This window comes from Aquila chrysaetos, chromosome 9 (genome assembly GCF_900496995.4).
Source record: "Aquila chrysaetos chrysaetos chromosome 9, bAquChr1.4, whole genome shotgun sequence".
In the NCBI taxonomy this organism is placed as follows: Eukaryota; Metazoa; Chordata; class Aves; order Accipitriformes; family Accipitridae; genus Aquila; species Aquila chrysaetos.
The window spans coordinates 17,734,841-18,023,198 of NC_044012.1; the positions used below are offsets into that span (position 1 = coordinate 17,734,841).

The 288,358-nt window shown below is 37.9% G+C and overlaps 1 protein-coding gene and 1 long non-coding RNA gene across 9 annotated transcripts; one reads left to right on the top strand and one right to left on the bottom strand.

Moving 5' to 3' along the window:
* Positions 1 to 33,878: 33,878 nt before the first annotated feature.
* TOX3 (TOX high mobility group box family member 3) lies at positions 33,879 to 157,826 on the bottom strand. 8 transcript variants are annotated; one of them, XM_030026417.1, is made up of 9 exons: positions 152,114 to 152,281; positions 100,587 to 100,652; positions 96,397 to 96,651; positions 81,845 to 82,114; positions 80,227 to 80,454; positions 78,775 to 78,855; positions 75,852 to 76,574; positions 47,498 to 47,641; positions 33,879 to 33,921 (listed from the first exon to the last, which is right to left on the bottom strand). In XM_030026417.1, the coding sequence occupies exons 1-8, from the start codon at positions 152,213 to 152,215 to the stop codon at positions 47,534 to 47,536; spliced, it is 1,833 nt and encodes a 610-aa protein (XP_029882277.1). In that variant the 5' UTR covers positions 152,216 to 152,281; the 3' UTR covers positions 33,879 to 33,921; positions 47,498 to 47,533. The 8 variants fall into 8 exon arrangements, with proteins under 8 accessions (XP_029882277.1, XP_029882283.1, XP_029882278.1 ...); XM_030026423.1 differs by lacking the exons at positions 33,879 to 33,921; positions 152,114 to 152,281 and adding exons at positions 43,758 to 44,040; positions 157,573 to 157,826; XM_030026418.1 differs by lacking the exon at positions 33,879 to 33,921 and adding an exon at positions 43,758 to 44,040 and having other exon boundaries at positions 96,397 to 96,648.
* Positions 152,365 to 157,783, top strand: LOC115346403. Its single transcript, XR_005933241.1, has 2 exons — positions 152,365 to 152,424; positions 156,634 to 157,783. It is a non-coding gene; the product is annotated as an uncharacterized LOC115346403 (long non-coding RNA).
* Positions 157,827 to 288,358: the final 130,532 nt, after the last annotated feature.

The window sequence follows — 288,358 nt, forward strand, 5'->3', positions numbered from 1 at the left end:
ACAGGCCCTGCAGCGGGGCTCGCCCTGCTGCAACGGGTCCCTCCTGCGTAGGCCAGGGCCTGTCCACGCTGAGGTAGGCTATCCTCCAGCTGGTGCGTGCTCCATTTTGTGGTGCTCCCTGCGGCCTCACGCTCATCTGCTGTCAACCTGAGTCCAGCAGCCTCTGAGGCTGCCCCACTACAAAATACCAGAGAATAACACAAAATTAGAGCAGCCCCGCAGCCTTTAAAAAAAAAAAAAAAAAAAAAGAAATCGCCTCTTTACCTTTTTCTCTCAGAGTGGGGTGTGCACAGTGTGGCATGCACAGCCCAAATGCTGGTGTGCCAGGACCTTACTTTGGAAAACCAGGTAGTGTTGTTCATCCTAGTTACTGACTGGACTTACCTTCTTTTCGGTCAGCCAGGCTGAACAGTGTGCTCAGCATGCTGAGGTTTATCAAGTTAGCTATCGCAGCTGGACAGTTTCCATTCTCTCCATTAAGTCCATTTACATAAAAGTGCATTAAAATATTTCCAGACATGCTGAGCACAAGTATCCAGCTCTTCTGCTGATTTCCATCAAATGTTTTTATATAGTTTGCCTGCAAACCCCAGTTGGAGAGGCCTGTCTGTTTTTATTAAAATTCACATGTATCTCAATGGAAATGACTGCACAACCAGCACACCTCTGAGGATCTCTTACGGCAAACCACAGAGTACGGGGAAGGGCTTTTTTTCTCCAGTCATTTATAACTTGTTGTGATAAGCTTCTGTTTAGAGGCTAGCCAACTCAACATTACTATTTGGAAAGTTTTAGTTTTTGTAGTTGCTCTAGACTGCTTAACCCACAACAAAAATACAAATACACTTCTAGTAGTTTACTATAACACAAGCACATGTTTTGCCATCACTGACATACCTTTGACTACTGGAAGTGAAATTGCCATTAAAAGGTGAATAGTAATAACATGCAATTTTTGTTTAACATCTGTATGAAATAATCACAACAATAATATGCAATGAAATCAGGGCTTTTTTCTTTAAATCACATGCTGTTTATAGCAAAACAAAACAGATATGCTCAATCAGTGAAAGCAATTAAAAAGTAACAGTAAGCAAGAAATCTGATTCATGGGACACATACCTGGCTACAAGACTCAAACAATTCTGCCCATACAAAAATAAGAAACCACCTGCATGTGCTGTATATGCTTTATGAATTACAAAGATGCAGCTATTAGCATGGTTTACATGCTGTGCACCATACTATGCTTTATCAAAAAATGCTAATTTAGTGTCTCAGCTAGTCCGCAGATGCTTTATTGTGTCATGACCATTTAGATTCCACTTTTCTCATGCCACAGTCAGATATTGTGAAAAATCAAGTTCCATTTACAGCATCCATTGTTATCTCACAAAGTAGCACTTCATGCTACTACTGATGTGTTACAGACTATTAACAGTAATTTAGTTTTAAATGCCAGTGCATGCCAAGTGTTCTGGATATGAATACTAACAGGATGAAGTTATGCAGGTGTAGAAATTTTTTTTGAAAAGGAAAAGAAAAAAACCCACCACACACACCACAACCCACACAGGAAACGACTGCCAGCAATTTGAGAAAGCACACAGAGGATGGGACTTGTTTCTTTGCATTTTAGCTGTATAAAGTTAGTTTTTCCCCCCACTCATCAGTGGAAATCCATCCCCCTCCAGGGACGTCTGAAGATAGATGCTAACAACCCAGAGGTATTTATACCCCTGCACTGATTATAGAGAGAAATTAAATAATAATTTATGGTAGTTGCTTATCTTACAGATGGACAAGAACATAGCAATGGCGTATTAGTGATCCCCACAGCTACACATGGTGCTTTACAGGCTGAGACATCCTACAACCAGTATGATGAGTTCTCTGCCTACCAAACTGGGAAAGTCTCATTCCTGGAACAGCTTCTTCTGTCTATGTTTAACCACTGCCCCTCATCTTCCATTTAGCTTATTGTAACTCTTTGTTAGAAGTGCTTTTTGTACCCTGTTGACATCCTACCTAAATGAGTTCATTATCCACATATGTAAGCACATGATAATAATTTATGAACAAAAAAATGCAAAATCAAATAAGTAGACTACCAGAACTCTCTGGAGGATGAGTGGTCCCATTTAACATCTGTTTTTTTAATAAGCAGCCAACTGACTAAACAATACAAAGAAAGAGAGAAGTTCAAACTCTGATGGATGCTTAACTACCTACGAAACCTGCTCTTCCCAGTTCTTTCCTGTATGCTTGAAACTTAGATGGGCTGAGAATTGCTATAGCTAAAGTAGGCCAGTCCCAAGAATTGGACAAGTAACTGTTTATCTTTATGAATACCTAGTAAACCTAATTAATCGATTCAGAGGGATAATAAAGAATAGATGATGTCAAAAAAATATTGTCCCTTCACCATATCCTTCCCTGTTCTCTCTCCCTAGTTCTTTTCCTGTAAAAGCTGCATCAAAGTGGGGTTTCAGATAGGCAAGATTTCCATACTGGAACTGCAGGGAGAAGATTCAATATTTGGCCTATGTACCCCCTTATGGTTTTAGCACTAGAAATGAAAAAGTGGGAGATTATTTTTATTAAGCTGGGAATGCCTTTTGAGAGACTTTGCCAGCACTGAAATGGTTACTGTACATTGAAATAGTTCTTCACCTTTTTGTTCAAATGTGAAAGGCAAAAAAATGATGCAAATATGAAGCAATGTGTCAGTTCTGCTAAATAAAAATGTGCACAGTAAAACTAAATCACATACATTGAAGTGTTATTTTGGTTTTATGGAAATGTAATCTGTGTTATGACATTTGCATTTCATATAACTGCTATGGATAACTAATCTTCCAATGCATTGCATACCATTTTGTCTCCAAAAAAAGTAATACTGTATCATCTGTTTCCACCTGTACACTAGAATATTCCATGACAAATGTATCAACACCAATTGTATAAATTCACTCAAGAGCCAATGAAAAGTATGGATACATTTAATAGAAAGATTTCTTTTTCCCTTAAACGCTACACAGCTATTAGAAGATATCATAGCTTGGTAGCAAATAAAAAATTACAACTTCAAACAACATAATATATGGATGTTTGTACGCATTCTAAGACTCCTGAATTTTGAGTGAAAATTAAATACATCAATATAGACTGCCAATATGGAACTTTAACCGGAACCTTACAAAATTGCATATTTCCCATTCCATGCCCCAAATTTGTAATTTCCAGGTTAAAGATAGTTTTCATTATGCTACATATTACAAAAAAAAGTGATACTTAAATACAAGTGACAATACTAAGTACATTTGTGATTCATTACCCTTTCACTTTTCTTTCTCTGTCCCTTGCTTTTGTTTTTATGTTTTCCTTTTGCATACCTAAGTCATTATTCAACATCCCCAAAGTTTCAATTCTCAACAAATGCTTTTGGAGGAAGTTTTAATAAAGGGGTCGTACATGCTTTAGCCCAGACTACGTCCTGTTTTCACGACAATAGTACAAACAAAAAGCCCCCAACTCACCCATCTTGGAAACCAGTCAAAAAGGGACTCCATAGGAATACAGAGTGCAAGAGTAAGCCTTGGGATTTATCTCCCAGCCCTTGAAATCACTTAGGCACAAGGAGCAGGACGACTTGCAGTAAAAAAAACAATATGCTCTGGTAAAGTGCAATGTCATATGCCAGTAGATGACACATGGCACTTCAAGTAATTCATTAACTTAGCAACAGACTTCATTGACTTTCAGTGAGACTTGTACTCTTTAATTATCAAGGGACATTTCAAAAAGGTAAATCTATGCCCCAAAATACAGAATGGCCTAACTTACTGAAAATTGGATAACTTACTGAAAATCAAACTAGCGAATGTATGGTCGTTTGACTATTTCTTAGCATAATTAAAGAAGGTCAGCTTTAAATGTGTTTGTTTCTTTTCTTGGGAAAATCGTGTTTTCCTATCTGTAGTGAAAGCCAAAGTAAAAAAGATGTCTATGCGCTCCAATGTAGCTTTCTGCAGTGACATAGCTATATTTGGGATTCTTTTGTGTGTTAGGTTAGAAGGAGTAGCAGCTCTTTAAGCTCAGATGTGTAAATGTCCCCATTTACACCCTAGCTCTGCAAAAATAGGTTTTTGTGCATATTGCAGTCAATATACACACACAAAAGAGAAAAGCGAAATTAAAAAAAATATAATTCTCATATTAGAAAACTGAGTACTTACCTAGTGATAGCAGCTGGAATGAAAATGGCTGAAAGCAATAAAAATCCATTTTACCATTTAGTACACTTTGTCAGACTAGAGAAATGGGATTGAATTTCAAAGCCACAGGCAAGCTGGCAGAAATCTGTGGTTATGCAGTTGATAGGTTTTTTTTTTTTTCTTTTTCTTTTTCTTTTTTTCCTTATTTACAACTCTTTTGATAAGCCTTCAGCAAGTTACATAGGTTGTTCTAGTTGTATCTCCTTTGACTGGATTAGAATACTTGATGACAGTTTGGATAAGTTTGAGGCAGATGGTTCTTGACATTTTTCATGCCATCAGTTACAAACCATGCAAGGAAACTCTTTCATCCTTTGTTTATCCTTCACTTAGAAGCCACTATAGTAGATCGTTAAACTTTCATTTTTCACAGTGCTGATTAAGGCGTACTACAAGGCAGATGTTATGCAGCACCATTTTTAACAATTTACATTTAGCACCAAAGCTGGCTTTGTACTTGTTCCAGTGGATCAATTCACATTTCAAAAACTTCAAGGTCAACCTCTAAGCATTGCTAGTCTGTTGAACAACTAAATGTTTCATAAAGTTTTCACTATGACTGTAGCACTTGAAAATATGTGCTGGCCACTCTGTTTACTTGTTTATATCTGCCAAAATGAATACAAGTATCTATTATTCATCTCTGCTACAATTAAATGGCAGATATATTTCTGTAAAATCCAAAGACTTAGACTAAACTGAACAAAAGATTACTATTTAAAACACATAGTATGTAAAAAAAATTCCTCACTTATTTTCAGTATCAGCTTTACAAAATAACAAATAATTACTATTCAAATGGCAGTTGGTCTTAATTTACATCAGGTCAGGCAATAACATTTCATGGATAAAAATGTTTACTGGTTTACTTCACATCTTTATGTGCATTCTTTATTTTATGATTATGTAAATTATATACTTCCTAGCACAAACTCTAATAATAGCTATATGTAAACAAAAATGGGTAAAGGCACCTTTAGAGAATAGCAGAATAATGACAATAATGACAAAACACAATAAAAGTAATTCAAGGCAACTTCATTTTTGGAGGACTTCATGCTCTATAGAAAACTTTGAGTATTTACAAATACTTGAGCTCATCTGTAGGTGACCTAGGTCACCATTTTTTACTGATAATTATGAAATTATCTGTCCATTTTAAGTGGAGTTTCTCTCTAGCCAGTTATAGCAGTGGGGTAGAAGGTCTTGTGCTAGTGACAGTTTCACCAATGGACAATAAAGGGAAAAGGAACTTTTGGTAACTGAAGACTCCTTTTGATTCAGACTCTTCAAATAATCAACATAAAATGCAAAAAGTATATCTAACGTTTAAAAGCATATTTTCTTGAATGGCATGACAGCTGACCAACATGAATTTTCAAGAATATTTTTGAAAAAAATTTGGGGATTTTCTATGGTTTCATCTTTTTTTTTTTTTTTTTAATTAAGCTGTAGCGATATGTCTTATTAATTATTACTGTCATGAAGTTCTGCAGCAAAGATTAGCAGATTGAATTATAATTTCATCTTCTGATACCTCCTGATCCTCATCACACCCTTTTCTTATGCTCAATTTATTCTATTTTTTTTCCCTGAATCTGTGCCATAAGGACTTTTCTATCCTAGTCCTAACTCCCTCAAGACTTCCCATCTGTTACTACTACTTCACCCTTTACATCTAAAACTATTTCATATCTGTATTTCTACCCATTATTCTATTAAATTAATGTTCAGGCTTTTCTCAAATTAAAAATGGGTTTCGTCTGAGCAGTTCACTTGACTAATGACCAGAAGTCAATGAAATCTTGTTCTTGGGATAAACATCTATGCCACGGAAAAAATATTACATACAAATCTATAATGAAAAATATTTTCTGCTCTGATCCTATAAAATCTTAATTTCAGTAGTACCTGGGAATGCCTTCATTTCACTTGAAAAATTACAGACACTATAACTGTCAGTCACACTAATAAAAACTTGGGGAATACACAGATAACACATGGTCACAACTCTTTGCTGCAGAAACCATCCTGGAAATCTTATAAAGAAAAGGCTATTGAATCTCAAAAAGGTTTGCAATGGTGCTGACTTGAGTTATGTATCTGTCTAAGATTTGATACTTTTCCCACCTGAACCCATACGCCAATCTATATTTATAAAACCTTGAGCAAATAAGGCTCAGACTAATGATGACACTGTCATTCAGGAATGTGTAATGGCCTTGCAAAAGCACTGCCACAGACATTGTCTTCCTTTTCAAAAGCTGTATCAGCAAAAATAAATATCAAGATGGATACAAGTGGGAAAGGGTGGATTTCATCCTATTTTTTGTTATATTATTATCCTGGCTTACAACAGTATTTATCATCCTACAGTTTGATTTGCTATAATTTATGTTTACCTTTTATCTTCTTAGAAGAAAAGAATATCAGCCCTCCAAGGATAATGGAGAAGCGATGTTATTTAATTATTCCAAACTATCTTGTGCTTTGGTACACAAAAGATAACAGTCAACATACTGCTACAAGTTTGCTGATATGCAAGCTGTGGTCAAGATAAAATATTTAACAGCAGAAAAATACACTTTGTAGTGCAGCTGCTATAATGGGATTTTAAATAAGGAAAAACAATTCTGTTTACTCTCAGCTTTGAAAATATATATGAAGCTAACTACATTAATCCATAAATTAACTTGGTAACGACTGAAGATAGGTGGATAATGGGACTTGACCATTTAACACACCCCCCCCCCCCCCCCCCCAACAAGTGCAGGAGAGAGAGAAAGCGCATGCAGGTAACTGTGAGCAGCAACACTATCAACACATATAAAAAAGAACTGACATTATCATGGAAACTGTGAAACTAAAGCTTAAAGAGATTGCACTATCATAGTGCCCCAAGGTTCACCTCATGACTCAGCATAGCTTCCTGTGTAGAGTTACATATATTTGAATGTTTGAGAGCAGAAAAAGAATAAGGAAGCAAACAAACAAACAAAAACAACAACATGGGCCAGATCCTTGTAAACTGGCATTACTCCATGGAACAAATGGAGCAGCGCCAGTTTGTGCCAGCTGAGGATCTGACGTTACATGGAAAAATCCTGAGGCACCTGCAGTTCTGTGGGGGTGAATAATTTATGAATACATGAAGTGTTCTGAATAACATATTTCTGAATATTTTTCCATTTTTCACTCCATCCTAATTCTTTCACAGACCATGTTCTTTAAACCCATTTATTACAAGCTCACAGTAGAATTGTGACAGTGACAATTATTTGGCCGATCCCCACCCATTTCAGTTTTGTTGCCTACTGCAGTTTTACTGGGAGGTGAAGAGAGGTGACTATTTTAGTGTATTCTTCTTTTGACAGTTCTTAGACAGTGATAGACAAAGGGCAGACAGGTAATCCTTCTTGATTAAGAGGACAGATACAGTCTCTGCTGGCTTCTCTAATTGCTTTGGCTGCACTATAAATGTTATTTCAGCCTTTTCTCAAATCTACATTCCATTTTAGACCTCGCACCCATTAAATATTACATAAGTTTCTCAACTCCACCACCAAGTCAGATAAGGTGAAGGTAGAAGGCTAGGTATAACACGTCTCTAACTGAGCACCTCACTAAAATCCTTCTCTTAGAATCCCATATGCAAGCCTAGAGATGGATAACAGAAAACAAAGTATTCAGCACTACTCCAAAATTGATGTTTTTCAGAGGGAAGGTCTACCTTCCCCCTGTTTGTGGTACGGAGCTGGTTCGCACTCTGCCAGTGAGACCATCACACAACCGTCTGGCCTTCACCAGATAAGAAGCTCACGCCCCAAGTTCACAGCTCATCAGCTACAGAATTTCTCAGCAGTGGCTGAAATTCTGGCAAAGCCTGGGCATTCATTCCCTCCAGGTACAACTCCTCTACAAGAATACTGCTCAGGGTGATCTTATCCAAAAAACATCTAAGAAACTCACTACAGAGCAGAAATAGCCTAGTGCATTTCCAGATGCAAAGAGATAGTTTGCAGACCTGGTTCCAGACGTGAATGCATACACCCAAAACTTTATTGCAGCAAAAGCAGTCTGGTAGCAACATTTTCGTACAGTTCCTACACATAAATGTCTTTGTGAATGTCTGCAATAGAGTTGAAACATGATGCGAAGCCTCTTGAGACAGCCAGCATCCAAACTGATGCCTACGAGTGAATTTACTATCTCAAGTCCAAACCTGAGCAGCTTCCGAGATTCCCTGTCCCACCCTCATCCAGAGCAGGAAGTCCTCGCTGAGGGGTGAGCAGAGTTCGTGTTGGTACCTGCACCCCTACCATAAACATCTTGTGTGATTTGCATGTTTGGGACGTACACAAACATGTAGCACAACCAAAAGTTTATGTGGGCCTTGTGAATCCTAACCCAGCCCCTTGATCAGAAACCTTTAGTCCTATCGCCTACTTTTCATCACGAAATTCTGTGTCATATGTACACCTTTACCAACAATGCTAGAGGAGCTGTGCTCTCCTTGCATGTGCACAGTTTCCCATTAGCCTTCCTGAGATTTATGCATGTATCCAAAGAGGAGAATAGCCCTCTATGAATGTTTTAACAATCAGAACAATGAGGCATTGTGCATCAGACTGTTAAAAACGTTTCTAAACACTGTGTTCAATACACACTACTTGATTTCCAAAGCTACTCTGGACAGAAATGATTTAGAAAACAACTCACAAGTAAACTAAAGCTCTTCTAATAAAACAAATATTTCACAGTTCATTTAATCTAAGATATTGAAAAGAACTGCCAGTACTCAGGTACGTGACCTGAAGCACAGAACTTTATTGCTTTCTCCACCAGGGATTAGAAATGTTTGGAGTAAAACAGATGCTGCTAGGCAGGGCTTCCTTTAACCTAACAGTCATATCCCAGGACCACTGATCCTTTACCAAGAAGTAGATGAAAACAGTAGGGGAATTGAGGTCAAGAAGATTTCACATCTTTTTTGCTTCCATCTATCACATTAGAGAATATATTCAAAATTCATAACTAAATGACTGAAATAATTTAAAGCATTTGCATTTGGTAATATGCATTAAAAGCTTTAAATTTTCTCACAGTACTTTTTTCCTACGGGAAGTATTTTATTCTACGAGACACTTTGCCCTGTTGGCGTAAGGCACTCTCTCCCCTTTCTTACAAAAACTTTTCCCTCTCACCATTTGTCCTCACATATTCCTCTATGTCCCCTTCTCTTCCATTCTGTGAAATGCTTGTTCAAAAGGTGCTAGAGTGTAGTTACGGTGGTCAGTCTACAGAGGCATGCATAACATTCACAAGAGATGAAGTTCACATCATGTGGACAACACATACAAGGCCTATGCCCAGGACATTTTGTTCTGTGTGGCCAGTTATGATTAAATAGAGATCACAAGTGCCAGGCTAACCAGACAAGTAAATTTGCTTTCAACAAACAGATTTTTCAGAAGTAGTGCAGTTAGGTGTTCTCACTGCATGCTGTGATCTATTTAACTTCTAGAATGTTAATAAAAACCAAATTATATTCAAGGAACTACATCTCTTCCATATTAATCTTAACAAGCCAATGATTTATCAAAGTTCTCCAACTCTAATCTCTAGATGAACTGACACTTTTGCAGTCTGAAATAACTAATGCATTGCCAAGGAAAAGAAAGTTAGTCAAATTCAGTATCCCTCAATCAAAAAGTTTAAACTGATTCTAATTACCAACATCAAAGCTCTCTGTTGTTTAAGTACATAAACTGCAGAAAGTCAACCCCAGCCAAACACGACACCTGTTTTCCTACCTAAAGAAAGAGCAGATCCACAGTGGCACCTTTTTATTATATTAATCTCCAGGGACTGCTTGGAAAACTCTTGACGATTGCTGGAGGAAGGGTGTTCTCATGGAAAATGCAGCAGCATATTCCAAAAATAGTTGTAATAATGGTGAAACTTCTGAGGCTCTCACCATCCCCAAACCAAAGATTAAGACCAAAAACATGCCTCTCCCACTATTCAACTGCACTAAGCCTGGCTACAGAATTGACTCCATCTGAAAGAGATTCAAAGGCTGTTGCTGTTACTTGTTCATTGTCTTCTAATCAAAGATAATTTGATGAGTGAAATTATATTAAAAAAAAATCCAATAAAACCTAGTTCTCTGAACTCATGGAGATTTAATTCCAATTGGAATCAATGGGATTTATGGGCCTAAATGCCTTTGGGACTCTAAATCTTAGCATATATTTTACTACCATGTAATAATCAATAGTTCTCAAGGCGGTAGGACTATTAATGCTCCAGATCCCTTATGAAGATGAGGGTACTTTTTAACAGATGCCTTTAAAGAGATTGAATATAATTATTTGCTTTCTTATAGATCATCAGAAAAATATTAAAAATTAAATCAGTTTAACTTTTACTAAATACATGTGAACAAGTATCATCAAAGTGACAACTGCTAATTTATTAATCTGTTTATCAGTTATGGCGATTGAGCAAATCTGTCTTGCTAGAAGATTCATAGATAAACAGCCATCCATTGACAGCATACAATACCATGAGATAGGCTACGTTAGTCCTTGTATTGAGAAAATACAGTGGAAATTCCATAAGACATTAATAATGCATGGTCCTAAGAAAAGAATCAAGTAAACTGGTATTTTTTTCACATTATTTTAAATAAATATTTCTAGGGATAAAAACTGGAAAAAAAGGAATATAAAATTACATTAGGTAGAAGTATAAAGTTTTTGTTTACATAGACTTTGCATATAATTTTCTAGCTTTTATTATTTGGTATAATTGCATGATCATATGTGTAAGATACTACGGTGTTTCAGTAGTTAATGTAATGTAAACCAAGAATAATAGAAGAGCTTTGCGTTGCTAGCTCAGTAGTTTGCTTTTTGCAAACTTTATCATGTTCCTTAGTTAAAAGAATAAAAAATTATTTAATTGAAAAAATACTTTATTTTTCTAGACACATTTTACCTTATTATTTGCAGTGAACTCTAAGTACTCAAAAGCTTGGGGCTAGGTTTTTAAGTACTCAGTATCAGGAGTTCCCTTTCTGACAAATACGGCAGCTTTACATGAGAGTTCAGCTCTTTTGAAAATCAGACCTTAACCTACTTAAACTTATGAGTATTTCTTTTGTTGGATTTTCCACCAAGTCATTTCAGTTTGAGTACCAGCCCCCCACATTATTTTGAAAGCAGTGAGTTAGCAAATTTCTCTTTCATACACATACACACAAACACTACATTGCCTTTGGAGATGGTTCTGGTCAGTAATTAAGCAGAAATTACATACAACCATTAGTAGCAGAACAACTAAATAAAAAGAAACCAAACAGAAAGAGCAGATTGTTTAGGAGAACCTTAAGAACTTAACCTGCACTTTTGCCTGCCCCAGCTGGCAGAAGGGGTCTAGGTCAGGCATGTTCATAAATACCAGCCTTTAAAAGAAATCTGTTTTCCCTACAGTAAAATTAGTTTGAAGAAAAGGTCTATCTCAAAATAAAAAAAGATCACCTTGGGTTTCTACTTTGCAAAAGCTTAGGAGAGAAGGAATGTATTGTATTGAGCTAAAAGCAAAAGCAACTACCACACCATACAGTCAACTTCTGATAAAGCAGCTTGCTTACAAAATAGCCCATAAATGCAGTATGTAAGTAGGTATATAATATTCAGAAGTTTGTAAATAATGGATTGGTTATACTAACCTAAAACCAATTTGGTGAAAGAAAACCAGTAGGCCTTAGAATTCACTTAAATATATCCACCTAACATGAGTTAGTCACTCCAATTTGCTCCGCTAGTAAGGTGATGAGAAGAAAATGGTAGACACCAACATGATGGGAGTTCTTTCACAGTGTCCATTTCCAAAGAAACCAAACTGAAATTCTGTTTTCAGTTAAAAAAATGAAAAGGCAAGGTTCAAACTTCAAAGTGTGCAGCTTTTTCTAGAAAAAGGACAGAAGAAAGTCTTATGCTAACAAAGGTAGAAATAATGCTTTTTTTCTCTCATCTTTACATAAGGACAGAGCCATTGTTGGTCCTATTGTGGATTTAACCTACATTTTGAGAACTGGACCGGTTCCATACTGACAAGTAACCACTGCTCTTATCCCAAAAAAATCTCCACCACAGTTTTCTCTCTGCATAGCTCTTGGCGTGAGATAGTCATGGAAAGAAAGAGCTTTAGCTTACTTCTTCCCACAGTAGCCCTTCACTAACCTGTCTTTACAAAGCTATTCAGTATTTCTAAGTTACCTACCTTTTCTTCCTCCTATGCTGTAAGAGCCATGGTTACAATAGAGAGCATTATTTTTACACAGCTTGCCTGATTTTTGTTAGTTTGCAAAGAATAAAACAGACCAGTGGCAAGGAAAATCTGTTCTTTTTCAAATACTTGCCCTCTTATACTTCACATGCTTGTGGCTTTGCAGTATTCTTAGTGCTCAGTTTTGAGTTGGACAGTGTTGGGGCAAGTGTGATCATAAATTTTCTCATGACAATATAAATGTCTTTCTACGTGGTTGCTATTCCTTAGCAATTATCTATGCTAATCAATACTTTGCAGTCTTTGGATGCAAGGCCACATGGATTTCTAGTTGTCATATTGTAGACTTAAGATGCTCTCATTGGTAATCATCGAGACCCAGCAATATGTCTTAAAGAAAAACAGAGACAGGTCAGGGATTCTTAGTATGTTCTGATGTGACCTAAGTTCAATGTGTGGAGATAGCAGCTGATTTAAATTGACTTCCCACACATTGAGTATTGCAACAATTCATAGTTAAACCAAGCACCTTTCCCTAAAAAGCTGTCATTTTAACTGTGAGCAAGTTATCTGAATAAAATTAAATATCTGCAGATCACCAAACTCTAGCTATGTACATACTATGACCTCCGAATAATTTCCTAGTTTACTATAGTTTCTAAAATGCCATGTTTTATGATCACATACAGTGATCTTACACAGATCTGAAGAATACAGACCATTTTTTAAACGTTCTGGTTCAAATGTAGTCCAATATTCTGTCTTCATCCTGCCTTGATCTGTGCCAGAAGCTGCATAAGAAGCAAGACTCCATGACATGTCTCCCAAGGAGAAGCCTATTTTAACAGAGGATGAGAAAACAAAAGAAAGAGCGCAAAGTTCTGCAGTAGCGAAGGCTTTTAGAGATTTGCAGGAATTAATAGCATTTTGGTCAACCAGATGAAGTATGTACACAGTGGAGGATTAGGCCTGCTGACAACTTCTCACAGGATGGAGAAAGAAAATGCTACCATGATCTATGTTTAAGCAACGAGGAAGGCGTTTCCCTCACAATCTTCTCCGAACTACTTCTATCCCCAGCTTTGGTAATTTGGAATAGCTCCAAATCCCAAACCTCAGTGGAACAGCACTGAATTATACCATTTACCTATTACTTAGGAACTCCAGCATTAGATATTAGCAAATCCATGGTAAATAGCTAGCTTTTATATGTATCTTACTTCTCTCCATGGATGGATTACTAACATAATATCCTCAAACTATTTAAGATGGAAACAGCTATTTGTAAGTTGTTTGCCCAAAATACAAGCATCAGTTATGAAAGTCTTAGTGTTAAGCACCTGATGCTTGATATTCTGCAAATTAGTTAGGCACATATTGCATATACATATTCCATGAATCATGTTTAAGTAGCAACTCTGACCATTTCTTACCATTACTATAAAATGCTCCAAATTGTTTGTCAGTTGGTGAAGTATTTAAAATATTCAGTAAACAACTAGCAAATTGTTACTAATTCTATATATATCAAATAAAATTGCACTATGAAACAGGAAAAAATGTTATACTTAAGCTGCCAAGCATTTCAAATGTAGATATGAACTTTCTTTTATCTTTTTTATTTTACCAGAAAGAACTGTCCATCTCATACAAAAAAAATTTAGAGCTTTTCTTTATTTCATTATAGTACAGCAGCTTTTAACACTAATTGGACTAGATTCTGTAAATGATGGGGCCAAAAATACGTCAAATTAAGTTCTCAGATTACTAGACAGTTTAGTCAGGCACTTCCCAGTTACATCTTTGGGTTAGTATTTCCTATACTGTACCATGGGATATGAGCAAGACTTATTGCATTTAATTTCAATTTGTAATTTTCTTTGAACGGATATTTAAATATGTTTTTCTCCCACTAAGAACATCTGCATTAGGACTTCCTTCCAATTGATCCTTCCAATTTTGATATAACTTTTTATGAAAAAAAATTAAAATGTACTGAATTTCAATAGAGTTACTGGGCCAATTTATATCTGATGTGAATCTGGATAAATGGATTTACTGCAACAACAACGGACCACAGTGGTGTTTTACTTAGCCCTATGTATGTTTTGCCTCTCAGTTGTATTCAGTTGTCTATGGAACACCACTAATAAAGATACTACTTTTTTATGTTTTAAAGGTATTTGAAGGCCTTCTGGAAAGAAGGGGCAATTATAATAGGAATTAATCTTCCATTGCTACTAATGACTATATTTAGAGATATGAACACACCCACTGTATGTGTATGAAGACAGAGAGTATCACAAAACTAAGTAAAACCTTGCCAAGTACACAAATTAGCATAATTATGCAAAGCTGTAATATGGTGCAATTTAAGACATGGCCAGTAGTGGGGGCTAATGCTAATAAACAGGAGTTTATTAAAAATAGAGGAAACGAATATAAATATACAACTATTATTCAAACGGAAGTAATAAAAGCTTTATTTTGAAGGATGCCTGGATATAAACATTATGGGATTTACCTTAAAAGAGATCTTGCCTATTTCTTTCCTTCAATTATATTTGGGATAGAGTGAGACAGCCTTCAGATAACATCTGTTGCCAGCTTAACATGTGGTGGTGGTGACATACATTATTTAATGTGTGTTTGCAGAAACTACTACATATTCCCCAAGTCTCAATTTGACTTAGCCTACCCAGCTCAGCCATCAGTACCACTGAAGACAGTGGCATCAGTCTCAACATAGACTATGTAAGCTCATTGCACATTGAGCATTTCCTCATGTACAGACACATCAAAACAGATCTTCCATAGCAATTTCAGTTTAAAATTCTTGTAATTCTTGGAGGAAAAAACCAAAAACAAAAACCAAGCTGGAATTTCATCAGCATATTGACTTATGCTTAGGATACTGCACAGGGATACACCAGCTCTCTTGCTACAGACTTTCTAGTGACCTTAGTAGCTTAAACAATTCCCCTGCACCTCATTCTCCACATGTTAAGAGAAAGATGTGTCTGATTTCATTCTTTATCTGACTTACCTGTTTATTTCAGAGCAGTAAAAAAGATGCGTCAAAGCCATAGATTTCAGGCAACTTTACTCTGTCAGGTATATAAGAAAGATTATTCATATAATTCTTATTTCTTTTTGCAGCCTACTGGCTAGTGCCAACTTGCCTTATTTACACTTCATACTGAATATTATGAAACCATACCAAAAAAGTTCATATTCCAATTTCAGCCAACAGTAATGGAAAGTGTAACCTAAATTGCCTTCCAAATCCTTCTTGCATCTGTAGGTAAATTAAACTAAACTTCCAAGAAACCTGTCTCTTGAATGCTATTGTTCAGAGTATGAAGTAGATCTGAGGCAGGAGCAGGGATGGGGTATATCACATTTGCATAAGGAAGATAGCTCCTTTGTAAACATTGATACAGAATGGCAAGTCTAGCAATGACTTTTTCCTCCCTAAACTCTCTCCCCCCTGACTTACACATCCTTGTAATATACACTGCTGTTTTGACTTGAGCTATACACCCAAATAGACTATTTGTGGAGTATTTGTGATGCACAGATCTATTATGCACAGCTATCAGAGGTCAAACACAGAGCAATTCTATACCTCTGATGTCAGCCTGAACAGAAGCATTGTTCTTGGCAGTGACAGGAAAAAGGCACCACATCCAAATTACTGAAAGCCTTCTCATGGCAGAAGAAAAAGCTGTCAGTTTAACAGCTGAACACAGAAGGTTCAACCAGTATATATCCCTCTCATTCAAGTAACATGAAACCCCGGAAAAAAAAGAAAGAAAAGAAAAAAAAAAAGCTGGAACTGTGTCAGATTTTTTTAAGTTGGAAAAGCTCTTGTCAATGCTGAACAAAGAAAACCAGCCATTTGTGTTGCCAAGACAGTGCTACCAAATTACAAAATAAAAGAGGGAGCCTCGATATAAATATATAACATGCGTGTCTGTCTATGTGTGTACCAAAAGAGAAAATATTCTAAATTTACTATAGTTTCATATTTACACTGCATACTAGAATGCAAACTGTGTGAATATATATTAACATGCACGCTTATACATAGGTATATGCTGATCTATAGTAAATCTATAAAATTTGTCCCCTATGTACATTTCCCTCTTCTATGTTTCATTACTCAAACCAAAAATAGTTCTGTCTAACTACCAGGCTCATATCTTATTCATGCTCAGTGTATGTTCCTTGAATAGCATCCCCAAACTCCACACACTGTACTTAAAGAGCAGGGGGGTATCCTCTCTGCTTGGGGTGAATGACCCTTTCACACATCTTTGACAAAACAGACCTTAGCATGTTAACAGCTATCTAAAAACCACACGAGAAAAGAAACTTATGCCTCTGGGCTATAAGAAATAAAGGTGTAGACTGTGCCGAGCCCTGAGGCCACAATCCCCTTACCTTTCCTCTAGAACAAAGTATTGCTCAGTGTAAGGGAAAGATGTTTGGAACTACAGCAGTGATAAGTACCAAATCTTCACTTTTTGCTCTCGCAGTTTTAAAATGTACACTGGATGAACAGCGAGCATTTGTAAGAGCTAAGTATGTCATCCAGCTTACAGGCTATATTTCATTTTCTAATGCATAAGTAACAGAGATTTAAAATGCTAGTAAATAGTTCTAACCCAGCTACATCACACAAGTGAAGCATTAGATGGGATTCTGCACGCATCTGTCATCTGATCTGCCACATGGTCCTTGAAGAAATATCAGTCCTGATATGGGCTTTACTAGTTTTGTTTTCCAGTACCACGGGATAAGCAGTTTAAAAAGCGATGCTAATTTTTAGCAGAAGAACAATGAGAAGTAATACGAGAAGACAGGTACACACAGTCACAGGGTGAATTCAGAATATTAATACATTACTCTGACAACATTAAAGAAAGCATTGACTTTCATTTCATTCCTGTGGATTGCTGTTGCTTTTTCTTATTACAAAGCAAAAATAGATCATTTTTGCTGATTAGAAGTTCCCATGCTCCTCTTACTTATCTCGTACTTGAAGTCATAACACTTGGCTTGTGACAACATAATTGTCTCCATAGAAACTAATTGAGTTCTCATGAAATAGAGTATTTGCACAATATTTGGACCCTGTTTACTGAAAACCTAGCAAACGTGTGTACCGCACAAACTGTCACCACTGGCAGATTTCATAGAAACCTACGAACCATTTTAGTAGGAATTTATTAAAACAATACCGTTTTCCACCTCCAACCATCCAAAAAGAAATCAATCATTACATTAGGGCCAAGTAAACTTCTCAGCTGTTCAGCACCAGGATAGATGCCTCAGTGTTCTTTTGTGCTCAGGTGTAGCTATGTTCAACCTATACTGCGCATTAAGTCTCTGATTACCATGAATTGCTGACACATGACACTGACTTACAAACCAAAGAAAGCACTGTGAATACTGTTTACAGTATAAAATGGATTCTGAGGTTAAGCTCCTGTTACCTTTATTTTTCTTCTGCTTCTAATTTGAGACGAGGATCTCTTTAGGCTCAACTTTGACAGCAAGCTAGATTCCCAAAACCTCCTCAAATAAACAATTTCTATAAAAGCCTTTAGGAAAGGGTGGACTTTTTTTTTTTTTTTTTTTTTTACTGCAATAAATGTTAAAATGATGCTATATTCCTTTGTTATATCAATACCTGGAATTGCTTTTGTATGTAAAGGTAAGCAGGATACATCTTGCTTAACTTCATTCTTTAGGCTCCCTTTACAGTTGACAGAAATCACTAGGTACTACCAGATAACGAGTCAGCCCGCATACTCCAAGCAAGTACCTAAGAGTAAGGTGGTGTCTGGAAATAAAGCCAATGACAAAATTCTAATTAGCCTTAAAACTACAGCACATCTCCCTGTGCCACTGACCTATGTGGTCACCCTGACCATGCAGCTGTGCACCACGTTCCATGGATTAAAGAGGAGAGGGCATTGCTCACTGATATTTCCAGTGTTTTAGAAAGGTGAATGCAAGAAGAATCTAGCGAAACTCTTCCCAAACACATTATCTAAATTATTCATTATCTCTAATGGGTAACTATTTGCTATACTTCTCAACAGAAAATGTATCTTACGGCTTTTAGGATGGCAGATGTGTCTTTTGTTTGTCAGACTGTACAAAAGAAGGACGAATAAGGAAGAACAGAATTCCTGAGCATCTGATGATCAGTACACCCTGAATACCTCAGGACCAGCCCACTTATACGTATGATACTACCATATGATGCTGTCTTAGATACTTGCCAGAAAAGAAACAGATGGTGCCAATAAAAGGCAAAAATGAACTTCATTCTTCCATAACAAGGCAATAAAAGCCAGCATAATAAAATTATTTTCCATAAGTCAGGTCTTAACACATAGGGGACAAAAGATGAAAAAACTGAAAAAAATATACCTTTTTCTTTTGTTCCAAAGCTTTGATGCCGTCACTGTTGTTTTTTGGAAAGGAGCTTGCAAAACTTTATAAATCCTTTTTAGCCTTTAGGTTGCTCTGCTTAGGAATTTAAAAAGGATGTCAGTGTAGGGTTACAGACCAGATTACAATTCTCTTTGCTGCCAGGTGTATGTGGGCTGGAGGAATAAATAAGATTCATGGAGATGAAGTCTGTAGTTATCTCTTTTCCCATATATTGACAGAATACATTTCACAATGCACTGAGTGATTTTTTTCTTTCTCTCCCTGCTTCCTCCCTCTTCCATCCCTAGGATCCCTTGGGTATGTGAATATTTTTCTTCCTCTCTCTTGTTTTCCCATTCTGGCTTGCAAGTTTATCCCGCACACCTGCAAGAGCAGGAGCTTTCAGTCACAAAGGGCTGCCAAAGCTCTCATGTCAAGGAGGAGACATGATTTGGAGCATCTTTTTCAGCTTCATTAATAACAAAACACCTGTGAGCCAGGGAGTTTAAGAGATTGTGTCTTCATCATTTATGAATCTTCCTCCCTGCTGTGGCACTTATCTCTTTGCCAGCTCAACCTGGCACAATTCCTCAGCATCCAAAATTAAAAAAGAAAAAAAAAAAAACCCCTTTTGTCTCCAATGAAAGCAGTGTGGATGGAGAAGGCAGGGTGCTGGGAGAAAACAGCACCAGGAGCTGAAAGCCTAACCCTGCTAGAGCTAGTAAGAGTGACAAGCCTTGACATTGCTTCATATTTATTCTCAGTTTGTCACTGGTTTTTTTGTTGTTGTTTTTTGTTTTAAGAAAAATAGTAGCCAAGGAAAAATAAAATCCTAATGATTCAAGTACTGACATTAAAGCTGCTCCTCTCCTCCACACTCCCATTGCAAACTTACCATAGTCCATTGAATTTTGATTTTTATTGATAAATAAAATAGCTGTGGCAAAGGCAGAGAACAGCTTGTAAGTTCATCTCTCCATAGTAAGTTGCTAAAAGGAAGAACTGCCATTAACACATTCTCACCATGAAAGGTTGAACCCTGTCTAAAGGACTTATTTTTTAAATCATTGTCTTTACTGGGAAGCTTCAAGGAACACTCTCACAAAATGCTCCATTCTGAAGATCTACCAAATGAAGGGCATTTGATTTGCAGCCAAACTAACAGCAGCTATACAACACACGGTGGTTAATTTGACCTCTGAGGACACTGAAGCACTTTGCTAACTATCCCAGACTTCCAGGCACAGAAATTGTCTTTTGATATAATCTGAGTTATTGCCATCCCCTGTGAACCTTTTGAAATTCTCTCAATACAAATGTTAGGACCTAGGAGTCCTTTGGTGGACAGTTTAAATGCAATCCAGAACTTATTGAATAAATCAATTATTACAACTCATAGTGTCATTCAATAGGATTAAATAACCTGAAGGTCTGATAGATACCCCTATCTAACTGTAGCAGACACAACAGCGACCACCATGGGAGAATTTTAACTGATGCTATAGTATTAGCATCAAATCTTGGAAGAGAAACCACATCTTTAAATGCCAAAGAGTCACTAAGGCACAGAAATGAGTGACCAAATCTGTCTTTCTGGCCTTTTAAAGAACAAAATAAGGCTCCTACAATAGCTTCTGCTTTTAGGTTGGGGGCGGAGCGGGGGCTGCATCTCTGTCCACCTTCTTCGCTGATGCTTAGCATCTCCTGGGCTCTTGCCTTTTGTGATACATGTGAATAAAAATCTCAGATTCTTACAATCTGAGAAATAGTTTGATTTTAGGATATACAGATTTTGTATGCAATATCTGTTTTATGTACTCCTTGCAGAAGTGATGTAGTAAAAATAATGGTCTGAAATACAAAGCCTGGGCAAGAGTTGATGTACCACAGGTTTCCCCTCAGCTCTGCTGATGGACCTCAGTACAAATTACAGGACCTTTCTTTCTTCTTTAAAAAGGCATTGCTGCCTGCGCTTGAGTTGTGCTACTCCATGATATAATCACATGTTCTGCAAGCAGAAAATGAGTGCATCTGCTATTCATATTCTTGTGCTTTATCATATAAACAATGACTTGAACCTGCCCCTTCAGAGCTACCATCCTAGTTCATTAATAGATAGAGCAATGCATATAACCCTAAAGAGAGCAAGCATCTCTATGGGATATGCCCGACTTCAAGTTCAAATTCAAAGACAGAGAAATCCAGCTGAGAAATCTGTTCTTTTGTCACATGGCAAGCACTGAAAACCCCACTGGAAATTCAGAAGGATAAGATACATTTTGTGGGTTTCCGCAGGGGTAGACCCTAATGTTTAGTACTTATGGTTTGTGGAAGACCAGGTTTCAATAACCCTCCACGCAGATTAGCTGGTAACTTTGGAAATGCATATATTAAAATCTCAACACAGTAAGAAAACAACATTTTTAGAAACACACTATTAAAAAATTCACACAGTTCTTATATTCTTGAACATTCCAAAGTTCGGTTTTACAGCATAACTAACTTCTGGACAGAAAATCTGAATTGCTTTAAATGGTATGACATTCCACTGCTGTACTAGTTGACATACATAATTCAGGCAGCTCAGTGCTCAGTTCTGAGTCACTGTTTGAGTCTAGTTTGCAAAGGAGACTGAAAAGTTTTACATGTGTGCTCTTTTAGAAAAAAAATAATTAAAAATCACTGTAGGATGGAAACAGCAAGATCCCAGCCCAAAGGCTAAAATCAAGGCATAATATTGAAGAAAGAAAACAAAAATGGAGGAAACATCCACAGTGAAAAGAAGGTATAAGAAAAACAACTATGAGTGAAAAAAAAGGCAATGTGAAGGAATTTTCTCCTTATTGTTATGTCGCTATTCTCTCATTCTAATTACCATATACTTTAGAAGATAATAAGACAAAATAAGCAGATGAGAGATCAACAAGAGTCTCACTCACAGATTAAAAGCAGGTGGCAGAATGAGAGAATAACCTGAATGGGGGAGGACTTCTGATTTGAAGGAGAAAGAAGACGTGGACACAGCTCAATGAGGCTGGGCTCCCAGCATAGCTGGGGAGTGTGGCAGCCCCCCACGGCTGGGGCTCCTGCAGAGAGCCCAAGCTCGCAGAGCAGCACTGTCCAGGCCATCTTTCTCACTCAAGTAACAGGAAACCACAGAAAGAAAACTAGAACTCTCTCAGATGTTTTAAGTTACAAAAGCTTTTGTCAGTGCGGAACAAAGAACACAACTGAGTCAGTGCCATTGAATTAATAAATAAAAGGCAGAGTTTCTACACATATTTGTAATCTAAGTATCTAAAGTATGCTACATATACGATGCATACATCTCTCCTTACAGAAAGATACAATCATGCCTTCTAATATTTACGTATAACTAATGTATTTAAAGCATATGTAAGCATTACATAGAAAATATAAATTATATGGGTACAATATAGATCATATATGTACAAATAATCAAACCTCTGAGAAGAGCATCTTTACATTACAGTCTTCTATGCTATCTTTCCTACACACCCAGCATGTGAAGGTCTTCCTAAACCCAGCATCAGCTCTGGCAGCCCTGAGGCAGGCTGGCCCTATGTACCTGTGTTCAGGCAAGCAAATTCTACTGTCAACATTTAGAACCACGATCAACACCACATATCAAATATTTTGCTTGTAGTGGTGTTGAGTAGCTTCTAAATTTAAAAAGCTGAGCATATTACCCACTCAGAGGGAATATTCCTTGTTATTTTTATGTTAGATGTGATTTACAAGGCCAACAACTAAACAGCACAACCAATAGCTAACAAATCCGTAACATACAGATGTGGCTCTACACATGACAAACATGCTTCAACTCACTTGCAGTTTATCTTTTAGTATATATAGATGCCTGCATTCAGGCTTTATCCAAACTTTTTTCCAGTACTGCCATACTCCAACAGTTAAAAAATTGAGAGCAATTTCAACTATTGTCTTGAATAACTCGGAGGGCTGAAGGGAGCATCTACGTATGGGGGAAAAAAAAATCCATCAGGTATCTATCTTCTGTTGTTTATATTATTGACCTGATCACTTGGCAGGGTAGGTGAACAATGCGAAGTCAAATTCTCAAATGGCTTAATTCAGCACAGCTTAATTCAGCTTTAATTTAGCACAGTTTCATTGACTGCAGTCCAGCTGGGCTGATTTATTCCAGCTAAAGAGTTGGCCCCATTCTAGTGTAACTGGTGAAAACTATTATTCACTGAAAGCACGATCATAAAGAAAAAGGTATTGAGAGGCATAGTATGAAATACAGGGTGTTGATATACTGAATGCTAACAATGTTTATAGCAAAGACAGCTCGCTCTTTCACTGCTGTGATTACAGTTGCCTTTTGTTACTACAGAGCAGCAGCAGAACATCTTTACTGCTTGGAAGCCCATGTGCTCCTCCTATTTATCTGGCACTTGAAATCTTTACCCTTAGTTTGTGACAACATAATTATCTCCATGGAAACTAACTAAATTGTCATGAAATAGAACACTTACATAAAATTTGGACCCTGCTATTTACCTAGTAAGCATGCATACTGTACAAACTGCCACTGCGGAGAGATTTCACATGGGCCCACTCTCCCTCTTGTAAGAATGCTAGAATACAATGCTTTTCCTGTTTCTGTTCATCCAAATTACACCACTTAGTACTTTAAGGCTTCATAAACACCTTAACTGTTCAATGTAATGAAGAATTACTCTGATTTCATACTCAGATATATGTAGGTCTACCTGAACTAGGCTTATGATGATTTATAGAACAGTACAACATACGGAAGCTATCACAAAAAACAAGAACACTTTACCAAACTGAATTTCCAGTTTTGTAACCTGAAAACAAGAGTCTAGCATGGAGAATATTTCCTAACATGAGTTAGGAGTTCATATGATGGAAGCTTAGCAACAATGAGAAGATTAAGTATGGGAGTTCTATTAAAGCATTTTTTCCTTTAGTGCTTTTGAAAATCCCACTGCACACTATTAGTTGCAACTGTGCTGGGCCAATCCTATTAGCTATCTCCATTAACTGTTCACAACTTCTACCAAAAGATGTGTTCTTCCTTTTCAGGAGATATTTCATAAATTAATTGCAGGATTTTTGCAGTTAAGTTGCATTCATCTTATTTTAAATTCAGCATGCATTGATGCTTTAGATAACATTACATAGAGACCCTTGAATACTTCACCATATTTAATAAATAAATAAATGTATATATACACACACACATTTTTGCGGGTGTAGAAGGGAAGAAAGGGAACTGTGTGGTAACATACCATGCATTTGTAACATATTGCAGATATCTAAAGGCCAAATTATTTTTAGCCTGCTCTCCTAAAGAAATTAGTCTTTTGTGCTTGTGCCTCTGTCTGTCCTTTTGAATCTGCTGGCCAGTCACCCTCTGCAAATAGGTAGTATTATCAGAGAGACTGTTGCCAAAGATTTCATGAAAGCTAGAGGCTGGTTAGAAGCCAGAGCCAAATACTGTGCCCATTGAGGAGATGCTCAGAGGACTTTGTCCCTGTACATTCTCACAGCATTACTGCTGGCTGCTCGTGCTGAGGACATGCTTACCCCTGGACTACAAGTGATATGTTCTGTCTTTTGCCTCTCTAACTATGCAAGAACTTCTGAGCTATTGGGGAAAGATTATAAAATACTAAACTAAACGACTGCAGTAGAAGATGGGGATGGAACATGGAAAAGACTTTGAGGTACTGCTATGGAGAAGAGACATGATGAGGGGAAATAAAGTTGCTGACATGACAGAACACGTGAGAAAATTGGACAGAAATCTGCAAGGCTTCATTAGGGAAGGTTCATAAGGGAGTTGTTCCTGGAAGAACAAGTGCTCTCTTATGGTAAAGCAATTAACTGGAATTCACTGTCAAAGGTATTGCAATTTTATAAATTATTTCAATTATGTCAAGAGAACAAATATACTAATGCTTTTTGTTCCAGGTGAATACATAAGGCTTCTTCCCGCCACCCCCCCCAAGCTACTCATTTCTACAGCTGTCCTGTGCTCCAACAACAGCAATTTCATCCCACGTTGTATTTAGTAAATTGCACTGAAGCGCACGATGCTTTCCCATAATCTCTGTAAACATGGCCGTATATCTAAAGGCAACTGTTACATATGGGTCATTATCTATTCTATTGCTCAGTATCTCCTATTCATGACCATGTCATCTCAGTAAAAATGAAGTTGTTTTGCATTTAGATGCCAAGTAAGATGTTCTAAAATATATAAAATACAAGTATTTCCATAAACGTAATTTGCTATTCATGTAGTAGATTATATCATTCATATAATGCCTTTAAACCAAACAAAGTATACATCTGGAGATTTAAACAGCTCCACAAGCACCAGGTATTTTGCTTGGAATGCATTATTACCTGTATACATATTATCTTCTCCTGGGCAGCGGGAATGGGTGAATCTGAAATGGTTTGGAGGTTTTGTCATCCATTTGAAGTTTAGTATAAACTGATTGAGGAAAACAAGAGGCCGGGCACAACAATTTCCTGAAACTCAGGATGGTGAGTAACACAGCTTACACATATGGTGTGGCACCTGGTGCTTATTATGTACAGATCAAACAAGCTCATCATTCTTGTAAAGTATTTCTCCAACATGAGCCTGTTAAACCCCCTTCTTTTCTATTTCTCTCTAATTTTTAGACATTGTGGTCAAAAGGTGACAACCACTAACAGGAACATACCAGTTTACCATCAGGGAATAGAGTGCAGCTGAGTTCCCCGTTTCTAAAGACTTTCATTTTGTGGTCCTTTAAGATTAGGGCACATGACCCACCCATAACAGCTGACACCACTTAGCAGTATCCCCCCTGCCTCATTTCATCCTATGAGTATGCATTTCAGAAGCTCTAGACTGGACTGAAAAAACCCACAGAACTCAAAAGCATCTAACAGGAGTAGCAGAAAGCCTGTAAAATCAATGCAAAAACCACATAAAATAGAATTGTTAACAACCTGCATTTGAATCAACTTGATATAAGTTGTGCTGCAAGATCTGGGCAGCTGCAGTGGTTACCCCAGTGAAATACAACCAGTGCAGAATATTCTCCAATGCTGTTAAATAAAACGTAGCCCTGTAGTTTTTGCATAAGAGTGGATACATACAGTGCAACCTCTAAAGGACTTCTCCTGAGGTTCTCCGACTCATCTCCTACAATGCTTCCCATAGCCTTTTTCTTAGCTTTGCAAGAGGCAGAATGCATTTAATGACCTAATAATTAGCAAAGAAAAGCTTTAATTATATGATAATTTGATGGCTGGGTTAAGGAGGGCTTACATTATGAAACTAGATGCCTTACAGGAGCACCATGGTGAAGCACACATTTCAAAATTAATCCATTTTTATTTTATATATGCTTTTTGGTCTAGATTATCCACAGAGCCCTGCAAAAAGGACAAGCTGATGCTGTGGCAGCCCAAAGATTGTATCTAATAGTATAAGGAAAAGGGACCATCCTGCTTCTCTGAGGAGCTACATAAGCCAAGAAGCTCTGTAGTATGGCATATCAATTACCCGTTCAGTAATTACCCCTTCAGAGTCCACTTACTTTAAAAAAAAAAATTAAAAAAATCTTTCCATCTAGTTTTCGTATAGAAAATGTGATGCTAGAGGAAGAGACCAGCATTTTCATGCGTTTCTTTCCCCCCTCTTACTTAGTAATAAAAGGCCAGATTCTGTAATTTTTAACTTGTATAAGAGTTTGGATTCACTAAAGCTTCTGGAACAGCTCAAAATAAAAGCTATAGAGTCAGGCACAGAATAGTAAAAAATAACTATAATTCAGAATGAAGACAATCAGAGATGATACATATGTCTCTATAAGAAGTCACTGTCTGGCATTTTAATACAAAAGTTCATCGTGGTGCTATTTTGTGATATTTTCAAAATCTAATTTTTTTCCTCAAAGAAGAAATTTAACATTTTTTGCTATAGTACACAGCTCATTATATTTAACTCTGACATGAGGCAAAGCAGTCATACATGAGTAATACATCATCAATAACAGATGAAAAGACTATTGGTGGTAACTAGCTTTATAAAAAGATTTTGTGGGTAAGTGAACATATATTTAATCTCTGTTAACTTTTTCTCCCCACAATTTAGAGTAGGAGCTTCACTGTCATTGCAACACTAAAGCATCATCTATCATAAGAGGAACAAAAGACCAAAGCACTATTCAAAGATGATAACATGAAAGGCTTTGGGGGCCTTTCATGCTTTCAATCACATAGCTCTGAATCCTCCCTTTCTCAATTATTTCTGTATATTACTTTACAAATCCATGCATCTATCCAATGGCAGATCTCATCTGGAGGTCAGGATTTAAAATAATACTCATGCTAAACCACAAATTGTTCAGATGTTTTCTCAACTTCAAGCCCCTTTTTTCTAGTTTTCATAGCAGTTATACTAAACAGGTGACGGTATCTATCATAAAACAATTTATCCTTAGTGTCAGCCTATTTAGGCCTCATGGCTATTTATTCGTTAAATCTTTATTAAATAATACTTCTTTTCATGTCTTTAGTGCTTTTCTCAGAGGACCTCAAAGCATTTCACAAATTATAATTAACAACATCCTAATCAGACTCTCATTTTTATTCTCATCTTACCAATAGAGAACAAGAAACACTTTTTTGAAATCTTAAAATAAGCCTGTGGCAGACCTAAGAACAGAACCCATAATCGAAGATGTCCAAATACTGTGCTTTGAACACAAATGCATTATTTCAGAATGTGTCTTGTTTAGAACAATTTTCTATGGTAGTAATTTTGTAGACAAAATGCAGCAGAGCACTGAAGTCTCTCAGTGTTTTTTGTCTAGCCATAGGTACATGAAGTATTTATTCACATGTTGACATGAATTGTGTCTATGTAGCCTATGAGAATTCTTTCTTATTCTGTTTTCTTTCCACTATGTCTTCCATTTTTCCACCTCTCATCAATCCTCCAGAAGCGCAGCACATGCATTTTAATGGAGAATACATCAAAGGTCCACAATGATGCCTGGCTACTCAACAGAATGCCAAACTGGTGAATCAGAGCTCACAGACAAAACAAAGACCAATCTAAACACTTTACATGTGCTTGATTTTTTAATCTCTGTATGCAGGAATACACTCAGTGTATTTTCCTGGGCTCAACAACATTCAGCTGTGCTTCCACCATTCACACACAGTTTTTGCAGCCTTCTAGAAATATCAGCAAAATTTCTAACACCTAGATCTGTTAGAACCTCATCTTTGCCAACCCTCCTGAAAATATCTTTAAACAACATATTAAAATTCTAGTCGAAGAATTAAAGGAAAAAATGAGGTGGAAGGATTTTTGCAGAACGGTGTATGAGAGATTTAGATTTTTGTACCTGCAAAAGAGCATATAAAGGGAATACAATTTATCAAGAGGAAATAAGCTATATCTTAGATGAGGTCAGCTCTATAAAGCATTGTTTGTCTGCTGGAATTAGAACCAGGGATGAAAGAACAAGATGGCATGTAAGACAGTTCAAAAATTTCATCCATATCCAATATGTTCCATCCATTCAGTAATAGTGCTGTTGTTACACAGTGCCTCTCCCCTCTGTAGAATCATTTCATTTTTAATGGAATAAATACATAAATTTAAAATCTGAAAGCTTGCCTGCAGCCATTAGCTGACTATTGACAATGTCCATATATTTTCCATTAAAAGACCCTTCCTTACATCCCGTAACATTGGCAAGTCAGAGGCCAGAATAAAATTAGTAAAACGGAACCAAAAGTTGAAAACCAAATTTCTAATCCATGAAAATGTTCAGTTACCCTTATTTTGTATCGATTCTTGTCCCTTTTCACATGTTATCTACTATCACAGCCTTACAGTACTGAAGACAACAGTTAGCAAAAAATAAGACCACCTGCATCTCCAGGACGCAGCACCAGCCAGTTTTATGCCTGCGTGACTCCATGGCAGCAGCAGAATGGTTAGCACTGCAAAGCTGTTGCGATGGGGTGATGCTTCAAGCACAAAAAGCTGCCCTTACGGCTGACCAGAAATGCCAGAAATCTAACAGCAGAAGCCATTCTACAGCTATTTTACTTACACCCAGATGCACTTGACCCAGGATTAACACATTAACACATAAACACCAGTCCCATGCCAATGGTGACCGTAATACCAACCCTTCTGTTCTCAGCACAGCTGGAGGTACGGAAGAGGGAGAGGTCTGTGCCCAGGACAGACCATAGGAACAAGGATTCCCATGGCTGGGGGACAAACTCCTCCTTCCTTATGTCTCCTGAGTGCCACCTAATTATCCCCACTACTGACCAGATCATCAGAGGAGGCTGCCAGGATATGATGGTGAACAAACAGAGAGTTTTTCCTGGGCAAGTCTTCAAGACACTGCTCATGGGAGACCTCATCAGAGAAGATCTAATAAATCTTAAAAATCTGACTTCATAGCAGCTTTGGGTTTGTTTTTTTTTTTTTAAGCCAGAGACCCATTATCTACACGCCTAGCAGAGCTCTGATGTTATTTGTGCATCACATGCTGCAGATACTGTTTTGCATCAAAAGCTAAAAGATATTTCTTTCTAAGGCACATAGCTCGTTAGGAGCTATTTGGACCTGCAGGCATAAGACATCTGTAGAAAAACTAAAACATTCACATGTTTTAAAGTGTTTAGAGTCCAGGCAGACCCAGATCCACCCTCCCTGCTTGCAGAGAGCAAAGCAGGCTCACATTCCTTCCCATTTTTACCCCAGTAGATACCTAAATTAACTGGGAAGCAAGAAGTGCAACCACAGCTGAGTGGAGGCTACAAAACCAAAGTTTCAGAGTAGAGAAGTTTGTAAGAACTCATCCTCCTTAGAAGACACACCTAAGTATGATTTTGTCACAGAGACAGCATCCAGGAAAACTGAAAGTAAATAATACATTAGAAATAAGATAGCAGGAAAAAAGAAAATGGTGGGTTATTTTTTTTTTTAAATTAAGTACTCTTGCCTAGTTTTCCTTAGCTAATTAGCATCCCTTCTTAGCAGTTTAAGTAACTGCTCATTTAGATCAGTGAATGATTGCTCTGAGATTAGGGTGTGGGAAAAATCTTTCTGTTGGGAATAATCTACTTATGCTACTGTTTATTTGAAGCAGTGATAAACACAGAGATTTTCCTTCCATATGTGCCAAGTATAAGAGAAAGCAGAATGATTAATGAACCCTTGCATTTTACAAATAAATTACTAACTTCAGACACAAATTTATAGTTTTCATTAGTACAAGTTTCATTAGTTTCATTGCAAGATATTCTTGGTTTTTTTAAGAATGTTTATATTATTTCCGTTTGATCTGCTGGGAATGACATTTTGCGCACCATTATTTATAATCTACGAAAATTAATTATGCTTCTAATTAACAGCATGCAAATAAATTATTGCTCAAGGAGTTATTTATTCACTTGTAAAGCAGAACTGTATATATACACATTTCAGTTGTGCTTCTAGGGTTTTCTATTTTTTCCTTTTCTTTTTATTTATTCATTTCTTCCCAGATTTCTGAGGTCCACTAAAGTTTGGCTTCTGTGAAAATTTTTAGATACTCGTATTTATTTTTTCTTCAGTAAACAAGAACTGGATACACAACTTCATATGTATTTCCTTTTCTATACAAAGGATAAGAAGTCTAAGAAAAATAATAATGGGAAAGAAAAAGTGAAACTATGTTGTCTGGTTAATGTACTCCCTTCTCATGGCCATTTAATGAAATTAGCAGTTGTGGAATACACCAAAGATAGCTCCAGAGACTGACATCTTATTATCTAGCGAGCACATAAACCAGACAACCACGATGCCAGATACTTTCTTTTGCCCTACTATTTTATTCAGGTGCAATTAGAAGCAGTCACCTTGTGACAAAGGTGGGACACCCTGTCCCACTCCATTCTCACCTCCTTTTGTCAGGTTCTCAAAAAGCTGCAATTTAGTGTCAGTTCTGACTGCGTGTTTGCAGTGGACTTCAGCAGCTTGTTTCTGAGGAGCAGGTCTGACACCACCTACCTGTCTTCAGGGAGAGTCTCCCGATAGCTGTTACGTGATAGAAACTCTCCGTTACAAAAGGGGCTGAGTGAATGCAGCCACACAATTACTCCGTTGGTGCCTGTTTTCCATGCATTTACAAGTTAATGGTAGAGACAGTCATAAAATATATTTTGAACTGAAGTTGCAGAATATTCAGAGAAAATGCACTTTGCACCATAAATATTCATTCCTCCAAATTTAAAAAGTAACTACTCCACATAGTGTGTCAGGGAAACTGTAGGTGGTGTTATGTCCAGGCAGAACACCTCCAGTTTTGAAATGCAAACGGCCAGAAAATAATTTGAAAACATTTTGTGGACTGCAGTATCGTTTCAAACAAACAAATAAACCCTGCCCATGGGCAAACACAGGATATAGAAAGAAGGTAACTGTCAAAATCTTAATTGTTAAGCCAGAGATAGCCTAAACTTCTTTCTTTTTTTAACTAAGATAATAATTAACTGCTGAAATAATTTATCTGAGGTTCAATGAATCATTCATAGCCTTTAAAAACAAAGATTAAGCCATCTAGGACAGTTTTCAGTAATATTCCCACTGTGGGTTTTGGGCTGTCTATATTTCTCTCCTTTTTCCCCAAGGCCCTAACATCAGCTGAGGTTTAGTACTTGGGCAAAGATGAGCAAGCACTGCCTCTGTTGTCCTGCAGACACTGTCACACCTGCTTCTGCAGAGCTTGCTTCATGCTTTTACAGTTCAAATTCGGCAGACAGAGCCACTATACGGCTGTCCACAGTGGCTCCTCTGCCCTCCGTGGAGTCAGACAGAGCCAAAGTGACCAGCTCCGCATCTCTGGCAGCCAGTCTTTATTAATCTGCCAGCTATTTTCTAGAGAATTGCTCTGGCATGGTCCACTTCAAAGGAAGCTGCAGAAGCAGCTGGAGGTTTTTGGACACAGTCACGGACTAAACGAGTAAGACGATTAAAATGAAACAGATTTTTAAAAGACACAGCCTTGTCTTTATAGACTGGGTCGACCACTGTTGAAAAAGAGCCCACCACTGTTAGAGATGAGGGGTTTGTGTACAGCAAACACAACCATGGCCAATGGCGCCTGATCTGCACCACCGAAAGATCCGTCAGCTCCTCCTCTTGCTATCAGTGAAGCTGGAGAAGGCTGTTTTCTCCCTGGGGAAGGGACTTCATTTCAAATATAAAGTTTTTATTAGCTGCCAGTGAGAGTCTTGCTTCAGCCACTCATTAGCTACGTAGCATCTGCTGCGGTGACATGCCGGGGCCCTTAGCAAGAAGGGGAGTGCAGGTTGCTGAAGCATCAAAAGCAAGCAGAGCACGATGACAGCTGTGTGAGGGGAATCTGGTGGCAGCAAGAGGGAGAGGAGACTCGGAGTCTTCTGAAGGAAATACTTTGTGAACCTGTTGCATATAAATGTCCTCCCTTAGGTCAGAATTATTTCAGGCTTCCCGCGCCTACTGCAGGCTGCATTTATGGCAGGGATGCTCCTGCTTTGTGAGAGGCTTCCCACTGCAGAGGTGAGCATATGAAAACACTCACCCAGAGGAGAAGGGAAGGTCCTCATCCAGGCCCCACTGCCTGAGGACTGTCTGGATGAGACCCAGCCCAACTCTTTTAACAGGGGGGCAATATATGGAATTACTGAATATAAAGCACTACCAGGGACCAAATGCATAAAAGAAGGGTCTTATTGAACCACTGAATATTATGGCGCTAAGACCATATTGATCTGAAAATTTACAATAATGGTACAGCAATTTTGCTTTAAATATACAGCATACACAGAAGTGGAAGTCTTCCTTTTTCAATACTGTTCCTTGATCATCTGTTTTGCTTCGTAGTTGCCCTGTGGGTCATGTTGAAAGCATAATGAGACTACAAAAGGTATGTTGGACAGTTTAATAGAGAAGTCTAGTAAACAGATGTTAGTAATGAACAGCTACCAAATATATTAACATATCTTCCTCCTAATAAAACATAACGTAAAGTAGATGGATTGTGATACTCAACAACCTCAGTAGTGGAGTTAAAATTGAATTATACGGAAGAAAAAACAGCTCTGTTCTGATTTCAAAATTATGATGATCTACTATTATGATCCATCACTAGCAGAGCAGTAGGTGAAACAATAATAAATCACTGTTATTTATAATGTGGTAAATCATAAGAAGTATCAAGAGGAGTTATAATTCACTTTCACTTCAGGTCATAATTAGACACCTACTGCATTGTATTTTTGCATAGGTATATCAGTAGCATGGTAATTCATAATCCATCACACAGAATCAAAACAGATGCAAACTGAATAAAAAACTATTTCTCTCCCCAGCATATTTAATATATACCTTAAGTAACTGGAATAAGTACAATATGCAGTACACACAAGTGACATGCAGTACATTTTTTCCATTATGCTAATATAATTCAATAATTTGTACAAAATTCCTTAATGGCTTTTGAATTTGAGAACTTGTTAAAAAAACTTCCAACCATACATTTGCATGCTTCCAAACATACATTTACCAGGCTTTTGCCGTTCTTTTTGGATAATACAGGTGGTGATTTGCCAGCCGGATAGTGGCTGCTGGTTTCCTTCTTGGATTCTGAGTGCACAGACTTTCAAGTGAGCTTAGTAGCAAACTTGTACAGATTTGCATTTGAGGGAGGAATTCAGTTATTTTACCTTCTCCCTTTTCTTGTTTTTCTCCCAGTGTGAGAAAGCTTGCTCCATGGATCATGCAGGAAGCGCTGTGCTGCTGAAAAGCAGCAACTGTGATATACACCTGTTCAGATCAGTGGAGTTTATTATAACTGGGATTACAGAGTCTTAGTTGTATTTACAAAGAATTTCTCTCCAAAGCAGAGTGAAGCCCATGCAGCTTATTCTTCATTAAAAAATACTTTTTTTTAAAAAAAAAAAAACAGCACAAGATTAGTTTGGACATAGAGACATTGAATTTTTCTTTGAGATACTGTACAAGAAGCCTTGTTGGAGGGAAGGTGCTACGTTTCCTAGATGCCAGATGCAAGCATCTAAGGTCCAGGACCAGCATACTTGTTTTTTAATATATATCTAGGTTTGTACATGCATGGGTTTCTGATGCACAGGAACTGTTCATTAAATATGAAAATAAGACAGCGCATTGTACCTCTTTTAGTGGCACAGCGCCAGGGCACAGGCAGCCTAGGTGGCTTTAAGGCAAACGGATACCCTGCAAAAACCCAGCAAGTGCAAGGCATAAATTCAGAGACATCTGGAGAAAGTTATAGCAAACTGCTTAAACTTCCTATGGGTTGTGGTATTAGTAATGCCCTGTGTTACTCAACTTGTCACCTCTCCATCCTCTCCTGCTACGACCTTTCACTCGAGCTCTGCCCCTTCACTCGGGCTCCTGACACCTGACCTGTTCCTGACAGCAATAAACAGCAGGCTTCGGCTACAATTTACCGCTGCCCGAGGCCAGACTTTAGCATCTCTAAGCATTATTGTACAGTGCTGTTGATCATAGAATTATTTTGGAAGAACATGTCTTCCACTTAAAATGTATCCTCACATTTTATTTTTTCACTCCTAAGGCCGCAGCTGGAGAAAGAAGCCACCTGATACCAAAACAAAGCAACTTTTGAAGAACATTGTAGGAAACCTGAAGGTAAGCTATACATCAGAAGAGTTATTTGTGCTTCACGGGACTTTATTCAAGAAAAAGTTATTAGTGCTGTATCTCCTGTGGTGGAAAGGGCATTCTTTGGCAGAGCTCATTCATCCCACACGGCTTTTGGAGCCAGCAGGGTTAAACCCATCCCCTTCCCGGCAGGTTGTCACAAAGAAAGCACCATTACCCTGTAGCGGGAGGGACCTGCCCCTCCATATCTATGTACTCCAGGTTTGGTAGAGACATCTGTCTGATAAATAGCTCATTTTGCAATCACTATCATATAATTTAGTATTTTGACAGGTGCATAAACTTAACATGAGCTTTATATAAATATTAAACAGTCTTTCTAAAAATGAAAGCTCTGAAATGAACACAGTTCCCTAGGCCTGCCTTAATAATTATTCTGAGGAAATGTTTTTCTGAAGAAGAAAGGGAAAAAGATTTCTCTAGTGAAAGAGTATTGGAGTAATTTGGTTATATTGTATCTGGGTTTTGTGACTATCAGTTTCAGGCGCTATCAGACAGTACCAGTGATGATAGCTTTGTATCAAGCTTTCCTTTCTTCCCTTTGTTTTTTGGGGGTTTTGTGGTTTGGGGTTTTTTTTTCTTTTACAGTTCAGGCTTATCTCTTTTTCACTATCCTGAAGGGAGATGTTTACTATAAATCTGCAAGGATATCACAGAATGGGATCAAGGTTGAGTGAACACACAAGAAGATTTAGGAAAGTAAATACATGATAAAATTAATGAAGATGTTCCCTCCTGATGCTCTTCCTGTTGCGTTACCCCTTTCACCCTGCGATAGCCTTTCTATTGTCCACCTCCTTCCTCCTGGCCTCTGCTCCTGCCCTTGCTGGGCACGGCTTTGTTCCTGGAGAAGCACTCAAAGGATAAATCCCGAAGTCTTTGTGCTGCCTTTTTTTTTACCTCCCCCCTTCACAGACATTGATTTTACACAGAATGCACTCTACTCTCAGCACTTATTGTAATCAACATGAAAATAGTGTGGTACCACTTCTGAGGGTACCTTTCATGTTTTGTCTCCTATTATAAAAGATCATTTAAAGAGAATGATACAGCTGAAACCTGCTGTTTAACTTCTCGTAAAAATGTTCCCCTCTTTTTTTGTCCTTAAATACAGTATTTAAAGTAACCTTTTAGAAGGCCTTCCTTTTGTCATAATGAAACATCTAAAAAATAGTGGTCTAAATATTTTCTTGCTCTGTCCTAATAATGACGGTTAAAAGTTACACAAAATGCATGCCTTATTTTATAGATGTTTAATGGTCATCAGTTAAACAATACCATCCAATCTCTTCAAAGATAATTAAATAACCTATTACCGACTTCACACTTGCAACAAGGAAAATGCCCCTGAGCAGTTATAAGTTGTCCAACACAACTGAAGGAGCCAGTCTCGGGACCAAAAATTAAGAGCCAGGAGCTCCAGGCTCCTAATTCTCCTCTGTGCTTAAGTCTAATGGCTCTTCTTGGCCAAACATTGTGTGCATGCCTCAAAACCCTGACCGGGACACACTATCCAAGACACCAAAATCTCAGCGAGAGCCACAATGTAAATTGCACAATGGCTGATGCTTCTGCCTCCATTGCATTCTTGTACGCCATTTTTTAAAACACCATCCCATTTACCTGTTTATAACCTATTTGCTTACTCATTACCTCTTTGCGAAATTCTATACATTCCATGCTTCACTAGATTTTTGCTCATTTGTTATTTTTGTACTATAAGGAAACACTTTTAGAGTAAATTTAGCTTTGTAATGAGGATTTTCTCTTTTTTTCCCCCCTATAACATTAGCTGTGTTTCAGTCTTTTAATGTCTCTATTGAAATCCCTTGCTAATATGCAGATACAAAGAGAAAAGAAAAATTCATGCATCATTTCTGTTAAGGACTAAGTTCTGCTGGGTATGACATTGAAGGTGAAATTTTCAAAAGATAAACTTACCCACAGGAGTGAATGACATAATTCTAAAAATGCTTTCTTAAAATGGCAATTTATTAATAAGGGCCTTATGCATAAACAATTACTGTGGAACTTATTTTGTGACATATTAGAAGTAAAGAAAACCCATAAAATCCAAGATGTTCTTTTAATTTATTCTTTAGTATTCAGACACTGAATATGTTTTATTGTCTTTTTTTATTTTAGACTGGTGAATTGATCTAATAAGCTCTGATTCATGATATTGGGCTATAGCAGTCATCTTCCTTTAATATGCAGGCCATTGCTTTGCGTATGAACTGGATACCTGATTCTGCAGCTCTGTGTCATCATGATGCTAACAAAGTAGATGAGGAAAGCCAGTCTGAACTGTGCTTTCAAAGTCTAGTCAAATAAATCTGATATTTAATCAATTTAGTTTATTATTTACAGGAAGGTGCTAGTAGCTGCTCACCTCAGGTTTAAGTCTTGGGTGTGCTATTCTTATGCGCATGAGTGATCTCATCCATGGAAAAGGCTGAATTAACTATAAATAAATTTTACTGCAATAAGTTAATATGCATAACTGCTTCTAGCATCACATGTAATATTCTAACACCAGAAAATACAGCCATGGGCACATGAGTTGAAAATCTAGACCAACTATAAGATACTTTGAATTCAAAATTGATTAAGTTGATTCAATGCAAATTCCAAGAACATTTACCAGAAGTTTTCAGGAAAACTAAATCCAATTCTTGTGACTACTATATCAAATCAATTCTAATTCCTACAAACCTCTATTTGAATATTTCTCTACCATCTTAGCTTGACTACTTCTTTACATGACTAAATCCCCTGAAGTCCCTCACTATTATTTTACCAGAATGACTCCAACTAAATAGAGTATTTGCATGTGTTGAAGAAGCGACTTTTAAGGACAGATTTTTCCAGTAAAATAATACGGACCTCAATAAAGTAAGAGAGGTCCCAAAATATTTAGCAATGGTTATTTTTAAGACCCATCTGAATTTCATGGACAGGTTTTATCATGTGTGATTTCCATTCCATTTTCTTCATCTCTGTTATAGCATAAAATTTCATCAAGTGTAAATGTCAGATCTTTTCTTTATTATTTGCTAATGTCATAAAAAGCTGAATTGTTTGCTTTGTTAAAGGGCTTACTGAGCATTGACTTTTCTTTATTTGTATTTTACTACCAAAAATGTTTTAAAAAATAAAATAATAAAAAAAAATCCCATCTGAAATGGGATTTAAATAACAGAGCAAGGTTTGCCATTATCATAAATGTATAAAGTGCTTTGTGAGTAATAAAATGGATCATGGATTCTGGATAATTCAAACTGAAATGTTATGTTCAGTATCAAGATTAGATTACATTAATGTAGTTCATTTTAAATGGTTTAAAGGCCATCAGACGCATGTGAAAAGAATCTGTATCATAACTTAGAATAAATAGACTGAGACATTTGTTTATAATGTCAGTGCTAAACAAATCTATTACTACATTTCTGCATGTAACATTACGTTACCACTGTTATTAAACAAGCAGAGCATGAAGATAAATTATACCTTTAATTATAAACATTACCTTTGCATATTTATTAATTTAAAATGAAACAATGTTCACTAACCTTGGATTATTTATATTTGCTACCATTTTAATTAACTTTGGTTTATTTATATAACTTCTTTGCGGCTGCTGGTCATACCTAGCCACTTAACTTTGTAATCTAATTTATCATACTACATATTATCCAGGAAAACATACAACACTGTTATGGCTAGCTTTGCTATAAGATACATTTAAAAAAAACAGAGTTAATGACCGATGAGAAGCCCCTTTAAGCTCACTGTTAGATATAAACTCCAGCTTGCTTTTTTTTTTTTAAATTACACCCATCTATCCAAGAAGCCAGCCATAATTCAAAGAAAACTCTGCTTGCCCTGAAATGATTCCATTTGACAATATGCCCTTGATTCAATATTGCTAGCATTCATTCTTAAAGTGATTTGAGAAGAAAAAAGTCCTTGAAGGACTCCATGTTTATTATAGCTCAATAATGAGCAGATAATGGGTTATATGGAGGAATTAAGGTCATAATACAGCCTGAAAATTTCCTTTGCCTGGTTGAAGTATGTCAGAGGAAGAGAAACTGCTGAAGTTTCAAATCCCTGGATGAGTTTCAAATCCTTCCAACTTCCAGCTTAAAAATAGGAAAACAAGCTTAACAGTGAAATTCTTACTGCTGCTTTACAATGAACTTTATAACTTCCCATCAGCCAAACTTAGCCAAAGTCAAAATAAGACACAGCTGACTTCAGTAGCAACTCTATTGGGCCCACCTGCAACAATCTGGCTGAGGCACACAGCAGCTTTCACAGCATGAGCTTTGTCTATCTCTAATCCTGATGACCCAATAAAAGGCAGCTATACCAATGTTTGTCTTAGGATAGAGGTTTAGGTATGCCTGGTGAAGTGGGTAAGAGGCCAAGGCATTCCCACACAAATGCTTTTAAAATTCATATTAAATTCTGCTATTAAATATTGCCTTATACTTACATGGATTCTCTTTGTCCCACATATCTGGGAGAAAAATTGTTTAATGTTGACTCTAGTTTAAATATAAAAAAAAGTATTCAGAATAGATCATATTAAGTATCTGTAATATAAAAAAATCTTTGAATAAGAAATGCCTTTAAATTTAAGTAAATAACATAAATATTTTTATTGTATCCCTCCCTCTAATGCCAGAGTTGCCTTAGTAACCATGAGACAGAGACATTAAAGGGAACCAGCTAAACAGGCCTTAGAATGGAATGAAATACTAATACACTTTTAATATTAAGTAGAAGGCTTAAATTAAGTTTTAGAAAGGATTTACACTCTGTGATCCTTATCTTTATTACACTATAGCATCATGTAGTCTGAATAACTGGGAAGCTCAATATACCGCATTTTCTACATGTTACCACATTTGGACCCAATTCTGCAAAATTTTTCTTGCAAAAGTGCTGAAGATGACTTGAAAGCAGAATGACCTGTGTTGGGAATTAGCCAGCATTCAAAGAGAAGCTACTGGTGTCCTCCCCATTGCAACCAGGTGCGCATTATTAGCAAAACAGTGGGTTTTAGGACTCTGATCAAGACCTATCACATCTGAAATGAAATAAATAGAAGGAAGCACAGATCACTCAATCCCTTTTAATATTAGAGTAGTGGAACAAAACATGGGTTATTTTTCGAAGTCTAAGTGCATAAAAGAGTTGGACTTCATGGACAGTTCCCCAAAATTTCAGTTCCCCAGCCATAATGTAGCTAACCGACCATATGTCCAAGATTTTCCTGTTGTTTTAGGAAATCAACTCTTTTTTTTACTGTGACACCCCCCAAAAGGATTATGCTATTTTAATAGCTGTCTTAATGACAAATAAATGAGCCCAATTGTTGTCATTTTCCTACTTTCTGCTTCCAAAGCCAAAACTCTACCTCCATCTTTATCTAGGACCATCTAAACTTCTGTGCCTTTAAATAATACATGCCATACTGAGTTGCAGTCCTAGCAATGACAAAAAATACCCTTATTAATTACAAGCTGCCCCTTTTTCAAAACCTTATCAGTAATCCCATCTAAGAGCAGTTGAAACCCTTTAGTGAGATCACATGTTAATTTCTGATAATCATCACTAAAACTGTCTAATTATTCCAACTCATTATTCATTATGATGACTAAAACCTCCTTTATCAGCTCTTTTGACCTCTATAGTTTTATTATTCTTTAAATCATTTACAGCATGGCTCTTGCCATAGCCGAAATTGTAATTAACCTTAGCGATATCATCAAACATTTTATCAACTTCTTCATCCAAAACTTTGGAAAACTTTAGGAGTAGTAGGCAGAACTAAAAATAAAATGTCTTCAGCGGTGGACCTTGTTCATCCAGAATTTGTGGTGAAATACTGATGTAAAATTAAGGTTATACACGAATGATAAAGTAAGAATCATCATTCTTACTTTATATCTTTATAATGATAAAGTAAGAATCACACAACACCAAGAATATTGTCTTAGTTCCTGCATAAGAAGACAGTATTTTTAATGATATCCAATTAAACTCAATAAACCAATTAGCATTAACTCTCAGGGTAATTACATCTCGGGGCTTGACAAAGATCATACTTCAACCAACATGCTAGCAGAGCTTGGAGACTAAATAAATGTGTGGTTTACCTCGCAAGGTCATCTCCCTGATGTTATTATCCCTGACAAAGGAGTCAGCACTGCAAGAACAGAGCAAGATGGCAAATGTGCACACTTGTCTGATCATGCTTTTGCCCAATTTTCTTGATAGGCAAGAAACATCTCCTGGCAAAGCTAAGCAAAACCCTGCACCATTCCAGCCCTTCTTAACAAAAATGGAGGAGAAAAGCAATCTATCCATGCAGAAATTAAAATAGGAAGTGCCAAGATAATGCAATTTTACTTTGTATATGCTGGAAAGGCTGGCAGAGCAGAAACAAAAGCCATCCATGCGTGGCGTACCTGGGGAGATGCTGCAACTGTGAGACTCTTGTATCTGCTTTAGAAATGGCGAGTTATGCAATTCTTGGGCTGTATTTCCCAGCAATTCTATTCCTGTGTGAATATCTTACCGAAGAGCAAAAGACCAAATCAAAATCTTCTGCGTTCATTCAAAAACAAATTCTGCAGTTTATAATACCATCTCAAAACATCTCAGGAAATCCTTGAAGGTTGAACAACTATTGATTTCACTGAGTCTACTTAAAATTTCAAACACAAGCATTTTCTTTAGATTTTTAGTTAGTTTAGATTTTGCAGAATCAGCCTCCTACTAATTCAAATACACAAAATTTTAGTAGGAAAAGACAAGGAAAAAGAATGATCGTATTTTGGTCTATTTTTTGGGTGGATGGAAACCCCGCAAGAATGATTTACTACACAGCATTATAACTCTTCCTGCTGATGCTACCAGATGTCTCAAAATGCAAAACTGAAAAAAGGTGGTAGATATTTATTATTATGATGTATACAATAAATTTATTTCTGCTTAGGTTCTAAATCGATCTGCAGTTTAGTTACATTTTCTTAACTAGTTCACTTTTCCCTGATACCTTCACTTGTTCACGTCAAGAAACCTTAGGAAAAGAATTTGAGAAGAGATAATGCTAATTCTGCTGTGACGCATTTAATATTGTGCCAGATTTGACAGTTGGAAAAACCCCTATTCCCAGCATGAATCCTTCCATTGAATCTTAACTACAGGATTTGATTAAAGATTTTAAAAGTTACATTCGAACTTCAATGGTGAGCGCCTCCTATTTGGGAAAATAGAGAAGAGATGAAGTGGTGCTCATGCTTGTGAACCCCTGAACATCCAGGGCTAAATCCTGCTCCGAAATGCGGCAAGCACAGATTTCAAAGGCTGTTGCCTTTTCCCTGACTCCAGTGAGAGCTTCCCCAGGGGCACAACCTTTTGATGAGGAAAGAGGGATAACTGCACCTAAGCACCTTCCGCCTGGGTCTCCTGCTCTTTCTCTTAGTGGCAGCTGATCCAAATAAATACGAGAAGATGCAGATCAGCTTTGTAGATAGGTGGGATGACTTGCAGGACTTGCCGAGACCAAACAGTCCGAAGGTTCAGGGCTTGTAGCCAACACATGGGAGCCATATCTGGGCAGCTGGGACTCCAGCAAACACTCTTTTTCAATTTCACAGCACATATCCGAGATGTTGTTCCACGGATGTTGTGTATATAATCTTAATAACACACCAATTTAATCAGGTCTGCCACAGTACCTTAGCTATCATTTAATTGACTGTGGTTTATATCTCGCATATTTAATAGTTCTGTGATTTATCCACTTAACCAAAAAAAAGACAAATATTAACAATTGCTATACTGTGAACTCAAATTAAATATGATGGGTTTATTTCTCTGGATTTTTTATTGTACTAAATAAAGCTCACAAGCTGAATTTGTAGAGGAAAAAAGAATCTTCCTAATTATATCTTTCCAGTCTCTTACAAGGAAATCAAAGCATCTTTGCTGATACAGCTAAAAAAGATCTCATTATGTCCCACTCATCTTTAGCGCCAGGTCTTTTTCTAGTAGCAGGTGATCTTTTGATCTCCCCCCTTTTTCCTCCAGGTTAACTGCATTCAGCATTTGTCCGAAAGGCTGCAACATGCCTCATGACATTTCATAAGCTTTATAAATTCCATTTTTCCCTTTACTTGTTTCCTCTGGTAGTTTTAAATCAGTTTATCTCTCCCACAGAGCAGGGGTCCTGACCTGACATGGACCTTTGACCGTCACAGTGCTAACACAAGAGCTCACTTATCAGATCCGAGTGCCTTGGAAACGCAAAGACAGCTGGCACTTACTGAGAATGGGAGGTTAGTAAAATTAATGATGTTGTACTGAAACGCACAAGGTAAATATTTTGATAGGTTAGAAGAGCATATTACCCATAAACCTCATCCATATGGACACTGCGCATGAGTGGGAGTTGAGCCGGAAAGGGAGAAGCAATACTGACTGCCAAAAAAGTGGCTCCTTCATGTCCAAAAAAAGTTTGATTTTTTTCCTCTCACGTTTCTATTTTCTATAATTGAGTATTAAAATAAAAGGGAGGTCACTCTTCTCATCCTTGGGCTTCCTGGAAAATTATCGAAAGTCAGAGATATGTGGAAGATATCATGACCTCTTCTGCACACCCCATGAAGGGGCAGCCAGGTGAAATTCTTAACTCAATTTGTCATCTTACTTATGACAAACACTTGAATTAAATAAAATATTTTGGGAATAATGTCTCTAAAATGAAATTTTGATATCGACTGCTAAGCAGAGGTAGATGTTATTTTAGCTAACATACCAATTTGCTCATTTTCAAGAAAATTAATTAGGAAACAGCTGCATTTTTTGCATAGGAAAAAAACCCAACAACAACCTTCAGGAATTTAGAGTTTATTTAAGGTCTTATAAAAGCAATGAATACATAGCATGAATTTTGTTTTCCTCAGAAATTCACTCAATTTTCACCACTGGAGAAAAAAGAACTGGAATATCTGTGGAATAATCTCTATTTTAATTGTAGCTCTATAGGGGCTCAAGTGTACTATTGCTGCCACAATGTTCATGTTTGCTAAAATGTTTTCTGGATATCTGAAGGAAATTCCTGGATAATCATGTAATCTTGAGAAATGTAAGAGGGAGTATTCACCACCTCCAAAAATAGATCGCTCTCAGGAAATATATCTGGAATGACAAAAAATAATTAATTTGTAGTTTGATGGAGTAAATTTCAAGGTATAAGTTAGGTAATCAGTCTTACTGCATTAGCTTGATTTGAAATTTCTTATTTCTGCCTTCCTCCACCATCTGTAGGTGTGTGCTGGGGCCAAGACAAGGAAACACCCTTTCAGGCTGGGATTTAGAGCTGGGGGAGTGCAGCTATGGTCAGACTTTGCACAACCCCATCCCAAGAGGGCTGCACTGAAAACTGGAACATTGATTATTCAGCAGCGAAAATGGACATTGGATGTAAGGGTCACATTTCTTTTCATTTTCCTGGGGCTTCCTCACATACACACATATGAAGAGTGACACAGTTACCTGCATAGAAATTAAGTTGCTTCCTAACAGTTGTGAAATATCTGTAGCTAATGGTTCCAAACAAGTTTTGTAGTTGTTAGTGGAGCATACGCCACCGAATCTCACCCAGTAATCCAGCCAAGTTGTTTGCATTTGTACCAGCAGATATGCTGTGATTTAAGGATGTTAAGAATGGACAGATTACTATATCTCTTGTTAATCATTTCTGCTGTTTAATTATCCTTATAATATCCTGCTGAGAAGTGGCATCTGAGCTGGGTTTGAATTCCACTCACTTCAAGAAGAAAAATTAAGCTAAACTTGCACTGTTTAGCAGAAAGAAGGGGGGGGGGGGGGGTTGAAAGAGAGAGAAAACACTGAGGGGAAATCAGCAGTAGTCTTCAAAAGTTTGTCGAAGACATTGGCACAGACAAAAGGAATCATGTGTGATGGTTATGGTGCGGAGCATTGGGCAGTCCTTTGAGGAGTGGAAGATGCAACGGCTGTCCCTGCTGAGGTTTTTGAGGACAGATTCAAAACATCTGTCAAAACAAAAAACCCTTGGTATAGTGGGTCTGCCCTCAGGAACTGGAGTAGGTGACCACCTGAGGAGTCTTTCCAACATAAACTTATGCCATTCTTTCTTTTGAATTTTGATGTTCATTTTCCACCTATTGCATTATGTCTTGGGTTGGTTTGGTGGATTCATAAGCACTGTGGTGTCAGGTCTCTGTTTCTAAAGCATACCCATACCCACATTTTATTTAAGATTTTCACTCATCATATAGATGCAGCATGTCTTAACTTAGGCTAGCCTTACCTTCACTTTCATGAACACTCCCAGTAATGTCAATAGGAAAATGTATATGAGTAGGAATATGCAAACAGGTTCTTTGTTCCTAAATCTTGATTACTCTGGTGAAAACTAGCTTGGCACATAATAAAAGTAGTGCTATTAACATGTTAACAGGAATATTAATATTACTAGTGCAGTTGTTAAGATCCCAAAGGTTTCCATAGTTTTTTAACAATGGATTTATTTTTTTTCCCACCAAAAGAGTATAATTCAACACAATCGCTTGCCATTTACAAACAAGTTGTGCATGTACTTTAGTGAGAATTTTCCTTTTCCCTAAGCACAGGAAAAAATCAGTCCCTGATGTTAATAGGTAACCCCCTGGCTTTATTAAATATAATGGCAGTTTTGCCACGGGCCTCAGTAAAAATAATCAATCAGTATTTCAGTTCAGTCCTTACGTGTCCATTCTGCTTTTCCTTCTTGCTGTTGTAATTAAGCATGCTCTAGCTTGTTCAACGCAGTTGGTATTATTTTACACATAAATCTTTCATTGGCACTGTTCTACAGAAATGGACTAATCGCAATTTAGAACATAAATTATGGGAGCATAAATAAGAGAGCGTCTCTTTTCCCCCAGTCATTCCATCTTCAAGTTTGACTTTGATTGGAGTGGGATTGCCAATAGTGTTGGACAGTTTAGAAGCTGTCCCCAAAATCCTGAATGATGTGTTTCTTGCTGAGTCTATGCCCCACAGGATCCGCCAAGCAGGCATCACACTAATCCAGTATTGAACTATTCAAGCATGTGGGAGTTTGAGCTGTCAAGTACTGTAAGAATCATATGCGAGAAACTCAGCTTTTCTCTCTTTTTCTTGCCCATTTCATATATGTAACTACATTTATCAATATGTTATGTGTTCATCTCACCACTAGCCTATTTTGATTTCTTGCTTTGAAGAAGCTGCTATAATCAATCTAAACCAATCTAAACAATTCAAGGAGTCTCATATGTTCACTTCAGAAAGAGCTTCTGTGAAGAAAAGGCTTTTACAGTTCACACAAAATATGAATGCAGGGGTAGGTAGCTGAAATGGGACAGATCTCAAAGTGGTCACAGACTTCCACTGAACCCTGAACAACCATCTGAGCCTCTTTTTCCCCTTATCTGCAAACATTCTCAATATGGCCTCAGAAATCAGTGGCTAGTTTGACAATCGAGAATTTATGCAAACCATTAACAACCCCAATTTCCCCCTCTCCCCAAGTTTAAAGACAGAGGGGAAGAAGTGGGCTCGTCCAGCGCAGTGGGATTGCTTGGCTGTGTGGTGCCCCTGCTCAGGCTCCCTCCATTGCTCAACAGTTTGCAAAAGAAACAGAACAACTTGCTTTAAATACAGCGTTTGGCTCGGCTTGAAGGATACTGTATAAAATTCTGAGCCACTCTTCAGAAATGCCTTGACACAGATTTACTCCTAGGTTACATACACAGTGTAATTGACTCTGCATTTCCGAGAAAGGTCTTGGAGAAGGAAGAAAAAAGCCCTAAATTTTTGGTCATGCTCAGTGTGGAGATCCACTGTTGTGTACGACCCAGAAAAGGTTAAGAAAAGCAGATCAAGGCAGACATTCCTCAGAGTTGTTATGTGACCCCATGAATGGAAAAAAAACCAGCCTGAGCTCTCTGTAGCAAAGTGGACAGTAACTATTTCAAGAAAATGTTTTTATCATTTATTATGTCATAAGCAAAAGAGTAAAATAAACTGTTTATTATCATGTATAAAATGCTTTTGACCAGCCAACTGAAAAACTAATTTCATTTTCTCATTACCCTGCCTCGGGCATCCTTTAACGTCAATTTTTATTACAGACAAAGAAGGGAAATTAAAATGATCAGGTACAGTGGCAGAAAAAAACATTTGTTTCAGAATTTTAAAAAGTAAGACTACTAAGCACTGAACCTGCTAATCATTCTTGGTAATTACCATTAATTTTGCAAGAAATAGAAGAGGGGCCCTAGGGACCCTGTATTTTAATGCCCCAGAAGGAACTCTCCTGTGTGGAAGTATTAAGGTTTCTAAGAAAACTTGAAACAGTAAAAGAAGGGGTCTCTGCAGAGACTGCTAGGTCTCATTGCACTGGAACAGGAAAGTTAGTTATATAGATGCTCCCTAAAGGAGAATCAGAGGCATTTTTCTTGCTTCTAGGTGGAATTTATTGTTCTCCTTTGGGTACGATTAAACCAGCTTCACCAGCACAGCCATATGCCTTAACTTCTTTTATACTTCCAAAGTGCATCAGATTGCAACAGTTCTATGGACTTACCAAACAAGACAAGAAAATGCCCACAAGGGAGGTCGCTCAGAGCTCCCGCCCACCCCCTGCCGAGTGGGTCCTCTCAGCCCTTTTCCTCCACAAAGGATCCACACTAGAGCGATCCCAGACTGAAAGTAGGCTCCGTGGTGATCCCTGAAAGAGACACAGGAAAAAATAGAAAAATAAATCTGCACTTACCAGTGGCCCAGTAACTCATTTTGTACTCTGGCTTTTCACCAGGTGTGAAGGCCTTTTGGAGGTATGTGGCCAGGAAATCGATAAGCAGCAAGACTGAAACAGCTGACATTAAGTATTTACCATTTTGTGATTTTTTTTATTTTTAATAATTTTTTTTTCCTTGAAAGATTCAAAGAGTGCTATTGAGCCCATCACCATGCAGTGCCTGGCAGAGCCTATAGCAAAACATTTAACCATCTGGTTCTTGAAGACCTTCCACGTGCTTCAGCTGCTGGGGGATTGGCAGCAGGGAGGACCTTCATGGATGTAACGTCAACTGTGCAATGATACCAAAAGTGATGTGCTTCTTACAAGGTGCTTCTGCCATAAACTCTACCAAAGCAGCATGTTCCAACAAGACAATAACACAGTAAGACATTTCATAAGAAAAAAGAATGTCATATCTTTTTGTGTAGCAATTTCATAGGCATTTCCAATCCAATTTCCAAGCTACTCACAGATGTGGGAATTCAGGCTATTCATTTTCCTGGGACAGCTTTAGGAGCCATCCTGTTTCCTCTCCTTGCTTTTCCTTTTTTTCCTTTCCTTTTCCATCATTTTCTTCCTTTCTGCAGAACACCCTGGACTTCAATGGGAATGATGAGTTCCAAATGATGACAGAATACTACCTTAAATGACTATCACTGTCTTCCATGGAAAAGACTCCAGGGAAGTATATATATATAAATATATGAAGTTTTAATTCACCTACATGTTGAACAATCATCTAAGATAGTGGAGTTGGTGATAGATGGAGGAACAAAGGCAGAAATGTGCGCTATGAATGCGGTCAGCTCAGCCATTTTCTGGAGTCAAACCATAGGGAATTGATCCTTTACCCATCTGCAAAAATCAAATTAGAAGCCTCTTAAATTCTGCTAAAATGATAACTCTTAGGGGGTGTTTACTTTCAAAGCATCCTCCAGGACAGGCCTTCCTGGGACCCAGGTGAGATGGATTGCTATGGCCACTGCAGGCCTGATCCTCAGCTGTTGTATTTTGGTGGAGTTATTCTAATTTATTCAGTAATTAGTCCAGTTGATATTAGTTCAGACTATAGTTTGTACATGCCTGTTTGCAATGAAATATGCAGTGTCAAACATGAGACAAAAATTTCCTCATTTAGATCCAAGCCCTAGACAGGTGGTTTTCTCTTTTGTTTCCTGAAAATGGTTTAATTTTTTCAGGCAGGTGCTTGAATGATCACCATTAAAAGCTAACTTACCATTTATCTCCTCTCTAAATGACATGTTGATTTAGGACTGCATGGCAGATCAGTTATAACATGACTAAGCCCATCTTAATTATTCTTTTATCTAAGCCTACACATTATCTTTAGGTGTTTCTCTGCCAGACTAACACTGAGATTGTGGCAAGTACCCTTTACTTTAAAGTTCTTCTGGCTTGTATCAGGAAAAATTAACGTTATTATTAAGCTGTTGAATCCTAATGTAATTCATCTGAAAAACAAGCAGCAGCCAATAGTTAATGCATAAGGATGATGAGCAAAGCTTGCTCTTAATACGCTCGCAGGAACCTACCACTAGCTAACGTTATGCAGTACAGTTTGCTTGGATCTGTAAAACAATCTAGTGTTTCAGGACATAAAAGTAATATAACATTGGATTAAGGGTACAAGAGGTGCTAGAATAATATTTCCAGGAAGCAGGAAAGACAGTTAAAACAGAATGCAATCACGATACAGAAGTAAATACAGTATTTCGAGAATACCCTCTATTATCCTTGTGAATATTCTCAGGAGGATAAGGAGGCTTTATATCACAGATAATTAAATGCAGGCTCTTTACTATTATATCTGTTGTATTCCAGAGAGCAGTAGGTTATAGGGCAATAGACTGAAATTAGATTTTAGCAGAACATGTGTCCTGACCTTTCTTTAAAGCAGATCTATTTACTTTATAATGCAGTTCATCTTGTAGGAACTGATGTACTCATAGCCAGTGTAAAGGTTAAGACATATGTGACTCTTAAACCTTCTTGCTTCTAACTCTGACATAATTCTCTTTGTTTATATTGTGCAAAGAGATATTTTAAATAGCTAGTGTTGAAAATAATCCTTTTTGTGGTGATGTTAATTTCAGCTATCCTAACGTTTATACATGCAGTGAAGCAAATGCATTTCTAAATTGCAAATCTAATGGGCCTGATCTTCTCAGTGTAAATCAGAGTAGCTTCACTGAATCAAATACTGAAGCCAACGAAATTTCACTGATTTATATCTAGGTACCTAACTTGGAGCTTAAATGGATTAAAGCCAGATTTACATGATTGTAAGTGATAAGATCTTGGCCTCATGTATTTTGATACATTATGGGCCAGATTGTGAAACCCTTATGTCAGTGGCACAACTTGCATGAGTAAGTGCTCACTGATGTGACTGTGGGCTGCACAATCTGGCTCTGTATTACACAGATGTAAACAAGTAACCAAGAGAAAGTTATTAAGTGGCTTTGATGATCTCATAAATAAACACGTCATGACACTTAAGTAGCTTTAATAGTATCAGAACCACAAGAAATATGTACAGTCCTATATTACAGATGCCCTGTGTTGTGGTCTTTAAACATAATGGATGAGAGTTGATTCAACTATATCATGCCACGATTCTGGATACCATTTGATTTGCAGAGAGAAAATAGCATAAAATAGGACAATGTTGCACTATGCAATGCAAATAGGAGGTTTTGCACATTCCTCACTACTCTTCCTGTTGTTATCTATTGATCACCCAAAGTCTTTTTTCTTTGGCTTGTGATCTCAGTTTTTTCCTCTTGTTCTTATTTTCTCCTCCTTCATGTAATTTATTTTCCTAACAAGACCTTCACATTTTGAGCACTACCTTTTTTTGCAGTAGGTAAATTTATCCATTAATACTGCTAGTAATTGAACACTAATGCACATAATAGACATCATCTGTTTGTGGGTTTGTGTGCACATTTCGCAGACGTTAATAGACATATACATATATTAACAAATTTTGTTTCTACGAACATCACATAGGCTGATTCACAAGAAACAGTCATAAATTTAAGTGGTGACAGCATCCAAAGACTCGAGGCAGTTACTACATAGCAGATCTCTCAAAATGCATGCCCACCCCTGGAGCCGCTGCTATGTCCTAGCAGCACAACACTCCGTGACATGACGTTCTGCAGCCGTTTAGGACCTGCACAAACACATTCCCGTAACACATCACAATCAGCAGCAGGTAAGAGATTATTGAATTAGCTCATTGACCACATCTGTAGCTCTTAACCACCAAATGCTACGTAAATTATCACAGCCAAATGCATGGGCCTTTCTCTACTAACAGTACCATGAGCAACAAATACAAAAGAAATGGAAGGAAATAACATTTTACTTTCAGACAAATGGTGGTTCATTTTAGGGAAGTTTCCTTTAAACCTAGTCTGTTTGACCATTCGGATAATGATCAAAATTTGCAAGGTACAGGGATAATACTTGAACCTTCAGTTGGGTTGGGAGGGGGAAGTGAAGAACGGCACCTCAGCAACTTCTCAAGCATTGCAGGAAGCAGAACAGAAGGCTTTTACAAAAGAAGTGTCTAGAAACAAAAGAGCAATTAAGAGATTGGCTAACAGAGCCTCCTGGAGATGCTGTGGGCTTCAAACTCATACCACCCCAAAGCTGCTTGCTTCTTCCAATGTGTTTTTTTGTCATGGACCAGGAATCACTCGCTTCCCAAGGGGCAGTACTCAGCTCATAGCACATTCACCAACAGTGGCACCTCGAGGGGCTGGAAATACAGTTCCCAAGGAGCATTCTGTCCATCTCAACATTTATTCTGAAAAAATATGTTTCTATTTGGGTCAAAGGACATTCCCAACAAAGTTCAAGTAATCTGAACAAACAAAATAGAAAGGCAGAAGTGTAAAATGCATTATGCACCTATACAGCAACACAAAATTCTACCTTAATCTTCTTGAGAAAGATAAAAAATTATATGCCTTAGTGAAATAATGAATTTTTTTTTTAAATGATTTTCCACGTGTTAGTTTTTATACTCCTTACTATTGCTGTTCCTCTCATTCATTGTATGGCATTCATATGAATTACAAATTCCAGTTTTATAAACCACAGTAGAAGAGCAATAAGTAGAAAAACTAGGAGGTTTCAAGGGGAGAGTCTGGACCAATCGCTCTGTTCTGACATGATATGATAAATATCGATTCACCTGGCTGTTAGGCCTTTCTACTGGATTATCCCAAGTCTGTTTTTATTACTGTGTGCAGAGACACATAGAGCTATACCGCAGGTTTTAGCACATTTAGCAAAGAGTAGCCATGTGGAGTCCCAGGCCTGTGAGAGGTGCACCAGCAGCAACAGACTTGGGAGTCTTCTGCGCAACCTGCCTCCTCCCAGCAAAGCTCACCTTGCAGCTTTGCTGGGGTTTAATACTGTCCTAGTTTCAGCTGGGATAGAGTTAATTGTCTTCCTAGTAGCTGGTACGGTGCTATGTTTTGAGTTCAGTATGAGAAGGATGTTGATAACACTGATGTTTTCAGTTGTTGCTAAGTAATGTTTAGTCTAAAGTCAAGGATTTTTCAGCTTCTCATGCCCAGCCAGCAAGAAAGCTGGAGGGGGCACAAGAAGTTGGCACAGGACACAGCCAGGGCACCTGACCCAAACTGGCCAACGGGGTATTCCATACCATGGGACGTCCCATCTAGTATAGGAACTGGGGAGTGGGGGCGGGGAATCGCCGCTCGGGGACTAGCTGGGTGTCGATTGGCAGCGGGTGGTGAGCAATTGCACTGCGCATCATTTGTACATTCCAATCCTTTTATTATTGCTGTTGTCATTTTATTAGTGTTATCATTATCATTATTAGTTTCTTCTTTTCTGTTCTATTAAACCATTCTTATCTGAACCCATGAGTTTTACTTCTTTTCCCGATTTTCTCCCCCATCCCACTGGGGGGGGGGGGTGGGAGGGAGCGGAGTGAGTGAGCAGCTGCGTGGTGCTTAGTTGCTGGCTGGGGTTAAACCACCACAACAACTACTAAAGGCTTAAGACAAGACCAGAGAATTCTTCTTTTAGAAAAATGCAAGCCCAAATACATAGCACCTGGGATCATCTAATTTGCTGGTATCAAGTCATACATGTAGGGCCTACAGAGAAAAGAAGGGCCAGGGGAGGGTGTTTGGCAGGAATATTTGCTCAGTGGACTTTTTCTCTAAGGACCAGGGAGAGTAAAAGATGATTTTAAAGGATGACCCAGGGTAGGAGTTGCATTACTGGCTGCCCCACTCTATGGGCAACTGGGCTCTCAGCAGGCGCCCCAGTTCCTCTGATACTCCTGTCCTTCATCACACTTTCCTCTGGCTTATGGGCGCCCAAGTGAAGGAGTGTGTCTTGCTAATGGCATTCAGGGAAGAGTTAAAAAATTTCCAGGTTTCTATGTGAGAACCAAACTTCAGAGAAGCCCTTATATATTTTGATGGAGCAGCACTTGTTACCAGCAACAGTACCAAGAAAAAAGAGTTGTGATGGCTAATAAATACAGCTGCATCCTAACCACTATCACGTCTGCTGTAGAGATGGAATTTGGAGGGCTGCAACCACCAATGTTGCTGTTGGTATCAGGAAGTGCTGAAGAGAGGGGCCCTCGCAGTAACACAGCACTACAAGGGGTTTCCCTCCCTGCAGCATCCTCTGTGGGTACCCAGAGCCTCCAAGGTCTCCGGTAAGACCGTAAACTCTGCCTCTGCCACAAGTAACGGGAGGCAAAAGAGCAGAGGAGCTCCCTCCCTTTCCCTTCAAAGCGAAGCTTTCCTGCAAGAGGGATGATCTGTCCCAGAGTGAAAAAAACAGCTTTGAAAGGATACAGCCTGTATGATGGTTGCTATATGCAGTCCGCTTACAGGAGTGAGAAGTAACTGAGAGGCTGTTGCCGAACATATGGCACGCTGCGGTCTGTGCTTCCCGGCGCTGCTTCAGAGGCAGCCATGAGATTTTCCCTGTGAGCACTAACGTATGCACAAACTGGCTGTGGGGAAGTTCTTGCAGCCCCTGGCACGGGCGCCTCTCCCCTCCTTTCCCTGCTCTCCCCCTTTCTCTCATTTTGTGACATTTCCCTTTATAGTTTCTAAACTCTCACTCATTCTCCTTTCTTAGACAAATGCATATAAGGGCTGCATTATGCACAGGGAGATAAGGGGAATGGTGAATCATGAAAAACAGTAATTAATGCTGAAATGCCATGTGTGGTGGTTTTTTTGGAATACATTGCATGAGATTAGTGTTTTATATGGATATTTTTTTTCCACTAAAAGACTAAGGTTTCTCTTACAACTGAAATAAAAAGTAAGCTATGAAACAGTACCAAAACCACAAGCTTGGTAACCATCCTCAGTAATGTAATTTCCAGTCCCACAAAAATTTACTTATTCTGGCAATCTCAAAATCTGTGGAGCAATTACCACCAGCATAATAAGGGATATCAGCACTGATTTTAATGTGAGCGAAATGGCTTCTGCAGTGTTCTTGGAGGAAAAGTAGATATATTATGGAAAAGGCCTTACATAATAACCTTTTTGTAAAGCTTGGATGGCAAGATGATTCTGTAAGACACTGAAGTCACATGTCATTAATCAGAAATGACAGTCTCTATTCATGTATATTTGACTGAAACTGCATAATTTTAGCCTCCAATAGCCCTGGATAAATGACCCTAAGTATAGCACTTTTTCAAATTGACAGTGATTGATGATGGACCAAAAAATTATGAACACAGAAGAAGTAAACATGAAAAATAGACAAACCCTTTAGTATCACACAGGTTTCTTGTTTTTACTTTTCCAGCTCTTTCCCTCTCATTTTTTTATCTCTATAACCTTGTTCATCATGTTTTAATCATTTTTATGCTACCGCATTTGTTACATTTTGCCTGCAGTGCCCCCACGCTAAACCCTGAGCTTGCTGAAAGATTCATTCAGATAAATGGAATTGATTTCATATTTTCCCATTCATGAAGAGTCTTTAAAGTTAGAACTCTTTATGCAGTATGAAACTAAAGAAACTGATTACTTCTAGGAAGCATTTATCTACATCTCTTGACAAAATGGCAGAGCACTTACTTGTGTGAGCAGCATCCCTTCCACAATAAGTGGTTAACCAGTCTCACTGGGGCTGCAGCAGCCCTACATCGTCTAAGTCCCTTTTATAAACACAAACCACCTGACTGACCATGGGATAAATAATGTAAATAATGTTCTCTAAGTAATTAAAGCCCCACCCTATTGATCTTTTTACAAACCACTATGTGCTCACGCTAATTGATGAAATAGTAAAGTGAAACCAGCACCTAATTAAATTCGTTGTGCATAAACTAGTCCTCATCTGTAACAGTAACCGCTGCTGGAATTAATTACTGACCCTGCCTCGGACCCAGAACAGCTCTGCACCGTGCCTCGACACCAGCTGATGCTCCCTACATGGAGAGGACACAGGTCTGAGCCCAGAGTTAAATACCATTGATTTTTGTACCTTCCTCAAAGTGGCTGCTTGTATACGAGCTTGAGGTGATGGCAAGACGGCGGTACCGAGGACAGCATGAACAAGCATGCTGTGGCAGAGGGGGTTCACCTATTTGCTGACAGGGCTGGCTCGTCTCGCTGTGACCCACCAGGATGGGACCAGCTGGGAGATGGGAGAAGGGCAAGCGCTGCCCTGCACCTATCCTCTCCGCCCCCTGCAATCAGTCATACGGCGAGACATGGTTTCTGATTTCAGATGGGCTTTAAATGGTGTAGCCTACAAAACAGATTTCATACCACGAGCAAAATGACTGAGCAAGAGGAAAGCCGGTGGCTTGCAAAATGGATAAACGTTCGGATATCTTTTGTAATTCATCTCCTTACAAAAAGCTTTAAGATCTGAAGATGAAATTAGAAATAGATGGTGGCCCTATTTTTTTCTCTTCAGATCAAGTATTGGCCAAGTATGAGTCCTGCTATTTTATTTTGCTACTGAGGTTGGTGGCTGAGCTGATCCATCACACGCTGTTTGATTTCCCCGTTGCAGTCAGCAGAGCTGAGTGTGTGGTAGTGGTTAGTCGTCCTGGCAACTGAAACACAGTTCTAGATGCTGCTTTTATCTGGAGCTATACAACAACACAAATCTCTTCTGCCTGTCAGGCTTAAATGAAAAGTTTTGGGGATTTTGTTTAGTTCTGTGGGGTTTTTTAAACCAAATTATTCTTGGTTTGAGCAAATACTGGTGGTTGTTATGAAGGTAGAAATGAACCTTTAAAACTGTTTCCATTGGTATTAATCCACTGTACTCCAAAGCTTTGAACTGATCCTGGGAGGTTAAAATTCTGCCTTGTTTCATTAAGGACACGCTGGTGCATGTGCTGTTAGCCTGTACAAAATGAAAGGCTTTTATTGGCACTTTTCTCTGTCATGAGAGGGACTTTCATATTGGATTAATAAGGCTAATACTGCCACTGCATTATCACTTTATGAAAATTTGCTAATGAGATTTGAAATTGCTTAATGAAAATATCCCAGTTCTTCCAAACACCTACCCTGGTGATCACCTGCTGAAAGCTGGACTGCACGGCCGCTGCAGAAACGGGGAGTGAGTACTCGATGCCAGGAGGGACAAACTTTGATTTTCTCACATGCTGCATCATGTAATGTCATTCCACATCAAGGTCCCCTGAGTTACACCATGTCAGCCCAGCTTAGGGCTTCACGCAGTGTAACAGAAGGCGACATGGTGTAATCCAAAGCAATAAGCTCTAAGGAGCCTGTTGCCTCATTAAAGCACTTGTGCAACAGGGCCGGGTGCTGCCACGATCGATACTCCCGGTCTGCTGAGCCCTGCACTCTGCTTTGAGCAGGGTCAGCACAGGACCCTGCACCAGTCTCCAAACTGGGGTGGCCAGACCATGCTGCAACCATCTGCCCCCAACAGTCATGGGCAGAGGGAGCGGCTGGAGTACATGGGGACATACCCTGGCACAGACCTGCTGACGGGTCCCATATTTCAAAATAAAAATAAAAAAAACCAACCCCAAACCAACAGCAGCAAAAGTTATTCCCTGCTGTTTACTTTGAGCAGCTTCCACGTTGGGGTTGAAAATGAATGGCGCTTTTTTGGTAGCTTTAAGCTTATCTTGTCCCACTTTCCTGTTCCTTGCACTGAGGAGACAGAGAGACGGTTTGGACACTTGCAGGAAACGGCTGCAGTTGTGGACTTGCAAGTGGGAAGATCTTGGAGGCATTTACCATCCAGAGACCCCTGGGAGCACTTTGGGACTAGGAGAACAATCGCGATAGATATGCAGACCAAGTCTACAGATCCGTGACAGTTCTATTAAGAGGACCAGTTCTCACTTCTTACAATAATTGCTGAAGGCCATCTGACTAGTCTGGAAAGCAATAAAGCTCCATTTTTCCCTCACTTCCAGCTGTCACAATTTTCTACTGGGCCATGAAGACAACAAGACAGAAAGCTGGAAAAGTCTTGGTCATAATTCTGCATTCCCTGGCACATTTCTCAGCCATGGAATTATGCAACAGAGGAATCTGTCCTCAGGAGTCTGCTTTTCTCCTGCCATAAGTCATGGCTTGTAACATTGCAGTCAATACCCAGTGAAACAAAAAGAGCCCCTCTCTGTAGGAGGCATTTGGGTCGACAGTAGCTGTGCGAAGAGCTCCACGCAGGGAGCAGTGTGTCGTGCTCCAGGAAGCGCTGAATGCCAGTGTTTATCCAGCAGGAATCTGGAGCATCTGAATTTATCTTTTTTTTTTTTTTTTTTTCCTTCTTTACTATCTTTTCATCAAAGTGAAAAACTTAAGGGGAAGAGCCACTATGCAGTTTAAAAACAGATTTGTGAGCAGATGTTCATCTAATCCAAGCACTTACCATGAATTTTTGTTTGTTATTAGATCATGTTTAGACCACAAGAATGATGAGGTTGCTACTAGAGTGTGCATGCACGTGTTGCTCATCAGGGCCATCCTACTGCAGGTTTTAATGCAGAAAACCCAATCTTGGAGGCGCAGCCACAATAACATTAATAGGCAGCCCTTAGGTCAAGCAGTTCTACTTTCACACTGAGCTCCTGGTGCCACCCAGATTTGCACCAGCTGAGATTCACCAGCACAAGAGAGACATCTGATGTCCAGCTGTGGGCCATTAGGACTCATTTCCAAGCTTATAGCCCAGACCATTTTAGATTTACTGTTTAGTTTCTTTTCACTTCTCCACAGGTTGGTATTACTTCACATCACATCTGGGAAACGTGTACCCTATGCCAAAGGCAGGTGGATCTATCGGTTATGTCACTAGTTAGTCAACCCCCAGCACAAAAGGCGTAAGCGAAGTTACATGAATCAATGTTAATAAAATATTAAAACAAGGACTCCCAAACAGTCTACATGTATTGATCAGACACGGAAAACCACAGAAAAACGAGCAAAACCCCAGCCCCTGAGCCAACTTCCAACACGGCAATTGAGGGACTCAGAGCTCCTCATTCTCATTCACACAAAGGTTACTGAGGCATCACTCTGGCAACATAAAGATACCTCAAAGGGGATATAAATATTCAAACCTTAAGGTCCATTTATATTGCTAGAGGGGGGTAAAATGGCCTTAGGGTAAATGAGAATTAAGATAATAGATTTTAAGGCCAGAAGGGATCACTGTGATTACCTAGTCTGACCATAGAGTTTTAGTCAGTAATTCATTTATCGAGCTGATGTCTTCTGGTAGCAGGAGTGTACCTCAGTACCACAGGTATTTACTGCACAGTGAGCCGTAAGGATATTTTGCAATGAGCACGCCAAGGCTACGCAGTGCAGCAAAGCACTCTTGTGGTATCCTGACATCCCAGTTTTAAGAGCTGGATCCCTTGTGTTTGGGCTAGACCCCACCAGGCTGGGAGCGCTCAGGCTAATAGTACTGCTTGAGCATTTCAGCTAGGGTACAGCAACAGAAAGAGCGGTCAGGACAGCCATCCAGGGAAAAAACTTAAGAGGAACTCTTTCTTCGATGGTTAAGGCAACTGACTTTACACTTGTGCAGAAGTCACAGCCTGAAACCAGAGTCTGTATTTACATTAATCCCACCATTCTGCTGCTGGTGGTTACGGTCATTGGTGGAAAGAAACATGGTGCTGATAAACACGGTGCTGCAAAACACGGCTCTGGCAAAAAAGTGAGGAAGTGGGAAGACTTCAGTTCCAAGATGGATGCAATAGTTCCAGTCTGAAACATGAGAAGATGCAGTCCCTGACCTTGGGGCTCATCTCCCATCCTTCTGAGTACAGAAGTTCTTATTGACGGTGCTGGATGAAGCTCTTTGTGCTCTAGATGACCTATTTGTAAAAAAATTGGGTTCAGAAATAGGCCCTTGCAGAAAAACAGATGCTGCAAGTGAGCTGAACAATCTTGGGTAATTAAATTGTAATAAAAAAATTGCTTCATTCATTAACTATGGTAATTGACCAAAAAGCAATAGGACACCTGCTATTTTCATTATAACTGCCCCGATATAATTCAGGGTGCAATCTCCATGTGGAACAGGTCATTTAGATTTAACATGGCTTCAGATAATTGTATTAAACAGCTCATAAACATCCTCACTTTTTATTTCCAATCACTGCTTTCAACAGAGTTTGACCAAAGATGAATCCTTAGCCCAGGATTTATAACAAACAGCATTTCACCAAATCTCTAAGAGTATTCTCATCTTCTCTTGCCCATTCCTCTAGGCCCTATCTAGCATGAAATGTAGTCTTTATAGATGTCTCAAAGTTCACTGGGTGTTGCCTTCTATTTTCTTTATTTGTTGTTTAAATGTGATAATGTACTGTCGTATTGTTATTTATTATTTACAATGTACCAATAAATGGAAGTGTCTCCCCTGCAGAGTACAGTCTGACAGACAAATGTACTGGAGATGCAAAAGAGGACTTCTATTTTTCAGTAGGGGGGGGGGGTTTAACATCCTGCACAAAAAGGATTTATTGTCTAATTGTATGGGTGTCAATGCTGAGCCAATTCCATGTCCCAGTCAGACAGGGTTCTTACTGCAATAATATATTTACCCAAACAACAATAATTGTGGCAATTGGTTGCAAGGATCCAACCAAACACATTTCTCCCACTTTTAATTTAAGTAGTAATGGAGTAGTAATAAGTAACAAGAAAAAAAGAAATAAGATTAATTCATATAAAGTAACGATTTCAGTGGCTTTTGTACTGTCAAAACTCCCCCAAAGCTCCTAAGTCGTGTCTTGAGAATTTTAGCTAAGCTCCTTCTTGGCTGTGTTTCGTAAGGGCTCTGCTTATTTTCAGTTTCAGCTGTACAATTTGTACAGCACATTGAATGATTTAACCAAGCAGATTTAGAGTTCAGTAGACAGTGTTCTTTGTTAGATTTTAGTCACATACCAAATTCAATAGACTCTCTGCTGCAGGCGTACGTCAAAATGCCAGGAAGGCATGAGACATTGTTGAATATGTTGGAGATTATTGTTTAGAAAAAATTAAACTTGGTCTCTCATTCAATCTTTAATTAAATAGTCATACTCTAAAGCTCAAGGGACAAAGGAAAAGAGAGAATAAAGACAGTTGTTCTGTAAAACACAACAGATATTTCTTTATATCTGTATTGAACAAGTCAGTATATGTCATCTTCTCTGGAAATAAATACAAGTATTTTGGGTAAATGTGTTCCAAGCAATGAATTACCATCACTACTGCTAGCTATTACCTACATAAGATCATTAATGAACAGACAGCTTTTCTGCATAAATAGAGATGTGTTTGTTTCCTAATAAGAGCTGCCATCCTATTCTCTGCTGGTGAGTTTTGGAAAACAAGTCTTAGATCTCGCTGTAAAGACCTCACACAAAAACTGAGCAGCCATATGTGATAGCTAGCTAAAACCCAAGTAATTTCTCTGCTCCCTGTCTGCAAATTTGTCCTTAAATATGAACACTGAGCAGACTGTATGTTAGATCCTAGGCATCATGCATTAGCATTAAATTGGTTAAGCCCAGCGAACTGCCAGGAGTCTGCCGAGCCTCCCATTTCAAGGAATTCTTGCAAAGGCCACTATTAGTGGTCTGACCACAAACCCACCCAACTGATTCAGAGTGGGAACACTTGAAAAGTCCTCAAAGTGTGGGCAACCACACCACAGAAAACCAGCAGCCCTTAACTATGTCACCCCTGCGATGCTGGAAGGATTTGCACTCTCCAGGGGTCACTGTGGGAAGCATGCTGCTCTCCAGCAGATTTCGTCCTTCATTTTGTTAAACCATGGAAGCAAGATTTTAACTTCATGCCATCCATGGGACATGGTCTTTACCACTTGTCTTGGTTTCAGCTGGAATAAAGTTAATTTTCTTTCTAGTAGCTGGTATAGTGCTGTGTTTTGGATTTAGGATGAGAATAAAGTTGATAACACGCTGAGGTTTTAGTTGTTGCTGAGCAGTGTTTACACCAAGTCAAGGACTTTTCAGCTTCTCATGCCCCGCCAACAAGAAGGCTGGAGGGGCACAAGAAGTTGGGAGGGGACACAGCCAGGGCAGCTGACCCAAACTGGCCAAATGGTATGGAATATGGCTATTCCATACCACGTGCCCAGTATATAGACTGGGGGGAGTTGGCCGAGGGGCACCTTGGCTCGGGGACTGGCTGGGCATCTGTCAGGGGGTGGTGAAGCAATTGTATTGCGCATCACTTGTTCTGTATATTCTCTTATTATTAGCAGTAGTAGTATTATTTTCTCTTCGTTTTCTGTCCTGTTAAACTGTCTGTATCTCAACCCAGGAGTTTTACTTCCCCCTCCAATTCTCTCCCCCATCCCACTGGGGTGGGGGTGGGGAGCGAACAAGCAGCTGCGTGGTGCTTAATTCCAGGCTGGGGTTAAACCACGACACCACTCTATGCCATGTTTGCCCAGACAGTAAAGCATGTCATCAACCTACATTAAAAATAACAATGGTTTTGGCTGCTTTCTGGTATTGACTGTGTGATCATCAAAATAACTAACAACAGAAAAGATAAATCTCTTTTACTCTAGTAATTGCTAAATTGTGTGACAGAAGTGCTTTATTCCTGCAAATGTAATGAGAATGGGAAATGGTAAAAATTCTAACCCATTGAATTACAATCTTTAAATTGTAATCCTGTTTTCCTCCTTGCAGACCTTATTCACAGTAACTTGCAGCAAATCAATCAGTAGCTCTTTAAACTGAGCTTCTTAATATTCATATTCTTAATTATCTATTTAATGTGGGTAGTGAAAGCTCATTATTCCTCTTCACTCCAAATATTTTTAAATGCAAACTAAACTTTTACAAGGTTATGACCAAAATACGCACTATTTTCTTATACCGAATTGTGAAGGTCAGTAAAGTCATCCGATTAGTGGTCATCAAACAGCAACCACAGTCTTACAGGCAGGAGCCTCCATCTGTTCCCATTGAAACCGAGAGTTACTTGGCCAGTTCGGCAGAGCAGGGTTAGGTCAAAGCTGAGTGTACTCAGCTTCAGTAATATTTGAAAAATAAAACAAGGAAATCCTCCTAATGTACTCACAGTTTGATAAAGAAAGAAAATTAGTAGTTACTATTCAGCGTTCAACAATTAGGCTGAAGGCTTGGAAGAGACTAACTTAATGCCGTAAATTTTCCCACTTACTTAGCCTCCCATTTTCAGAGATTTTGCCTATAGAGTTTGTTCATGAAACTCAGCTTTGCCTTCCCCATTCTGCAACTTCCCAAAGCCAAAGTAACCTTTGCAGTGGTTTTAAAATTAGTCCTTTAAACATAAGACCTAAAAATAGGCATAGCAAAGGTTTACCCAGCCCATTCTCCAGTGTCCAAAAGCAGCTGCTCTGGGACAAGAGTAAGCACAAGACACGCACAACATGGTATTTTCTCAGATTGCTTTCCAGTCTCCAAGAAATTTTATCCAGGGGGCTTCCCACATCAGAAATGGTGTCTTTGTGTTGAATAAACCTGGGTGGATTTTCCTTGATGAGTTTGATCAGTTCATCCTTTGAACCCACATAAAATTTTAGCATCCTGTCAGGAGGAGCCTGACAGTTTGATTATCTGTTCTGCAAGAGCAAGGGGATGGCCAGTGCAGGTGCTTTACAGACCAGGAGTGCAGGATTTAACCTTTTTCATGAATATGTGTCAGAGCAGGTCTTTAGCTGAGAGAGTACAGTAGCTATGTGGCAGTTTTGTTGGTTTTTTTTTTTAAGCAGAAGTTAACTTTTTTATTTAGTTGAACAGGCTTGAAGCAAATTCTACCAACTTTCATTTTCGAACTACAATAGCCAATAATGATTTACAATCCAGGTGTCGGGGAGGTGTGCAAGAACCTTTTAAAATGTAAAATAACAAGATTCTGTGACAAATAGAAAGGAAATCATTTTCAATCCAAAAGCAGTTGGAAAATTCATGACGTGCACTCATTAAAAGTACCTTCAAGATATCAAGACAGGCTTTCTCTATAAATGCCAGATGAATAAGAATGGTAAGTAGCAGCTATGATGTACAAAACACTCTAATGAACACAGTTGGTTTTGGTTTACGCTGCTGGGTTTTTTTTCCTAAGCAAACCTGTATTACTTTAAAGAACTATACATATGGACCAAAAGTGGGAAAGGGAGTAGGGAAGAGAATCTAATTCCACTGCTATGTGAAGACAAAAAACCCAGCAATATTGATTTTGCTTTGTGACCAAATATTGCGATGGTGGAGGCAGCATCTTTTTTGGTAATGACTGGCTGCTTAATTGCCTAGGTGTGGAAAGCAAGAGACTGCACTTACAATTATGTCAATCAAATCATACTCCAAGGGGAAACAATATCAAGTCTTTCAACACCAGCTACATCCCCAAATTTTCCCCAAGCTCAGTATTGCTCACAGTTGGTCCTGCAGGGCTGCAAAGCTAAACAGGACTGCATTGGGCTCTGAGTCAAAATGGCCTTCACCTCTACTTACAGCAGGCATTTAAGCACACACAGCTCTGAGTTATGATAATTCTTTTACTTGATAAAAGTATTGAAGCTGCTCTGTCAGGATTTGGTCCAGTAGCACCAAAGCCATTGCAAGCTTTACAATTGATTTCGAGAGGTGATGGCTAAACCCCCACTGGCACTAAACTAAAACCATAGGATGGAAATGCTATAAATGATACTGTAATGGGTTAATGAATCTTTATTCAAGTGCTGTTTAATTCACAGAGGAATCATCTATCTACTCTGCCCCAAGGACTCAGTTTCTTTCAGTACCTGACCAGCAAATCTCAGCTGCAGCAATATTTGCCTTGCGCTGCAGACAACCAGCACTCACTCTGTGTTTTTCCACACAGGAAACCCAGGATAATGTTTTCAAGAAACAGGTGCAGTTATGAGCACTTAAACATCCCAGACTTTAATTAATCACCAAGAATAAAAGCAACTTGGTTCAGCTTTTCATGAAGTCACCTATTTAACCTGCTGCTTCGGTTTTACCAAAACCCTCCGTAACAAACTTTTCTTCTCGCTTCACTTTTATAGAGTGAATTCCTTAACGGAACCAAAACCCAAAATAAAAGTAAAACATAAATCCTTCGGGAATTCTCATTATTTCTATTTCCAAAGTCTGGAGAAAGATGAGATGGATTATGAGCCGTTACAGGCTTTTCTATTGTTCTTAAATCTTAATTATGTTACCTACTCAGGAACATACTTCATAAGGAGCTTAACTTTAAGCACGTGCTTAAGAGTCACTGAGTCCAAGAACAAGGTAGAGTCAGGATGCTGGCAACTAGAAATGGGCTCTTGGCGGGCCACAGATATCATTAGCTTATCTCCAGGTTCAAAGGGTGACGGAGGCCATTGGTGCCTGTGGGAGATTTAGACTGGTTTGATTTGATCTGGGCTTTTATTAGTGTTTATAATTTTTCTGTAATTAAAATCTATGAAATTTAAGCAGATTTTTACATCCAAACACATGCCGAATCAGTATCACCTGAATATCAATAGGCTTGAACACATGCTTTTGCACCGTACAATAAGGGCTGAAATACAACTAGGCCAGCCCACAGGGGTTAGCGCCCCATACTCAATCCCAATCCCAACACCCATCACCAAATCAGCCAGCTGAACGTCCATTTCGTAAAGCTCTTCTTCTCACCCACCAAACTACACCAACGGGGAGGACGGGAATGAACTCCCTGGAACTGCTTTCTTTTTGTAGGCATTTCCAAACAATTACACCGAGTCCCACCTTTCTCCTCATTGCCTTGTTACCAATTATTTTTCAGTAGCGTACAGAGGTCACTGGAAGGATCAGGGCCACATTACAGTACGTACCCTCCCAAGAGCAAACTATCCTTGACCCCAAGACGTTGCAATTTAAAGAGCCAAAGCTTTGCATCAGAAACAGAAAAACATTAAACAATCTAAAGTGCAGGATTACGGGCTGGAAGTTATCTCTCTCCTGCCCCTCCTCCTCCTCCGCAGGGTTTAGTCTTACAGGGGACGCGTAACATTTTCTGCACGTGCATTAAATGAGTCCTTTCCAACAAATTCGTATTGGCCGTAGCTCTGGATCCTCTAGCGAAGGTGTTCGAAGGCAAAAAAAAGCCACTGGCTATCACTGGTTTCTGCCGCCCGGTTCGCGGCTTGCACGCTTTCTGGCGTTTTGCGAGCAGCCTCCCTCGGGGCTGCCACCAGTGCCTCTGGCTGAGCCGGGGCTGCCTCGCAGCTGCAGGCAGAGCCCAGCTCGGCAGCCGGCGCGGGGGGACGGCACAGCCCCTCCTCGCCAGCAGTTCCCCGGGGGCCACCGGCCCCCTCGAGCACCAGCCCAGCGGGCATAGCTTTCCAAGTCAGACAAGTTTTCCTTCCCTGGAACGCCCTGCTCAGGCAGCGTCTACGGGATCGCCCTACATCGGCAGGATGGAGAGCTTGAGATGACCTCCCTGGTAAGGGCTCAGAGGAGACCTGCGAAGTGGGTGCATTTCTAAGAGCCCTCCTCTTGCCCCACGCCTGGTGCAGCCAGCAGTCCGAATGCCCTTCACCCACCGCAGGGCCAGCACGAGCCCCGTTTCGCAGGGAGGGTTTCCTCGTGTCTCGGGGACTTCCTATATCATAGGATCCTGAAAGTCGCTTTACCATCGACGTTGCCTGGCTGGGACCGGCTGGCTGTTGAGAACAGGCACCAGAGACTAATGATATGGCCTCAAGTCTGCATAAAAATGAGAGTACTGAACCAGCGGTAACAAACGGAAAGTAACATTTGCCCTCAAAAACGTAGCTTGGATAGCGCCTACAAGTGCACTGCGCCCTGCAGGGACTCTGCAAGCCTGTCACGTTATTCCCAGTTGAATATTACGAGCAACAAATACAATTCTGGAGGAATTTTTGCTGCACGTGAAAGCTCATGCAGTCCATAATTTAGAGAGAATTTTTTTCTCATTTTTCGGTACTCTCAGATAACCTGAAAGCTATTTTATTTCTTTGTGCGGTTTCTTGGCTTACTCAGCTTTTATTTGCCTGTGTTCTCTGTCGAGACAGTACCATGTGAAATGCTTCTGGTTTGCTGAACCAGACAATGCTGATACAGAGTGCCCATGTGCCCTTGCATTTCCTTGGCTCCCAGATGTTGGCTGGAGATCTGTGTAATTAAAACCATGCCCCCCCAATACGAATGCCTATTTGGAGTCTCTGCTCCGAGTAGGGCAGCAACTGCTCCTTGCTAGGGTTTCTTAAGGGTGCAAATTATGCCAGAATACATAGTATACGTAGTCTATCCCAAGATATGTAGATGAGAAAAGATCTAGTCATTTCCTTTGCCTAAGATTACTTCCATTTCATGCCTTTCCCAGCAGAGAGGAGGGCTCGTGCAGTCCCCACCCTCCCACCCGGCAGCACCTGAAATTACCCCACCTGAGAGCCATGGCCCTGCCACGGGCAGGCTCCCACGAGAATTGTGTAACTCTCCCAAGAGGTGACCTTCCTCCGCTACTCAGGTTCGCGTTATCTCAGTCCATCTGTTTGTTTGGTCCTCTTGTGCTCCTGGCTCCCTTGGAATGGCCCTGGAGAACTGTGAGTTACTACCTGAGATAAAAAAGATAAGGCCAACAGTCTTGCCAACCAGGATGGAAAGGACTTGAAATCCACCTTTACTACACCTGTATGTTAGCCAAAACTCAGGTTCAGTTAGGAAGACTACAAGTATTTTGCATTTTTTACAAATAAGGCACCTCATACTGTTAACAGCTATTACCGAGTATAATTGCACTGTAGTTCTATAAAATAAAATGTAATATAATACTTACACTTTCCAATTACACAATAGCGATTGTGAATAATTATACAAAATCTTGGGCTTTTTTATGGCCATTTCTAACACTGAATTTGCGTACACTATATAAACACCATCTGTAGAGAATGTAAGACGCAGCTTCTGTTTGAGCACAGATATATAAAACCATATCATCAACTTTTCAGCGAGCATCCCGTTAAACAGTTATTGTCCGTACCTTCCTCTAAACTACATTAATTCAGCAACTTACCCTTTCGGATTCACACTCCCGCTTCATTGCATCCAAGCTTACATACCTCCAGTACTTTCTGTTTATTGCAAGAACATTTCTGCATGTGCCCTGAACCCCTGACTCCACCTCCATCCAGTCCTCCCCGGGCTCTGTCCGGCGCGTGTACCACCGCATCCTGCCCCAACCCCTCCACACGCGGGTATGATTATGCACCAGCGGTTGACACAGAGCAGTGGTTTCCAAATTCTTGCCATGAAAAGCTATTGAGGTGTTTCAGTAGAAGGCTGCTATAGAAGGCTGCTAGTTGTGAATACCAAAGCAGGGGCTTTCCCCTCTGCAGAGGCCCCTTCTTAAGTATAAAGTACGAACAATGAAAATGAAAAGCAATAAAAAAAGAGAGATCTGGGCTTTGAACGCTTCTTAGGGTCAGGCACTAAACCCTCTTTTGACAGCTACACAACCCACACTTGTTCTCCTCAAGAGAATTTGACCTCAAGTAAGGAATTGAACAAAGTGCGTATTTTGTCTACAGTGGACAAGTACGTTGTTCTAAAGCAACAAACAAACTTCAGATAAAATATACAGATAATAATAGGGAAAAAAACACACACTCCCGGAAATGAAACCCCACTATAATTTATGCAAATTTAAAAAAAGAACGAAGTATTTCTGATTTCATTGACTTTGTGTTGTATGGCAGAAGGTTAATCAAACTAAAGTGTTACATTTCTCCTCTGTTATTGATTAACCAAAGTCAAATAACATTACCATTTTGCTTAATGCATTTAAATCACGAATATTTTCCCAGATGCTCTGCACAGTCGCTTTGCAGATTTCAGTGGAACTTGTTTACATGCTGAAGCATTGAGCCTGGATAGAAACACTTTGCTGTGATAGCAACACATACCCAACAGTTTTCATTTTCTCAATTCAGGAGGAAAATTGCTGTTCTTCCCTCTCCTTCAAATTATCTCTCTTTCTGCAAGAATTATTCCTACATCATTTGAAAAAACTACAAGCATGCTCATCATGGCTGCATTTTTGTGCCCATCTTCAGCTAAGCCCTGGCCCAAAGTCCCCTGAAATCACTGGGATTATTTCTACTGGCTTCTCAACCTCTTATTTAGCCCCGAGTACACTGCAAAGTTGGTTTTAATTTTTAATAGGTCCGGTGCTCAGTGGAGTTGCTTATGCGGAGAATTTGGCCGAATGGCATAGAAGCGATCTCCTGCCCCGCTACAGCGACTGCAATTACGCAACCCATCGCGACAAGGCCGAGAAGGAGCAGTGGTCCGCAACAGGCTGATCTTGCTCCCTTTGAAATGATAACTTATACCTTGCATTGACTTTTAATACCAAAACGACATGCAACGAGACAAGAAGGGAGTCCGCGCTGATGGACTCACACCCGCTGCCTGCCGTGTCCATCAGCTGTGCTGCGGGCACCGGGCCTGGCACAGATTCCCAATGGGGATCTGCCGGTTGTGCAGCTGAACTGGCAGAGATGCAGAATCATGTATCAATTAATTTTTGCTGATCAGCAGCTTTGAAAACGGAAAGAAATAATCAGAACAAATTCAGCCTTGCATTTAAAGCCAGGTACAGCTTCAGCAGACTTCAACAGAAGTGAATGTGAGAATATTACATTTTTATTACTATTTTTGTTCAAAGATGTTTGATTTGTCCAAGCCTGATAGCAAGCTCTGGCCATTTTCTGAATGAAGGATAAGGATTTCATTTGCATTGGGATAAAAAAAAAAAAAAAAAAAGGAAGAAATAAGAAAGGCTGCTCATTCGTGTATTCCACCAGGAGCTCAAGATCTACCATAATATGCTATCTGCTGTAAATGACCAAAACACTTATAGATTTATCTGCCACAACATTATAAGGGAGAAAGTCTGTTTATACAAGGATGATAATTATCACTAGCGGTATGCTAAGCAGTAACCAAATCCTTTGGCAGCCCATGCTGCAAAGCACCTAGAATATCACCCCCAAAATCCCCAAATGCGTGCCTTGTATTTACATATATTTTAGACTTCTTCCATGTATACTTAAGTGCACGCATCTGGACATCTCTTTATTTAAACAGATATGTATCATGTACGTGGACTATTTACTCATTTCCTTATGATCATCAGGAATAGGAGGAACAAGAAGGGGCTCTGGAAGAGGAGAAGCTCTTCGGGAGGAGCTTTCCACAGGTGGTGAGCAGGTAGGAGCAGAGTGCAAGAGCTGGCGTGGGGCAAGTAAGCCCTGGCTGCTACTGTGATTAGCAAAGCAGAGGGAAAAGTGAGAAGAAGCTGGGAGAAACAGGGAACATGATTTGGGTGGTGCCACATGCAGCTCCACAGCTGTTTGGTCCCCCACCACTGAAGTCAATAGCAAAACCCTCGCTACCTCGTGCTAAGGGCAGACAGGGAAGGGCACTTTCGTATGAGGCTGGAACCCACACATGGATTGCTCACTGCTATCAGTTTATACTGATGTATACACACATACAGCGGTGCAGCAGCGAGAATCCCCTGATCAATAGCTGATACGGCAGAATTTTCAAAAGTGAGCTCTGATTTTCAGACACTGAATATTCAGCACTTCCAAAATTAGGAACAGGAAAGAAATTAAGCAATGGCTCAGCTACTTAGTGTTTTTTAAATACGCATGCTGTATGGTCAATTCTCATGATTCGTGGAACACCAAAACCAATTCCAAAATTAAGCACCTATAACCACCAGTGAGAAAAGTATAACACAGGGGATTTATGTACTTTATGCTAATGCAATGTATATGTTTGTTATCAGTACGCTATGGGATATAGCATTAAAAATAAACCAGCCTGCAGTAACTATACCCTTTAGGTTTCACAAATATTGCCAGTAGGTGCAACGGTGCTTTGTATGCCTGCATTTACTTCTCTGTTTTGTAAATACAAATATTTGGTCAAGGCATCTGCTCAGTCAAGAGCTGTGACTGCTAATCCAGGTACAGGTTTTCAGACCTGTGCACAGTAGAAACCCATCTAAATGACTGAGTATACAAATCACCAGTCAGGTGGTTAATTCTTTACACATTTATGATGATACACAGTTACTGAACCAGCACAAAGGTTAGATACCTGTACTTGAAAATCAGACCTGTGACTTGTTTAGAATATAATTTAATAGAAGTAAATGCAGAAAATGTAAGTAAGGCTATGTTACTTTAAGGTTCCAATTATTCTTATTATCGCTACTTGGAATTGTTTGGAAAACAAATACAACATTTTGCAGTTAGACCCCTGATCTATGAAAGCACTTGAGCAACTGTAGAATGGAGCATATGAGTAGTCACTTTAATGAAATTATTATTTATATACATGAATTATCCACTCATTTTAAGTGATTTGCTGGATCAAAGCCTTTCTGTTTCAATTAGAGCAGCAGAGTTAAAGTAATCCAACAACTCCAGTTTTGAGAAAATAACAGACCAAAGGTGGCTGTATCAATAAAGATATTCCCAGAGGGGAAAGAGAAGAAATGATACCTGTATGAAGTGCCCATATAACTCCACCACATCAAGCATAATTATCCATTCAACTTTTTTTACCTAGAAGCTTCAAAAAAATGTCATTTCAGACCTTGTAAGAAAACTCTGTGCTACTTTGGTTTGTGAAGGGGCTGAAGACATTAATGTTCCAAGAACTTGGACAAAAATCACCATTTAAAATACCACTTCTACTTTTTAACTGAGGTAAACAGAGCACATTATAAATCTCCAGCGTAGCCTACTGAAGTGTCAGAACAGCTCATTCAAAGCGATACGTTCTTTTCTAAAAGATTTTAGTATTATAATCGAAAACGCTCTCCCTCAGATGCACCTGAGAAGCATTAACTTCTTGGTGACTTTAAGAACCAAATCCTTTAATACAAACCTAGCTTTTCCCACAGGCACTTGAAAATATTTAGCATTTTTTCAGTTGAATGCAATTTTCATAATAAAGTAGCTCACTCAGCTACCTGACACCACAGACAAAGACACCAAGCGAGCAGCTCCTGCCAACTTCAGCAGGGCACGATCGCAACCCCCAGTTACATACGTAAGTAGGCTTTTAAACACCCAATTGCTGTAACAATTCAAGTAATTTATGTATTATATGTTATTGTTATATATTTTACTCATTATTTGTAGCACAGGTATTTTATTCCAGACACAACTCTTCCATACCCGATATCTTCCGTTAAGGTTGACTGAAGGACACAACAGATCTTAAATGTCTGTAACATTGAAATTCTACCTCTATGTCCAGTTTTAGGGTAACAAAGCAGCCCTTTGCTACTCTAAAGCCAATCTGGATGCGTGATTTTAATTTCCGTGTTTTAGGGGCTGGTAATCAGAACTTGTTTAATATAACACCCCTTCTGCTACCAAGTAGATTCCTCCACATAAACACACGGCCCTTGCTGACCAGCACCCGCTCATCACTACCGACACTGCTCCCTACTTTTAGTCAACTGCTCATTTCACTTTCACTGGCAAACCTCTCAGAAAAGTATGGGAATGAGGTATATTTTGTTCTGTGCCAAAACACTCAGTCCAGTCTATCAAATGCAAAATGTTCATATTTAACTGCATCTCTGGCAGTTTCAAGGGTATCATTTTAAAACTACGGTGTATTTTGTTAAATCAAGCCCTACAATGATCCTGTTTTACTTCCATCCACTTAGCCTATTAATGCAGGCTAATAGTGCACGTTCTTGTGGTAGCAAACCCCAAAGTGTACCAGGAGACTACAGTGATAGATTACATGTACATGCTGTGTCATATCCAATTAACTCAAATTGACTGTGTACTGCATTATGCTGTTAGTGCATGGAAGATCAATAAATATGGAGAAAATCCAACGAGGCCCTCTCCATTCCCATCCAATTCTAGTAGGTCTGAGACAGATCATGCTCCTATGATGTGTATGCTGCTGCTGAAGAGGGCAGGTGGTGCATAGACACCATTCAAACTTGGCCTATTCAATCTAAACTCCTCTAACTCGCCATTCATGCATAGCAAAACACCATCTGGTCCTATTTTGCCTCCAGCAATCACAGCTGACCAAAAACGATAATAACAGCTGTTGCAAAACAAAAGCCAAACAAAGGGGGGAGGGAAAGGTTAGAATGAAGTCCAGTGCTGCAAAACACTCCATGAAGTGAGAAATGGAAAAGGAGCCATTCAAATAGCCAATCCCCATTGAAAAGAGTCAGTGCAAGACTTCTGGTTAAACTTGAGATATTTAATCCATCTGTCCTGCAAACCACAATGGTCAGGTGATAATATAAAATTGAGATTATGTTGCAGAGAGGTATTTAAAGGCTTTGTTCTCCAAGTTAGAAACTAATGACCCTGTGTCAGCTAAAAATTAAACCTCCTTATGTTCTTTCATCATGTGTCAACCTGGGTTAATGTGAAAGTAGAATGTGTTTAACCGGGGTGATAAAGCGTCTGAAACCTTGGGAAAAGAAGGGAGCAGTTAAGTGCTTGTAAATGATATGAGGGAAAACAGTCTTTAAACCGTGCACGACACTGAAATCATACGGGTACTGCATTTCTCCTGTATAAATTGCATATTAAGTGATTTAAATTAACAGTTTTATTTATGACCTACGATAGCAAAGTTACTCACTTAGACTCAGGGAATATGAACACCAACTTGCACAGTTTGAAACACAAGATGTTCTGCAATATGCTATTGTGGGTAATGTAAAATGTAATTTTGTAGCAAGCAGGGGGATGCTCCAGTTTTTCAAGATTCAAATTTTGATATTTAAAATGTACAGTCCTGCTTGATGATTAATTTTTTTTAGCTGCAGTAATTAAAACTATTTTTCCTGGAATTGACCATCAGTAGTTCAGCAGCTCTTAATCAAATGTGATAAAACCCAGGATTTATGAAACCATTTAATGAGTGTAATAACACCTGCTTCTCACTGCAAATAGTTGAAAACAGACTTCAGTTGTAATTAACTCTTATCACTAGTGACATTTTTCCAACGATACTTCATAGGTCTTCAAAATGACAATTATAGAACTAATACACAATTACTGTCACATGCAGTTTAGCAATTATTTCTGAAGGCATTTGTCTAAAGGTTTCAAAACGACTATAAAATGGTTCCCTTTGTTATGTAACATTGGCTAAAACCTACACACACAAAAATCTCTCCCAACCAGCCTCTGCCATGCCATTTCTAAAGCGGGCAGGCTTCCTTGCGCTTGGAATAAACATCCTCCGTCCCGGACATTATGAGATATCATACTAAGTCTATTAGGAGCATGGGTAGCTGTCAACTAAGACCTATTATGAAAAGCTTCAATTTATACATGATTTTTTCTGCTCTGAGAAATCTATAAATTTATAATTAGAACCTCTTGCTATTCAATATTTGTACATAATAAACAGAGTACCTGAGGATGATGAAATATTGAAAGCTGACTTCATTATTATTAAACTCACATGGTATAGTACCTCTAACCTCAAGTCTGGCTGCAACTTTTTGGGGATCTATATTCCATTATTTTTTGGTTGTGGTCTGAGCGTGGTAGCCATGGACACCGCCTCAAACAGGATTAGGATTCGGCTCAGGTTTGACACTTGCTGTTTTTAATTTTCATTTTATCATAAGCAGTTTAAGATTGTTGCCAGTGGTAATTTGCAATTTTTATCAAGACCTCTTCATTATAGCTTCTGACAGGACAGATGCTGTAATTAATCATGCAAGACAACTGGGGATAGTGGTCAGACTGCACTCGCGGCACAGATACTGCAGGCAAAGAAGAGAAAGAAGAAAATAAAGGCTTTCTCCTCTATGTCCAGAGTAAAAATACATGAACAGCACTAATAACCTGACAACACACTGGAGGTGAATGTTTCCAAGTCCTTCATCTGAAATACCTGCCCCTTCCATCGCCCCCTCTATCATGCCCTACTTTTATGATAAAATAAAAGTCAGGCAACTCAGGATCAGCCCAAGTCGGAGTTGGGGGCTTACAGAGGGGAAGCCCATGGCAGTAAGCTGCGTTTACATCTGAAACTCAAAGATACAAAGAAAAGCACAATTTGTGCTTATTTGCATCTCTGAACACTACTGCTGAGAGGCAGGCTCGCTATCCTGTTCCTGCAGATAAATGTAACACAGGGTACCACGAATGCTTTGTAACTCTATCACCTGCCTTCTCTCTCTGAAGTCGTAGAAACCTCAGAGAAGTTGTACGCGACTCTTCAGCAGTGCATCTTGATGGATACAAGAGCTGATCGCACTCCCGGTTCCAATCGGTACCTGTTTACTCAGTATCTTTGATAAAAATCCAAAAAGTTAAATAAGTTTTCCAAGAAAGTGTTTGCAGAAGGAAATATTTCTGGGTTTTCTATCAAAGACTTATCGCTCATCAGTTTTACTGAAATGTGTTTATTCTATAGCAAGATAAAAGCATTTATTTTAGATAAGCAAAATACAAACAACTTAATTGCTGCTATCATAACTCATAAAAAAGTATAAAACAGCATAAAAACACAATAAGCAATGTAGCAATTAATAATTCATGTTACCAGTGTTTACATTAAAGCCTCATTTATGAAAACTTTACAACACATGATATGAAAACTTACAACTTTTAAAGAAAATATTTACATTGATTATTCGGTTGTGGAGTTTCATTTAAATATTCTACTGGTTTTACAGCATATTAAAAACTCTTGCATTTTTCATCTTAGCTTTCTGTAATAACAGTTCTATTTAAGTGCATTTCCCTTTTAAAAATACAGTGTATTAAATCTGAAACTCATCACTTCGACACAGAATATAATATTCACCTTTGTTCTATAATTGGAATTAACGTAAGAGGGTAAATGTCAATATATACTTTCTTACAAACTATGGTAGCTTTATTTGGAGAAATGAAGTGAAAGGTTCGGTCAAACATTTAAGTTCAGTTACTTGCATTTGTTTTTCTGAAGACATTTAGGAGAAAAAATTAAGAGCTTTGGCAAAAATCTGTGATTTACTCTATTTTTTCATGACAAAAAATGCCATCAACTAACTCATGTCATACAAGTATGATTGTATGAAATCCAATCATCATCTTGCAGGTAGTTACAACTGTGCTTTAAGGGCTTCATGAGTTCATACTGCCTTGAAGTGCATTATTCACTTTTAGAGAAAGAAGGGTTATATCATATAACTCTGAAAGGCCATTTTGCAGTCATAAGGTCCAGGTATTTATTAGGCCATTTGATTCACATATTGTAGGTAAAGCTTAAATAAATTAAAAAGGCATCACATGAAAAAGAGCACAGCTTTTTTTTTTTTTTTAAACAAAATGATTTATAGTCAGCTAAAAGATGATACACAGCTACATTGTAGTTCTTTATTGCCTATCTAATAGACACTTTAGAGGATCATTTGATCTGTTATGCATCCCTGCATAACTACCATCAACAATTTACAGTTTTCAGCCAAATATGGTTTACCCCTACCCCCTCCATCAACACAAAGCCATGCTGCAAGATCATTTATCTTCAGAAAATACTGACCTGCGATAATACTTGAGTCTGTGTCTGAGATTGTATTTGTGACTGGTGCTGCTGAGGTGCTGGCTGAGGGCTCCCAATGGCAGGGATGGGAGAAGTGATCTGAGAGGCTACCGGAGAATGCTGCTGAGGAGAAGGCTGTGACTGGTGTTGCATATGCTGCATCTGCTGCTGCTGCATTTGCTGAAGCTGTATGTGCTGCAGTTGCTGTTGCATTTGCTGTTGATTAATTTGCTGCTGAAGATGCTGCTGCTGCTGCAAATGTTGTTGCATGTGGTGCTGAAAATGCTGCTGTTGCATTTGTTGTTGTATTTGCTGATGCATTTGATGCTGATGTAGCTGCTGCTGTTGCATCTGCTGCATCTGTTGCTGCTGAAGCTGCTGTATCTGGTGCTGCTGGCTTTGCATTGAGGGACTGACTTGAGATGAAGACGGCGTTGCCACCATGTTTGTTCCCATAGAGCTTATCAATGGAGCTGCAATGTTTGTTGGCATGTTTGGTGCAATGGTAACAGAAGCTACAATCTGATTCATCGGCAGTCTCATGGTTAAAGGTTTTGGAGCAATTGCTCTGGGAAGGGACTGTTGAAGAGTTTGAGGAGATGCCGATACTGGTGCGTGTTGAGAAAGAGAAGTATTCAGAATAAGGGAGGAAGACAAATTTGTGGATGCCAATGTTTGCTGAACAGAACGAATTGTCTGGGCCTCAGCAGATTCTGCAGCAGCCTGTGTTTAGAAAAGAAATTCATTGTATTTTTAACAGAAAAAACATTGTTACTGTTTACATGGAAATAAAAGTCACAGCTACTCAGAGAGACACTTTCATCTTTTGTTTTCTATCAGAACAGATCAATCAGCAGTCTGAAAAAGATCGCTGATCCACCGATCCATTACATCACCTCTTCATCCGTCTCTGTGCACTGCACCTCCAGTTCTTACTCGGACAAAAACCTAACCCTTGTTCAACACCAGAAAGTCACAGATGTCACGTACATTTGTGGCTGAAAGAGCTAAAAAGGGCCCAACACTTTCTATATTTATATGTTTTCAAAATAACCCTGTTCTTTGGGAGACAAATCTGAGCAGAAGCATATCCCCCCCTCCACATGTTATCATGACAGAAGAGTAGCGTACAAACAACAAAACTTCTCAAACAACTTTTTTAATTTGCTTGTTGAAGTTCTTCGCACCTAAGGCAGCGAGACCTAGGTATCGACAACAAACAAAAGTCTAAGGGAACATTGTCAAGGCACCCAGCTGAATACGCTGGAAGGGCTACCGTTGCATCAGCGGGGTGCCCTGCTTAGGCAATCCTGCCTACTTCCAGCGTCCTGGAGGTTTCTGATGAGACACACCTGCAGAAAAACTCCAGCCCAAAGAGGCCTATTGAAATAAATGAGGTGTGCTGGTGCCTCTGAGGGCATAATTCTATTGGGTATATTTAAAAATATTGTGTATGCTTAAATTAGATATGTTTAAGCACCAAAGGTAGGATTCGCCTTTCATAGTTTTATACACATCTGCATTGTCCACAACACATATAGGGATTTTAGGCAACTATTCTACAAAGACAACGGAGAGAAAAAGTCTCTTCCAGCACAATTAACTGACATGTTTTAGACATTTACCTTACAATGTGTCAAATTGTGCTGCAGAACTGTCTATTCCATCCCTACCCTCAGCACCCACCTCGGATGAAAAAGTTACAGCAAGGATGCCTTAGGTTAGAGGAGATGAGATGAATACTGGACTTCGAGTATAATTTCCACTCACAGTCTTCCCACAAGTTATTCGGCAGCCCAGGTCCCACGGATTTTGGGAGAAAGTATGATTTCTGATGGTTTTGAAATGGGAACTTAGGACTGACAAAATAAATTCCCTTAAAGGTTATTTAGAATTCCAGCTGCCATTGAACTTAGCGTTGTGATACTAAAGGCTTTGAGAATATTATCGAAGTCCTAGAGACAACAGGAAAACACAGCTTCTCAACACAAGGAGAAGAAATCTTCCAGCTTTCAAGAACGCACGTGTATAATTTCTGCTGTTGTATTTTTAATCATTAATTAAAATACGCAGCAACTTTCTGTGTGATTTGCTAATGCTCTGCAGTTGTACATACAAATAAATATTCTCAGGAGTTAGATAACATGACTTCCGTTGCTTTGTGGTGGTTGAAGATATTTTTGTAACTGATCTTTATGAAGCATTATTAGAGAAATAACCACCTTGATTAATTTTTACCCATATTTTAGATGTCTATAAGCATATTACCATTTACGGTATTCAGATGCAACAGATCTACAACCAGTGTAGTGCTGCCGGTTAGAAAGGTAAATTCTCAAGTAAGAGCAGAGCTTTGTTTTCTTTGCAAGTTTTATTGTAACTCGGGATCCGCTAAAATACTGCACGTGGCTCACTGCCAGCTAGTCCATTTGTAAGTACTCTCCAAATTCAGAGCCACCACGCATTTTTTTTCCCCTCACCTGCAAGAAATACTTAAGCTTTGTCATACAATAACTGCTCTCCAGCTCCACGTAAAGCAAGTCAGTCTTTCAAGAAGTAGCACTTGAGGAAAGACAAAACCCTGCGAATTACTTGCAAATGTTAATGTCAAAAGGTCAGTATATTTTTCATGACTGAATTTTACTTTTGTAGTGAAGTACATTATTTTGGCTCCATAGATAAAGGAAGACGTACATTTACAAAGTTATTGTTGGTAATCATTACTGTGCCATTAGAGAGATGAAATTTTTTTTGCAGAGACTAAGCAGGGTTCAAGTAGCAGCAAAACATCTTGTGGAGCTGTATTACTGAAATCCTAGGTTTCTACTTTTATTTTGCGTAACACCACCCCCACCACCCCCAAGATTTAAACACCATTGCCAAAGGCTAACTTGCATTACACTGAAGGCATTATTAGGCTTACCTTAGAAACAAGGCTTGCTCTATAGGCAGCAAGTGCCTTTAAGTATTCTTTTTTGGCAGCTTCAGTTTTTCTTTTATAAACCTATTAAAAGAGATCACAGTTTCACCAACTTCAATTATGAAGACGTTTTTGCCAGAATGCTCTCAAAATCACTTGCAAAGAAACAAAAAATACAGACCAAAAAACCTGAAACCACTCTACTGTGAGATGTGCTTTTTCTTTTCTGAAAGATCTAAATATTCTTGCAGGTGGTTACAGACTTTCAGGTATACTTGCTGGACTTGCACCACAAATTATGTTGACTTATTGTAAATAAAAAAAGCTGCAAGAGCAGCCAACTGTTTGACAAGACTACCTATGCACACTTCACCTCCCCAGGAAAGGATATTTTAATGACTCTAAGTAACGGGGATATTAGAACACTGAGTATGTCAGATGCTAAGAAGTATCTGCAGTAGTATAAAATAGCAAAAAATGCCTATACAGTACTTTTTTTTAAACAAATATTCAAAGTACAGATTAAAAAAAAAAATCGTTATACCTTTAGAAAAGTTGAGTCATAGAGCTTGGGCAATTCACTTTCCCCAAAGCCAGTATGAGAGAATCCCATTGAGTTAAACAAGAACAGTTAGGCAAAAATGAATTAATCTGTATTTTTAATCATCAGTAAATTTAAAGTTCACCTCTAAATCATGTTCACCTTCATCTGTTAGATCAGACTAAAAGTTTCCAAATGTATTTCACAAACAAGTATCATTCTTCTCTTGCCAGAAGGTGTCCTATATGGGAATCTACTCTTGCATTGCAGCTTCCATTAACTGTTACTGGGAGCTGCACGGAATTATCAACAGAAAAACAGCCTCAAAGGAATTTTTTTTTTCTTCCTTCAATCCATGTGTAGGAGTTACATGTGTAAGAAAGAAGAATAACCCTCAAGGAAGAACACAACTCATCATTCTGTACCAAGTTTGAGTTGGAGATAACATTTCACACACGACATTGTAATGAGGCACAGAGGATTGGCTTCAAAGGTTGGAAATCAACACGCTTTGTAACAAATTCATAAGGCAGATCAAAGGAAAATGGTAAATGTGCTGTACAGTCCCCTTTTCTCTTCTAACTTCTCATTAATAGGAAACAAGAGCTTTGAAACAGGAATCATCAAAAGATGGTCTTAACAGGACTCCAGGACAGTATCACCTGAGCTTTTTTACAAACTGCCCTTTAAAATTTAAAGACAAATACAGCCATTTAATACTACCTACTGGCTTTTATAACAAAATGCTTTTTAAATGCCAGCTCTTCAGCAAGTTCAAAAATCAGCATAGCTCTACAGAGTAAAAGGTCTACATCAGCAAGTAGTGTGGTCTACTCAGAGCTGAGGTAGGAGGATTTTTTTTACAAGGATTACTATTTTACTTCTTGTGAGACAACCCTGCATCAATTTTTTACCTGTTTTTGTTCTTCTCCTAAACTGTCCCACATAGATGCCACTATTTTTGAAACCTCTCCAAAAGTTGCATTCGGGTTCTGCCCTTTAATTGCAGCTTGTGTATCCCTGAAGAAAAGGGCATACGCTGACACTGGCTTTTGTGGCTCATTGGGATCTTTCTTTTTCTTCTTCTTTGGAGTCTTGGGCTTCTTGCCAGAATCCGGTGCAGCTCTTTTTTCTCCAGTAGCCTAAGGAACAGTAATAACAAGAACAGTCAATATATGCATGAAATAAGTCAGATTAATTCCAAAAAGTTATTGACAGTCTGGCTTAATAATATATGGATAAAGCTACTATGTAGGCAACATTTTGGAGACTCCTGTTGTGCAAGCCTTTCTCCTACCAATAGTATTTAGTCTCAGCTTAATCTCATCAGATCTACTGGAACTAAATGCATGAATAGTTACTACTCCTTGTAAGCATGGCTCAGAGAGTCAAATCCTACGAGTTTGACCTGAAAAAGTGCACCCCAACACTAATTTGTATTTTTAAAAAATTAAGATTTAATCTATAGTACATTTTGAATAGGCAATCTATGTTTTTTTCCATTAAGATGTAATTTCAGCAGTAGAGGCTCGAAAGACAAGAGCTTGGAGGCATTTCCCGATTCCCAGACTTAGGCTGTCAACTTAGGCATGGGTCAGGAGTTAAAAAGCCCACCCTTCGGGCAAAAAAGCAGCAGCAACTCTGCAGTTTCTATCCACCTGCAGGGAACACCCACTGTGTCCACCCCCCCACCCCCAGCACTCCCCGTGCAGGGTCAGGCCCCTGTGGGGTAGCACTGGAGGCTCCGCGTCGCTGCCAGGCACCAGCCCACGTCCCCCTCTTGCCTCTGGGATGGGGAACCCCCAGAGCAGCACACCCAGCATCACGGGTAACTCCGGTCCCTGTGTGAGCCTCGTGTCCCGCACCCGCTTTTGTTGAACTATGAGCAGATTATTGCAACAAGGGGATAAAGCGGCTTTAAATATACCTCTACGGTAGTCATTTTACTTTGATATTTTGAGGATCCTGTACAATGATCTTTCCATATGCGCAATTTCCATTAACTTAATGAGAAAATCTTTCACGAAGAGTCTAAATTAGGCCCTTTAAATACACTGCTAGAATAACATTTGTGCTTTATTTTTTTGACAAAATTTTCCTTTTATAACAGATTTATTTAAGGCAAAATGTAAATTAACTAAACTTTCCATCAGAAGAAAGCTTATTTTATTTCTATCTAAATGCATCTGTGTTTTACGTGACTCCAGAGAATACCGAAATGACAAAACTGTCCAAAGTTGATGAGTAAAGAGATTCACCAGATCTATAAAATCTGAAACAAACTATGAATGTAGTAGACCAAATATATATAACGTATATTCTTACAGTTATTATTATGGAGGTATTATGGAAACTTCTTAAGTAAAGACACTAAACAGCAAATGAATCGTATTCCACTATACTGTAACTGTACTATAACTAACTGTATATTTTAAATGACCACACTGCAGCTGAGATGATACTGCTGCATTCATGAAAATATAGCATATAGACATGTATAGCTTACTCACTACACTGCATGGAATAACTTACTCTATTTGACTCATCTGCATCTTCTTCATTTATAGAGCTGGATGGGGAAGGAGTGGCTGATTTACTTGCAGGAGGGGAGGGAGAAGTGTGTGGCAAATTAGTGCCTCCTAAATTTAGCCCCAGCTGTGCACTTAGCTGAGACTGGTTAATGGTGGTTAGCTGAGAAGGAGGCATAATTCCCGAATGAGCAGCGTCAGTCATATGGACAATAGATCTCATAATCAGAGAGTGATCCTGGCGATACTGGGAAACTTGCGTGTGACTCTGATCCTAAAAGAGATTGAAACATCATTTAGTCATTAGCAGTTACCATACAGCATTATCAGGTAAAGTTATTTTCACAGCCTTACAGAACGGACACTGTCAACTTGCAGTTTGTTTCATTTCTTTTTAACGAATTAAATGCATTTTTAATATATTTAATGCAGCAACAGTTACCACACTTGCCCTGGAGGTCACTTCTCCCCCACTCGGGGATGGGGTTTTTTGTGGAACAAAAATTGCATCTCCCCATTTTTAAACATTTCTTCTCTTGATGCGATGGGAAATCCCCACAGAATCAACAGGGAAACAGGCTGACTGACAATACAGGGAAAATACTGCAACTGAGAAGACACAAACTGCTGTCAAATGCAGAAAGTAAACAAAACCGGGGTGGGGCGGAATATATAGAGAGAGGAAAGCATCTTCCTTTACTGACATTCAGTTATTCTTAGCTGTTGCTAGTAATACTAGTAGGTAGAAAACAATCCTGTCTGAGTGGGATTTTAACGTTGTTTTAAACAAAGAACACTGCCCTGCCAGGTCTCGAGCGCAGACACTGCAGCACACTGGAGAACCATTCGAGTAATCTTGATCACTCCTAAAAATCTTTGCTCACAAGTACCACACAAAACTACTCATTTTTATCTTTAATCCAACAATCAAACACATGTGGAAAGTAGCAGGCTCCGTACCAACCACCGACTTTATTTTTCTTGTACTTCATGTCTTAGAAACTCAAGTGCTTGCATGGTTTTGTTTCTACTGTTTCTTGAGGGCACAAACTATGCCTTCTACATCTGCACAACACTTATCACACTTGTAAATAAAAAGAAGCGAGACCCTCAAGGTAAAGTCAACTGGAATCTGCCTATGAACAACTCAGTTTTCTTATTTTTAACCACACACGGATCAATACACAATGAAGGAACATTTAAACAGAGAAGAAGATTTTTAAAACAGTTAATAAGTGAAAAGAACAAATAGCTCACAAATTGATTCAGCAACCTGATTAATCTATAGCCATTGTTTGAACAGACAGAAACATGAGAAATAAATTAGATTTTGAAAACTCTTTCATTATTAATAACCTACGTCGCAATTAGTAGCAGGTGCAGTGATCCTTAATGAAATGACACAGAACAAAACAGCAATGCTGGGAACCCAGCATACAGTCCACAACAGAATTTGCCCTTCCCAGTGCTTAGTAAGTGCAGATAAGCCCAAACCAGTTTTCAAAAATCTGCGTCAGCATGGAGGTAAGTTTAGCCCAAGTGACTTTCCTCTTACTTTTTACAACTCTTCCCTCAACAGAAGCAGTGGTTCTGCACTCCTGAAAGCCTTTTCTTGGATGGGACAAGTGCGGCCGTACAAAGAAGCAATCCATGCATTAGAGAAGATGCACATCCTGCCTCATCCATCTTACGTACAATTGCCGCAGCACACTGCTTCCCTGTAGCAATAAATCATATTACTTCTGAATCTGGCATTCATGTGTCTTTCTGCTGAAGCCTATACAGAAAGAAGAAATCCTTCTTAGCATGAAAGTACATGTAGTGTTGCACCTGGATCCAGTACAGATGAAGTTAACCCCACAAGCTCCTGATCCAGATCCTATACACTAGGTCTCACCCTGATTTTCCCCATGCTTTCCAAGCCATTGCCAGCTTGACTCATCATCCGTACCGCACCACACTGCTTTTCCTACTTCTTAAATTCTTTTAATATATTTAGGAATGGAGTGTAGTTCCTTAGAGATGAATGCATGTGCCAACAGTAGAGCACTTGATACAGAAAGATCAAAACATCAGACTTATTGGCTGAAATACCCATTTGCTTCAGGGCACCCTTCTGTGAAAATTTACTACCATTAACTATAGGGTCATTTTGAGTGTGACTTGTATTGGCAGTGGCATCTGGAAGTCATTCAAAGTCTTTTGTAAAAGGATATAACTTTCTGCATATTACTGCATTCATTTTAGTTTACAGACATTACTTTATTGCATGAAGAAAACTGGTGGTAAAGCAAAGGTGGAGATCATCAGAATCACCTTCTCTCATAGAAATTAACTTTCTTCAGTATTTTGCAGGCAGTACTTTCTTGGAGGTGTTCTACACCTAAAAGGCTAGCTTTTGTTCTCTCTTTATGGTTACACAATACAGGCCTTTCTGGCCTTTACACCAAGGCAACAAAATGTGATGACGTGGGTTACAAACCATTTACTCCAAGTCTTGTCATTTCGGTTGCATCTATGATTTTATTGAGACTAAATTCTCTTGACTTGCACTGACCCAGAATCTAATTTTATACACAAGCCCATGAATTCTTAACTGTCCCTTTTTCTGACACTGATGCTTGTGTGGTTTTTTACATCCACTTATTTAATTCCAGTTTTTCTTTTCTGTATCTTTTCCTAATTCTTTAAGCTTTTTTTTTTTTTTTTTTTTTTTTTAATCTTGAAAACTTCAGAAAAGCTAGAAGTGGAAACAACAATATTTTGTAACTGGCTATCCAGCACCAAAGAGATAAGACATATTACATAAAACAAAATATTCTGTATCATTTCCAATCTCATATCATTTACATATGATAACAACAAACAATGTATTTTCTGCACTTTGAATTTAAGTTATATGGCTAATCAATATTTAAAAAAAAAAATCAGAAAGGAATGGGAATTTCTTTTTTTACTTTGTGGTACAGTGTTGTGGGCCTCAACAACATATGGTACCTATAGAAGAGCTTTCAGACAAGGAAGCATAAACCATTTTTCATGTTTGTACGGTGGTTTAGCAAGTAGCAAGAAGGTAGGGGAGTTAGTCCATAGCAACATTAAAGTCCACAGCATTTGTATATAACTCCTGAGCAAACAACATCTTCTAAGGAGGAATCTATAATCAAGAAAACAAAATTTCCATCAATTACCTTTACTCTTATTTTTTCCCTTATATTACAAAGACCGATACTGAACCAAAAGGATCGGTAGTGTTTCATTATGCATGAAATGTTTATCAAAGAAATGTTTAACAACGAAAATCATCTTATATCAGGAGCACGCATGGAAGCACAAGTGCACCAAAACATCCACATGACATGCTAATTACATTACTACACAAAAATTTAAAAGCTCACGTATTCAAAATAATCCACTGAGAATACTGTGAAAATTTTAGAGAATATCACAGGTTCTTTTACATAAACTTAACCAGAAGTAAATGTGATACACAAGTATTATGAGCATTCAGGATTTTTGTAACATCATGCAAAAATGACAGGTTAGTTCTGACAAAAATTCATTAACTTCTCAAGTGGACAGAATCACGTTTTGATTGAGCCTGATCTGCTTTAGTGTCTTGGATTGAAGCTAGGCAAAACTTGGTGATTTTAACACAAGTCAGGCAAAACTCAACCACCGGTTTACTCAGCATGACAATCAAACAAGGACATAATGTGTGAAATGGAAAACCAAAGAGAAATAACTCGTGTGATTCCTCTGCAGATTGAAATGACTTTGTCTCAGATCTCTCTGTTGTTATCCTACGTGAGCGGTACAAAAAACCTAAGGTATAGAGACCTGTACTGAGGGGAGTGCCAGCCACCCCTCTGGTCTCTTCAGTTATACTCATGGATAAAAAAAGCAAAATATGGTCCAAAATGTTTCCCCCTTTGCAAAACAACTTTATGGTGACTGCATCTAGGCACATTGGCTTTCTGTCACCACTCTCTTGCACAGCTCTGATAGCACACATTATAAAGACATTCAGCATTTGATGCATTGAAGGCCTCATCAAAGGAACCATAAGGATATCTGTCCATCAAACTATCCTACTTGCAACTATTCTAATCGATTTAGACAGTCATGCCAAAGAACTCCTATTTAGTCAGATTGCCAAAGGACACATGTCTCATGGCATATGCCAAATATGTAGCTTATTTTACTTTGATTTGTAAAAGTGTAAGTTCTCAAAAACTGGTAAAATATCAATTCCTCAACAGCCACTGGAAAGCAAACAACAGAGTAATGAGACTTTAAAAAAAGGCATGTGTGAACTCCCACGCTTTAATTTATACAGTATTATCAAAGGTGTTTTTCAACAATTACTGTACCGGAGCGAAACATACCACTGAGTACTAAGGGAAAAATTAAGGTAATAAAAGATAGTTCGTTCTTCTGTTATCAACTCATTAAGCATCCAGTAGTTAATACTGCTAGTAATACAGCTAGTATTTATTTTAACAGATAAATGCATCCAGCCTTTACATTGAGAGGTGCCCTAACTTCCACTTACCCTGCATTTTGACAGTCATTTACATACAGTAGTTTTATCCTGGATTTCTACCCTGATATAATTTTAATCTCTAGGAATATTCAACATGATATTTAAAAATGTAACTAGGAAATTACTTTTTAGAACATTTTGAGTAATATTGAAGTCTTTATTAAAATCAATGTCTACGCCTTCAATCATTTAAATAGGCAACATATCCAGTAAGACTCTTTCTAGCCATGTCAGGACTGAGCCCATGGAAGTGCCTACAGGAAGACGTAGGGCTGGGATCTGACCCTATACTGCATGAGCTAGTTTTTTAAGGAAAGTGAGAAATCTGCCAACAAAAATAACTATGCAAAACCCAACATTTATGGTTATGCTCACTGTGCCCTGGTTTCAGAAGTTGACTCAAAACATTATCTATTCTATTGCCTCAAGAATTCAACACTGTCAATGTAACCTAAGCTGATGTAATATTTTAAAGGATATGTGTAAGTTGAAGCAAATGTACTGCAGTGTAAAGAGCGAAATCCTCAGTTGTCCCTGTCTGTAAATTACTCCCTTTACTTTTGGGCAAGTCAGCATATCTCTAGAAGAAATCCTCAATACTCTTTTTCTCCACAAGTATAGATAAAAGAATCCATTAATCTAAATTTTTACAAGATTGGAATTCACTGCCAATCAAAACAAATCAAACTAACAGGATGCTTTTCTCTGTCAGAGATTAAATCCTTACTTAATAGAATACAAAACAGTTGCACTTGGTGCTGCCACCACTGAAGCAGCATCCTTCCTCTCCCCTCCTCAGATACTGCCCTCAGTAATAGATCTGTCAAACAGCAGTTATCAGAAGATCCACTACAAGCAGCAGCTTCTTTTCTCCAGCAATGAGAAAACTCCCATGTTTGCTTCATGTCTCTGTAGAAAAGGAAAGCTTACCTAATTTAATTCCCGAAGAAAGGCTACAACAAAGTACATGTCGGGTCGGAAAAAAGTTACGTCTGCAGCTGGATCTAAAAGATCTGTTGGTGACAGGAGGCTCACGGACATTCTGCTGCCTGGAGAACATGAAGAATACGCAATTTCTTGGTCTGTGTGCTCCCCCAGTCCCACTACATCAGAAATTACTCTCTTCTGTTCACTCAGAGCACATAAGCCAGAGAAGGGACATGAAGAGAAAAAAAACCCAAACCAAAACCAACAAACGTGAGGGCCCACTGATTTATTCCTCAAAACTGAACAACCATCTCCTTTTGTTCTGGCAAGCCCAGATGTCTCTAGAAATTCATCTCCTGCTAGATGATAGAATTTTCTCATACGGCTGCAACTTCCAAGTTATCTGAATGTGTTTTATTGGAATCTTTCCGATTTACTGTCCCTTGCTTTTCTTTGGGGTCTGATCTGCAACACGTTGGCAGTGACCCCTCGCATGGCTGGTGTTCCTCATACTCCCCTGTGCAGCACAGAGCTTCCTTCCGAGCAGACAGCCTGACCTGTTACAGGGGGTGGTAAGAGTGCCATGAGACCACCAAATCACAACTTAAAACCATTTCTTTGACGGAACCGCATTCGGGGATTAGGCAGTAGGAGCACACCCACACCTGGCAGTGCAGCACCACCTCAGAGATGCGATTCCAAGCAAGAACGTGCCAAGGGACAGGGCCAACCAGCCTGGGCACCTGCCAGACCAACACCGCTCCGGGTCTCGGGACTAGGCACCTCTGCAACACTGCTCTGTGGCCTCATTCACAGTATGCTCAGCTATCTCTAAGAAAATGCTGCATTACATGGTGAAGAAATATGAGAAGCTCACAGCTAGGGCAAAATCGCACAACTGCCAAACTAAGAGACAAAGACTTTTCTCTGAAATGCTTATAATTCTTACTCCTGATGCCCCACCTCCCTAGCATGGAGCATTTGATGTTGGGAACTTTGTTCTTGCTCATTTACTGTCCTGTGACCCTGCAGGTTCCTCATGCAGTCCCCAAAGCGGGCTGAAGGGGTAATGCTTCTTGGTTGCCTCAGTCACTATTGAGTCCTTCTGCTCGGGAAAGGCTTCTGCTCTTACAGACGGACGGCACCATAGGTTTGCGACAGCCCTCCACCCATCCACAGTGGGTGGATGGCTGATGCTTTAGCATCACCTGATTCACAACTTCTTTATAATTTGATCTTTACACCATTTTGTAGAGGCATTTAAAGACAGATTCTCCACCCTCTTCTCCCCAAAAATCTACCATACTTTAAAGCATATTGAATCACACTCCTTTTGGACAAGGTACCCAACAGCATGATGACAATACATGAGTGACTCAGATCACAGATGGGCTCTGATCTCATGGGTCTGGTGGCATGAGCAGCTTCTCTCCAAATTAGCAGTACAAGCTTAGGTCTGCTGTATGCAAACAGCGAAAGCATATTGCAAACAAACCCTGGACACTTAAAATGAAGTCCCAGAATGTCAGATAAATGCTGTTAGCGGTTTTGTTACAACCTCTACAATTTCAGGTGCTTCAGCAACCAAATCAAAGGCAGACTTCAAAGGTCCTTATTATGCAGTAAGCAACAAGGGGAAAGACTGCAAGGAAGCATGACAACTGACAAAAATTATCAAAGGTTACAAAAATTGTGCAAGGAATTGGGGGGGACAGACTTGGGGGTTACATGGTATTTGTTTGTTTAAAAATTGCTACAAGTGTTGGTAGCTGTCTTCAGGGGGAGTATTTTTTCTTTGGGGTTGGGGGTGGTGGTTTGGGTTTTCTTTGGTTGGTTGTTGTTGGTTTTTAAAGCAAATGAGAAGAGTAGGTCTCATTATCTTTATTACCAGAGCTAGGTATTTTTTTTTCCAGTTACCTGACAACACAGAATAATTTAAATTCTACAGAGACTTAGCATTTCTTGAGAACTTGAAGCGGAAGCTGAGTATTGGGTAAGCTGTCCAAAGGGAAACATAGGTGGTAACAGCAGAGAATTGCAGGAATTTCAAAGGAAGTTTTCAAATGACCCAAGAACCATGGTGGCTGGACCCAACAAAGCCTTTGGCCAGGTACAACATACCCAGACCTGCGGCATCTGCCTCATTTGGCTGGCTTAAGAAAGTAGCACCTGATTTTAAGAGTTTAAACTCAGGAGGCACAATAGTTTAAAGCCAGGCTTAATGCACAGCTGGTGTCCATGGTCATATACGCCTGCGTTCCTGTTCTTAGGAACATCAGAGATTCAGCTTCTGCTCCAATTCCTGACAGCTTTCCCATTGGGGTGTATCATTTTCCACATATTCATATGGCACCTCACAATATTTTCTGGAGTTGATGGATCTTGATTTAGGCATTGTTAATATAAAGTAGTCACAGTCTTTTTTCCCAGACTGTTCTGCCAATGTTACTGTGTTTCTCTTCTTTCGTGCAGAAGTCCCTCATGTATCTCAATAGCTAATAAACTACTTGCATCGTTTTTTAATTATTTCCTTTTTTTAGCACCAGCAGTACCTGCTATTCAGATAGATGTCTTTGGCAACTGCTGCCACTTTGTTTCTTATGGACAGGTCCTTTCTTGCCATTACTATGAGTCGCCTATTTTCGAAAAGAACACCAGAATAGGTTTCCTTCTCCAACCAGAACAACTCATTAACAGATGGCCCATTGTGTCTGTATCGATGAGAAGGGAGGGAAGAGCATGTCTCTCAGAAAAGTGACTATATTACCCACACCAAGTATTACAGTGTCACTGAGGATGTGAAAATCTACACACTATTAAAACCCTATTATTTTGTACGTCATCAGGCTAGCACCGCCTTCATACCACGTCAAAGTCGCAGCACGTAGCTTCTGCGCAGAAGCCAGGGCTCTCTGTTGCCTCCAGGGTTCTCAGCCCATCGTCCACCTTCCCCCGAGGCCTCACGAGCCGTGCACACACGCTCTCCGAAAGGGAACTAAAAACCACGCAACTACGTCATTAGACGTAAAATAAAATATTTAACTATACACCAATCAAAAAAACCTGACTTGAAAGTCCATCAGCAAAGCACACAGCTCAGACGTGTGGGCAGAAGCCAGCCTGCCACAGCGCTGAGCTGAGCCAGAGTGGGCACCGGAGCTGCAAAATCCCAACTGAGTCCTAAAGGTCTAATTTTACAGACTGTCCACCACCATGTGAAGGGTTCTGTATATAGCCAAATGTCAATGATCTGAGCCACCAGAGCATCATTTAATTTGGCATTACTTAAGTTTGAGATTAATTTTTCTTGGTGCCACCAATTATTAAAAACAGTGGTGATAGCAGCTACCATTTCTGCTGGGAAAGTCCAATACAAACTAGACTAACACTGTTGATTTAAAACTTGAGTTTAGTAAACCACCGCAGTAATCAAAGGAAAAATAAAACCAAGAAAACTCTGAAGATAATCTCTCTTTCTAGTAAGAACAGTTGCTACTCCTATAAATGAATAATTGTAACTTTCCGGAATTAGTTGTATGCTTCGTCTTAAAAGATGACAATAAACATGTTCATAACAATAACAAGGGCTTGTTTTAATAGAGCGTTCCAGGCGTTAAACACATTAATGACCCATGAAATAACTGTTTCATCTGCAACACATTAAACAATGTTGTTATAACATGGTATTAATTGAAAAAGTACTCCATTCTCTCTAGATAGGAGATTACAGACTGGGTATTAAAAGACATTTACAAATAAGTTTCTTTGTAAAGGAAAATTAAACATATGAATTAGAGACACGCAGTCCAGTGAGTAGTGAAATAACTGTCTTTTGCCAATTTTAAAGCAACTTTTTTAGCTTTTATTCTTGCAATCTTCTGTCAATCTATTCAGTTAATTAGTAATTTGGGAATTTAAATTACTAAAAAAGATTTAGACCTTTAAGTACAAGGCACCACTGTTCTGAAACATTAATGATATTTCTATTGCATGCAGCCTTTAATAAGCTCAAATTTGCAACTCAGCTTTTTAAAGCCACATCATTGAGCTGTTTATTTAAAAAGCCTCTTCTTGAAATAAAAGCAATAGTCACCATCATGTCTTTGATTTGAGCACAGTGCCACTCCTAAGTAGTAATGTAATTAAAGAAGAGCGCATTCCACTATGAATTAGCCTTATCTGTGCAGAATCCTGAATGCACTGACAGCACCACAATAATTGTAAAATATAAACAGGCTCAAATCTTCATCAAATAGGAAACACATTTGCTCTAGCAGCATAAGTAATATAGGGAGCAATATATGTAAAATTATCAGTCTTTGTAACATCTGTACTTTTTTGAATAAAATAAAAAAATCAGACTGAAAAGAGACAATTATTTTACTGTGTGTTTCTTAGATATCAGAAAGAGAATTTTGAAATTCATCAAAGCTAACCTTCTGTTATGTACAACAGGCTAAGCTGAAAAGAATGTTAACAAGTTCAATTTTCATTCAATCAGCACTACTGCTCTCTGAAATGTTTCATTGCAGGAAAGAAATAAAAATAATCTATATGGTAATTATGAGGATGAATCCCCCAGTAACTTTCAGCTACATGAAAGGTCAGTTCTATTCAAGATATTTTATCAGTCCCCTGCACATACTCCTGTCCTGTCATTTTAAATCTGAACAGCATTTTATTTTCCCATTTACAGCTACCTGCAGAATTAAGTACTTAAGCCAAATAAGAAAAAAAAAAAAAAAAAAAAAAAAAAAAAAAGAAATGTTGAATGCTGGCAAAGGCTATAATAGCATGGAGATAAATCGTTCAGCTGCTCTCTCTCAAGCCTCTGGGGCTGCAGATTTTTCTTCTCCTGGTGCACTGTGGGTATTCAAAACTTGTTCAACATGATTTCATTTCATTTCAGGCACTGCCTGAGAAAACTAAATTACAGAATCAATCATACAGAAGGTCAGAGTGAGACTTCATTACAAGTATTGCATGCTTGCATGAATATCTTTCATTTATGACTGACCCAATATGTCACAATAGCTGTCTAGTAAAAATAATCCACTTTCTGAAATTGATGTACTACTGATGTCAATGCTACTCAGCAGGCTGGGCAGATTATAGAGAGGTGTTAAAAAAAGGAACCCTCAGGAGCACAAGTTGTAGTTTTATAGAATTGCCACAGTTTGCAGATTAAAATAATCTTTCTATGGGCAGCCCAACAGAAAACAGAGCATTAATATAAAATATTGGGGATTGATTTTTAATGAGGATATTGTTGTTGGTTTCCACTTATTTATATTCAAGTATTTATAGGGATAATATTTGCATCATGTAAATCCATGTGTTCTTTGAAGTCAAATGTACATCAACACTCCATTTTTCAGTGACTCTTTTTTGAACATCAGGATTTTATTTGCATATTATTAAAATATTAAAATTAATCAAACTGACTCCATTTTATCTCCTCTTTTTGTTGCTGTTGTCTGTTTTTAAATGTAGAAAAAGGCTGTTAAGTAAGATAAATGTGTTGTTTGTTGCCAATAATAATGAAGTTAATCAGCAGTGTGACAAATTGTCACTCTTCCCATAGTATGTATATCTTAATAGTATGAACTATTGTTAACTCATCAATACGATCTTTTAATAATTGCTAGGCCACATGTATGCTGAGAATAAATATCTTTCTTGCACTGTGAATGATTTTTTCAGTATAATAATACACAAAGAATATGTTAAAAAGAGAATTCTTTCTTTCTTTTTTTTTTTTTTTTTTTTTTTTACTTTGGTCTTCCTGTGGGAAATATGTGAGATACTTGCAGAAGTATTACAAGGTAGCTAGCCAACTCCATACCCTAAGGGAGACATAGGAAAACCTTGACATAACCTATTTTTAACCATGCCTCTGGTGATTCTGCATTCAAGTTTATAGGTGAACATGTCAGGTAGTACATAGAAAAAAGCCAAAGACACACAGTATTAATCATAATTCTGTCCAAGCCCATTTTATTTTTTCAACATTTGTGATTTAAAATCTCATGACATTTCTTCAAGGTGAAATTCTTCTACCAGACTTTCAACAGGGTAGGACTACATTTATCTAAATTAAATATTGCTTACAGTAAAGCTCTCTAATGCTTCACAAGATAACCAATAAACTCAGTGCAGTTCATATTAAAATAATTTAAGTTTGTATTCAGCTAAAGAAGCTTTAGTGATTAGCAATACACTATTAATACAGCCTTTAAATAAGGCTATCCTAGTATTGCTGGATAAGAACATTGTTCTGTAAGTGTATACGAACATCGTAATTATTTTACAACCCCATCTTTAGTTCTTTCAGATATAGTAAATTCAATTGACCATGAAATGAAATTTCATAGTCAAAATGCCTCCTTTACATTTTTTTATTGCTGCAATAAAGTTTTTATAGCTCCAAGGCAAGGTAATTCATGAAATGTCTAATTTAAAGATGAATTCTAATATCATTAATAAATATTTACCAGTTTAATAAAGTGCACATTTTTCACATAAAATATGATATAATGTTTTCATTTTCTATTTTTGAAATACAGATTAACTGCTGGAAAATTTGAGTACTAAAGAGAGCTATGTGAGTTCAGGGGAAACCTATGCAAGGACCCTCTGTTAACATTTTTAAACTTCCTGAAGCTACCCAGCTCTTAGGAGCAGAAGAGAAAAAGGCTACTGACTAAAATACAATGGCAGAGGCCACTCCACCTCACAGCATAAAACAAATCAAACGGTTGTGGGGAAGTGTCTGACACACGAACCTCCCTATGTGGCTCCTCCATATCAAATCACGCAATTCCTCATCAATTCTCTGAAGCCAAACACACACAACCCACAGCTTTGAACTGGCAATCACCCTGGAAAATACCACTGGAGTACTGGGAGAAGAAGGCATGAGCTTCTCTAGATCTACTCTTTGACCTATATGGGAACAAATTCTTACCACGGAAATCAATGTAAACTATGCCATTAATTTCTACATTGCACAGTCTAGAAAAAAAAGGAAAAGATGTAAAGCCTCTCAGCCAGTGCAAGAAGAGGTGAGAGAAGAGATATCTAACCAGGAAACCTCTTCTGGCTGGAACTGTTAAGGTGACAGCATGTACTCATGGAAGAATCACATTCAGTGAAAGGATGAAAAATTAAAAGGCAAAACTGGGTCAGGTTACAAACCACTCAATAACATTGAGGGGATACTCATACGTGTAACACAACAGTGATCCAGCCCGTGATATTTATTACACATTTCTGAGCAAGTTTCATTGTGTTCAGTGTACACACGCTCCATTACTTCAGTTTTCAGGCATAACATTCCTGACTCTCAGGTTTTATTTATCTGATCTTTCTTTAGTAGTCACCCAACATGTCCAGTGCATATAAAAACCCATGGAAAATGGGATCTGAAAAGAAGTATCGTATCCTTCAAGGCCTGTTTTAAGCAGTCCCTGCTTTCTATCTATGGAATTACTGAATTCTGTCCTAAGTAATGAGCAGTTTGTGCTTAATTCTGTATTAGTGCTAGCTGCGTTTCATGACCTCCAAGGAAATATTAAAATTTGCAACAAAGCCAGCAGCCTGCAGAATTCCAGAAAAATATTTGCTGCTTGTTGATTTGTAAATCTTTAATTAATTTTCACTTGCCAGAATAATAATAAAAAAAAAAAGATTTACACAAAATTCTAACATGACAACATGATGACCTTTATTACAGTCCAGCAGTAAATCTGCATTTTCACTACTCCAAGTTTAGCAAAAGGTCCTATATAAAACAGCTAATCAGAAAGAATATAGTTGATGTAAAATATCTGTTCAAGCTAAACGTTCAGTCTGTCTTCAAGATGCAATACAGAAACTAATTCTAATTGTAACCACTGAGTTTAAAATGCTAAGTGTGATAAACTGACTCAGAGCTGTGTCTCATCACCGCGAGCATGAATGTTACTGCAAAAAGCTTAGAGAAACCCAAGCATGGAGATCCCCCAAAGCTGAAAGGGAAATGCAACAAGAAAGTGGAAACTGCCTTGTATAGCCTCCCACTGAGATCACAGCCATACAGTGTGTATAGATTCCATACAGCCTTGGTTTTGATTGTTCTAATTAACAGGAATGATCACTGGAATTAGCCTCACAGTCCCTGTCGCTTAGCCCTTCCTCACAGCCAGACCGTCCCTCCCCATTCTGGAGGGCTTGGAAACAGCCCAGGAACAGGAGAACAGGCCTAACCTACCCCAGCCTCTGTGGTCAACAACAGCACTGGACTGAACAAAGTCTTTCTATAGCCCTGTATTTCTGCGTATGGTCAATCAGTTCTATTATGAGTTTAAAAAAAAAAAAACTTAAAAAAAATCAATTTCCATTTATAAAGAATTAGCCCATGGAATATGCAGAATATAGGGAAATAACATGTTTTTTTACTGCTGGCATACTGTTCCCTTTCTGAGCTACTCTCAATACTGCACTTTCAAAATATCCTGATGGCTTTCAGATGTGGGTCCTATACTTGAAATACAGACAAGCGATTCCTTCTAAATGCTATAGTTCACCCTGACCAACACATTGGTCTTTCAACTCTCGATGCCAGTGTCAACTGTATAACACGTTTTTGAACTTTAGCAGCACTTGGGATGCATATGATGCCAGTGGATATGGGCTTCCAAGTCCATTCCCAAAATTAAAATTCTGTGTTTGTAAAGCCTGACTGCTTCTTCACAAGAGATCTGTTCACACACATTATAGCATTGCGCTGTACGTTAACCACCACGTTTATCTTCCTGAATCCACCAACAATAAACCCTTAACCATTTGCCAACTGCTTTAGGGAACTGAGTAATAGCGTATCATTGTTTGCTGCGTAACACTGACAACACGTGTCATCATTCATACAGAACACGCCTGCACACGATACAGAACATTGGCAAATGCTTGGTCAGGCTACAATACCAAGAAACCACACAGATCTTCTGAGAGATCAATTAAAACTGGTAGATGACACAAATCTACATTACTATGCTTTGACAGACAACATTAGGCAACGGAAGCACACAAAGAACCGGACCTACCATATGCAATCCATTGCTGTGGATGATGCCGTCTTGCTCCACGAGATTTCGGGATATTGTAATAGAGGGAAGATCCAAGCTCTGGGGGGGGAACTGAGGTGTAAATTCATTTCCTTGGGCAGGCAGCTGGTCACCAAGGCCCTGAAAGGGCAGCAGGATATCTGCCATCCCCAGTGCAGGGTCTGACTCGGGCGGGGGGGTAATGGGTGGGATTTCGAACTCCTCGTCCCCAAGGCTCGGCGTATGGAACGTCTGCTAGAAAAGAACAGGACAAGGCAAACCACGTTAGGGCACCCTGCTCTCAGCAACTACCTCCGGACCTGCAGTCCAAATCTTGTTTTGTTCTCAATGCAAACTCTCTATGCAACAAAATTTTTAAGTTTCATATGCTGAAGGGGTTTATGGATCATTCTGATTAAAGATTTAAGTCTCATTATCATATGGCTTTAATGGAGTATCAGAATTAACAGTTTTTTAATGCGTACTTAATTAGCAACATCTGTCTTTGTTGTTAGTCTGAATATCAGCTACATTGGATTTGGCTGTATAACAAATTGCCACTTTATTGATATGTTAGTAAAATAGCACAAACAGCTTACATTACTCTCATGCTTCATAAAATACTGACAATTTTGTAGCACATGCCCAACATTAATTCAGCACTGACCATTTCACATCTTTTGTTTCCTTTTCATCCACTTATAAACAAGAAATATTATAATTCTGGTCTCTATGTCTTTTCTTTTCCATCCCAAAAGTACAATGCACCCTTTTAAACAAGGACTGTAATTTCGCGGAGAGACATGTATAAAAGAGTGAGGGTGATTACAGCAGCTTCCAGTGTTTTCTGAAGCAAGCCAGCTTTGTTTGAACAGTAGGTTTGTTACGAACTAAACACCTGTTAAGATGCCTTGAGCAAAACGTTTACTGCCAGTTATCTTCAGGGTTTGTGCGTGTTTGTACGTGTGCATGTGTCTGTCAAAGATAATCTTTATTCAAGTAGAGTCTGTATCTGGCTTCAACATAGCTGATTTTTATTTGGGAAACAAATGAGCTATGCTTATTCAAATTTCTTGCGAGTTAAATGAACTTTCATATATTATTTCAGGTCCACTGCTACTTAATAATAGAAATTCAGTGCCTGAAATTAGGCCATTTTAAATGTACCCAGATCAGGACCGTCTTGATCAAACTGGGCAGTTGGCAATCCTAAAATAGGCACTCTTGTCGTGTTCTGGACATGCAAGGCTGCTCTGGGATTTGTTTGCTTGCATTAGTTCAGGATTCGTGTTGGGGGGGGGGTGGAAACTGTTTTATGTATTATTTACATTGTTTGAAAGAATGACTTAATGCCAGTTAATTTAAAAATGATAAGTTCAGTGAAAGATCTCATTAACTGCTGCAAATTGTCATCCTTCAAACTGTTAATGATGATATAAATTAATAACCGCTTGAGAGAAGACGGAAACTGAAACACAAGAAAAACCTTTGCTTGCATATAGAACCTGTCAGCTGTCATTATTGGTCTCACACCAGAAATGATGAGGTCCCAGATTGCTGCAGTCTGCAGTACCGTCAGAGTCTGCCGAGACGCTACCCATCTTGCTCAAACTGCAGGACTGTAACTTAATTCTGGATGTGAAAGCTGGGCCTGGATTAGGGAGACGTTGGACTTGCCTGCTGCTATATTACAAAAGGTGTGAATTTTTCTTCCTGTGGACCCCATAGCTCACAAACACAAAGGATGGATTGGCCAGGAGAAGTGGTTGGCTAATGAACATAACCCTATGGCTGCATTTGCAGTTATTTTGGCACTAATGTGGTCTAGTAACAGATGCAACTGTAATTTGTGACTCATTTGCTACCCCATTACTGCTTAATGAAATCTAACATATCACATTAACAATACGGATAAACACTCATTCTTGATATGTGGCATTTGGCTGTTTTCATTACCACTGTAATTAACACTTGAAATATTATTTCAATAAATATTTAAGGTGCTTTAAAATGGGTTGTAGTAATCATGACATAGAGACAGAAAACATAAAGCAAATGTGTGGCTTCTAAGCCTGAATGTGCTCTAGGATTACACTCTTAAGGCATTATTTACAGGAATAAAATGGGCTTCTAGCTCAGCAGTGCTCAGGTCCAAAATCATAGCGAGAAAGCTACATTCATGTTAATGTAAAAACACTCTAATTAAATACATTGTAATGCAGTAATTGCAAAGTTAGGTTCACGCTTTAATGTGAACACTAACACTTAATCATATTTTTATTCCTTGTTCAAGCAAAAGGGTTCAGTGAAATCAGTATTATTATAGTGCGTTTGAACCTCTCTTTACCTGACATATTTACAAGACAGTAGTAATTGTAAGAACTGCATCTTTTTCCCCCATCTAACAGAATAACTCTAGGACAACTGTGTAAATATATAACACACCTAGATAATAATACAATATTTTACTTAGGAAAGCAGCATTCATCTTAATACTTACAGCTTACTACAAATGGGAGAGTAAATTGATGAATACCCTAACATTTTTTAAATGTGAATTTAATTCTCACAATATAACTTGTCTAAATAAGTATATATCTTTTTTAAAAAACATATAACAGACCTAAGATTGAGAACAAAATAGATGTAATCTAAGAAGAAAGCAAGCCCCTTAGTGAAGTAGTCTTAAATCCAAATCACTGGGCTATTCAGTCTGTAAAAAGAGCCTGAATAGTACGCAATTTGGGATTGCAGAAAGGTGCGGTTATGACGAAAAGATGGTATAACATTTATGGGATTTATCTTACCAATCACATTTTTTAAAGTTATTAACTTTTCAAATATTTATATTGTACACATTTTTTTAAAAACTGTGTGCATGGTTAAATGCCATCTGTACTGAAACGTTCAAAACATTTGTTCCTTTTGATAAAAATGCAAATCTGGAGAACTGTTGTATCAACATATAACAGCCAATGTCTGACACGGTGAATTATCACAGCTGGAATTAAATTGTCTCTGAACAGCTGCTGGCAGCAGAGCTTTCATCAATGTTTGATTCAAATGTAGGAAAAAAATTCTACAGAAAGAAACATCATGTTGTCATTACAGATGGGGTTTGTGTTCATTATCACAAATAACACTGGAGCTAGTGCCAAACAATATTCCCTTATCTAAGCAGTCTTGCTGGGTAAAGAGAGATGGTGACCATTGTATAAAAGATTCATAAAATACGACTCTTAATTCTAACCTTCATATTTATTGTTACACCTTTCTGCTTATTTTCTCTGAGATGGCTTTTTTAAAAGTGCACAAGAATACCCGCGACTGAATCACCACTTACGACATGTAAAATCAAGGCTGCCCAGTTTTCTAATCCGTCCTCGTGTTGGGAAGATCACTTATGGCATGCACTCTATATAAATACTTAGTTCTTGTTCTCCATATTGCTATGCACATTACTAGAGAGTGCATCTTGCACCTTCCATCCTTCCCCTTGGACTAAGAGCTGTTGGGTTTTAGTGATGAGCAAAAGGTGTTTCTGTCTGGAGCTGGGGTCAGTATTAGCATGTTGATAGTCTGTTAACTGGCTGTAAGGCAGCACCACTGTAACAAATACATGGAGACTCTAGTTGCCATACCTTTCTCCTGGTTCCATTCTCAAAGGCAGCGATTAAATACATCACCTCCACAACCCAGCCAGTCTCTACCAGCCTGGCCCCAGGGTTTCTTCTTGATTCTGGGCAGAAGTTTGCTTCATGCAGCACATACACTTCAGGCAACAAAGCTGGGTTTGGTTTTCTAACTTATATGAGTATTAAGAACCCAAATTTAAATGTTTGCATCTATAACAGAAATTAGCACATTAGCTAGTAATGACTATTACTAAGCTTGCTTTCAAAGTGTACACCTACTGTGCTTTTTATTTGTTTCCTTCTGTTTATTATTTTTTTCATACATAAAGCAGATTTGTTTCTATTGACATGCTATGTAAGTAACAGCCTTATGGACAGCTAAATTGACTGGTAATGGAGAGCTGTCAGGTTATTTTCTTTCTCATTAAAGTCTTTATTTTGTGCTCCATAAAACACACAGAAATTCGGCACTTCACTCTTCATCCATTCAAAGTCTGTTAAATTATCACAGCAAACAGCAGAATATGAGCATAGATAAAAAAGAAAAACATCTACCTCATTTGCAGCAAGAAATGCATTATTTGCCTCTGCCATGTTCATGTAGTTGTTATTGTTTCCAAACTGAAAGAAAAATAAATATTTGGATTTTAATGCATGCCACGATAAACTTTTCTTTACCCCATCCCTGGCATAGAAAAAGTTGAAAAAAACCCAACAAACACAAAACAACAAACAGATAAGATGTAATTTTGCAGATGTTCTTTGAAGTCAGAACTAGATTGGATTCAACATTATTATTATTATTACATACTCTGCGTCCCCAGGTCTGTACATGGAAGATATCCAAGTGTATCTCTTCAACTTTGTCCATGTAGCAAAGCCAGCCTGCAGACCTAGAGGTGACTTTGGAAATTAAGTGTCCATTAAAAAGAGACTGTTCTCCAGAAAAGACATTTCAGCTCTACTACATCTTTCCTGACATGCATTATAATATTTCTGCAGGTGATCCTGATCCAGAGGATTGCTGCAGCTAGGAGTAGCTGGCGTATTACTATTCCAAGTGGACCTGGTTTTAAAGAGATGAAGGTCAATAAGGGGAAGAATGAGAATCTGCTGTGTTGTTCTTAAAATCCCGTTCTTTCCACAAAATTAAAAAGCCAAACAATCCCCTTTTGTCTATCCTTCATTCCAGTTGAGCTCCCACGCCCCCAGTGAACACTAACACCAGAAGATTTTGCGAATCAGAGAAACTGTATCGCACTGAGACCTTGAGATCTACCCAGGCTGGAGTGGGCGGCGTGCCCACTTAACTCCCACTGAGGCTCAACTCCTCTCACACACGAGTGATCTAAAAGGATCCTCTCAGATGCCATAGAGTCATTTCCTCCAAATTCTCAAGTATGAACATTTGTTGACGAAGATAAGCACTTTTACAGACCGAGCATAGAAAAGAAAGAGATTATCAGCATTTGGTTAATTGGCACTTAGTGTGCCTTATTCCCTTAAACAGCACTTCCAAAAAGCAGCTAGTCTGGTAACTATTTCTGCATGCATTCCCGGAGCAGGCAGGCGTCTAGAGTCTTTGCTTCAAGGAACAGATACCACGCATGTCATGCAGCTACCACTAAAACACTAAATCACAGGCTTTCACATTTTCACATTTCTATTACCAGGCAAAGTGCACACTGCAAAGTAGGAGTATCAAATGAGAGAAAAGTCCCTGTGCTGTCCCTACAATGCCCTGCCACATCACTGCTGCTAAAGCCACACTAAGCATTCTTCCCTTAAGTCCCATTTTCGAGTTCTGTAAAGCAAATTTTTTCAGGAAGGCTTTGTTTTATCTTGCCAGATCTTGGTGGACCTGCCCCCCCCCCCCCGCCCCAAACCACAACAGCAAACTCCACCACCAGCAGCATAGGCTCTGCAACAAGAGCGTGAGAATGGGTAACCATGCACTTGCACAGACTGTTCTTTCCAAGCAAGAAACTCTGTTGTGCTTTCAGGGCAGCTGAACCTGTCCTGAAAGGAAAACCACTTTGCTCCAGCTCAATTTGCTACTGCAGTAGTTGGTGCCTGACTGTTTTTAGCAGGGAAGTGTTTCAGACCCTGACTCTCTCCAGTTCCTCCAGCATCCTAGAGCAGTGGAGGGGACAGAGTAATCCTTTCAAGAAAGGCTCTTTCCCCAAAAACTCCAAAATCCATTTCTGAAAAGAAGATCAAAAGTTAAAAGGAGGGGGAAAAGGAAAAAAAAAAAAAAAAAAAGAAGAGGAGGAAACTATAGTGATAGAGGATGAAAAAAGGAAGACGGACACAAAGAATTGGAGCCTTGTGTACCTGATGAATTGTCTGATTGACAAAACAGGAAATCAACAAAATCAGACAACAATCGTGGGGAGGAAGGAATATGAGATGAGATTCCTCATTCTGAAGTATGAAATTCCATTTGTGTACTTAACATGCTGAATCTTTCAATCTATAACACATGTTAAGCAACAGAGGCCTTAACACAATATGTAGGCTGCCTCATAGCTATTAAAACTCTGTTATCCCCAGCTATGCAGATACTCAAGTAATGTCATCCATTTTTTAAAAGCCCAGATGTCACCCATTTTTGGAGATTAAAAAATTAAAATCAAACTGCACATTCAAATTACTGTTTTGGCACATACGGATGTGTGTGTGTGGATTTGTTGCACAAAGACATAGTACTTCAGCTCAACAGTGAGATGGACAGGATAGATTTTTTTTTTTTTTCATGTCAGTTAGTGGCAAACTAAGAAGTATTTACATGAAAAACTCAAATGGCTCCAATAGAGCTATTCTTTCTACAGTAACAAAAAAAAGAAATCGAGTTTTCGAATTACACCTAAGTGCAAAGGTACAATAGGCAAGTATAGCTCTAACATTGGATAAGTGCGTGGGAACAAACCCTATCTTATTTTAATGAGCTTAGCATCCTAGGGGCTCCACTGCCTCAAAATGGAAACGTAGCCAATTTTTACCTTGAAGAGTAAAATTCTATATTGTTTTGATCTACAGGTAATCCTCACGCCACAGCTACTGCTGTTCCGACTGCCAAGTGGTTTTCTTCCTTTTTGTTTTATTAAAGTAAAAGAAAGGGGAAAGTGACAACATAATTTTCCATTTTATTAAGACTGCAGAAGTAAAGGACATAACGACGAATGTCAAAGCTAAAAGTTACAAGTACATATCCTTAGATTCATTCTGTTCTTGGGCTACAATATTTAAAAGACTATTGTGTATGACTCAGGCACTGATGTCAGAACCTGGCATATTTAGGCTTTTGTTCGCATGGATCATAACTAATATGATTTACATTTATTTTTTGTCTCTGAATTAGAAATCCATTGAAGGCACACAACAATTATCAGTGAGTATTTCTAAGATTAAACTTCCTTATTATCTAATGGTACCTATAACAACAAAAGAAAATAAAATGGTTATTATCTTAAGGACCTAAACAATTCAAAAAACAAATTAAGCTTAGAGTGAAATAAGAACTGGGTTAGAAATCCTCTTCTGAACAGTTAGTCTGCGAATGTAATTACTGAAGAAACTACAGCTAATCAGCTGTGAATTGTATCCATTAATTAGTATTTGCCCTGGAGAAATGAGAAAAATCAGTAACAATGTTAACACTGCAATGCACTGATGAGTACTGAAACACAGGGCCCTCAGCATTTAGTCAAGCAGGTGGCTCCAATGGTCCAAGTAATTTAAAAAGCTCTCACCTGAAGTGCAGAGCTGGAATTACAAAGCACTTCTTGCATATCTTTGTATCTATATAAGGCTATAATTAATGGCATTTAATTTAGAAACACTTTGTGATCAGCTGGGAACAGTTATAAATCATTCTAAATAGAACAAGGGGTTCTTGTCTATTTTAGTAAAATAATTTGGGAAAGATGCTTTTTTGTGAAATGACTCTTGTTGCAGTCAACATTTTTCTCCATTCATTTTCTAAAGGATCCCTTGCTCAGACCCCTCATAAACATCTCAGAGCATTGCTATAGCTGACAGCAGGCATTCAAATTAAAGGCAAGACCTGGCTATTTGGTCTGCCCACGTATACTCCTGTGGAGTCCCACCTATTGGGTTTCCCTGCGACAGAAAGACAGTAAGATGCAGCACCTAGTCAGGCTATCTTTTTGTTTCGTGCTGGCATTGGGATGTTTTGCAAATTACTTAGCCATAGCAATTAGCAAGGTTTTGCATAAACTTTTGCATCTAAAGATCTCAGAGCACCCTCGCTCTCTAACTATGAAAGAATAAAATCTTTTCAGCTTCCTTTGGCAACACGTCATTGCATTATAAACTACTATTTGTTTCCTTTGATTTCAGGAGTTCAAACCCTGTCTTAAGTTTTGATAAATATATTAAGCATGAGCATGACAACTTACTGCCACAGCAAAGCAATGGAAACCACAAGCATATGCTGATTTCATGAAATGGATTGCAAAGAAACAAAACCTCTTCTGAACTGGTTGTGAATCACAGCTTTCATTCTTCATGCAAATCATTGCATTAAAACTATGACAGCTCAGTCCTCTACTCTTTTATGTGGCAAGGGCACTTGAATCTTTGTCCTGCTGAAATCCGTAAGAACCAACATGAAGACTGTAATGAGAAAGACTGGATGTTTGCTTACTAATACCTTGTATAGAGATATCAAGAAAATTGATTCTTTATCGAATAGCTTGTTGAAGCTCTTCTCTTAGCTTTGACTACCAAACGCGAAGCCCAACATCTGGCCTTACTCATCTTTTCTAGGAAGGGTGTATAGCTGCAATGCTAAAGGAGAATTCCTGCCCTCTATTCCTTCCCTAGCGCATGCCCTAATGAAGACCAAATCAACTCCTGCCCAGGATCGGGGATTCAAAAACTGTATCAGTGCCCCACTTCTACAAACTGCACATTTTCATAGACCAAACCTCCTAGGCCAGATGTTACGATACCTGTTTGCAAATCAAGGGATTAGCCACTTTTAATCAGCACAGCACAACTCTACTTGAGTTTTCACGCTACCCTTCGCACTCACCAGAGCTTAAAAACTGCTTGGTTATGAAAGCTGAGACTAACAAATGGTTGTTTTAAGAAACAAGTCTGATATGATGAACATCACAGAAAACCTTGGCCGTTTGGGATAAAAATGAGTGATTAACTGTCCACAAAGTATGAATTCCCACTGAAAAAAATCTTCAGAAAACCTCAAAAGGTTAAATAGTGACTACTGTCTGGGCTCTTCTTTTGCAACTGTGATGAGTCGAAAGCCACAGCAAGAAATAAAACAAGCAAAAGAGAAGTTTACACCACAAACCCATAATATTAAAAAAAGCATGAAAAGTAAAGCCAATAACTAATTTTGAAGGTGTTATGGACACACGGAATAACATTTTGTACCTATAAAACTTGATGGGAATTTTGCTAGTGATTTTAATGGAGAAATTATTTTACTTACAACATTCAGTCATTAGTGTTTATTACAACTTTCTACATTTCTGTCTTTAAATCAACTCAATTGTGGTGCAACTCTAATCTGAAAAACATTAGAACTCACACCCACTATTCATTTCCTAAAAAGTGCAAATACAGAAATACGTAAGTAACTTAAAACCAGACATAGAGGAGCCCAGACTTTTATCTGAGCATCTCAATGAATAAAAATGTGTTTTTAAAATACTACTATTTTTATGCTCAACAGTAAAATTAGATTCTTCAGGCAAATACATTAGGTTTACTAAATAATTCTTTTTAGAATATTGCACTTAATTTAATAGTGCAACCACAAGGAAGAGGAAACAGTTGGAAGGGTTATTGTTCCAGCACAGAATACCACCAAAACCATGGAATGTGAATAAATGTCCCAAATGAAAAATTCAAACAAAATATATCCAGAAAAGGTAGGAAACACATTTTATCATCTTCTCATAACTAATCCAGAGACTTACATTTTGCTTAAAAGGAATGACTGCAATTCTGTACTCAAAGACTACATATCATATACCTGAGAATAAATAAAAAAAAATTATAGCTATTACAGAATGCACTCCCCCCCTTTTTGTTTTATTAAAGAAAGCCCTATCCCAACCCTTACTGCAAAACAGAATTCAGACTTAGTTTTCATGACACTAACAGTCCTTTCATAATTATTAGTTAATATACACATTTAAAGTTTCTCAGGATAGTATCTCCAGAAAAAATTCTCACTGGCTTGATGCTGAACTACTGCCTGCAGAACTAGCTCTAAAGTAGTTCTGTCACAGCACTACATGTCCACCTGCATATGTATTTTAGATAGTTACACATCCAAATTTCTATCATTTCTGATGCCAAGTTATTGCTTATGGAAAATGGCAGCCTCAACTGATCACAATTCCAGTATTTCTGCAATAAAATTAGAAGCCATATTTTTTAAAATATGGCCATTAATAAAATCATTCTTTTACAGTGTGAGCATGGTCATATTTTTTATATAGAATAATATCTACTTGCACAAATATATATTACAGCAAGAATCTCGGTTCTATCTTCATATTTGGCAAATTAATTCCTCTGAGGTTACACTATCCTTATGAGTAAAAAGAAAGATAACGATCCCAAAAGATGTAATTACAGACCAAAACTAAATTACTTTGCAGGTCTAAGTACTGTATCTTAATAATTTCACCGGAGAACATCTTCACTGCGTTTGGGCAGATTTGATTTTGCTGCCTGACCAATAATTACAGCTCTGGCAAATACAATGTCTGATAAGGACATCAATTAAGAATGAGCATTGTGTTATTTAAAAAAAAAAAAAAAAATTCATCATGTTCACAGCCTGTCTGATTGAATGAAATGCCAAATTAAATTAATGGAGATTGCTAAGTCTTGCTGGCTGGTGGGGAACCATGCAGAAAGTGGGACAGCATAGACAATAAACTGTCTGTAATTAAAAGATGAGAAGCTGGACTAATGCTACTTCAGCCTGATTACTCCAAACAAAACAATATACACTAAAATTATTCTAGTAGCAGAAGTAGATGGAGTGGGAGGAGGGTTGGGAGGGGGGCTTTTTTTTTTTTTTTTTAATAGTATCAACTATCACCATCTATGAACAGCAGTGTTCTCACCAGATGTATTAAATTAAATATTGGGTTTTTTTCTCATCAGGAAACACAATGAACGTTTCTCAATGAACGTAAAAATAACAGACGAGAATTCTCCAATCATTTCTGTTCTAGATGGATATCCAGCTAATCTATGTAGAGGCTTTATTTTTAAGTATGATGTGTTCATAGCAGGAGCAGAGTGTTCTTTTCTGGAAGAGCAAGTCCTTCATGACAGTTTCAATACTTCAGAAGCAGTAGGTGGTATTCATGTTATTTTATAAAATACAAGTATGCTATTTTATTTTTGCTACTAGAAACAATGAGGCAGATTTTAGTAGCTGGTTCACAGATGCAATACCACTAAAGTTGTTAGGGATTTCCACCATTACAAGTGAATGAAGCATCTTTTAAAACCTGAATTTCAAAACCTTGTAAATAAAGAACTAATTTTATCTCAGTCTGAATGCAAAATGGTATCCTCGATTTCGACACTACATAGCTACCCGCAGAAATTTCTGTACTCCTCTGGCAGGATGCTAACATTTTGGAAGAAATAGCACACACTGCCAGACGCAAGAAGTATTCTTTACCATAGACGACACGCAGCTGTTGGAGGTTAAGGACTGAGTCACTGAGGATAAAGGAGACGGAGAGTCGGACCAGATGCAGTCAAAAGGCTGCCCATTTGGGTCAGCCTTTGACCAAATGTCAGTAAGCAGATAACGTAGCCCAGTTACAGCGAAGATCAAACCGCTACATGCGTGTGTGCACAAGGGTATGGATACATGCATAGAGACAATGCTTTTGTCAGCAAAAGATACAATTTTTGAAGAATTTCATGAAGTACTGGACCACTAGGTAGCATGTATTATATATGCCAAGTTTATACTTGAGCCTTGCCATTCATATTCTCACAGCAAATTTACAATACATTATCATTACAGGATAGTACAATAGAAATCAGCTTTCTGAGACAGATTACAGTATTATTCTTATTTACAGTAGATAATATCTTCTGGAAGCAGGTTCATTTCCCGCTACGTTCTGCCTACAAATTTTCTAGGAAAGATCTTCATGTACATGTGAAAATATACCCGGGAAGTGTTAGCCTTGGTGACTTTGGCCACCAGAACTTACTACACAGGAGTGATTTCTCTCTGTTTCTTCCACACCAGGATTCTCCAACACACCACATCAGGATCCTGCAATAATCACGAGGAAATGCAGACCCTGTTGAAAACAGGAGTTCCTATAGAGGATTTCACACCAGAAAGCTTAATTTGCTTAAGAACACATCGCTGATGAGCAACTAGCAAACAACAGACAGGAGCACAAAATGTTAAAATAACTGTTCTAAGTGCCCAGTTTTGCAGTCACATCCCCAATGCTGAATTTTAGGCAAATGAATAATCTCAATGGTGGTTCGTTAATTATTGAATCTGTGCATAAGTGTCTGTACAATCATACATTTGACAGTCTTTTGATATTTAAAATCTTAAGAGCCTTTAATTCAGAGGGCCATTTGGATTCCAATTTTTGAGTCTTAAACATCTGCCACACTAATTGTTATATATACGTTTATATATGCATGTCTATGCATATATATGTATACACACACATTCTCTACTCTTTGCTTAGAGCCAAAAAAACCTCAGTGGGATAAAATACTTGAGCAAGATCCTAAAGAAAAATAGACATTTATATTTTATTCATATATCCTCAAATCTCCATCAGACACACTGTTTGCAGTTAGTACAGATTTAAAAGTTTTAGGAAAGCAATTAGAACAAAAACGTTTGAAGTTACTTTAAAGCTTTCAGCCAGCAAATAAAAACTTCGACAATAACAATAAAAAGCACTGACTTAATCTCTCTGATTCCAGCCAAATTCTTTAATATGAACTCCTTCAGTGAATTCCATGGCCAACAGCAGTAACTGAATGATATTTTGCGAAGTGTGATACTGTGCGAGTCTTAGGAACAGTAATGAAAGGAATATTTAATGGTCTCATGTTGGACATTTTCAGATCTCTTAAGAAGGATACAGTCTATAAAAGTTTTTATATGCAAGAAGTAACTTTGCATGAATATGCACAGTATAATTATTCTGTTGACTGACAATCAAGGCAATTCAATATATGCCAGATTTTTAATGCTACTTATTCCATATTTAAATGCATAAATATTAAAAGGTGGTCCAAAGTGCAGTCCTGGTCCTAATATTTATACAAGATTAAGGTGTTATAAAATTAGTCTGAATCTCGAAAGTTCTCTCCGAGACAAACACACCAAATATTTTGGTGTCACACGTTCAGCATTTCAATTTACCATTTTGGCTCTTTATAGACAAGAATGGATTTTCTATTCTGTCCACATTGCCTTCAAAGGTAGTAAAATGGAGAATCAAACACAGATTCTGGGTATATCTCTGCATCCACCTACATATACTAAGTCTGCTTTTCCTCTGTCCAAGGCCAATACAAACATCAAGCTTAGACCAACCCACTAAGTTTCACATAAAAAAGACGCCACAAGATCTACAGATGTTACTTCAGAGTTCTGAAGTACATTCACTATCATCACACCCTGTTGTTGCCTGAAGCTTAAAATACAGAAAGAGACCAAATGTTAAGAGAAACACATTCAGTAACAAAGCCAAGGAGAGGCCACGGTAGTTTAAGTATTTGTTTAAAAAAATATGAATATTTAAAGAACGTGTTTACTTTCTTTGCTTTCTAACCTAGAGGTGTTTGCAGTGATGAACTACGAAATTATTTTCATGATCACTCTCATGAGCATGTACTTGTTGCTGGAATAAACCAAATTAGACATAAATGTCATGGAAGGAATATATTGTTAAAATGCAAAAAGAACTTACTTGTATGGCTAGGTCTCTTGTTTGTATATATTTTTCTACAACTTTGTAGCAATTTGGATTCCACACAAGAAAGGCCTTCTCAAACACGCAGTTCCACAGCATCCATTCAATGTATGCGTTTTACGAGCTACTTTTCTCTAAACAGCTCAAATTATACGTAAGATCTCACTTCTGATGACATCAGAGGACAGATGGTGTTTAAATTATGCTCTTTTCCACAACTGCTCTAAAGAACTGAAGCAAGGGTAAAGCACAACTGCTCCCTTTCCACGGCCCTGTGAGAGGGTGGAAACGTCTCTGTTCTCCATGACATTTACCAAATGGAAGAAGTTCACCGGCTTCTCAGACCGGCCTCAACACGTACACGTGGTACTGCAAAATAACTTGCAAGAAAGACCCAAACCGAACCTGTGGACCCAATTCTGGGGCCGCCCCTCCCGTCCACCTTCCACACGACAGCAGCACCGATGCCAGCACCCCGTGCTGTGACCGGAGGCCGCTAGCTCGTGCCCTGCTCGGGGACAGGAGTCCTCCAGAACGCATGGGACCTGAAAGGTCCTGAGAGAGCGCAGCACCATCCCGCTCCTGTCCTAACGTACTAAGGGCCTGTCTTTGAGAACTCTACGCCTCTATTTGACTATCCTTTTACCCCCCTCAGTTTCTTTTTAACTGCTGCAAAGGATACTTTTATAGGGGGTTCTAGGGGGAAAATGCATAAATACAGAACTGTTTTTGCCATATGAACATTTCTGTTTCATCTTCCTCTTCGATGCGTTAAGTTCATACAACCAAGGTGTTAATCATGTCTACCTCCCCAATTATTTCATATAAACTAAGAACTGAATCTAAGCATTTCTTAACATAATGACAGCATTTTATTCTTAGAATCCCAAGAAATAGTTTTATATCACTATATTCAAGATTACTGTAACATTTTCTCACACGAATTTAAAGTGATGTGATTATACTGCAGTTGGGCTCTAAGTAGCTTTCCTTAGAATCTTATATCAAATTTCACTCACTCCGGTGAAAATTGTAAATTCCATTCTAGACTGTGATTCAGCTCTACTACAGTAGCAAATTATATCAAGATTTAAATATAAAATTGATAGAGAAAGGGTGAAGCAGATGTAGACATTTTATAATAATCATAATGGAGGATCAGTCAAGACACTTTCAGGCTAAAATCAGTACATGCATAAAATCTTAAACATCTCAACTCTCAGTCACGTTGATACCATGGGTTCCTGTGATTTTTTCTGAAATTAAATACTTTCCACTTTAGAAATACTAATCATAATCAAATAGAAAAATAGCATTTTTTTAAAGTCTATATTAACTCTACTTCATTATATGCAAGGCTGTACAAAGCAAGCCGCCTATTGCAAAGACAGCCTGTAGGATGTAACTCTGCTCTTACTACACACATATCCGAATGAAAACCAGAGAAAAGCCACCCAGAAATACACCAACTCCAGCACTAGTCAGTGATGGTTATCCTCAACCAAAGCTCTTAGCTGCAGCATGCAATAAGCAATGCCCTTCTATGTGGGAAGAACAGGAAAGCACAGATGAGGCTCAAGGATTTCATATGCTAAGCTTGTAAGAACAGGGGTTGTACAAGAAAATCACTGATAGGCACAAGACTTGGGAATTTTCCTCAGGTGAAGACATTTTCCAATTTGGAAAAATTATGTGTGTCAATATAACACAGATCACAGACACATTTTGGAAGCCCCCACATAACACATCGCTTCCTCCTGTTTCTTTATCAACCTTAAACCTGGAGGATTTCTCCACTATTTTTAGTTGGGGCTGGATTACAAATCCCACAGCAGGGAGGCCTCTGGAGAGTTTTCAGCAACGACTAACTTTATTTAAACATGCAAGATTGAACTGGATGCAATGCTCTGCAGTAACAGTAGAGGAGAATTAAATTTAAGAGTGGAATAATCCCTCATGCTAGCTCGTATTCCTAATTTATGCCACTGAGACTAATCAGGCTTAATTTATCTCTCTTTAGCTTCCCACTGTTTCATTCCCACCTAAAGGCAACGTTTTGGGCAGCAGAAACTTTATTTTGTAGGTGAGTAACCTACTTTAATTGCATTTTCATCCATTACTACAGTCTAGCATTTTCTTCACTTAATTGGGTCACTGTATTTCTTCTTGTAAGCGGGCACAGAAATTACTTCTGATATTGATTGCAGCCCCTGAGGTTCTGCCGCGAGTTGAGGACACACAAAGGGTACACAGCAAATTCCATTTATGATGAGTGAAACGAATAAAGTTTCACTCAAAACTTTCACTCCCAATAATGAAAAAAAAAAACCATGAAAATCCTAATGTCAAAATATTGAAATCTTATATTAAGCAAATTAATGCCAGTTAAGAAAAATCAGGTTGCTCTGGTTATAATCTTATTTCAAATGCAACCTGACCAATAGCCTCACACATGCAGGGCTGGAAATGTCTAGCACCATATGAAAGCCAGGCCCCCCAAGTCTTCAGGTGATCTTCAGCACTGATGTTTCAAAATACTAATGACTAATTAGTGTTAGAATTAAGTGCATATTAAAAAGCATGCCAGGCATCTCAGTAATGTAATTTCTCCTCATAACTTCCAGATGCCATAGAAAAAACAATGTTTTTTAATATAAGACTAAAAATGGTAATAAAAGCTCTCTTGAATAGTCAAGTACTACCCTTCATGTCTTGATGTAAGCAAGCCTGAGCTTTGATACATGCAAATTCTTGAGTTTCTTTTCTGAAGTATAAGAGACACCAGATCCTAGTAGCATTTCTGCTGCCAAGCTGTTCCACAGCTCACAACTCACGCTCTGAAAATATTCTCCTAATTTAGTGGACTGAGACAATTCAGTGTCTTATGCTATTCACACCCAAGATGTGCAAGAAGTTGAATCTTTCTCAGCTGAATTTAAAATAATCAGATTTAGCTTTACTATGAATTCAAACTAGATGTATGAATTAGTTGTAATCTCTTCATGAACATTCTTTGTCTGAATGTTCAGAAACTATGCAAGATATTCCTAGGAATACCTGTTAATTACAAGCCACCTTAACAACTGGAGGTCAAATGGGAAAAGTCACAAGCTTATATACATGTAGCACTCTTAAGTTTTCCTTATCAGCTGATAGCATGATGGTGATCTGAGCTCTACAGAAACATTTCTTCGGGTGTCTCTAAGACAGTATTTTTGATACAGAAACCATTCTGATGGAACAAAATAATACTTTGTACCATAACCATGTGCTTCTGGCAGGCAGATGCCTGCTACAACTAGCTGCAAACTACTGGGAGTTCTGTCATTTTTATTTTGTATCTTGAACCTTATCATTCCATCCCACTTCTAGAATAGAAAATTTCCCAGAGATCAGAAATCTTTGCATAGTAGAAATAAGACCTGGACTCAGTGCACTCTCAGAAAATCCTATATATTTGGGGTTTTTTTTCCAAATACCCAGGGCTAAAGCTGTCTCATTACTATATTATATTTTGGATCACATAATAACTTTAGCCAAGTTTTACGACACAGGTAGATTATGTTTCTGTGATATCAGAGTTGCAGAAGAGTTGAGAACTACTAATCCCACGTCCAGTTCTTGTGAGCAAGTGAAACGATGCAAAACCATACAAGGGAGCGTGAAACATGAAAATTGCTTTTATGTTCACAGTAAGAACAAATCACAGTAAATCCACAAGGTTGGTTGCTTCACTGTCTGCAAAACTGGGGATATTTTGTTCTACCATAAAATTTCTCAGTCATTTTTTCTACCCGAACTGGGAGATGCTGCACAGTGTTAGTGTGAATGCAATGAAGAAGGCAAGAACAGAGGAATAGCACATGATGGTCTGGCAGCTCTCTTGACACTAAAAAAGGAAAATACCAACCAACACTGGGGAAATAACTAATTGGTCACAGTAAAAACTAAATGGTATTATAAATCATGACTTTCTTTTCATTTGCATAAGCATCTAGAATTGTTTCTGATAATATCGTCCAGTGATTTTTAGACTTAAAAAAAACGCCAACCCTAAACCAAACCATCTTCAAGAAAATGGTTTTGCCTGATCTGCCCCAGAATTATTACAACAGCTCTCCAGTGAAAGAGGTTTCCTTTGCTAATCAAAACAAGGTTGCTCAATGGTATTTTCAAAACTTATTAAAAACAACCTAAAAAATATATATCTATTTTAATGGGAGAACTGAGTTGTCAAATACGATATACATAGTCTGGTTTTGAGAGGAATAAAATGATATACAATTGCTATAAAACGATGTACAAGTGCTGGGTACTAGGAGGCAGAGAAAAGGTGGAAGAAAGGCCCATAGCAAGGTATAGTAAGACAATGATTATCAGAGCAGGATAATAAAAATTAGCTTATCAGCTAGATAAGGAAAAGATAAGCTGAAAACGGGTATAAGCAAATGGATGAAAATAAACTTTGAGGAAAGATTAACACATAGCAAAGGAGAGGCATTCAAAATTAAAAGAAAAAAGATTTAGAAGTTTGTGATATCTTGTGAAACGATTTTGAGAGCATCTAGAAGCAATTCAAAGCATACTTATTTACATACACTTTCATATAAATGTCATTTTTTCATATTTTGAAAAAATGGACAGCTTGTAACAGTGAATATGACATTTAAACTAATCTCACAATTCCAGACCACTACTGGTTCTAGATAAAAAGGTCTTTTTTCCTTTGTCTCCCATGCAATCTTGTTTTTGCCTTCCCAACAGCATGGAACAGTTGTTCATGTCCAAGCTCCCATACGTCCATGGGAAACTCTGGGTAACGTGCCATGATGATCCTTCACACATCTCTGTGCGGGACCTTCCTTACCACCGCTGAAACCAGCAACAACAGATTACAAGTGACACAGGAATCTCTTCCAGTGCTATAATCTCACCTTCATCCAAGCATATATACAAACCACTGGTTATAAGAAACACCTCCACTTACATATATACACAAACCCACTCCCCCCACCCCCAACCCCCCCACATCTCTCATAAAAATCAAAATGCAAACAATAACTTGTGTAAGGGTCATCTAGGAAAAGCAGAAATCTGCAGTGGTACTTACCAGGGAGAAAAACAGTGAATGGTTATTTGCCAACATAAATCAGGCTGTACCCTTGGATCAGATGGTGGTGGTGGTGGCTGTGTGCTATATTCCAGTAACTGAAATATCATCTGTAGCTAAACTAGCTACTATAAAAAAGGTAAAAGGACTATCAATTTTCATGTCAACATATAAATATATCATCTTCTGAGATAAGAAAAAAGTTTCTGCCATGTTGTATTACTTAACCACGCATGTGCAAAAAGGGGATAAGGAGCGAATGAGGGTGCATGTATTGATTGCATTCCTTACAGAGATGTATACACTAAATGCTTCATAAACAGAACACTACATTGAAAGAATACTCAACCTCTTCACCATTCTCAAATGCAAATGCTCTTTCTACTGTGTTCACTCCTCCTACATTTTGCTCTGTTAACATAAATTTGGGGCAAGTCAAGCCCCTTTCTGGTCTCTTCATCCCTTTGGAAGCACAACCCATGCTGTTGGCTCTAACCTCTGTCTCCTTCAGAGATATAGAATGGTGTTCAGCCTGTGAATATCACAGCGCTTCGACCTCGTTAATGGATTTTTTTATTGTCAGAATCTAAAAATGGCAATTTCACAGACTCCCCTCACACCAGAACTTCCCGGATCATCCAGAGTCATCAACATTTAGAATGATCATCAACAACAATGAAGGAGATTTACAGCATCTCCAGCTTCCATAAAATGGTTATATGCAGGATTCAATTTCAGCTATCAGCAGCAGTGGGAACCAAACTAAAGGACATTCCAGTGACTCAAAGTCACGATGTCAGCACTGCCACCTGCAGCCACGTCGTTAAGTGACCTAAGTTCCAGAGGAGATCTCGTGCATCATGCTTCAAACCTCCACCCCCTTGTTCATTTAGTTATTTGCTCTATATTCAGGGAATTCAGTATCCCTTTGCTTATGCTGATACAACTGTTTTTGAGGTCCCACTGCAAAAATGAAACATGGAACTCGTTAGGATTTGGGGAGGTATATGCAATTAAAGTTTCTTTTTCATCTGGGGCAGGAATGAAGAGGGGAGGAAGGAACTCCTTAAGATAGCCATAATGACAAACCTGGCACTTTATGAAACCACACCTTTATTTACCAGTAGAAATGGTCAAATTTTGAGTAATCATCTTGCTGGCTACAAGGGGACTTTTTTGTAAAAGTCAGCTTTTACACAGAAGCTGAATTATTAGAAAACGGGCCTGGAAGGGACATGCTGGACATTTACAAATCTTACTCATTGAAGTACGTCAGATATCCTGTACCCAATTCACTCCTGACTAAGGCATAAAGTGCACATGACCTAATGGAAGCAGTGATGATTAATATTTATATAACCAGTACATAAATTACGTTTTGCTGTAGTGTACTACCGAGAAGCTTAGGGGACAGAAGCAGGATTAGTTCAGGACAAGGGAAATTATACATGTAAGAGTTAAAGCTTAAGAAGAGAGATCTGGCTTATATCAAGTTGACGCTTCAGATAAGAGACTGCATTATAACAGGTTATAGTTGCAAAAATTATTTTGATTGGCATATCATTTATACTAACTACTGCTTGGAACCCACCCAGAATATGCAGCCTACTATAAACTGTTAGGAAATATATCTGTGTATTGTTCAATATTTACAATGTGCTTTATTTTGTAAATGTAAGACCTGGCAGAAAAATGGGGAGTATTAAAAATAGTTCTGCTTAAAAAGAATCCCCTTTTCCCTATAAAAAGAAGTATTTCACTAACAGCAGTTTATAATTTTGTTCAAAAGCGTCCACAGTGAAGCTAAATAAACTTTCAATGGGAAAAATTTGATTGCTTTGTTCAGCTGCTCAAACAGATTTCTATCTCTACTTATTTGCATATTTCTGAATATTCTCTTTCAGGCCCACACCATTTTTGTTAGCAAAATCAATTTTCTGTTGGACAAAAAGTGAGATTTGGTCTAATGATTTTAAGCTTTTAAATAAACATGAACCGAATGGTGTAAAGAGCTCTCCTTTTAAGAAAAGATCCTTGCTGTTTGGAAAGAAAAGAATTCTTTGCATTCATAGATATCAATTGACAGCAACAGATTTTAACATGAAGGAGAAAAAAAATATACAAGGGCAAAACAAAAAGAGCTGCAACCTAATTATGTAGCTACAACACAGACTGATGCTAAGTTTAATTTTTAAGGAACACTGTGTACACGCATTCATACACGAAACGAAAGAAACATTAAACTATGATATAAAAGCTTTATTATTGATTTTCCAAAGCTCAAACACTACTCGCGTTTATGAAATTGTTTCCTCTGCACCTGAAGAGGAGGATTGTTCTAAAATCCAACAGTTCTGCAGAATCCTTAGCAAACACCAACCAAACACAATTTTTTCTAGGTCTGTTCAGCTCTGCTAATAGTTATTGTTTGCACAACTGTAACTAAGTACATTACCAACTAGTTGTTCAATCTATATAAATTTAAGAAACGCACATTGCCAAGGAGTGATTCATATATCAGTCTATTATATGCTACAGAGCTGACTGTATTAAACAAATCACTTTCCCTACAGCTGAAGAATAGAAGCTATATACAGAGCAGAGGTTATTGTCTAATTTAAATCTTGGCTCACTTCCCAGAGCTGTACAAGATTCCAATTTGTGGAAATGTTACTCTCTGCTACTGCCAGAAAGGCTACAGAAAATGGTATTGGGTGCCTTCCAGAAATATGTCTGCAAAATGCCAATCAACAAGTCACTAAAGATTAACAGTATGACTGTACCAAATTAATTTAAATTATAGAAACATATGGCTAGGATGTTTGCACTGCACTTAACACAACACCTGCTTCACAAACAGCTAAGTTTCCTTCCACAGTATAAAATAATATATGTCAAACACCTTGAACCTGATTCCTATAAATGGGAAAAAATCCATTCATAAATAGTAACCAGGGGTTACCACTATTAGCTACAAGCCACAATTTTGTAATGGTTAGATCCCTTATTTATTTAAAATTTTACATCAACACAGATTATGTGGTCTTTTCCCATCATAGAAAAAGTAACTAGCAACGATAGAAATGAAGAAAAAAAAGATGACAGAAACAAACTTCTTTATATTCCATTTTAGAAATCCAAAATTGCAAGTTGATTTTGCTAAAATACTTCCAGCTTATAACAGTCCTTCAAATACAGTGTTATTGTGCCTTCTCTCTCTCTCTCTCTCTCCCTCTAAAGTTGACATTCTTAAGCAAAAGCTGCTCCTGAAAGGCACTATAAGCTCATGAAAAGTTAGAAGATTAACAATCACACACCAAAAGTCAAATATTTTATACTTCCTTGATGTGTTTTTTTTATTATATTTATAAAACTCCTTAATATATATGATCATGTCATCAAATAAAAAAAAAAATTAAAAAAATCAGTGACAGTCTTAGAAATATTTACACATTAGTGTATGCCATATTTCAGCTGAAGAGGAAGGGAGCTGTTGTATGTTTCTCTCCACTGCTTTTCTATTATTGCCTAGCTAATGGAAATACATCAAACAAATGTTCTACAAGAGCAATAAATATTAAAGTTGACCTATCCATCTGGAAGAAATGAGAACAATACTGCTCACTTTTAGCCCAAATATGACACTGATAAATGAAGCCGTGAGATTCCATCACACTTTCAGCAACCTGGGCTAAGCGCCCACCACGTGATTCTTGTACCAGCAATTTTCTCCATTCATCTTCATTAGACACTCACTTGACCTGCCTCCTAACATCCCTGTCAAATTTGAACCTTCAGGGGGCTTGTTGTACTTTCTAACAATGTACTCTAAAAGCTCTATTCCCTTTTGGAAAAAAACTCAGATGAACATAAAAGAACACATGAGCCATTTCTTCTGGAGAGAGAACCATCAGATGCTAGTCGTGATTAAAGGAGATCGCAGCACCGCGTGTGTGACAGTAGGAAGAGTGAGCATTCTTACAGTCCAGAACCAACACCACAGCCTGGCAGAAAGCACAAGTGGGCAAAGCAATCACCTTTTCGGCCATCAAAAGACAATTACGCATTCAAATGAGAACGTATGTAACCTCTTGCCACAAACGAAACGCCCTCCATTTCGTCCCTCAATCACTGCTTGAAGCAAGCTGGAACAAGCAGCCATAGCATTCTCAACCTAACATAATAAAAGCGCTTCGTCACATTAGCAGTTTTACATTACGTCCCCATTATTTTCTTTTTCAACAGTATAATAATAACAGCACTGATTTGATTATTCTGTAATAGTGAAAATGAATACCAATTCAATATGCATTTCCCAGTATAATAAAAAGCTCCTAACAGGATTCTCGGAGACCTCCTAGAAAGACTGTTTATAACTTTATGATCACTTAGGGAAATCAGAAAGGCTAAAAGCACCAAAAGGAGTTAAGCTTTTGACATTAAAACCATCTCAGACATTGATGCAATTGCAATACCTTCGTTAGGGTAGATCTACAATGTTTATCTGACAAACATCTCATGTACTGACTCTGTTTTTCGATTGCACACAAGCTGCTTATTTTTCTTTTTTCAAAGAATGCTTTGGAATTATAAATATTGTAGACTGTCACGGTAATGTAGCAATTAAAATACACCCACATAGATTTCTTTTAGGCAGTAAGTTCTTCTTCAACCCTTTTTCATGTTGATCAGGTCTTACATGAGTGGTTCCATACAGCTGCTAAGCACACCAGGGACTTACTCATCCAGCAAAACATTGCTGAATGCATGTAAAGACTGCAGAATCAAACAGAAAATACGTACGTATGATACAGAGTTAAGACGGATTTCACCGCAATCACCAGAAAATGACCAGAGACTTCTTTTACACAAACCAAATAGAGTCATAGAGTCCTTTCGTGAACAGATACTACAGTCATGCTAAGTTGGATTTATAGCACTAAAATTTTTACCTTTCTTTTTAAAAGCATTCAAACCATATCCGACTTCAAGGCAAAACATAGAACATCTTATTATCTGTCATTATTTTACAGAGTTCTGCAAGTATGAGAAACTATGCTGAAATACTGAAAAGATTTCCAAAAGTGTGGACAAGAAAAATTATTAACAGATGTGCAATTTAAAATCAAGACCTGGCATAGGTGTATTTATGGTAGGTACATTAATTTCTTGACTACAGAACGCATTACAGGTAGGAACTAAGCAATCGCTGATAAGGTGGCGCGCTTTCCTGCGCAACATAAGGAATGCTTGTCTATGAGCTACAATGCTGATCTGAGCTTCATTTTAATCATAACTATATGTTCTTATCTCCGCATTAGAGCAATCACACAACAATACCTGGCAACATTTTCATCAGGCTTTTACAAGACAACAGACAATTCACAAGAAAGCCATCGGTGGCATTAGGTTTCACCTGAGCCAATCCAGTATTACACTGTATCAGTATTATCTGCATTAGTATCTGTATATCTGCATTAGTATCTGTGACTGCAAATGCCTTCACCAATACACACTCAGCCTCTCTTTGGAAGGAAAAAAATGGGTTCTCTCTTACTTGCTTGTCTGAGATGCTGAAGATTTCAGGCCCTCTGCATTGATTCCACATTCAAAGTTTGCCACATTTCCTCCACTGACAACGTAGGCCCTGGCCATTGTCTTTGTACAAACAGATTTTTCTCAAGAACGAATGAATGTCTTGGTGATGACAGAGAGATTAAAAAACTTCAAAAGTGGTTTTCATGTGTGGTTCAGTCCACAGCTGCTGCAGACAGTTGATTCTCAACATAAAGCAACTTGGAAAGATCAGCTTGTAGATCCAGTGGTTCTCAAAATCAGCCACATGTCCATTATCTACCAATTCTCTTTGTCTGAGGTGACTTCTTCCAAAGGATTAGTATCAAGTCAATAATGAAACAAACTGCTCTAAACCGAGTCTCTGGTTACAAGATGACAATGACTTCTCAATATTTTACTGAATTCAGTTCCTGAATGAAGCCGGACTGCAACAAGATTAAAACAACTGTTTTGCCAAGATTGGGAGCTAGAAAAATCAAAACACTGAACAATGAAAAAGAGAAGCTTGAGGTAGTTTTCAAGGAACTTGTTGAAAAAAAACAAAAGTGAGAGAGATATCTCAGCACAGCCCCAAAGATGATCCCATGTATAGCAAGAGATGCAATGTTACACAGAGGTCTAAGAAGGTATGTCAGAGAAACTACCCTTAGGTCTCAGAAGACCTGATTGAGGAAAAAAAAGCAATCATTTCACCTGATTCCAAGAAGCCATACACATATATAGGAAGAAATCCTATATGCTAGGGTGAAGAGGGGAAAAAACCCCAAGCGAACAACAGATATTCCAAGAAGTGGAGTCGAACAAGAAGCGAAGCAGATTTTCACCTCAGCTAGCTGGTGTTTGCTGTGGAATGTTTCATCAAAAGTGATGACGATGTGTTATGATAATGTCAGCTTTACCATCACCATCATCTGTCATGCCAGAATTATTCTATGGCTCTTGATGATGAAGTGGCTCTTCAACTCTTCAAGACTGAGTGACACTGAAACAACCTGTAAAAGTATTTGCTAAACACCTTCAGAAAAAAAGAAGCAAAAGCAGTCTATGTTGCTTGAGTTAGGCTATGCATACATTAGTGCAATATTCTAGTTGGAATTAGCCTTTCTCTGAGTAGAAACTTCAATAAGCAGTTGTACCCTGACAGCAGGCAACTCATCTTACATTTCATTAACTTTTCTTCTACATTACTTTCTTAACTTTATCCAGAATGCCCTTTCAAATGCAGTTCAGCCATGAACTCTATCATTCATAGTGCAGCATTGTTTGTGTCGAGTCTTTGCAGCAGGGTTATCGCCACAGGTTAATGGATTTGTGTTCTGAGAAGCCATGATTAGAATAGGCTTACCAATAGTGACCTGTGTTCTGCATTATACAGTGAAAAGCATATCTAGCAGCATGATTGTTATCAACCATCAAAAGAGATACTGAGAGCTGTGTGAATAGACAGCACTAAACTCAGATGTTTTTATTACTCTATATAGGTATTGTGCAGTGGTTAAATTTGACACGTACAAATTGCTGAAGTGAAGATTTGCAAAATAACAGTATCTATCAATGCTAATGGCTTAGTTTAGAAAATGATGTGCAGGGTTTCAAGCGCTGCATGAATATGTATTTTAAATATTCATGGCTCTTTAATAGATATTTTCATTAGCAGAGGTTGTAACAATGGCAAAACCCTGAAATTTTATATGAGGTATGAAGTTATTACAATGATCCCCCAAAATACAAAGAGATACATTCTTACTGTTGGAGAAGACATGAGAAATTAAGACCCTTGAGCTCCTCTCCCACTACAGCTATTCCAGTGGAAAAATCAAGCACAAATAAAAGAGTAAGTTTTCATAAAGGCTTTGTAAGCTTTCTTGTCCCTTCTGTAAAACTTTTTAAGCACTGTTCAGTACAAAATAGTAGAAAACTTAAGCTGTCGTGGCTTTTCTCTTCCTCTTTTTCATTATGATACACTAGCTGACATCAAGGAGAAAAACCACAGAAAACTCATTTATATTTTAAGTGGACCATAGAGGTGCTTGCTATACTAGCAGGGCATCGGAAATAGTGATTAGGAAGGAGAGCATTTAATAGTAACTATAACATTAAAAAGAATAAGTAGTACATTCAAGGTAGAAGGCCAAGTAATCGCTTAGTGAACAGTAACACTTGCTGTCAGAACAGACTGCACATATGATGCAGGCTTGGACTTTCAAACCATTATGTATGCACAGCTACAGCCTTCCCTTGTTCAAAATTGGACTTTTACACATTGATTCTTTTAACAAATACACCGATACTGCATTGTGATACTGAACACATTCAGTTATGAAATGTGCATCAATAAAAAAAGCTTGCAAGGAAAGACTTCAATGCACAGGTTCAAAATTTAAGCACTTCATAGCATTGTGCCTAGAAAGTCATTGACTTTCATGAGTTTTACCTAGCATGTTTCCAGTTCCTGCAAAGGAAAGAATTCTTTCCAAGTTCAGTTCAGTATGCTTGGAACAACTTGGGCTATGGGGAAGAGTGATTTCAGATGGTCTGTATCAGTCTCATTCACAGGTATGGCTCAGAGAATCCCAGATTTTGGCAATTGTTTGTCCACTATTTCAACTATTTGCAGGCGGGCATTGCTGCACTTCCCAAGAGTAGCAATGACTACGTATTCCACATACACAGCTTCTGTGGTCTACACTGCTGAGTTCTAACTACGATACTTGAAAATTCAAGTTCCTTTTTTTTCTCCCCAAAACGAGCCCTGAACTGTCAAACCAGTTAGTTACGCCAACTGTTTATTACACTTAAACAAAATTTTGAAAACCACACTGCTTTCCTTTAGAGGTGGCAATGTACTTGCATCTGACACATGTTGTCCTCCGGATATAAATTCATTGATCATCTCTTCTTCATTTAGCATAGTAGCTTCATCTGCCTTAGTTCTTGTTACAGCTTGTTTAAACTGTTCTCAGACTTTTTTCTACCTAACACCTATTACACTGGCTATAATACTTCTGACATAACATGCTGTGCTAGGAGTTGCTGATGATCATTTCCAGGACAGTGCCACTGACATATTATTTTCAGTAATATTCGTAACAGCCCTTCTTTTCAGAGGGAGCTCATCAAAAGGTCCTAGAAAAGGTCCTTTGTCCCTTGAATATTCTGGTAACAGGGAGTTTGACTGGTGTCTCCACACAGCACGCTCACCAGCTTTGAACCGAGACATCTGTTTATGACTTGCCAAGACATAACTCCTTGAAGCACCATCTTCCAGATTTTCTGATGTGAACCTCTGTTACGAGGAAATAGTGATCTCCGGGATAATAATATTGACTCCAAAATAATAACCTCTGTGAAATACTGAAAGACTGAGCTTTTAGATAACTTCTAACTTCTGCTGTTACCACAGTCAGATAAACTGCCCTAAAGGCTGTATTTTCAAAGCCTGAAAGTTGCCACACCACTGGGCAATGTATTAACCATCACTTGCTCAACCTGATAGGACAATTCAGCCCATACTACTCAAATAAACACTTTCAGGATTCTGTTCCAAAGAACTTTAAACTCATTTCTGTAATGAAGATAGTAAGTACCATCTACAGAAGAGCATCTTCTTACATGGAACCACATTCTGTTAAAAAAAAAAATAAAATAAAAAATCATGAGTAATGGAGAATTCTGGCATTCGCTGAACTGAAGCACCAACCATACGAAGTTTTTGTTACCCAGATATCTACAGGCTGAAAAGGCCTGCGATGTTATTGACTATGAAACGTGGATTCTTTATTTTCAAAAATCCAGATGCTACAAATAAGCTGCCTTGAAAAAAGCAGTATTTTGAATGCCAAGAAAAGAATTTAATGCAATGTGATGCAGAACACACACTTCAATATTTTTCAGGAAAACATTCATAAACGTTACCTATCTATAGGGCTTGGTGTATTCGGAATTCTACAGAAGAAAAAAACATAAGCAGAAGATTTGATTTTCAAAGGGCAACATCTTGGTCTTTTACTGCTTAAGCAAATAGCTGGTAGTTCAGATATCTTTTCACTTTGGAGGAAATTAATTTGCACCTTATTGGATGGTAAGGTCTGTTCTTGAAAGCAGAAAAGAAAAAGAAAATTAAGAGCACCTAAACAATGTCTAGTCCAAGTAAAAGCACTTCACTAAAAGTACAAATACCCTATGAAAAACTCTACATAACTTTGCTAACTTAAATCTATATCACTATGCATGCTCGTTCTGAGCTTTTTTTCAAACAATGGTATGTGTCATTTAAGTTAGAATCAAATCTGAAAGTGTCTGTATCCCTGAGCAATAACCAACAGGAACATATTCCTGTGAATTTTTTATTTTTCTGGCACAAGAAGTTATTCTCACATCTGTTACGGCTGATTTGGAATCGCTACTCTTGGAAGACAGATTCTTTTATTTATTTCTTGAACATGATTCCCTAAAGAGTTAGAGAGGCCTCAGACACACAAATGGGGTAACCTAGGAAAACCCAACCTGTGCCAAGGGGCAGGGGGCAATCATTTTAATGGTACAGTGCGATCTCCTGAGTCCAGGGAACTGTAACCAGCCTGGGGACTTTTACTGATTACAGTCCAATGCAGCTTTTTAAATTCTTCCCTGGAAGTCACTGACACACATGTAACAGTCTCAAGGGAGTTGCCTATAGGTTTCTGCATCTTAGTAGGAAACACTCACTAGGAAAGGAAGGATGGACTTTCAGCTATGAAAAGATGTGTAAAATTCCTAATTCTGCCACCTGAGTCTGCATGACCTCGATCAAGCTACTGAACTTCTCTGTAACTCTTGGGCCTGAGTGTCTAACGAAAATAATAAAACCTCTGACATCACAGCATATAGATTTTAGGTAATGGTAAAATGCAAGTAGGAAAACTTAAAGGACTGCTGTTCCAAAGGCAAAGAGAATAAGCCAAAAGCACTAAAACCTATAAGGATAAATGAGGCTCCAAAGTTTAATCACCAGGTCCTATGTTCTCACCCAGCTGGGTATCAAATTAAGGAGGCAAAAAAAGTGCTAATATTCATACAGCCTCTATTTACAGAAAATTGCTGATTAGAAACGAATTCTTTATATTTGCTTCTACTTCTGTTATGTAACGTTTGTTAGACAACCAAAAACAACAACAGAAAGCCACACACTTACAGGCTGAGCTAAGACGTAGTAGTCTTTCTTTGGAGACACTCTGGCATTTGTTTGCTCCTTAAATGTAACAGTGCCACATTTAAAACACAAAGTCCCCTTCCATTGGCTTAGGGCCAGATCTGCAAAACACTGTCCTTGGATTCTTGCCTGCACATAACTTGTAGGCACCCGAGTTCCACACCAGAGGCTGCAGCCCTGAATGAAAGCAGGATTCACAATCGCAGAGTTTCTCTTTGATCTAGGTCTTATCAAGCTGCGGTTTTCTCTTTACCAGGCTTTCTGCAAAGTGATGGCATTGTTGGCTACCTGTAGAAACACAGGAACTTTTTCTAGGTATAAACACTTTGGAGAAAAATCGCAGGTTCCAGAGGTTTTTAAAGCTCACACTTTTGGATTTAGACACTTTCTGTCTAGACCTTAGCCCTACACACAAGGGTATAAACTTCTAAACCATTTAGGTTTCTAAATGACAGAAATATTACTTGGTGAATTAGTTCTTGGCACTACAGAATCACAGAATGAAACAACCACTCATAAGAAGTGACTGATGGATTTTATTCTAGTAACTCATCTGGCTGACTCAACTAATTTAAGACTTCTTTTTTTTTTTTTCCTTAGTACAAGGATGACTGTACAATGCAGAATATTAGTGATATGAAGCTATTTCAGCTGTACATGTAGTATTCATGTGCAACTCAATACCTCCCCCTACACACGCATATAACGGCACTGAGCAGCAACTGCTGCTGCTGCCTACAGTAGCACTGGAGAAAGCCAAGACTGAAGATCTATGTTCTTTAAATATTTGCTTAATTCTCTTGCACAGATACTTTTTTCCATTATTCACCTTGATGATTTAAAATGTAAGTGATACTATCTCTGCACTTTGAGCTAGTGAATTTTACAAATGGTTTATAAAGCTTAAGAATGGCTGCTCCCTCCAAGCCAACACATAATGAATGTTAACACTGGTGTGAGATCACAGTCAATGTCCAGAGCCATCCCTTCATGCAGGTTAGAATTCAGAACCGACTTCACTACCATTTAATCTAGTTTTATTCTGGCATGAAGTTGTTGGTTTCATTAAAATCTAGGAAGTACATAAAGGTGTATTTCCACTGCATAGCCCTGCATGGAGAACGCATAAAAGTCATGAATGTTCGATGTGAGATAAACTTTGTATCTTAAACTATGACACTTGCATTACATATGCTACTTACTTATATTACTCATGGCACAACTGGCAGACCGGTCTCATTGAGCCTGAAGCCAGTGCTGACATGCAGCCTTCCTGCAGATGAAAGCCAATGCTTTCCGGAGCTAGAAGCTTTTGCTTCACTCCTGCAAGCTAGATAAGGCGACACTGAAACTTCCGAAAGGTTGCCGAGGACAGAGGAAGGAATGGTAGAAACTGCTGTGCTGGAAAATTGCACTGCAATAGAATAAATCATAGGAGAGCCACAGGAGTTGCGTTTTTCTCCTTTCCATTTTTGCTAAGAGAATGAAACGGAGGTTGGCCCAGGAGACAGACTCCAGACCGCCACATAAACTGTAGGCACTAATATTTAAGACTTTTATCAATTACCTTGCTTACACTGTGCATCATCCCTCTATCTAAAAATGAAGCCTCTAACAGGTAAAAACAACTTCCTCGTTTTAAAGATGGGGGAGGTTTGCATTTTGTTTCTCTTCTAAACTGCGACTTTAAATACATTTGTTTTGACACAATCTTTGCAACTGCATTTGGAACTAATACTCAATGCAGAACTATTTATACCGCTCTAAATCATTGGTTTACAATGCCTGTTTTCTTGTTGAACTACCTTCACTGCAAAAGGAACGTTGCACAAAGAATTCTTCCCCAGAAAAAGAAAATCAGAAAGCACAAAAGATGCTACCTTTGAAAAAATATAGCATTCAGATACTAGATTATAATTAGGTTTCTATTCCAACTATTTCAATGCACACTGTTAACCTTAGACAACTGTGCATGAACCTTTTAATTAGCATGTTATCTTTGGTGCAATTAATATCTTGTACCTCATATGCTATCTTCAAATTAAAACTTTTACTATCTGAGCATTATTAATTAATCAATGCGATTCTAAGAGGAAATAGACAATGTTCAAGAGAAAGCGTTTTTAGAATGTCACAGCCACTGACATTTTAGAACAATTATTTAGCTGTCTTGAAATACTACAAGGCTATTACCTTTAGCTTACGCCACCTTCATAGAACATGCACAAAACCCATCACATAATTATTACATAAATTTTTACACCTGCAAACAGGTTTTATTGTTGCATTATACAAAACATCCAACTGTTGCAGTCAAGCGAAAATTATAATAAAAAAAGAAAAAATATATTTTTTTTTTCAAATCTTTAACAATCCCCTCGATTGAGTCAAGAATCTTTCTCTCTATTAGGGCCTGTAGTAAAGCATATAGACAGTAGCACCAATTCAAAGTAAGAAGCGATGTGATTGTTTGACCCTGAAGATACCAATATAAATGATGATCTTTTATAAGCCACTGTGCCAACTTGATTTACTGTGATGAATGAATAAATTTATAGCCTAATAGCTTGTCACAATATGTTTGATTTGAGACATTAAAAGAGGAAATAATTTCAAAAGATGATTGTCCTTATAAAATACTTAAAAACCCTGGAAGATTTACAATTTTTCTATCACATATCAGATTTAATAAAAGTAAACACAAACCAGCATAATGTGGCTAGTCTCCATCAACAAATAAAGCTATCTTTCCTAGCCATAAATTTCCTGTGCTTAAACTAGAAACTGTCTTATGTCTGTTTATAAGCAAAGGACTCCTTAATCTATATTGCACCAAAGGAAATTAGTATATTCCCAAGAAAACACAACAGGAATCAGTTGCAAAACATTGTGTTTTCTTTAATTGGCTTAGAAAATGAAAAGCTTGACCTAGAAATATCTAACAGATGAGATGAAGATTTTCTTAGAACTGCAGCACATCAGATTCCCAGTTTTATTCCACACTTACTTGATTCCACACAGCCTTAAACATGAAAATTTAGGATAATTTGGCAGCTACCTACCATACAGTATTGCTATCTGCATAATGATGTAAGCAGACTGCTATTCTAGTGATTTGACTTTACAATTCCTCTTTTCAGCGTAATTACTCAGTTTTTACTAACCCCATATTAATTAAAATCCATGCGTATATTGTTACAGCATACCTACTTTAAAAACAAAAATAATCCTGACAGCTACAGAAATAGACATTCTGGGTCAAAACACCTGCGGATTTAAGAAAAAGAATTTGCTCCTACTTCTTACATCTGTATTCTACTATAATCATAAATGGAAACAAAAATGTGAGTAGTGTCACAAGATGACTCATTAATATAAACTATAATTATACAGGATTGTAGTCAAACATGCTGATATGCATTATATATACATACATACTTCATACATAACAACATATATCACGCACAGTCATAATATGCATGAACATACAGAAATATCTGCAGTAGTGCCTAGGCAGGTCTCCCAGAGCCCTCCACAGATAGCAATGAATTAAGCTTCAGAGCACTACCAGGAGGTCCCCATATATTATCATCTCTATTTTCATAGAAAAAGCCAGTGAGGGACAGGCACAATAAACAGCTTGCCCAAGGTCATACAGCAATGTAATAACTGAAATGGGATTGGAACCCAAATGCCCTGACTTTTATTTTAACAAATACACAGTGTTTCTTCTCTTATAATAAAGGACAGAAACAGAACATATGTTAGCTTGAAGTAATCAGGTTTCATTAGCTGATTTAGAAAAATCTTGAACTATGTTTGGAACCATAGGACAAAGGAAAAATAACAGGACAAAAGACTAATAAAAGAACCACCGCCAATTTGATAAGGAGTGAACTAGATTTGTATCACATCCACATCAATGTGAATCAGTGAATTTTTTAAAAAGGATATAATTGTTTAAGCATAAAGACTTTTACCAAGATTAGCATCTTTTACATTTCTTACCAAGAAACTAGACGGTGTTCACTAGATGTTCATGATAAAATGCAGAGGTATTCTGATGGTACTAGTTTTAAATCAAATATAATCTCTATCTAAATGCATTTGCTTTAAAAAGTCACTTTCTTAATACAATAAGCCCTGAGAAATACATTTGCTGCTGAAACTACTCCATTCCTTTCATGCCACAGGGAGAAATGCAAGTAAAATAGTCCAAATAAAGTCCTACTCGCTTAAACCATGTCTAGCAAAGCCCAGAGTCTGAAGGTCACATTAGTGCTGAATCACACTCATGCATATACATAACAGATAGTCTGTTTGGATACTGCTAACTTTCAAACACCCCTAACCCATAAAAGTCATTATAATGGCTTATTACAAATTACTACAGCACAAAATTTACAGATTTCTAACTACTGCTTCAAAACCAAATCTATTTTAGATAGAAATAATAGTAGACTGATGGAAAACAAGGTAGTGAACTCCATAGGTAACTGAAGGAACCGGTGTGGTATCTGAAGAGACCTCTTGTTTGCCCTTCCAAAGAAAATTTGTTTGGAAGGTCCAAACCACAAAAGACCCAGAACCACCCAACTGTCTCTGCGATGTTCCCTGAGAGCACAGGACAACCTCCCCAAGGTTCACAAACTTGAATGAATTCCTTAAAATCCTCCTGTCTTAACACTTAACTATGAATCTTGTTGCCAGGAGCAGTGAAGACAGGGGATAGGATATAGGTTGTTGCCCTCCCACCCACCCACTGATGGTTGGTTTGTCATCTTTTCCATATTTAGTGACAAAATTTCCCTTTTTACATGTCTCAAGCTTTGAAATTCCAAAGAATTGTATCACAAAATACAAAAGCTTCATCTGAACCACAACTATGTCACAAGTAACTGCTTTTACTGACCCACCTGTCACTTTTTCAATTCTTACACTAGCGAAATTACCACATACAATAATTTAAAAGGTCAAAGTATCTAATCTTAAACAGACCATTGCTGAACTTTGGATGAATGATGGATGTTATATAATAAATTTTTAACTTTTAAAAAATTCTTTGGTTAATCTGCAACCATTATTTTTAATTTTCCTTTCCAAGGACATGATGATTCTGATTAAGAAAAGAAATTTACAAAACTTTGTAACAAACATAGCTATCAATTACGTTTAGTAAATCTTTGATATAAAGGTGAATGGCTACTTATGCAGATGAAGAGCACTAAACAATTAATTTAATGCTACTGAGCAAATGTCATTAACATTTTTTTAAGATTGGATGAATATTAGCTTTGTTGGTAAATGACATTTTGACTATTTAGGGTTTTATAAGGGTGGTTCATTTCTTTATACAGCAACAAATCTTCACACAGTACTCCTGTCTGGTTGTAGAAAACTACAATTGATATCTTTTCCATATATACTTAACCTCCTACAGATTTATTTGATTCTCAATAATTACTATTCTCTGGTAAGAGGCATATGTTATTACAGCACACTGCACTCCCACAAGCTGTCCACTCAGTGTATTTTAATAAATCTCTGCCAAAGCTGTATAAATTTGATCCTGTTTAAATTTAATAAGGATCAGAATATATCAAAGCACAGATTCCCATGGGAGAAATAGATATTTTGCATAGTTATTGAGTGCCCTATTCATAAATACAATGTGTAAGACCTAGACCATCAACCTTGAATTAAAAAGAAAAAGAGATTAATGTGTGCAAAGCCAGCTACTTCTTAAATAACTAGTGAAATTAGTGTTTAATAAAACATTTTTCCCTATACTAGTGTTAAAGACAGCAGCAGTGCTACAGTTCTAATATCTAACTATTGAATACCTGCAGTAGAGAAATACCTTTTCAGGTACTTTCTGCAATTCTTTTTTTAAAAATTTACCTACATAAGGACACAAACTGATAAACATGTCACCATGTTTCTCTTTGGTTATGCCTTATACTTTTCTCTTCAGTGGGACCACTGCCTTAGGCAGAATGTAGATCAGCAACAAAGAGCCACGACTATTGCAGAACCTGAACTAGTTTAGGACAATGAATAGCATGAACATATATCTGACATCCATGTTCTTCCTTCTTCTGGAAGTATGTCTAGAAGAGGAAGAAAATTCTTCAATGCTCTATTAATTCCAGGTAAATTTTGGTGATTTTACATAATACTCTACAAAATGTTATGTTCTATTAAGCAGATGATTTCAGTGCTTGCTGTGGCAAAATACCAGGAGACATAACCATACAAATAGATGCTGAGCTATCATCTTATGAAGAATTTTGAGGATCGCTACCATAAACACAAATACTGCATGTCTTCCAAATACAAATACATTTATATAATTAGTTCTTCAGATTCCAATGTCTTCTTTTTTGTTGTTGTTTTAAAGAAAAACTGTTTGTATATAAGGGGAAAAAACCCAAACACCTAAACCACATTTCCACCAACACATGTAAAGACCACACCTGATAGCTGCTAGTTACAGAAATGATTCATTAGTCTTCCGTAGGAAAACTGCATTCCTTAGCATTGGTTTCTATCAGTAATTGTGTATATAACTGTGTATACAACCTACCACTTTCAAAATAGCTCCACTTTCTTCCATCATCTTTGATGTTTACATGATAATAGGTAAGGGAAAGAAATAAGACTATATTTAGCCTGAATTAAAATTTGTATTTTCAGAGTAAGAGCATGCAAGTCAAAAGACAAATCATTTCAGATGGAGTAGAGATCTTTCCCAAGGGGGGTGGAGGGCGGGGCGGGGGGGGAGGAATGTACTGAATTTGCCATTGTTTTACAAGTCAGCCACAGCGAATGAAATCACGGATGGCTGAAATTAATGGGAGTTTTGCCATTGACTTCAATGGGCGAAAGATGTCATCCTCAGTATTTTACTATACACAGAAGCCTGATGTCAGAATTAGTACAGCTTTATGAAGTACGGTACAACATAATTCAATCCATCAAAGTGAAGCCGATCATATCATCACTCAATCACTGTTCGCTCTCACATCTATGGTAAGATTCATTCTTGTATTCTTTTTCCTTTACCATCATATATGTGTTGGAGCTGGGAAAAACCTCAGCCATGTTTGTCAGCAATACTACTTTATCCACTGCCAGTGTTATGTCGGTACGGTGAAAGTGCAGATATAATAACGGAGGTAAAAATTCAAATTATATCAATGGAAATGTGTGGAAGTCACAACACAGGCAACATAGCTTTGCCAGAATATTGCCATCAAAATCATAGCACTTAAAACACAATTACTTTGAATTAAGATCAAAGAATATCATGATATAACTATTCATCCTGGGTAAACACATGGCTAGGTCTTTTATGTGCCACCTGTAGCACAGGGTTACAATCTGTCTTAATTTTCAAGAATTTTAGAAAATATTGCACATTGAATGGTGATAATGTTGGATCCATTCCTTGAAGAGATTCAGCGCTTCAGCACAAAGAGGCTGAGTTAAGAGTACAGTGACTTAATTTCCTTGCTTTCATGGGTTTCTGTCTTTTGACTTCAATGTTATTTCAACAAAGTGCTTTGTGTTTATTATGGAGATACTCTGCTGTATTTCCCTTTTCTCAGTTCATGAAATTTTCAATATAACAAGAAAAAAACAGCTCAAATTCCTATTTTGAAAACCATATTGCCATTTTTATTCAGCCTGTATTTTAATATAGCATCAATATTTAACTACTTCATTAAATGAAGTGTGACTTTTATAGTGAAAATGTCAGTCTTTGCAGTTCATTAAATTCATTTAAAGTATAGCTGCTTGATTTTTTTTTTCCTGAAGGAATAAAGGACTATTAACTGAAGGCATAAACTTAGCATTAGCATGTACTTTTTCCTTCAAATTAACATTCAAGATTTGTAACAGTCTTTACAAATTTAAGGGATTGTTTGTATCCTTTTGTATTATCCTTATTTTTATAATAGATGTCACTTTTATAGCATATACAACTGTTTATCACAGTTGGATATGACCAGTAGGATGTCATAGAGGATATTAACATGTCACGTGCTATTATTAATCTGTAGAATTCTACAAGTAGTATTAAAAATACATTATTTTGAACTGTGGCATCTGGAAAAATAAACTGTATATGATGTAAAACGTAATAACTCTTGGAATCCAACCGGGTTTATGAGTACTGTTTTTCTGTTTCATAAAACATTCTTTGATGAGTATCCTTTTTCAAGGAGGGTTTCTATTAACTAATACAAAAGAACACAAGGAAAGCTCCATTTCCAGAAAGGTAGCACCATGTTTTTGCCAGATGTAAGAAATCCTGGTCCATATTCTCCAGGACTTCTGTGACTAATGTCTCTAAAGCTGGAAAAGCTAATTATTTCTGATTAAATTGATGCAATTATAAAATACTTTAATGAGAATAAAAAAAGCTGCTTTGAAATGTACTAAGATATAAAAGTGGTCATACAATCTTTCCAACTTACTACTCGTTTCAAAGCTTGGAGTAGATCTCAATGACAGTGAAATCTTTGGTTTTGGAAGACAATCACGAGTTCTTTTCAATTTGCGTGTTTGGGTTTCCCCCCCCAACAAAGCAATTTGATTAGGTTACTCTCTTGTAGTAATGATCTGAATCACTACCATGACAATTCTCACACTTCCTATTCTCAGATTGCACTAAACAGTCAATGCTTCATTTAGTACAATACAGATGGTGATTAGGGGGAGGAGTTTGGACATGGACACGTGACATTTTAAAGGGCTTCATTTTTGTAACTATAATATCCATCCTCTGAAAATCAGATACTTTTCTAGTGTCTTAAATGCGGAATCCGAAATACCCTACCACACGCAAACATCTTGGGTACCATTAGACACCACGAAGATTTAGGTTGAAACTATGACTTTAAAAAGTATCAAATTATTCAATCTATGATTTTAAAGTTCACTATATTCCCCATTCCTCTCACACATGGGCACTTTAGCCTCCATGCAACCAGCAGTTGGCATCAAACTAGAGAGAAAAAAGAAATGAATGAAGTAATTAATGCCTACCTAAAAGTTTCCTTCAGGAAACATTCTTCCATCAATGTTGTGCACAACAAAGTTTCATTTTCTAGGAAAACTACTTTAAATCTGCAAATTTGTGCTAAACTACTGTGATTTGGTTTTCTATGTGTCAAAAGTAACAGGGTTACTTGGGTAACCAATTCTGGTGCTTGAACTACCTTCCTCTGGATGAATTTTTCTAGAGTACTGTAGAGAATAAAAACTGAATTATCATGTGACTATAATTCTGAAGAAAGAAAGAAGAAACTTTCAAACTTAATTATAGATGCAGCAGCCCAGTCACATATATAAAATCTAACAGGTACCAGTGACACATATTCCAGATTGGAGTTTGAAAGAAACAGTCTTGACACACTGTTGTTTTCTACACTGTTACATCTGCCAAACCAAACTGATGGGCTCTAACTAGCAATCCCTTACATTAAGATTACATGGAGCTAAACAAAAAACAATTCTTTTAGGATGTCAGGAGGTAACATGCAACTAGAAAGGGAGAGGTATCCAGCCGGCTGTATTAAATCCACTGCTCTAGACAGGTCACAACTATCAGCTCACTTGCACCAGTACGCACAGGCACGCCCTGCAGGACTGGGATTCCCATCCTAGTTCTTCAACTTGAAAGCAAACTCTGCACCAACAGAGTTAAGATAGCTATCCTGAATGTGAAACAAGTCCTTGGTTCTCCCACTGCATGCACCTTCCAGGCAACGGGTGAAACGGCCACTCTTCCAAATCCATGTTTTTCTAAAACAGTACAGGGAGGGTCAAATTAATCTTGCTACCTATTCACCTCATGCAACCATAGGATTGTTCAGGTTGGAAGGCACATCAGGAGATCTCTAATCCAACCGTTTCTGCTCAAAGCACAGGAATTCAGGAACTGCTTGCTTGGGGCTTTGCTTCAGTCAGGTCTTAAAAACCATCAACGATAGAAACAACCCTTTTGGGCAGCCTGTTCCAATACCCCATTATCCTCAAAGTCATTTCCACAACCCCCCCCCCCCTCCCCCCCATGCAGTCTGAACCTCTCGTTTCAACTTGTACTGGTTGCCTTTCATCTTCCTGCCATGTACCCCTGTGAAAAGCCTGGCTCCATCTCCTTGCAGGCACTGGGGCTGCTGTCAAGTCCCCTGAAGTCTCCCCTTCTCCAGGCTGGACAAGTCCCACTCCCTGAGCCTCTGCTACAGGGCAAGTGTACCAGGGACCAACCATCTTGCTGGTCTTCCGTGAACTCACTCCAGGTTGTTGGTTTATGTTACTACACCACCTTTTCAACAGATCTGCTTCCCAGCCAGTCAGACCCCAGTCCATATCTCTCAGACCAGTACACCATAAAAGGTTTTTGATACATTAGGCCAAGGATAAATGCACTGACATTGAGCTTCAGGGTTCTGTGATGCTAAAAGAGCCTCACAGATCTCCCAGCCCCTTTTTTAAAGTCTACTTTACAAAAAAAGAAATAATTTATTTTCCATTTTTTCATCCAGACAAAATACTTCATTACCAATTTGATGCACGAGCATAAACAAATAAAATCCTATTCTTAGTATTGAGCAGCTGAAGAATCATTACTTTGGATAATTGAGGCTTTGAAGAAAACTTACATCAGCTATAGCCACCTGCTTCAAAGTTTAACTCCAACAACAAACGAACCCACGCTTCAAAAAAAGGCAGAGCTAGAAGAACCCTCTTTAAAAAATTGTATGCTGGTTTTTAATCACACTATAATAGCACAAACTTACGTACCTGGCCTAGGACATACTAAGAAATAGGAGCAATGAAACTCGACAATAAGATTTTTGCACTCAAACTGCCTTATAACGAAGCAGCAAATCTTCACAGTATGTTTCAGAGTTCAGTAATTCTCAGGAAATCATGCTACAAATGCAAATAATCAGACCTCTAAAAATGAGGCTACTGGTGTCCAGAAAGAGCCATCCAATTCTTAAAACGTGAGAACTAGCAGATATTTGCTACTTCTAAAATTTTTTCTGGACTTCTGAAATTAATCTACAGATTTCTTGAGTCTGAGACTCAAAACCAGTACAACCGAATTATCGCTTCCAAAAATATCAGCCTACCATGTTCAGTGCTACAACTGAGAGGCTTTCAAAAAGTCCTGTGATTTACCAGGTCTTTGACTATTGCACCACACATTTGGGCCATGTCCTTTGTAAACAAATAACTAACCCGATTCCACCCCAGTTGAAGAATTCTCAAGATACTGTTTACTGACATACAACTTCTGCTCAGTTTTACCCTTATTTAATGCAACTTTTCAAAGAAAATGAATTGGAGGAAGTTTCAATTTTATATATTCCAACCAGAGTACCGTCTCAGGAAGTCACCAGATAATCTTTTTTTAAAATTAACAAACATGCCACCTACATTTTTCTATCATATAATAGGCCAGGAAAAGGAAATATACCGAAAAAAAAAATCATAAGAGCAATTAGAAAGAGATAATAATCACAGAGCACAGTAGAAATTTCCCTGTATGAGTAGGTAAGAAATTGTGTTGTCACCTTTGTACACTGGACTAAAAACAGATACAAATGAACATCACAGGGTAAAGCATATTTCTTGGGAATGCTGCACTCTCAAAAACTTCTAATTTGCTTACAGAAAATGGATACAGGAGCTCTTTTGGAACTGAATTCCTTTTAAATTCATTTACTGATTTAGTAAAATGAAACTAAAATAGAAGTATCCTTGCAACTATAGCCAAAAACATGTATTTCATCTCTATGTCTGCAAGCACAAATACTCTATAAAATGATATAAGAAGTTGTATAAAATGCATCCATTTGCTACCCAATAGGATTATAAACTGGACTTTTCAAGGAAAGATTCAAAGAATGGAATTATGCTGTACCTATGTACCTTTGATATTAACTAGTAATCCATAATTTAACTCTAATCCTTAATTTACTCTACTGTAATTCCACTTTTATCATATATATAAAAACAACTGGTACCATCCACAGTTTTGCTTAAATTTAAAAATGAAGAGGCTGTGATCTGCAATGGCAGAAAATACCAACAGTATGAGGGAAACGGAGTCTTCCCTTTGCCACATGAAGGAATCAGGTCAGGCTATGAGGAATTAAGCGCCCAAACTTGGGGTGGAGGAGTATATCTGCAAAGAACCGCACAGTTGTAGTAGCTGCTCCTTCCTAGGCTGGAATACTTACAACGGTGCTGGCAGACAGAACTTTTTACTCAAACAAGACTACGTACTGTGTCTTCATGGATTAAAGGCAAAATAAAGATATCCACTATCATCGTTGTCCATTTTTATGACCTCTAGAGAAGAGAAACAGACTTGCATTGCTCATGAACACAAATGGATACTAAGATGGGCTGCAAATTTTTGCAAGTGTTTCATATACCTCTCCAAAGGGCTGCTTAGCTCCACTGTCCAAACGCTTTTGGAAAATGAAGTTCTTATTCAGATCCATGAGACCAGAATATTTTTAGAAACTCGGAACTGAGGCAGTTACCAGTTAGCAGAGGAAGGAGGTAAGGAAGCAGATGATTATTTGATGTGCACTCTCAAAACACCCACATCAAGCCAAGCCATCTAATAATTTGATATCACACTTCCAGACACTGTCAAACTTCTAGATGTGGATTTTTCCATCACCTCTTTCAGACACTCAAAGGCCTTTCCCTCCCCACCACCACCAAGGAAAAGCACGCCATTTCTGAAGGAAGAACTAAGTAATCTCTCCACGTTCACAGATACTAGGTAACTCCCCAGCATCTATAAATCTCATTTATAATAGTTTTCCACTACAAAATTAGACTTCAGATGCGAATTTTCTTTACTAGCTGTTACGCATAAGTCCAAAATTGTTGTTGAGTCTGGAAGTAACTATCACATCTATGCTTGCCTTGTCCAAATCAGAGACTCACTTGGCATCACAGAGTGCATAACAACTTTGATATCGTATGTTTAGGAATGTAAACATGAAGCCTAAAAGAACCACATTAAACAAGATTAAAAGTACAATCAACCCCACGGTCCCTGTTTCAGCCAACCACAGTATATGATATTTAGCATAAACTCAGAGCCTTAAAAGTGACTACTGTTCCTTTGTCCCCACTATTAGGGAAGGCTGCCTCAGCACCCTACTCCTCTGGAACACAAAGGCTTTCTTCTCATTCCCAGTCTAAGCTCATAGCCAGTATTTATACAGGCACACTTGTAACAACACTGTCTTCTCTCTTACCCTGCTGTTTCCAGTATTACTGTTGAAGCATAGATAGTTCAGGTCTCTTATGTCTTCTTTTCTTAAGAAAAATAAATTCTCCAACTGTAAGGTACTTATTTAAAAAAAAAAAACAACAAAAAACTCTGCTGCCAGACCTGCAATTTTACGTGTCAGTTCTTTCACACTTCAGAGATGAAGATTATCTAGACCTTCCCAACTTGAAGCAGCTGAACGTAGCATTTTGCTTCATTTTCGTTTGGTATCTAAGCTGGAGAAAACATAACAATGATTCATTTATTTAGTAAAAGTGCAGCCAAAACAATTGGAGACCATTTTTATGATTTCCAGTGAGGCAGATGTGTTGCTTCTGGTAAGGATGAGAGGCCAGATAGAACTGGCGCTTTTCAGCAGCCAGAGTGACGCTTATCAACATTACAGCCTGTACCCACGTAACATATTATCAGTACCGATTCCTTTGTTTTGTCAGCAGGTACAAAGAAGTGGCTTTATCCTTTTAGGAAATGAATGGTTCAGTGCCCAAGAAACTATTACTTCAAAATGCATCCTCCAAGCTGAATTTTTTTCCAGCAAGTTTATAAAGCTCAATTCAAAAGCAGAAACATCTCTGTTCTTCAAAGAGGGTATATGCCTATATGCAAGACCAGAATTGCACCCATTTCTTTTGAATCCACAGAAGATTTCAGAAAGTAAGGATGAGAAAGAAAAAGTCAAGTATGTTTTAAATCAGTTCTTGCACAAAGTTCAGTTTGTTTGTCTAACTGATTTGGTTGGGGGGGGGTTGGTTTGGTTTTGGTTTTTTGGTTTGTTTTTTTTTTTTTTTAAGATAAACATAAATCATCTTCACAGGGAAAAACTTCAGTAGTTGGGATCAATAAAGCAACTGGCCTTGCTCTAGCACACATACTGAGATTCATCATCTAAAATCTTATTTCTTATTTCTACATTCAAAGATCCCTGGCAACTAGAGTTTCAGAAAAAGGCTATAGATAGGGGCTCCTTTGCTTGGGTGCCATAAGCCAACTGAATGGAGAAGCAAAGATGAACCTGTCTCTCTCTTTTGATCAAATGAGAACCAAAGATCAGTTCTCCAAATTTATAGGAAATCTTTAAATGTGAGTAACATGTATTTTCACCCTCTTCTCCACCTCCCCCCCCCAAAACCCCACCCAAACCCAACAACCCACAACAAAAAACAAACACCACCCAGAACTGCAGGAAGTTTAGGAACTCAGGCAGACTGAAAATACTTGATCCTCAAATTGTAAATATTTAGCAGAGTTCCCTAGCCACCACTCCCTCTTTCTCATTAAGGTGTTTCACAGCCATTTCTCTATTCTTTTTCTAAATCAACAAATGGCCATTTCCTTTGGCAACAGAAAATGCAATGACTGCTTCCTACCACAGCAGTGTGGAAAATGAAGTAAAACAGTAAGACTCAACGAAATAAGAAGAAATGAAAAACTGTAGTTAAAAAGTAGGAGATCAAAGACTTCTCACTGTCAAAATTCTGTGCCAGATTTGTAGTGCATTGCTTGTACTCACTGTAGCTGCAAAGTATCAGTCTGAGTTCATGATTCTGAAGGACCAAAAGTGATTTTCCTCCACGGAAATTGTTCCTTCTTTTGTACTTTCACATTTACTTTAAAAGAAAAAGGTTACATCTGGGGGGCAGAAAGCAAGGTGTATGCTTGATATCAGTTCTCTCTCATGCAGAGACTAAATGAAACTCAAAAGATCTACAAATACTTTATATAGTTTAAAATGATATGGATAGCTGTTATATTCTTATGAATTCTAGACTTTAACCTTTCATATGCATTTTAAATACTCAGTCTACTGATGTCATGGTATTTTAATGGAGTTTATTATCATTTTTGAGTCACAGCAACACTGAGAATGAGACATAACAACATAATGTTCACCTGCAGTTAGTCATAATATGAATGAAGACCTTTATCATCACTGTCTCTCACTTACGCCTCATGATGGAATAACCTGAAAAACTTTTATTTAGAAATAATTCTGCATAAACACACAAATAACATGGAATATGATGCATAGAGCGCTATAGTGGAATTCAGTTTATTAGCAATCCAAGAGTATCAACAAACGATAAGGAGCCCCATGATCTCCAAAGAAGATGTACGTATCCTGATGTATGTATCTTGCACAGCAGCAAACACCCTCCCTACATTTTCCAAGCAGTGGAAGATTGTTACAAATGATGCAGACCAATACACATTGTCTGCTCTTTTAAAACGTGTCACTGTACAAGAGTCACATTTTTGATTTAACATTTATTAGTTACATGTATTAAAAGCAACCGTTGCCAATTTTCTTTACAAAAAACAAGACAAAGCTCAAAAAAACTCCCCTTTAATACATTATCAAGTGAGGAATCAGGATTCTTTTCTGCTATATAAACTCTCCACCAGACTATTAACAAAAGGGCAAATTCTGAGACTTTCCTTGAAAAACTGCTATTTACTAGAGACAAGAATACAGGAAGATAGGCAGCATACTCTTATGATATGTTATCACCAGCAATAGATTTGTGCTGATAGAAGTCAAAGCCAATCTTCGCCATCCTTACTCAAACACCTTCTAACAGCGGATGCAGAAAAACACTGCTATCCTATCACAAGTTGTTTGCCGACTAAATTTAGAAAAACAGTTTGCTACTTAAACTGGGCAAGCTATAGTTGCAGATTGAGGCAAAATAAACATAGAAGCTCACAACACAATTTTATAGCTGGTTTTTGAGAAGAATTACAGGTAGAAGAGCAAGTTCAATCTCTAAGCTGTACACTGGACATATCACAAATCTGCGTATGCAAATCACTGAAGTGCTATTGGTTTGCCTAATTAATGAACAGAACTACTATGTTTTCCTTTCATATGATCTTTGATTAATCTCTCTGAGTTATATTTAGCCCTAGATCACACGGCCTGCCTTTCACCTTGTTCAGTCAGAGCTGCATGTCAACTGAAATTCTGTCCCAGTTGTGGGTGGCTCCAAGAATTTCAGGTTTTTGCTGAGTGCTATCAGCCAGCAAGTTCCAAGTCAAGCAGGCAGCGGAGCCAAGGGGACACGAGAAAGCCACCCAATGAATGTGCTGACGCAGAGCACGCTTCAAGGGTCCTCTCACAGAAAAGGCACCCACAAAGCTGATTCCACAAAGGCAAAATCTCAGAAGCAAGTCATCAGCCCCATAAGGCATGATGACTGGGAGAGCATGGGGTACTGAAACATTTCACTGAAGCCACTGATGCACACCTCTGATTCAAACATTACTTTAAAAAGACCAAGGTAAGACAACCATCAGAACTGAGAACGCACACATATATGGCCTGTCAAATCCTTGAAACAACAATTACATATTTTCAACAAGCCATACAATACCCTATGCACCTTACAAGCATCACTCAAGATCCCAGCACAAAGCTATTATATTAAAAAAGGCTTAGACGAAGGTACGAGAACGAAACAAAGGTGGCTTTCCTTACCAGCACTTCTGCTATGTCATAAACAACAGGTAGATCTCCATCATGGAAGCAATGATGCAAGCCACCGTTTAGGAAGCCAGGCTGCCTTGTATGACATAACGTCTGATTTACCACCCCGCATGCACTCCTTGGGTCTCAGGTGTATCACCACGGGAGCATAAAGATAACTTTAAGTAGGTTTTAAAAATGTCAGAAGGAAAGGACAGCAGAAGCAACTGTTAAATAACTTTAATAATACCTTGCACCTCTAAACTATCTGGCAGGACAAAATAAATTGATATAAATTACTTCATTTTATCATTTGAAATACACTTACTGGACACTCACAGAAAAGCACAAACAGAAAGTCACATAGGTATAAACGTATTATTTACTTTAATTATTACTTTGTAGTGCAAACCTAAATTAAGCTCTCGTGTTTGCACCTCACAATGTGTTTACATTCATGGTATGTCCAGTGTACAGTCTTGAGATCAGTCTTGTTTTTACTTACAGTTCTGCTGTGAAAAAGAGCAGAAAACACATTGTGAAATTCTGTTTGTTTTGTCACATGTATAGAGTACGCTTTTTTTTTTTTTAATGTAAAGTTAATGTATTGCAAACCATACCAAGCAAAACAATAGGAGTAAAAGGAACCATGTTGGGTTGTGGTAGGAAACCACAACTATCAAGTTTTTCACTAGAACAAATCAATACCATGATATCCCCATATTTACATGACTGCCTATTATTATCATCATTTCATCCACATGCTTACCAAGAACCCGCAAAAGTAACAGCATTAACCTACTAAAGCAAACTGAATGGCCATTTTCCCATGCCTAATCAAATTCTTATTTATTTAAGAAAGCAAATTGCTTAAAAAAATAGAGGACCGCTAATCCTCTATCAGTAAAAGTTTACTGATAAAAGTACAGTTTAACAAAAGCACTTTTATTAATAACAAAGTAATACTGAAATACAGTAACCTAAACCATTCAAGATGCAACTATTTGTATAAGCCATATGACTATAAAGAGAATAGCATAAAAAGAACAGCAGATAAATATGATCTGCTCTGAAAATAAGCTACTCTACTATGCAGCAATTGATTTTTGCATGGTTTTGACACAATTTTTCATATCAAAATTAGACAGTTAATCAATATTGAGGTGTTTAAATACGTCCTGTACCTACAAACCTTTATATAATTCAGTGACTTTAAATGTAGGAGTTGTCCCATTGGGATAGAAAGGATGATTCATACAGCTCAGGTTATTTCCATGCATGGGTTCCTCACAAAAAAAAAAAAATAATAAAAAAAAAAAAAATAAAAAAAAAAAAAATCAAACCAAACCAAAACAACAACCCAAAACAAAAAAACTAATACTTTATTAATTTGCATGTCTAAAACTATTTAGTTTTCAGATGCCTATCTAATTTCTCTCATATTAACTGTTTACAGAGTTACAATGTAAACTATATCCACTTTGAGTGCTAAACACAGAAGAGTTTCTCTTAAAAAATTTTCTTAAGAAAACCAAATGGAGAGATGAAGACAACTCGCTTCAAGTGACCAAAAACATCTGCACGTAGACTTCATTTTCCCCAAATCCTACCACACTGGTAATTTTACATATTTGTAACCTTTTCTTCAGTTGCCCAGTTGATCAGAACTCTTCAGATTATTAAATATAGAGAAAAGAAAATCCAAATGTAAATGTGTCTGTTCAAGCAATACTCTGCTTTAACATAATGATTTTACATAATCATCAATTACATACTTTGTAAAGCAGCTGAGGAAAGTGAGGAGATACTATTGCCTCTGCAGCTCTCACCTCAGCCAGGAGCAGATAAGGTCATGCCAACCACCACCAAAAAAAAAAAAAAATAAATTACAAAAAAGCAGACGACAAACAGATCCCTTACTTCAGAGGTTGCCCGTGCAAATCCTGGCATTTCATCCCAACACAGCCTTCATTTTTAACTTCACTATGTCACAACCCACTCTTTTCCATAAGATTTAGTCTTGGCTCTCACAAGTCTTTGGCCAGGAATGATAATAGATGGTCGTAGTGACCCAGACAGGAAGAAGGGCTATAACTTTACAAAGGCAAAAAATAAAACATTAAATTGGTAACAATTTCTCCCATGAAATGCCAAGGCCAGGCCTGATCTAATGCCCGTATAAGGAAGTGAAAGATGCCCACATTGAATCAGTCTCCAATGAGCATAAACAAAGCTGAGATACAAGTGCCAGGGGAAAAAAAAAAAAAAAAGTAGATTCTGTCCATGGTTGTTTTTCTTTTTTTTCTTTTTCTTTTTAATCAAGCTTAAAGGGATATTAAGGGATACTTTCAACTTGCAGTTTTTGAGAATGGACTGCTTTTCTTTTCCCTCTTGATACTTATAAGGGGCTCTTCAACAAAACGTGGGCTGCTGGGCAAACTGGCCATGCAGGAGTAAACAGAGAACACTGATGCCAATAGCTGGCACATGAACTATACAAACAAGCTGAAAACTACACTGTTTGTTTAAAACATTTTTAATTTTCAATAATAAACTAATATTGTCTAGTTTTAGCAGCACATCTTTTCCAATAGAATCGAGTCTCTAGCACTGGTCAATCATGTCTCCAGCACTCTCCTCATAAAACTCAGTCATTTTTAACATGATGAGAATAGTATTTTCAGCCTGTCTGCCCATTACCATGAAGAGTCTGAAAAAGTTCATGAAAACATCTGTTCGGATAGCTGAGGTACCTGTGGCAGAAGCAGTCGTTTAACGACAGTCTCCCCTTTTGGTTTTGCTAGTTCAGCAGCCCTGTAACGCCTGTATTTTTCAATATATTGTTTCAGGTACTAACAGAGAGAATATATTCAAAACAGAACTTGGATTGGTTTGACATGTGCTAACATGCAGTAGAAAAGATATGAAGTAGAAATCTTGTTACAAAAATAAATAATGAATAACACGACAGCAAGCATGATCTCATCAAAGCCTTCATCTGAACAGAGCACAGTGGCAAAGACCAGAAGGCTCTTGTGTGACATTGTTATCTAAAGTCCTGATTAGATTTTCACCTCAGAGTTCTCAATTTTGGTAGCAATCATCGCAAAGATACTATGGTGACTGGCACTCTATAAATACATCACACAGACGGGTAACAGTATAGAAGACGGCTATCAGATAAGAGTTTGAAGCATTTGAAAATTCAACCCTGCCATTAGGTCTCTATAACTGTACTCAATTTTACGGCAGTAGAAATGTGATTACAGATAAAAAGGTAGGATTAGTGCTGTACAAATTCTTCTCCTCTTAAATTAGATCATCATCATTCAATAGCATTAGTTACATGTTTAGGGAGTGTCAGAATTCAACAAATATACAGGCATGTATTAACTGTAAATTTAATAAAAGCCTGCAGCGCAACCCAAAGGTCACAGTTTGATCGGCCTCGCTTTGCCGAACACTGCACAAAACTGCAACAAACGAGTCGCACAACTTCAGTCGACATGAGCTATTCTCATCTCAAGTATCCACCAAAGAATATAAGCTGTTATTTCCTGTGTTTCTATTTCAGATTTTATTAGAAAGTCATCATAATTCATGACAGGGTTAGGCTGGACTTGGTACCTCTGCATGAAGTACAATGTTTGACGCAGGCGATGCTGTGGGAATCAGGCTCTTGTCATCCCAGTGGATTTAGTCAGTATTTCCTCACTCTAGAGCCAGACGTGTGAGTGGGTGTCCATGGCGTGGTGTGCACACATCAGAGTTGTGATTGCTACAAATTATCATTATTTTAAAACGCACCCACTAGTCATTTCCACACATACTGTAAGTACTCCAGATTACCTCTAAGCATTAAACTCAAACTCTTCACATATTGCTGTACATCATCACAAGTATCTTCCTAATACAATTGTAACCCATTGCAATGAAAGCATCTAAAAAATAGTTTTAAAAATCAACTTCTACTAAGTAAACTTCGTATACAACCAACTCCTTGTATCTTGAAAACAAATGGTACATTCAGTGTAGGAGCTGCATTATTTGAGCAACAGAAAAACCGTACACTGCACAATCCAATTAGTATCACCATTATACACGCTCATTCTGAGCAACATAAGTTCTTGCAGAGTTGCTGCCTTTGGCATATAGGGGTTTCCTTTCACAGCTACCTCTTCAAGTACATCATGAAACCTGGGGGATGATGGCTCCTGAAAAACAGCGTAATGCAAGCCATGGTGATGATACAAATTATAATTTGTATTCTTGTGGACATACTCATCTGATTGCTGCATTTCCTCTTCCAAGCACTGGGAAGCATATATCCAACACTTTTAGTGCTGGATTGGACAGCCAAATATTTTGGGAACTTTTTTTGCTCCTCAGCAGTAGTTGCCTGCATAGTCCTGAGGCTTTGAGATACCAGAGGCAGGGGAGGGCCGTTCTGGGAAAGCAGCAGTTCAGCACACTTGCCACATGTGCCAGAAGATCAATGGGAAATACTGAAGATAAAATGGCATTTACTGAGTTGATAGCGCAGCAAAAAGTTCCCAACCCCTTACTTCAGTTGTCTCCAGCAAGACCCATGCTTGTGTCTCTGCTTATGAATCTCTACTCTCAACTTTGTGGGAGCTCCTTGGTGCTTTCTGGCACTCTCCCATCACCTGGGGCCACCTTTGTCACGGTCAGGCTGTAGGTACACACATGACCACAGCACGCATCAGCTTCCAGTCACCAGAGACTAGCCCGTCTGCATCAGAGCAGAGCCCAGATGTAAAGTAGCATATATGCAGGGCAGATGATGAGTGAGCATAGAGCTTTCCATCTTAACAGCATACATGCACCCATTGTCTCTCACCATCTGGTATATGAAAGAAAAACCTATGCATACATAGCCACACTAAATTTGCAAGAAGAGTAATTTTCAATCGTTTGCATAACTGTAATCCATTTTTCCCTAACAACACACACTAATAGGAATGACTTATAGCCCCAGTTTAGCATGCTACTAAACTACTGCTGTCTTTGCTTTACCTCTGGAAGAACAAGATAACCTTCCTGAGCTTCCTTTGTAAAATGCAAAATATTTCAGCCAAAAACATCAAGCTCTGACATTCACATATGTATGCTAGTGCCTAAATTAAGGTATGTATGTTTGAAATTTGTATCCTTCAAGGACAATCTGTGTAGAAGAGATAAACATTATAAAATGTAGACAGCTAAATAATGAAGTAAGGATTCTGGATTTAATATAATGATAGCTTAAGCACTGAGCTGTACGTGTTTAGGTTTTGGAGTTTTCTTTTCCCTTTTTCAGACTGCATCATAAGAAATGTGGTTCCTTTAACAAAAAATGTATTTGCTACGATGAATAGTAGTTCCCTAAATATTTTTAGTACAAGGCACATAATTTACTCAGTAAGTGAAAAAGTTTGTTTAGAAAAAAAACTACTCAACTATAGCGAATGTCCAAAATCATTCTCCATCTGCAGAACCATAAAAAGGGCTCAAACAGAAGCAGAATGTTTTACAACAGCTGCTCTCTTTCAACTTTCTGTAATTTTTATACCTACTTTTTGGTGATTTTTTTTTTAGTACACCACAGCAGGACTCTTCTAGAAACAGGCAGACGATGATTTCACTTGTGCAATTCCATGAAGCAGAGGTGGATCGCTGTTATGCTGAACCACCAGCAGCCAGACACATGCAGGGTCAAGTTATGTACTCTCACACCAGCACTGAAAACTTATCAAATATGGCCCTGATCCAGCAAAGCACTTAAGCACATGCTTTACTTTAAACATGTAAGTAATCCTATTAGAGTAAATGAGATTCAGCATAAACCACTGGACTGAATCTCAGAATACCTTGGTTGTGGCCCTGATTATGTCAGTGACCGACTGCGTAACCTTGGACAAATCACCGTATTTCCATATCTTGATTTCCTCTTTTGCCCTCTACATGTGTTTACCATGTCACACACCGTCTCAACAAAAATAATCCCAAGCCGGAATTTTCTAGAAACTGCTGCGCTATAAATAATGGCAGGGATACTTATGTACATCAGTCCGTTTTCAAATGCCTGTCATCTACTCAAAACTAATGCTGCCCACACCAAAAACCCCAAGATGACGTCCCTTACCATTAGGCCTACTTATCCAATATTGGCAACCAATTTCAAAAGCAGGACATTGCTCTTAAAAAGCAGTTGTGGAGAAGGAATCCAACTGAAGGGCACGTGCAGGTATGGGCCAGGACAGCTCCCAAGCACACGTGGCTACAAGCCCAGGACTTGCACTGCAATTCCCCTCCCGCCGCTGGTCCCTCGCTCACAGGGCAACGCGAGATCCCAAGTCCTGCCTGGGGATTCATGCGGCAGCGTGCCACATTTCTGCCAGCGCTGTACCCGCGAAAGGAAAAAAACTGTACGGTCCTGGGAAAATCTGTTTAAAGCATGCAGGTGGAAGACAGCATTGTCTCACAGGGTGCAGTGTATTTACACTAAAAGGCTTTATGTTCAGTATTTTTAGACACTGCGATAGAAGACACGGGCTTCCGCAGGTAGGCCATATGCCATCAACTCTATGTCTTAATGATCCTAAGAATATTTTCACATAAATAATGCCGGGTTTGCACATATATACAACCACGCAGCGTGTTTACTCTTGTCATCACGCTTCCTGCTTCCTGGCAGTTGTCACAGGCAATGTCACTGTCACAAAGAGAATATGGATTCAGTTCCTAACAATGAAGCAGGCACGGATGAGTGGGCAGGATACTCAAATGAGTTTCAGAAAGACTTGAGGTGAAATACTGTCCCTAGTGAAATCAATAACCGTTCTCCCATTTACTTCAGCGGAGTAAATATTTCAACTCTTTTTTTCTATGCCTTCTGGTCATCTCAGTCCCTAACAGAGTAATCATTTATTTTCCTTAGGAACACAGGGAAAAGGACAGAATGGATGGAAAGCGAGGGAGGGAAGATTTCAAAATAAAGGTAGTCTTTTTTCAGAATAATTAAAAAAAAACCAAAACAACTTACAATGACTCCTGTAGTTACAGATTATACACAATGCAGAAAATGAGATTAGATTGACACAGTTAAGATCCTCCTTTCTAGGAACTCATTCACAAATTCCCCTTCTGTCCTTGAACACCTGTACACCACATTGCTACTTTCCCAGCTGAACCAAAGAAGAGTTCACAGCAACAGCAACACAGTTTCCCATGCGTTGGTCTGCTCTGGATCAGGCCTTTTGCATACAAAGATATCTATTATAAGACACATGCATCGTGAGCTGGGCTCTGTTAATTAAAATATTTTCTGCTGCAGATTGGAAGCCTGGCCTACAAGACACTTGCCAAAATTACGTTCAGGAGCACAGCGACTGAAACGCGTTTCTGAATAGGTCAAAAGTTAGTTACTTTTGACTTTTTCTGAATGCGTGCTCTGTTCTCATTGTATGATGAAGGGAAATACAGTCAAAAGGTTATATGTAACTGTGCATTTACAGCAAGTTAATGGACACAATAAACCACTAGTTTTCAGAAGACGTTCAAGATTTTGGACATAAAAAAAAAAAAAAAAAAAGAACCCATACAGTAACCTGTAACAGAGCCTGAAAAAACGCATGCCATGCATAACACAATAAAGTCACTGAACAAGTGAAATTTACAGTAAGCATGCTGTTTGTCAGTAAGTGTTGCCAAGTTTCCAAAATTAGTTGGCGTATCAGACAACAGTGAACATTTACTATGCGTTTCAGAGCTCTTGAAGTCCTTAGCAGCATTCAAAGTTAAGGTTGACATTTCATCTTTAATTCATGCTCCTGTGTCTTTCTATATTAACTACTAACAAAAGCAGCATGCTAATAGCCTCGGCACAGAGAGCATGCGCAAGGCAGGGGCTGTGCACGCTCCACGGGAACGCTGGTCTGCATCTCCAGTGAAAGTAAATCTGCGCCTTTCGACAAGGGAGGCAGCCACCAAATCAGTACTGACAAACTTGAACATCGAGCAGCTCAGATGGAGATTATCGTAAAGAGCAACAGAGAAGTACACTCATGACATCTATTCAGAAGCAATTTCCCTAGGAGAAAGTTTTCTTCAGCTCCCGAACCCCTTCATTTGAACCCACATTATTTCTCTCTCTAAAAGCGATCTTTGTATTTCATCAAACTTTATCAACTCATTTGGACAATATTCTAAAAAAACAGGTTTTAACAGAAGTTTAGACTTTGCACAGCACCCTTCTTTTCCCCAGCATCTCACGAAGTGCCTCACAAAAGGCCCCAGAGGTTGGACAAACATAGCACCAGGAAAAACACAGTGTGAAAGGGATCTTTATGTGCATGTGTGAGGGCCCAGTGCTAATAGCTCAATGTGCTATTGACACATCACAGTGCAAACAGCTAAGTCTTTTTCAAAATAGCATGAGTCACAGTGTCATTCTTAACTTTGCCTTTCCCAGATTTGGGTAATTTGAGAAACAAATCATCCCCGTATTATTAAAACACTTTTTTGTCAATGAAGGTAGCCACTGGGAAACGACTACTGCTTCTGACTGTAACGTTTACTCCATGAACTACACATGCCGCAGAGAAGGTGCGAACAGACAGAAGCGGTACCGCAACTTCTCTGACAATCCTCGTCAAACCGAAACGTTTGTTATCCTCCCGTTCTAGCAGCTGATGTACTTTTAGGTAATCCTCCTGTTTGGTATAATCCTTTGGTTAGAGGCTGGCCATAACACAGCCGGAATCATCCGAAAGAGCAGAGCAGAAGAGAGGAGAGGGAGGCGTCCCGTCCCGTCCCCTCCCTCGCCGGGACGGCCGAGCTCCCGCAGGGCTCTGCCCGAGCCGCGGGGGAGCCGCGGCGGCTGCAGCCCGGCGAAAAGTTCAGCAAGTCCCGGCCCGAGCCTCGGAGGGCTGCGCGCTCGGCAAAGCCGCTGCCTTTTGTTCCCTGCCCGCGGGGGGAGAGGGACCCGCAGCCCAAAGTTACTCGCGGGTCTCTTTGGGCTTCGAACTCGACCGAAACGCCCGAGCGCCGGGCCGAGGCAGCGGCCGGCTGCGGCCTGGCGGCCGGGCCCCCCCGGGGCCGGTCCCCCCGGGGCTGGTCCCCCCCGGGGCCGGTCCCGCCGCGGCCGCCGGCAGGCGGGGGGGAGGCGGCGCGGGGGGCCCGGCCCGGCCCGGCGGCTCCGGCCCCGCGGACGGCCGCTCGCCGCCCCCAACTTTCCGGGGACGGGCGTCCCACGGCCCCGCAGAGACCCGCCGGCGCTCCCCGCCGCCTCGGGCTTTCGGGCATCCCCCAGCCCCGAGCCTCCCCGCCCCGACGGAGCCCGAACTCCGGCTCTCGGGGAACCGGTCCCGGCAGCAGCACGAGGAATTAACCCACGCGGGAATAATCACCTTGTTGTAGTTGTAGTAACCCAAACACTGGGCAAAGTCCAGGTTGGAGGGGTCTCCGGGAAGCGAGCTGCCCGCCGCAGCCGGGTAAAATCTTACATCCATGCCGGTGCTTTGGTCCAAGAAGTGCACTTGGAGAGACCGCCGGGAGGTTTAATAGATCCACCTTCAGGTGTCTTCCCCGGGGCTGGGGCGCGGGCAAACCGCCGAGGGACCGGAGCTGCGGGGCGCCGAGCCTTCCCGAGGAGCGGGGACGAACGAGGGCCGGGAGGCGGCAGGGGACAGCGGGGGAAAGAGGCGGCGGAAAAGTGCAGGTAAACAAGGAGAGGAGAGGGAGAGGAGAGGAAGAGAGGAGAGGAGAGGAGAGGTGGGCGGCGGAGCCCAGGTGGGTGCCCGTCCGCCTCGGCGGGAGGAGGGGAGAGGAGGAGGGAGAGAGGGAGGGAGGGAGGGAAGGCTGTTGTTTTTTAAAAGCTCGGTGCCAAGCCACGGGCTTTGCCTCCGCATTCAGGAGCAGCTGCTGTACACAAAGGAGCCACGCGCCCGGCGCGGATGAACGGACGGACGGACCGACCGACAGACCGCCGCTGCCCGCCGCAGCCTGCCCGCGCCGCCGACAAAGGCGGGGGGGGGGGGGCGGGAGGGGTGGCCGCCGCCGCCGCCGCCTGCCCGCGGGGCCGGGGGAGCAGGGCAGCGCGATGTCACGGCCGCCCCGCGGCTGCCGGGGAGGGGGCAGCTGCCCCGGAGTTGGTGGAACGGGGCTGCGCCGGCCGGGGCGGGCTGCGGAGCGCGGGGCGAACTGCCGAAAGAGCCGGCGCCGCGCTGGCAGCGCTCCTCGGGAGGAGCGAGCGGGGCCCGCGCCCCTCCCCGCCCCGCCGCCGCCGCCGCCCCCCCCGCCGCCCGCCCGCCCGCCCGCCCGCTGCCGCCCCCGGCGGCCGGTGCGGGCTCCGCGCTGCGCGCCGCTGCTCGCCCGGGCGCCCGGGCCGGCAGCGGGGCCGGGAGCGAGCGGCTGCCGGCCCTTCCTGCCCATGGCTGTCCTCGTTCCCGGAAGGTTCTAGGTGAGTAACTTGCACCGCTTCCACCAGTCCTCCGACTTGGTTTTTTGGGTAATGCGCTTTATTGATTTACACCGCTGCCTTGCTGCGCCAGCGCGGTGGCAGAAGGAAGGAGATTTTTCCAACGTGCTGTCAAGAGCAGGACTTGAAAACACAGTAGCCTGCCTCTCAGAAGCCTTCTTGAACTCAAAGTCACTGGAGGCTGATTCAAAGCAATCCACTAATAATCCAAATGGGTTTAGTCGCTCGTAGGCGCCGTGCAGCTGTATCTGCTGCCCTGCATGGAGCTTTCCTGACCCAAAATCTTGCTCCAGAACTTTTGGAGGAAACAGCGAGGCCATTTAACCTCACGACTTGTGCCCTGCAGACAAGGTGCAAGGAAGAAGGATGAAAATATGCCCTTGACGCAAGGCTTCTGCGACAGGGAGGGAACTGCCGTTCAGGTCTAGGGCTGACTCCGGTGCCGTTGTAACACAACGGGAAGTACACCCCAAACTGCCTTTAAGTTTAGTCCGTTCAGTTGCAAAACAGCAACGACAACACAAGTATACAAGGTTTAAGCGTACAACAGCAGCAAGACCTTCTCCGAAGGTCTCCGCATCTCTGCTCTGGCTGCCGAGGACATATATCCTGGGCCTGTGCTGCAGTCCCACCTCGGACTGAAGCCTGCCTCAGGAGCTTAATGCCCCACGCTTCATGTCCAGGCATGATTTTGCACTGTTTAGGTAGATTGGGAGAAAACTGTAAAATGGTCAATAGCTACACCATGTAGGAAGGGAACATCTTCCCAACTCCCTTCCTAGAAATCTTATTTTCAATGTTTGTGGTGGCTCAAGTGGCTCCTGCTAGCGCAGGCAACACCAGATCACCCTTATTCAGGGGATTGATCCTGAAGTCTCACGGTTTGAAGCAAAGAAAGATCTCTAAAGTGACCTTTTGCACTAAGAGCAGAATTAAACATAGCGCAGATACACATCAGTATTTACATGGAATATTTAGAATTTAACTTTCTAGAAATATGTGTATGAACTGCTAAATGCCTCAGTAGAAAACAGGCATATTCTGTCAAACAGCTAATCCAATTTCATATTCATTGTGTCAACCATTTTTAACCAAAGGGAAAAAACTGCAAAATCTACTCTGTTGCTAGAAGGGAAATGGTTGAGGCACATACAGCGCAGAGTGTTCACACAGGCACACCCCATACCTGTGGCAAAAATTATTTATGCTCCCGAAACAAACTGTTCGGAAATAAAAAGACATTGAATCTCTTTCAGAATGCAGTGTTGCATTAGGGCATTCCTCCAAAGCAGTCACAGAAAAGTGGTAGTGTATAGGCACAGCAAACACATTTCAACCTTTCAGCTGAGGTTAATAAAGTAATACCTGCTTTGTTTTATTCATTGGGTGACAAACTTTTCTGTAAAGCCAAGTGTCCACGTTAGAATAAGCAGGTGCTCAGGTATAGGAACAGATCGTTGGCGCCGACTTCTGAGGTGCTCTGCTATATAAATACAGGTATTTTCAGACTGCCTCGCTCTGGTTCTCTACGCTTCTAACGAGATCTGAAAGCATATTCCCATTGAATTCAGAGGGAAATTGCTTCAGGGAGGAATGAACACCAAATGATTCCAAGTTTAGGATTTGGTCCCGTCGTCATATTGCAAGGAGCCCCTGAAAGGCTGCAGACCTATGCCATTTATGGCTTCTGGGCAGCGCGTGGCCTACAAAGCAATTTGCCTGCTGCACAATTCCTGCCTTGGCTGGCGAGGGGCTGTCTGTCGGGCCACAGCACACCCCAGGCTGACCAGCCCAACTCATCCCTCCTGTCCCACGGCCTCGGCAGCGGTCTCCGCTCCAGAGCCAGAAACACGAGCCAGCAGAGCAGGAGGTGGCCGACGGAAAGCACCCAAGGTGCCGCGGTGGGCGGGCGATGACCGCCTCTGGGTTAGAAGTCTTAAATTCAGAAGGTGAGCAAATCATGGTGATGTAAACAATGGTGATTTTGAGTATTCTGATGGAATATGCTGTTTCCAACACAGTTTCTTCTGAAAACAAAAGAACAGGCACAATAGGAAAACCCCAAAATATTCCATCTTGACGTCACTGGTCCAGGAAGTTAATGTAAAATTGAAATGGAATAAATCAGAATTAAAAAAAAAAAAATTAAATTCCAGCTAGGCACAACACTTATCCCCAAAATATTATTTGGTGAAAAGTTTTGAAATACTGTCTATTTATACAATTACAAACTAAAATATAGAAATTTGGTGATATTTCCAACCAAAAAAATTCCAGTTCCTGACTATAATCTAGCTTTGGCACCTCTACCGAGTGCCCAAATTAAGTCTTTTGCAGAACTACTAAGACTGCAGTGACATTAATGAGTCATTTAAGGGAAAACAGAAGAGAAACTGGGATATATATGCTAATTTGTTTTTCTTTTTAAAGAAAATATTGGGGTTTATGCGATACTGTGCCAGAGAGAATTTTACAAACTAAAAAATTAGGTAAGTGTGTGTTTTCCTTTCTCAGCACCTCTTCAATGTAGTGTATTAAATAAGTAAACTTGAGTAATCTCTGCTACACTTTAAATCCATATACATGACGTCAAATCTGTCTGTTAGTAACAGTATTTATCTCAGGAGTACTTTAAAAATGGAATATAAGCCAAAGTATTTATATATCTTTCTGTACATATTGCTTGAAAGGAATCCAACAAATTCTTCTCTCAAGCTATTCTCTTTAAGGTCCTTCAGTGAAACTACGGCTTTGGAATTCTACTTTTAATTTTTTTTTTTCTTTCGGAGCAGTTGGAAGTATGGAGTACTTGCAATTTTGAGTAAGTATTCCCTTCTTTTCTGATGGTTTAATAAAACTAAGCATCTGTCTACAGTAAGTGGAGTACTCCAGTAATTTCCCTGGTCCTGGGTAGCCTTGATTTCGAAGAAACTTTTTGAAAAGCATTGTTCCATAAAGATTTGAATGTATGCCTACCGATGCCAACAATTATGATTCAGGCAGTAACACACAAACTGTGACTTTGTTCCATCTTCAGCTATACTTTCCTCTGACTCATCATCACAATTCAATTTTAAAAGCCATTAAGAACACTCAAACTGCTTTTCTGATGTAAGAGCAGAAATTGTATTGGAGTGAATCAGTCATATACAAACTTGAAAGTGTGCATGCACAAATTCTCACTTCTGCCCAGAAACCTTTCAACTTGCACAGGTAAATACTAACGTTCCAGGCCTCGCTGATTCCCGCACAAGCCTGGCAAGTCCTTTTCTTTCTACCAGGATGTAGCAAGGGAACGCGTTTAACGGTTACGGCTTATTTGCTTTATCTTTAACTAGTACCCTTACAGCCTCTGCAAACTACTTTGCAAACCCCGTGTCAGTCTTGCAATCCGTAACGTGGGTACAGTACCAGAGGCTCAGTGACGTTTTCTTTCTTTTTACGATACAGAAGTCAAAGGCACTGGGAGATTTACTCCAACAAATAGCAGAGTCAGGAAGAAACCTCAGAGATAAGAGCAGGCACACCAGCTCCCTAACATCCAAATGTTCAGATAGCCAGTCAAGTCCCCCGCAAGTACTGCAGCTCAGCAAGCCCCATGGCTCTGGCCTGACGGTCCCCTCGCTGGCAAAGACGGCAAACATGAGAGGGGGCAGGAGAATGAGGGATAAGGGGAGGAGGGGTGGAATGAACCAAGGCTGGCCCGAGACTCTTTGCTCCAGTTTCACAATGCAGAATCAACATTAAAAAAGACCTGACGTTCATTTTCAGAGTGTACGGTCCACCTGTATTGGCTCCTATAAGAACTGGGGGGAAGAAGAGGAGATGGAGGAGTACAACATCCCTGATTTCACCTGTTAAGGAACGGCGTCTTAGACCCTTCTCCTCAGAGCACATGTGGAGGATGAGAGGGCACAAAACAAAAAGGATGGAATACAGGAGGAGAAAAGAAAGACAGAGCACCAACCAGGTCTGGTTTAGAAAATAATCTAAAGCCTCCTAGAATCAATAGGAAGTCCCTTTAATTGATTGCAATGGGCTTTGAATTAGACCTATATTCTACTTATCAAGTACAGCTGCTGAGAATCAATAATATTTTGACTTCACCCTCAAAGCAACAACTACACTGGTAACTTTTGGCTAAGAAAAAGTACAATTAACAGCATATTAATTCATTAGAGTTTCTCTCACTGAAGTCCCCTTCTCATCAGATTGTACAGTCAGCTGGCATTTATAAGTGATCATGCAGGCATAAATGTCCTATATAAATGAGGCAGTAAAGAAAAAACTTTTGTTCTTAGCATTAATTCAGATCAAATATTCATTGATATCTACATTTCTCAGCAAGTATCTCAAGCAGAGATCAATAAACACTTATTAGTCACTGACCATGTTTCCTGCAGTAAAGGAGGGAATGTCAGCCAGCAGATGGGAGCAGCCAAATAATCAGGGGAGCTGGAGTCTAGTGCTTGTCTGCCAGATGATCATTTACCTTCTCTTTGTCTCAGTTGCTGCAGCTAGAAAACTATAGATCAAAGGATTAAAAAAAAAAAAAAAAATATTTTTAATAGTCATTCCTTAAAAATACAAATCATTATTTCAAAATACAAGTATGGAGTGTTGCAGGAAAAAAAAGAAAAATAATCACAACTGAAAGTTTTGGGTTTGTGAAAATTCTATTTCTTTCAGGCCCAAGTCAGGAAATGCACTACTTTGTGAAACTAGGAAAACCAAAATTATTAAACTTTTCAAACTTTTACATGTGCCTACATTGATGTTTCTGTGGATTGCTGAAGTCTCGTCTCTTACCTGAAGTATTTGACCACCTCAACTCACATACAACAATTTTAACCATATTCTAGCAGAAAAACAAGTATGTGAGTTGTTTACAGAGCAGAGATAACCACTAATACTGTTGAACTATGTTACAGTAAAAAGGTTTCTGCCGCTTTAAAGAAAGTATTCCACAACCCTCCAAAATAACCTGTGTGTAATGGACAATATAGGATTACTTTTTGGCAGAGTGAATATCCTATTGCTATTGACTGCAGTGTTACAGTATCCTGACATACTAGTATACAGTTATTGTGAGATAACGACCACGTTGAAAAACAAACTGATTGCAGTACTGAAAACAGAAAAGGAACTGTCCAGTAATATAAAAATTGACTTCTTTAAGAGAACAATGACTGGAACAGTGTTGCTTCTAGATTAGCATTAAAGAATAAAAGCTTTAACTGAAACTAAGAAATTGTTGCAATGTATTCCTTTCTTCCAGGGATGCCATTTTAAAGCAAGACAGGAAAACTTGGTTAGAGATGGCTCTCTGTGTGTGCATTTATATCATCTGTTGATACAAAGCTGTGTGGTATGTGTCTCTTTGTTTGTTTGTTTTTCCCCTCCAGCCCTCTCCACATTCATACATTTGTTGAATTTAAACTAAAAGGATTATTAAAAGAGGAGGAAAAAAGCTGCTGGCATCTACTTTTTAAAGGGAATTTACAAGGACAATGTCTACAGAAAGAAAAACATGCTCATCATGAGCAATCCAAATTCTTCTTCAAATTTCTGTATTAGTCTGGAGGAATTTGTTGGGCAGAAACTTTAATTTTACAGGAGAACCAAATCTAATTGCTAAAAGAATTATTTTAATGAAATGTATCTGAAAAGTCTTAGTGAGATATGGCAAAGAGGTTTTCCAGGTGAGTAAGGTTACATTTAGTGCTTGTATCTGCACCAGATTCACTCATACATGTTTTTCAGTTTTAATTTCATCCAATGTGCTATTAGGTAATTATTTGAAATATACAGCATATAGCTATATTACCTCTCATACATTTCAGGTGCACACATTTCATTATGAAGCAACTGAACAAGGAGGTGGTGATACTCCTGGAGCGATCAAGAAAATATCTTTCTGTGATTTTGTGGGTTTAATGCAATAATACTGTATTTCCCCAAAGAGAGGACACAGTTACCCTTGAGAGCCTGCGTGGTTCCCTGGGGAGATGTGAGCAGCGGTGCCCTGGCTGTCCCCAGAAGCCATGGAAGCGGTTGTATACACTCTCAGTGACCACAATGCACATCTTTTATTGGTGGGTGGAAGGGAGGGGCTTTTGGTCATGGCTTGGAAGCCACTGAAGGACTTGACGAGACCCTGCCAGGATTTAAGGTAAAAAGCTATGAATAGTTTAACAGTCATGCCTTAAAAATAAAAGTCATTATTTAAGAATGCTGCTGTTCTCATGTCCCTTTGAAATGTTACAGTGACTTGCTGGGATATTCATGTCACCTTCTACCAGCACAGGTTATAACATAAAATAATTAGTGACCAATGCTAAAGAATATGCGAAGATACACAAAAATTTATCCACGTTTGATAGGACTGAAGACATACAGCTTTATTTGGATAGATCAGATCCGTACAATAACTGGGAGTAGTCTTCCAAAGGACTCATTACTTATCCTTTAGGTCTCCTAATTAATGATGTAGTCTTCTGAGAGCATATTAATAACTATGGTATTAATAGCAGCATAATTCTAGCTGAGAATTAAAAAAATAAAACACTATTTTATAAGTACTTGTGCAATAGAGTTTGTGACTTGGTGATAGACACGTACATAAATTCATCAGATTAAAAATTAACAAACAGATTTCTAGAAGTGTGATCTAAGGACCACAATAACATCTCCAAAATGAACTGCTATAATTTCATTCAGGAGACTTACGTTCAATTTATAGAGCTGAGCTCTCTTTTTTGATGCTTCAATGGACCGGGTTTTCAACATTGAAAAGCTGAAGACAGATTTCATCCAGTCCTCTAGACTATTTCCCCAAGCTCATAAACAGTATGTGCCAAGCTGTTCTTAAAGAATCAGCCTTCATTTCCATGAATGGCTAATATTTAATAAAACATCTGATCACAAAAGCAAATCTAAAAAAATCAGTACTAAAATAACACTCTGACTTGCTACTAAATGCAATGTTCTTTGATATAAGTCCATTTCAACTCCATTTATTCCAGGGTTCTACAGCAGTCAAAATAATCAATGCAGAATTTTCCATGTGATTTACACATTGCTTTTCAAAATGAATTGACTGAAACAAAAAATGCTTATTTCTGCTGCCTGGCTTGTTTTCTAAAACATATTCTCTTTCTTTTAAAGTGAGAGAACCAACCTCTGCTTCAGGAACAATTTTCTGAAACGGTGTGTTTATCAAATGGCTTCTCTGCTTTCATGAAAACAATTTATTTTCACTGAACTCTTCAAGATAAGCATTGAAGTCAGGAAGAATGTACAATGACATTTATAATTACATTCAAGAAACAAATATTTTGTTAAAGAACAGGTTTGGATTTTTAGCTTTTTTAAAGATACAAAATGTTTTCTTTCCTCTAACATACCATTTAAAGATATTTTCTCCCTGAAATGACAAAGTGTATTTTCATATGCATGGAAAGAGAAGCGCAGGACAGTAATCTTCTCATAGAAAGGCTACAGTATGCATCCTAAACAATGAAAGCTGTAGCATAATCCTTACAACCAAATTGCCTTCCCTGCCCCACTCTTAGGAAATAATCTGCAGACAAATGACAGGGAGAGCAGGGGGATACATGACCTTGCAGATCCTCCCCCAAACGCCCCCCATATGCCCAATTGTAGAAAATGGACAAAACAATTGTCCCTTGGAATGGCACTTCCATCTCTCCAGCTTTCCTCCCACATTTTCCCCTTGCTCACAGACAGTTTCTTAAACCCCAGTGCTCGCCTCAGAGCCTATGGACATAGGGCATGGTGCCTTCCATTCTTTGGGGAAATAGAAGATCTTGCTAAAAAAGCTCCCTCTGTTTCCCTTATGGACTCAGCCCCAGACCCGTTCTCAACTATCAACAACAAAAGCTCAGTCACGCCAGACAATTACTGCTTCCTGCTATATTCTGAACTGCCCCTAAAATCAAGGTAGTCCACAATGTATCTCGTCTTTCAGGACAAAACAGCCGCAGATTTAGCCATATAGTGCCTGCATTTTCAAATGCAAATTCAATAACTACCTATGCAAAAGCTGCCTGTGAATGTATTTAGGAGTTCCGTTTGGGCTGCCTGGAAACGTGGCTCTTACTGGATTAAAAAGACATATTACTATCACTCCAATGGATGCCCTTTAATTTGTGGGAATTCGGTTTAGAATTAAAAATTTAAGATCTGGTTTATTCCTTGTCAGTCAAACATCCTAGCTTTTCATTATTCCGTTTTTTTTTTTCCAGTGCAGGGAGGTAGTTCTCATCATAAAGATTCTCTGATAAAGTTCTCCTCCGGAGACATACTCTTTTTGTAGGCTCAGCTAGTGAAGAAATATCATTCATTTGTAATACTCATCAAAGACAAGTGGAAAAAAATCAAAAGCAGCTGCAAAGAGATTGTATTTCACTAATATACACCAAGGCTTTATTTAAAATATACAATGTTAAATTTGATCAAATATCAACCCACCATTCAGAGTGAAATAATCTCTTTTAATTTGCATGTATCTGTGTGTGCCAAAGAGAAGCGTGTTTGCTTTCAAGCAGGTGCACATCCTGCTATGACTAAATCTCTAACTCATCAAATTGCTTTACCAGTGTGGGACATGCCCTTTTTTCTGGAACAGCTTCAAGCATTTTCCCCAGCATTTCAGCCACCTGTTTACTGAGTTCATACTCCAAAGGAGATGCATGCAATTAGAAACAAGGAAATGAAAATAAATGACCTTGTTTGTTATAAATAACAAAGAGACTCAGCAAAATTAATGCAGTGAAGCCTGACCTTCTGACCTGAAAGAAAGAATCACCTCATTCCTTTGTAGCAGGCTCACAATGCTCCAGCACCAGGCATTGTTATGCAGCTTTGCCTCTTTTGATGGATCTTAAAGGAGTATATTCTAAATATTAAATGTTTTACAAGTTAGATTAGGAAATTTGCATTAAAAAGCATGTTGAAACAAAGTCAAGGGAGCAATGATAAAGATTACCACTGCTTTATTAAAGAGCACAGGTAAGCCTGCGTATGTTAGTTCACGGTAACACAGTTTTTCAACTGAAAAAAAAATACGGCATTCCAGGTACTAAAGAGCCATGGAATGTCTCCTTTGGTGTTTGCTGAATTGATCAGGGAGAAAGTTTTTAATTACCCAACTCCAGGAAAAGGAAACATTTTTCTTTTGTAAATTGTTTGTGCTGTGATGATCTGACTTTTGAGAAAAAAGCAATGCACTTCCACAACAACTGCCAAAAATATACAATTTTTTTTCGTTATCCTTTAATTAGGCAAGTAGAAATGCCTTCTTTTGTACAAAGTCTACTGAATAATGTTTCTATGGGTTACATTTTCACTTTTGAATGATCCATGTCATTCTGGAACAGCGTCCAGCTGTAATGGAGGGCAAGGTGTTAGAAATTTGTTTCGCTGCTTGTCTTTGGAGGTAATGAGAACACACAGTTGTTTTTATGGCAGTCCTCACAAAAAGAGCAGTGTGTAATTACAGTGCTGGTTCCCATCTTGTCACTCTCCAGAACAAGTCTGTTATTAATGAAGCAGCCCAGAACCGTTGCAGAAATGAAAGGATAACGCGTTCGTATCTCGCTGAAAGCCGTTCCTGCAACAGGTATTGTTTGACGAGGATTTTTCCAAAACTTGTTTTGTGGGTTTTTTTCTCCTTCTCTCACTTTCAATGGCATCCATGCGGATGCTGAGGTAATGGCAAGGCCCTTCACAGCCCGCAAGGCCTTGGCTCTGCAGGTCTCTCTTCCGCCCACAGTGAATTGCGTGGGGGACAGGGGACGGTGGGGGCAGCTCCACCTGCGATGCCCTCGGAGTGAAGGGCACGTCCCCAGTGACCCCGAGGGCCACCAATGCCGTGGGACTGGGGAGGGAAGGCAGGCAAAAGAGTCACGGAGAGGTACTGTGAAATCAGTCTCGTACACAGGAGGAGGCGGCGGGGCTGGGCCAGCAACAGGAGCCCGTGACTGTAGCCCCGGTGCCACACCACGGCGTGGAGGACCTGTGACCGCCGAGTGCTTTGGGGATCAGGAGCATGAGGGTGCAGCAGCTCTTTTCCTCCCCACCCTCTCACCTATTCTTCCACATTCTGTATGCGATGGAGCAACTCCACCTCCTTAAGGACTCAGCACGACTCGCTCCTGCTCCCATACTTTTACAGTAAAAGGGTGACTTGAATGAATAATTTCCAGCAGAAAAAAAGTTGGTGAACGCAGCCTCCCCTCCCATTCATGAAGTGTCATGAACAGCTTGTGTTCTTTTCCAAAGGTATGTATCATTAAAAACTAAAGGGCCCACATGGCTGAAGGTAGGGATGTGCTTAAGTGTTCGATTGAATCAGAGCCCTTAAGAGTATTGTCTTCTCAGTAAATCTGCATATGTTCACACGGATTGAAACCAGACCACTCACATTTCTAAGCACTGATCTGTGAGGCCCTGTATGACAAGCCACATGTGAGGAAGACCTGCACAACAAACAGCCTTCTGAGAGCCGAGCCCGAGTAGAAGAAATTCTGCTGCTGTGGAACATGAAGTCATGATCTCTGTCCTGCTCTAGGGCTCCACGCCCCCGTGTGGGCCCGCAAATACCGGGGCGGGAGAGCGGCTGCGGTTCTGTGCTCAGCCACCGTTGCATGATATGCGAGGGCTGGAAGAGGGAGGGCAAAGCTGGGGATCCATTAGCATGTCTCATGCTCCAAGCATGAGACCTTCCTGGCCTATATCTCGTGAGTATTTATGTGAATATCTATTGTGGAATGCCTAGACTGGGTTTCTTTTGTTGGCTTTTACTGGCTTCAGCATGTATGGTTCCTCTTCTTTGTGAGGGATAAGTGGAAATAATTGATCATCTTCTGCAAAATCTCATTTTTATCCATTCAGAATAAATTCTAGATGAATATTCTCCAACAACTAACGTAAAATTCACAGGTTTAATATTTGTCCTGAAACTCACTCATTGAAGGATTTGTGGTAATTCAGCTTAAAAAGCGTATCATTCCAGGCAGAGCAAATTCAGGGCTCTCAGGAAAAGTCTATTAGCTCCCCCACGTTTGCTTTATTACAACCTCAATATATGATGTCTTAAATGGGGAAAATAGTATTGCAAATATTCTATTGTTATGTATTTATTCAAGACAAAGCTCCCAGATACCTGCGAGCTGCCTGAACAATCACTGAGTGGAAATATTAGAAAAATGGGAATGGATAACTTTCCTTTTTTTTTTTTTTTTTTTTTTTTTTAATTTGTATTTAAATAATTACCAGAAAACTGACACTGAAGAAAGGCACTTGGTACCCCTCATTAATAATGCACTAGGTCCCCAGCAGCTCCAGAGCAGTTACTGCAGGTAGCTAGTGACTTCCATAAACTCTATCCTGTCCCTTAAGGAATCCTCCTCTCAGGTCTTTCCAGATTTTTTGCATTTTGCCATCATATTCCAGCCTTTTCTGCCCATGGCGTCATGGCACCTTTGTGTCCTGCCAGCTGCACATTGCCAGTGCCTGCACAGTATATCATGCATGTGACAAAAAACAAGTCAGAATCTCATAAAGGCTGGGTATCAGCCTATGCTGAGAGCTGCACGCTAAGAGAAACTGCAGGGCATTCTGGAATGAAACTCTGCCTCCAGCTACCTCTGTCAGAAACCCAACATTTACCTACCTACAGCATGTTGCTATCATAAAGCTAAAGTGCCCACACTTTAGGGATACCATGTGGCCAACCCTGGGCAGATAACACCACTCCTGGAGTTCTGCCTCATTTGCCACGGAGCTAAACTCGGGATGCACTTGCAATTCAGAGATGAGCCACACTGCCTGCAACATCCAAGGCTGTGCATCTGCTCAGCAAGCTTTGGTAGGCTTTGTTTAACCCACACTGTGGTTCAGGTTCCCAGAATATTAGAAAAACTATACTGTCTGCTGCAGACTCAGGAGAGTGATTTGAGTGTCCCCGATGACAACAGCACAGGACAAAAGCGATTTCCATTGTTTTCAGGCCATATGGATCTCAAAGGTTAAAAGCTGTAATTTCAGTGCCACCTTGGTATTGTTTACAGACAGAAGAAGAGTATTAGTCCTGCTAAATAAATTTCTCCCACTAATGGAAAACTTGCATGGGGTATTTAGAGATGGCAGGCAGCAGAACAGAGCAAAACCATTTCCTTTGTCATGTGAGCAGTGTGATCGTCTGGCTCAGCAGTTCTAGCCCCTTTTGGACTGGTCTCTGCTCTAGGATGTGCTTTATAACCAAGCTTCAGCTAAGACAACTGAATACATGCATTTTTTCCCTTCTGCAAGCTTCCCAGACTTACGCTGCCTCCTTCAGCTGATCACCTTTATTTTAGAGCAATTACTTCCATCCTACACTTCCAGCCAAGTTTACTGCAAATTGTGCAAGCACAAAAACCATGCTAATGTGCCGTTCAAACATGCAAGCTGGTCGTGCAAGCACAACCATTTGCTCTGCACCACATGTTTGAGTGTCCTTGAGCTACATTGGTGAGACACATCCCACTGCTGGGAGGATTGGTCTTGCTTTTCCATAACGATAAACTGCATATTAAGAAAGGCAAAGAACGCAGCAGTGTTACATTCAAGAATCAGTGCTACAGATATGCAAATAAGAACAGTATTCCAAAGGCTGGAAATGAGCAGTGTCCAAAATGAGTGATATTATAAACTGGGTTTAAAAAGCAGCAATTTTCAGGAGCACTAGTTTACATGAATTAGATGTATAAATGGCTTTCAAATTCAGCTGAAGTCAAGTCCCCCTGGAAAGCAAATGGTCTATTTTTACTCCCTGGCTGTTTCAACTATTCAGGAAAGGTAGCTACCCACACCAGAACAGGAGAGCACATATTTGTTTCACAAGAACACAGGAGGCACATGCTGACCGAGAAAACAGTTGTGGAGAACAAAATTCCTACACGTAAACCAGGGCTCAACAAATTGCAGCCCTTGCAGTTAACTATTAAAGGTGCCACACAGTCAAAGTTATTGTCACTAGCATTGAGGAAATGCTAAGAATTAACAAAAGTTTCCTTTTTATTTCCTCTGAAGGGGAAGTTACCTTCCTTCCATCCGAGGAGAGGACAAGCAATACCACAAACAGTTCAAGAGGACGAAGATAGTGTCAGGGCCAGCGTCCCCTGTCTCAGCACGACAGCATTTACTAGCCATGGCCCTGAGAGCTACTGCTGAGCACATAATGATTTTGCACTGAAATACTAAGCCAGCCATGCTCTGGACTGAACAACCACAACTCTAACTCATTCCTTCATTAAATGCTTTGCCATTCCTTGAGAATGAGAGGTTCTGTAGAAAATCACATTGTCCTGTATTCCATCGGTAAACAATATCTTATATATATTAAACTGGTTTATAGTAGTCATCTGTTCTTTTCAAGCTGTGACAGGACTTTGAATTATTTGCTCTATCACCAACTGCTGTAGTAAATTCCCCAGTTATGCTGTGCATAGCAGGCTTGCGGAAACACCCGTGACAATGAAGTGAGCAGAGAACTCGTACATGACGGAATCTACTCAGCAGACTGGTTTTTGGGGACAGTTGGGCCTCAACAAACAATCCTTTCTTCTCAGTCTATAGAGGAGCTGCACTGGGGCCTACTTTGGCCATTAGTCTAAGGAAAGCCTTTGTTGAACATATAGCTGCTTCTCACATTGAAAGAATAAATCACATTCTTATTCTGGGTATGTCTCCGCTGCATTCACTGATGTGAATGTTGTTGCATGGCTGAAAAACTGGGTAAACAGCTTGCCCTATGCTGGCTCTGTGCTGCTGTGGCTACATTACTAGCAGAACAACCTAATTTAAAGCCAGCTTGGATGTGCTTGTAAGAGTGGCAGCCCTGGCATAGATCTGTACCGCAGACAGAGCGTACCCCCTCTTTTCAGGCATATTTCTTCTTCAGGCTGGACTACTGGGATTTGAACCAATTTGGGACCCGCTTTGCCTAAGAAGGGGAAGGGAGAATTCTATTTTTGTTATGAGCTTAGTGAAGCAAAACCCAATCTAGTCATGCTTCAGGAATGGTTCTGAGTCTATAGGGTTTTTTAGGTTATGCATGTATATTTCAATTCTTAAGCACACATACTAGAAGCACATGTCCTGGATAGTGCATGCTCCCCCCCCCAGCCGATATTTAAGATCCACAGTAATCAATGTTCCTAACTGCTTCAATGTACAGCAATTCAATATTCAATCATCTTTACAATCATACGCCACTCTTGAATTTGCTTCATTTACTCATCATTTACTATTAACTTACTTTTTGCCCATCTTCATGTCCTCAAAGAAAAATGGAAGATCCAGGGTTTGGCAAACCATAGGGACCTCTGCTAACAGCTTCTGTACAGAGGGTCATCTCTGGATAAATAGAAGTGGTCTTGCATGATAACTGAGCTTCAGTTATTCAAGATGAAGATTTCTATCTAATAGAGTGAATCTGACAATCCATCATTGCCCTGGCAGAAAGGCTCCCATTTCCAGGCAGGACACTACAGCTTCATCTGAGCTTTTGAGTGACTCCTAAGTATAACAACAAATATAGCACATGGTAGTCTGTGGCACCTATAGACAGAATTCTCAATTTTTCCATTTAAACACGAGTTTGTCTCTGGTGAAAAATTCACGTGTCCCTTTTACTTCACATTTCAGTTAGCACTTTTCCATTAAGAGCTGTGCTACAGAAGAGGACCGTGGCTGAAGCATAAGGGTTGCTGCTGGTTAAACAGGGAGGCTCTCTGGAAGCACCCATCCCTGAAGTGCTCTCACAATTTTTCTTCAGAGCTACAACAGGCAAATTCCTGAGTTGTGTTTTAACTGGTGTGTGCATTTGTGTACTCCTCTGCACAGATGTAAATTTTTTTTTTAAAGAAACAAATAACTCCTCTGATGACACAATCCCATCTGCTATACATGTTTTCAAACAGGGTGAATGGTAGACACAAAAATATATTTAGTGGAGTAATTTTTACTCCCTCTTTCCACACAACACACTTGTGCTGCTGGGGAATCACTGCAGAAAATTTTCCAATAACCAGAATTATAACCACCTCTAAATTAAAATTTCTGTTTCAAAGTTCTTTTGCCTTCTTTTACTATTTATTAAAATAGACCTGCCTTGCAAAAAGATTATGTGTAATTATTGGCAAAGAAAACAGCTCACTGTAAATGCTAATGTTAAATGTCTATATTTTTTAAACCTTAGATACACTAACCCTTTAAATTACTGTTTCAATTATTTCTTCCCCCTGTTGCCATTAGTGAAATATGTTATATATGCACTTGCTCCTTATTTGTGTAAGAAATTCCAACTAAATATTTTTGCCATCCATTTCTTTTAGTTCACACTCCTTTGTTCTTGCATCTCAGAAAAGTTCAACTAACCCGGTAGCATTTATCCTGTCTATTCCCTTCAGAATTATCTCTGACTCAATGAGATGACCTCTTAATTTCCTCTTTTCTACAGACCTGCTTTCTCTAACTTTAACGAATAACTAAGGTCTCTCTGCCCTTGTACCACACTAACATCAGTTTTGAACCTTGTCTGTTTGTACAATAACTTTTTGTAAAAATAACTAAAACCAGAGACTGGTCTTTTGAGTATTACCATAATACTGTCATCTCTTACCAAAGTCAGACTACATGAAGCCTCTGTATTTGCATTTCACTGTTTGCTGTGATTCTTTTTGTTGTTCATTCTTTTTTTGTTGTTGGAAACTCTTCAGCCTTACTGTCATCCATTGGTTTGTGCTCTCTTTGAAAGCATATTTTATACATTCTTTGCTTGTCTGTGAGCTCATGGTCTTTTCTTTCTTCTAAGTACTGTTCATTGTGTTTTCTCAGATTTTTAAGTGAGCTTCTGAAAATTACCCCTACTTCCATCTAAAAATGTTCCAGTATATCTCTGTGTTTTCTCCTTCTAGGGAGGATTTATATATACCTAGTGTTTCAAACTATATAGGGTGATGATGAACAGGATACATATTACTTAAGACTGTATACAATCCAAAACTGACTGTACCGAAACTCCAAACATCTGATTTTTCTTACCGTATTTATAACAGAAGAATTTAGGCTAGATTATGTATGGCATTGTTGTGGTTTAACCCCAGCCGGCAACTAAGCCCCACACAGTTGCTCGCTCACTCCCCCCTGGTGGGATTGGGGAAAGAATCAGAAGAGTAAAAGTGAGAAAAATCACGGGCTCAGATAAAGACAGTTTAACAGGTAAAGCAAAAGCTGCACACGCAAGCAAAGCCAAACAAGGAATTCATTCACCACTTCCCATGGGCAGGCAGGTTTTCAGCCATCTCCAGGAAAGCAGGGCTCCATCACGCGTAACAATGACTTGGGAAGACAAACGACATCACCCCAAACGTTCCCCCCTTCTTTCTCCTTCCCCCAGCTTTATATACTGAGCATGACATCCTATGGTCTGGAATATCCCTTGGGTCAGTTGGGGTCAGCTGTCCCAGCTGTGTCCCCTCCCAACTTCTTGTGCCCCCTCCCAGCCTACTCGCTGGTGGGGTGGGGTGAGGAGCAGCAAAGGCCTTGGCTCTGTGTGAGCACTGCTCAGCAGTAGCTAAAACATCCCTGTTATTATCAACACTTTTTTCAGCATAAATCCAAAACATAGCCCCATACTAGCTACTCTGAAGAAAATTAACTCTATCCCAGCCAAAACCAGCACTGGTATGATGAACACAAGCACTAGCAAAGCACTGGGAGACCTTGCTTTGGCAGATTGTTTCTCCTCTTTGACTGCTCTACTTGTTAAATTTCCCATTAAATACCCTATTCAGATAGAATGAGGATGTGTACTCTCATCACTGCTCCTCCGCATCAACCTCAACTTGTTCCCATTTTGGTGCCCTCCTCTCTACAACAAACTAGAAAAAAAAGCACATAGTATACAAGGATAATGGAAACTGCTATGCACGAAACTATTCTCTTGTAACCACAGACTACCCAAAACATCTGTCATGACTTGAAATCTGCCAAGAATTAAAAGTCTTTGACTATACTTCAAGTCATCAGACATTTCCAGTCAGCCCCTATTTCCCATGACATGGTCAGCATCTTCATGTCTCCTCCTGAGTGTTTTAACTTCTCACAGAAATCTGGGTTGATTTTTTTAAGTCCTGGATTTTGTCAGTATTCAGAGTCTATATGAATTCTTTATTCTTTTTCTGTTTTTTCTCTCTCTCGTATTTGTATTATCCTTGTCTTGATTGAGAAAACTGAGTCAAAACGTTTAACACATGAAAAATATATTTCTCTCAACCAAAGGTGGGTTACCTTTGCAACATCCCAAACTTTCTCCAGTGACCTCATTTCTTCTGTATTCAGAAAAGCACTTATTTACCTTAGCCCTTTGCACAAACTTCTTTTACTTTGTTCCTTTTGCTTACACTCTTCCCTTTGTTCTGTAAGCTTTCAATCTTCCCCACCAGCTTTATCTTACAGATGATTGATGTATGTATTTCAGCAGTCTCAACTGCTATTTTATTTATCCCAAATAAATATCTACGCTGGATGGCAGGTATAATTCTCTAGCTACAAAACTTTAGCTTTGAAAATCTCCTATTTTATTTTCCATCCATACCTTTCCATGATCCTCATGCTTTTTAAAGCTTTCCTTTCTTCATGTCTTTTTTGATTTAATTATAAACCTAACTTGGTTATAACACCTAATAGCAAGATATTCTCCTATCCTTACATCTCCAGTCGTGCTATATTTATTATGCACACCTATGACAAGGATTGTTCTCTTTTTAGTCCAACTTTTAAAATTGTGTAAAGAAACTATATTGTAGTGTTCAGTCTGTGACTTAGGCTACACACCCAGACTGAATTAAAGCTAGATGGAGGGCAATTCAGGTATGTTTTGTGTTTAAAGGTCTCTGTGTGGAAGAAAGAGAAATCTATAATGTTACCCTCAGGATTTCAGGCAATGATATTCCAAGTCTGAAAGAGAGGGAATAAAGAACCTGAAAAAGGATACACACCGCTGACCAATCAATTGAAAAGTACGGTAAATGGAAAACAGAAACCTCCCTGGATCTGCCTTGTGGGATGATAGCACTGGCTTTGTATAAAAAGAGAGAGCACTTATGATCCACTTTCTACTTGAGACATATAAATTAGTTTTTTGGAAGGTGTAAGCCACCATAACAAATTCTAAGGTGGTGTGGAAAAAATCCCACCACTCCTCAAGACGAAGACTAAATGATGCCCTGTCTTCTGTGGATGCAATGTCTCCTTGCTCAGGCACAGCCTATCTCTGGGAAACTCAAAAGCTGCGGAAACGCGCCAGCCTTTACTGCAAAAGTGAACCGCACTGAGGACGACTGCAACCTTTATTAAGACTCAGGAGACTTTTTGGTTAGGCTTAACAGTAGACAAGTTACAAAAGGCTCCTGTGCTTTGTGCTATTATCTGTGGGAAACAAACCCAGCTACAGGGTTTGAATGAAGAAGAGAGGAGCTCCCCTACATCCTAACATACAGAAACTTCCCAACGCACAGTGCCTCACCACTGGCAGTCAGCTTCATCTCATTTTACTGACACAAAGTCCACCTCATTACTTCTGGACTTTAAATAGATCTTGAGAACCAAAATTAGTGAAAATAGTACATGAGAGAGAGAGACTTTCTGGGGCAGGATTCCTCAAGTACCTATTACATGGCTGGAAAACTGGAGCAGTCCCAAAAGGATCAGTGTGGCATGTAGTCTCAGACCATAGCAAGGGACAGAGAGAACCTCTCAGAGAATCAGTCATTTTAGAGCTGGGTGGTGATGCAGGGAGCATTCTCTGACATCTTTTTAAATACGTGTAGCTCCATTCATTTCTCCTCCTGCTTCTAATTTTCTCTCAGCTCCAGGAGTATTACGGTGGCATCTCTCCTAACATACTAGGCTTTATAATGTTGTTAAATAATCATCAGCAAAAGAAAAAAGAAAGACACACTAGAACCAAAAACCAGTGAAGTCAAGCCTGTCAGTCAGGCCTCCTGTCTCCTTCAAAAACTTCCTTTGGAAACATGGTACAGAACAAGAGAAGCCTGCGCAGGCAACCTGGACCGTTACCCACTCACTAGCAGTTCTCTCCAACCAAACCAACAGGTACATTTAACCTCATCATGACTTCTCGAAAATCCGAATCATGATTATTCTTCAGTAGGATTCCTTGCATGAGAAAGATCATAGGAGGCTTTGCAAGTTCAGTCCTAAAAGACAGTAAGTGAAATACTCTCCTCTACAACACTTTTCTCAAACAAGTTGAACTTATTTTGCCAGCCCACAACTCACCTTTTTAGTACAGGGACACTTCAAGCCATAAAAGTAAATAGGCAAATACTAAGTGAGGCGACTCAAACATTTATGCAAGCAAAGCCACTCTTATTTTGTCAGAAAACAAATAAAGTTCAATGTTGGCAGAGTTTTATAAGCCGTCACACTTCACTTTGTTTTTCCACTTCTTTTTCACGGCTCAAACTTGAAAGGCAAGGTAACCTTGGTGACTGCAGAGGTCGCACTCAACTGCTCAAGATTGTCCCACCGTTCTCAGGACTTCATACAGTCAGGACATATAGAGGCTAACTCCTCAGCAGGTACTGGGGGCAGCGGGAAGCAACATAGTAAGCGTGCATGTTGGGTGTGTGATTGGGATAAAGAAAAGATCAAACAGAACCCCAGCCTTTCTTTTTATTCTTGTAGAACATGCATAAATTATACACGCTGTTTCTTAAGTAAGTCCAATATATAGAAAAATGTAAAAAAGAGAGCCTGAGGTAACTTTGTTTATATTACAGGCATTGGAAAGTCCTACCTTGATATCTGAGTCACATGATGGTTTTGCTACTCAGGTCAATTGCTACCAGGTTTCTCAGAAGCTGGAAAGAGACAACGGAAAGTTAAATTCTAATGGCCTGGATAAACATCTTCCTTTGAAACAATGCTAGAATTGTATAGGGGCTATACAAAACCTACTTAATTTTAATGACAGATGTATGTCAGAACAAATCAGGTTTTACTGAAATGCTTAGCTTAGCTATTTTAGCTTGTGACTCTTGCTCTTTTTGCGTACAACTTAAGTGATATAACTTGATAGGGAAGACACTGAATGGAGACTGGAAGCAGATAGCTCTATTCCAAAATGAGGCACGTAAAGGTTGTACGAATGTTTGGTGGATAGTGCCCTCATTCATTACAGAATGGGATTCGTATACTTACACAGTGAAAAGCACGGATTAGGCACACAACATAATTTCCATTATGTTAATGTTGCTTTAAAATATATTGCACGGAGTGCTGCAACAATCAAATTATCAATTATAATGTCTACTCAGAGTAGAAAAGTGTTGCAAACAGAGGGCTGATTACTGCTTCAGTACTTCCAATCTGCATACTCATTGTTTAGTACAGGGAAAACAAATTATCTTGTGTTGGCCCTAGTTCAAATTTAATTAAATGAGTGCAAAGCAATTATAATAAAGTACAATAGTATAGTAATGAAAGGAAAATAACTCATTAACCTATTAATCTTTATTTATGTTCCTCTCAAATAAGTATGTAATTTCTTTATCACTGCATCCCATAAGAAACAGCAGGCTCTCACTGCTCATGGCCTGCTTTAGCGGGGCTTATTTTGCTAAAGATCATTGTATGACTTCACTGTTGCTATTTATATAGATTTTATTTAATGCGTCTGATTTTTCTGCTCTCTCTTACACAGTATATTTTAAAACCCTTTCCCACATATCTGTGATGTAGATTATAAACCTGTTCTCACCCCTCTTTTCTTTTAACACTTGTCAGTTCTGAAAGGTAAACCTCTCTAGGAGCATTGGTATGCTTCTGTCATTGCGTAAGGGAGGGAGCACTCCCAGAACATCTGCTATAAAAGACGGTCTTACATTAAGACATAAGATGAAAGCATATTCTTTTTAAGAGGACCTGACACAGCTATTGCTTTACAATCTTTATGGGTATAACAACATACCCCATGTTTTCAAATGTGCTTTTTGGTTCTTCATTCCAAGTTTTATATAGGTTGCTGAGTTGTTTTGTTATTCTGACAAATTTCAAGTTTAGGGACAAACAATATTTTTAGACGATTAGCCAAATATTATACTGTGCTGTATTTTAATCGTGTTTGCTGTATACTAGCTATCATTATTACTTTATCTGTCCAGAACTGGTTATGTTTTCACTGACATCTTACATTCTAGTGTGTACATTTAATGTCACACACCAGTGCTTAGCTTATTGCAGCCAGTCAGGGTTGACTCTGTCCTTTCACTGAGCTGAGATGCTCACAAAAAAAACCCCAACCAAACAAAAAAACCAAACCACCACCAAAACTAAGCTGTGAAGAAGCAGCAAGCTTATGAGCAAATAGGCATTTAAAAATTTTTTACTAAATTGCACTTTCTCTTTTTTAGGCTGAGGAAACTAATAACTTTACCATTAAATTTTTTTCTACTAATGAAATGAAGTAAAGGTGGTACTGTACCATAAGCAGTGACTGAATATTATCCTGGAGAGTAGGCAAAATTGGCAACTGCTATATAAACCATAAGAAAATTAAATTTAAAATATAGTCTCCACTTCTGCATGCACAAATATAATTACTGGCACTTAGAGAAGACCGGAGGTACCTGTGTAAAACATATAATCAATAGAAATATAACTCTGAATATGCATGAAGGATGAATGAAGGCTCCTTTTGAAAACTGGGAAATAAAACCGTCACAAAAGAGTTTGCAAAGTCAGATGTCCCCAGGCTTTTTCCTTTCCATGCATGGACCTTGTGCAGGCAGGGTCCAGTCTTACTGACTTATAAGATTCGAGCAGAATAGCTTCCAAAAAGTTATTAACAGATTCTCTGAGAGGATTGTAGAGGTGCAAATTTACAGCTCAGATGGCTGAGAAACATACAAGTTCACCATATCTTTCCTCTTCACACATAGCAAAAAACTTCTGCCTTGTAGAGTATATTTCTGGTTTCACAATCTGCTGCTGAGAACTCTGTTAGCAAGAAATGGAACTCTTTAATCTTAATGACACTTAATGAGTCATTCTATTCTTTGCACATTTTTAACACTCAGTTCTTTATTTCACACTTACTGCTCAATTCTTGCTTTTATATTATTGCAGAACTAATACTGCATTAACACAACTATGCACAGAGCTGTGTGTGGCTCTATTGTGTTGTGTGGGACAAATGACACTGTTCGTCGTGACATTGCTGCTGACCTGTTGGAGAGTGATCAAGAAGTGCAAAGCCATCACCAATAGGTGGCACATTCGCATTTTGCAGAGTATAGTGCCATAATTCTTTTTGTTTGTTTTTGCTTGTTTGCTTTGACAATAATTCATGTTTTAATTACAGTATTTCAACATGTGAAGTAACTAAATCATTACAAGAGGAAGAAAGACAAAAAATAAATTTTGCTATGTACAATCATCAGAATCTCACATGAATTCTCATCTTTTTCAGTCTAGAGTTAAATACTTGTCATCAAGCTAAATCAATGTTTATTCTCTGTGTAGAGCAACCACTAGAGGGGAGTTTGACACTCACATTGCAAGTTCACAACTATATGCTAAACTGCAGGGAAATGTAGAAGATCAGAAATCCACAGTAATTAAAAGAGACCATCATGCCAAACCCACAAATTCTCACCATCTTTCCAGATTACTGACTGAGATGATTTTTATCTGACTTAATAAAAGTCTAAATTCTGCTGCCAGTTTAGCTGACTTTGTCTGGCTTCCTGATACATAAAATGAAATGAAACTCCAGTGAGCTGAGGAAGAGACTATGAAGCATGCTCAACAATGAAGACAAATATAAAATAGAATTGCCTGAGATGAGACTAGACTTCACAGTCACTGGACTTTGCAAGCCCTAGGACAGTTACACAGGGAAAGACTTTTTCTGTCTTTCTCCTGCCTGCAAATCACTGGCCTAATGTGGTATTCAGTGAAAATACACAGCTTGAAAATATACAATGTCTGCCAATGTCTGCTGTCTGCACCTAAAATGTACACCTAACTACCTACCCTGGTTTCAGCTGGGATAGAGTTAATTTTCTTCCTAGTAGCTGATACAGTGCTGTGTTTTGGATTTAGAGTGAGAATAATGTTGATAACGCACTGATGTTTTAGTTGTTGCTAAGTAGCATTTATCCTAAGTTAAGGATTTTTTGGTTTCCCATGCTCTGCCAGCAAGCAGGTGCACAAGAAGCCGGGAGGGAGCATGGGCAGGACAGCTGACCCCAACTAGCCAAAGGGCTATTCCAGACCATAGGGCGTCATGCTCAGGATATAAACTGGGGGGAGTTGGCCGGGAGGGTGGATCGCTGCTTGGGCATCAGGTCAGCAGGTGGTGAGCAACTGCACTGTGCATCATTTGTCTTCTTGTATTTGTTTGGTTTTTTAATATTCCTTTTCATTACAATTATTATTATTATATTTTATTATTATTATTATTGTTAGTATTATATTTTCTTTTACTTTAGTTATTAAATCATTCTTATCTCAACCCACAAGTTTTACTACTTTTTTTTGATTCTCCTCCCCATCCCACTGGGAACAGGGAGGAGTGAGCGAGTGGCCACGTGGTGCTTAGTTGCTGGCTGGAGTTAAACCATGACACTACCCACGACACTACCCTTACTGTTTCTTCCTGTGTGTATCTTGGTTTTATTTAAAGTGAATTCCCACTGTACTGTGCACCACAGGGAGTGACAAGGTCAGATTTTCAAAAAGCATCAGTCTCCCTGTGCAATGGGTATAACACACATCACTGGTGAAATTTTCCTTTAATGCGAACAGAGAGACTTTCACTCAAGTCAATTTATACCTGCAAAAGATTTGGCCATATCTGTATAAATCATAAACATACCTGCCAGAACATCAGACGTTGCAGAATGCTTGGCTGCGGTGGAGATTAGGACACAACTCCTCAAGTGCCTGAGCACAGGGAGGTACAACCAACGCATGATGACCTCTCCAGTTTTGATCCTTTGTATACCTAACTCTTTAGCCAGAGGGAATATTTAAAGCCTAATTGACTTATCCTATTAATCATATGCGAACTCATCATAACACAAGACCTTGTATCACAGTATCATATGGAACCCCTCTGGTAAATAAAAACACCACCACAGTCTGCAACTTCCTTAAAATTGTAGTTTGTATGACTGTGGATATTTTCAGGTGCAAGCATATATCTGTCACAAGCAGAATATATATGTATATGTGTGTGTATATATATACACACACAGACATCATTTTTTCATAACTGGGTCTCAGATGTACTTCTGATCTTCAGAATAATGGAAGAGTGCAGATTCAAAATAATAAAAAAGATAATATATCTTCTAGAAGAAAGAAGTGAATACACTGCACATTGCTTGTCACAAAGAATGTACTTAATCCATGCTCTTATTTATAGCATCAAAATGTTTTTGACAGTAGTAAGGAGAGTAAAAAGGCAACAAACATGAGACAAAGACAAGAAACAAAACTGTACTCAGTTTAACTCAAACAGTATTTAAAGGGATGTTGATCATGTAAGAACATATAAAGTATATATTTAAAAGTTAAAGCTGTCGCCTACTACGATGACACTCCTGTTGTGCTCCATAACATACTATTCACCTAATTAATTCTAACACCTACCAGTGTAAATCAGTAGTTATTCCACTGACAACAATGAAATTTTTCTGGCATACAGTTGGTGGAAGTGGAGAATTTGACCCTATATCTGAAAACCTTCCATTAAAGAAATAATTAGTGTACACAGGTGTTGTTTTTCCCTAGTAATTGATGTGCAAGTCTAACCACTTCTAAAGGCTGGCCATTTGCTTGACAGGCAAGAATTTATTCTCCTCAGTAATGAGCACAATTTCATATGGATGGGCTTTCTTTTCCTCCACAAAATAGAAAGGCAATCTATATTTCAGCATTCAATCTTTCTCATGCCAAAATCTCAAATGGCCCCTAAAGACCTTCTGCAACTCCACTGAGTTTATGCAAGATACTGCAACTAGCCCTACTGCAAGGCACCACCTTGGGCACTGGAACACACTAATTCCTGAAGATTTGGAAATGTGCTGAGAATACCAAACTCCTGGAGACTACTGCCCTCAGTGTTCATACTGGAAAGCTTCCAGGAACCCCCAAATAGTTCAAGGCAGGCACCAGAAACCAAAAGGCAAAATGACCAAAAGGCATTTCTTCATGTTTGCAACTGAATAATAACAATATTTTGCACACCAGCTCTCCCTCCACAGGCACGGCACAGTTAAGACAGTGAAACCAGGGACACAATGCCTGGTGATGGGACCAACCTTACAGAAGTGATCATGCTTAGGCCTGCAGCTCTTCCAGCAGAGAATCAGTACTTTTGTCCATCAGAAGAATTATCCTTCGTAGATTAATTCCCAGCACGAAAATTAAGAATGTCTACCCTAAAATGAGATTTCAAGATCACAGTGTATTAATTGATCATGAAATGACTATGAGTCTGCAGTGTAACACTGTCCCACCACAAAGGCTTAAAATGATCCTAACAGATGTTGTGAAAATAGAGTGCCATGTCAATGTTTCCATAAAGGTGCTGCAAACCCTGCATCTGGAATATTCTACAGGTTATATTCTGTTCGATATTCTACATATCAAAGAGGATCATACACATGATAATAGGATGAACGTGGACATCAAGACCTAATCTTACAAGGACTGCTTAAGAATTTGCCAGCCTCACAAAACAAGTAGCTCTAGCAGAAACCCCTTAAAGTCACTATTTACGAGGTGTGATTCATCTGTTTAATGGTGACAGAGAATTCAGTATGTAGTCCAGATGGTCGCACAGATAACAAATCTAGCCTGGCTTTTTGATGCTATGGACAGGCTGTCTGACTAGCTTACACCAAGTTAGATAGATTGATAGATAGTTAGACAAACAGACAGACAATGACCTTCTCTTCTTGAAACGGTTTTGCTGTTAATACACATTTTGGAATAAAAAAATCCAGCTATGCATAGACGTCACTAACCTACAGAACTAGTACAGGGGAGACCTGAAAACATAGGCAGACTTTTATTTTAAGTTTACAAGTTCAGATGTTTCTGTTGTCCCCTTAGGAAAGAAAAGGGCAAGCACTGAGTTCGAAAACGTATTCAATAATACATCTTAAGCTCTTAGCTAGAACAGGACAATTCTGGGCCAGCACAGTGATTCCCCAACAGCTGGTATATATACTTTGTAGTACTACAAGCTTTTGGCAAAGAAACTCAACTGACTCTGGATTCTATTCCCAGTGCTGCCTTTCCCCAACTTTTAACCCAGGGCAATTTACCTAACTTCTGTCTGTTCCTGGTTAGCCATCTGGTAAATAGATAATATAATTGCATCCTTTATAGGTTCATTGTGGGGCTTAATTATTGAACGTCTTTAAGATATGTCAAGGTTCTTGGTGAAGAGTTGTGCAATCCATTAATAAATAATGAGGGGGGGGGGGGGGGGGGGGGGGGAGCATAAAGCTGAATTGTTGCATGGGAGAAACATTTGCCAAACTGAAGCAAGAGAAATACAGGGAAGTGATTAGTTGACATGGTGTGAAGAGGAAGGGAGCAAAATCACTAAATTAATTGCACTAGAAAATGTAGAGAAGGAAAATGGGCTAAGTTGAAATGACAAAAAAGTAAACTTGGACAAATAGGAAAGGACAGACCTGGCAAAACAGAGTAAGTTGTATGTCACCGGAGAGGTGTCGAGATTGGACTGAGCCAGGAAGCTTAAACTGACTGGAAGGAGAAGTTATCCATGCTTTACAATTCATGTTTCATTCTGTTCCAGTTTGCTCATTTCTTTACTGTGTAGCTTACACAGATTGTTCTAATGGATGGCACTGCCACGGGGCATATGCCCGCTTCTATCTCATCTGAAGTGGGTGGTACCTCGGGGAGTTGACAGCTTCTCCCAAATGTGTGGCATTTCTGGGACAGACGTGTGCCCAGACATCCCCGTAACAGCCTAAGGGAAGCAGCATTGACTCCTTTCACCAGCCTGATCATCTGCAAATTATATCATAGGAACTACTTTTGCTTCCTAAGCATAATTGCCCTAAGTGATCCATTGATTGCTATCTGACACTTAGCTTTTGTTTTCATTTCCCAGATGTTTCTGGTTTTCTCATCACTCTCAACTCCATTTTCTCAGAGATGTGACAACATATATTGAAAGGACATGGCCATACTGCAAAGAAACAATTATATCAGAGAAGTACAGTAGAGAATCATTGTGTTTAAATAGGGTTATCACAAATTTAATAGCTTGCAAATGAAACACAATTAGCTTACTGTTTATTCAGCTCTCATCAGAAAAGTTGCTTTCTATACTGGGTTTCTTCACTGCAAAGGCCATGCACTTTAGATAGCATGGCAGTAAACAAAACCTTTTCCCTTAATATTTTGAAGTGCCCTATTTTTTTTTTGAAGAATAATAGATATTTATTTGAAGAGTGTTTTTTCTGCAAGTCCTTGTCTGAATTGGAAATCTTTGGATAAAATTAGATTTATAAGACCACCAACTTTATCTTCTTTTCACATAATTTTAAGTTATTGCGTCTTCCTACCATAAATATAGCAAGCACCCATTGGAGCTATCACTGGATTCAGTTCTCCAGCCCCTATTTACATTTAGTATTATAAAAGAAACACACTGATGTGAACAAGGAGATGAGTAGTCTGCACAGTAGGAACTCAAAGATTTTTTTTTTCAACTTTTTTCTGTAATCAAACCAAAGCAGAGACCTAGCTCTCAGATTTATTTTTTAGGAATTACCTTGTTCCTGATTTTACAGAAGTAGTACATTATGTAGGCAGGGTATTTTTATGTCAAGAAAACCGAGAGATTGGAAGACAACCAAAGTCCACAAAAACTATCCTTATACTAACATTTTACTATGGCGTTCCTCCTGTACTTAGAAGCTACAGTCTAATTGCGGGGGGAGGGGGGTGAAGGCGTGTGGACCAGAGGTCTTTTCTACCAATGTGGATGGACTCTTCTCCTTTAATATACAAAGATAACCTGTGGTTTTCAACAATATTTTAACCATACCAAGGAATGTCCCTCAAAAAAACCCATAAAGAGCCTTTAGGCATACCATAAAGAAAAACATCATCCAGCAAGAAGGAGAAAAGATGGTAGGAGGAGGACCTCACAGTTATTTTCTATATTGTTGAGTCCATGGCACACACCCTGAGATATACTGAGAAGTTAAAATGATTTTGTTCCACACAGTAAATTTTGAAAAGTCATTTGGCCTCGTCACTTGGTACCGAGCACTGAGCCTTGTTGAATCTTGCTCTTAAAAGTATGAATGACTCAGAAGAATTCCGTGCCTCTTAGCAATAAAATATTAAATATGAATACTTCTGTCACTCCAGTACTCATTTGCTTACTATTGACAATGAAGGTGCATCACTTCCAATAAAACGTCATTCCAGCTTTCATGTTTTTCTTGGAAAAGAAAGCAGTTGAATCCTTGATCTGTAAAAGATAAATGCTATTTTGTTCTAGTCTGTCTGACTAGTCTATCAATGACAGTCATTCATCTGCTGTGGAAAAGTGAACAGTCCACCATGAATTTGCTAACATTGCATCTGCAGATACATTTTTCTTTGATAGTAAGTGAGGCATAATAAACCTTGATCTTTTTTATATGCTGGTTTTTGTTTGGAAAGTGTGATTCATTGGCTATTTGCAACTACACATTGTTCCTCTACAGAATCACATTCTACAGTCACAACAAATTTCTTCCTTGGATTCAACAAAAACCACTATTTATTATTCTTAAAAAATAATAATATAACAGAAAACTCCGTGTGAAATTTTAGGCCCGCATTTTCAATGCTGACACCTGCTGAGTGATGCATCAGAGAAAGAGGGCCTATTATCACCATAAGAACTCAAGAAAATTATTTCAGAATTCCAGTAAATATCTTCTTTTTCAGCAGCTTATTCAAGATATATGAATGTGATGAAATTCTGTGATCTGTGTGAGTGAAAGGGTTTTCATTTTCATTCAGCAAATAACAATCTGTAACCCCCACTGACATTAGAAACAGTATTTGTCTTTGCAGTGCTCCATGGAAGTTGTTTGAACACCTCTGTCAAAACTTTACAGCCTAAAAGTTACATTGGTGATCATTCACACACACACAATTGATCATTTAGGGGCTGGAAAAGTCTTCTTAGACCTTTCATTGCCTATGCAATGGTATTTTCCTAACAGCACACATTTCAGTAAGTTTGCTTCACAAATAGAGTGTACTACTGAGCTGCATTTTGCCTACAACATACTAATGATTCACCTTCTCCTATTATGCTTCTTCCAAAAGAACAAATAAGGCAAGGAGAGCACCAGTCAGCTCATGTCTTTCACCAAAAGTAGATGAAAAACTATTAACGATATCACAGATGGCTTGCTTTTCAGACAACTGTTTCTTTACATAATATTTATTAGCTTTCCCCTACGATTTGGGTAAGCTTCTTCACTTTTTTAAGAAAGGGAAGACAGAAAGAGGAGGGGGTCCAAACTAACATAAATACAAACAAGCCTACACACGGGTGTAATCTGATTCAAAGAACGGGTTTCAGCTTGTGCATACTGCTGTATCTCACCTGAAGTTAATGGATTCACAATAGCAGACACATTATGAACCCAACCCAGTAAGTCAACTGTACATAGATGAAATAACATTAATTAAATAAAATCACAACAGAAAATAGCAGTAATGTTCCCTGTTAAATATATTTTGTCTGTATATAAGAAAGCCAGTATGAAGATTACTTTTGACTCCATGGCTCTTTCCAATGCTGAGATGCATGAGAAAAAGATTTTAAAATAATATGAGACAGGTTTCTCTCACTCCAACACTGAGATTCCTTTAAAAAATAAGTGATTGGAAACATTCTTGTATGAGTAAATATTACTTTTGTTTTATATAAATTATTATACTCCCCCTGTTTTTTCATCTTGATGAGTAGAAAATTATAATGTATTATATAGAAACATAACTTATAAGGAAATAAAACAAGTAGGTACATGACATGCTGAGTAATGCAATGTATAATTACTGGATATGATACAAATTAATACACTCTCTCTGCTTCATGTAGGAAACACTTTTCCAACACTGTGCTAGTAATTTCTTGCCCTCCAGTTCTATTTTGTCTATTCCTTCGAGAAAATGTCTCTTCTAATGTATACAGTCTCTAGAGGGAGACTGCAACTGTATTTATAAGTACACAAACAATGATATTCACTGATACACTATATTCTTAATTGATTTGAGTCAGGAAAAAGATTTGGAACAGCTTAACTCACACAGTAGGTACATTGTGAAGCAACTTCCGCTTATTAAAACACTGAAACATAATGATCATTTAAACAGTAACAGAGGCTCATACCCATGAGCTTTGTTTGCTCAGTTAATATTAAAATTCTTTCACGGATTCACCATAAGATATTTCAGTTTTTCCTTTTATATATCAGAAACTGGTGAACTCTTTTTCCCCAATGTACCTTTCCATAGTCAGAGCAGCAGCAAGAACAAGACAGAAAATCGTCTTTAGAAACTAAAGTCATCACCTGACTTATATTTCCAAATTATTATGAATATTGTTATTTAGCTTTCATTTTATGGCAGCACCAAGGAAATCAAACTCTGAAGCAGTTCTCCCTTCCACAATGCCAAGTACAAAAACAGCAAAGCAATCCTTGCTCCAAAGCCATTACATATAATCAAGTTATTAAAAATAGTAATACTGATCATTATGGTCTGTCTGTAAGACTGCATTTAAATTAACCAGCAGATGCCACATCAAGCACTATGTAATCATAAATTATTATATAATCTGCTCGAGGACACAAGACCAACACTTCTGATCCACAGCTATGGGACTGTGACTTCATTGAACAGTACTTGAGAAAAGTGAATTCACAAAATACTTCGGTATGGGCCTAACTCCTCTTCTGTTGGAGTGAAGGCAAAACAAATATCCTCTTTCAAGAGCACGTCACTGAAACAGTCTTTAATTTTAAGGCACACAAACCTGAACTACCTTACATCATAACCAAGTTCCTAGAAAGGGCTGGAGCTCATACGTTTCCTAAATTCCAGCAGATCTGCAAAGTTTTACTTGAATAATACCATTATCATCAAGCTTCACTGCAAAAAGTGAAACAAAGAGATATTTATATTCTTAAAATAAATCTTGCTACCTGAGTTTCAGAATAACGTGCATGCAATTCACACACAGAGAAATTTATGCACTTTTTTTTTTTCATAGTCATCTTAACTGCACAGCCAAACACGGTATGTGAACTAGGTAGACTCCATAATAATTATGTAGAAGCTCAAATACCATGCTTGCTTGTGTGGTTCTAAGGCTTTGACTCATAGTTTCAAAATGCTTTTTTTGTGTAGAGATTTATACTAATTTCTCACCACCAATAAATAATATTTCCTTAAACAACATGTTTTCTTAATTTACTAGGCTTTTCACATATAAAGGTTCAGCCATTAGCCATTCTCACTTTAGTAACTACAAGGTACCTGTCATGGGTTAATAAAACCTATCATCTAGGCGAGCAAAAGTACACTGTTAACACATTCAGCACCCATCAGTTTTGAAAATGCTAACATACAAATGGTTTGCTATAAATGTATAAGTTGAACTAGATTGAGAACCTTGTTTAAGCTTAAGAGGAAATGTGGTCATAAAACTGAGGAAGCTTTATGGCAGAAGGCTGTATTGATATCTGTATTTACGTCCTTATCAAGAACAGGTCAAATAATCCTTTCTTGGAATTACACGGCGATGAGTTCAGATAAAGAAACCAGACCATGTAATTCATAATCATAAACAGTAACAATTAATTTTCAGAACCTGTCTCCTGTGAAAGAAAGCACTGGTGTTTCGAAGCCATGATTATTTTAGCTCTGATTTACTCACACTGCAGTGTGTATTGGCGTACTTCTGAACAGACCTGGAAAGCTAAGTAACTAGGCCTATAAAACTATACTCCATGGATTTCATATGAGTCTAAATGTAAACAACAGAACTTACAACTAATTGCCTTTTAGATAAAGCTGACTTAAGCAATTGAGATAACAGAATCCTACAATACTCTGGATGAAACATACTAAAAATGTGAATTAATAAGTTAGCTGATATTGAGCTCCAGATGTTTCTTACTCTGGCAACGTTCCTTAAGTGATGATAAGCAGATTTACATACTTAACTAATATGTTTATTTAAAGAAAATTTCCAAATCCAGACTAACATCCAGATTTCTTATTTGGCTTCAGATCAAAAGACATACTATCAATAAGGATGGGATCCAGGAAAACCTTTTCAACATCTGCTTAGAACTAAACAACAGATATTTGATTTTCTGCAAATTTAATTTCAGGCAAAATTTTACTTCATCCAATATTTTTTATATCCTCAAGACAGCCTGACCTAGTCATTTTGCATATTCAAATCTCAGAATACAGCTTGTACACTGGCAGAGACAGAAGTTGCTAAGGAGAAACTCTGTTAGTTTGTAGTTCACATTTAAAATGCTATAAGCAATTTCACTTAGAGTGAGAAAAAAAGCTTTTTGGAAGCAAAGCCCTCCCTTCACCAATAATATGAGTGATTTAAAGGAGCAGGTTCAAAAATGTTTCATATGTTCCTTGTAATCTAAAGAAACTTAAGTAGTTAACAACAAAACCTGAAGCTCTACTCTTTCATAAGGGTGAGGAATGGAAAATAGTTAATATTACTGAGTCATAGTTAGTATTCTTTGAAACTCTCTCATGAGAAGTGCTTATTGTTACATTTAAGGCAAACTAAGAAAAGGCCAACTCAGAGCAAAAACTTAAGAAAAAATACTTGGCAGAATGGATACTGTTCCAAATTTCTTCCCAGGTTACAGAAAACGCAAATGTACTGTTCACTGGGAGGGAAAGTGTGTATTCCAGGGCTGACCAAAAAGAACTGACCAGGAAATATAAAATATGGACTTCGTTTTCAAAATTAATTATTTTTTAGAAGAGAAATGAAATGAAGAAAAATATTTCCAAACAAGTTGAACACTTGCATAAACTTCTACTGAAAGCCTAGGTAATGATTATATAAACATAAAAGAAGTAGATGTTAAGCAATGCATTATACCACTAGATACAGACCGTCTGAGGAATGATGCCAAGGATTAGGAGAGATGAAAGTAAAACTACCCAGTGTTTCTTGTTGTTCTTTGGTGTACATGAGAACAGGAAACATGCCTACCAGGAATTTGGGACAGAAGAAAATCTTCTGGATCCAGATAACCCTGCAACGTGACTGGTCTGTAGTATCTCACACCCACAGCTTTCAATCTACTTTGCTAAGCATGTAAGTACAGGAAAATTGTTAATCCAAATCACCCTGCAGGGCCATGGCAGAATCAGTAATATAACATAAGAAACAAGAATGCCCTACCCACTGAACACACTGAGTTTCTTACATTAAAAAGAGAGAATATACTTCTACACTTCATTTGTTGTGGAAAAAAAGGCTGGAAAATGCAACAGGAGCGTTCCCTAACTTGTACTCAGAAATCAAAAGGAAATAAAGGGAAGCCAACATTTATTACTTCATTAAGAATGTTTTTTGGGTTTTGTTTTTTTTTTAAACTGGCATCAAGACTTTGGAATATCTGGGGTTAACAATACTGCTCTCAGATGGAGTCAGACTTTCCCATTGATTTGTCTTTGTAGTTAAGTGATAACAATCAGAAAACTATATTGTATTAGTTTGTTACTGAAAACAGTGACAATCTAAGGTTTTGGAGATAGAATTCTCTACCATGCAAGTTAGCTTACCCCAGGTGACGACAATCAAACATGTATGAAAGAAGGTGAACCATTTCACGGCATTTATACACAAATTGTAAATAAGCTTGAAATGGTTAGATTTTTTAATAGCTAATGATTATTAAGCTGTTTTTTTCCTCTATTAGCATGGGTCTCTGCAGTTCACACTTCTAAATTTTCCTAACATTCACAATGTCCACCTAGGAAGATATACTCCTTTTCAAATGAGCTGAGATGGCAATTTAATGATTTGTCTCCAAGATGTGATGCTTTACAGCAGACATAGCAAAATATGTCCATGCTACTCCCAGAGGCAAAAAGGCTTCTCTTGGATCCAGTAAGGCTAAGCCCTGCTCACTGTTTGTTCCAACCAAGGAAAGAGTCTGGAAAGAGCCCATGGACACAGGAGGAAAAAGGAGCAGCAGCAGCCAGGGGTCAGGGTGAATGCTGCGGAGTGACCCCGGTGCCCAGATCATTTCTTACAGTTTGAACTACATTAGGAAGCACTGATACAATGCTAGTATACTAGCACTGATACATTACCCCCTTTAGCTTCAGCTAGCCCCTAATATAACAACCACGTCTCACAACATCTCTTCCTCTACATACTTTCCAAATTCCTCTTCCATTTACTACATATCTTTTGGCATTGTCAGGTTCTTCTATTTGGTTGGGGTTTTTTTCATTATATTCCACATGTAAATAAGTTTGTCCCTAATTCTTTCATACTGGCCTTTTTGCAGTAGTAGCTCACATCTCTACCTGTATTTGCCACAAGTACAAAGTGCCTCATAATATCAATGCTTTCTGTTCCTTCAGGATTTTAAATACACCAGTAGAGTCACCTTTTATTTTCTTTTTTCATGGATTTCATTTTCCTGATTTCCCTTTCTGTAATTAAGTTCCTCAAATCCCTGAACCGTTCCAGACTGCTCTTTTTAGGTCCTTCTCCAGCTCTGCAATATCTTCTAAGCATGGTAACAAGAATGGACCGTGAAACAGTATTCTTCATTTAAAAACTTGTTTTGCCACCGAGTCGTCTCATTCCATCCTCTTCCACCTTGAAGACCATGGATTTTCCCTTCTTAAAATTTGCATTCTCTAAAAGATATTATGATTTAATGTTTTTAGTATCATGATTTTTCTTTTACACTGCAGAAGAACCAAACATGCACAACTTCCACTTTGATTTATCCAACTGTTAGTCTCTTTGCCTTATTATTTTAATTCCTCTTTGCTCAACTGTAGTGTTAATGCTACATTCAACTTCCCGTAGTATATCCAGCCCAGTGAGACCGAGTGCAACAGCAAACGTAAACCAGTAAGGAAGTTTGCAAACTGTTCAATTATTACACAAACTTTAAAAAGCAGCTTCTGTTAAGATTAGTTTCCCAAACGTGCTTCATGCAGTGTCACTAAGGCGGCATTGACATATAGTCTAAATCCAACCATGGAGCAATTTGGGCTAAAGCCTGCGCAGTGCTAGGGCAGGCAGAAGTAGAATGAGACAAATTGGTGCCTCCTCTCTTGGAAAGACCTGCTCTGCTCCAGGATCTGCTCTTGTGTCCAAGATCCCTGTGAGGTTTCACAGAAGCATGGCCTAACTGGCTCATGAGAACATCCCGCTCCAGTTCCTGCCCCATCCATCAGCTACACTCTTCCATCCAATATGGCACCAGCCTTCGATCCCGTGGGCAAACATCAGGCAAATGCTGCCTGGGCTATGCTGTTTCCTAGGAGGCTATGCCTGCTTTAGCCTACCCCTTGTACTAACCTCCTTGGAATTATCCCCTTGCAGGGCAATCAGGCAATAATGCAGTTTCGTATCTCAAAACCTTCACCAAATCACAGGTAAAAATTAAGGTAGCACACCATTGGAAAAATGTCCCTTCAAGGAAAACTAGCTAGCCCTCTAGCTCTTTTGCTGTTTAAACCCCTCCCAATGCAGGTAACGATGCATATTTTAAAGCTTTGCTTATTTGAGTGCACCCCAAGACATGACGTTGCCTTTCCTTTTTGCAAATTCAGTCGGAATTCAAAGATGCGTAAAGCCACATATAACATATCTGATCAAATGCGTTATGGTACCAGAGTCATTTATCTTCTCGTATCCAGGCCTCACTCCTGAAAGAAAAAAGAGCTCTGTTCATTGTACACTGTAAAATATTTCTCTCTAATTATCCTGGCATCACTAGACACACTTGGTCTCTCATAAATTAATGTAAATCATGTGAATATCATTTATCATAAAACATACATCTGCAAAGCACAGTAAAACCTTCTTCTCTCCCTTCTCAGGCAACGACATGCATTTCAGTTGGTCCAGTTTAACATTGGCCTAATATTTAATGATCCAGCACTGTGCTAGTCTGTACTATTTACAGACAGCTGCGTGTAAACCATTCAACAGGAACACATAAAATAGATTCAATGGAAGAAACAAGAATTGGTATATAACATTTCCAAAACTATTTAAGTGACATAGGAGCTGCATTCCCACTTTCAAAAGTGACTTAGATAAATAAGAGATTTTGAAAACTGCAATAAACTGACAATAATTAGGCATTTGTGTGAATTATACTTTCTGTCTCCATTTAATTACTCACTTGCACTCACTTCTGTGATTAATTAGATTTTGTTTTGAAGCAGTAGTGCATTATTCCTAACAGCTTACTATAAATGATATACTAACTACTTGCAGTGTAAGGAGGTTTATGTAAGTCCCTTGATGGGGCTCAGAAGAAATCCAGCCTGTAACAATTGCCTGAGGAGTCACAGCAGGCAAAGGTGCTTACAGGGGTGGTCTTCTACCCTGGAGGAAGGACAGCTGTGAATCAGGAACAGGAAGCCCATAAAAACCCAGCAAGCAAGAAGAAATACTTTTTTGGGTTTTTTTTCAGGTTTCTGTAAAGGATGGCTGGGGGTGCTGTTGCTTTCCAGAGAAGAAAAGCTATGCAGGAGCTAGAAAGAAAAATTCGTTGTTGTCAATAAAAGCAGCTTTGTCAGCTACCTCCTATGGGAAATGGGCAGTACAAAGGCACTTCGGCCATCTGATCAAAGAATCAAATATTCTCAAGAGGAATTCCTGGCATAAGCGGCAGATAAATTGAAATGAGAAAGGGTTGCTATCTTGTCCTGAAAGAATAATAGAAAGAAGATTATTAAGCAAAAGCTGGGGGGTGGGGGTGGAAGTGTTCTCCTTCCAGGGCAAGGCAGGGAGATTTCCTACAAGGTCATGGGCAGCTATGGCAATTAGATACAAAAATAGCAGCACACTTAAGTGACTGTGCTGAACTTCAGAAACAAGGCTGCACTAGAGGTACAGGTGTGCTCTGTCTGCTTCCATTCTTGATTAAATTCCTGACTTCTCAAAGCTGCTACACAGTTACAGAAGAACTCTGATTATAGCATGGTATCCCATGTGTTTCTCCCTTATCTCTGTACAGAGTGAACAAACTTTCTGTTCCTCCCATGCCTTGAACATAATGCCCTTGTTCTTTCCATTACTTTTATTGCTGTAGGTGCTTTATTGCTGACGAACTCAGAAAGTTTGAAGTGTTAAAATGGAAATGAAGATAAGAATTTAACAAACCAAAGTGATTTCAGTATCAACCTGGTAGTTTTCCCAGCCTGACATTCTAATAAATGAGGGTTCCTTTAGTATTATAAAAGTCATCAAACCATGGTAGGGGAGACGAAATCACTTCCAATCTCACCTAGGGACTTGCAGCTAACAGCACAATTACATACAATACTATGCCAGAAAATACTAAAGCAAATATTAGGAGGGGGTTTATTTATGTGTATTCTGTCTATGCAGCAGTGTCAGAGTTGACAGCTCAAAAGACTGCATTTTCCCAAATTCTTACTTTTAATAATCTGCAAGTGTGATTGAAGGAAGCAGTAAGAAATCTAATAAAAATGAATGCAGAAAGGATTAAGGAGACAGCTTCGTGACAATTTAGAGTTCTACATAGCAGTCTCTTGCTACGAGTTGTGATAAGATAAATCTTGTTTACAGTGTGTTAATCCCATGTCCCAATAATGCTAGTATGGAATGGATTCAAGTCTTCCTTAGAAGAATGGAGCTGCTTTTGCATTAAATGAACAGCCGTGGGTAGCAGCAGCCTGAATGAGAGAGCGGAAGGTCAAGGGTTATTCTAGATTACACTTTCCAATGAGTCATTCACATCTCTCTCCTTCAGAAAATGTTTGCTGTAAATTGTTTGGATGTAAATTATAAGTAAAGCTTTATTTGAGCTTTTCTGGGTCAATGATTGACTTTTGTTGTCCTCTGTAGAGCGAAATGTAAAAGTTGGCTGTCGGGATTCTTCATATAATAGAGATTTTATGCATTTTCTATGAATACAGAGGAGTCTTACATTCTGAAACATCTTTAGTCATGAACAGACAGTGTGCTTATATAATATCAGATACTCTCCTAGATCAATTTCAACTATGAATGTAAAACTTTGTATTTCTCTTTGCAGAGCCAGTAAGGATTCACAGACTATTACCTTTTTATCTCTGTATAGGTGTTAGGTCCTATCACTACTTACCCAGGTCCAATCACTTCAGAATGTTAGCTAATTAGACATTATCCAACCTATTGCTCTCAAAAGGTAATGGTTTGACCCAGATCGGACATATGACTGGAACTCAGAAGCCAGATTATATTTCTATATCTGATATTTAATTTTCTGGACACTTTAGGCAGCTCACTTCACCTTCTGTGACTGTTTAATCTTCAGCCTTTCCTACTGTCTGTGTTGACTATAAGAGTTCAAATGCTCTCTTTTTTCCATATAGATATCTCTCGTGTTTTGTTTTGCAGCATCAATATTCCACTAGAAAGGACATGATGATAAAAATAATTTGAAAAGTTACAAGAACCCTGCGCAGAGACTGGTGTCTTCAGTTGTGCTTCTTGGTCATAATAATCATTCTTCTGCAGTATTTTACTCATACATTTGAGAAATTGAAAGCACATTTCTCTATGGGCTGCACTATACATCAATAATGAAAAGTTAGTCGTCCTTTAGTCAGCTTTTATTTTCTTTCTCCCCAGCTTGTTCTTAGAAACAATAATCCAAGTTTCTTCTCTTTCTGCCATTTGAGTGCCTGCATTCTGTATCAACTGCTAACCAACCTGAAAGCTATGAAGCTGTATTCTTTTTAATCACATCTGTCATTATAGGAGATGGTCACCTTAGCAGAAAGATCGCTATAATGGGTTGCTAATGGGCTATTAAGGGGCTTTCAAGTATCAAGATGATCATCATAAGTAAGAACTGAGAGCCATTCTTTATTTCCGTGTAAGATTAATTTTTCCCCAGTAATTCCATGGATTAATAATGCAAGGTTTGTGCACCTCAGGAACTGCTTCACGGTTTCTTACCATATGCTATGCAAATTCAATAATTAGCTCTTGACTTCACAATTTAAAAATAAGGTACTACTAACTCCATTTAGGGATGGGGAAAATATCAAGTTGAGCAAGCATTCTGAAGGAAACAATTAGATGATATACTTAAAAAGGGTCTTGATTTGATCAGTTTTCAGAATTACCTTAACACATATTCAGTTATAGTCCATAAACATTTTTAAATGGCAGAAATGCACAAAATATTCGTAACCTCAAGTCTTGCTTTATCATTGCTTTGTTCTCAGATGAATTTCTGGATACTATCACCTTTGAGAGCTTTGCAGACTATATAGAAATGTTCTACATTCTGCCTAAGCTTGTGCTCTAAGAGTTGATATCTTTTCAAAAGAAAGCAGAAAACACGAAAAGTGGCACTAGACATTCAGATATGAAATACTGAACTCATTTTTGCTTATATAACAAATGGAAACGAAGAAAGTGGGTTCTTTCCAGGCCTAGCTGGTTATACATCTTATAACAAACTGTCAAACAATTTGACTTATATGTCAGATTTTGCTTAGTTCTCAGTTTCTACTGAGTTGAACGGGTACCCTTCACTGACAGTGACAGGCAATAGAATAAAGAGGTTTACCTGCACAGGGATCTTTCAGCTTTATAGGTTACTGTTCCCAAGTTGTACATATATATATATAAGTAATATATATAGAAAGATTTTTCTTTTTTGGCAGCAATACACTTATTCTTAAACATTTCTTTCCAGTTAAATACTTCTTTCTGCCTTCTTTTGGATCTGCATCCTGATCAACATGGTCAGTGTGCCCTAGATGTTTAAAATGGCTTTCTGAAGTTGGTCTTGTGATTCTGCCTGTATTTTCTGACAATCCAAAGTCACCCCATGTCGCATCTCTTCCTCTCCTTTACTATTCCAACATTATCTTGGAGGATGAGTGTCAGCAGGTGTAAACAGGAAAAAGGAGACAAGTGGCACCATTATAGCATTGCTTTCACTTGAGAGGGGCTACTTTTAGAAAAGAAAGCACTTGCAGCAACTCTTATTTGATTGGCATCATTGTCTAGTGAAGCTGGCACACCATCTTGTGAGCAGGCACAATGCCATCGTAACAGATGGGCATGAGGATAGGAAGCCAAAAGATAATGTATGAGTACCAAATGTGTGTATTGGAGGGCAAGTTTCCCAGTCAGGAACATCAGAATGGCAGTTTATAAGCTTCTGCACCTATGTTTAAGGGAGATAACGTACACATTGCATCTTTACAATAGATGTGTGGGTAACACGCTGAAACAATAGAAAGGGACCTGCGAGTATGGAATTCAGTGACTGCAAATTTGTAACTTCATGTAAGTAAAAGAGCCATATAAAACCCAAAGGCAGTATCTTTATAGTCGCAAGCTAGGATCCTGTTTCTGGCTGTGACATTGACAAAGAGGGGATAACTGAAGACCAGGAACCAGGGACTGTATGGAGGCGTCCTCTCCAAGGTATACCTCCCAAGTAAAACTTTCTGAGCTGAAGTTCTCATGTGGGCCATCGTATTTAATAACAGCTGGACTTAATTCCATGAATTTGTGTTACATCTTTATGAATCCATTTATACTTTTGGCTTCCACGATACCGTATTTTAATGAGTTCTACAAGTGGATTATTCAGCATTAAATGAGTGAGCACTTCCTTTGATTTCTGTTAAACTTGCCGCTTGATCAATGTTACGGGGTAGCAGCATAGTTCTTACGTTGTCAGAAATAACTGCTTCCTATTCCTCTTTTCCATATTGCTTGTCCCCTACTGCACTAAGTTATGTTTGTATTTCACGGCTATCATTTCAGGGCTCCCAGATTTCCCAAAATGGAAACAAGCACAGGCAATTTTTAAGATCTGGTCTGAAATCCTGTTTTGGCTAGAATTTGGGTTTTATTTACTGTTGTCCTCCCACCACCACCACCGCCATAGCTAATCCGGTCAGCAGCAATATTATGTGGAACACAATAGAAGAAACCAAATCAATGGCATGATAAATATTCATGTGTGATAACAGTCAATTCAAGCTTGGCAGTATTGCACATCTTCTTTAAATGGGCTTGAATCACAAGAAAAAACAGGTCACCTCAAATAATGACAGGTTGTACTTCAGTATGAAACCACATTCTTTGGTCTCCTATAGCACACGTGCTTCATGAAGCTCTAAAGCGTGTAGTAGTAGAATATAAAAATAACAATGGACTAAGGAGCCAGGAGTTATACCAAGACCTGAGAATGTGTACTTCTCAGCAGAGACACTGCATCCTTCCCTGTCAGCCCATTGCATTACCAACAAAATTACACAAAAGTATCCATTCATATTCTCAACTCATTACTAAATATTCTCTTAACCGTAGTCTTTTTTTTTCCCTAGTAGTAATCAAAGGATAAACAAGGATGTGATTATAATCTGTTTTCATACCACCACGGGGATTTTTAATACTTCTGACAGGTAAACCCCTAGGCACCTAAGGTAGGACACAGCAATGTTCCCCTTTATTCCCAGGAACAACAATGAACAGATAACTGCTCTAAGTCTAAATGCTTAGTATTTTATACTAGTAAAACTTCAACAACTTCATGCAGCACAGATTTTTTTAATGCAGATAGCACATAAGTGATACTTGCTTACCTGTACAAAATGGACATCTCTCTCTCTCAATGTAGCATCATTGTAGGATATTGCAACACAACAGATCAAACTGAAAATCTAAACTTTCATTTTTTAATCTTGTGTAGTATTTTCTCTAGTAATGCCATTGGATTTAAAGACTCATAGTATACTCATGTCATTACTTCTGTACTGCTGAATACCTGCATATAAAAACTCTTTAATACCTCTGACTTTTTTCAAACCCTCTTTATTATACCTTAAGACATTTTAAGAGACATTATTAGACTTCACCTCCTAAGCTTTTTTCCCCCTGAGAATAAATCCAGCCTGCTCCATTTCCTTTCTTTCATCTATGTTTCCATACAAGCATACTGAAGCACATTTTATTCCCAGCCACAAAAACCTGAAAGAGAAAATCTATGATCCTTTTTGGTATATGTTGGAGCATTTTGCTATCTTCTTTAGTACTCACAGTAGAATAAGTGATAATCAATAGCGATATCTGCTTGAATCTAGACGGTTTGATGGAAGTGCTTTTGAAACACATCACAGTGCCTGATTTGCTATAACTTGATCAGCTCTTTTTACCTCTGCAGCAGCGCTGTATCTAAATTATACCAATTGTTAGTTGAAATCTATTAAAGGTTGTTATTATTAGCATTTCAAAATACAGTTGTACCTAGCTGGTTTCTCTCTTGTTGAAATTGGCCAGCTGGTTTAGCTCTGTTAGCTTGAAATCTGAAACAAACCATCCACAGAGGCCAGATGTAGGTGTCAATAGCAACACATGCAGCCACTGTTATGTTTTGTTTCTGGGGTTTCACTGTAGGGAGATGTTCCCTCTGCTTATAGAGTCTTCCAAACAGCCATACGAGTCAGAGAAGTAAATTACTATTATATTGCATTAAATTATTCCAGAACACACAGAGTTCTCTTTCAAGGCTGAAACAGGACTCAAATGCTGTGGTCCTTGCACCTATTTAGCTTGTCTGAATAGGATGCCTCTGAGCCTGCGGCTTATCGTATATAGTTCATTAGTCCTGGGTCTCTATGTTAGGAGGTGATTTTGATCACCATTTAAAGACACAAGATATCACAAACTGACTAGGGCTGTTTTTCACTCTCTGGCTTTAAGATACTGACAACTTTCTGACCATTTTGTCAATGTGTGCAGACACATTATTTTGCCACTAATTCTACCAAACCAACATCAAGAGTTTCTGAAAAACAAGACAAAAAATTATTGCAGTAGTGATTTTACATGATTTATATATACAAATGCTCACATAATGCCCTTAGAAACATGCCAAATGTTAGCATATTTTAAAGCTCAGTGGATCTAGTGTATGTATTCAAAACACACTTTCTGTGCGCTTCTCTTCTGTACTAGGTTCACTTTTCCTGGAACATAGGAGTATTAATTAAAAATATTTTTACCAATATTTTTTCCCAGAAAAATGCATATGTGAAATATAAAACCTGTTATTTTTAGAGTTCTCATTTTGTTCCAAATTTATCACAGAGCATTCTTTTGTAATAATTCTACCTCTAATGCTTTTCTGGGGAACCTGCTTGTACCTAACTCAATTTTAATGTAATGTGAATTTGGATATAGGTAAAATGCTGTTTACAGAGTGTATCTGCCAGAGTATAAATTGCTCGATACTAAAATGCCCACCACCTAGAGAACAACTTCTGCAGGTACTTTATAAACAACTGCTGAGGTTACTCAACCTGTTAATTACCGTTGAAAATTCAGCCTGGTATCCAAATTATGTATGTTAGAAAGAATGCTTATGCCAGAGTTGTCAGCAGCAGTCTGCCTTTTACATCCCACCCCCACTGCCACTCTGAAATGCCCTTGAAACTAAGCAGGTACAGTGTCAGTGAAGAATAAAATGAGGAATTCATGGGAACACTCATATACTGTAGGTACACACTCCATAACGACATACTCCTGCTCTGTAAGCAGTTCTTAGACATCAGATGCTCACAACCTAAGTTACACACCTAAAAATAACTGCTTATGTCAGGAGGTTGTAAAGCAGGAGGAACAAGTACTACTTGCACCCAAGTCCCTAAAACCAAATGGATAATTACTCTAGCTTTAGTAATTGCAACAAGGACCATTTCAGAGCACAATTACAATTGATCTACTGATGAGATTGGGTTCAGAAAAGGCTACTGACAAAAATCCACACCTCAGGATAAAGTTAATGAGGCTGTCGAGGGAGCAGCAGGGCCAGATTTAGTGCCAAAAATGCACCAGTCACACTAGAGAGCCGAGGAAGGTGAAGAAAAAGCAGTGCTAAGTGATAAGGAACACTGCAGCTCAGTGACAGATAGATTTAGACCCCTTAAGTCCAATAAACAGATGACAAAGATTGTTAAATCAATTCATAAGAATTATGCTGAATCCTGACTAAGATGCACATCAGACAAATAGCACAGCATTTAGAGTTAGGAAATATAAGAAGTCAAGAAGGTAATCTATGTGTCACATGAAATATGAACAAGGAAAGGGCACTCTTGGACTCCTTGTAAGCAGTTCAGTGCCTTCTTGCTGAGCTATAGTGAATTTCTACCCTCATGATGATGAAGACACCCTGGCATCCTTTCCCTGGCATTTCAAAGGCAGAATATAGAAACAACTGCAAAGGATCTTGAACTCAGAAAGGACCCTTAATCAGCATACGCTCAAAGCTCAACATAAAATTGCCAGTTCTGTTTCCTAAGGTTTTTGAATAAAATTTGCCAGCCATTTGGGGGGTGGGTAGGGAGGGGGAGCGTGTGGGTAGGTGGAAATAAACATGGCAGAATGTACAATAAATCACTAAGTTATAATGGCTCATTTACATTACATATAGTTCAGAGGTAAAGTCCACTCTAAGATCATTGCAATGAAATCCTGATACAAGATACCATGGCAGCGGATGACTGCTTACAAACCTCAAGTCCACTCTAAGTTAGCCAAACCAGATTGGAAAGTCCATCTTGGGAACTTGTCACTATAATACCAGAGTGAGTTCTTTCATTTAGTCCCAAAATGCATGTGTCCAAATACCACAAAAGATGTCATTCTGTGCTTCAGTTAGACAGTTACGAAAGAATGGAGATTTTTTCATAATTCTATCAAACTTCAAATCTGTTTGGATTTCTTGTTTTGACAAAACACCAATGGTGCCCAAGGATGACAAAATCTAGTGTTTGGTATACTTAATGAACTACAAATAAACAAGGCAGTAAAATTTACAGAGAATAAAGTTATTCAGGTTTCTCAAGTCCTGAGAAAACGATAAGTATCTTTCAAATGGCTTAATAATCTAGGTCAAAGCCACTGCAGAAAAAATTCAATACTGATAAATGAAAACTAATGTACATTGTGGAGATAATGGAAATTAGTCATTCATCTTACCAAGTTCTGAGATGATATATTACAGGAAAGGCACCTAACTGATATTGTGAAGACCTGAAGGATGGCCTGTAGCAGGAACAAGAACTCGTAAAAAGAAAAAAAAAATTTTTTTTACTATATAAGGAAAAGAATGAAATAAGGTGGATTAAAAAAACCTGTAGATTTTCTGCATCTCATAAGGGATATTGAAGAAATGGGGTTCACAGAAGCAGACAAATACGATGGAAGCAAAGAAAAACTCTTAGATATGGATAAATTGCTTTTTAAACTCTTATTTTGTTTATTTTCTTGAAAAGAAGACAAATAGGAACAGGCATGACAAAAAGTGTATTAAGAAGTAATGAAAGCTATAAAGAAGGTCAACTGGGAGCTTTTCTTCTTCTCCTCCATAATACAATAAAATGAGGTAGTTATTAAATTGAAATGGGGCAAATTAGGAACTGATAAAAGGAAAATAATTTTTCTCACACAACACATAATTAGATTTTGGAACTCCTTGCCATGGCATTTTGCTAAGGCCATAAATTTAACAAGATTCACAGAGGGATTAGATTTCACATAGATAAATTCTTGAGATACACAGTGGTTGAAACTAGGAATTTTACTTAATGTTGACAAAGAATTACTTGAAGTGATTTAAATCTCCATGCTTCAGATATTAAGACAAACTTAATGAGCGCTTCACAGATGACCCCTATTAGTCAGGATGTTGGACTAAGCCATACTAGAGCTCTCCTTCAGTATAGTAATTCCCAGGTACTTCTGTTTCAAACATTACTCTTCCTGGCTATAAAGCTGAAGGTATGAGTTTACACTGCCAGGTGGATAAAGACAAGTTTGGGATCAGGGAGTTGAAGGGAAGGGGATAACTGGAGGAGCAAACTAAGGGGCTTCCCAGTTACTCCTGTTTGAGGTTTACAGCCACATATACCACAGCTGAGGAGAGATTCAATATGGAAGAAACCTGCAGAGATTTTTTGTCTCCTCCATCTTCACCAGCTATTTTTACTGTCATCGGATCATTTTTTAAATGCTGATCATGAAACATTCCAATATGGCATTTGTCATACTAGAAAGTACAGTAATTGCTTAGTTAAAAACCTGGAAATATGTGATCCTACACATAATGAGCAAAGGTCTGTTACATTGCTTTCCTAAATGTTGAAGTCACAGGGCCCAGGAACGTCATTCGATGTCTCTCTTTTTCAATGGCAGTGGTGCTCAGGAATGACGTTTGGCCATTCTAACTAAATAATATGCACAACTTACATTGGTTAACCTAAAGAGCATTTTTTTTCTGAGTAGAAAAATAAAACACTAATTCATATAGAAAAGGCAGAAAGTAGCTGTTTCATCAGTTTATCACAAAATATAAAAATGTTTAAGTCAGAGTATTTCAAGTACTGAGAATTCAGCCATTTACAGGGGCAATGGCAAGAGAATAGCATGAGAAATAAATGGGATGGAATCGGAAGAAGAAAAAGGAAAAAGGTTGACAATTGCAAGGACAGATCCAAAACTGGAGAGGAGATCCCGTACTTGACAGTTTGGCCTAGCAGGAATACAGAACTTTTACAAAATAAAAGAAATTTCTCCACACAAGTGTACAGAAACTGTGTATTAGACAACCTTTGCTGGTCTACGGTCTCTGATAAGGTGTATGTCCGGTGTTTAGGTCCACAGAATTTCATTTCTTCTTGCTCCTCTAACTTACAATTCTTCATTGAACTTCCGTATTGATTTACTTCCAAATCACATACTGTACCTTCTTGCATTATTGCTTTTTAGGTAAACACTAACAACACTACAAGATGGAGCTCATCCAATATGTTTGCTAATTCATCAGTAGTGAGAAACCTACGTGTTTTCAAGCAATGCAAATTGGTTTGGCTTCCGCACAGTTCCTACTTTTTTCAAACACTGATGGCAAAGAACATTTCCCAGGATTCATATCAAGTATTCATTTTAACAGCATTAATTTATGATGTGTGTTATTCCATTCTACCCTGTGCAACATGACTTATTCAAAAAGCAAGCAACTTTCCAAAGTAAATACTCATTTTCCATTCTAACAGTGATGCTCGTTGTGGATTTTAAGAGAAAGGGCCATAGTCTGGAAAATCTCTCTTCTACACTTTTTGCTTGGGGATCGTTCCCAGTACTATATAATACAGGGGGTGGGATTTCTGGCCAAATTTGAAGTTCTAGACTTCAGTTTCATCACTTGAAAGACCATTTAATTAAAATACATACAATAATATTGAAATAAAATCACTAACTTGGACAGGCTCTTCAAGTCACTGTGGATTTCGAATGTAACAGAAAGTTTGAAAATTGCTCAAACAATTAAACCTGGACAACTGAAGATGCTGGGGTGGCAAAGTAGAGTGCCTGAGGACAAAAACATTTGTGATTTAGAACAAAACAAAGTCTATGAAAATTTTCAGAAAAAAATGTTTATACTTCTGTCGTGGTTTAACCCCAGCCAGCAACTAAGCACCACGCAGCCGCTCACTCACTCGCCCCCCCACCCAGTGGGATGGGGAAGAAAATCGGGAAAAGAAGCAAATCCACGGGTTGAGATAAGAACAGTTTAATAGAACAGAAAAGAAGAAACGAATAATGATAATGATAACACTAATAAAATGACAACAGCAATAATGAAAGGATTGGAATGTACAAATGATACACAGTGTAATTGCTCACCACCCACCGACCGGCACCCAGCTAGTCCCCGAGCGGCGATTCCCCGCCCCCACTCCCCAGTTCCTATACTGGATGGGACGTCCCATGGTATGGAATACCCCGTTGGCCAGTTTGGGTCAGGTGCCCTGGCTGTGTCCTGTGCCAACTTCTTGTGCCCCTCCAGCTTTCTCGCTGGCTGGGCATGAGAAGCTGAAAAATCCTTGACATTAGTCTAAACACTACTAGCAGCAACTGAAAACATCGGTGTTATCAACATTCTTCTCATACTGAACTCAAAACATAGCACCGTACCAGCTACTAGGAAGACAGTTAACTCTATTCCAGCTGAAACTAGGACAACTTCATTCCAGAAAAATCCTTTCAAAAATACCTTTTAGCCCTAAATTGACCTTTTATCGCAGTTATTAATTAACTGCCAAAGAGAAGGTAAAATAAATAATTCTGTAGTCATGAATACTCATGTTATACTCTGTTCTGATAACTAATAATGTAAGATCAGCTGCTTAAACACCCTCTTAAAATAAATAGAAATTTGCATTAATCTTTAATTCACTCAGTGTTACTAGCATGGTTCTTAATAGAGCAGTGCTCTGTAGTTTATAACTAAATGCGATTTTCAGAAACTGAGCCAAAATTATGCCCTCCATCAGCTAACAGGTAAAAACGTGTGGGTGTATGCACATGTGTGTCTGTGTAAGGGGGAGGGAGCTCAGTATCATGTTGGTGGTTGTAAATATCACTAAAACACATCTCAAAAATAAAGCAGGAATTTCAAGAAACTAACAATTTTTTCTAGCTCATTGATAACACAAAATAATATGAGTATTTCTACTTGATATTTTACACTAGAGAACTTCAAATACTAGGCAAGATAATTATATACATGAGCAGTGAAAATGTATTATCATGACATGATGAGAAGCAAATCATGCAGCTGTGAAAAGGCAGATGCTAGGATATCTCTACACATAAGAGAAGCCAAGCAGGTGACAACGTCAAGCTCTACTATCACACAGGCTCTAGCGTGTAATACTGTGATATCTGGCATTATATGATAGTTCTTCACATGAATGTCTTAAAATTGGAACACTTAAGCCTCTGCTGCAGTTGGCACTGAAAAGAATTTCTGATTTACTAATTTATTAATATAAATAGCATGCTAATAGAGATTGATAAAGAAAAGCCTTGGCATTATTCACATTCAGTGCACTAACACACTGTGACAAAAGATACACTCAGTACAAGAAAGGGTAAAAATGTATTATGGGCATGAAGAATGCCTATGTTGTTACAACCCTTCTACTAAATCTACGAGTAACTGATCACCTATGATGTTTTTACAAATATTAATCCATTTACCATTTCTCTAACCACATCAGTGAGGTCATAGCCACTAATACTACTGTAGTAGTAGTATTTGTCCATTAGGACTGAATACTCAGAAACTTTCATGCTGCACTGCTACTACATACTCCGCAATCCTGCAGGCTAACTACTGGCATCAATCAGCAATGTAATCTGCAAACTTGAACCCCCAAACTGGCAGCCTTTGTTCGAACTAACTAAATTGACAAAAGAAATCCTAAATGCATTTGGGATGGCAAAAATAAGAATAAAAGACTACCAAAAAAAAATCTATAAGGGTCAGCACATCAGAACATACTGCTCTGTTTCTTTTTCACAGTAACTACAGCTTGTGTGAAGCTAGCAATATTCAGCATAAATAACACTTGGAAAAATTCAGAAGACAAATTGCCTCCTGCAATGTAACATCAAGGTGGTGTGAGGAATTTTATATACAATTTTTATTTCCTCAAAATATTTTTGAGGTATAGGTCAGAATATATACAGGAGATTTGTACAAAAGCAGACCCAACCTGAGCTCATGCATGAAATTATGTATACATAAGATGACATTTTTGAGAAACAGTAATCTCTTAATGACTACAAAAACTTCTACTGGTAATTCAATTAGTACGGCATGTATAAACAAATATCGTGTAGTTTTAAATTACACTCCTTAGTCAAAAAATTAGTTTCTGGAAAATGCATACATAGCAGCATTTGCAAATATTAATGGCAGCACCTTTCAATATGTGTTTCAAATTTCTACTCAGCAAGAACAACTATCTCTATGTAAAAATTCTTTTCTGCACAACCAACATTATTTTGTTCATTTCTAGTAAAAGAAAAAACAGACTAAGCAGCTTGCAACTTTTTATTCCCCATACTTTTTTTCCTGCTTTTAAAAATACTGTTTTAATTCTATAAAATAAAAGTAGGTTTTGCTCAGCAGTGTTTGCAAAAGTGCAGACTGAAGGAACTGGTTTGGGTTTTGTCAGCTCTTTTTCATCAAAGAAACAAATGAGAAATTAGCACAGTTAGCTTTCCTTTCAGAGCAAAATCCAAACTATTTAATAAAAAGTATTTCAATATTCTGAGTTATGTGCAGATAGTATTTCAAACCACTTAGATTTTCCTATGAAAGAGCACCTTTTGAAATAACGTCTAAGAAAAATCTCACTCTCCAGATATTTTTCTCTTTAAATTTAATTCCGACCTTGAAATAAACTGAATAAATTCTATGTGGATCAAATGGTTACTAAAATAACCCATTTATAAAGAGGAAGCTACATAGCCATAGAAATATTTATAAATAGATGGTGCATATAGAAATATAAAAACTGATTTTGCAGAAAAAGCATGATTTTAAGAGATCTGCAGCTGTTCTCAACCTTTAGCATTGCTTATGTGAGCCAAGAGATTTTTGTCTAGTACTGAAGCTAAATTAACTTCATGGCTTGTTTTTTATCCCCTTGGGTAAACCCCTGATGTACACAGTACCAGGCAAAAAGCTTACCCTCAATTTCATTTTCCCAAAATTGAAATGCTTTAAAAAATAAGCATAAATGTATTTCAAAATCCAATTGCTTTGGCCCTAAATCTCGCTTTTCTTGGCAGAGTGCACTTGTTTTTAATCTGAATGCTAATATTTTGCAATGTGGCATCAGATATAAAATACTAATTTACATTCTGCCAGAGATCTATAGTATTGCAGTACTAGTCAATCAATAAATGATTAGAGTAGTGATTTTTTGTTTCAAGGGAACATTATTTAAACCATAACATAATGCTGCAAATTATTCTGTAGATGATATGTACCAAAACGTCTAGAGCAGAACAACTGAATTCATTACAATTGTCTCAAAGAGAGGGGAAGCAGAGTAGAAGAAAGAATTGCATGATTTTAGATCAATCTGTTAAATATGTGTAAGATACATGTGTGCAAAGGCTATACTAAAGGAAGACAAGTCTCATGAAATTCTGAAATAAGATTAAGATCTTCATAAATACTTTGAAAAACTTTGAAAATTGGAAGTATTTGCAGACTTGGAGCTTCAATTCCAGCTTTTATTACTGCCAGCATACCTTAATGTGAGTGGGGAAAAAATTTAACTTGTTTCGCTATTATGTGAAATATATTATTTATAAAGTTAGTCCATTTTTTATGTGTAGACATAGGCAGAATTCCTGAGTGGCCTTTTTTTGTAGGACTGTAAAACAAGCTGTAGTATTAATTCTTGGATGTTGGTTGTTTTTCTTTAATATGTTAGACTGTATTTGATTTATCAGAAATAAGTAACCTAATACACATATCAGGCTAATAAACCTTATGCAGTCAAAACTCATGCTACAAACTGTGCGAACTAGAAAAATTATTCCACTTATATCAGGGAAAAGTACAACTTCTAACCAGGCTTTTAGCTCTCTCATTAGCTGAGAAAATGTAATGAGAAAGCTGAAGGTTTCTTCTATTTAAGCAAAACGGTTTTCCACCCACTAACAGATTATTTGCATGTGTTTGAATAGCCAGTTAAAAAGATAATTTTGAAAAAATATTTGAGATAATTTTATACAAGAAAACCCTTTTCAGAGAGTTCACTGCCAATTTTTAAGGAGGTAAAAATTTTAGCAGAGAAAAATATATACATTTGACAGTTTTCCAGCCAATAGGTTTTCTGAGTCCTTCAGGGTTTTGAATCTGATGGAAAGACTTGTCTTTTCACAATGACCTAGCTGAACTATTGCATAAATGAACTGATACACTACTACTTGGAGAAAGCTTTTTAAAACGAATTACACATTTTTCCTTCTTTCACCAGCGTAAGCATGATATCCCCAGTTACATTCTTTAATAAAATAATCAGCTGGGTACTTCCCCACTTACTGGACAGGTGCCAATATAGATTTCCACCCTACATCCCCCAGAACTAGTCTAGCCCAAACAGATTTATCATTCCTAGCCAAAGCCTTCATTTTCTATTAATCCAAGTCTACTCCCTTTCCTATTATTATTTACCCCAGTACGTCTTCTGAGCTGGTACAGAGTCTCCATGAGACGTTTCCTGGATCTGCCATACAGCTCATGAAGCCAGACCGCAACAATCTTTTGGGTCAAGTAAGGACACTCCTTTCTGCTGTTCCCAAGCCCTTCCCTCACCTTCCCAAAAACATGAGACCCCACTCACTAATTCACATAATGAGGTAGGAAGGGAGGATGTGGCTGAGGGAAGGCTGAAGATAATACTGCAAGGGCTACATGGCCCTCCTGTGCCCACCCATGCAGTGAAGGAAAGGTGTCAGCTGAAGTCTGTAACAGAGAGAAAACACACAAAGAAGTTATTTCATGGTAGTGTATCCTCTTCCCTTTCAAATATTGCATGTATTGGGAATAGCTGACTCATGCTTTATAAAAAGAAAAGAGCCAAAGGCTGTATTAAATAGTGGTGTTACAGCACGGGAACATGAGATTAGCACAACCTGCATCTTTCCTTGACATCTGCAACCATAATTATTTAAGAAATCTACTTGGGGGAGGGGGGAGTCATAGTGGCTATGAAGCTACTGGAGCCAAAGACCAAATTCCCCCAGAACTTGAGGAATGGCTATTACATATGGCTACTAATTTTAATACCAGAATATACATATTTTCCTTTTTCAAGTACTATACTTGAATTTTTCCATTTCTGTAGTCTATTCATTTTGCTATGTAGGGATTGATTTACAGTATACTTTATAATATAGTTACTATGATAGTCCTAACTTACTGTATGTGGTTTATATGAAGTTTTACAGAGCAGAAGCTTGTTTCTTTCATGTCCTTTTACTGTGGATTTTTATTTCAATACTGGGATATGGTTTAAAAAAAAATTAATGACCTTGTAAGCCCAAGTAGCTGACCAAGGATTACTGAGCACAGAAGGAAGAATATTATCAGTTCATTGCAGGATCACAACTAAACAGAAAAAAATCGCTGGAAGTTTTAAAGGCTGTCTAATGCTATAACCATGAATTTACAAACAAATTCATCTTCCTGCACTCCATCTGTAGAATGTGTACAGGGAAACAGGTTTTTTCAGTGGTTCTTTCATAAAAAAGCCTTGCCAGTTTTAGTAGCGCAAGAAGTTAGGTTAACTTTCTTTTGATTTCCATTTCTTATTGTGACGTATACACATATTCAGGAAGCTAGTTTAGTTTTAGTTCAATTGCATAGTGAAACATCAGTAATATCTAGAGCCCTACTTACCTCCTTGTATTCTCTCTGCTTAGTATTACTATATTTCATATTTAGTTTGCTGATCATAGGTATAAACACCTGATTTACATGAGTCTGAAAAGCAGCAGAAAAAGATCTGGATTGGTGATAAGCCAAGGGCCTGCCTAGCTCCCTCTCCCACCATGTAGGAATAGCTGGTGTCTTCTGGATAGCCGAAGTCTTTTTCCCTTTAACATATCATAGATGTAGATCGGGGACAAGATAGAGTGCACACTTGTGAGGTTTTTATAATGGAGTTGGAATTCCAGTTATTGATGGAAAGATCAAATTCCAAATCGGGGGAAATTTAAATGGCAAGAGAATAACTTTTTACATTATTTTTAGCTCCTATACCCAATGTGTTTCTTAGTTTGTTGACACAATTCTCAGGGCTGCCCCAAGCAACAGCACCAACCGCTGAGGCATAAAAGTTGAGAAACACAGTAGTCCTTGGGGAAACTTTAGCTGGAAAGGTAAGGGGTATAACAGAATTTCTACATGAAGAGGTGGCACTTTTCTCCCTGAGTTGGTTTTGATTCAGTTCTCTGTTTGCTACTGGACAATAGAAGTATTGTGTAAAGCAATTCCTTTATTCTACATCTTTTACTTGTTCGTCATTATTTAGTCTGTTAGGATGTGTATTATATAACATGTAACATATCATGCATTTCCATTCATAATTACATACAGTACATGTTAGTGTACGCTTCACTCTTCCATATATATCTCAGCTAACAATAAACTCAAAGTCATTGTGTATATGGAAAATCAAGGACATGAAACAAAAACATAATCAAAACTAAAAAAAGGCATAGAAGACAGATAAAGCATCAATACTGCAAAAGTGGAGTGGAGTGTAAAAGCAATCAAGGAAAATAAAGGTGGAAAATAAAAGGAATGTTGTAACAGCAGTTGAGATAAATTATGACATTTTTAAGTACAAAGAAACCAGAGGTTATTACAGGAAACAGTATGACTTCTTAATGACATGGGTATTCTGGTGACAGAAGTAGTAAACATACAGTAGACACTGCTTCTAGAAAATGACATGAATCATTCTGTGAAGAAAGAATAAAATCTGCAGGAAATCAGGAGCACTGCAAAAACTGAACATCTGAAGACTGACAAAAATGACAACATCAGAAGGCTTCTAAAGAAAAATACTTCACAATCTTGGAATGATTTAATTTTAAGTGGCAAGACACAGAAGAAACATTAAGAAACATCTTTGAAAGCAAGACGACAGGTGACAATTTCTGGCTGATAATATCATCTCTCAATGACTACATGCTGCCATAAATTATTTCTATTTCCTAATAAAGGTTTGTTTTAACGTAAATAAAAGCAAACCCGCTATTACAGTCGTTTATATATGCAAAACACTGTACAATCCACAATCAAGATTACTTGCATATCACCTTGGTAGTCTAATATTAATTCATCTCAGACCAACCACTGAGTCAGTAGCAGAAACTAAAAATTCAAGAACTGATAGTTCATTTCCTCCAGTCAGTGAATTTTAGCCTTCTCCATATGGTACCATCATCTTGCAACAAAGAAAATGTAATATCTTGGTATAAAGTATCGGAAGTAATTGCGATCCACAGTTGCAATCTCCAAGTTAATATCCTACGCTGTAAAAGTGATGAGCGTTTTGGACTGGTATTCATAATAAGCAAATTAAACTGGCAGGAAATGTGGACAGGCTTGAATGCACACCCCAAAGCCTGAAGGTGGACCTATAGCTTACCTGGGCTGAGATCTTCCTATAAACCGTGTCGCTGGAACACAGGGGAAGCTAAACTGAAAAATAAGTGCATTTTTATATACCTTTTGCTTTTACACTGCATTCTCATGCTCCAGCTGGTTTCTCTTACAACCTATATCCTTAATGAAAATTGACAGTTCAGGAATTTTATGATCTTGATTCTCATTTTTATAATTGACTTCTTGAGAAAAAATGTTGGCTTAGGACAATCTGACTTGCCAAAGTATGGCAGACCCAATGTCTGAATCAAGCATTCCAACATGTGATTCATGTAATGTTATTACCAGTCAAGAGAAAATTCTTCATACTTTCAGGCAAGACAGCAATTAAAGATTGCCTTCTGTGTTTAGAAACTGAAAGATACCCTTTTTTGTGACTGCCATTTATTCTGTTGCATTAAAAACCTAACTCAGTGTCTATCTCACAATTTGAATGCAGTGATTTCTGAATTGCACATCAAGAAACCCCTCCTACGTTCTTGCAACTTCACTGTAAACTATCTTACAGTCAAAAATAAATCTGTTTTGTTATTGTCACCTTGCTTGGGATTTAGACATTAGCTATTTGCACATATCACTACTAAAATTTAATTTTTCATTGTTACATCTGAATATTTCCTGAATCAGCTTTCATCCTATCTGTACTTATGATTTCACTCAGAAACCACCTTGTTACAGAAAATATGCAGCTCCTTGCAGACCCCGTGCCTAAAATAAGGCACAAATGCATCGTTTTTATTGCTTCCATTTTTCAGTGTTACTTCACTTGAGACACCTAGAGCCATAGCAAATCAATTCCACCCTCTCTGAATCAGGGCCTTACTTTGGCTCTAGTATGATCATAATCAGGTTGTTGCCATTAATTACACAAAACTCTGATTAGAAACTGACATATTTCGAGGTGCTTAAATATTTATAAAGCTCTAGAGCAAAAGATACAGGTGGCATTTGCCTTACGTATAGGCAACGGAAATATGCACAGAGAACACTCTGAGCTCACGAGTCATCTGAAAAGTAATACATTTTGTTTGTTTGTATTTTCTAAACAAAACCTATTGCATTATGTTAAATACCCTGAGGGCTCAGCATAAAATGTGACTGGAATGAATATAAAGAAAAAACTTTCTGTCTCATTAGATGATCTGAGTTTCAAAATCTGTTCTAAAAGTGTTGTAAAGTGTGTAGTGTTGTAGATTAATGCACTGAATACATTTCCACAGTGCTTGATGTGTTTCATAAAAGGTCCATTTCAGAAGTGTGCTGTATTATAGGTGAACAGTCGCAGTAAATAATCTTGTTACAGAAACCTAAGCAATTTTTACAAGGCGTATTTCTGGCTGACTGAACAATTTATTCTCCAGATGTCACATTGTATTTTTCCAATATAAAATGAAACAGCTTTTTTTTTTTTTTCTTTTTTTTAAGGCAGACTCTTTTGTTTGGTGAGACTGGATCAAAAGGTACTTCCTTAAAGAGAAAAAACTATTATTAAAACCTGTTGTGGTATAAAATTTATACTATATGTGATTACTATATGTAATTTACCATATAATTTGATTTAGAAGGATAAAAGACTGCGCCAAAGTGTGAACATTGCTGAAGATAGCTGTGTGCATTTTAAAAATAGGAATCATTAGCTCTCAAACTGATCATCCATGTTGATCCTAAAGGTTGCAAGCATCTTGACTAGCTCTATGTATAGTTAAAACTGTGTCACTTCAGATGTTACCCACTAATAAACCCATATGCCATATTATAGGCCCTATATATAAATAGGAAGATTACATGATAATGTGATATGATAAGAAATGCTTCTCTAGAAGGCAAGGGCAATTAAAAACATTTTCACTAGGCAGACATCATCAGTAGAGATAAACAGGGTAATTTTCCAGCATATATTTTCTTGGCTTCAGAAAGGAAATACTTTCAGGAGAAGCTCTCACCCAGGAAAATTCACAGACTATCAGCAATCTATTTTATTGATGAAAAGAATGGAAAAATAATCATATGTACTAGCGAGTATCACACAATTCTATTTTCTTGCCCTGTTTCTTGATTATACACAGGGAAAATTAGTGTCAAAGGAAAATTGCTAGATTTTTAAAAATATTCCCCGTTTTACTCTTCATTGTCTTTTAATCATATGTTTCTGTTTCTCTTTCTATCCACCAAGCTGTGTATTCATATAGACCCATATGAGTGCCAAACAGTTGAATCCTAGAAGCATTTGTCTATTAATATGTCTGCTTAGAGAAAACTGCGTCAGAACCAATAGACATTGGCTCTAAAGGGTGTTAGAGTTCCAAAAGCTGCTTCTTTAAATGAAGATGGATTTTACAGGAAACAGACTCAAGACAAAAAGCCTTTCTTTGATTCAATCCTGTCTTTGGTTTTCATATGTCAGTGCCTTTTTATGAACACTACAGACATATCTGGGTTCTGCTACATCCAGGTTCACACTGGAAAATACTTTCTGACTTGTCTCAAATGTTTTTCTGCCCTTCCCACCCCATCCAACCTTTAGTGAACACATCCTTATTCAAAGCCTGCCAGTAGGCAACAACCCTAAAAAGCAAAGAAATGCCCAAAGGCATGTATAGATATAATACTTAAGCGAGCCATTGCTTAAATTGATCTCTCTTTGAATAAAAAGTTTTGCATTGGTCTAATGTCCTTCTGTCCACATGTGTTCGAGTGAGTCATTAACAAACCTCTTTATGTTAAGATAGATAGATAGAGTATATATAACTAACAGAAGTACAGCTAGGAGTGAATGAATTCTGGATACAACAAACCTTTAAAACCTAAATTTTCCCTATGGTATACTGCCATGGCTATCTCCTTGGCTAATACAGCATGCATTTCCATACGAAACAAGAAGGGATCTTTGTGCTCCCATGTTATTTTTCCACACATTCTTTATATGCATATATCTCCGAAGTGTGTTAACAGCACTTTCAGGAACACATATTAAAAATAACTTTAATTGAACATTCTTGAAGATTTTAAAAGTTATTATAATCATTTTTACATGTAAATGTCCGACTACTAGAATTTTTAGAGATACTTACATGTGTATCTACCTTTCAATTGCTCAAACTCCTTTAAAAATCAGGTCTCCCATGAAAAAAAAGGCAGGTGGATTACCTAAATCCAATTCCACCAAACATTTAGGATATTGATTTTCCAGTGAGCGATTTGTTTGACCTGAGACCTAACTCCCTATTCTGTATTTAGGTTTTTGAGGGGTAAGGGCCTCACAGCAATGAATTTTAGATGGTGCAGAGGCAATGGATATCTGGCTTCCATGAGGGATTTTATATGTGCTAACAGTAAAAAAAATTAGTTGTGATTGTGAACAAAGATTTACCTTCTAAATAATAAAATAAAAATTCTTGTCTGAAACTGCATGGACATGTCACACTTACAAGACATTCTGGGTTCTTATCTAAGATAGTGCTTAAGCAATACCTTGAATTGCAGCCCAAACGATTTAAAGGGGAAAAGAACCAAGTTGCAACATAATAGGCAAGTACCGAAATCTGCTTATCGTGAAAATTTATTTGTCTCTGTAGATTTTTCTATTCTTGTATCAGACGACCCTTCAGTGATACATGAAAACACAATTAAACTTATTTCAGAAAATAATTTTCGCTGAGTCTTTATTTTTGTGCTCTGTGTTACTTAGTGAAGTTAAGGTAAAAAAAATGTATCTTGCACTCTGAGTTGCTGGGAGGAGGTTTGGGCTAGTTTTTTTTCTTGCTTTGAGAGAGTTCACAGCATAGTCCAAACCAGCTACTGAGAAAATGCAATCTTTTCCAACTGTCTACTTTAATCCTGATTGTGGAAAGTTCATCTATTAAAGAAACACAGCACTGAAGATTTCACCTACATTTCTGCAATTCAGCTGAAAGGTGACAAAGGTATTATAAACCAAGGCAAGATTTTTATATTCCAGGATAGAGGGGAATTTGGCTAACCAGTGATGACAGAAAATGTTTCTTGAGCTGCTGCTTGCAGGAGTTTCGTATCAGGGAAGAATCTCAGACCAAACTATAGACTGAGCTAATTTACTCTCATGCACAACTGAACTCTTCCAGCTGCTCTTTTCTGCTAAGGACCACTTTTAGACCACTTAAGATAGTGCAGACACAGAATTTGGTATCAAGTAGGTACTGAAAAGGACCAAATACAAGACTGATTTTTGAGCACTCCACAGTTAAGAAGCTCAGGGGAAAATGCAACCAGCTGCATCAAAGTTTGCAAGAAAGTATGTTCCCCACAGTTTTGAGCCCCACGTCCTGTATGACAGGATCCCCTATGTACGGTTTCAGTTCACAGTCCAGCCTAAAACAACATTATGCCAGGCTTGGGACATTTGCTTTAGTTACATCATATTAACTAGCTTCTCTGTAAGATTATTCAAAAATAGATTTAAAACTGGGTAGTTGTCAGTTTGTAATGCAACGTCAGTATAGCCTCTGGGGAAGGAATTCTTCATTTCATCTCACTCCCATAACATTTGTTTTTTCTCATTGTCATTTGAATTCCTACCCCTGCTTCTCATCTGGCAACAGAGGTCAGAAAAATTGAGAGAATCTATGCAACAAGGAGAGGATATTCATTTGAGAACCACAGTGTTGATCATAGTACTTATTGCTGGCTAGTGTACACAAAGGCCAATGTACAATGATGACGGTTTACTAGCTTCTCAGCTTCTCATTTACTTCCAGTGTCCTTTCACAGGCTTTGACATTCCATTCAAGTCCATTATTTTTTGAGGCTGAATCAGGGTAATTGGTCTGGTCTCTCTTCTTGCCCGAGAGCTAGAAGGTCTCTGTCTTCTTATTAAGGTGATAACCTGTCAAACACATGAACGTGCTATGATATCCTCAGTCTTGACAGACAGTCCCCTTTGGCCTACAGTGGGGGTTGTATCAGAGTTTCCCCTTGAAAGTCCAAGGGACATGAATGAGGAAATGAGTCTGAGGCTTTTCTATACATGACCTATTATTCATATTCACATACTGGTAAGCACCATGAAGAAACCTTTCATTGCTGGCAACCTATGAATGGCTAGAGAATAGGTACTTTGAAATTTGCTTTTTACATAAGTTCAAATGGATTTGAATGAGTTTTTCCTCACCTAAGACAGACCCAGTTCATGATCAGGTGAAAGTAAAGCAGTACCTCCAGGATCTTTCCTGGTTAGGTCTTCAGTATGAACATCAGTACAAGCGGTGTGGCTTTGTATTCCCTGCTGCTGGTTCATCCCATAGCTACTTGATATATCAGATACAGTTACATTGGATGGAATCCTTGTTTTTCCAGGGATACTCCCCTTACAGTAAGAACAGCACAGCTGAAGGACTGTGTGGGCAGAGGAAGGGGAGATATCTATCATGCTACACAAAAGGAAGACCTGGATCCTGTGAGTCCTGAAATGAGGCAGAGGTTTGGAAGTTACGAAAGGTGCCAGAAACACAGGAGTTACACAGTAAAGGACCGGACATCGTAACAACACTCCCAAAGCACAAGCCAATGAAATTAAACATTCTTATCCTTAAAATAAGCTCTCTGGGTTGTCTTTGCATGCCTTTCCTTCTTACTTGCTTTGGAAGAGGTGTGGAAAAGAAGGCAGAAAGGCAAAGTTATAGCTGTGAAGTTTACTACTCAGCAGCAGATGGCATGGAGGCCAAAAAGAGCAGCATTACACAGCTGAGGGATCCAGGGACCAACATGGCGGTCTCACTTTAAGAAGCTTTTCCCTCTGCTTCCAGGTTTTCAAGCATGAAAATCAACCTGAGGCTCCTTCGCTGCTGTTTCAGAAGCCCAAGAAACTGGCTGGACCACAAGGAACATGTTCTACCACCACGTCCCACTAGGGAGATGAATATGCCAACGTGAGACAACGCCAGTAAGAGACTGGGAGCGTGAGGATCAGGTAAACACAAGTTTTTAAAACTTAAAAGTAATTTAGCATCTTCTTGCCTTAAAAGTTTGCAATGAGAAATTACTGAAGTACAAACCGAGGGACCATAACATAAGTCATGATGGCAAAAGTATTGAAACATACTTATTAATTAGTATTTCTAAGAGTATTCTTAAGGTACTGGGTGAGCTTATAAAATAATAGAAAACTTCACACTGAGGCAAATTGGAAGGGAACCCTTTCACAAAAATACCTTTAATTGGCCATCATTTCCCATGCTCCTGTTTTCTCCAACTAAAGACACTTGTGTCCCTGTTAACTCTGCCTCCCACACAGTCCAGTCTTTCTTTTCCCTGATCCTACAATGAGGCAAGAACACTGTGCTCATCAACTATCCTATTACCATAGAAATGATAGCAACGTCACAAATTCAGCAGTCTGATTCCTCGACAGGCTTGATTAGGAACAGATGATGAGCTGGAGAAAAGCTGAACCCTTGATTAAACACAAATAGCTCTCATAATGAACAAATATGGGAATAAAATATATTTAAAATCATGAAAAGAATGAGCGTCTTCATATTGTACATGAGAAGTATTTTTTGCATTTCACTGATTTTTTAGAATTGTTTGAATTTGTTTGCAAAGTTCCCTAATTTATTTTTAAATCCCACATATATATCTGTAATTAGTAATCATATGTGCTCCAGAATTCACTAAAAAAATCAGTGCGGGTACAGCTTGTAAAACACTAGTTAGGACTTTCCATTTTTTTCCACAATAAATATATTTAGTATTACAAATGCACTATAGGTAAGTATACACATCCACACAAATACAAATAAACCATACGCTTTTATTATTTTCAACCAGATCTACTTGAATTCAAAGGATGTGTTACTTAGGGGCCTTCCTGGTTAAGTTCTGACCATTCCCTCAATAAAACCACTCCCCACAAGGTGCTCTGCATCTTGCCTGAGTCCCAGAAAACCACTTTTCCCTATTCCCAGGGAAGACCTTGGCTCAGTAGGATACCGACACACTCCTCTCCCACTGCTTCAATACCTTAATGAATGAATCAAAGCTAGACACTTTATTGTCTTCTGAATCAAGACCTGTATTGAGTCCACAGCCACTAGAGGTGGAAAAGGACTATTTGTATCACTCAAACCTTTCATCCCAAATGAAGAAATATTATATATGAAAATAGAAATGTGTTCCAATACAGCTCACGTTCAAGAGACTGTCTTTTCATTTTAAATTCTCACACCAAGCGTAAGTGCTAAATCCTCAATTCATACTTTACTGGAGACTTGACAACTCCAATTTCAACCACAGTTTATTTTACCAGTAAAAGTGCAGTAAGGGTGTGCATACCCATTCCAGGCCATCTCTATTCTGAGGCCTGCTGCAGTGTTTCTTCTCCTTCAGACTATTTAGTCAATGCTATTAATCAAAATCCTATAGCAGAAAATGCATGCATAAGTCCTACACATTTATTGCCATGGCAACAATTCAGGCTCTTGTTCATATGTCAAGCTACATCAGTGGAGATAAATTCTATTGTTTTCACACTGACAGTTCTCTCTGTGTTGGACTTAATCCATGGAAAAATATAGCTTTGCCTCTTATTAAAATAAAAACACAGACCACCCAACTCTCCAAATTCTCATTCTTCACATAGTATAACTGAACAATCTGAATAGTTATAAAATTATAGTTTGATGTTTAGGTTTGTGATAGTAATTAAAAGTGTAAAAAATGGCACAGTCCTCATGATATTGTTTTAAGCTGTGGGATTGGTTCAGAATTTAATTCTTTATGAAAAGATGAGCTCATTGCTGTGAAGCTAAATAGCTATGATGCCAGAGCACTGTGTTCTTGAATTAGATTGCAGTACTTTAAAATAAATGCCTTTAAGCTTTGAGTGAAGTTGATGTAATTCTGTTTCCAACTTAGCTGTAGATACTGTATTTTTCATAACATAAAAATTAATGATTAATGCATAATATCCAGAGAAAGATTTTATATTTCATTTAGCTCATGACAAAATACACTCTCATGTGGGTGATTCACAAGTGCGAAAGAAAGATAAGCATCATTTTTTGTGCATAAGCCTCTATAGATTTACTTGTATATGCTGTATTATGAGTAAGTCTTAATGCCTGACAAAATTTTACATGATTTTACTGTGTACTAGACCACCGTTTTGATTCCTATTATTTCCACAGACACATCATCTTTCTCATTATCACAGACTAACGAGAAACCAGTCTCTCGTTAATAAAATACTTTTAATGCTTCATACTCTCATTATTTCCTGTGTACGGTACGTCACGCTTCCTGGAAAGGCAGAAGCCTCATATCACCACTCAAGACACATCCTTTTCAATCTGACCCTTTTTTTCACTTCCTCATGCAGATTTAAGTCCCTGCTTTTACAGCATGCTTCATATTGACAAAGCCTATTACCATGATATACTATACTGGAGTTCATTTCAACTAATATCCACTGCTACATCTGTTACTGTCAGTACCCAATCTAAGTTCCTGTGTCAACGAAGATGAAGACAACCATTATATTTACTTATTGTCACGCCATGTTATGCCAGTATCAGAAACCGCTTCACACACTCGCTGTGTGTGACTTGCATCAAATATATATATTTTTAAATGGGAGGCTTTGTGTAATTTGTAAATATCCTGTGAACTTCATTCATATTAATGAAGCAGCGTTTGCACTTTACTGGCATTTTTATGCAAATTACAGTAACTCTCTGTGTGCCATGCCTCTATACGTGACACAGGCCATAGCTTCTAAAGCAAGACCGTTATTTCCCCGGATGAGCAGCACAGACCAGGTACAGAGCATGCCTTTTCCGCTCACCTGAAAGAGACAACCTGGGGTTCTGAGAAGGTTAAGCACAGAATACGTCAAATAACTTGTCAAATAATTTATTTTTGAATCTTGCCATGTTCTTAAGCAGAAACACTAACCAAGTATCTTTCAGGGTCTGAGCAACTGAGAGCAAAATCTCTTTTCTGAACTCCAACAAGTAATGTTTTACAGTTCTTTTCCTTGCTCCAATTAAAAGCATCATGTTTCTCATTGCTTCTAAAACCAGACAAACACTAGTTTCAATAGAATAAATATATTTTTAAATAGTAATATTTGAAGCAGAACAAAAGCAGCTTTTTTCCACACACACACACACGAATTACACATCAAAGTAAAATTTTAGTTCCCAGTTTAGCACTGCCCTCTGGTGATACGTATCTTGGGCATGTATATGACCCATTTCATTATAGTGTATCAGGTCCAGATCTGGACAAGAACTAAAATAAAATGTAGGCGTTTAAATCTAAGGCAGGGATTCCAAAAAGCCTTGTTTAACCCCTTCTGCTGCTAACACCTCAAAGATGCTATACTTCTGTCCACTAAGTTCCCCAGCCTGAAGCTTGCTTTGTGCATAGGCAGAATTATTGCCATCTTGGTGGCTTTGGAACAGTTCTATCTTGCAGATTCATCCTGTTGCCTCCTTCAGGAGTCCCTACTGCAGAACTGGGTTCTCAGCTCCCTAACATACATCTGCAGAATACTGACAACCTCAGCCATTCTTTGTCTTTGAAAGACTTAGGTATCTACTATCAAACAAGTGTTTTAAGCCATAAATCTGTCTCTAGGTGATTGTATCTAAGTCGCAGGGAGTCATCTTAATCCCAGAAGGCTGAAATTTATGAACCCTCCTTTCAGCAGGTGGTTTTCTGCAACGTTTGCTGGCTGTTTGCATATCTCATTAGGAGGCACCAAACCACCATACTATTATTGTACAGGTCAGTGGTTCTCAACCTTTTGAAATCCATTAAGCTGTAAACTTTTTGAAAAAGAATTCTTGTACCGTGATGGATTTTACTTACAATTGCATAAAACTAGGTTAATTTTCAATATTCATTTATTACTATTAAAGAATATAAATCTCCAACCCTAACCTAGCATGCTGAAAAACATTTGTCCATTGTTCCTATCATAAGACTAATGAGCAATGCTCCACTTACAAATGGATACTATGTGTATCTGGAATGAAAGGTTGTATGGAAAAAGGTCTGTCACTTCTTGGTTATCTATGTTAAAATCATTTTCAAGGCTCATTTAGGGAAGCTATCGGGTGCTGGGCTTCTTTGAAAATCTGGCCTTTCATATGGGTGGCTCCTGCTATTGTTGGAGACGCACCAACAAGAAATGATACAAGGTGGGATACTGAATATAATATTGTTGCAAGAGCTGACAAATGTCAGATTCCTAATGAGATATCATTTTAAATATAGGAAGATTCTATAATGATTTTTTTTTAACACACCAACCAAAACAATTTGTGAATCCTAAGTCAGGGTCATAGTTGTAGCTAAATGGAGAATGCCACAAATATATGAACCTGATTTGTCTCCTTAAATGACAATCAAAACGAAAAGAATGAACTTTCCCTCTAAGTTCATTGCGCAATACTTCACATTATTAATCAGAATTATGTTACAGGATTATTGCTTTGCTTAATAATGTGTTTAATGTAAATTTAATGTAAAAGATCCATGATAGAGGCAGTCAAAGCTCTATTAAAATCCTTTTGCAAAGTTCAGCCACTGCATTAGTAGCTTTAGGCTAATAGCCTAATGTTAATTTGGATTCCAATCTATTATTTTGCATGATATTTAATGTGAGTTTGTAATTAGATTTTTTTTTTTAGACAAAGCAAGAAAAAAACCATATAGGTCAGAGTGCATGACTGTCATTAACTACAGTGCATTTCTGGGACATGTATAATCATAACACAACTTCTGCAATGAAATAGTGTAGATTATACTCCAGTCAACAACCTATGTCTCATCCTGCAAATGCAAAAAAAAAGAGATGACAATCAAGTGATAAATACCTGCAGCTGTTCACACATACTGTTCCAATTTAAAAGGTTCCTACCCTGTTAGCTGGTCCAGAATATTAATTTACATATTCATCCCTAACTCTGGTTCAGTCAAAAATGAATTAGACTAATACGTCTCTGATAAACTCACTTCACTCCAAATGAGAGTTTGAGAACAATTACATGATTAATTGTTCTGGGAGAAGCGATGATACTGTAACCTCCAGGAAAAAGGGCACAAGTATATTCAGGACAGGATAGGTGAACACAGCATGCCTTGGAAGTTACAGACAGAAAGAAGGGCCATAATAATAAAGAGATGCATCTCCTTTCCTTAACTTTCTTCTAAATTCCCAACAGAATTACATTAATCTTAAAACAGTGATCTAGAATAATAAAGTATTTGAATTACATTAATCTTAAAACAGTGATCTATAATAATAAAGTGTTCTTTATTTTCTCAAACTCTCTTAAGCTTTAAATTGGTTTTCAGTATGATAAATTACTGTAAAGTAGAAAGAAAAGTTTATGATCTAAAAATCACTCTTCAATTCAGGTGGAGACTGGGTATCCTTAGATAAAAGTTAAAATAAACTTAGAAACATGAATTAAAGCAGCATTAGTTTGCTCTTATTTAATTAAATGGGGAATAAGTACACATTGCTTAATTTTTATCTTGCCTATTCAGCTACATGGCCAAATCTTGCTCTTGCCAGCAAATTTTATCAAATTTTCTCTCTTCAGTGGATTGTCCTACTAAAAATACTGAAGAATTATTTCAGTTAGGCTCCCTGAGACAAATCACAGCCTAATCTGATATACCTTGAAAATTTATAGAGCTAGCAGTACAGAAAATAAAACTTCACTTTTAGGGAGCCCCAAAAGCACATTTTCCTTTTTTGGGGGGAAAAAAAAAAAAAAAGCAAGAAAAAAAAAAAAAGCTGCAAGAAAATTCCTAGTTATAGGCTTGTGGCTCTAAAAGCTGTTTTCTTTTCATCAGGGACATAACCATACCCTAATATTAAAGTCACTGATTCCACTGGAGAATATGAAGAGATCTTTTGAAAAAATAGTGTTGTTAAATGTTTTTTGAACGAAATATATAAGAAATCTAAACAACAGTAAATACCAGAAGTAACAATTTTGTATTCTTCATTTTAAAGTACTGAATATTCAGACTTGGTTTGGGGTTCTTTATTTACTTAGTACTTGCTTAGGGCTCTGTACGCTTTTTGCCTTGAGGAAGAAACTAGCCTTATCTGAACAATGTTTAACGACATTATGTTGGCAGTCTGAACATATTTGGGAAAAGAACAATACTGTCACTGTCATTCAGTAACAAAAAAATACCCTCATGGTACAGAATTTTGTTACAGAATGGAGCTCTGGAATATCATAAACATATACTACTTCCAGCTGTTGATATATTTGAGAAAGGTTTTCTATCAATGCATCATGAAAAAGGCAGCTGCTGATAAGAAGCCCGTATCATTCTCCAAATCCTTTCTCAAATAATTCTCCCCCTGCTAGTGTTGCTGGAATAGATATGGGACATTTAATTACTTCATCTCCCTTCCCCTAAAATAGCCCTCGTGACAATGAAAATACCAGGCCTGGTTACAGCAGGTATAGCAGCAGTGAGTTTTCTTCCGATAGGTCATTTGTACCACACTTAAATATCTAAGATTCAAATCTTGTGTCCAAACACACAGTCTAGGTGTGCTCACATTCACCTGTTTTTTTGCAAAAGATCACAAAAGTGGTAAATTTTATTTACATTATATTTTTATTGACATTGAAAATTATATAATGTGACTGAAACATGAATAGAATTTGGCATCCTAGTCTCAAGTCTACTGTATTCACAACTTGGCTTAACTTAATATACCTTAGTTTACAACTAATGAAAGGCGCTGATACTGTTCCCGCCCTGTGAAATTCATTTGTATCTGTCAAGTGCCGAGATGCTGAGATATTTTGGTAAAAAAGTTCCATATAAATGCCTATAACGAAAATAAGTGATTACCCTGCAACTCACTTGCTAAAAAAAAAAAAAAAAAAGAAAAGAAAAAAAAGGATCACTTGCATTTTTTCTCAGGGATTAGTAAAGCCAGCAGAGAGATAATGCATCTTGAGATAATTTTCACAACTCCTAAGCTCTCTGCACACAATAAGATCCAAATGAATGGGCTCTGTGTCAGGAGACTACCAAGAAAATAGTAAAAGAAACAATCAAAACCCATAAGACCTATGACGTTACACCAAAATGAAGCAGAATCCCAGTGCTCTTGAAAGTTTGCAGCCAGACTGTCAATGAACAGACACTATTGACAGTATAAAAGAAATTGTTCTAATGTGAGACTTGAAAACTAAGTATTCCACTAGTCACTCCAGTAATAAAAATTATGCTATTTTATCATACGTCCTGTTGCCTCATGGCCATGTTGTCCTTCAGCTATCAATGGCTGGAAGAAGTAGAGGAAAGAAAAAAACACTTCTGTCATGCTCTGTTTTATTATGCAAATGTCAAAAGTAATCAGATAGGCCAGAAAGCCTCCAGAAATATTTCTGGGATGGAACAGCAGTCTTGGGTATTTTGTCTTCAGTGCTTTTCAATTCCACAGTCATGGACCCACCTAGGTTTCTCCCTTCCCAGATTATCTTCTAGAGTCACTGTTTCTTTGCTGGTTGCAGCAAAGGTATAGATTCCCCCTTGTTCTTGTTCTATGTTCCATGCAATCGCAGCACTTCTGTTGCAATGGGAATCATCTGAAGTACCAATAACTACTGGCAGTATTTCAGCCATTAGGAATATGTTAAGTTCTCCTTTTAAGAGAGCTCGTACATTTTCTGATGCTGTTTATCACTTAGAATTAAAATTGCACATTATAAGTGTTTTGTATTGTACCTATTTAACCACACAACAAATCTGGTGGAAAAAACATCATCCAGAAAACAACCTTTCAGATAAATACTTATATAAAATCTAAGCCTGAACAATGCCCAAAGGCTGGGAGGGGAAAAAAATATTCCAGAGCTAACTGTGCAGTTTTTCATAAAACACAGTTAGCATGGATATAATGTAACTAAGTCAAGCAAGATATGATTGATTTATTATATTGGAATCCATTAAAAGTATTCCATTGCAGTTTTAAAACCATGTAGTCATTAAATAACTTTGAAAACACACATTCTCTACCATCATTATAAGATATTCTTGACAGCACATCATTTTTAATGGCACCATTATAAACAGGATTCATAATGGCTCTGTTTAGTATGTAACAGAATTGGAAGTCAGTAATATACTGACTTGTATTCAACATAATCAGATAACAAAGAGCACTGAAGGAAAGATGAGTGCACAATTAATATATGAATAATTATTTTGTGTAAAATGAAACGCATTTTAAATAGGGTGTCAAATATGCATTAAGATGGAAAAATGGAACAGCGGAATAGTCTTGATGTACATTACTTACAAGTACAACATGAACTACTGGTGCTGATATATGATCTAAATAGGAGAGGAAAGATTATGCCCAAGGCTAATTGAAGTGATAATGCTGGTTTCTAATTGCAGCAAACTGTTATTGCTTAACACAACTCCCAGATCCAGTACATGTGCCTTAAAACATGGCTTCAACTTAACCCTTGCTTTTGTTTGTGGTCCTTTCTAATAACAGGACATCTGAAGAACCATTATTATTATTCATGGCTTTTGTCCCTTCAGGTGCATTGGGGTAATCACTCTTCAACTCTCATTAGTCAACCTCACAGTAAGGAAATCGTGAAACCTAAACGATCTCAGGAACATTAAAGTTTACCTTTACTTAAGTTATAGTTTAGGGACCTGGGCACTTGAAATGAAAACCAGGTCCCAAATTAGGCACACAATAGGCAAGACAGATTTATATGAGGAAAAAAAAGGAAATGAGAGTTTTCCTAATGCAGTACAAGCCCTCACTAACAGTGGTATCAAGAGAAGTGTCCTCACTCACCATAAAAAGTAACAGGACTGTAGCAACACTCATCAGCACAACCTGAGGCAGAATACTCACTCCAGGTACCTTCTCCCTACAAGGCCTGGCAGTTGAGGGAAAAGGATTAATAACTGACAACAAGATTCTGCAATTAAAGTCTCTAACTGACCTCTGTTGCAACACAGACACATTAACATAAAGACCTAGGGTATTTGTAATTATTTCTTACGATGTATGAAGACATAAACTGACATCCAGGAAGATCCTAACCAGCCATGTAACTTGTCATAACTAAAAAAAAGAAATAAGAACATCCTGTAAAGGTCTGTTACTCCTTCAATAGAAATTCTTGGCTGTAATATCCTCTGGATAAAGTCTGCTCCAAACTCTAGTTTGCATAAGGCCTTGTACAGCCCAACTTCTCTCTAGCTGATAGTAGAATTTTACAGGGAAAAAAAAACCCTCTTAAGATAGAAAGGTCCCAATTTTTTGTACTGATGCTTGAAAGGAAGAGGTAAAAGACATTTTATGCCACTGTTCTATTTCTCCTTTTCTGGACTGGTGCCAATTCACACCTCAGAGCAGCACCTTTACTGCCCTAAATCAATTGTCCCAGTGGGGCTACTCCAGCCATAAGTATGCATACACACGTACGTGTGTTTGTGTGTGAATATATACAAGTGTAGGCATATACAGATATCACTCCACAGAACCTCTAGTACTTGGGAGGAAGCATACAGTTATTAAACCAGGTCTCCACAAGTTTCATTTCTTTCATTATGTCATTTGCAGCAGTGCTGCCCAAGAAAAGGAGGAGGTGCCTACATACATAAGGCAATAAACCATTCAAACTGACAAAATTTATTACATACCTCTGTATTTGTAAAGAGCCGGCTTATAGCCATGCTGAGATAATCAATTTAACACTACATTTATCTACAGGTATTAATGGCTGCATATATTTGCATATTTGTATGGTTTTCTGTGATCTGTTCTTATGCAACCTAAAATAAGGAAATATAGACTTACTTACAGAGCATCACCTTAACTAGTACTGATACTAAGTTGCTCTGATTTTCCTAAAGTAGAAAGGATGCCTGAATGTTTAAATTCATTATAACATGTTGGAGCATTTATTTTTTGGCTTGTGAGCAGTACGTGACCATTAAGACTAAGGTTTTTTGCCTTTTCTACTATTAGAAAATTACCTTTCTATGTAATTAGAAAAATATCTTTTCCCCTTCTAAGCTAATTATGTAATAAGTCAACATACAGAAAAACATGTCAAACCTGAGATTAATGAAGTTGGTAATAAGTATGTGAAAGTCCTTTTGTGTCAGTACTTTTCTCCAAACTCTAGTCAGGCATAGCTCCCTAAGTTCTGTTTGCCATTTTGGCCTTACTCCCCAAACTTCTTCTCCCCTCTGCCACATCAACTATAAGCCTAAACATTCTCTCTTGCATATGTGAGGATCTCTGCATTCTCACTGGTGTTATTACTTTGCACTACTGTTGAATGTCCTATACAAATGAAAAAAGCACTTTTCTATCTGTAACACAGAAAGAATTTCTACTTATTTCTACTTTTCTAAAAGTAATGTAAAAATGTCTGTACAATATGAAATAGCATTTACTTTAGTAGTCTAATTCTGTCAGTACCACCAGAACTTTATAGCTAACATAGCCAAGAGATAACAGCCAGTATGTACTCCACCATAGCTGAAATCTGTCACACAGGCGAGAGGTATAGATCAGGTACGAAAATGTTAACAGTCACATATTAGAAACGACAGGGATTCTGATAACCATGGAGACTAAGATGGAATGGTAGTTAGGATGCAAGAGTTGAAGGGTTAGGGAGGTAACTCAGAAAGAGCTATGCTGTCCTGCTTCTGCCAAACTGGCCTGTATGTTGCTACCTAAATAGCAAGGTTCTTCCAAACCAAATTTCCCAGAGGATATTGCTAACTGCATGCTCCTCAATGTCAGAGGCTCAGGTCCCAGCATGAGCACATTCTGAGCCAGGTCTGCAAGAACAATGCTCTGAACAGGTCAAGTACTAGGAAAAATCAGGTCATGGAGGGTTCTAATTTTACAATCCACAAAAGTATCAATCTTGCAACAATGATCTCTCAAAGTTTTAGATCCCTAGCTGTAAAATGGGAATATTACTATCTAGGGCTGTTTTAAAGAAACATTTAATCATGTGCATGAAGTTTTCCACAGTACAGTGATAACTTCTACAGAAAAGCCAATCAGAATCATATTTTGTCAGAATTATAACTTTTTTTGATCAAAATTATTGTTTGTTAGAACAGTCCAAAATAAATACGGTATAGGAAACATACTTATCTGATTGAAGACTGCATCATTAACATATATGAACTATATAGCCTCAATTTGGATAACCTGTAATTTTTGAATGCTTGACTTTTTAACCTTAATAGCGCTCTTCTGGTATATTCCTTTGTTGCACATGTAGTATATAACAGAATGACCTTCACCCATAGCATCCTGTAGTAGAACAGAAACATTGACTATAGATTTTATTATAAATGCCTTAATGAAATTCTAATCAATACTTTAGAGAATGGTAAAGAAATTGAATACATTCATAGGTAAAAAGAGATATTATTACCTCAGTTCAGTAACTATGAAATAGAAAGATGAAAAAGTCTGTTTTTCATATTAGAACTGAGCACAGCTGTACAGTTATATAATAAAGTATCACTTGTATCCATGGCAATAGGGAGTAATTGATGCACCACAGTTATTTTTATAAACCCAAACAAAAAAATTCAACTGCAAATTTCTTTGCCAGTTTCTTGGCATTGTATGTTTTTTATCTGTACATAATGTACAAATTTATAGCCTGAATACACTCACTGATCTGACTCGTTGAATAAAACATGCTGGGTTTTGCTGCATATTAAAGAAGATGGGGATCTCATACCCAACAACCAGGTCTTTCATGAAGGATTTCATAAAAAATATTTCTTGGAATAGGATACATTGTTAACTTAAATTCAGATTCCATTGGATTTGGGATCTATTCACCATAGGAATTTTTTTTTTTAAATTATTAAAATGTTTTTCAAGTGTCTTACAGTGGTAAATTTAGGAACACTTTAGTGAAAGTCAGTAGATGGCTATAATATGAAAAAAAAATAATGGAGACCCAAAAGCTTAGTATATATTGTGTCTTGGACCTTTCCTGATATGGTTAAATCTCTTGGTCCTCCTTGAGTAAAAATATGTCAAAATACATGCTGTTTTAAAGGAAGATCCATACTTTCCAATAGTTCCACTTACTCCTTGAAATTATACCAGGAAAGGATATTGCTAATGTTTCGCTGGGTTTTTTTTAAATGTATATATGCATCCACTAGACAACCAAGAAAATAATCAGGTGCCACCCCCCCATCAGCCTATTAATAACAATCTTGTCTACAACAGAAGGGAAAGGACTTCAACTTCCTTTTTTTTTTTCCCCAAATGCAGATCCATCTACGCATAACAGGGGTTGCATTTGCAATCACCAATGTTTACTTTACTTGTAAGGAACTACACAGATAGCGATGTTTTGCTGTAAAGCCAAGTATTCTGTCAAATGCAAACCTCTTGTACTTTTTCCTTGACACATTCTGTTGCAGGATTAATTTTCCAGTGGCAGTCAGATGACCATGACAACAGTAGCTCTTTTGGTGAACTTTTTTGATTTTGCCTTTTTCTAAAAATTTTTTAAGTCAGAATTCTAATCATTGCTTCAAACTCAAGATGAAACGTGCTACTTGGTTTCTGTTTTTATCTTTAACTGATTTCTGATGATGATTAAATATATTGCATCTTCAAGACAATGGACAAGCAAGATGTCAGGACTTATTGTTAAATGATAAAGCATTATACATAACCCCCCCACAAATATTCCCCAAAGTATATGGAACTTTCAACTATGTATTCACTCCTGTATCCCCCTTCTTTACACAGCATAGCATTATCTCCTTTTCTCATTTCTTTCAGTGCTTCTTTTCACTTTCCCCTTCCCCAGTATCTGTACAAAGCCTTTGCCTGAATTATCAGACATGTATGACCAGAAGTCATTTGCTTTTTGGAGATTAAAAATAGGTAGTCTCTTAGAAATGCCAGCTACTGTTGTTTATCAGGGATCCTATTACTTTGGAAACTCTGCATCACCATTTGCTTGAGCAATAGTCCTGTTACAAAATTTTTCATGAGACCAGCCTGAGAGAGCCTTTAAACATTTGGAATGGAAGAAGGCAAGGATGTATATAAAGTCCACAAGTAAATTCCATCCTGGAATTTACGAGTTTATCTGGCAATTCATGGTAAGTAGGCTTGAACTGGGTCCTTAATGCAGGACAGCATCAGGTACAAGCTACCATGCACATGTGTACAGGCACAATTTTACCTAATGTAAACTAGTTTTAGCTATAACTTCCCTTCTGTGATTCAAAAATTACAGCCATTTTTAATATAATTCACCTCCTCATCGGCTAGTGACTATTCTTAATTGTGTTTATATTCAATGAAAGTATCTAAAAATAGTTCCTCTCCATTATTTTCTCTTTTTAGGTTTTTTTTTTTTTCCTCCTTCCCTCCACTACTATATCACAATGCCTTTTTGTCTAGGGATACTGAACAGGGAATTAAAATACATTAACAAAAGAAAGGTTATGGACTGTGAGTCAGCAAGAACAAAAGAATCAAATACATCATGTAAAAGCTAATAATATTTAGATAGGGAGCCCAGAATTTAGCATTTTCATTATGTTTTTCAGTTAGCATGAAAGTTTAATCTTCCACTAATCATTTAAAATGTAAAATAAACAGGGTTCTCAGCATATCACAGTCTATACTCAGGTCCCCAGGAGAGAGAAAACCACAAAAGAAACCTAACAATATGATGCTATATATTCTGAGATATTGCCATTCAATCTGATTTGCCACATGCCCATACATTTTAATGCTGACTTCATTATGAAATCTCTTCTTGATTAATCATTGGTGAACAGTGACTAAATTGCACTCCAGCATCAGCTTGAACTGGGGCATTGTTAGCAGCAACATTCATTTGAAAAGCATACCAGATGGGCCAAGGAAAGGTCAGTATGGTACTACCACAGTAACAATGGACAAAGCTCATAAACCGGTGGCAGAAATATTTGAACTGAGACTACAGTAGCTTTACAGAACATGCTGGGAGACTGTTTGGTTTTGGTGTTGTTTTTTTTTTAAATCATGTTAAAGAAATGTATTATCAAAATACTTTATAGTGTTCACCGCCTCGCTACTATCAACAAAAAGAATAAAGGGCACATAAAGCTATTGAAACTCCTGAACTATAAGTGTGGATAGACTTTGGTATGGACTTCTGCACATTAAGAACAATTAGCACATTTAATTATATCTACTATGACTGTACAGTTTTCCATGGTGTTTGCATCTGAACCAGTCCCAACCTGAAAGGTTCTTGGGTCCTGTAAGACTCGGACCATAACTTCCCTCACGCATTCCAGTTCTTTCCTCCAGTGTGCGTTAGCTTATTGCTTCCACGGTAAAGCCTTGCCTTTACAATCTCTAACAGATGTTTCTTTTAATTATCACCTACATAACCCACACTGCTGTGAAACAAAAGGTACTATCGTTTTCCCAATTTATAAACAGACAATCTATCTTTAAACACAGACAACCAACAGGTACTTCCAAAATAAAGAATCCTGCGAAGGTGCTGGCGTACAAAACTGTCCTAAAACCTTCCACGACTGCCATTTCAACTCTGGAAGTGCCACAAGAACATTCTCGATCCACCTCAGATTTTGACAGACTTCCCTTTGTTTCAACCTTACCTCACACTTGAGTTTGGTCACGATCCCCTGGGACAGCTCTCCCAAGCCCTTTGGGAGTCTTAATTTGCTCAGCATACTCAAAGAGCACCTACTCTGCTTCTTCCTGTGCCCTGTTCAGCATGCTACATCAGGCTCATTCAAACAGTAGGGTAATGCAGGGGAATGGAAAACCTGTACAAAATACATGGAACCCCATACAAAGTCTCCTGAGGCCTCCTTTAACCGTTCAGCAGGCCACTGTCGAGAGTGATAAGTGGTCAGAAGTCTTTACCCCGGGCATGCCATCAGTGAATTTTAAGTAAGCATCCTCAATTGCTGTGTTTAGCCATGCTAAAAATACTGTTACTACAGTGCCTCTGCATTTCCTTGAGGTTTACATGCCCCCAAGTATCTGACAAATACTGCTCATTTAATGACACTGATCTGTCATTTGAACAATTTTAAAACAAAGGGATCATTTAATATTGGCTTTTTTTTTTTTTAACCACAATGAGAAATTGCATAACGTTATGGTAGTCTATACATTTTACTGCACTAGACATATTTCAAGGTTAACAAGTTCTGGCAAACTGATATTTTGAAGTTACTAAAGAAAATGTCATAAAATAACCTTATATTTGACATTTTAATACAAGAGAAAAATTATCACAGGAAAATTGTAATCCGTGGCTTCTAAACACCATCTCTTTCTTCTAATAAACAAATGTAAGTAAATATTTTATTAACACTTAAGTTTCTCTTTGTTCCGCAGCTACCTTTCTTCACATCAAATTCTACTTCATATAATGAATGCACAACAGGTAGGTGGTAAACTGGAATTTTTTTTTTAATGCTTAAAGTTGTATACAGAGGTACAGTCTACATGTAAACAGAGGTATAGTCTGAGATGTTTTAGGAGTCTTGGTCTTGTTTCAGCAATACAAGATAAACAAACTTCAGATATACAACCACATTAGCTACTGGAGCTGTACAAAACTATGTGGAGCCAATTAGAAAGATGCATTTTTCTGCTAAGCTATGAAGTCCTCACAGCTGAATCATGGCAATTACAGGACAGGAAAAATAAAGTTGCCTGCCCAATAGCTTGTAATTTAACCCAGTATATCTATTTTTGTTACATACATTTACGGGCCTTAAAATAATGCAGAAAACAGTGAGTGTTGTTGAGATACTTCTTTCTTGCTTGCTCAAGGGCTTTTACAGTAACAGCAGCACATAATATAAAACAATTGTGTTTGTTTTCAACAAGGTTAATGTCCTTTCCTAAAGGATTGCTAAAAGCTTAAGTCAATGTTGAGTTCATAAGCAATATACAAGGGTCATCTGAAAGACTGAAATAATCAAAATCTTATAAAGGAAAGTCATAGCTATATGAACTTCATATCCAAGTGACATTCAAATTTTGCATATAAGAATTTTCAATAATAAATAAAACCAGAAAGTGACTTTTAAGATCTATTTTATATTAAGGAAGTATTGCAGTAGGTGTGGCAAGTATGATAACATAGAATTTCAAGAAAACAGTGTCTACGGCCACTGTACTCTTTCTAGTGCTGATGGTAAAAGAGCCATGCTGATTGTGGTATTTTTGTGGTAGCAGTGCCAGCGGAATAGAACAACTTCACCTAGTGCTCATAAGAAGAAAACACTTAGACCTTCCTTACACTTCTTAAAAATGGATAAGCCCACACTCCTCCTCCACAGCAAACAAAAGAAATGTTTCAGCACAATGTGACATGGACAACTACAAAAAGAGAGAGAAAACCTTCCCGGCAAGCTCACAAACCAATGAAGATAACACTATACAACCTTCCTATGCTTATTCAAAGTAGGGGTAGTTCTCAGAAGACCAACGTATTTTTATTAAATTCACTTGTGGATCCCATATTGTTCATTATAATTTCTCATTTCACCTACAAAATGATGGGGCCTCTGCTGCAGGTTGCTGGAGGGCAAATGCTAAGAAAGTTTGCCGTCAAGGTTGAATGACTTTCTTAACATTTTTTTCTTCAGAGAAGACTGAAATATGACATAGTCCTCAGTGGAATCTAACACAAGGTCAAATTCCTGTAGCCCACACTTTGGTCTTTTGGTCTCTCTTAGCTGCTGAATCAATATTACAGAATCGCTCTCTCGGCTTTCTGTGCTGGTTGTACACTGCTAAATGGATTGTCTTCAAGGGAAACTCCTTCATTTACCCCTGAATGCAAACATTCAGTTTGGGGCATTACCTCTCCTTTCTACAGTCTAAATCTACTTTTCAGCATGGCATCCTCATGTCAGATAAGAAGACTCTGGATGAGGTATGGCAAGATCATCTCTTTCCAGCGCTGCCACTGAAAACAGAAAAGGACAGTCTTTCAAGTTTCCACAGTGCTAGAAGCCATAGGGAAGAAAGTATTTTAGTTTTATACAAGAGTAAATACTTAAGGTTTAATTAGATACTTATTGGTTAAAAAAAAAAATCGCTGACAGAAAAACATGGAAGGTACTTGTGGCATAGGAGTATTATATGGACAGGGGTTACAGGAAAGAACAGGTTATAAAGTGGCTTTCTCTAGTATAAAGAAGAAGAAAAGTGATGTTTGTCATCTGTGAAACATGAGATTAGTTATTAAACCAGTATTTCTGATTTTCTGGGTTTTGTTATTCACTCAGTTAAGAGCTTTCCTTTTCAGTATCATCTTTAGGAAGTATTTTGTATGGTGATGACCTTAAAACCTGAAGATCAGAGAAGTGACTAGTTTGTAAGGAATTTTTCCAGCAATGGAAAGTGGAAATTCCACACTTCTATCTACATCTGATTAGCTGTGTTAGATCATTTCAGTGTGTAGTGATTGTTTAATGTCACTGGGGAGTTTTACACAATGGAAAAAGTATATAACGTTTCAGCGATTTTCATGGTTTTGTGCTGGCAGAGGCTACTTACTGTGGGCATAGTGGAATGTGTCAACCATCTCTATGATTTTGCTCAGCTCTGGTTTTAGAACCATTCAGTTGGTCAATTTTAGACTGCAGGGAATTTATTTCTCATTATAACTTGAACAAGAGTGTGCCTGGTTAAAGGCTAGATGAGGATATTATGGGAAGTTTCTTTCAAGCTGAAGTTTTGTTAATAAAAATTTTTATATAATATAAATTTATATAGATAAAAATAATTAATTTTTTAATGATTTTTCCATGTGGGTTCCTAAACTGTATGTTGCAATGAGATGTATATAATCAGTAGGGTTTCTTCCTGGATTGAAGAAATTCCTTATAGGAACTTAGCTGGCCTTTCAAAAATATATTTTGTTTTCCTAGGAGAATAGCCTTGTTGAATAAAAGTCTTAATAAGATAGGTATAAGCACTCTGTTTGTGGCACACACAGTGATGTCTGATGACTTGGTTGTATAGAAAAACAGTTCGGTGTGTTTGGATTGACTGCTGGTTTTAGAGATTACTTCTATGTACTGTAGCTTGTAAGCTATCAGATTTTTTATTATTATTATTTTTAAAGATTTTACAGAGTGCTTAGGAGAGCACTGTAGGTATAGAAGCATTTCAGAGAGAATTTGATGGCAGAATGAATGTTACTGAACTTGTAAAAACCCTCTGAGTCTTGGTTTTCCATTCCTGATAAGTATGTCATCTGCATAACTGCATGGGCTTTGTGATAAGATTATTTAAAAATCTGTTCTTTGCAGCAGCTCTGTAAAAGGTTGACTATGCAAGGCTATGTGCACTTATAGTTTGGAAGTATAGATCTTTGGAAGTAACATTTTTTTGTGTAAAGATGAAAAGGCTAAACACTAAAATATCTTTGGGACAACGTGACAAATTTGAATGTGAGTTTATGGCAGTCACAGGCAGGTAAAAAAAAGAGGAGCTACGCAAAGTAGCGACACATCCTCTGGAAAAATGGGGCGGGAATAGTTTTCTACATTAGAAAAAAAAAAAATCACCGAATAAATACTACTTAGTCAGCTAAAACAATTAGAATTTTTTTAATTACTGCCATTTTTTAGGCTCAACTCTGAGCCCAATAAAACCTGATGGAAAACTATCTTCAGATCATCTGCTATGTATTTTTAGTGACTCTTTCAATATCATACAATACTGTATTTTCCACTAATACTTCAGATCCTACCACAGCATTTCTAAGTAGACCCAGTATGTCCAGAGATAACCAACTAAAGAAATTCCTCAATTTTTGGTTTTATTTTTTTTTTTTTAACCCTAAAGAGATTTGGTTTAAGTATAACCTTAGGGACAAGGTTATCTACTTGGGTTATCAAATGCAAATATGTGTTTGGTTCATATCTACCATCACTCAATAAGAATACCACAGTCACAAGGCAATGTCCTACTCAAACTATGTGGCTGTCTTCAGGTGGAAAGAATGACTCGCATACATAAATCTTTTTCTAGATATCACAATGGAACAAATACACACAGCTGTCACACCACCCAGTACCATTACGTTCCTCTCACTTATAATTCCAGCCAGGAAGTAGCAAACTTCACCCTTGGAGAGACTCATAAATAGTTAAGTACCCTCTATCAACAGACGATGAAAGGGAAAAATAACCAATAAAACTACATAATGAACAACTACTGAACAAACAGAGCTACAGCACTCAAACACAGTCAAGTTATTGCCTAGGCTATTACAAGGATTTTACAGTAATATCATTTGATTTTCCAGCTTCATGGCAATTATAGCAGAGGTCTTTTACTCTTTTCAGATGTGTATCATTGCTTTAAAATAAATTCTATTATGAAGTCCAAGGTGGGAAGAAAAAACAACAAGAAGTTGTTCAAGGTCACAGATAACCGTGTTCAATAGCTTATTTGTAATTTTTTGTCATCTTTCTTTAACTCTTGGAAGTCAACTGATGGTATATTCTGCTTCCTATCCAAAGGATGCAGTACAGTAAGACTTTTTTTTTTGCCACTATAGATAAGGGAAGCTCAACTTCTTGATTCTGGATGCAAATTGGAATTTGCACAGTTCAGGTTAAATTGACTTTGGCTTCATCTCACAACATCTGAAATCATACTGCGGTTCTCCGGTGCTTTTAGGACATAATTAGATAAATTCATAGATTAAGCTGCTCCTGGCAGTACTTGCTCTTCTGTGAATAGTGAACCAATTCCACAGCACATTGAAATACAAACTGTAGTTGCAATACCAAGTTGGCAGTGCATCTTTGCTGTCGATTGTTGTGTGCCATATGGACCCACTTAAGCCTCTTCCTCTTTTGGCTCTTGCAGAGAAGGCAGCCATTGTGGCCAGTCATGAGGTCAGTTTGGAAACCAAATGGCCCAGGTGCAAAAACTTCAGCAGGGACATCTGCATCCATGACTGTTTTTTTGGCTAGATTTATCCCTACCCATATTTAGACATGATATCTGCCTTCTTGCGTAATGTTACCATTTTCTGCCAAATAGAACCCAGTAAGTCTGTTCTAATTTGTATTGTAAGTGATCACAAAATACACCCAGTATACAGCTATGTTTTGTATCCTATTCTAGTCTTATACTTCAAATATGAAAGGAGCTAACATTCTTTTTTCAGACTATTTCTTCTATCAGATAACACACATAAAAGTTCACAAGTTCTCACAAACTCAAATGTGGATATTAATAATCTCTTTTTAAAAAGTTTGATGCCAGCCAACAAGTAAAGTTGGGATACTCAGAGGAAAGATTAGAAGTGTAATTATAGTGATATGGATATGGCTACACCCTCATACTTTGTACAAAATGGGAATACTTTATCCTTTGATACACAATTCTTAAAAAGGCTAGATAGATGCATATTAACCAAGCTTTTTTTGTGCTTAACAGTATCACCATTAACAAATATCTACTGGATATTTAAATTATACTTACATTTCCTGCCACAGTTCTCTGAGGCCCAGATAATCATACTGGTCCCTTGTTTCTCACCTCAAAAAAAAGCTATATAAAAAAAAAAAAAAAAGACACTTAACATTGCAGGGCTGCAACACCATTTGAAGAGCAAGCAAAATGCATTCTAAAGTAACCCATGCATTTCATATATTAATACCATTCTGTTGGTACATTTCCTGTTTGTCACTCTTAAAATAACACATCAAGTTTAACCTTCAGTTTCGAGAAAGCACAGATAAAGGGTACCTGTGCAAAATCTCAACAGTCTGATATACCAGATCATTCAACTTTTGTATTTTTCTAACAGCATGCAATGCAAGAATCAAGGAATGATGAATCAAGGTTACAATATTTGACAAAGACTTTACAAAATTACTATTTAAAAAAAAAAAGAGGTCTCTCATAAAATATACAAAACATATACATACAGATGTCTTAGTTACATCACATACCAGAATTCTTCCATTCTCATTACTATAATACATAGTATACTTCCAGTTTCATATTATGCTTTGTTATAGCTTGCTTTGTTTTAAAATGGATTAAACCAATCCTTTCTTTATTTTGATCTGGGGAAAAACACATCTCCAGTGCAATTCATCTTTGCCATGCTTTCCCCTATCTTTTGTGCCAAACTGTTACACAAAAGAGTTTTGTCGCTTTGGTTATTTTTCCTGAGGTAACATACATCTACTGAACATAGCATCTACAGAAAATTCTGACTTGACTCAAAAGCACAAAAATTATACAAATAAAAATTATAGGACTAAGGAGCTTTGCATCAAGCTTTTCAGGCTGGTGTAAGCTGCACTGAAATGAAGTTCTGCTAGCAAATAAAAATGCCAATGGGGAGTTGCATCATGGTCCAAGTAGCTTTCAATTTTTAATTTTACTTCACAAAAGGTAGTGCCACACTCCCTGCTTAGTGTTAGCTTTGAGTCTCTGCAGCAGTGGCCTTAACCCTATCCACAGGCCTTCAAGAAATTAATGTTTGGCAGGAAAAAGATTTTGTAGTCTGCTGCCTCTAGGAAAAAAAAACAAAACACAAACTGCAAGAATGCTTTTCCTCCCAGGGAAGAAGTAAAATGAAGGTGGCAGTCTGGGATGCTAGAGAACTGGTAGTGATTTGACATGGAGTCTTTGTCAAACGACTGACAATAGATTTCAGAAATATGTGAGCAGTAGCAAATACATACAAGCCTTTGGAGAGCCCTATAATTTATTTGTAGGTATTTCATACCAAGGATATGGAATAAATGCATCCAGAAAATTATTTAGAATTCCAGACACACATGCAGTACTCTGATTGGCATCTCAATAATGCCTAGGAAACACACAGGTTTCTTTACTTGATTCTTATGTATGGATTCTGCTTCATATTAGTAATGAACTGTTCCGTTCCAGCCAGCACATCTCAAGGTTGCACGGCACTCCTTCAATGATTAGTGTCACAACTTGAGCTTCATGCTTTAAAACATCATCTACAGTATGCAGCACTTACCTAATTTAGTATCTTGTATGGACTATATATAAATATATGTATGTGTACACTCTGTGTGTGTATGCTACTTAGATTCTTTTCTCTTTTGTACTAATAAATAGAAAATTCAAACTATTTGTAATTCCACAATTTTAAGGAAATGCTAAATGCCTCCCTCGTATTATGTCACAAAAAAGAATAATAATTTTTAAATGTAATTATCTATAGGTAACAATACTGATGTAGAAACAGTGGGATCCTGATACCACAAGTTGAAATGCAAAGAATACATTCAGCTTTGTTGAGGTAATATCAATTGTAGCAAGCCAACTCAGCACAATTTTTCCAACATGCCATACAAACGTCACAGTCCCCTCCTACGCTACATACATGAAGACGTGCGTGATGGCTGAACCATCTCTACAATATCAGTCCTGCCAAAATATACCGGCTAGAAGCCAAAGTCACAGCCTGTTCTCTAATGAAAACAGAAGAGATATGATAAGAGAAGCCACAATCAACACCAAACATACTGGCATAAATCTTTACAAATGTAATGCAAGTGCCTTAGACTTGTTCATTCTGTTTACTTCTAAGGTTTTCAAGTAAGGCTTCTTGAAACCACCAATTTCATACGGGCTTGAGATACTTTTGGAACTACTATATTGCACAGTAAAAAAAAAGCAGATTTCACCAAAGTGCTATTGGTCCCTTTACATTTCCTAGAAAACTAAATAAAGAAATGAAATGCCTTACAGAATATATGATATAATGTGCCTTTAGTTATAGCCATGAGGCTATTCCTTTTTCCTATTGTTCTCTCATTATCAAGTTATCAGCTGGGACTTTTCGTCCGCACATAGCCAACCAGTTGTAACTAGGAACTCTGCCTTCTCCTCCCCACAGAATATGAACATTTAGCTGGCTTACCTGTATCAAGCTATTTGGAAAAACAATATGTTTGTTCAAAGATAGAAAGCAAAGATCAACTTATATCATAAATTATTTATGTCATGTTTAATTCCATGTTAAATTTGCATTTGTCAAATCACTACAGTGCCCCTTTGAGTGTTTCAAGCTTACCTATAATTGGGGAAACATAGATAAACATCAAGTTCTTCTAAGTCTTCGTGATCTCAGCTTTAATATGTTGTATTTACAAATGTTTATGTGATAGATGAATTATTCCATCTGAAGAGAAAACCTGGGAGAAATGACAATAAAACAACCTGTAAATTTATCCTTAAAATACTTACAAAGACAGTACTGTATTTAATTGTATATATCAAAACAAAGCCATTGTCATGTTCTTAACCAGACCAAATATATAACAAGCTTAAGGGAAATCTTTCTACATCAGACTCTACAAAAGACTATGTCAGCACAAACATAAAGGATTTGGGGGTTTGAGATAAACCAGCCTTGAACAATAATCTTCTGATAAACCTCAAACTCCAGATGGTTTTTGTGGGTTTCAGACAACAGTTGTATTCACACCATATCATGATGAGGTATCTGGCTTATTTTTAACAGTAAATGTAGATAGTGGTACTGTTTTGATATTACTTAAAATAATATCCAGCATAAATATTATTTTTTAAGAGAACAACTTGAGATGTCTTGTGAGGACATATCACAATATCCTCACATAGGTCTCAATATTTTTATATGGGTATTTGTTGAGCAATACAGTAATTTAAAAGGAATTTTGTAATTTATTTAGTCTCGTACAAATGAACAAAACTCACTCCTCCACTTTACTACCTCTATGATAACATTCATGGCTAAACAGTGGTTTTAGTCCAAATGCAAGCCTCCAAATATTCTTATACTAGCACTATTTTTTTTTGACACATGTTCTTTAATTAATTGAGCTTCTTGATACTATAAGCTATAGAAGATCAACTACATAAAAATGAGATGTCAAATCTTCCCCGTACATCAGGCATAATGCTATTTTCATCATATCTTCACAAGACATCAGATATGTTAATATTTATGGAGTATACACAGAGGAACACTGCTAGAATTAATAAATAATAAAGCTAATATTTTTTGCAAAAATAAATCGTCAGATATCTCATTATAAACTGGATGTCTTCAGTTGTAGATAATTTAGTACAGTAATAAATAATAGGAGAACACAGTGCTGATGGAATTATATTTCATTATTTAAAATATCTTGCTACTCATATAAGAATGTATCCTTTTCTGTTCAAAATCACAGAAACAGACAGAAATGGTTTAGAATTGAGGGTACTTTCAAACAAATAAAAACGAGGTTGCCTCTAACATGCCAGCTAGATGTTATTGAATAGGTGTATATAACACATACTGTTTCTCAAATGTACTTCGAAATCATCCTGGGATGTGTCTTTGGCAAGATGTAGCTCAGAGAAGTTTAGCCCATTGTTCCAATTGTCTCAACAATAATAGAGTTCTTCCATCTTGAACAAGGTCTTATCTTAACAGGTTTTAACGATGCCAGTTTGAGTCTTACCTGTAGAAGGGAAACAAAGAATCAATAAGAGGTGAGGGGTTGGGGGTGGAGAGGGGGGTGTGCAACAATTCATTAACAGAATTTCTTGGGTAAGATTTTATAAAGGTCTTGCATAAAAGTTTGTTGCACCTAACGATACAACAAAAACATATCAAAGAATTTGGTGCATGCGAATACTTGCATTCAATACTGTTAATAAGTTTTTCTCATTTCAAATGTATCTAGTCTTATGCTTTGGTTTTGTAAAATCACTACCAAATTTGTGCAGTGCAGTCATTCAATCCAGGGAGACTACATACCATATTCAGTATTCTAAGAAGTGCTGTAGGATTGGCCCCTTCACTCAATAGCTAGGATTTTCAAAGCATGGTAGAGAAAGCAGGTATCGAGTTCTCATTGAAAGTCAAAGGGAACTGATGCTGAACTCCATTAGACCTCTTCATTTGTAAAATCCCAGCCTATTCTCCTTGACATGGGACATGTCTTCATTCTCTTTCTAATCTGTGCCTGGTATGGATTGTACAAGTGTTAATTAACTGATAGTAACATAATTAAGAAAATGTTGCAATGGATCATTGTAATTCAGTTTCAGACATTGACGATGAAATACAAATACAATTTTAAAACAGCAACTTGCTGCCAAGCAGAATGGAAATAGGAATATCAACGCAAGGTTATGATTAAAACTCCAGAACCTTCAAAAGTAACTCATGGCTCTATTGCTTTATTTTCTTACAGCTGTCTTCCTTTTTCTGTGGAGTTCCTAATCTATACACACTATATGACTATGAGATTTACATATGATTTTAGTAAATCACTAAGCCCATTCTGCTATTGAATTTCTCAGTATGTGACTTAGTGATCTGGTTTTATGTCAAAAGCACATTAAAAAAAGTTAAGTCTAGACAGCATTTTCAGCCTACAACACATAAGTTAATACTATTGTTTAGTTTTCTGTGTCTACACCTAAATGACGAGATGATGATTTGTTTAAACATTAGGAGTTTTAAATATATACTGATCAAATATTATCTAAGAACAGCTTAAAGGGAAGTGGTACATAAAATCAATGTTTAATTGATTAATTTACAAGTCAGGGACTTGAGACTAGAAGCTGAGATAAAGTGGAAAGCATAAACTAAATTATCCACCAGGTGGATTCCATTACATTTCTATGTGTGCAAAATTAAAATCCTGATAACATAAACAATAGTTACAACAGACGGTAAAACACCACCTAGCCAGTAGGAAAGCAACAGAAAGTTATTTACTTCAATTGTCATTGTTTTCAATAGTGCTGTGATGATTTACACAGTGAGGATGTGGTTCTCTGAAACCTACAAAATACCTCCCTTTATTTTATCGTCATCATTTACTAGGTTCGGGTTTGGTCTTTTTAGCCTATTGCAGTAACACTGCTGAGAGGAAAAAAACCACAACACTGAATTTACACTGAATTCTAATGATATTATGCATATGAGCCAAACTTCTATATCCAAGAAACAAACTTCTAAGCCAAGTACACATTTAGCATGAAAGGAACAAATCCTGATAGGTTTTTAGTTCCAAGCTCCTAGAGATGCCCAGTACTCCTATTAGTGTCCTACAGAGCCCTCTTCTCAAGAATTCTCCTGGTGCAGTGCCTATAAGGTAAGTGGGACGAGAAAGACAGCGAGACTGTCAGGGAAGCAGAAGAGAAATGAACCGAATAATAATAAAAATAAGCATTTTGCTTATTCTGCTTATGCTATAAGCTGCAAACAGTGCAATCACAGGAACTTCCAGAGCTACTTTCAGTGCTCAGTAAGGGAACAAAAGGGGTCCATAAACATGGCTCGGAGCCACTTTCTACTTCCATCTTTCCTTTATTTGCCATTGGACTCCCCAGCAAAGAGCAATGATTCAAAATATTGATTCCCACATTCAAAAGCTGGATCTGGCTTTTGGGATCTCTAGTTTCTGTATCTTTCCACATTTGAGGCTCAAAGTTCTCTACACTGAAATATAAAGTCCATAGCAGAAACCAGGACTCCTTATTTTGAGGGATACCTGCCTGTCCTACAAGAGTCACACAAAGCATTTGAACCCTATCCTGCAAACAACTGTGCATGTAACTAAGCACACAAAGGGCCCCACTGAAATTAACAGAGCAGACAAAACACAATGTTACCTGTGGGACTGGGGCTTTGAGCATTATACATCTGCTTCTTCCCAAAAGGTAAGATGAAGTACATCTTCTTTTCCACCTGTACATTGTGTGAAAACAATGCTCAGGGGAGCAAGCATCCTAAAAAGATAAGTGAAAACATCAACAAGATGCTATTCCTGAGAAAGATATTCTAACGCTATTCATAATTTCCCCTATGACCTCATGGCTAACATCTACAGATGACCGATACGGAACACAGAGAGAAATTGTACCAAAACAAATTCATTTATTATATACACAATCTTTAAAGACATTACAGGAAAGATGACAAATTTGTCCTGATTTTGTTATCAGAAACAAGCTATGTTGTGCTTTTTTTTTTATGTAGGAATTCTGTGTGTTTATCCAAGGTAAATATGCAAGCATTAATAACATAAGGACATGGACATTGTTTGGGATTAAATTAAAACCATTTGCTTTATGCATGCTCATTTCCTTTTTTACTACTCAATTCCCCTATGATGCCATCTGATCACTTCTTGAATGTCCCCTGTGCTTTTGCCTTAACAATCTTGCCTGGTAGGCCATTCCACACGTTTGTGATTCTCGGCATGAAAAAAATGCTTCCTGACATCTGTTCTGAATTTGTTTCTCTTTAATTTCCATTTATGCTTCCTTATCCTAACATCTGTGTCATTCTGAAAACGGTAATTCAGATTGACGTTATCTGTGCCATTTAAGATTTTACATTCCCTAGCTAAAAGCTACTCGTAACCATGTAGTGTTTTTGTAGTTCTTATTGACAGTTAGTTTAGAAACATTTCCTAGTTGTAATTCATATGTTTTAGGTTATACTTTGGCTTTGTTGCTGGTTTTTTAATTCTTTTTTCAGGCACATTTCTTTCAAATCAAGGGCTAGCATTGTACTCAGTGGGCCAATTTCAGCCCATAGGTCTTTCCCACAGCTGTTGTATAGGAAGAAAAGAAGTAGAATTTGGACCAATAAGCTTAATGGGGCTGCCAAGAGGACTGTATATTATGCTAATTCCTGTTGTGGGTTAAAAGTGTGCCTTTGGTAGCTCTACAAATCCAACACTTAGGAAACTTTTTGATTGTTTCTCTCAATGGCTTAAATATAGGGGCTGGGAGACCAAATTGTACTCAGTGAATATTACGTTTCGATCATTTCACCCCATCTTTTCCAGACAGCCAAAGAGGTAAAAAGATTATGAAAATCAATCTTACAGTTCTCTTAAGTCTGCAAAAGAATCTGGGACTATTTTTTCTATTTCTTTATATCCCTAAGACTGGGACTCAAGTATCTCCTTTTACCTGCCCTTAATGAAACAGGTAAGTTGCAAGAGATGAACTGTCAAGAGCCTAGACTCACAACAAGCAAAGCAATTAACAGCTTGCTTAACAGCAATTAGCAAACAGTCCCATTTTATATGGTTAATAACTATGATTCAGAGTTTAAAATGTACACTTTCTAATACTAGATAAAAAATAGAAGTAAAGCAATATAGTAGCTGATTATGGAATCTGGACTAAGGGTTTGTGCTCGGGAGCATAAACCATCAACAGCTGGTCCCTTTTTATGGTAGTAAAGAGGTATAATTCATACAGAGCTGTCTCTCAAGTCATAGCCAAGGTCTACTCTTCTGCTTCCAAAATATACAGATTAGATTATTTGAAATTATTAAAGAATTAGCAGTACTTCAGGTTGGTTTTTTTTACCTTATTCTTGACTGTTGAATTAGTATCTCTAGCATGTGTCCCAAAGGTGCTACTGAACCATGAAACTGGTACTGCCTAAAAAAGTTCAAACAATAGTTGCTAGCACTTAATTGCCCTACATAAATTCCCCCCAAAGTATAACCTTGTGCAGTAAGCATTTCTGAAAAGATTGCAAAAACATTCTATTTTATTCTGCCACGCTAACAGAGTGTTTTGGAAAATACACCTAGATACCAAGAAGATTTTGATATATAAGTTTCAGTTTTTCTCAAGTTCATCATTCTCTTTCTGGATATGAGCAGATAATACACTTTAAAGCATTACTATTCAATTTATTTCTTATAACAGAGTAAGAAAGTGAGGACAGTCTGTTTCTCTATACTTAGAATTGAGTGCATGTTCAGTCTAACTAGGTTACTTAGGTTTTTGTAATGGAAAACTCTGTGTCCATCATTCAACTGTTTATTCTACATCATAAAAAAAAGAAGCTAAAGGTGACATTAATCTTATTTTACAAAGGTTTATCTTGATTCATTCATCTAGAGGAAGTAGCGGGCTTTGAAATACCCAAATATGATCCAGCTTATGTCTCTAGAATAGGTCCAGTGAGAGTAAAAAACAAAAATCACAAGATACTGTGCAAATAAACATGGTGGAGGCGTGTGTGAATGTGTGTAGGAAGGGAGACTGATTTAAAAAGTGAGGTATTCAAGAAGCAAAGTGTCACCTAAAACGTGTTTCACATCAAAGTAAAAATCCTACTCTTTATAGCCAGCAGAGAACTGCATATTGAGCTCACTAATGGGTGAAAGGTGGAAGAGGAAGGAACTGATATCAATATCTGCTTTAATTAAAGGTGAGGGGGGAAGCATTTTTACATATTATTTGCAGTTAATGCAGATTCCTTTCCTTTAAACAGGGACTGCAAACAGTAAACATGGCATTCTAATTACTTCTGCCAAGGAGCATGAAGTTTTTTTAACAGTACTCAATATTTTCTCAAGTGAAATGAGACAATTATTTTACATCATGTCTTTTAGGCTGCTTAATTTAGGGAAGGAAAAAAGGTATTTTTCTCAAACTATTTGATATTCTGGAACACAATAGAAATTCCTGTACTTCCAAGTAACGCTTCCTGTCTTACAAACCAGGCCTGGGTTACTGACCCTGCTCTAACTAAGCTTCTTCCCTGATTAAAAGGTAAGTTTCTTTCATGGTTCTATCATTTTAAAACCTATTCAGATGTGATAACATTTTTGCTCCTGTATCTTGGCAACATGATTTATTCCGTTAACACTGAGTGTTACAGTCTGAAAAAGCTGAACCATCTGGGTTGAATTAATAGCCTACCCAGAAAAATAAATGAGAATGGTCTGCTATAATTAACATGTAGGTAAAGTATATTTAACAGATTATTATAATTAATATATCAGTTACCAATTTCATGCTAAACAGAGTTGTGAACACAGGATATTAAGATTAGTTACCCTCTCTGTATATGCCTAGTAAAAATGCAATGGAAGAATAGATCCAAAGAATCAATAAAATTGACCTTAGCATTAAGAACATTGGATATGAAATTTCAAGCAGAGAGAGGCAATGTAGGGTATCATGAAACAGCAGTAGAAAATTACTAGTTTCATGAATTCAGAATTAACACCAGTAAAACTCAAAAGTGACCTTAAAAAAACAAAACAAAACAACCCCCCACCAAAATGCATGAGTGATGAATTTAAACACTGCTAAAGGCATCCATCTATGAAGATGGACAGGGCAGATCTGTTTCTTAAAGCTGTCTTGGTTTGTGTTACAAAAAATGTAAGATACAGTAGAAAGCCAACAAAAGAGATGGGAATTTGATCAAAATTCCATAGAGTGTTGTCACCCACACAACAAAACCACTGTTTTTTGTTGGTAGGCTTTTCAAAAAACACAAATGTGGGTTAGGTTTTCACAGGTTACCGAAAGTCCAGTGGTTATTTAGTGACTTCCTCAACATCTGTGTCCCAAGAATAGAAAGTTCAATTTCTTCAGCGACCCCACAAAATGTATTTACCTTTATTTAGGGTCTTGGATGTCTTTTCAGCTGAACTGATATGACATTGCCAAGAGATATCAGAGAAACAATTACAACTTCACAATTAATATTTGTGCATCTTTATCTTTCTTACTATGTAGTAAGAAATTCAGAAATTCATATACAATTGAAGACTAGTATCTGAAACTAATGCTATTTGTTTTGTACAGAAATTAAAAGCTTAAAAAAAAAAAAAAGGTTTCCAACTGCCCACCCCCCCTTGCATAATTAGGGCTTTTGTGTCTCCAGATTATCTTTAAACTTACGTTATTATAAATCTTGTTTATTATTGAAAAGACTAAGGGTCATTTGACAACACTGTTAGGCACATTACAAATTAAGTATGTAGGAGAATCCATTCCAAAAGGCTTGCAATTTAAATAGAGAAGACAAAGAGGAGATAAAGGGCCAAATTAAATTCAAATGCAGCTAGAGAGCCAGGGGAATTCCCTGCTTTTCTCCTGACTTTCACGTTATGCACAGACACCAAAGTTAAATGCAATACAATAGTGACATTTTTAAACACATTTAGGATGACAAAAATGATGCAACACTTACAAACAAGGCTACAGATAACAACACAAAGAAACCTAAACCAGACATTGCTATTCAGCGCATAGGTCTCATAGAACAATAAGGAAAAACATATTGAATTTAATAAGGTTAAAATTATTTCTAAAATTCAAATAATGTTTTTTGGGGGAAAAACCCCAACGCATTAATTGGCACAACTTTCTGCTAGTGGAATTCCTCTTGGATATCAATAGGTTGTGGAAAACACTGAACACAAGACTGGCACATTGATCGCAGGGAACATTTGGTGCTTACAGGATTTCACAATTATATAGCTGAAAAAGAACGCTACAGTATTCTACAGTAATTGTCACAATTTAAATAATTACTTTAGCTGATTACTGTAGAATAGGAAATAAAATCAGCCAAAGAGATAATTACAGGCATGGCAGAAAAAGTTTCAGAAGCTTCCATGTAGAAACTAAGATAAAGGGCAACACTTCTACATTCCTTTCTACATTCATGTCAACTACAATGCTGCTGTTAACATTCTCCAAGACTTTCATTTCCAACTCCAAGAGACACTCCAAAGCAATTATATTCCCAGCTCAATCAAATTTGCATTCTAATGTAAAATGTTAACAGTATTGTCACATGTTATTATGTCAATAGATTATCACATCTAAGTTTTGCAAAGTAATTTTACCTTAACATTACTGAAGCAACTATTAGGATTCTGGAGAAATCAAATATATTATAGGATTTAGGTCTTACTCTGGAACATCTGGTATTAGTCTCTGACACAATTTTAAACAAGGTGGATCTGCAATCTGTTCCAAAGCTGTAAGACCACGTTTCTATAACCTATCCAGACTCTTCTGAATGAGTAGAAAATAATATACAGTGACACCTAAGTGAAAAGCAGTCTGGATCATTAGCAATTGTTCTTGTACGTTCTAGAAGTATATTAATGTTGCTAACAACCAGCATTGGATTTCTCCCTTTCTGTACACTTATCTGCTATAGGTGAAGATTTAAAATAAGTATTTTAGAAACTTGTTTTCAGTGTAAGTTTTTACAAGATCATTTTTGCCCAAATTGAAAGGTAAGAGTTGGCATAATTGCCATAAATTATTATTTTTAATTGTCTTGATATATAAATACTATCAGAAACGTTTTACAAGAATACCACTTTGACACTGATGTGGACTTTAACATACTGTGACTACTGTAACAGGGTCACCATCGTATGTCCCTTAATGTACATAGGACACAGGATTAGGGAAGCAAGGTCATATCTGACAGGAGTAAGATTCAAGTTTTTGGGTGAACAGTTGGTATTAAATAACCAGGCAGGGACTGACTGATAGAAAAGCCTACAGTGGCAAAGTAAAAATAGGAAAACAGAGCAAAAGTACAGGTTTGGGGGTTTTGTTCGGGGGGGGGGGTGGGTGTGGTGGTGTTCATTTTGGTTTGGGTTTTTTTCTTAAACTTAAACCAAAACAGCAATTTCAGCAGCTACTGCAGCAGATAGCAAGATTTGTGGAAACTGGCTCTCAACTAACAAATATCTTCTTTCAAAAAGCATTAGAAACAAGATAGAAAAAAAGGCTTGTATTATTTGACTACCGAAAACAGACATATCAAATCAGACCAAAAGTCTACTAAAGCCTCCCAATCAGTCTTGGTGATTACCCTAACGCAAAGAGTAGGACAATTAGATAGCAATAATTCCTCTGTATGTTCTCAAAACTTCCAGCATTTTGCAACTCACGTGCTTCTTGGTGTTTAGTAGACACATGAATGCATCTAGTCACTTTTTTAATTATTCTAACTTTTAGTATAATGTGTGGAACAAGGCATGAAGATATGACTCCTGCTGCAAGTAATTTTTCAACCACCCAGTTGACAGTAATTATTCGCTTTTTCCAAGCCACCCCATAATTTAATACAACTGTTAAATCTATTTTGCTCATCTTTCTCAGTCTCAAAGTCCTCAACTCACTCCTCCATACAGAAGCTTAGTATTCTATAGACATCGCTTTGATCCTTTGATTATGTTTCTCATACTTCTTTGTGTGTTTTCTATGTCTGCTACAGTCTTTTAGATTGTGAAGACTATAACTGCCTGTAGTAATCAAATGCACTTATGGGAGTCTAAGTCACATTTTCTTCCCTAAGAATTTCTCATTTGCCTTTGAAGTTTTTGTGTTTGGTTGCTGGTTTTGCTATTAATGAACCAGCATTTTCATAGAACAGCCTACTAAAATCCAAGCATCTCTTTGCTGAGTGGCGATCACATGTATGAAATACAGGGGGATGCACAGATAACCCTGTAAATGAGCTTATAGACAGATCTCAGAGGTCAGTTACTTCACTCTGTCTTTTGTGACATTTCTTTGGTGGTTGTACAACTTCCTATATTGAGTGGTTGCTAGAAAAAGCTACAAAGAGATTTGCTTGATTGTATGCATCTACCACACTTCACAAATTCCATGTTTCTTGGACAAATATATTCCCTGCATTTTAAATAGATAAGATGTACTGACTTTTATGTTTCTAAGAGCATTCCAAAATAGGTCACTTGTGTTTCCAACTGTATTTAACACATGCATTATGGGATTTTACAACCTTACCACTAAATCAAAACCTTCTCTAGCTGACTGATACTATTTATTTGTAGAGAGTATCATAAGTGTCTCGCATTGAGTGAAACACACTAAACAAAGAGCGTAATTGCTTTCCCGGGTATATTACATATGGAGAATGGCTAAAAGGCAAAGAACAGCTACGTAACAGTTCTCTCCAGTGAAGGAACGTAGGGAAAGCTCATAGTATTGAGCAATATTGTTATCAAGGGCCTGAGTATTCTTTTTGGAAGTCAACCAGTTTACCTAAAGGAAAGATACACGTCTTCTGTTCTGGTTTGAAATTACTTTCAGCAGCCATGTAGGGAAGGTACAGCTCCCTGTTGGCCACACATTTGAAACTTATTCCTTTTGGAATAACTTATGCCTTTTGGACATTTAAAGACTCAATGTTGTTTGCCTGCTGTGCATTTTCACTGCAGGAGGAGGTGAGAGAAAGATAATTTCAGCATGGGCTACTAGCTAAGCCGTACTGTAAAGTTAAACATCAGTAGCATCTTTTCCACTTTACCATAAATTAGATACATGCACCTAATTAATTTTTATGAAGCTAAAAAGTGTCATTACATGCTGCTATACAGGTAATAATCCACAAGTGAACAGAGTTGTCTTTTGTCATTGTGTGAATTCCCATTGTAAATATTTGCTTTCTGCAATCAAAACCTTTCCAGAAATTTTTAAGACATCTTTTCTATCAGGTCTTATTCTCCATTAGTAAGATAAATATGTATTTAATACATACTAGGCAATATTTTTAGTAATATTTTCTTCTAGAACAAACTGAGAGACATATTCCTTGTCTTAAAGAAATCATAGACCAAAACTCGGATATCTTAACCTGACAACTGCATACAGATGAGTTTTGTTTGTTCCACAATCAGCATCACCTTTTTAAAAAGTAGAAAAGTATTATTCTAATTCAAGAACAGAAAGGCTGACATTACAATATGATCCATATAACACACAGTTCCAGTATCACTAAAATAAGGTATGACATAACTATGGCATGTGTATCACAGGAGCAGTGATAGTCCCTATACAGGAACTGAAGCCCTACTGGAGCAAGGACAATACATGTCTAATGAAAATAAGATTTGTTCTTGAAAAGACATCAATCTAAGTGAAAGTTGAGAAGAGCGGGTGAACAAAATAAGGAAGCAAAGGATAACAATGAAAGATAAGAGAAGCAGCGTGATAAACTTTGTTCACAGCACACAGCCTGCTTAAGTACCACAAGCTTACCAAGAGCTTAGACAGGCTTTGGTTAAGCACCACCAAGTTTTATGGTATTATTTTGGCCACTGGAGGGCTCTTGTATTTTTTCCACGAATACCTTGGTGAAGAATCAACATTGTAAATGTTCATGTTAATAGGGAGTCCCTAGTTGCTACCATGACCAGCATGCCTGGGCAATTTCATGCAAATCAGATTCAATTTACAGTGCTTTTATTTCATCTGCAATTAAAAGTTGAAAAAAGGAAGAAAAAACCCTCTCAAGTAGAGGCTATCCATTTCTTCATAAATAGGACACCTTTTCAGAGACTCTCTTTTGTATGCAGTGGTAGGGATGAGATCTGTACAAAACACAAAAGGAATAAAGTATCAGTGCTTGGTATTGTGAGGGCATTACCCAGATTCCCTGTCAAGTTTCAGTCCTGTATAGGCAATAATAACCATTACTGGGCTTTTTGGTTTTCAGTCACTGCTGTGATTCTTAATACAATGAATACAACACAGAAAACATTTTAAAATTGCTGATAAAAATCCTTTATTTTTCCACCTTTGAAGAAGTATTGGGAGAGTTTCTGACAAAAGAAGGAAGTAATTTCAATGAAAGGGATAATGGGAAGTATATTGAATGAGAAGGGGATGGAGGGCAGGAAATGCAACAATAAAGTTTAATTAAATTAAAGAACAAGCTCCAGCAGTGAAGTATATGCTGGATTTTTTTATATATTTTTTTTTTGCCTAAGAACCAACAGAAAAAGTTTAATGTAGGTTATTGAAGATAAAAATATAACCATTGGATATAATATATTGATCTTTGACTCAAAAGCTGATGTTCCACTGAATACCTTCCCCCCGCCCCCCTTTTTTTTTAACAATTCACTTTCTGTAACATTGTTGAGGAAACCAAACAAAGTGTGGTACATGGAGGATCTAAAATAGCATCCTCTGAGATCTTACTTACTTCAGGTCGTGGAAGCCAATCGATGCCAGAAAGAATACGGAAGTACCCTTACGAGTAACACATGACACTGAAACAGGTATCTGAAATAAGAGAAACCCTTCTAACATCAGAAGCCACTTCAATCCATATCCTGTGTTTATAGCGAGAGATCTTATTAATCTGGTAACACTTTAGTTCCTCCAGATCTAAGGGAGGGTGGGGAGGAAGGAGTTAAATAGCCAGCATAACTGAAAGAAATCAGTTTGTTGTACTTGCTTTTCATATTAGAAATGCAAGTATATAAAAGAAATTACCACAAAGTTTTAGACTTTACAATCAAGGCCCCTACAGCATCTACCCAAAAATGTTCCTGATGCTTCGCCTTTGCAAATCTCCTTCTTAAACCTTAAAAGACCAACATCCACATTGCCATAGTAGTGACACAACAGGATTTTGTCCTTAAATTCTCTCATCATGCACTGGTTTGGAGGGAGGCTGGCACTATGGATCCCTATGAAACTCATCAAGCTTTATATACTTTCACCTTTTCAATTGTGGGATGTTGCCCACATGGTGTGAAAGAAAATGTCTTTAACTACTTTTGATCTTGCGACGACAGCGTGACTTGTGTTAGACATGATAATACCAATACGTAAATTAACTGCAAGCAGAATCACACAAAAGTAATAGAATAGGAGCTGGTAGGATGCTCTCTGCGTTGTGGACTTGCTACAAAAAAAAAAAAAAAAAAAAACCCAACAAAAAACCCCCCAAAAAACCAAAATAAACCAGACATCAGTGCTCAGACCCCAGCACTCCTGAGACTGAGACCCCCACTTAACATTGTCTAGAAGAGGAATAGGTAGAAGTCAGACTTGATACCCAGGACTAAGTGGCACAGAAGCAAACAGTAACTTCTACCAGCTTTGCCTGTCTACCCCAGGGATTTACAGTGGGAGAGCTACATTGCTAGTTGCCTGGCAATAGCTAAAATCTTAGAAAGACAAGTCACTTGAGCTGCAATTTGATTTTGAAACTGACTGAAGACAGTATTTTTCCCATATATTTTAACTTTAATCTTTAAATCAGTTTACACACCAAGACCATCAGTTATAAATGGGGATGGAAATCCAAACTGATTTTACGATTTGAGTGTGGTCCTGCTTCATTGTCTTGACATTGCCCAAATTTGTACCATCTTCATTTCAGTAGCAGTTAACGATACGGTATTTTAACTGCCAGCACTCTGGGACCAGCACTTAACATATTGAACTGCTGGCCAAACAAAAAATTTAACATTATAATTGAGCTCCTCTCAACACAGTGCATCACAGACTATGTTTACAGTGCACCTGACAGAGAAAATGAGTATTTTGTAGGACTACTGATTAATTCATAGATATATATGTGATTTACTGTCACTGCACTCATGCAACCAAAGTGGCACTACTGCCAGAGAGATTACCATACTACAAGTAAAAAGGTAAAGCAGTGGTTAAGAGGATACTCCATATAGAATATTAATCCTTTTACACACCTAGCTTTTTTACACCTGCTTTCCTTACTTTTCTTTAGAGCAGAAGCATAAAATTAACAAAAGCCTACAGGCTGACCCTTTAGGAGCATATTACCTGCACTCACTGTTTGCAAATAGTAGAAACATTTGGGATATTTTTCAGTTTAGTTTAGAATTGGGAAAATATTTTTATAGATATATTTATATACACACACACACACAACACGTGTATCTTCCCAAGAATACATTGGCATACAATTTTATATCAATACTAAATTGTACTAAACAAACTGAAAATAGCTTCTATGTTTAATTGTCAAACTATAAAAATTGTCTTATGCTAAGTATTTTTCCTTAAAAGGAATAATGGAAAGTGACAGAATAATAGAAGTCTAACATGTCATAAAGGACATGATAATTAGCCGATCAAAATTAAAACATCTTTAATACTATAGCATCTAGGAGCCATAAACAAGTATGGGAACAATACTGTGCAAGAAATACACAAAACACCCTGTCACCAAGCTGATGGCATTGATGTATATAAAAAGAAAGAAATAAAGTACCCTCTCTGTACCTCATCATCAGGTTTTTAAAAAAGTATATTTACTCGTATTTGTGATTCTTATGAGAAAAACTAATAAAATACATAAGTATACGTATTTTTAAGCCTGTGGTGCCAAGTGTGAATTATTGATTATACTGGCTTTTTCTCTGGCCTCCCACACAACTTGAGAACAATAGCTGGTAGCTGTATCATAGCCTTCAGCTGTACTTAGAAGTTAAATGCCACATCCCGCTTGTTTCTTCATTTGAAGAAATTAACTCTATTTCTCAAAGGAAGCTGTTGTACTAAAATGTACAACTGATTATTCTGTGTTGTATTAAGGCATTTGGAATCAGAGAGCGTAGCTACTTGTCTCCCACTAGATGCGCCCTGGCAAATCCGTATGCATATACAGAGCACCAGCATAACGTGAAGCAGTATCACCTTGTGACCCACCAGGCAAACAGCTGCCTCAGCGTGCGCTGCACCTTTCAAGGGAGCTCAAGCACTCCTATAGCGTTTCTAGTTCCCAGTGTGTTAATTTTTTCTACTCTGCTGTGTGATATTTATTTATTTTAAACCTAATGTGATTTATTACCTTTTCCACAAAAGGGCTGCTCAATGTTCCCCACTACTAAGAAGTAAGAGCGATCAGGCCCAAAAAATTCAGTTGTCACTGACAGCTTCACTTTACAACTCGTGTGATTATAGCAATAATGCTAAGCACTAAAAAACAAAAGGTGAACTTAATAAAAGGTCTAAATACTATTTAATATAAGAATAGATACATCCCAAATTAACAGCTACTCTTGAAAGCTTTGGCTTTACTTTCCACAGTAGATGTGTTCTGCTGCTTCTGCTCAAGGGACAGGGAGCTAAATGCAGTCCTCCAAGCAAGCTCTGTTATGACAAGGATTAGTATTTCAACTGGGACACAGGCTCTAAGATTCTGAGATTTAAAAGCACTTTTTTCTGAAACAGAATGCAGGTAATGCATTTCATGAGAAATTAAGGGTTAAAGTGTTAGTACATACAGGAGAAAATCGATGTCCTTCATTCAGTTCACTTAGACCATTTCTAGTTAACAGGACCAATGTCATCTTGGAAAACAAAAACAAAGTGCTGGAGTTGCACTCTGGGTAAATGCGTGCTTTAAAAAAACGTTTCAATTTTTTAAAGGCCTCTGAAAACATACTTTTCAACTGGCATGTAAAAGGCAAATTAAATACCCTGTGTACTCATGTTTTAGAAAGGTACGTTGAGTTTTGTGTGAGCGAACAGATACACCCAGGAACGTTCAGAACATGTGTTTGAGACTGTGAGAAACTTACTTATTCAATACACTTTTACAACATGCCAAACCTACTAGCTTATGGTTAAACGAGAATACCTCTTCCTTTTTCTTGATGGAATTGCCATGATGCACTTCTAATTAGGATCCCTGGTTCCTTAAAGTAGTTTAGGTATACATAAAATTGTGTGCTCTAGGAAAGCCTTTTTGACAGATATGCTGGACTAGACCAAGCAGAGTACCTCCTGAATGTCAGGAGAAACATAAACATTTAGAGAAGCACATATTCCAGGGTCACATAAAAATAAATATTATTTCTTGATACCTGTTAAACTTGAATAGAGTTCAAGTACAAAAGGTTTTTGATGAAATAAATTGGGGATTTTAATTTGTATGAATATGTAATATTTATATTTAATGGTCTACTGTTATAAATGATAAATGGAGTTTAAACATGCGTAATGTGATAACACATTATTAACTACACTATAACTGTTTCGTCAGACAGTAATTTGCATTTAATAATTTCAGTCATTTTTTTATTCAGAATTTGTATTTTCCCTTTTAGGTTCTTTTACTCCTCTGTTCCTCTAAGCTTAGGTTACTTTTTCAATGCAGCAAACTGTTGGGATATAATGGTTAAATAATGTGAAATTGCACTGATGCCAGTGAAATAAAAGTGAGTTTTACAAAACCAAGTTCCTTCCCTGAACATAATAACAGTAAATTTCTAGTGTCCTGTAGTGCAATATCCATTAGATTTATTATGTTGCAATTCCCAATCCCACTAGTTCTGCCTGAGGGTGAGTATATTACATTTCATCACAGTTTCATTTTCTCCTACAGATGAGAAATGGGAATGCTATTGCAGTTATGTAGCATGCATGTGTTAAATCTGATCTCTAATAAAATCAAACACATCACAACTCACAGCACTTTAGCACAGCGTCGGCAAAATGAAACACCATCTGTCATCATGTAGAGACTGCCTTATTGTAACACAAAATCAAACTGCTCAGTGTGAACATTGTTATTTAATAAATGGGTAAATGGAAACTGATAATTATGATCTTATTTATTTTAAATGACTGGTTAAAGCTACAAAAAATGCATTATATCTTATCAATTAGACGTATGGACATTACACTAACACCAAGAGCAAACATCCATAAGCCAAGTCAAAATTTTAAACGCATTTAGTGAAAGAGTGAGATAAATATGCGAGACATACACTTAAATAGACCTGCCAAAATGTAGGCTAAGGATAGAAACTGATGAAACTAACATTCATTGTCTGTACTAATGAGACAATTGTAGTTTCTGATACAAAACCAGCTGAAGGCTTTGGTAAAGAATAGCTACTTGTAGCTAGCTGGAAGGTTTAAAGGCAAAATGAACATCATGCTCTGGTCTGAATGGATTGCAATGCTAAAGGTTAGTCAACATCCCAATATAAGCTGGACTTCTAGGAGCTTCTAGTTTGGCCACTTTAACTCATATCAGAGTGAAGAATGCTGCGACATATTTGCTATTAGTATGAATTAATTGCCTTAAAGAAAAAAGCATTTGTCAGCTAAACTGTTCCTTTCAATTAGCAACAACAGCTAAAAGAAGATTTCAGGTTTATAATTACAAGAACCTGGATTTGACAATTTAAATGCCAGCTTCTAGTTATATAGTTTTGTTTCACTATTGTAACAAAAACCTGAGTCATTTATCTTCAAAAAGGGATCTTCACACACAGAATATGTAGTTTTCAAAGAGCTATTACTGTATCTGCAAAGACAGTAACATGTTCAGACAAAATCTTAATAATCCCATTGCCTTCATATCCTATTTAAAGGACCCATGAGCCTGGTAAGATGTCAACAGAAGTGTCCAATGCAGTAGCACTGACATTGTGTGATGTCTAAGGGAACAAACAGAATGCCCGTAAAATCTCACATGTTTACGAATGTGAGAATTTTCTCCATTCCATTGATATCGTATCATGACTTGGAACAACCATTAGCAGTTCAGCAGAAATGCCCCATACTATGAATGCATTTATGATTATTTTGCTGATACTGGACTCACAGGTTATTATATAAAACTTAAACGTATCAGGGAATTTATTACCTGTTCAGTTTCAGATTTTGCTTCTTCAAGGCTTTTATTTTTTTAAAAACATTTAAAAATAATGTTTGCCTTAAAAAAAAAAAAAATCCATCCCCTGTTCTGAATGTGTCATTTTTGGAGCTAGTATGTAAAATGGGTGCAGGCCATGCATGGAAATTCACGATTTTTACAATAGAAATTGGATCTATATGCAGGGTTATATTTTACATTCCATTGATTAGGATTGCAGATACAACTTCAAAAAAAAAATTGACAGACCAACATACACAGTCTTAGATAAAATTCTCAACACTCAGGACATTAAGAATCAAGACAGTTATTTCTTCTTGGGCTTGCCTTGTTCTTAGGCTTTGAAACACATACGTATGTCATACAGAAATACCTACCAGGCAAGACCCCAATAAAACAGGCACCAAGTGGCAAAATAAAAACAGTAAGTGTCCTTTATCCTGCAAATTCTCAAGGCACTGTACAATATAGTCATTTACCTACCACTGAAATGGAGCCACTTGCAGTGAGAAACACAGCAGCTGTTTAACAGCCCACATTAACACTACACAGCAGTCTAGGACAGGCGGCAAGGAAGAATACCCTATTGAGATGAAAGTGGAAAGAGAAATTACAAAATTTAACTATAATTACCAGGGTTGGATTTGGGCCAGGAAACAGTCACTATAGCATCTTGAATAACCACAATAAGTCTGCAGCTTGGTTTTATAGCTCAGCCAGGAGATGGCATCTCAATCAGCGTAGAGCTCTCTAAGACCATATTGGGACACTGCTTTCAGTGTAGAGCAAAAGGGAAGTTAAGGATGGAGTACCAGCTTTATGCCTAGTTGTCATGGCTCTTGTTGGCTAAAATTAGATCTTGAACATTAATTTAATGTAGAGTTTTTGTGTTGATTATATCAGATTAGGAAATTATACAATCATATATGAGGCTTTTGAGAATACTGAAATATTCCACACACAGGGAACACTGATATACTTTCCGTATGTGCTTCATTTATTAAAGCACTTATACAAGGGAGCCCTTAGAGAAGGAACATCTTTCCAGGGAGACTCTGGAGGTTTGGTTGCTAGGAAGTTACATATGCTTCTGTTTTTAATGAGATTTAAAGTATCATGCATTATATATTATTTTCTACATTTAGGATGTTCACCGTTATTTGGCTTATTTTGTACTTCATTTTGCATTTCTGGCATGTAATCTCTCTGCATACAAAACATCTTTTATAAAGAATTCCCTGAGAAATTTCAGAGAGATTACATTTCACATTTTTTCCCCCCAAAAGAAAACTCATATAGCTTTTTCCTTTATCGGCATGTCTGCTGCAGGCATTCATTCATCAAGAATTTGTTTCTACCAACTTAAAAAAGAATTAATCTTGGCCCATACCACAGTAACTATTAATGTGGATACTGTGTGCCTTCTATCCGTTCTCTTCTGTTGTATATAATAAGAATCCTGCTAGCTTTGTTTTCAGAAGAACTGTTTAAAGTCTGCAGGTTTTGTTTCCCTGAAAATTACAGAGGTAATGTTTAAAGAGAATTTTTACAAGAATGGAACGCTCAACTCCTCTTAACTTTAAACATTAAATAAAGGGACAGCCATTACACAAAAGAATTTTTAAAACTATTTGGTTTTAAATGCCCATCTTAGGAAAGCAAATCATTATGTAAATGCACAGCAGAGCCAGCTTCTTACATGGCCTTCTCTTCATTTACATAACAAGAGATGCTAATCAAAGGTCAAAAAATGGTAGCAAACATTTCTGTTGAAGTTAGAGAGTGATAAGGCAAATTATGACGTTAGTTCTAGTTTTAGGAACTGTTTTGATCTGGAAATAGTTTTCAGCAGTTTTCAAAACTGCATATTTAATATTAAAAGATGATAGGATGTGCTTTTCACCAGCTCCTTGTACTGGTATTGGATTTCTACTATGCTTGGATCACATGTAAAAAGTACAGCTATTTCAGTATTCTAACTTTAAACACAATTTGAGAGGTATGAAAATGGCAGTTGATCAGTTGTAGTACAAGTTGTACAAATATCCAAAGTGCAATAATAGATATTCAAATCACTGTAGTATGGGCATAACTATTGTTCATCAATGAAATCCTATTACTCTTCTCTGTAGTAGTTCCTGTCCTCCTCCACACTTCCCAAAGAAATTACAATGTCTCCTTTCTCTCCATTACCTACTGAGGCTGTAAAGTGTGTATCTGTGTCGCTAAACTAACCATCATTCATGTCTAGTTACCAAGATCTAAAAGCCAAGTGAAATTTCTGCAGCAGAGGCTTATAGCAGGGCTAAATTTCTATGCAATGTGTATGCCTGTACCTTTGCAAGTTCTCGATAAATTGGGTTCTTGAACAAAGTGTTATAAAGCACGCAAGCTTTGGGGCTTACAGCTGAACATACCTGAGGCCACATCTTTAAACTATTAGGTATCTAAGGATGCAGCTATGAACCATACTGATTTTCCCAAATTCTCAATGGGAGTGTCTAAGTAATTTGCCAAGCAACAAATGAAGCTAAACTGGTTTTTCGCTAATAGAAAAGAAAGAAGATGACTGGAAAAAGAGCAGCCTAAACAAATGATATGCATTAATACTGTTTGCAGAATAACTGTAATGTTATATCTAAAGCAGCCATAAATATTGAACCAGTAATAAATTCTCTAGGGACTGGGGTTTTGGTTTTTGGGAGTTTTGCTGTGGTTTTGGGTTTTGTTTTTGTTTTACAAACGATACACATGTAATTGCACAGACATTGTGTCTTGCTTCATTCCTTTCCATAAAGTCAGACAGAAACATACAGGAATTTCTGTTACTACGGAGCAAATCAGGGGAATAGCAACACCAAAATCTCAGGAGATCATATCCAGCACTTTCATCTTTATCTTAAACAGATAAGTACATTGAGTCTCAGTGGGAAGCACAAGTTTCCTCTACAAATTTCAGAAGTTTGTATGAATTATGTAATCCAAACCTATTTCTACAGTTTTGTCCCAGTTCAGGAAAAAATCTAATTTCTACTTAGCAGATACGTGGTTGAAATTTCCACAAAATACTATAGTGTGATTTTGTATCCAAGTGGAGAAAATAAAATCCTATAAAGTATTTGCATGATTATTTCTACTGAAACGTAACCAGAATTCAATCACCTTGTTTTACTCTAATTCTTGAAAGAAAACAAACAAAAAACAACCACTATGATCTGGCAGCTACCCAAACGTTTGACAAAATGGATCTACTTCCTAATTATAAACTGATTATATCAGATTATAAATATCTAGATCATCCCATTTACCCTTCTTTAAAATATTGGAAGAACATTGTCTTTCTCACACTCATATGAAATTTCCTCTATGTTACAAGACTTACTAAAAATCAAAATTGATGATCCAGAAAGCTTCCCAGCTGGTTTTAAAACTCTGAGCGGATTTTAAGATATCCAGCTTTAGTAGCTGTTCGTTATCCTTTGTAGTTCTTCCTTATACCAAATCAAACAGTATTTCCTTATCACCGACTGATGAATACATTATCTTTTTCTTCCCTAAGCAGAAAAATTCTGATCAACAGTAGTTCTATCACTTCCATCTTGTAGTGGCTCAATGCCTTTTGTTAGAATCTTGATTATTCCTAATTCATCTTTTCTTATGGTCTATAGCTCTACTGTCTTAGAATCATCTGCCAATTTCCTTTCCTTATAGTTTTGCAGCAGTTATCTTAACATTTGTCAGATTATTTGTTATATCTTTATACTTGCTTTCACATCTTAGGTTAATATTGTAGCTAGTACTGCCATTTCTCTTGAATGCAGCTTTCGGACATTCTAGAAAAATGTTTTAAGGAACGCCTGATTACAGTTCCTTGTTTTATTTAACGTACATTATTCCCAGTAATTTAGCTTACAATTGTTCGGGGAAATCAATCATTTTGAACCACCAGACATGTGCTACCTGCTCAAATTTATGTTGTTTACATGTTATTTATAGTATCTTATGACAACTTTTACCTAAGTGACCATATATTTTTAGTTGTGTAGCCAGCCAGGTTTTTATTTGTTTTAATCAACATGAGGCTAAATATAGATTTTTTTTTTTTTTTTAATGAACACTGAGTTGCTTCAGACTTGCTATGACTTAAAGGATTTCCTATTTTCTATGCAGCACATTTCTACTTTATTTACTTACTATTATTATTCACTTAAAAAGCACACTTGCTTCTTTCACAACCTTGTAAATCTCCCCTACAACTCACATAAACTTTCAGCATTCACAGAAGCCTTTTGCAAAGGATTCCACAGCTCACTGTCAAATGAAAACCCACTTGCTTGTTTTGAATCCATACTCATTGCATTTGATATCCATCAGTTCTAGAAACAAGAGGATGGGAAGAGGCAATGAAGGAAATGCAGTCTTCCTGTACATACCATCTGAATGTTTGAGCGACATTCTGCTCCCCAAACATGGCACATCTCTCCAGTAGACACTGACCAAAATCCTGACTTGTTAAAACATTGATCCACAGTTTATTTATTTATTTAAGAAATCATTTGGATCTGAATTGGCAGTCACTTGGACAAAAAGGTAATGCTATTTTTAATAGAACATCAGACACACTACTTCCCTTTTGGCCACAGGTTCTTCCTTAATAATTTATAGCAACTGATTTAACACTAGAGTCACCTGATCTTCCCAGCTAGGTTGAATATATGCCCACATATGAACAACTGCGTCTCTTGAATATCATGCTGGCTTCTAGCACTGTCAGTTATATTATTTATCTCCCCCCCCCCCTTTTTTTTTTTACATCCCATGTTCTCAATTCTTCCCTTTTCACCACCTCCCCACCCCCCAATACACATGCTAAACCAGTGCTCATTTTACTTTCCCCCTTCCTCTCTATTTATCACTATAGACTGTTCTGACCAACACAGCCAGGTTGTCACCCAGATGACATTTCAGTTAGGGAGGTCCTTATCTTCTTGCAAAACAGTTTCTCAGTCAAACTCAACCTTTTATATAACTATCAGTTAACTCCCAAAATATTCTGCTGCCAGTCTAGCTAATTGGCTGCAGAAAGATCACTCAGATGCACTTTTCTTTCCAGCTACTCCGGACCTCTGGAGTCACAGAAGAGTCATGTTTTTTCATGATACAAACTTGGATGACAATATATAGGATGTATCATCCTATATCACTGCAAACTCTTCTCAAATTGAGCTGATTATCCAAAACTGCAGTCAAATATTACACCCCAGTTTTATTAAGAGATCATGCTAGTGTGGTTTAGGATGAGGAAAATTTATTTGTATTCATAATGAAATCTCTTTTGGGAACAGGGGGAAAACAGTAAAAACTGGAAACTTAAAGAGACACAACAAATTTCTATCTGGTGTGTATATTCTTGTCCTGGTTTCAGCTGGGACAGAGTTAATTGTCTTCCTAGTAGCTGGTACAGTGCTATGTCTTGAGTTCAGTATGTGAAGAATGTTGATAACACTGATGTTTTCAGTTGTTGCTAAGTAGTGTTTAGTCTAAAGTCAAGGATTTTTCAGCTTCTCATGCCCAGCCAGCGAGAAAGCTGGAGGGGCACAAGAAGTTGGCACAGGACACAGCTAGGGCACCTGACCCAAACTGGCCAACGGGGTATTCCATACCATGGGACGTCCCATCCAGTATAGGAACTGGGAAGTGGGGGCGGGGAATCGCCGCTCGGGGACTAGCTGGGTGCCGGTCGGCGGGTGGTGAGCAATTGCACTGCGCATCATTTGTACATTCCAATCCTTTTATTATTGCTGTTGTCATTTTATTAGTGTTATCATTACCATTATTAGTTTCTTCTTTTCTGTTCTATTAAACCGTTCTTATCTCAACCCATGAGTTTTACTTCTTTTCCTGATTTTCTCCCCCATCCCACTGGGTGGGGGGGAGTAAGTGAGCGGCTGCGTGGTGCTTAGCTGCTGGGTGAGGTTAAACCACGACAATTCTATGACACAGTCCAATGTCGCTTTATTCTTTGGCTGCTAAGAATCAGAACTAGCCAAGGAATAGCCCCTTTGTCCTTCTCCCTGATCTTCTCTGGTTAACTATGGGTTCCTATTCTTTGAATAGGAACTTCCTATTCCTATTCTTCCCAAACTTGCTTAACTGTCCTTCCTTACCAGCTCCGTTACACATGCCTGCTTCCATTTTCCATTTAAAAACCTTTGTTTTCTAACAAGATAGCTCACTTCTACAGCCCTTTTTTCTTTCTTTTTTTTTTTTTTCTTCAGACAGCAAAACACACAACAAAAGGAACTATGACATATTCAGGGAACTCCTCAACACGGATTTATTGACAATTATCATGGGAACAGGTACAAAATTACACGGAGAAAAGCTTCCGATGCTCTTCTGTAAATCCTAGTGTTTGTCCCTCCTGATCATCTATCTCAAAAATGCATGTAAAAAAATGTGCAAATTTGAGCTTTAAAACTCAGTTTATACCTGGCCTGGAACATACTCAAATACTGGGCCCTACCTTCATTTTACAGCAGGTAAGAGAGCACAGATTATAGTATCTAGGTATTAAAACAGCCAAGGTACTAAAATCTCCTGTTACAAACATCTCATGGGCAATTTGGTATCTTAATTGCTTGATATGTGACAGGCAGTCAGTATTTGTACTGTTTTATCATCACGGTGAGAAGGAAAAACTTTAAAGGGTTTTAAACCAGCACCTGCTCCTGCCTCTGCTGTAACACTGAAGAAAACTGATACAAGTCAAGGAAAATACATGAAGCTGCTTTTGTCAGATTTCTGTTTTGTTCTGAGAAACAGAAGCTTAATAAAATTCCATACCAAAAGCTGGCATCAGTTTCACTGAGTCTCAGTTATACAGTCATACCATGCAATTGCACATGAATTTTTTTTTTAAGCCCTTGGTGAGAAAATGTTCATGGTTATTCCATTAGAGATACTGCCCATATATTACGTATCAAGAATTAAGATCAATCTATGTGAGCAATCCCTACAAATATATTTGTAGGTGTGGGACCCTTGTGCCCTATTCCTAGAGTTCAACACCATTCCTTGTAAGTTCAATTTCTATGAAATTACTAGATAAAATCTTAAAGGAAAGTAGTGCTACCTCAACCCCCCAAGTGCTACTAGTGAAGTCGCAAAAAATGAATTTTTTTCCCCAAAATACAATAAAGCATAAAAAATATTTTTCTTCTATGTAGTGAATAGAAAAATAGTCAGTTTGGGCCACAAGAATGAAAAGAATAACCCAGCAGGAAGAACTGGTACAGTGTAAGCCCAGCCTTGCTAATGGTGCTTAAGTACCTTACCTGAGGATTCTTTTCTCATTGTGATTTTTGCTTGAATGCTCAAGTGTGCTTAATACACCCTAAAACCTTTGCATAATACCATAATTTTAAGTCTATGACTATCTGCAGTGTTTTCCTCTTTGTTTCTAAAAACTCTCTTAAAATATTTGATATTTCCATGGACAAGTTTATTGTGTGGTTGGAGTTACATCAAAATGATTTCTACCTTTGGTTGATTCAAATGAAGGAAATTACTATTTTTATTTATTTACAAAAAATACAGTGCTTTAGTGCATGCTTTTATAGGCAATAGCTCTACAGGTTTGAGAGTGCAGAAAATAGTGTTGAAAAATACAGTATTGTAACTCTACTTTTAAAATGTCTGCTTATTTGCAAGTCTAGCTTTCAGAAACTGTTTGAAAAGCAAAACTATTGGGCAAAGCAAAACTTATTTTGTAACTTTATACAGTATGAATTATCCCTGGAAGTTTTTGTGTGTTTAATTTTAGAAGCTTAGCACTAATAGAAGAGGCATAAGACACTATAGTCTCACAAATTCTGCTGAAGTTGTCTCTACCATGTACATGAATGCTACTGAAAGATAAATCCTTGAGTTTCCCCACAACACCCATTTCAGCTATTGGGAATTTCAGGATATTCAAGGATGAGACTGAGTCATCAACAGAGACTTCGATTGTTTCTAAATACTGTAAATTAAAGAGAACCAGAGATGGCTTATGCATGACCGAGAAGATTTGTTAGTCTGGAAGACAGGAATAAGACCACTGTCATTCTTGTACATGAGGTTTCTCAAATAAGCAGCCTTGAGGCAAAAGGAGATATACAGAATACTGTGACCATATTTTGTCTTTTGAAGACAGATTTAGAATATATAAGCCCAATGTCACCTTACAGTAGAAATACTCAGCAAAACTTAATGAGAATGCAAACCCACTGCATTCTCCAGTCATTTAAACTGGGATTAATCATAGCATTTATAAACTGATTCCTTCCCTAGTCTCTTTAATCTCTCTTCCATACCTTCCTTCTCTACATCTTCTACCTGCTTGCATAGACAGAAAGTCTTCCCTGATGTGGACAAAATATATCGTGTTATTTGTTGAATTGTTACTGAGGATAAGCTTTTGCAAAAAGATGGACACTGCAACATTCACTAAACTGTGGATTCAATCTGATATCAAGAGGGTGAGCTTTTCAGAGGTATGTCCCAGCGCTGATAAAGCTTTGCTAAGCAGTACCAGTATCCCATCACTGGCATTGTGAACTCGGGTTGCTCCTGATAAGCACACTTGTCAGCCAATACAGGAAAAACTAGACAAGGCATACAGAATAACTGAAGCCTTGAGGATCAAGACTTTAACTAGGTCAGTATTCTGGGATCAAGAGAGAGAGAATAAGAGCATTTAAGAACGGGTAATAAATCTGGCTGTGGCTGGGGAGATTGTTAGCATTGAGCATCCATTTCCAGTCACTGTGCAAACTTGAAAATCTCAGAGTTGCCTTCACTGGAGCTCTGAATAACTTCATCAGCAGAATGACCGCTTCTGATAAAATAGTAAGTGTCACAAATCACTTTAAGAGAAACCATACAGAGCATTCTAACTTAAGGGAAAAAGGTCTCAAAGGTAACTGTGATGAGGTTTGGTTTGTTGTTGGTTTTTCCACGCCCAAGAAACCCTCAACTTTCCTTTAAACTTGGAGGCACAACAATGTGCTTAGGTACAGCCGCTGTCTAAAGCATAACATCCTTCTAATAGCAAACTAAATCGTGAAACGTGATACGATCTGCAAAGTACAAACTAAAATGTATCTCATGGTATTAGAACCTTTCTTTTAAAGTTTAAAGGAGATTTTGCCACTCCAGTATTCAGCCTTGGCATTTTAATATGTTGTTATTTTTCTGATTACAATATGAACAGAAGTAAAACTTATTTATGGTTACTGCCATTGTGAACCGTTTCCTATTTAGAACTTCCCAGTGGTAGCAGGAGACAATTCAAATTCTATGAGCATTCATAGAAACATCAACCAACCACCATATGTCGTATATAAATTACGCTTTTTCTTTGTGCATTCCAGTTTCTTTTATAATTTCAAACTTCATTGTTAAAATAAAATTTAAATGACAATAGCAACTGCTGTCGTTGCTTTTTATCCTGTTAGTGTTTCCAAAGCTCGCTCTCAGTAACTTTGGTATTTGCTCTCTGTCCCTTATTTCTCCTGTAGCACTGACAAATAGGAACTTCACAGTCCTGACACCATCTAACATATGGAAATATTATCTAAATTTAAAAACTGGGAAACTGAAGCTGAAAGATTTTTAACTAAAAGTCACCCTGAAAATCTACATTAACATCAGAAATTAAACCCGATGCTCAGAAAACATAGTATGGGCGTCATATTGGAACACAGATAAATAAAAAGATAATGCCGTAAACACAATACCATCCTAGCTGCAGGTAGAATATTTACTGTTTGACCTGCAACTCACACACTCCACTGTCATACATAAATCAGATTTTTGCAATACAGGGAGATTTCACTAGCAATTGCAGCAAAACCTCATTAAAATGAACTGGCAGACACAGAATATTTCTATCTTACAGAAAATTGGTGAAAAGCCAATAAAAAATTCCTTGCCTACACTTTATATTCAAAAATTTTAAACCACTGCAGCTGTAATATTTATGCTGCACATATAGAAAGATAGATATATTCAAGCTGTAGAACACAAAGTCAATATCTTTCCCACATACAACAAAATAAGCCATGTCTTCAGATGCCTGCATGCACTTTTGCACACTGATTTACAGTTAAACTGCCACCACTGAAAACTGAAATAATAACTCCTCAAGCACAGCTTACATTTTTCTAACCAGTTTATTGAAAGGTGGCTATTAATTCCCCTCAGAATATATTTGATGGAAAGCAAACTGGTTATTTTAAGTTGAAAAACTCATGATAAACTATCTTCTCTCAATTATCAGTAACACATACTGTGCACTTAATTTGGTTCTTTCTTTGGAACTGAGTTGAAGAATAGCAACCACAACTACCTTCTCACACAAGTTTATTACTCAGCAAAACTATTCATTTTCCTCTAGTACTATAATCCCAGCAGCTTTCACAAGCACTAAGTCAGTTTTAATTAAAACAAACAAAGTTGATTATTCCAGCAAGGAATGCCTTTTTAGCTAAAGTGTTCAGTCTCTCTCTGGCAGACAGGACGCTTTTTGCAGAAAAAAGTGTGCTTCCTTTCTCATAAGAAAACACCTTTTGGGGATGAAATTACAAGTTTTGAACAACTGAAAAGTTGACATTGGTGCTCTGTTCTCATTATGCCTGCAAGCATGGTATTGTTCAGGGACTAGAAACGCAGAAGGCAAATGGTGACTGCAGGACATTGTGAGAAGACATCATCAATCTGTGGAAATTTCCTTCTTCTGTGAAGCAGTAACTGCTTTCCCTCTCTGAATATCACCAGTTGGAGAAGATCAACATCTGAAAAACCACAGACTGCACACTTACATTCTTAAAATACATCTTAAAATAAATACTTAGTACCCCTTACTGGTTTGCTGCCAGAACAGCCCTCTCAGCCTGCAGCAGATGTTGGGCGCTCAGCTCCCCAGTTCTCAGGTAAGGATTTAACCACCATGTCAAATCACGTGATTTGTGAATTGATTAAAGACTTTTTCCTTGGTGGACAGGTCGCATTTTAGAGCATTTCAGCAAAATTAAGTCTTGTGTCTACATCTACATAAATTATTCCATATTGTTAATTATTAGCTAATAATCTGAATGGTTGTTTAATAATCCAAAAATCTGAAATTTATTGGAGCTTTTTGAAAAATGAAAGCAGTTTGAGGCTCTGCTGAATATTTAGCCAGTAAGAAACCTCTACATCAGTGTCATGGTTTAACCCCAGCTGGCATCTAAGCCCCACACAGCCGCTCACTCTTCCCCCATAATGGGATAAGGAAAGAGAATCGGAAAAGTGAGAAAACTCGTGGGTTGAGATAAAGATAGTTTAATAGGTAAAGCAAAAGCCGCACACACAAGCAAAGCCAAACAAGGAATTCATCCACCACTTCCCATGGGCTGGCAGGTGTTCAGCCATCTCCAGGAAAGCAGGGCTCCATCACATGTAACAGTTAATTGGGAAGACAAACGCCATAACTCTGAGCATCCCCCCCCTTCCTTCTTCTTCCCCCAGCTTTATATACTGAGCATGACATCCTATGATCTGGAATATCCCTTGGGTCAGTTGGGGTCAGCTGTCCCAGCTGTGTCCCCTCCCAACTTCTTGTGCCCCCTCCCAGCCTACTCGCTGGTGGGGTGGGGTGAGGAGCAGAAAAGGCCCTGACTCTATGTACGCACTGCTCAGCAGTAACGAAAACATCCCTGTTATTATCAACAGTTTTTGGCACAAATCCAAAACATAGCCCCATACTAGCCACTGTGAAGAAAGTTAACTCAATCCCAGCCAAAACCATCACAATCAGCTATGTTGCTGCTCAGTGAAGAAAAAAACCTGGCATTAATATTTAATGTCGTTAAAACTCATTGAGTTGGAGACATGATACTTGGGGTATGCAGAGTTGAGCTTCTGAAGGCCCTTTTTAATAGCCAACACCCTCCTAACAGCAGGTACCATCAGGCCTAAAATATGGTGAGAGCCAAAATCAGCAAGCTGCAAGCAAGCTTTCCCCAGAGGAGGGACTTTAGCTTGGGCCCATTGTGTGAAGGTTCCACAGGAGGCACACTTTAGTGTCACCTGTCCTAAACAATTCAAGAAAAGTGCACTTACCCTGAAATTAGGAAAGCTGATTGCAGCTCTCTGCGCATCCAGGCAAGATTAGAGAGACATGTTTCAGTCAGTACCAGCTAACTCCTGAACAATCAGAAAGTGCTCCGAGAAGGCTGCTGTGTTTTTAGTCCATGCTGAAGTCTGAAACTACATCTGCCCTGTACCTTGTATGCCGCTATCTAGTTCAAAAACACCCATACATATTGCAAGACCCTTTTCTTAAGAACTGGGAAGGGGGGAAGGTTTGCTTGTTTGGGTTTGGTTTTGGGGGGTTTTGGTTTGGTTTGGTTTTTTTGTTTGTTTTTTTTTTTTTTTTAAAGAACACATTAAGAAAACCCTAATAAATGCACTACAATTTCCAAACCATCATTCTAATAAACTTAATAGGATTACATCATGAATGTCCAGTTTAAATTTCCACGCTTCAAGATCATTGTAGGCCAACAAGTGTATTGAATATCTACCACATTTGCAATAAACCCTGAACAGGGCTACAAAATTGTGAGCAGGTAAAATTTTATTATCAACTCAATGACAAGAAAAATGATTGATTGTACAGTGGTTCAGAGTTTGAAAAATGAGACAAAAAGCAAGAACTAAAATCACAAACTTGCCAATAGATGATAAAAGAAACATTCCAAAAGAGAAGGTGAAACTTTATTATCTGCTATCTTGAGAAAAGAAATCAACCTTCATGCAGCCACAGAGGGGATTTTTAATTCCAGATAAATGTTCTGTTTCATTTAATACTCTTAGAAATAAAGGATGAAAAGTAGGCAAGTAAAGACACTTCTCTAAGGCCCGGGCACAGGCGCTTTACGCTTTGGGAGGGCGTGGAGGGGGGAAAGGGGAAGAGAATTAGAACATTTTGGTATAGGTACAAGAAAAATGGAAATATTATGTCAAGGAAAGAAGCTTTTCTTCTCACCTAGTGTTAAACTGTGCTACACAATCTAGGAAAGGGAGGGGTTTGTCTTTAAAAGAGGATTTTAAACAAATGGTGCTGACACCACTATTCCCCTTTATACAGTTTGAGGGTAGCTTCTAAAGGGACAAATTACTTAACGTTATGATTTTGAGATGTCTGAGATTTTCTTAGATTCTCAAAGTGCAGAATGACAGTCCCAAAACCAAAGTGAACTGATGACAGAAGCAAGAGAGAAGGGGATTTCTTCCTTCTGGACATTGAGGCCTACTAGAAATCTTTTCCTAATTTTTGCTAGAACTAAAACAAACTAGATTATCATATACTCACAATAGATATAAAAATGAATATAAGTGTCTACAAAAGACAATATGTCTATAGCCTACATGAGGTAGGTTATAAAGTCATAAAAAGAAATAATTTGTTCTGAAGCTTTGCAATGAACCAGGGAGCCCAAAGGGTAAGAATCTCTGCAAATTTTGAGCGTGATTCACACCGGCTGGGACCTCTTCTTGTTCTTCAATCAGTTTATATTCATTACAATTGTTTTTAAAGTAACACAGGGTAGGAAAGAGGGGTTAATCCCTGTGCTGTGTTCCTAGGCAGTATGTCACCTAATAGGTTCATAGCTAGCATGGATAGCCACACGTCACCTTTCGTTTCACACAGGACCCAGGTCACCCATTCACCTTAAGACCAAACTTGCCTCAGAGATGGTAAAAAAGATCTTTCTGACCTAGGATTGTTAACTCCTTTCCTAATCCATATACCAGCTTTGGCACTGGCATAGAAGTGAATGGTCCCCAGCAACATTACTGTTCAAAATTTAGTTTCCTTTGAACTGTTCATTGTAATACTTCAACACTCAAGAATAATGAACTCAATTACACACCTGTCTAAGGCAGCTGTGTAATTCATTATAACTCTGCAGTTAAGAGATGAGGTATGTTGTTATTTACTAGACATGTGAAAACACTCACAGTGACAACTTGAAATATGCAGAACTCATCTGCTCAGTTCAAACTTAACACTTGGACCAGGTTCATTCCAAGTTCCTCTAAAGACTGACTCACCATGCTCATGCGAACTACAGGACACACGCAGTAATCCATGGTATGAGATGAAACGAGGTAAAAATGGAACAGTTTCCACCACATTATTCTCCTACAGGATCCCAATGACCCATTTAGTGCATAGTGTGTTCAGCAATCAGGGAAGGAGGAACCTGTTTCAATATTTTCTTCTTCTCATTCATTGCAGAAGCCCATACGCTATTTACTTTACACCATGTAAACCCTGCAGTGATTACAGAAGTATTAATTTTGTAGTCTTCTTTCCTATATAATTCATAGACCAAGTACCAGAATACCTCAAAAGCTTCAAAGCAATTGTTTTTCAAACTCCCTTCATTTTACATACAAGAAAAGCAAGACAAAGAAAAGCAACTTGCCTTAAGACACATAGCAAATCAGTGGTGGACTCAAGATTACACCTTGAGACCACCTTACTCCCAAATCCAGTACTCACTGATCTAGACTGTGTCATCTCTGTACTGAAGGACAAGGAATTAACAGCTTCTACATACTTCACGTTTACTTCTAAGTACTAGTCAAGATACAGCTTTCTCAAGCGATACCTGCCTGAATTTGCAGAATCTGTAATATCCAATATGTGCTAATTTAGCCTCCATTAAAATGAACATGGAACTCTAAACTTCCACAAAAACAATCAGCAGCATTAAGAATGATGAGGTTAGTGCCACCAATACTTACAGCGAATCATACGGTCACAGCCCATTCTAAAACCAGTAAACAGACTAAATAAAGAGTTTGCATTTTCCTTTGTCCATCTTTCAATTAAGGGAGACCAGATCCAAACGTGCTGTGTCATTAGAGAGTGAAGCTACATTCGTAAATCCCAGACAGAAAGCTAAGCATGAAGATCTCAGAGGTAATGGGAATATTTGGATTCTATTGAAGGGCATTAGAGAGCAATTACGATCAGATTTTGGCAGTGAATTATTTGAATTGACTGTATTTAATAGGTGGAATTTGGAAAGGAGCTGTACATAGCGAGCACCTAAGCAGTATGAATTGAACCATGATTAAGTAAGATAAAAATAAAATCTAATGAAGAAAATTTCAGAACAGAGTCTGAAAGAATGCAAACAGGGCTGGGTAAAATATAATCAAATATAGTACTGAACGAAGTGGGCAGACAATATGGAGAGAAAAGTTCTCAAAAGAGAAACACACACTTTCTAGTAATAAATGTGCTAGGAATCAAACTATCCAGAGAGAGTAAACAACAAAACACAAACTATAAAAGGAAAAGGCAGCACTTACGAGATACAAACCCGGCATGAATCTAAAAAAAACACCACAAAAAAAAACCCCAAGAAAATGTGCACAGAGATTACAACTGCATATGAAGAAAACAGCTGAAGAACGAATAAGCCAATAGTATAAATAGTTAAGACTGAGAACAAAATACCATCCATAAAATACCATGAAAACCAAGAAATCAACACAGGAGATGGAACTACCACAGACTTATCATAGGAACAAAAAGAGTAACTTACTACCAATAATTATACATTACTAAAACCCTCAAATTCTTTAATCATTGTCCATAAAGGAGCTCCACAAATAAGCTGGCAGACACATACAAATTCCAGACAACGAGAAGGTAGCCCAGAGGTCTTGAGACAACCAGAAAAAAGTGGAAGAACTTTGAAAAGAGAAAAGTCGCCTAAAACATACACAACAAATTGACCTAGAAGGATAGAAAGAACTTTTATAATTATTTGGTGTAAAACTTTTCATTGGTTAGATTAGAGCTGGTTGTAAGATGAGAAACACTTCTATTGTACAGTGTCCCCTTTTCAACTTAAATGCCAAAAAAATCTGACTTCCTTCTTTTCTTGCCTGACTAACCAGGGCTAACTTACATGTTTCAGGATAGATGGTTTAAAAAGTACAAGTGAAATAGTAACCAAAAATCATAAAATCAAAATAATATGTCTAAACAAGTAAGTAAATTGTAATCTTGAGCCAACAAGCTGAGAGGTTACTGTCAAGAGTAAAAAGAGAAGTGGAAGAACCACCTGAAAAAACTAAATTTTAATTGAGGAGACACAGCAGAAGGAATTTAAGTTGCATGGATTTTAGAAAGGTCACTAAGTCTCTGCTTCCTCCTCCATTCCCTTTCTGCCCTTCTTTCAGTCTTTTATTTCCCTCTGCACCACACAATTGAAAAGAGCATTTGGTCCAAAGTCATTAAGTATGGTATTGGGGTGAGCCACATATGTGGATAGGGAACTGGCTTAAATGTCACAGACAGAAGCTGTTTATGAGACAGAGCAGTTTGGGAGAGAGGGATTAGTGGAATGCCACAAGAATCAGTATTAGGCCCATTTTTGTTCATTTTATATATCACTGACCTAGGACATGAAATATGTATGAAGGTGAAGAAATTTGCTGATGAAACAAAACCAGAGAATAGAGCTTGTAAAGACAAAAAGAGAATGGCAATAAAATTCTGAATGACAAATAGACGAGGATCACAGGCTGATACTGTTAGTGGTTTCACTGGCATCTGCAATTAATTGTAAAGAAAGATAAGGTTATGAGATGACAAAAAAAAAAAATTAATAAAAGGTAGTGCTCTCTCAATGGCCATACACCACAAAACATTTGACAGGAGTTGAATATGGTCCTGGTACTGGAAAAAAACTTTAACACCATCTGCACAAGGATTAACAGTATTTAAATTAATAAGGCAAGAAAGATTCTAGGATAGATATAGTAAACAAGAGTAAGACTTGGAATAAATCATTCTAATACTACATAAGGGACTTGAAGCCACGTTTGGAATGCAGCCATAGTTCTTGTCCCTTTAGTATAAGAAGAATATTATAAGAGTAAAGATACTAAAAGGACAATCAAAACATTACAGAAACTTGAAAAATTTAATTCACAAAGGAGTAAGCAGCTAGCATTCTTTGAAAAAAGATCCTAGGAGATTAAAATCCTTTTGAAATATACAGAATATTGAGGAGAATATAAGAGAAAGAATACATCCACCTAGAACGAAGGAATTATAGTGAGTTGAAGGGAATTTAAGAAAGCTATCTGCCTCAATAAATCTGTTTACTGATTACATAAAGTGAAGAGAGAAAACAAAGTATCATGATGACCAGCATTATCAGAATGGCTATATCAAGCGATGGTCCAAAGTGCTGGATGTCATGCAGCAGTACTGCTGTATCAAAAGTAATTTCACATCATGCTATATGGGTGACCTGGCAGATGATGGTCAGCACCACAGTTACCCAGAAGAAAAAAAAAAAAAATTGAGAAATTAGAATTAATAACTCATCTACTCCTACTGCATGCTTGTCCAAGCCCATAATAATGGCACAGATACTCCATGAACAAGACCCTATTAATGAGTTTTTTAAATTGCAAGGAATTGTTTATGACTCAGATAACATACCTTGTCACAACACACCCTTTGAAATCATACATTATTCCACAAGCACTACACAATATGCCAAGGCCACCGCTCATTCCCTCAGCTTGCTGGCTTTCTTTCCAAAATAGCCTTGCTTCTTTTATCTAGGTCTGATCAAACACTTCTTGGAAATCAAAGATTCTTACCAGCTTCAGAGGAAAACAGATTGACCCTCAATTGCTTATACATATTCTCAATATATGCAATATCTTCAGAATTACTACATGGCATGACTGTGTTAAGTGACCAGATTTATAAAACATTATATGATTTTTGTTGCAATGCTGCTTTTAAATCTACTATTTTCTTAGCCTGAACAGTCTTTCATACCAGCCTTACTAACTACCAAAACCAGCTTAATATTAGAATGTTATCAACTTCCATTATGTTTAATTTGAGAATCTGGCAAGAGATAATTTTAAATACATTTTCACCAAAATTGAAATCACAAATTGTAAAATTAATCCTTGAAGTGTCAGTTGTAATGTAATTTCAGTCTCTTTAAAGTGACTATTAACTACTACAGATCGGAATCCCAACCAAAAAAATGCAGTGAAGAAATTTAAATACCACACTAGCTACCAACCAGCCAGATAAAGTGAATTGGGTGAGATGAGTTCACTTGATTTGATAACCACCTGCAAATACACAGGTTGTGTTCCTGTCATCTGCATTCATTATCCAAACATGACTGGCTCCCATTAGCTCTAATACGGTCTCAAAGGAATTCAGCAGCAATGTCTTAGGTTGAAGGAGAGAGGGAAAGAATAAAAATAAAAGTGAGAGTTATTACTTAGATGTATCGTCAAATTTTACCTTTTTTAACCCCTTACTGGGAAAGTATTGTGCTACAAGAAGTGGTGTTCGGAGTTCAGACGTTGCCACTCTTCCCTTGAAGACCTTCCTGATCTTATTGGCCAAGCAGAATAATTGTAGAAAACATGTTTTTGCGGGGAACCCCTTGTTATGAAGGCTCTCCTGCATTTCATCTATCTTCTCTGCCAGGAACAGGTCATTGAAAGCAGCTCAAAACCAGGAGAGGAGCCAGCAAACTTAATCAGAGCTGGCAGTACTCTATTTTTATCACCTGGCAAGTAAGGAAATTATTGGACCATTTCTTTTCGTTAACTTTTATCATTTGTTGTATTTCCTAGTCAAATCATGAAAAGTTTAGGATATAAGCCTGTATTTCACATCCTCTTAAATCAAGATGTTAGATGAGAGAGAAGCATATGCATCTGGATTTTTTGAGAGTGTGTGTGCACATGCGCACGTGTGTGATTATCAGTATGTCAGAACAGATGCAGAAGCTTTTCAAAACCAGAATCAACTGACCAATCACAATTACTGAGAAACTGAAAAGGTATTCAGACTACCTATGTACGGGACCTGCTTAGAGAGAGAGAACAATTCCTACTGGAACAGGATAGTAACAGTTTTAATAATTTCCAAAACCTAAATAAAATAGAGGAAAACCAAATCAATGCCTTGTATAAGGCCTAGAAATACTTCCTATGTAAAAATTGTACAGCAGTGGTAAGCTGAACTTGCTAAATGGTACTGCCCACTTCAGAGGATAATTATATACCCTAAATAAGCTATTTAGTTGTACTCAGAAGAAACAAGAAATATTTTGCTATCATTGATTCTCATTTATATTGCAGTTCTGTTATGTATCTTGCATAACTACAGTTATTTAATAAGTTACTGAGGTGCCTTCTTTTCTATATCAAGTTTGGATTTCCAAGTGAGACTTATAAATATTATGTATCTGATAAACAGAATCATGTGATAATACCTTGGTTGATTACCACTAGCTTTGTAAGAAAATAATTTAAATCAGTAGAGGATAGTATCAGAGCTCTAGTTAGTGGAATGGATGAGGTCCTTCTAAAGAATGCATCTCCCGTGCATTTATGCTCTTTAGCATGGCCATTACCATATTATACATCTACCTAAAACAGGAATTAGAAGAAGGCTTTCTTACCGTCTAGAGTGATTTCCGCTTGCTTTGTATTGACAGAAATTACTTCATAAGGTGCAAAGGTCTGGAGATTCAGCATTTAAGTACACTGGGATTTGCCCACATGTAAACTTAGAAAAAATGCTGCCTACTGTGTCTGCAGGGAGAAAGCATCACTATTGATTGCAAATAATTTTATACAGATGTTTGCTTACAAGCAAGCCTAAGAGACTAGAGCGGAGAATAGTGATACAGACCAGACTTGTCAAAAACTAATTTACCAGGTTTTGATCAGAAAGTAGATGACAACTGATGACTTTATACAAGCTGTTCTGAAATGCATCATGAGATGCCAAATAAAGTACAACAGCAATGTTTCCAAAAAATACAGCACATGCCTTGAAAACCTTTGCGGTTTTAACACAGATGTTATTTTAGTCTTTTCAGACTTCCTTACAGTTCCTGAAAGACAGCAAAAAACTCTTCATTCTATTGCAACAGATCCTTAAATGAATAAGCCATTTCCCCAGCCCCCTGCCTGTACATGTCACCGCATATTTTAAATGCCTATCATCACTGATATCAAATTCAAAGTATTCATTATCTGATTAATTTCTAAATGGACAAAGTTACCTTCATATTTGTCTTAAGTCTTTAAAGAAACCACCCTAATATCTGTCTTTAAGTTCCTTCCTTGAACTGCTGCTCCTGCTCTCTTGTTTTTCCTCTCCATAAGCGATAATCACTTTTCAGTAACTCACTCACCTTTTCCCTGTACCATGCCAGATGGGGGAGAGGAGGGGGAGTGTAGTGAAAGATTGTAAAAGGAGCTGCCCTCTTTAGGTGCAGCATCAGGCTGCCGAGAGATACATTTTCCTTTATCCCACTTCATCAGCCTTTGACCACAAGACTGGATCTGCACTGGAGAGAGAAATTCATTGCTCCACTGCCTTACTGCTTTCTACAGAAACCACAGTAGCACCTCCTTCTTCCCTGTCCTCTTATTGTTGCTGGCTGATCCTACAGCTTGTTTTCCTCCAATTTCTTTAAGAGACTTCTCTCTGAATGTCAAACCAGCAAACCTGTGATGGCACAGCTGTTTCCTTTCCCTCCTTAAATCATCCACAAGTTCTTCTACAAATAACTCTTATGTCACATGTCCTTGTAACAAACTGCACACAACCAAGAAAAGTTTCATCACCTCAGATATGAAAATTCTTAGCTAAAGCAAGGATTTTTTTTTTTCTTTTTAGGGAGCAAAAATATGTTTTGTCAGCTTAAGGATGACTTTACAAGATACCATTTAATCCTCTACAGCAGAGAGAACTAGCACAAATCTGTTCCATCTTACAGTTATGAGACTGTCACCTCTTCACAGAAATTCAAGTTTTACCTAAAATTCACTAAATATTACATGAAAAATCTGCCAACTGGAAAGTGACTTGCCTTACAAATATGGTCCACAGTGCTGCAGGACTAATAAATTTACCCCCCAAAAAAGACAGCATTGACCCCAATGCTAAAAGTGACACCACAGAGAAGCTAGCAGCATCAAACAGATGAACAAGAGGAGAAAATAAAAAAGCCACCAAAACATGTTCATTTACTGACTATTTTGCACCATTTCCAGAGATAATCCTGATGTCAGAGTTAACTAGTCAACTAGCTATTAGTAAGCTGGAAGCAATTTTAGCTACTTTCAGTATCCTTGATAAACTAGTGATTCAATATGCCAGTGTGCGAGTGATGAATTTCAGTGGTTTCAGAATGAATCCTGCAGTATATTATACATGTCATAACAATCCCACACTCTCCAGAAGTTAGTAGTCATGGAATATATCACACAGTTTGACAAGCAAATCTCTCAACAAGATCTACGTTTATCTCCTATGACCTACAAAGCTACTCTTATCACAACAAATGGAGCAAGCCCAGCACATCTCAACATAAAGACAGATTGAGACAAATCTATCTACTTTAAGGAACAGCCTCAGAGGACTATCAAAGTAAGCTAAAGATATATGTGCTCTCCCACAGCAAGATTTTTAAATCTATCTTAACTCAAACTAGTATGTTCACAGCTGGGGGCGGGGGGGGGGGGGGGGGGGAAGCCTGAGGAGTGCCAGGAACTAATTAGGAAACAGATAAAATGCGAGGTCTTACGTTCCATGTATTGTACTAAATGGCATCCTAATAGCGTGTTATGGTCAACTGTAATTTCTGCCAGAAGTAACCAAGGAAACCACCTACCTAAATGTATACATGGGGGAAGGTAGCAATGGAAATGGACTCAAATCCAAACTCAGAAAACTTGGAGAGCTAGCTGCAACAAGCCTCCAAAAGATGCAGCTGTTTGAAGAAACAGCTTATACATATTTATCGAAACATTTTTTTTGGTTTAAAAATCCCAGTGAAGATAGAGCAGATTCTCACACCGTACTAAGAATAGGATAGCAGTCAATATGGACCATGAGGCAGTAGTGATGTGGTAATTCACAGCAAGTCAAGATTCATGTTTTGGTAACTTGTGGATCTTTGGCAAGTCTTGCTTACGAGGTCTGAAAGACTTAGCAACACTTCAGCAAATAGTCAGCAGCTATGTCTACACCACTTAGAAAGATCAGCTTTTTGAGAGATTGTAAATGGAGCAAACATCTGCTTCTATATCCACCTAGAGAACACACAAACCCAGCCTGTTCAATCCTGTCTGGTAGCACAGTAACCCATTGGGTGTACACAATCTCATATTCTGGATGGCCGACTCCAGTTGCCATCATAAAAGATTTCTGCCTTAGACAGGTGGGTGTGATACTGACAGCAGCCTCATGAGATGTTTTACAAATGGGGCCGGGACTGGTCAGAAAACCTTTAAGCATCAGCAACTGCAGGATGACTTTCTGTTTATTTGCAGCACCGTAGTGCAAGCTTTCTTTGCAGATCTCTGAATGGCAACACAATTTTTAATAACCTCAAAAATTAATACTGTAGACGCCTTTTTAGAGCTAACCTTGAAAAATTCCCAGAAACTTTGTTGATACAGAGCACATACATCACTAAAACGTGACCCAAATCCCTTGAAGTCAAGACACGCGTAACACCCTGTAGTATTTTGTTTGCATGTTTTACGGAGCATTAACTGCATTTGCAAGATATAAATTACTAGTTTTACAGAGCTGCATATAGTACCTATCTCCACCCATGCTTCAATACTACTACTGGCAACTGAAAATATTCTGATTGTTTTCCATAGGAATTTGAGCATGTCTAGATGAAAGGATCACGCACTCTTGATAAAAATCAATGAGAATTTAGCATCTACCTACCTTTAAAAAGACCAAGATTGTCTTGATTATCAGGAATTTCTTATTACTCAAATATGAAGGCTATTAATGAGTGGCTCAGGACAGAACCAGCAGAAAGTTATGAAATATTGTTTTTCTTAGTGTTAACTACAGTACTTTTTTGGTCAGTTCTTCCTTAGATTACCATTGTCACTTTATTATTTATTTACTCTACAAAATTATTTAAAACTTCCAGAGTACTCTGAATTAATTTGTATGTGTATAAATAATAAATATACTAGTGGCAGAATATAGACTGCAACACTCTTTAAATGTTCTGATGCCTGTTTGGTAATCAGTAGTTAAAATTAGCCACTGTACAATTGGTTACACCATAATTAGGTTTTGGTTGGGGGTTTTCTGGGGGAGGGCTGTTTGATGGTTTTTTGTTTGGGGGGGGTGTTGTTTTTTTGTTTTTGTCTTTTTTTTTAAACTTAAAAAATTAGAAATAGATTACAGCACTGCAGCTGTATTGGAATAGAGAGAAGAAAGAGGGATGTCTCCATGCAAATTCACAAGCAGAGGGAACACTTTTCAACAACTTAAAAACCAGCTGCACAGTTAATTTGCCAAAATATTGGGTTTTTTTCTTTAAAATAAATAAATAAAAATTACTCCATTTTGCAGCCATATGTGACTATCTCCCAACTTCTATCTGCCTGATAGTTTAGAATGGGATGCTACTGTCTCTGTGCATTTATCTATTTAGATGAAGTCAAAAAAAGTCAAATCACAACAAAGATGTAGTGGAAATCTGTGTGGATCTATTCGTAATTCAAGAGGCAATGCCACAGACAGGAAGAGAAAAAGAGATATTGATGTAGCAGAAGAAAAATGAAGGAAGATGGTTGCAAATATATTTCTGGAGGGTAAGGGGAAAGACATGGAGATTGCTCATTTTTTGGCCTAATGAATAAATCATTTTACTTTCCTCCCCCCTTATGCACCTGCTGCTTTGAAAAGCCCTTTCCACAACCAACAACTGAACAGCAAATGCTGCACAATGACTCAAACGTTGCTGGAGCCATGCCAGCAAAAATTACCACTCTTCAACCAAGATAAACATCATATTACTTCATTACCCTTTTAAAACATATGCAAATTAAATCCATTATTCTTTTTTCTTACAGAAATGAAGTTCCTTTGGCTGGAATTCAACAGCTCCCTTTGTCATCGTTGACCATGAATGGATGAACTTCATGTAGATGATGCCCATTTCCCATCTTTGAATCAAACATTAATACCATTTGACAGTAATAAATAACATTTATCACAATAGGGATCTACTAATGATTTTCCCACTAAGCTGGCTCATCAGAACCTATCAGCTGACAACTGCATAAATGAGATTAGCATAACAGCTGCCTATGACAAATGTATCTAAATCATTTTAATACCAGCTAGCTCTTTGATCTCCCTATCACGTTGTTGCCAAAACTAAATCCATTTCTTCAAGATACATGTTGTTTATTACAGATACATGTGTATATTCCACACCATTATGTACTCTAGAGATTTCAGTAATTAAAAGAATTAAAAATACTGATTGGATACTGCCACTATAATGTAAACTTGCAACACCACACTTCAGAGTAGCATTCCACTGCCTACTTAATTCCCCCCCTTCCAGTACGAATTGTAGGATTCGGTGTTTAATAGCTGGTGTTTCTCTGGCACAAAATAGATGTTTTAATGTAAATATGTGTATTAGCTTCTCTTTCTGAATATTGCTTACAGAAGCACCATTTTCATACTATTTAAACTGATTCCCAGTAATATGGGACTTGGTTCCATGCACACATCAAAGCAACGAGTCATAGTGTTTGTATAAATGCAAAAGCAACAGGGAAAGAAAAACTCGCTGGTAGAGCAATGTATTTGTGTTTTAATTATTATTACAAGCAAGGCCTATGAGGCTGTCATACAAACTCATGAAAACAGATTTCAGACTAAACCCAAAGCAAACAGCTCATGTTGCACCTCTGTAACAACATTTTTAAAAGCACTCTAACTTCCAAACGCTTCTTCAGTTGAAAGTCAATGCGCTCTTCTTCCTGAATTCAGATTGTCAAGAGTTCTTTAGGTCCTTAAGGATATAGATGGCTTCCCTGATGTCTAAAACACAGGGGAAAAGATGCCCTCAGGTGCTTCAGGAAATCCCAGTCAGATTCACCACTCTGAGATTAAACCCATGATGCTTCAGAAACGAACAAACAGGATACAACATAGCACAGGAAGAAAAAAAAGAAAAAAAACCCAGGAAAATACTAAAAATTATGTTTTCCCCTGACTGTTTCTCCAAGATATTTTATTGCACCTTAAATTATAATTCCAAAAAATATTTACTTTCTTAACTATGCTAAAGATATTTTAAAAGTATGTCAATTTTGGTCTGTTGGCACCTAGACATTTCTAAGAAGTGTCTCTCCTTCCCAGTTTTGAGCCATTTTGGAGCCATCATTCTGTTGAAATCTGCAAAAGAATCTCCATTGATTTACTTAAGCTTGGATTAAGCTTTTGATGACTTCACATATGAAGTAACATCAGGGATGCCTACACTTGAGTGCCCTTGATTTAAAACCCAGCTGTATGTGTACCTTTCCTGGACTGTGTAGCTTTACACACATTTATTTTGTAGTTTTGTAGAGATTAGCATTTGTTTTCCCATCAGTGTTTTCAGGCAAGTTCTAAACAAAAATATTCATAACTATTTATACTTGAACCATCTTAATGGCGATTCTGTGAATAAATAGAAGGCAAACTAGGTATCTGTGCTGCATTTAAGATTAAAATACATACCCATTTTCCCAATGGGCTAAGTAAATTCTGGAACACGAATCTTTCGACTTCCACTGAGAACCAGTATCAAGCGGCACCAGAGCTCAGTTCTCCTAGAAGTAGCACCAATTCATGGTGAAAAAGGTTTGTTAAAAGAATGTTTCTAAATGAAAAGTTTGAAGCGTTTTGCATAAGCATGGAAAATGTGCAAGTATGAGAACTAATGAGATTGCAGGCTGAGCACTGTTAAAGTATTCCAGTTACAGTGCTCTGTAGCAAGTATCTTGTTTTCAATGCTGTTACATTCACAAGCGCTTTGTTCTTTCTTGCATTTCAATTAAAATTCACGAAATGTTTTCTCCACATATTTTTCAAGTCTGCCTGCATTTTCCATATCGTAGAAAAATTTCTGGCCATTATTTTTCATGTAAAATGAACAGAATGTATGGTCTTTTGTCCAAGCCTTTTGTTTTGTGAAGCAGGCCATTTTTCATGGATGAAACTGAGGCACACACTTTCAGTTTTGACAGCATTTCTTATCATTCCCCCCAGTTAGCATTGTCACCTTTCATTATTTAATTTTGAAGTACAAGAAAGCCTGATTTATACCCATGATGTATAATTACAGGCAGATGGAGGGCTCGGAAAGTAGAAACACTGAACTAGGGCTGTAGTAAGTGCCTGTAAGTTTCCTGTGAAAAGTCTTCTCTGTGCCACCAGCTAAAAACGAAAAGGCAAACAATTTAAACTAAATGAATCCATACTGTTCTAAGTACTGAGTTAATGAAAGTGAATCAAAACTAATAAAGTACTTTGGTTGTGTTTGCAAGGTAATTTAAAATGTTTCTAACTACAAATGATGAAATCTGTTTGTATTAATCAAACTCATCTTTGAATGTGCCCATGGTCAAAAAGGCTTTTTTTTTTTTTTTAACCTCCACTTCAGTTGAAATCACTCTGACACAAGTCCACTGCATTTTGAAGAGAGAAGCACTTTCTGCAGTTCTTTCATATGATAATGTACAGTATATTTTCAGCTGCCTTTTTAAAGTTTAAACAAATGGAAGGCTTATTAAGAAGATATCATAATTACATGCAGCTATTTTACTAGCTCTTATCTGAAGCAAAAGCAAGCAATTAGTTGAGAACATAAATTCATTCAAGACACTTACCGAACATGAGGGAATAATAGACCAGCGGGAGAAAATAGGCCCATTTTACTGTTTCATCTTCCCTGTAGAAAGACAGTAAACTTACTCTAGTAGGGTTAACACCACCTACAAAATAGCTCTTATATTCAAAAAAATGAAGTAATAGTTCGGAAGGCTTTGAGACTGTTTAGCAAATGGCTAAACATACCAAAAAAGTCACCCTAGTAATCTTAGATGGAGGACAGCTGCTTTGACAGACAGCAAGGAGTTACTGTTGTAATAAAAACGAAAAAAGTTACTGGTGCAAGTGGTCACTGGTTCAGTTCTCACCAGCAGAACCATAAGCCCACTGCTGTCTTGAAATCCCATTTTACTTTCAAATTATGGATCACTGAAAAGTAATCAGTAATAAATCAAAATAATGAGATTTTTGCCTGTATTGGTTTTGTTGGCAAGGTTTTGGTAGCGGGGTGCAGACACCAAATGGAAAATATTAGGAGCACTATTAGTGCTTATTCTATTTGATTTTTCTCTGCTTTTTAAGCATGCAATTCTCTAGAGTGCTGATCACCACATCCCCCACCCCCAAGCATACAAAACATTTCACATATGTTTAACATTAAGCACATGAACAGTTGCATAGAAGACTATGGAAACATTCATGAGCTTTCAAGTTGAGCACCTGCTTAAAGGTGACAGCGTGGAATGGAGGACTTCAGGCCTAGAGCTGCCACTTGAGTTGTCACAATGATGGTGGTGACATCCACCAGAACACGATTCCAACCACAGCAACCACTCCCAGCATGTTAGAAACATCTACCCAAATGAAACTCCCCCGAGAGGATGCAGCTGACCAGATTTCAGGTGCACAGAGGCTTGGACAAATCGCTGACCTCCAACGGGAAGGAGCTGAAGAGAGCAGAAGGGAGAAGACTACACAGCAGCAGGGAGGATGAATAGGAGATGAACAGGTTCTTCATGGACACACTACTTCTCTATTTCAAATCTGATGTTTAGGACAGCAGCATTTCTGTTATAAAGGAAAGCTTTATTTAAGGTGGGGGAGGGAATAACGTCCAAGATTTTCAACAGTTACTTGGTTATAGTTAGATTCCAGAATGACTGTAATCCTTCACTGGACTTCCTCCCAGATCATCAGAGATAATTCTTCAGGTCCAGAAAACTATCATTTTGGTAATACAGAGCTCACAGTGTTCATTTTTAAGTCCTGGTAATCCAAAATGCAGTTAATACATGATGGTTACTTCGTATCCTAGCTTTACATTTTATAGTCCCATTTGATGAATAAAAGTCAGTTAAAAATAATTTAAAAGGTATATAGTATAAAGTATTCACTCCTCCCTTTTTGTTATGGGGGTAACCAGGAAAAAAGTAGAAGAGTATTAAAAACAAGATTTTTCTATTTTTACTGGGAGCATATGCATAGAAATTTCTCAAATATTTAAGACAACACCTACATGCAAAATCGTCTTTCTCTAGGAAGAATGATAGAATATTTGTGCTGGAATTTGTTAATGTTTTCTAAACTAGTAGAAAAACAACTGTTTTTCTAGCAGAAACATTTGGCAGGCACATAGGCAGAGTAATACTTCATCTTTCTGCAGTTATCTTCATTTGCAAATCTCAGTAATATTAATTCATTCTGGAGAAACAGTCTAATGATATTTTTTTCCTCTTGTCATCGTTTGGGCTCTGAATGTTTCTTTTAATGAATGCAACATAATTCATGCACAGTCACTACAGAACCCAGCAAATTCATAATTAGTGACAATTTTGCACCTGCTGTTATGGGTAGATGCTATTCACTTTAATTCAACTTGATACTTTGATTATTCATTGGAAACTGCAGGAGATGCCGATTATCTTACATGTTTCCTGAAAAGAACATAGCAGTCACAACTGGATAAATAAATAAATAAAATTTAAAAAAGCATTTTCAAGAATTTTCTAGTAATCAAAACCCCAACTCAGCAATACACACATCTTGTGTACATATGTACACACATTACATTCATGAACATCATCCTCAAGATGATGGTAGTATTTCACATGCTTAAAACTAAACACGATAATAAGTTTAACCATATTTTTAAGTTAAGCTACTAGCTGAAGTTAGAAGTATTATGTATATTTTTATGCAAGTGGTGAACCTGCTGGAATGTGTACCCAACTGCCTCCAATATCAATCCTACTACAAAGACATATTTGAATTTTGAACCATAAATGTCATATGGTAGCAGGAAAAGTTCTTTGTGGTTGAAAGAAGGGACATATTACATACAGAAGAATTGAGCACAGTCATGCTGGATGCATGTGTATTCATGGCTGCACAGATTTCTTCTTCCTGTCCCTCCATATCCTGCCATGCTCAAAGGTATTATACGCATCTGACCATTTAAACACGTTTTGCTCCCTAAACTTATCTCCCAATAGACTTACCAGGTTGTTTTTCTAGAAGCCTAAGCAGCAGCACTTTCAAAAATGGGAGGGAGATGAATCTTGTGTGTATGGACACACAAACCTTAACATACCAAAACCAAAACAAATCCTCTGCTACCCCTTCAAGTATTTCACAAACCCAGAAAGTCAGAGGGCTAGCAAACTTTCTGCACTAGTACAGGACAGAAGAGACTGTAGTTGGAACAATGTTGATGGGCCTGCTTATCCTCTAGGAAGAGCTAAAAAAGGCACCAGAGACTCTGTTCCCAAGAATGGGCTGGCATGTAGGGGGTTTCTAGAGCCAATCCTGGATCAGCCATGAAACCGTGGTACAGTATAAACATGACTTTCAAGGTATTTTCAATTATGCCTTACACTTCAGCATTCAAAGACCTAAACACACACAGAGGCCACTACTAGCTGTTAATACCATCTATCATCAATGATCAGGGTAATGAAATCCCTGTTAATTTTTTTTTTTTTTTTTAATATCAGTGATATTAGTGTTTCCTGCCTTATCAAAGCATCTTTTTTTTTTCCCCTCTAGAAGTGAATAGCATTGCATGGTATTATTAAAGAATCATCCTTCCCTCCTCCACCCCTTTCTTTTTTTTTTTCCTTTTTTAAAGTTTGGAAGTGCTGCTGCACTTGCTGAACCTTTTAGAAAACCTTGTTTCAATTTTATTGTATGACTTTGCTTAGCCAATAATTGTCAGAAATTACTTTTCTATTAGGTAAAAAGATTAGAAAAACAAGACATTTTTGTCACTTCAGGTCCCCATATTCCCAGACATTATTCAGTAGAAAAGAAAATATTCAGCACCATTAACTTGAACAGCATCTTGTTACAAACAGATTAAATTCTTATATTGTCCTACTGATGTTAAAGTCTAGTTTCTGCATTCTGAAACATTCCAGTACGACTGCCACAGACTAGAAGGGGACAGTTCTGAATCACCTCGCTTTCACATAGGCAAATCACAGCCTCAGGCATTTTTTCTGAACTCTACCATTTTCAGCCACATACCCTCAATGCCAACAGTTAATGATTTAAGTGGCTCAATGCCTGTCATTTTAAGTTACTCTTACAGAACAGAAAATGCGGTTTAAATATTTTAAATCATGGCCCTTTCCCAACTATAACCAACAAGCAGGAGGAAAAAAAGAGCATTTCTAACCAACTTTATCTGGCTGACAGACAGATGTGGAACCAAAATAATGCATGGAATAAGGTGCTCACTTGGAAACTGAGCATGATCTTTCAGAGTACAAATTACATTTAAGACTTTTCCTTGATTTTATGGCACGCTTTTTATTGACATTAATATGCTAGATCCTCAGTTCCTCTTCACTCTACTTCAGAATCAAGGCAATGACCAACCCAGCACTGTTAAGATTCTTCTTTCGTTTGACCAAGGAAACCATACAGTGTATACAGATATTGTTTCAGCTGCACAATTTGTCTCTTCTCCTCTTTGGGGGATAAAACTCTTCACAAGAAAAGTTAATGTAATAAACTCTATAGAGCCAAAAATACAAGACCAAGTAGGTATTTAAAAATAAATCTGATTTTTCTGACTCAGCTTACATCCTTAATAAGCAGTCTAATGACTCTCTAGATGACTGACATTACAATTATCATAAACTGAGTTCACTATTAGAATATTCATGGAAAATGCTATCATTTTATAGTTATACAGATATAATGGGAATTAGACAATAAAGAACTGCATATTCAAGAATTTCTTCAAATACTAAGGAAATCTATTTAAGTAGATACAGAACTATCAGCATACATGAGCACTCCATGATCTTTTTCATAAATTATCAATTCTGGGTTCTCTAAATTAGGAAGAGTATATAATTCTTGAAGAGATAATGGTGTCTGCATCAATAAGGGACATTGCTCAGGACAACTGCCTCCCAGTAAACTAGTACCAAGAACTTCATCTAGACCATTAAATTCACCTAGTATGTTATTTTAACATATTTTAACAAGGCAATCCTTTCTGTGGCTATACAGTCATATGAAGATGAACTGAATTTGCCCTAAACACCTGTCTGCGTCTTGCAGGCAGCTAATGAAGCCCTCATATGCCACCAAAATACACACCGCGTGTGCTAGAGAGCTACAGAGAACTTGATGTCAAATGTATTAGCTTAAGAGGACATTAGCCCTGTAGGCTTCTTGCAGCCAGAATGAAGTTGGGTTGGACATGCAAGCTAGGACCCTATCGGCTGCTTGTGACAGCTTGTTTTCTTCATCAGCCTTTGTACCAACCTAATGCTCCTGCTGGTTGTGAAGCAAAGCCATAACATCAGATTTACTTTATAACATATATTCAATAGATAAATCTAGGTCAAGAATCCCAGATTAGCAATCCACATTCATATACTCCAACCTACGAAGATGGTTTCTTCTACAAGAAAGTGGTTTCTTTGACAAGAAAACTCCCAGGTACTACAGTCATGCTTTTCAGACAGTCGTGATATCCATTACACTAACTGTGCTTGAGAATTTTTACTTTTTTCTCAGAACAGTATTTGGGGCCTTAATGTAACATAACTGAAACTTGATGAAGCAAAGAACTATGCATACAGAGTATCAATCTAAAGTAGCCTTGATAGCAGGTTGTGCTTGCATGCTGGCTCAGCATTAGCAATTCAAGTGTCACATAGAAAATAAATTTGCATTCTTGAGTATCCCATTTCAACGGGTTACTATAATGAACGCAGACTCACTGAATACAAAGGAAAACACTGGAAAACAGGACACTTGCTTTTCAAGGTCCTAATAGATCTATGTAAAAGTATTTTCTGCTGACTCAAGGATTGATGATATGGATTAGAATTCAGTTTTAGCATACACCAAAAGAGAGCCATGAATGTCACATCTTAAATTCTGTCAAGATGCTAGAATTTAAGCTCACTTTATTTCTGATCTGGACTATAAAAGATTTGAAAGAATTAAGAAACTCCTCAGGACATAGAGAAATCACCATCTTTGTTGCTGTAATATAGCCATGAATA

Excerpts from the sequence above, each read along its gene's own strand:
- TOX3 (XM_030026417.1), bottom strand. The coding sequence starts at position 152,215 with ATGGATGTAAGATTTTACCCGGCTGCGGCGGGCAGCTCGCTTCCCGGA. Across the intron at positions 78,856-80,226 it reads TAGGAGAAGAACAAAAACAG|GTTTATAAAAGAAAAACTGA; the intron begins GTAAAAAATTGA and ends CTCTTTTAATAG. Across the intron at positions 76,575-78,774 it reads GAGCAAGCCTTGTTTCTAAG|GCTGCTGCAGAATCTGCTGA; the intron begins GTAAGCCTAATA and ends TTCTAAACACAG.